Source organism: Manis pentadactyla, chromosome 12, assembly GCF_030020395.1.
Source record: "Manis pentadactyla isolate mManPen7 chromosome 12, mManPen7.hap1, whole genome shotgun sequence".
Taxonomy (NCBI): Eukaryota; Metazoa; Chordata; class Mammalia; order Pholidota; family Manidae; genus Manis; species Manis pentadactyla.
In genome coordinates, this window is record NC_080030.1 from 13,765,671 (window position 1) to 14,027,831 (window position 262,161).

A 262,161-nucleotide genomic window follows, 5' to 3' on the forward strand; every position below is an offset into this window, starting at 1 on the left:
GGTCACACCAATGCTGGCAGCTCAGGACTGGTGGCACCAGGAGCAGGTGCAGGGTCGCCCCCACCGCCCGTGACCCGCGGCACGCCTCTCTCACCTTCCTCTTCCTCTCCTCGGGTCCCATGCGGTCCTGCTGCCTTTCCCTCAATACGCTCTCCAGCTCCTGCAAGGTCCAGGACACTCGGGTGCTCATGCTCCCCTCCCACGCGGCCTCCCGCAACCAGACCGTGGTGGATGGATGGCTCGCCCGAGCCCCCTGGCACCTACGCTGTCCCCACCTCCAGCAGGCTCTCAGCCTAGAGCGACCCCAGCTCCAACACACACTCATACTTGTGGGGGTCCTTGGGCCACGGCTGCCGCCCTGAGAGGGTCAGGGGAGGTCCCTCTGCTTCCCAGGGTGCCCTGAGCACTCACTGTCACCCGGCTATCAGCACGGCTCCCCTCACATGACCAGGTGGGCTGGGCACAAAGCTGAAGCGCGTCTTGGGCTCCCTGGACCCTGCTCACCAGGGAGGCCCACACCCCAGGGTGACGGCAACCCTCCATGTCCGCATGAGGAGCCTGAGGCCACAGAGGGGCAGTGACAGGCTGAGAGGACCCAGGGGAGAAGCCAACCTTGCTCATCCACAGGCCCCACCCCTGCTGCTGACCCCAGGCCAGCTCCAGCCCTGACGGGGGCCTGTCCTCTGGGCCCTCACTGGATGCCAGGCCCACAGTCAAGTGGAGCCAGGGAGGGAGACAGACGAGACCCTCGGGGGCCTGGGAGATCCTACTTTCCCCGTCAGCTTCCCCCTCTCACCCCCAACACCTGGAGTCCTCCCCAAAGTTGTGCCACAGCGCGGCAGAGGACTTGCCCCGAGGACCCCTCCCTTCCAGACCTCCAGCCCCCATTTACCTTGAGGAGACGCTTCCTGGTAATCCACTTGACCTTCCTTCTCAGGTTTTTATACATCCTGGTGCTCTTCCTAAGGGGAGGGGAGAGGAGTAGGGAGATACATGGCCAGCAGGTGGAGCGTCTTGGGGCCGACCCCTTTTCCTGGAGATCCTAGAAGGTCCACTAGCCTGCAGGAGGCTTTCCACCACGGCCCTGAGCCCTGGGGAATCTGTGGCCTGGGGAGAGGGCTCCAGGTTTCCACCCAGGGCCTCCATTCCCAGTTCTCCCAGGGGCGAATCTGCTTTGGGCCAGGTCGCTGTCCTTGGGGCAGAGACCTCCTGCTGCAGAGCACAAGCTCAAGATCTCCAATGGGCTTCAACCCACACCTGACATTGGAGGAAACTGATTCCTGCAGGGGTACTCCTGTCCTAACTCACAGGGGGCCCCAAGAGCCTGCCATCCCTGTCCTTAGGCTCCGCCGCCTCCCAGGAAGTCCCAGACATACGGGTGTCCCTGTCCACTCAGGTACCCCAGTCCCAGAGACAGGACTACCCACCAGGAAACATGTCCCCAGGTCCTTTCCAGGCGACCTAAGGCACGACTCTGCAGGGCCAAGAGAATGGCACGAAGGGCCGTGAAATTCCTGAGGACCTGACACTCCTGGGAGGGAAGACAGAGCTGAGAGCGTGGCCTGCTTCTCTGCTTCTATCCCCCCATGAACTCCTGTCCTTAAGGAGACGGACACCCAGGGAGCCCAGCACGCCTGGTACCTGCTGAGCAGCCCTCCTGGGTGGAGGACTGTAGCTCAACCCAAGGAAGGGGCCAGGGATGGCTGTCCCACCCCTGAGGCCTGCGAGTCCAGGTCCACACATCCCTGGCAGGAGGGGCCCAGGGACGGTGCAGGGCAGACCGTAGGAACCCATCCTGAGAGCTGGCCAAGGAGGGGAGCAGGTACCAGGATGCCAAGATGGACCCGGGGGGCTGTCCCATGACTCACCTTGGCAACCCGGATCCAGAACTCCACCACTCGGGCCCTATCCTGGGCTGTCATGCTTGGGGTCCTGAGGCAGGTAGTGGTGACCAACTCTACCAAGGTGTTAAATTCCGTCAGGACCCTATGCATGGTGGGGGCCAGGTGCTCAATGTCTCCCGTCCGTGACTGCTTCTGTAGGTAGGCCTTGCATTCAGAATAGTTTATCCTGCTGTACAGCGTCTGTGGATCAGAAGGGAGGGAGGGTCATCCAGCTGTGTCCCTGGTGCCCCTGTTCCCAGGCAGGGTCACCGGTCAGACCTGGAGCCCAGGCAGCTGGGGACGTGCTGTGAGCCTCGTGGCCATCCAGGCCTCGGACACCGTCCAAGGAGGCGCCGAGGACTGGATGCACAGTAGCCCACAGTGGTGGGGAGCAGAGGGGCTCTGCTCGTAGGCACCCTCACTCACCTCCTCCCTGACGCACAAGGCAGCTCACGCTTGCCCATCCTGGGGCATCTGCCTCCCATTCTGCCACCCCGTGGGTCCCGCTGCCCACTCAGGTGCAGTTTCACCCTAAACAACTCCACCCAGGACCTTTGTTGGTGTCTGTGTCTCCCACGCAGTCAGATCCATGGCAGGGGCCTCTGAAATGCAGAGGCCATGGAAGCCTGCCAGGCCAATGGCCTGAGGACCTAAGGCCCTGGCAGCACCTCCCTGAGCACCCCTCCCCTGCCTTGCCCCTCCCAGCCCACCAGGCCTTGCCCCCTTTCCCTCCACTCCAAATCATTGGTCTGCAAGGACCCCAAAGTACCAGCCCTACTGTCCCCCTGTAGTCAGTGAGGGCTTGGGGGTGAGGAGAGTCTCTCGCGGCACTTGGTGAGACCAGGGGGAAGTTGGAACGTGGGCCCAGATCACAGGAGTCCACGTCAGGGGCGGCAGGTCAGGGGCAGCCCGTGACACAGGGCAGTCCCACCCCCGACGCCGAGACCCCGCTCCGCTCACCGCAAAGGCCAGGGTCAGCTGCTCGGCCACCAGGCAGAAGGGAAACCCCAGGATGGTCCGCTCCTCCTTTCTCGTCACATCCCGGGTGCTCGCAGCACAGGGGTGGGCAGGCTCCGGGCCCGGGTCTGGCTCTACTAGGCCCGGTGCCATTGCTGCAGGTGCCATGGGCCCCAGGCCCGACGGCTCATGGGGCTCCAGCTCTGGGACAAGCTCCATGGCTGAGGCCACTGCTGGGACATCCTCCAGCTCTGCAGGGGCTGAGGCAGGTGACACCGGCCGTCGCTCCAGCACAGGGGTCTCAGGGAGCTCCTGGACTCGCTGTTGCCACGAAGCTGGCCCTCCCTGTGTCTCTGGGGCCAGCTGCCTCTGCCGTGGGTCTGGAGCAGGACACAGAGAAAGGGTCACCCAGGGGCTGATTCCCCGCGCCTTACAATGACAGAAGAGCCCTCACTGCCTTGAAGGGAACCCCAGTCCGGAAAGCCCACCCTACATGGTCCCCTGGCCACAGCCCCTCACCTTCCAGCTCTGTCACCGTGGGCCCCAGGTGCTCCTCCTGGACCAAGTGGTGGAGGACTTGACCCTCCAGGGTGGATGAAGGCTGGCTGCCATGGAGGTCACTGGGCACATGCTCGGGCTCCCAGGCAAGGCGCCTAGCCCGTCCCATCCTGCGGCTGGGGTAAGGCCTGGGGGTGGCAGAGTGAGAAGCCTGGTCTTTCCAGCCGCACTGCCCTCCGGGTCCACCCTTGTGTGGGCCTGGCCGCTGTGCACTCCCCTGCCTGTCCAGGCACCTGCCCCTCCCCCTTCCTGACCCTGCGTGTCTGTCCTGGGATCCCATCCTTTCCCATCCTCCCGAATAGGAAGTCCCCAGTCGTCAGCCCACCCATGGGAATCCAAGGATGAGTGACCTGCTGGGCTCTGCTGTGCTCCCCTGCCCAAAGCTCCAAAGCCCCAAACTCCACCTCCCCCCATTCTGTGAGATGCGCAGCGCCCCCTCTGGACCCGGTGAACGCTCACATTTTCAGTTCCTCCTCTGGCCCCTCGTCATGCCCCCTGTTGCTTGAGGAGGCCGTGACGGCATCACTTGTGACACTCCCTGGCCGTGACCTGCGGATGACGTCTGAAGTGACTGCCCGAGTCCACCCGGGATGGGGTCCCAGTATTGTGTCTGCTTCCTTCACTCAGTTATGCTAAGTGTCCCCAAAGGGTCTGCACAAAGTGGGCCCTGCATAGCTATTGTTGCTTAAGGAAGTCCTACCAGAACCTGTCCAGGTACCCCTCTCCTGCCCCCAGAGGTCCCTCATGTGGCCACAGTGAGGACAAGGACCCGGCCCAAACACAGGGAATCGCGAGCCTCCGTTCCAAAGGCTGCTTCCCATGTGCTTTTCCAAATGAGCCAGGCTCCAGGCCACTGACGGGTGAGGCCAAAGGCTTTCATCGGGTACAGAGAAGTAAGCCCCAAAGTGGCCCAGGTTGGCCGGCAGCCCTCTCTGCACTGCTGGGTGCCATGGGAGCCCCTCTAAGGCTCCTCCTGAGTTCCCCATGGGCACCCTAACAGGCTGATCGCCAGCCACCCTGCCCGTCAGAGGAGCACGCTGTGGCTCAGACACGTGGGGACACTCAGGACACACAGCGGGCTGTGGGCAGTGGCCCGACTGTGCCGAGGAGGGGTTGGGTGCTCACCGGGGGAGCCGCTGGCCCGTGGTGGGCTGGTCAGCGTCCTCGGGAGGGAGGGTGGCCTCAGAAGTGCTCCGGCTGGTGTTTGGAGTTGGTTCCACTCGTACCGAGCGCTTTCTCCCCTTCCTCCTCACTCCTGTCCGGGGAGCCCTGCACATGGGGACCTCAGTCCCATGGACAGTTGGCTCAGATTCACGCTGAGAGGGGGAGCAGGGATATAGTCAGTGGGAAACCCAGGACCCACCAGGACGAGGGAGGCTTGCAGCTCACCCGAGAGCCCCCAGCCCCCTGGGATGCGAACAAGGAGAGGCACGGGGTGCTCCTGGGAATGAGGTTCCAGGCCCCCCTGGAGTGGGACTGTCGGCCATTCGTCGGAGGGCCCTGACAGGTTGCCAGGTGTGGAACGGGGTCCTGGGGTGTAGACAGCCTGCTCCAGGTCGAGGGAGATGGAGTAGCTGGGGAGGAGGCACCCATGGTTGCGTGGACCTCCCCGCAGGGGGCATTGTGGGCCCCCAACCCTGCCCCAAAGATCAGGCACACAGGGTGACCTTCTGCGTAGACATCCAGTCGCTCAGGGAAGAAAAGGTCACCCCCGGGCCCAGGATTGACATGTGGGTGAAGTACCTGGTCCCAACACTCACCTCCACATCTGAATGATGAGACCAGAGCTGTGACACTGACTGCCCCCTGCTCCCCAGCCTTCAGTCCCACCCATGCCCCATGCCCACCGCGCGCACACACAGGGGCCGGGGGAAACGTCAGCCCAGGATGGGTCACACTCGTGGCCTGGCCCTGGAGTGGCCCGCTCTGGGCTGCCCTGTGTTACCTCGGGGCTCCTCGGGAGACACGGACAGAGGCGTTGGAGGTGGTCTCTGAGCCAACGCCCACAGCGAGCAGGAAGACTCTCCCTCTCGGCTTCCCTGACTCCCACGCCTTCAGAAGGCTCCGCACAACAAGACCGCATGTTGCTCTGTCGAGCGCCTCCGGTCAAGTGAGCTGGACTGGGGTCTGCGACCAGGATCTGGGTTCTGTTCGGGTCACAATTCAGGTTCTACTGGGCGTGTCATCAGTGACATCACTTCTTCAAGGGTCCATTTCCTGGGACCCTCCCTGCATTCAGACACGCCCACATGCCCCTCTGGGCTGCCGACTGCCCACCCTCCTGGCCCTTGCCATGCATGACTACACAGATCTCCACCAGAGCCGTCCCCTCGCTCTTTGGCAATGTCACTGGGGTCCCAGCTCTGATGAGACAAGAGCTGAGCTCAGGCCGCTTTTTCTCACCAGTTCCCTGTCCTGCTGAGGCCACAGCACCTCCCAGGAACTGCCCAATGTCCCAACCTGCACAGGGAGGGTCATGCCAGACATTCTTCCCTAGGGACATGCCTACCAGCAGTGTAGGGGGGTTCCCCTTGCTCCCCAGTCTCGCCAGCATTTGTTGCTCCTAGTCTTTTGGATGGTGGCCATCCTAACTGGTGTGAGGTGATACCTCACTGTGGTTTTAATTTGCATTTCCCTGATGATTAGGGATGTGGAGCATCTTCTCACGTGGCTATTGGCTGTCTATGTTTCTTTGGAGAAGTGTCTTCATATCCTCAGCCCATTTGTTAATTGTGTTATTTGCTTTTTGGGTTTTGAGGAGTGTGAGTTCTTTATATATTTTGGATGTTAACCCCTTGTTGGGTATGTCATTTACAAATATATTCTCCCATACTGTAGCATGTCTTTTTGTTCTACTGATGGTGTCCTTTGCTGTACAGAAGCTTTTTAGTTCAGTGTAGTCCCATGAGTTCATTTTTGCTTTTGTTTTCCTTGCCTGAGGAGATGCATTCAGGAAAACGTTGCTTGTTGCTCATGTTTATATTCAAGAGATTTTTTCCTGTGTTTTCTTCTAATAGTTTTATGGTTTCATGACACACATTCAGTTCTTTGATCCATTTCAAGTTTACTTTTATGTATGGGAATAGAGAATAATACAGTTTCAGTCTTTTGCATGTAGTTGTCCAGTTTTGCCAACACCAGTTGTTGCAAGGAGCTGTCATTTCCCCATTGCATATTCATGGCTCCTTTATCGTATATTAATTGACCATATATGCTTGGGTTTATATCGGGACTCTCTAGTCTGTTCCACTGGCCTGTGGGTCTGTTCTTGTGCCTGTACCAAATTGTCTTGATTATTGTGGCTTTGTAGTAGAACTTGAAGTCTGGGAGCATAATCCCCACAACTTTATTCTTCCGTCTCAGGATTGCTTTGTCTATTTGGGTCTTTTGTGATTCCATGTGAATTTTAGAGCTATTTGCCCAGTTCATTGAAGAATGCCATTGGTATTTTGATAGCGATTGCATTGAGTCTATAGATTACTTTAGGCAGAGTGGCCATTTTGACAACATTAATTCTTCCTATTCATGAGCACAGAATGTGTTTCCATTTATCGGTGTCTTCTTTAATTTCTCTCATGAGTGTCTTGTAGTTTTCAGAGTATAGGTCTTTCACTGCCTCGGTTAGGTTTATTCCTAGGTATTTTACTCTTTGATGCAATTGTGAATGGAATTGCTTTCTTGATTTCTCTTTCTGCTAGTTCAGTGCATATAGGAGTGCAACAGAGTTCTGTGTATTAATTTTGTATCCTGCAACTTTGTTGAATTCAGCTATTAGTTCTAGTAGTTTTGGAGCGAATTCTTTAGGGTTTGTTATGTACAGTGTCATGTCTTCTGCAAACAGTGACAGTTTAACTTCTTTGTTACCAATCTGGATGCCTTTTATTTCTTTGTGTTGTCTGATTGCCGTGGCTAGGACCTCCAGAACTATGTTGAATTAAAGCGGGGAAAGTGGGCATCCTTGTCTTGTTGCCGATCTTAGAGGAAATGCTTTCAGCTTCTCGCTGTTAAGTATGATGTTGGCTGTGGGTTTGTCATAAATAGCCTTTATTATGTTGAGGTACTTGCCATCTATACCCATTTTGTTGAGAGTTTTTATCATGAATGGATGTTGAATTTTGTCGAGTGTTTTTTCAGCATCTATGGAGATGATCATGTGGTTTTTGTACTCCTCTTTCTTGACGTGATGGATGATGTTAATGGATTTTCTAATATTGTACCATCCTTGCATCCCTGGAATAAATCCTACTTGATCATGATGGATGATCTCTTTGATGTATTTTTGAATTTGGTGTGCTAATATTTTGTTGAGTATTTTTGCATCTGTGTTTGTCAGCGATATCGGTGTGTAACTTTTTGTGTGTGTGGTGGTTTCTTTGCTTGTTTTTGGTATTAGGGTGATGCTGGCCTCATAGAATGAGTTTGGAAATATTCCTTCCTCTTGTAGTTTTTGGAAAACTTTAAGGAGGACGGGTATTAGATCTTCACTGAATGTTTCATAAAATTCAGTGGTGAAGCCATCTGGCTTAGGAGTTTTGTTCTTAGGTAGTTTTTCGATTACCAGTTGAATTTTGTTGCTAGTAATTGGTCTGTTCAGATTTTCTGTTCTTTCTGGGTTAGCCTTGGAAGGTTGTATTTTTCTAGAAAGTTGTCCATTTCTTCTAGGTTATCCAGTTTGTTAGCACATAATTTTTCATCGTATTCTCTAATCATTCTTTGTATTTCTGTGGTGTCTGTAGTGATTTTTCTTTTCTCATTTCTGATTCTGTTCACGTGTGTAGACTCTTTTTCCTTGATAAGTCTGCCTAGGGGTTTATCTCTTTTGTTAATTTTCTCAAAGAACCAGCTCCTGCTTTCATCTATTCTCTATTGTTTTATTCTTCTCTATTTTGTTTATTTATTTTCTGAACTTTATTATGTCACTCCTACTGACTTTGGGGCTCAGTAGTTCTTTTTTTTCTAGTTTCATTAATTGTGAGTTCATATGGGATTGTTCTTTTTACCTTTGGTAGGTCTGTATTGCAGTGTACATCCCTACTAGCACAGCCTTCGCTGCGTCCCACAGATTTTTGCGGTGTTGAGTTACTGTTGTCATTTGTCTCCACATATTGCTTGATGTATGTTTTTATTTGGTCATTAATCCATTGATTATTTAGGAGCATGTTGTTAAGCCTCCGTGTGTTTGTGGGCTTTTTTGTTTTCTTTACATAATTTATTTCCAGTTTCATACTTTTGTGGTCTTAGAAGCTGGTTGGTACAATTTCAACCCTTGTGAATTAACTGAGGCTCTTTTTGTGGCTTCGTAAATGATCTATTCATGAAAATGTTCCATATGCACTTGAGAAGAATGGGTATCCTGCTGCTTTTGGGTGGAGAGTTCTGTAGATGTCCGTTAGGTCCATCTGTTCTAATGTGTTGTTCAGTGCCTCTGCGTCCTTCCTTATTTTCTGTCTGATTGATCTGTCCTTTGGAGTGAGTGGTGAATGTATTGCATTCTATTTCCCCCTTTAATTCTGTTAGTATTTGTTTCACATATGTTGGTGCTCTTACATTGGGTGCATATATATTTATAATGGTTATCTGCTCTTGTTGGGCTGACCCCTTTATCATTATGTAATGCTCTTCTTTGTCTCTTGTTACTTTCTTTGTTTTGAAGTCTGTTTGTCTGATACAAGCATTGTAACTCCTGCTTTTTTCTTCCTATTGTTTGCATGAAATATCTTTTTCCATCCCTTCAATTTTAGTCTGTGTATGTCTTAGGGTTTGAAGTGAGTTCCTTACAGGCAGCATATAGTCAGGTCTTGTGTGTTTATTCACTCAGTGACTGTGAAAAAATCTTCATAAAAATGACAAAACACCAAAAAACAAAAAAAGGAAGAATGGGCAGCTCACAAATTGTGAGGACACCCTCCCAAGCCTAAGAATAAAACCCATAGGTCCCTAGGCTATGACCTATAACCCCCACCCCAGGCAGATGGGACTTATTCTGACCTGTGAGAGAAAGGGGTTCGTATACAACAGGTGCTGAGCACTGACTTCCTACATCAGTGAATGAATGGAGCTCTGAATGAGGTCTCCCACAGTCCTGACTCCTGGAGCTGCTGGGAGGAGCTGCTGGACAGACACTTGTGAGTCCAAAGTATTGTGTATACAGCAGGTACTCAGTTAACCCTGGGCCAGGGCTCTGCCTGGCAGGGTTGCCCAAACCTAGAGATAGGGCCCAAAACCAGTGCTCTGAACTCCTTTCTACTTTACAAAGGCCCAGAGAGGAATCTCCTGTAGGCCATTTTCTAGATGGAAAGACAGAATCTGAGGTGGCTTCAGTAAAAAGAGACTGTGATGAAAAAAAATCCCAGAGTGGTGGGCGTCAGGCATGGCTAGATCTGAGGACTGGGGTCTGTCTGTCTGGGCCGCTGTCCTCCCTGCAGGCTTCTCTTCCAGGCAGTCTCAGCCTGCTCCCGGTAGGAACAGGGTGTCCATTTCCCCGTTCCTTTCAGCAAGAGCTTCAGGTGATGCTCAGTGAGAATCTAATGCCCAGGGCTTGGACCCAGGGGCTGTGTGTGGGGCTGAATTTGTCATCAGTACCAGAGGGCACCAAGCTGGGTGCTCTGCTACTACTGGGCACAAGACTGGATGACCACCATCGGGACATACAGCTTCCTAGAGTTTCCCTGGAGGCTGTTCATGGGGGGCTTAGGTGCCATTCTGGACTTGCGGGTAGCTCTGAGCCCCTGTGAAGTCAGGTCTCTAGGGTCTTTCTCATGTGGTTCCTGACCCGGCATCCCGTCCGGTCTGTCCGCTTGGCCGTGCCACTAGGCTGGAGTCCAGCCCTAAGGAATGAGAATTGGTCTTCAAGGGAGGGCATGCCTGGTGCCCCAAACTCACCCCTGGAGCACGGCTTGAGCAAAAGCTAGGAGGTGGCCAATCCAGGGAAGGGGCACTCGTGGAGCAGTGAGCAGTCACTGTAGCTGGGGCCCTGGGGCCTCCGTCTCCCCTTCTAAAGGCACAGATAGGGAAACTGAGCACCCCGAAAAAGGGCAGGACCTGGCCTTCTGCCTTGGGCCTCCCTAGCCCAGAGGCCTTGTCTCCTTTGCCACAAAATTCAGAGATTCTGGGTTTTACTCTCCACTTCCAACACCATCTTGCCTCGTCCCCCATTAAAACCAAAAACTTGATCTCGTTGAGCATCTCATAAATATATAATTATGGGGTCATCATGTTGTACATCTGAAACCAATATTGTATGTCAAGTATATTTGAATTTTTAAAGGGGAAAAAAAGAAAAAAACGGAGAAGTCTGTTTTGCAAACTCCATGAGAGGTGGCTGGGAGCAGGGCGGGGTGGGCCTGGGGGACATGTGCCACTGCTGCCGCCTGGTGGCCATGGGGGGGGGCGGGGAATCTGCGACAAACTCCTTGAAGGATGGCGCTGTCGGGGTGTGTACGGGGGAGGTGGGCACAGGTCCTCCTGCGTGGCTTTGGGTGTGAGGAGCAAGGAACCCCAGGTCTCGGGTCTGGGCTGATGGACGGACCAAGGCTTCTGTTATAGGGGTATCCCGCCCCATTCCCCCTCCGGCCGTCCCTCCCTTTGCTCAGGCGTGATTTTGCAGAGTTCCGAGTGACCATCCAGCTGTCTCCCCCAGAGTGGGTGCTCCTGGGGCGCCAGGGGGAAAGATTAATAAGTGCACCTGGAAAGAATGAATGAATTTTCCAGCTAGGGGGTTTTGAGCAGCACAGCCAGGCTTTGGCTGGGGGAGCGGATACCTAATAGGAGGTTCATTTATTAAGCCTTAGATGCACCTGCCCCACCCCAGAACAGCTCTTTAAGGTCAACATTACCACCACCCCCATTGTACAGGGGAGACTGAAGCCAGGGAGGGCCCACCACCTCCCTCAGAATGCTTGGGATCCCCCTTCCTTTTCCCACACCGGGATCCTCCCACGTCTTGCAGTGTGGCTGAGCTCTGCACCCAACCTCCCCATCCAGTGCTTCTGGGACAGGACACCCAGCCCAGGGTCCTAGGATCAGCAGCAGCCCCCTTTGGGCCCTCTCCTGCCTATTCCACCCCTGAATAGACCAGTGACAGTGCCTGTCCATGCCCCCTGGATGTCAGGCCAGGGCCCAGTGTAGCCACTCGTTTATGGTGCTTTCTAGGGCTCCCACCACAGGTGCCAGACAGAGTAGGTGGGGGAACGAAGGAGAGTGAGGCCTGAGCTGGGGGCAGGAATGGGGTCTGGGCCCCTTGGCCCCAGTTTGAGTCCTGCCCATGCTGGAATCGGGTTAGCCACCACCCTCTCTGAGCCTTCGTGGTCACATCCGTAAAATACAACAGCCATGCACCTCTCCAGGGGGTTATGGGGGTTCAGGGCATCATGTGAGTGGATGGAACAGGCTGGGTGTACAATAAGCACATAATAACCAGCTTTCATCAGTCTTCCCATCCAAAAGACCAGACAGACGTTCCTGTTTCTCCCTCAGGCCTCCAGGTGCTGGGAGCCACTAAACCTGGGGCTCTGCATTAGATCTCCGAGCAGCAGTGGGAGTCCAGCCAGCTGCGCAGGGCTGCCCTCCAGACCATCCTGCCCACGAGGCTCCAGAGCCCTGGCCGTGGGGTGTCCATGCATCTGTGTCACATCCTCCAAGGGCAGCTCCGTGTCCAGGGCTGGCTGAGGGGTGCCCTGAGGCAGCTGTGTCTTCTCTGTGAAAGGCCCGGGGGTGTCCAGGTCAGCCCTCTCACTTTTGTCCCAGGACATGTTCACCACCAGGATATCTTCTGGTGTTGCCTCCTCCAGGAAGTCCACTGGGCTGGTCCACTGCCATGCCTGGAAAGGGAGAGTAGGGCCAAGGCTGTGGACGGATCCCTACTTCCCATCCACACAATCCCACCCTCCACCTGGGGTGGTCCATGTCCCTGCTGGCTAAATTCTCTTAAAATCCTGAGATCAATTAAAAGATCAAGTCTGCCTCAGTGACCCCCTTCAGACCCTCTTAGGAAGGGACCCCATTTCTTTTTGGGAAATTGCTGCTCCTCTTCGCACTTGATGCGGTAGGGCAGGGCAATTGTGCCCAGCCAGTCAGAGCACTCCAGCCCCCTGATTCCAGTGATAAGTTCAGGGATGGGCATGTTACCCATGCTGGTTCAATCAGTGATGGCGCTGCGTCTTTTGCTGCAGCGAATGGGGGAAAAGGACAGCCAGCTCCCACAGGGGGAAGACCGAGCTTGCCTGAGAGAGAAGACCCTGCGGGCAGAACAGCAGCCCAGACAGATGGATCCAGCCATACCTGAAGCCTACCACTCTGGATTTTTTTTCCCCCATCGGGGTCCCCTCTGTCAAAATCACTTTGAGCTGTTTCTGTTACTAGGAAATGACCCACGGGAGGTTCCTCTGTGAGCCACTGCTCACCCATCTGTAAAACGGGACAGGCGTTTGGAGTCCATGCCTCAGTGGGTTGGGGAGAAAAAAATGAGCTAATGTATGGCCATTACCCTGCAGAGCCCTGGCCCACAGTATGGACCCAATAAGCAGGACCTGGAGTTCTGAAAGGAGCCCTTACCTGCTTCCCCTGGCTGCCAGGGAGGTCGACCGCGCTGCTGGCACAGGGTGTGGGCAGGGGCGGCCACAGGTGCCGTGCGGCCCTGGGAAAGAAGGGAAGCCGGTCAGAGGAACAGTGCTTCCAATGTTACTTTTTAACTTTTCTGATTTATTTTTTTAAATCTCTTATTAGGTTCTAAAGGGAGTGAAGGTGTGGATTGAGGGAGGGGCTACAGGAGTCTAACAGACCCAGGTCCAAACCCCCCACTGCCAGATGCCCTGAACGTGACCACCTGGGCCTCAGTTTCCTTATCTGTAAAGTGGGCACAAATACCTAGCTGGTGTGAACAGTTATTACTGTTATGATTATTGCTATTATGGATCGTCTTGGAGGAGAGGGTGCAAGTTACCTGTTCAGGCTGAAGTACCCACAGATGCCCAGGAGAAGGATGCTCACAAAGCTCCCCAGACACACTAGGAATATGGACAAATCCGACAACTCAGAGACCTGGACTTCTGCGGAGGGGAGAGCTTGGGTTGGGGGAGGGACACCTCCCGCCTCTCCTTGGGGAGGGCGGGGAGGGCAGGCCTCCCATCAACCTGCTGCTGACCCTGGCACATCACGGCCCCTCCATGCCTCGATTTCCTCACCTTTGAAGTGGGAGACAAAGAAACCCCCTTGTGCCGTGTCTGTGGGGTAAAGGCCTTGACACGCCGCCAGTGTTCAGGACACCAGCGCCGAGGGCCCGCGGGTGCGGCCTGTATATTGCTGCCCTGGTCCCAGAACTGCCCTCCCCACACCAAGCCTGACTGACTGGCCCTCTTGAGGCCAGATTTCACTGCAAGGACAACAGGCAGGGACCCTAGCAGGAACAGGGGTCATTTGGTCTCCAATCCCTAAGGGTCATGATCCCCAAGACAACAGAGCCCACCTCCTTATCTTTGTGATGACAGAGACACACATTCATTGGTGGTCATTCATTCACTCAATAAATAGCACCCCCTGCTCCCTGCCACTCCCCAGGAGACCCTAGGCTGGGGGAGGCAGAGCCAAGACACACACACTCCTACCTACTCCCAAGGTGCCAGTCAGTCTCTGCTGAGGGAAAGCCTGGAAGGCTTGCTGGAGGAGGAGGCTTTTGAGCTGAGCTTTGAAAGGTGAAAAGGAGTTTGACGATAGAGAGAAGATGCATTCCAGGCAGAGGGGCTTCATGGGCAAGGCTACAGGGGTGTGAGAGAAGGTTCATGAGGGAAAGCGGCAGGTGACAAGCTGGTGAAGGAGGTGGGAGCAGGCCAGGCTGGGACTTTCTCCTGAGAGCAATGCATGGGGGGCCACGGAGCAGGGCCAGGTGGGACTGCTTGCAGAGACGTGGGAAGGGGCAGTACATACTAGGTGACTACCTAGCCCCGCCTCCCCTGCCCTCCACTCACCGATGCTAAAGTGCTGGGGCTGACTCCAGGCGCCCCACTGCGTCACCGCGTGTGCACGCACCTGCACAGTATAGGATGCACCAGCCTGCAGGCTGCCGAGGGTGACCCGGGTCTCTGTGGGCTTCACAGACAGCTCTGCAGGACAGAGGCACACATGCATCCCTGGTGCAGCTTTACTCCCCAGAGGCTGAGCTTGCATGATGGGATGGCCATGTTGCTGAAAATTCTCCCCTTAATACACCCATTCACCCCCAATTTATTTAGAGAACTGTTCTTCATCAAAATATTCAGGGCATGATGCTATTTTTCTCCAGTTTTCACCTCCACTGGCTCTTTGCTCACTCCCCTCCTGCCCCATCTGCTTTTTCCTCCCAGATGCCTAAAAGATCAGATTCAGTCCTACCTCAGGGCCTTTGCACTGGAGGCTCCCCACACCTGGTTCACCTTTCCCCAGATACCTGCATGGCTTCCTCCCTCACCACTTTAAGGTCAAGGCCAAGGCCAAGGTCAACTTTAACTTTGTTTAACTTGCTCCCCCAGTGTCCCCAGCACTTAAGTACACTGTAGGACCTCAGTGTTTGTGAACTGAACAGCTTTAACGAATACAGCATTCCATAAACATCCTTAAAAAGAGAAGTACAAATTCCTAGAACCCTAAAGCCCTAACTTTTTCCTCTATTCAAGAGGAATATTCTTCAGTGGAAATTTTGGGGCATCTGGTCAGTTTGGCTAAACGGGCATTTGGTACGTTGATCTTCAGCAATTTGGCTTTCTGGCAAATTGATTTTCAGCAAATAGGCTGAGTCCAGCTGTGCCACCCTGAATAAGCCCCCAGCCCCCACTTGGCCCCATTTCTGCCCTCTAAACAACGGAGGGATGGCGAGGCTGATGGCAGGATGTGTGTCTTTGATGCCAGAGCATCTCTCCTCCTCCCTCCCAAAGTCCTGCCTTGCCTCCTGCTGGACGCTGGCTGGGAAGGCAAGACACGAACTCATGGCCTCAGTGGCCTGGCCTGTGGCTGTGGGTGCTGGGTGGGCGAGGCTGTATTTGCAAGGCTGTGTCACCCAGGAAGAGAGGACGGGGTAAGTCCTGGTGATAGACCCTCCCCCTACATTCTCACCTCTTGCCTTCCTGAGACTGTCTGCCTCTGCTCTGTGGGAGTTGAGTTGCTGATGCACGTGAGGGCTTGCTACCCATTTGCCCGGCAATCATGAGCACTAAGCCGCTGCCCACTGGGACCTCTCTGGGGGTCTGGAAAGGGTAGCCAAGACCCTTGAGTCCAACCACCTTATTTTATGGGTGTGAAAAGGCCCCGAGTGGGTACAGTGAGGTCCCCTGGTCACACAGCAAGACAGAGCTCAAGCCCAGACCCCCTCCTTCCCCAGCCAGGCCCGTGCTGCCGCACTTACCTGACACTGGTTGCTGTCCTCATTCTGGCAGCGCAGGACGTACTCCTTCAGGGCGCCAGGGCAGAGGCTCAGTGGGGACGGCGTCCAGGCCACGGACACTGAGTCCCGGCTGAGTTTCCTCACCGACACGTGCTGTGGGCTCCCGGCTCCTGAGGCTGCAACCAGCGCCATTGCCGGGGTCAGCTCCCAGAGTGCTGGCTGAGCGCCGCCTGTACGCCCAGCCAGCCCCGCCAGAGGCCCAGGAGAACATGGCCACAGAGTCAGGTGGGACCGGGTTTGAATCCGCCATCACCTGTTCTCCTCTCTGGCCTCAGTTTGCTTATCTATGAAATGGTGCAATGCTGCTTGGGGTGTCTTAGCAATCAACTGAGGTGACTTCTATGTGTCCATCTTCTGGCCAGGGCCTGACACATGGTGCCTCTAAATGCTCGTCCCTCTTCCTGATACCCAAGACCACTGCCACGTCCTCCACAGAGACCACCCTGCAGGTTTGCGCCACTTACCATTGCCCCGAAAGTGGTAGGAATACAAGACTGTGGACCACGAGGTGGGCTTCTCCGGATGTGCAGAGGCAAAGATCATGACGTGATAACACGTCTTCTGCCCCATCGCCCCAGCTGCTTGGCTCCAGGTATGGGATGCTGGAAGGATTAGCAAGGGCCAGGCTAGTAAATAGGCTGTATTTCCACCTCTGCACCTTTGAACTGTCTGTGCCATCTGTCGGGAACTCCTAGAGCACTGCTATTCATGGTTCAAAGCCCTTGCACCAATGTCCCCTCCTCCAGAATCCCTTCCCTTGCCCCCCACAACCTTTTCCCACCCCCTCCGTCCAGCCCAGCCCTTTCTCCTTGGGGCTGTGGATGTTTGTATTTCTGGCTCCCCAGGATGGGAGCTCCTCGAGGGCCAAAACTGAGGTTGAAGTTTCTGGGGGCCCAGCCAGACCCAGGATAGTAAATGGGAGAGTGAGAGGCTGCCATGTGCCCCCAGCCCCCACATTTCCCTATAGAGGCCTCATTAATTTGCCACCAGCAGCTTGTTAGCTGCCACCTTCTCTGCCATGGGGGAATGTTTTACACACACCCTAGGATGTGAGACTCATTACCTGCTGCAGTGCAATCTGCCCGCGGCTGTACCCTGACACCCCAGGATCCCAGCAGGAGGCTCCAGACCCACATGGGTAGGAGAGGATGAGTCATAGGTGGTCCCTACCTCTATGTGACTTGGGGCAAGTGGCAAGACCTCTCTGGGCTTCAGACACTCCACATGGACAGCCCTGCAGGTCTGAGCTGACCAGGAGCTCTAACGGAGGGCACAGAAGCAGAGGCAGGAACCCCGACTTTACAGTACCCATGCCAGCAGGGTTCCGGTCCCGGGGTGCGATCAGGGTGTAGGCAGCGAGGCTTCCGTCCCAGCCCCGAGGTTGCCACTCAATGTAGTATGTCAGGCCCTGGGCCCGGGCTGGCCACTGCATAGTGGTCCCAGCCACTCTAGTCCTGACGCTCAGAGCTCCTGGTTCTGGAAGGAGACAGGCAAGCGCATCAGGATATTGGGTCACTCTCTCCCACCCAAAGGCCCCAGCAGCCCCATCCCACCCTCTGGCCAAGCTCTAAGCCCACGGGGGCAGAAGTGTCTGTGTATGGCTGTCTCCCCAAGCTGGGGGCTGCCAGGTTGGAGGCCGGGCACAGAGGGGGTGACAGCAGCTGTCTGACTGAGCTGAGTCCTCTTCCAGCCTGACCATGGGTTCCCCACCAGGACACCCACCACCAGTGCTCCCTGTGCTGCTGGGCTGCCCTGCCCCCCACCATGCTAGGTGGGCATGGGGCAGGACGGGCCGCCTGGGCTGGCCAAGGCTCGAGGCCCAAGGATACTCCCAGTCAATCCCCTGGGCTCATGTTTCCCACTCCCTACAGCAAGGGCATTAGCCACAAACTCAGAGATGGAGGTGCTGCTTCTGATTCTGAAGACAACTACCGTTTACTGAGCACCACCTTTATGCACCAAACCACTGCTGAGTGCGTACTTTGCTACAAAGTGGGATGTGATCACCCCAACAATACAGAAACTGAGGCTCAGAGAGGGGGAGCCACCAGCCCGTCACACAGCAAAGCCATGGGCCAAACCGGGCCAGGAGCTAAAAGGTGAAGTACCTTACCTTTCTGAGCCTCAGGTATCTCATCTCTGAAAATCGTGTCCTTGTAGCAGACCTGCCCTCCCAGGGCTGCTGGGTGCGCAGCAGGGCTACCGTCAGGGTAAGGCCAGTGAGGCACCGAGTAACTCAAGTCGGATAAAAACCATTTTAATGCAATATTTGTTTAAAAGCCAAAGGAATGCAAGAATATGTGATGGGCAGCAGCCCAAATGTCTGAGGGTGGATTAATAGATAAACAAAACATGGCCCATCCATACAGTGGGATATTACTCGGCCCTAAAAGGAATGAAGCCGTGATCCATGCTACAGTGTGGATGAACCTCAAAAGCATCATGTTGAATGAAAGAAGCCAGACATGAGGCCACACAGTGTGTGATTCCATTTGTATGAAATGTCTAGGATGGGTCAATCTACAGAGCAGAAAGATCGATCAGTGGGTGCCAGGGGCTGCATGAGGGGGGTGGGGGGTGGCTGATCACGGGTTGGGGTCTCATGGGGTGATGGGCATGCTCTCAAACCAGAGGTGGGGTTATACAATTTTGCGAGTGCACTCAATGCCACTGAATCATACATGTTAAAATGGTTAATTTGGTATGTAAATTTCACCTCAATAAGATGTATATGTCAATTACCTACATAGACACATAAATATAAATCTTTATTTTCATTATATAAATATATGTATAAACATATGTACATATGTGTATAATATAAACATATGTGTTCCTATATATAACGTGTGTGTGTGTATATATATATAATAAACAAAATATAAAGATTTTAAAATTAAGATAGGACCAGTCCTGTACTTGCCTGACTCTGCCTCACACGCCAGACCCTGACCCTGTCCCTGGTCCCAATAAAACTTTATTTATAAAAACAGGCAGTTAGCCTGGCAACTGTAGTTTCCCAGTTCGCCTTTGAAAATACGTTGTGTTATAACATTCTGTGTCTCGATTAAGATTTTTGACATCCTCTGAAACTGGACACCCCTCAGGTATTTGTGCCCCACCGAGCTCACTCTAGTCGCGCTGAGTCGCTCAGCTCCGAGGTGCCCCCCGCAGCCCTTCCTACCCGGAGGAGGCACCTGTGCTGGTGTGGGCAGGAATGTGCCACGTCTGGTTTGAGCCGGGGCCGAAGCGATTCCAGGAGACCACAGTCAGGTTGTAGGCGGCGCCCGAGAGCATAAGCACTTTCCTCAGATGCCGCATCCCCGTGGCCTTGCCCTTGCACGGCCAGGACAGCATGTGCAGGTGGATGTAGTAGGTCACCTCCATGCCAGAGCTGGGCCTGAGGCAGCCTTCCGGAGCCTCCAACTGGGGCAGCTGTCGTGAGTGCCAGAGATGGTTCATGGAGACCTGAACGTGCTCACTGTCCCTGTGATATACCAGGGAGCGGCCCACGGACACAGACCGACCCACAGGCCACAGCTTATGATCTGTGCCAAAATTTTGAAAAATAATAAACCTTGATGCTGGCAAGGCTGCTGGGAAACCGGTATTCTTGTCCAGTGCACATTAGTTTTGGGAGAAAATAATTTGGCAAAACCCACTGAGGGCCAGGGGTAAAAAAATGTTTCCATCTTTGGGCCCAGTTAACTCAAGCCTAGAAATGTTTCCTAATAAGGAATTTAAATTAGAGAAAACCCAGGAAGCAAAGGAACTTCCCAGCGACCTTACTGACAGCCCTTAGGTCCCTGGCTGAATCTATTATGGCAAAGCCAGGGGTGGAATATTTGGTGGTTTTTCCCCGGACTCTGGCAAGAGATTTTCCCTCTGAGCCTCAGTTTCCTTTTTCTGTAAAATGAGGCTAGTCAGACTGTACTTAATGGACTGTTTGGGGAACTTCAGAGAAATCATCTCCCATTCAGACCAACACAGTCGACTCCTTCCTGGCCCTTGACTTCCTCCTGAGCTCCCCACAATCTGTTCTGGCATCCAGACAGATCCTGTGAACACCTGAGTTCAGGCATCTCCTTCCCCTGCTCATACACGCTCCGTGGCTCCCCACTACCTTCAGAGTTACCTGCAGGCCTCCCAGTTCTGCCACCTCCATGTCTCAACCCTCTCTGTCTCCTGCCTGTGCACCTCCACTGCAGCCTCTCGGCTCCTTCCCCACTGCCCCAGATCACCCCATGGCCCTGTAGTGGCCCTGTTACCTGCCAGTGCAGGGCCACCTGCCTTCTCCCATCCAGGCCAAGGGGCTCCACCGAGAAATTCACCTCAGGCTGTGGGGTAGTTTCTGCAATGAGACACTAAGACAGAGATAATGGGGCCGGTGCCCTTCCTCACAGCCTCCTGCAGACCTAGGTTGGGGGACCTTTACCTTCCTTCCCAAGAAACACGAGATTCCCATGAATTGTTAAATAGCATTCCAGATCTGAAAACCTGGAGATCCATTCCACAACAATGTGAAACTATTTTAAACTGTTGAACTGAACACTTAAAAATGGTTTAAATGGTACATTTTATGTTATGCTTTTTTTTACCACAGTGTTTTTAAAAATCTGAAAACAACCCTTGGAGTTGTTTCCCAGCAGAGAATGTACTTGGGCAGGAGGAGGCCCCAGATTACAGGGCAGAGGGGGCAAATGACAGTCACTCCATCCATCCCTCCCTCCCGGGCCACCTCTCCATTCCCGTCTCGAGCTTCCTGTGCCATTTGGGAAAGAATGTTTTCATGACACAGCCAGTGTCACCTGTCAACACCTCTGTGGCTTTAAAAGAGCAAAACCAACCAAACAAAATGGAAAGAGAGAAAGACAGAGAGATGTCTTCTTTTTAGATATGGACTGGCCACATTTTACAAAGTGAATCTTACTCACTGCCCTGCCACCTTTTGTGAATTTCACTAACTTCTCCTGCTGCCTTATTTCTAACACTCACCGCCTGATTTCAAATACCCCCCACTGGTTTCTAATGCCCGCCCCAGTTCCTGCATCTCCGGGTGCTCTCACCAGGGGGGATGCACACAGAGCTGCTCCAGCCACTCCAGGGACCTCCCGGAGCTGCGGCTGAGAGCTGCCGCCTCCGTGGCTGAAATTCCTGGGCTGCATCCATCTCCAGGGGACAGAGGCATGACTCTGGCAAGAAACAGGCCGAACATCAGGCCGAGGGGCTGTCCCCCATGTGACCAGGGCTTGGCACTGGTCACTGAGCCATCATGTACTTACCGAGTATCAACTATGTACATGCACTTAGTGACTGCCAACTGTGCTGGGTCCTGGAGTCACAGCAAGAATAGGTTGGCCCTGTCCTTTTGGGGCCTCAAGGATCCCACACTTCTGTCCCTGCCCCAGGTTCAAGCCCCAGGAAGGCCACCCACTGGGATGTGACCTTGTCCAAGAGCTTCTCACCCTTAAGAATTTGTTTCCTCACCTGTGAAATGGGAATAATCCAATACTGAGCTACAGGGTGGGCCAACAGGCACGCAAAGAATTTAGCACTGGGCCTGGCACACAGTTGGTGCTCAATGAATGCTAACTTGCTGCAGCTGTTGTTACTATTATTCTCACCGAAGCCAGCATCAGCCTGATGTCCGCAGCCACCCTAGGATGAGACAGTATTCCTATATTGTTTTACATGTTGGTGTTGACAGGTATTAGCTCTGTTGAAATTTTAAACAATTAACTCTGTGAAATGCAATGTGGAAGCACGGATTGGATCCAGGAGCAAGAAAGGACATTCTTGGAAAACCAGATGACATCCAAATAACCTCTGGAGTTTAGTTGATAGCAACGTAGCAGCGTTCATCTCAGCAATGACAAACGCACTCAGGAATGTAAGACGTGAATACGCAGGGAAGCTGGGAGATGTTTCTACAGGAATTCTCTGTACTTCCTTGTAACTTTTCTGATCATCTAAGATTATTCCAGAATTAGAAAGTTTATTTAAAAGGATTATTTTAGGAGCAAAATTATTATTTTGCATTTCCCTGAAAAAAGAAATTATTTCAGGAGGCAAAATCTGTCTGTCTGTGGTATTGGGGGCGGGCAGAGCCAAGTTAAGCGTCACTACTGCAGAGTGTGCTCAAGGGGCTGGAAATAAAACATAGGGAGATAGATGTCTCTCCCCATCAGGGGTCCCATGTCGCCTGCGTCTGGCTGATCTCTACCCACTGTCCTAGTGGAGAAACCGAGGTTCAGAAAGACACACCACACTTAGGGGGATGAAAGGCCTGAAGCTGACTTCCTGGCCTCCAGGTGCTCCCAGTCTGAGGGAGGAGGTGATGCCACAACTCAGAGGGTAGGGCTCTCTGTTCCTCCCAAACCACGGGCTCCTTGGGGACTAGGTCAGGGCTGAGGTTTCTTGTGGACCCAGGCTTGCCCTGCCCTTGGGGAGCAGAGGAGGCAATCAAGAGCAGCTGAAGAGTAATGAAGATCCTAAGAAGACATCTGTGTGGCCAACAGACGTGTGAAAAGATGCTCGACATCACTAATCAGGGAAATGCAAGTCAAAACCACAGTGAGATGCCACCTCACACCTGTAGGAATGGCTATTACCAGAAAGACAAGAAATAACAAGTGTTGGCGAGGATGTGGAGAAAAGGGGACCCTGTGCACTGGTGGTGGGAATGCAAAGTGGCATGGCCACTATGGAAAACGGCACGGAGGTTCCTCAAAAAATTAAATACAGAGCTACCTACCATACAGCAATCCCACTTCTGGGTATTTATCTGAAGGAAACAAAAGCTCACTCAAAAAAGTATCTTGGACCTCTCTGTTCATTGCAACATTATGTACAATAGTCAAGACATGGAAGCAACCTAGGTGTCCATTAACGGATGAATGGATAAAGAAGAAGTGGTATATATCTATGCAATGGAATATTATCCAGCCATAAAAAAGGACATCTTGCCATTTGCAATCACATGAATGGGCCTTCATGGTATTTTGCTAAGTGAAATAAGTCAGACAGAGAAAGACAAATACTGTATGATTTCACTTACATGTGGAATCTAAAACACAAAAAAGCAAAACAAAACCGACTTCAGAAACAGATAACAAATTGATGATTGCCAGCAGTGGGGAGTAGGGGTGGGCAAAATGGGCGAACGGAGGCAAAAGGGGTACAAACTTCCAGTTATAAAATAAGTCACGGGGATGTCATGTACAGCACCGTGACTATAGTTAACAGTACTGTGTTGTGTATTTGAAAGTCTCTAGGAGAGTAGATCCTAAAAGTTCTCATCGTAAGAAAATAAAATGTGTAATTACATGTGGTGATGGATGTTAACTAAGGCTTATTGCAGTGATCATTTCACAACATATACAAATATCGAATCTGTTTTATACCTGAGACTAATGTAATGTTGTATGTCAGTTACATCTCAAAAAAAGAAAAAAGGAAGGGAGGAATGGATGGAAGGTAGCTTCTTGGAAGAGGTAGCCCTTAAGCTGGACCCTGAAGGTGGGCTGGATTCTCATGTGCTCAGATGGAAAGGAGGGCATGCAGGTGAAGGAAACTGTGTGTGCAAAGATAATGTCTCTGGAAATCCAGGGCATGGGCAGAGAATGACAGCCATTCAGGAGGGGCGCAGAGGAAGCAAGAGACAGGTGAGAGCACATGGGGTCAGCCAAGGATGAGAATGCCCTTCTGAAGGTACTAGGGAGCCATGGAGGGTGTGTGAGTCAGAGAGGTCACAATCAGATCTGAGTATCAGAGACACCCCAGTGGCTAGACATGGGGCAAGAGTTGGATTGGGTTCGACGGGTGAGGTTGTAAATATGGTGAAATTAATTTGAGGGGTGAAGGTGTCCTGGGAGAGGGCTCTGCACACCCCCTGACCTGGAGAGTCAACTTACCAACTTCCAACGGCTGCCAGGTGTCTGGTGCCGGAACTTCACTTCAGCCCCATCCTGGCGGGCTGGGGTCTCCCACTCCATGCGCAGCTGCCCTGCTGTCGTGGACACCTTGATGTCTTCCGGCAGAGGGTCATATTTAACTGGAAGCATAAGAGGGGTTGGGGAGGGGAACCAGCATATGTATGAACTGGTTCTGCAAATTCCAGAAAAACTGTCCATGCCCCACCCAGCCCCAGGTAACCAACTGAGTCCCCCAAATGTGAATCAGGAACACCTTGACAGTTTCTATCCAAGCCTTGGATTCAATGGGCCAAAGAGTCAAGATTTATACACAGCATTTTGATAGTGAAAATCTGCATCCTAATGGTACTCCTCGCTGGTACCACTGTGGTGAGATAGGCACTTTTGAAAATTATTGATGAGAGGCTTAGTGACTTGATTTCTCTGTAGGTTTTGCCCTCTGACTAGAAGCTGCCCATTGCCGCACCTTTATTCTTTCTGGGTCCTTTTTATTCAGGGTTCGGCATGACCTGGAGGCCCCCTTGACCCCCTACCGGTATCCATCATGTGGCATGATCAGGCCTTGCCCATCATTCCCACCTTACTCTGGGCTCCGTGAAGGCAGAGACTGAGCTGGGATCGGGAAGACAAGAGAGGCAAGGCTGTACACATACAGGGGAAGATCCTATCTTTATTTAAAATTTTGATATTTTGTTCTTCATGGACTTTTTTGCATTAATTTTGATCTTATTCAAATGTTGCATTACAGTATTGTTTATATTGACAGAACTGAGTTTTTTTTGACACACCCTTAAAATTGTGTGGCCAAGGTGGGTGTCTCACTTGCCTTATCCTAGCCCCACCTGGGCTACAACCTCCATTGACCTTGGCCATGCCTGCTGTGATTCAGCATGGCACCCAGTAGAACTCAATAACTATATGCTAAACGCATGTGGTTGAGTCATGGAAACAGATATTAAAGGCGTAACGGGGTCCTGGTGGCAGCATTTCAGTATCAGGGAGAAAACAAGTAATCCAAATGTCCAGCAGCTGGGGATTGGGGGACTGTGCAAGACTCTGCCATGCCACGCAACAGTGTGTGATGTGAAAATGGTTGGCATTATCAAGCTCCTTGCCAGAATCCCCCAAGGTCTAGGCTTGGAAACCAGAGGCCTCTCTGGGTGAGGAAGTGGGGGCCGAAAAGAGGAGAACAGGGAGCTGACCCAAGCTATAAAGCTTCAGGGTGACCTCAGGCGACTTCTCTGTCCGGTTCGCGGCCCGGGATTCCACGCAGAGCGTGACAGCATAGAGCACGGATACCACATCCTGGTCGGAGAACTGCAGCTTGGTGGCTGATCCTGCGGCGAAGTAGCAGCAGCGCCCAGGCCTGAGGCTGTGGGAAGGAGGATGTTGGTGCTGAGCCTGGGGGTCCTAGTGGACCCCAGAGTGTCTCAGCAGCCACAGCAGTGTGCATCACATCCCAGCATCCTTTCTTGCCCCTTCTACTCCCCCTTCCCAGCCTGGGGGTTCCCCGGGGAATCATCCTGGGACTGAGGGGCTTGAGGACCCCCAGAATCTCCCAGCATGGGCTGCCACAGAGGGAAGGAAGAAATGAATGGATGGATGAATGGGTGGACAAATGGATGAATAAATGAGAGGGTGATGAAGGAAGGGCTAGAGGGACCCTAACTGCCACCCAACACGGATGCCCACTCACACTGAATACAGGGCCCCCAAAATACAGGGCCATAAGATACTGAGCCCCAGGAAGGGGCCAGGACCCTGCCAAAGTCACACGTCAGAGAGCAGGGTCACGGAGCCAGGAGCAAGGATGAGATGGGGGTGAGTGTGGGGAATGGGATGGGGTCCTCACCAGCACCTCCGGAAGTGACTGACCCCGGCCGCAGGACCCTCATACTGCCAGGAGCATTCGTAACCAGCGCTGAACACCCGGTAGCAGGTCAGGTCCCTGGGGCCTGAAGCGGAGCCTAGAAGACATGCCAGAGGTTTGAGAATGGGCCATAGGGTGCGGCAGTCTCTGTACTGATGCACCCCCAGGATGGATCTTTGTGACAGTCGTGTAATCTGGTGTCACTGCAGCCTAAACCCACTCCCAGTGCCCTCCCTCTGCCCTTCCCACCCGGCTCCTGCCATGTCCACCTGCTCACCTTACTGCAGCCACATCAGCTTCCTCATGGGTCCTCAGGCACATCAGGCTCACTCCCACCTCAGAGCCTTTGCACATGCTTGTCTTGATTACTGTGGCTTTGTAGTAGAGCTTGAAGTTGGGAAGCAAGATCCCCCTTGCTGTATTCTTCCTTCTCAGGATTGCTTTGGCTAGTCTGGGTCTTTCGTGGCTCCATATGAATTTTTGAACTATTTGTTCCAGTTTGTTGAAGAATGCTGTTGGCATTTTGAAAGCAATTGCATTGAATCTATAGATTGCTTTAGGCAGGATGGCCATTTTGACAATATTAATTCTTCCTACACAAGAGCATGGGATAACTTTCCATTTGTTAGTGTCCTCTCTAATTTCTGTTTAGAGTGTCTTGTAGATTTCAGGGTATAGTAGGTCTTTCACTTCCTTGGTTAGGTTTATTCCTAGGTATTTTATTCTTGTTGATGCAATTGTGAATGGAATTGTTTTCCTGATTTCTCTTTCTGCTCGTTCATCATTAGTGTATAGGAAAGCCACAGATTTCTGTGTATTAATTTTGTATCCTGCAGCTCTGCTGAATTCAGATGTTAGTTCTAGTAGTATTGGAGTGGAGCCTTTAGGGTTTTTTATGTACAGTGTCATGTCATCTGCAAATAGTGAGAGTTTGACTTCTTCTTTACCAGTCTGGGTGCCTTGTATTTCTTTGTTTTGTCTGATTGCCGTGGCTAGGACCTCCAGTACTATGTTAAATAACAGTGGGGAGAGTGGGCATCCCTTTCTTGTTTCCGATCTCAGAGGAAAAACTTTCAGCTTCTCACTGTTAAGTATGATGTTAGCTGTGGGCTTGTCATATATGGCCTTCATTATGTTGAGGTACTTGCCTTCTACACCCATTTTTTTGAGAGTTTTTATCATGAATGGATGTTGAGTTTTGTCGAATGCTTTTTCAGCGTGTGTGGAGATGATCCTATGGTTTTTGTCCTCCTTTTTGTTGATGTGGTGGATGATATTGATGGATTTTCAAATGTTGTACCTTCCTTGCATCCCTGAGATGAATCCCACTTGATCATGGTGTGTGATCCTCTTGATGTATTTTTGAATTTGGTGTGCTAATATTTTGTTGAGTATTTTTGCATCTATGTTCATCAGGGATATTGGTCTGTAATTTTCTTCTCTGGGGTCTTTGCCTGGTTTTGGTATTAGAGTGATGCTGGCTTCATAGAATGAGTTTGGAAGTATTGCGTCGTCTTCTATTTTTTGGAAAACTTTAAGGAGAATGGGTACTATGTCTTCTCTATATGTCTGATAGAATTCAGCGGTCAATCCATCTGGCCCGGGGGTTTTGTTCTTGGGCAGGTTTTTGATTACCGATTCAGTTTCGTTTGCTGGTAATTGGTCTGCTTAGGTTTTCTATTTCTTCCTGGGTCAGTCTTGGAGATTGTATTTTTTTAGGAAGTTCTCCAGTTTTTCTTGGTTATCCAGTTTGTTAGCATATAGATTTTCATAGTATTCTCTAATAATTCTTTGTATTTCTGTGGGGTCTGTCGTGATTTTTCTTTTCTCATTTCTGATTCTGTTTATGTGTGTAGACTCTCATTTTCTCTTAATAAGTCTGGCTAGGGGTTTATCTATTTTGTTTATTTTCTCAAAGAACCAGCTCTTGGTTTCATTGATTTTTTTCTATTGCTTTATTCTTCTCTGATCTTTATTATGTCCCTCCTTTTGCTGACTTTGGGCCTCATTTGTTGTTCTTTCTCCAGTTTCAATAATTGTGACTTTAGACTATTCATTTGGGATTGTTCTTCCTTCCTTAAACAGGCCTGGATTGCTATATACTTTCGTCTTAGAACTGCTTTCGCTACGTCCCACAGAAGTCGGGGATTTGTGCTGTTGTTGTCATTTGTTGGTCTCCATATATTGCTTAATCTCTGTTTTAATTTGGTCATTGATCCATTGATTATTTAGCAGCATGTCGTTAAGCCTCCATGTGTTTGTGAGCCTTTTTGTTTTCTTTGTATAACTTATTTCCAGTTTTATAGCTTTTTGATCTGAGAAGTTGCTTGGTAGAATTTCAATCTTTTTGAATTTACTGAGGCTACTTTTGTGGCCTACTAATGTGGTCTATTCTGGAAAATGTTCTGTGTGCACTTGAGAAGAATGTGTATCCTGCTGCTTTTTGGGTGTAGAGTTCTGTAGATGTCTGTCAGGTCCATCTGTTCCTGGTGTCTTGTTCAGTGCCTCTGTGTCCTTACTTATTGTCTGTCTGGTGGATCTGACCTTTCAGATAGTGGTGTGTTGAAGTCTTCTAGAATGAATGCATTGCATTCTATTTCCCCCTTTAATTCGGTTAGTATTTGTTTCACATGTATCGATGCTCCCTGTGTTGGGTGCACATATATTTATAATGGTTATCTCGTCTTGTTGGACTGCTGCCGTTACCATTCCGTAATGTCCTTCTTTATCTCTTGTTACTTTCTTTGTTTTGATGTCAATTTTGTCTGATACAAGTAGTGCAACACCTGCTTTTTTTTTGTTGTGTGTTTTTTGTTTTTGGGGGGGTTTTTTTTGGTATCATTAATCTACAATCTGCAATTACATGAGGAACGTTATGTTTACTAGACATCCCCCATCACCAAGTCCCCTGCACAAACCCCATTAAAGTCACCGTCCATCAGCATAGTAAGATGCTGTAAAATCACTACTTGTCTTCCCTGTGTTGCACAGCCCTCCCCGTGCCCCCTCCCCCCGACATTATACATGCCAATCATAAGGCCCCCTTTCTTCTTACCCCCCTTCTCCCTCCCTTCAAACCCATCCTCCCCATTCCCTTTCCCTTTGGTAACTGTTAGTCCATTCTTGGGTTCTGTGATTCTACTTCTGTTTTGTTCCTTCAGTTTTTCCTTTGTTCTTATATTCCACATATGAGTAAAATCATTTGGTACTTGTCTTTCTCCGCCCAGCTTATTTCACTGAGCATAATACCCTCTAGCGCCATCCATGTTGTTGCAAATGGTAGGATTTGTTTATGGCTGAATAATATTCCATTGTGTGTATGTACCACTTCTTTATCCATTCATCTACTGATGGACACTTAGGTTGCTTCCAATTCCTGGCTCTTGTAGATAGTGCTGCGATAAACATAGGGGTGCATCTGTCTTTTTCAAACTGGGCTGCTGCATTCTTAGGGTAAATTCCTAGGAGTGGGATTCCTGGGTCAAATGGTATTTCTATTTTGAGCTTTATGAGGAACCTCCATACTGCTTTCCACAATGGTTTAACTAATTTACATTCCTACCAGCAGTGTAGGAGGGTTCCCCTTTCTCCACAACCTCACCAACATTTGTTGTTGTTTGTGTTTTGGATGGTGGCGATCCTTACCGGTGTGAGGTGATATCTCATTCTGGTTTTAATTTGCATTTCTCTGATGACAAGCGATGTGGAGCATCTTTTCATGTGTCTGTTGGCCATCTGAATTTCTTCTTTAGAGAACTGTCTATTCAGCTCCTCCGCCCATTTTTTAATTGGATTATTTGATTTTTGTTTGTTGAGGTGTGTGAGCTCTTTATATATTTTGGATGTCAACCCTTTATCAGATCTGTCATTTACGAATATATTCTCCCATACTGTAGGATACTTTTTTGTTCTATTGATGGTGTCCTTTGCTGTCCAGAAGCTTTTCAGCTTGATATAGTCCCATTTGTTCATTTTTTCTTTTGTTTCCCTTGCCCGGGGAGATATGTTCAAGAAGAGGTCACTCATGTTTATGTCCAAGAGATTTTTGCCTATGTTTTTTCCTAAGAGTTTTATTTTTTCATGACTTACATTCAAGTCTTTGATCCATTTCGAATTTACTTTTGTGTATGGGGTAAGACAGTGATCCAGTTTCATTCTCCTACATGTAGCTGTCCAGTTTTGCCAACACCAGATATGGAAGAGGCTGTCATTTCCCCATTGCATATCCGTGGCTCCTTCATCGCATATTAATTAACCATATATGTTTGGGTTAATGTCTGGAGACTCTATGCTGTTCCACTGGTCTGTGGCTCTGTTCTTGCGCCAGGACCAGATTGTCTTGTTTATTACTGTGGCTTTGTAGTAGAGCTTGGTGTTGGGGAGCAAGATCTCCCCTCCCCGACTTTATTCTTACTTCTCAGGATTGCTTTGGCTATTCGGGGTCTTCTCTGGTTCCATATGAATTTTAGAACTATTTGCTCCAGTTCGTTGAAGAATGCTGTTGATGATTTGATAGGGATCGTATTGAATCTGTAGTTTGCTTCTGGCAGGATGGCCATTTTGACAATATTAATTCTTCCTAGCCCAGAGCATGGGATGAGTTTCTGTTTGTTAGTGTCCTCTTTAATTTCTCTGAAGAGTGTCTTGTAGTTTTCAGGGTATAGTAGGTCTTTCACTTCCTTGGTTAGGTTTATTCCTAGGTATTCTATTCTTGTTGATGCAGTTATGAATGGAATTGTTTTCCTGATTTCTCTTTCCATTAGTTCCTCATTAGTGTATAGGAAAGGGTCAGATTTCTGTGCATTAATTTTTGTATCCTGCAACTTTGCTGTATTCCGATATTAGTTCTAGTAGTTTTGGAGTGGAGACTTCAGGGTTTGTTATGAACAATATCATGTCATCTGCAAATAGTGACTGTTTGACTTCTTCTTTTCATATCTGGATTCCTTGTATTTCTGTGCTTTGTGTAAATGCCATGGCTAGGACCTCCAGTACTAGCAATACAGTGTCTAGTACTACATGGAGTGGGAGCTTCCCTGTCTTGTTTCCGATCTGGCAGAAAAGCTTTCAGCTTCTCGCTGTTCAATATCATGTTGACTGTGGGTTTTTCCTATATTGCTGTTATTCTGTTGAGGTACTTGCCCTCTGTACCCATGTTGTTGAGAGTTTTTATCATGAATGGATGTTGAATTGTGTCGAATGCTTTTTCCCCGTCTATGGAGATGATCAGGTGATTTTTGTCCTCCTTTTTGTTGGTGTGGTGGATGATGATGTTGATGAATTTTCGAATGTTGTACCATCCTTGCATCCCTGAGATGAATGCCACTTGATCACGGTGTATGATCCTCTTGATGTATTTTTGAAATCATTTTGCTAATATTTTATTGATTATTTTTGCATCTATGTTCATCAGGGATATTGGTCTGTGATTTTCTTTTTTGTTGGGATCTTTGCCTGGTTTTTGTATTAGCGTGATGCTGGCTTCATAGAATGAGTCTGGAAGTATTCCCTCCTCTTCTATTTTTTGGAAAACTTTAAGGAGAATGGGCATTATGTCTCCTCTGTATGTCTTATAAAACTCCACGGTCAATCCTTCTGGCCCGGGAGTTCTGCTCTTGGGTAGTTTTTTGATTACCACTTCAATTTCATTGCTGTTAATTGGTCTGCTCAGATTTTCTATTTCTTCCTTGGTCAGTCTTGGAAGGTTGTATTTTTCTAGGAAGTTGTCCATTTCTTGTAGGTTTACCAGCTTGTTATCTTATAGATTTTTATAGTATTCTCTAGTAATTCTTTATATTTCTGTGGGGTCCTTCATGAGTTTTCCTTTCTCATTTCTGATTATTTTGATGTGCGTAGATTCTCTTTTTCTCTTAATAAGTCTAGCTAGGGGTTTATCTATTTTGTTTGTTTTCTCAAAGAACCAGCTCTTGGTTTCATTGATTTTTTCTATTGTTTTATTCTTCTCAATTTTATTTCTTCTCTGATCTTTATTATGTCCCTCCTTCTGCTGACTTTAGGCGTCATTTGTTCTTCTTTTTCCAATTTCGATAATTGTGACTTTAGACTATTCATTTGGGATTGTTCTTCCTTCTTTAAATAGGCCTGGTTTGCTATATACTTTCCTTTTAAAACTGCTTTGGCTGCGTCCCTCAGAAGTTGGGCCTTTGTGTTGTTGTTGTCCTTTTTTCCATATATTGCTTGATCTCTATTTTGATTTGTTCGTTGATCCATTGATTATTTAGGAGCATATTGTTAAGCCTCCATGTGTTTGTGAGCCTTTTTGCTTCCTTTATACAATTTTTTTCTAGTTTTATCCCTTTGTTGTCTGAGAAGTTGCTTGGTAGAATTTCAATCTTTTGGAACTTACTGAGGCTCTTTTTGTGGCCTTGTATGTGGTCTCTTCTGGAAAATGTTCTATGTGCACTTGAGAAGAATGTGTATCCTGTTGCTTTTGGGTGTAGAGTTCTATAGATGTCTATTAGGTCCATCTGTTCTAGTGTGTTGTTCAGTGCCTCTGTGTCCTTACTTATTTTGTGTCTGGTGGATCTGTCCTTTGGAGTGAGTGGTGTGTTGAAGTCTCGTAGAATGAATGCATTGCATTCTATTTCCTCCTTTAATTCTGTTGGTATTAGTTTCACATATGTTGGTGCTCCTGTATTGGGTGCATATATATTTATAATGGTTATATCCTCTTGTAGGATTGAGCCCTTTGTCATTATGTAATGTCCTCCTTTATCTCTTGTGACTTTCTTTGTTTTGACGTCTATTTTGTCTGATACCAGTACTGCAACACCTGCTTTTTCTCCCTGTTGTTTGCATGAAATATCTTTTTTCATCCCTTCACTTTTAGTCTGTGTATGTATTTGGGTTTGAGGTGAGTCTCTTGTAAGCAGCATGTAGATGTGTCTTGCTTTTTTATCCATTCTGTTACTCTGTGTCTTCTGGTTGATACATTCAGTCCATTTACATTTAGGGTGATTATCAAAACATACGTGCTTATTGCCGTTGTAGGCTTTGAATTCGTGGTTACCAAAGGTTCATGGGTAGCTTCTTTACTATCTGACTGTCTAACTTAACTCTCTTATTAGGCTATTTATAAACACAGTCTGATGATTCTTTATTTCTCTCCCTTCTTATTCTTCCTCCTCCATTCTTTATATGTTAGGTGTTCTATTCTGTACTCCTTTGCGTTTCCTTTGACTGCTTTTATGGATAGTTGATTTTAATTTTTTGCCTTTAGTTAGTATTTGGTTGGTCTGCTTTCTTTGCTGTGATTTTGTTTTTTCTGGTGACATCTATTTGGCCTTAGGTGTGCTTCCATCTATAGCAGTCCCTTTAAAATATCCTGTAGAGGTGGTTTGTGGGAGGCAAATTTCCTCAACTTTTGCTTGTCTGGGAATTGTTCAATTCCTCCTTCAAATTTAAATGATAGTCGTGCTGGATACAGTATTCTTAGGTCAAGGCCCTTCTTTCTGTTACATTACATTAAATATATCATGCCATTCTCTTCTATCCTGTAAGGTTTCTTCTGATAAGTCTGATGATAGCCTGATGGGTTTTCCCTTGTGTTGGGAGATCTGTGCACCTCCATGGACTGAGAGACTCTCTCCTCCCATATTGGGTAAGTGTGCAGCAATTACTTCCTCAAAGACACTTTCTATCCCTTTCTCTCTCTCCTTCTTCTTCTGGCACCCCTGTAATACGAATATTGTTCCATTTGGATTGGTCACACATTTCTGTCAGTATTCTTTCATTCCTAGAGATACTTTTTTCTCTCTGTGCCTCAGCTTCTTTATGTTCCTCTTCCCTAGTTTGTATTTTCATTTATCGTCTCCTCCACCAAATCTAATCTGCTTTTAATACCCTCCATTGTGCTCTTCAACGATTGAATCTCCGTCCTAAATTCTTTCCTGAGTTCTTGAATATTTTTCTGTACCTCCATGAGCATGTTTATGATTTTTATTTTGAAATCTCTTTCAGAAAGATTTATTAATTCAGTCTCAGTCCTTTCTCTGGTGGTGAGATTTTGCTTTGAACCAGGGTCCTTTGACGATTTGTATGTGGCGCCCTCTAGTGAACAGAAGCTCTCCTCTCTGGAGCTGCTCAGCCCCTGGAGCCGTGTCGGGGGTGGCAGGGGAGTGGTGCTGGTGCCCTGTTTCAGGAGGTCCACTCTTTTCTCCAGGTGTATGCAGTCTGGTGCAGCCCTCTTTACTGGTGCTCTTTCAGGACTAGTTGTGTTAATTATATTTCATATTATATGTGGTTTTGGAGGGGGTCTCTGTCTCACCTCTCACGCCGCTGTCTTTAATCCAGTCTCAGTCGTTTTGATGCTCCACCCAGATTTGATGTTCTGACTTGTCAAATCTGTATGGCTCTGTTGGTTGCACTTATTTACTGTCAGGAGAGGAGCTACTGTGATATCTGGGATTTACCTTTCTGCTTCAGAGTGAAGAAGTAGTAAGATTCTTAACTTATGCTTTAGCAGACAGACAATAACTCAGCCCACCTTGTGGACTGGGCGGGCGGCCTTGTCTGATATGCTCCCCAACCAAGACGCCAATATCCCAGGGAGAAACCAGAGCAGTAAATTTCGTTTGTTACGTTAATTTTAAATATTCAGGGACCACTTAACAAGTCCACACCGTTAAGCCTTTATCCAGTTCCCAAAAATCCTCAACTGCTTATAAAACCCCTAGACAATGCACAACTATGGGCTCTCTTGTCCCCTCCTGGTGCAGGGAGCCAGGAGCTCTGTCCTCTCACTGTATATCTCACTAAAAACCTCTCCTACCTTGGCTTGGGTGTTCGCTAAGTTCATTCTTCACCTCCGCATACAAGAAGAACCCCAGCATTGTTTTGGGAGGCTCGTCCAGGATAACATCGCAGGTGAGTTATCAGCATCCAAGCCTGCCATTTCTTTCACTGTCCTTATAGACGGAAGCCGTCTATGGCACACAACATTGGGTGCTCATCAGCCACTTAAATGGGACTAGCCCGGCTGCTGACCTCAAAGTCTCGAGTGACAGGTTCCCCTGCATCTCCCTCAGTGGATACCCCGTCTTCCTTGGGAACCGGGAAAGTCACCTGAGTGGAGGCCAGGATTCCCCTTCAGAGGCATCTCCTTGGACGCCAGGGACTGAGGAAGGCCGTGGGCACCTGCGAGAGTCTAGGCTGAGGATGCGCTTCAGCGGCTTCTCAAAGGCCCGCGTGTCTGGAATCAGACCCCGACAGCCCGACTGGGTATCCATGAGGAGTGTCTCTCTTTCTGTCTGCCTGACTTCCAGCCTGCTTCTCCAGGCCGCCCTGGCCTCTGAGTGAGGCGGGGGTGCGTCCCTAACTCTCTTCTAACTTCATCAAAGTCATGGAACCCGCTGCTCACCACCGCAGGGTAGGAGATCTACGCTTCGCTCTTATTCCTGACGAAATGCTGTATGTTTTACCTCATAAAAATGTATCTGGTTCATTGAAGAATCCTGTTGGTACTTTGATGGGTATTGCATTGAATCTATAGATTGCTTTAGGCAGGATGGCCGTTTTGACAATATTAATTCTTCCTACACAAGAGCATGGGATGAATTTCCATTTATTAGTGTTCTTTTTAATTTCTCTTAAGATTGTCTTGTAGTTTTCAGGGTATCAGTGTTTCACTTCCTTGGTTAGATTTATTCCTAGGTATTTTATTCTTTTTGATGCAGTTGTGAATGTAAATGTTTTCCTAAGTACTCTTTCTGCTAGTTCATCACTAGTGTACAAGAATGCAACAGATTTCTGTGATTTCATTTTGTATGCTGCAACTTTGCTGAATTCAGATAGTAGTTCTAGTAGTTTTGGAGTGGATTCTTCAATGTTTTTTATATACGACATCATGTCATCTGCAAACAGTGACAGTTTGACTTCTTCCTTACCAATCTGGATGCCTTGTATTTCTTTGTGTTATCTGATTGCTGTGGCTAGGACGCTCAATACTATGTTGAATAAAAGCGGGGAGAGTGGGCATCCTTTGCTTGTTCCCAACCTTAGGGGAAAAGCTTTCAGATTCCTGCTGTTAAGTATAATGGTGGCTGTGAGTTTGTCATATATGGCCTTTATTATGTTGAGGTACTTGCCCACTATACCCATTTTGTTGAGAGTTTTTATCATGATGGCTGCTGAACTTTGTCAAATGCTTTTTCAGCATCTATGGAGATGATCAAATGGTATTTATCCTTCTTTTTGTTGATGTGGTGGGTGCTGATGATATATTTTAGAATATTGTACCATCCTTGCATCCCTGAGATGAATCCCACTTGGTCATGGTGTATGATCCTTTTGATGTATTTTTGAGTTCTATTTGCAGATATTTTGTTGAGTATTTTTGCATGTATGTTCATCAGGGATATTGGTCTGTAGTTTTCTCTTTTTGTAGCATCTTTGCTTGATTTTGGTACTTGAGTGATGCTGGCTTCATTGAATGAGTTTGGGAGTGTTCCCTCCTCTTCTGTTTTTTGGAGAACTTTAAGGAGAATGGGTAGTATGTCTTCTCTAAATGTCTCACAGAATTCAGCAGTCAATCTATCTGGTCCAGGTGGATTTTGTATTTGGATAGTTTTTTGATTACCAATTCTATTTTGTTGCTGTTGATTGGTCTGTTTCGATTTTATGTTTCTTCCTTGGTCAGTCTTGGAAGATTGTATTTTTCTCAAAGTTGTCCAAGTCTTCTAGTCTACCCAGTTTCTTACCATATTGATTTTCGTACAATTCTCTAATAAACCTTGTATTTCTGTTGTGTCCATAGTGATTTTTTTCCTTTCTCATTTCTGATACTGTTGATGTGTATAGATTCTCTTTTCCTCTTAATAAGTCTGGCTAGGGGTTTATCTATTTTGTCTGTTTTCTCAAAGAACCAGCTCTTGGTTTCATTAATTTTTTTTCTATTTTATTCTTCTCAATTTTATTTATTTATTCTCTTGTCTTTATTATTCCCTCTTTCTGCTGACTTTGGGCCTCATTTGTTCTTCTTTTTCCAGTGTCAGTGATTGTGAAATTAGACTGTTCATTTGGGATTTTTCTTCCTTCTTTAAATAGGCCTGGAGTGCTATGTACTTTCCTCTTAGAACTGCTTCGCTGTGTCCCACAGAAGTTGGGTCGTTGTGCTGTTTTCATTTGTCTCCATATATTGCTTGATCTCTGTTTCAATTTGGTCATTGATTCATTGATTATTTAGGAGCATGTTGTTAAGCCTCCATGTGTTTGTGTGCCTTTTTGTTTTCTTTGTACAATTTATTTCTAGTTTTATACCTTTGTGATCTGAGAAGTTGGTTGGTAGAATTTCAATCTTTTTGAATTTACTGAGTTTCTTTTTGTGGCCTAGGATATGATCTATTCTGGAAAATGTTCCATGTGCTCTTGAGAAAAATGTGTATCCTGCAGCTTTTGGGTGTAGATTTCTGTAGATGTCTGTTAGATCCATCTGTTCCTAGGATGTTGTTCAGTGCCTCTGTGTCCTTACTCATTTTCTGCCTGGTTGATCCGCCCTTTGGAGTGAGTGGTGTGTTGAAGTCTCCTAAAATGAATACATTGCATTCTATTTCCCCCTTGAATTCTGTTGGTATTTGTTTCACATATGTAGGTGCTCCTGTGTTGGGTGCATAGATATTTATAATGGTTATATCCTCTTATTCTACTGATCCCTTTATCATTATGGAATGTCGTTCTTTTCTCTCTTGTTATAACTTTCTTTGTTTTGAAGTCTATTTGGCTGGCTGATACAAATACTGCAACTCCTTTTTTTTCTCCCTATTGTTTGCATGAAATATCTTTATCCATCCCTTCACTTTTAGCCTTTGGGTTTGAAGTGAGTCTCTTGTAGGCAGCATATAGCTGGGTCTTGCTTTTTTATCCACTCTAACTCTGTGTCTTTTGGTTGCTGCATTCAGTTAATTTGCATTTAGAGTGATTATCGGTAGTTGTGTACTTAACTGCCTTTGCAGGCTTTGGATTCGTGGTTACCAAAGGGTCAAGGGCAGCAGTGCCTGCAGGGCCTGCCGCACGTCACTAGGGGGCGAAGCGGCGCAGGAAGCCGCCCCGGCCTCGCGGCTGTGCGCGAAATTCCAAGCGGGAGACCAGGCGAGTTAGAAAATAGGCGAGGGGGTGGGGGCTTGACGCGGGACCTCAAGCCTCCTCCCCTCGGCCATTCAGCGGCCTCGGCGGCCGCGGCGCGCGCCCTGTGCGGGGCACTTTCTCCTCTGCGCTGGGCGGGGAGGAAGGCAGAACCGGCGTCCCCTCTGCTCCAGTCGGACTCCTCGGGAGGCGCGGCGCGGCCCGGGCGCCCTGGCTGCGGGGCTGCTGAAGGCGGTCTGACGGAATTTCCCTGCTGACAACTTCGCCGCCGCCGCCGCCTTGTCCCGCGAGGCCTGCCGTCCGATATCGGGCCGCCCCGCGAGCGCGTGAGGACCCGGGGCCGGAGGCAGGTCGCGGCCGCCCCTCAGTATGGCCCGCGGTGGTCCTCGCCTGGCCCCGAGCGGCGGCGGCGCGGCGGTCGGCCGACTCCAAAGTTGAGCGCAGGCGGGCGGCGCGGGTGGTGGCCTCTCGTGACGCTCTAGCTGCACTTGCTCCAGGCGCTGGTTCAAGGTAGGACGGGCGCTGGCGCGGGGACCCCTTTGGAGCGGGGCGGTGGGGGCGGTGGGTTTTGTGGGATGCGGCCGCCAGGCAGGGCGTTCTGTGAGTGTGCTGGTGTTTTTTCCTTCAGTTTTTCTTAGTTGTTACTCTCCACAAAAGAGGGAAATCACTTGGTACTTGTCTTTCTCCGCCTGGCTTATTTCACTGAGCATAATACCCTCTTGCTCCATCCATGCTGTTGCCAGTGTTAGTATTTGTTTTCTTCTTATCACTGAATAATATTCCATTGTATATATGGAGCACATCTTCTTTATCCATTCACCTAGTGATGGACACTTAGGTTGCTTCCATGTCTAGGCTATTGTAAATAGTGCTGTGATAAACACAGGGGTGTATCTGTCTTTTTGAGTCTGGGAAACTGCATTCTTAAGTAAATTTCTGCAGTGGAATTCCCGGATGAAATGGTATTTCTATTTTGAGTTTTTTGGGGAACCTCCATACTGCTTTCCACAATGGTTGAACTAGTTTACATTCCCACCAGCAGTTTCTCCACAACCTCGCCAGCATTTGTTGTGTGTGATTTGGATGTTGGCCATCCTAACTGATGTGAGATGATATGTCTCTGTGGTTCTAATTTGCATTTCTCTGATGATTAGCGATGTGGAGCATGTTTTCATGTGTCTGTTGGCCATCTGAATTTCTTCTTTGGAGAATTGTCTGTTTAGGTCCTCTGCCCATTTTTTAATTGAATGATTTGCTTTTTGTTTGTTAAGGTGCATGAGCTCTTTATATATTTTGGATGTCAACCCCTTATCGGATATGTCATTTGTGAATATATTCTCCCATACTGTAGCATGTCTTTTTCTTCTACTGATGGTGTCCTTTGCTGTACAGAAGCTTCTTAGTTTGATATAGTGCCACTTGTTTATTTTTGCTTTTGTTTCCCTTGCCTGGGGAGATATGTTCCTGAAGAAATTCCTCATGTTTATGTCTAAGAGACTTTTGCCTGTGTTTTTTTTACCTAGCAGTGTTACGGTTTCATGACTTAGATTCAGGTCTTTCTTTAATACATTTTGAGTTTACTTTTGTATATGGGGTTAGACAATAATCCAGTTTCATTCTCTTACATGTAGCTGTCCAGTTTTGCCAACACCAGCTGTTGAAGAGGCTGTCATTTCCCCATTGCGTATCCATGGCTCCTTTATCGTATATTAATTGACCATATATGCTTGCGTTAATATCTGGACTCTCAATTCTGTTCCCCTGGTCTATGGGTCTGTTCTTGTGTCAGCACCAAATTATCTTCATTACTGTGGCTTTGTAGTAGAGCTTGAATTTGGGAAGTGAGATTTCCCCTGCTTTATTCTTCCTTCTGAGGATTGCTTTGGCTAGTCTGGGTCTTTTGTGGTTCCATATGAATTTTTGAACTATTTGTTCCAGTTCATTGAAGAATGCTGTTGGTATGTGGTAGGGATTGCTTTGAATCTGTAGATTGCTTTAGGCAGGATGGCCATTTTGACAATATTAATCCTTCCTAGCCAAGAGCATGGGATGAGTTTACATTTATTAGTGTCCTCTTTAATTTCTGTTTAGAGGGTCTTATAGTTTTCAGGGTACAGGCCTTTCACTTCATTTATTAGGTTGATTCCTAGGCATTTTATTCTTTTTGATGTAACTGTGAATGGAATTGTTTTCCTAATTACTCTTTTTGCTAGTTTATCATTAGTGTACAGGAATGCAACAGATTTCTGTGTATTCATTTTGTATCCTGCAACTTTGCTGAATTCAGAGATTAGTTCTAGTAGTTTTGGAGTGGATTCTTTATGGCTTTTTATGTACAATATCATGTCATCTGCAAATAGTGACAGTTTGACTTCTTCTTTACCAATCTGGATGCCTTGTATTTCTCTGTTTTGTCTGATTGCCATGGTGAGAACCTTCAGTAGTATGTTGAATAAAAGCGGTTAGAGTGGGCATCCTTGTCTTGTTCCCGATCTTAGAGGAAATGCTTTCAGCTTCTCTCTGTTAAGTATGACGTTTGCTGTGGGTTTGTCGTAAATGGCCCTTATTATGTTGAGGTACTTGCCCTCTATACCCATTTTGTTGAGAGTTTTTATCACGAATGGATGTTGAATTTTGTTGAATAAGTTTTCAGTGTCTGTGGAGATGATGATGTGGTTTTTGTCCTCCTTTTTGCTGATGCGGTGGATGATGTTGATGGATTTTCAAATGTTGTACCATCCTTGCATCCCTGGAATAAATCCTACTTGATGATGATGGATGATCTTTCTGATGTATTTTTGAAGTCAGTTTGTTAATATTTTGTTGAGTGTTTTTGCATCTATGTTCATCAGGGATATTGGTCTGTAATTTTCTTTTTTTATTGTGTCTTTGCCTGGTTTTTGGTATTAGGGTGATTCAGGTCTCATAGAATGAGTTTGGAAGTATTCCTTCCTCTTCTACTTTTTGGAAAAGTTTGAGGAGGATGGCTATTAGATCTTCACTAAATGTTTGATAAAATTCAGCGTTGAAGCCATCTGGTTCAGGTGTTTTGTTCTTAGGTAGTTTTTTGATTACCAGTTCAATTTCATTGCTAGTAATTGGTCTGTTTGGATTTTCTGTTCTGCCTGGGTTAGCCTTGGAAGATTGTATTTTTCAAGAAAGTTGTCCATTTCTTCTAGGTTATCCAGTTTGTTAGCAGGTAATTTTTCATAGTATTCTCTAATAATTCTTTGTATTTCTGTGGTGTCCACAGTGATTTTTCCTTTCTGACTTCGGATTCTGTTTATGTGTGGAGACTCTTTTTTTCTTGAATAGTCTGGTGAGGGGTTTATCTATTTTGTTTATTTTCTCAAAGAACCAGCTCCTGTTTTCACTGATTCTTTGTATTGTTTTATTCTTCTCGATTTTACTTATTTCTGCTCTAATCTTTATTATGTTCCTCCTCCTGCTGACTTTGGGCCTCATTTGTTCTTCTTTTTCTAGTTTCGTTAATTTTGAGTTTAGAGTGCATATATGGGATTGTCCTTGTTTCCTGAGGTAGGCCTGTATTGCAATATACTTCCCTCTCAGCACCGCCTTGTCTGAGTCCTACAGATTTTGCATCACTGAATAATTGTTGTCATTTGTCTCCATATATCGCTTGATCTCTGTTTTTATTTGGTCATTGATCCGTTCGTTATTTAAGAGCATGTTGTTAAGCCTCCATGTGATGGTGTACTTTTTCGTTTTACTTGCGTCATTTATTTCTAGTTTCATACCCTTGTGGTGTGAGAAGCTGCATCATTTTGGGGGCTCACCCGGGATAACTTCGGAGGTGAGTATCAGCATCCAAGCCTGCCTTTTCTTTCACTGTCCTTATAGAAGGAAGCCGTCTATGGCACACAACATCGGGCGCTCGTCAGCCACTTAAATGGGACTAGCCCGGCTGCCGATCTCAAAGTCTCGAGTGACAGGTTCCCCTGCATCTCCCTCAGTGGATCCCCCGTCTCCCTTGGGAGCCTGGAATGTCACCTGAGTGGAGGCCAGGATTCCCCTTCCGAGGCATCTCCTTGGACGCCAGGGACTGAGGAAGGCCGTGGGCACCTGCGAGAGTCTAGGCTGAGGATGCGCTTCAGCGGCTTCTCAAAGACCCACGTGTCTGGAATCAGACCCTGACAGCCCGACTGGGTATCCGTGAGGAGTGTCTCTCTTTCTGTCTGTCTGTCTTCCAGCCTGCTTCTCCGGGCCGCCCCAGCCTCTGGGTGAGGCAAGGGTGCTCTTTACTTCCTTTACTCGCTCGATGTGTGCCTCTAACTCCGTCAGTGCCACGGACCCCGATGCTCAGCAACGCAAGGTAGGAGATCCACGCTTCACTCTTATTCCTGACTGAATGCTGTACTTTTTAAATTTATATTTTGATATCGTTTATGTACAATTACTTTAACAACATTATAGTTACTATACTCCCCCTATTATCAAGTCCCCGCCACATATCCCATTACAGTCACTGTCCTTCAGCATAGTAAAATGGTATAGAATCTTTACTTGTCTTTTCTGTACATACTGCTTTTCCCATGTCCTCCCCTGCCCACTACATTATGTGTGGTAATCATAATGCTCCATTTTCCCCCTTATCCTCCCTCCCCACCCGTCCTCCACAGTCCCTTTCCCTTTGGTAACTGTTAGTCCATTCTTGGGTTTTGTGAGTCTGCTGCTGTTTTGTTCCTTCAGTTTTTGCTCTGTTCTTATACTCCACAGATGAATGAAATCATTTGATACTTGTCTTTCTCTTCCTGGCTTATTTCACTGAGCATAATACCCTCCAGCCCCATCCATGTTGTTGCAAATGGTAGGATTTGTTTTCTCCAAACTCTGCACCTGTGTTATGTTTCATTTCCAAAGCTATAATACAGAGTTTCCTCTACTTGAAATTTATTTTCCATCTTCGTTGTCCTGTTCCCTGTCTTCTTAGTAAAGCCTGCTCATCTTTTGCCCGTGGGCATCTCCTGGTCTGGAATGTCTTCTCCTCCTTCCAGATCTTAATAAGCTTCAATGTGCAGCCCCCCAGGTCACTCGGACCTGAAGTGGTGCCCCTCAATGTCCATAATGCCGGCCGGATCATTTTCTTCAAATTTCCTCGGAGGTTATATATTTTATTAGAGATTAATGTGTTTTCTTTAAAAATAGGTTATAAATTCCTCGAGACAGGAACTTTCTTTCTTATCCCCATAAAGGACAGCACAGGAGACACTTTGTACATAATTGTGCTTGTGTTGATTTTAGAGAAAAAGGAAAAAGAATAAAATGAAGTGACCAGTATGTGGCAGGGACTTCGTATAATTATCCCAAGTGCAGTAAAAAGTAAAATAGTTTTTTTTCTGTTGGTTATAATAGCTTTAGAGAAGAAATATATCTTCCTTAATCTCCATGTCCCAATTTGGAAAATGGAGCTTGGCCATATATTTTGTCCACTAGGTTTGACATAAAAAACCTGATGAATGGTTGTAAGCTGCTCGGAAACATTAAATGCAAGGGGAATACTAATTAAAAGGACTATCAATACCGAGTTCAGCTTTAAAATTCTTTCATCTACTAAAACTTTTTCTTGGCAGGGCCCACAAGATCTGGAATTTTTTTTTTTAAAGGAGCAATAGCTCTGTTTATTGATTATTCCATGCTAGATAATTCATACACAACATCTTAGACTCATAGCCACCTAGTCAACCCAGTATCCCCTTTCTCACAAGTAGAGAAATTGAGGTTTAGAGGGATTAAATAGTTCAAGGTCATTCAGTGTGTTGGGGCAGAGCTAGGATTCAAATCCAGGTCTGTCCCGCTCCCAAACCATGCTCTGTCCACTCTCCCATAAGGCAGCCTCAGCCTGGGTTAGGGTAGAAGGAGTGGGCATCGGGACGATGCGGAGGGTGGAGGAAACTTGGGGGAGGCCTGGGCAGGGGCACAGAGGCATCAGAGGCCAGGTGCCCTGTTTCTAGGACAGCGATCCGCTTCACTTGTGTAGGGACAGTCTGGACCCTCAGCCCTGGGATCCTGGGTCTCCCTGGTAATGGGCTCACCCAGATCTTTGGATGTGTTTCCCCTGGAAAAGGCACAGCGAGGGCAGTGCCCCTCCTTTCTCTCTGAGAGGTGGACCAGCTGCCTCCTAGGCTTCCTCTCCCCACTGACTGCTCACTCTCTCCACTCAAGCTGCAAGATCCGGAATGTTTAAAAAATAGTTCTTCTATATGTATTGATTGAACTTATTAAGATGCTTTATACCATAGCCATTGGCTTATGAGAAGACATCCAGCTACGTCAAAAGTAAATCTCAAAAGATAATCAGATAAATGAAAACAGGACAAAGCAGAGATTGCACAGCATTTGCAAACTGCATTTTTATTTGTTTTTATGCAGAGAAAAGAAAAAGAACAAAGGGTTGAAAGCCTTCCAGGGAAGTAAATGCCACAATTTAGTAGAGAAAACACATTTTAACTTGAGAACTTCCTGCACTGAGAGTGACAGAGGGAAAAGCAACTTGGCCTATTGACTCCTTAGCGTCTCAGTGCCTCTGAGGCTGTTAAGGGGACTAGACTGTCAGTTTCAGCCCATGGTCAAATGGAGGAGAAAAGTATGAAGACAGAAGTGTCCCATTCCCATACTGATTGTAAATCAGCCTCTCTTTTTTCTTCTTAAATATCCTATTGCCACTACGCGGATGGACAGTGACTATAATGGGGTATGTGGTGGGGACTTGATAATGGGGGGAGTCTAGTAACCATAATGTTGCTCATGTAATTGTACATTAATGATACCAAAAATATATATATGTGTGTGTGTGTGTGTATCCTATTGCCAATTAACCTGTCTCCTGTTGGTCAGAAGCCAGGTTATAAATTTGCATCTACAAATAAGATGGGATTGTTGTGTTCTTTGCAACTGTAAACTGGAATGGTGGCTGAAAAAAGAAAGGAAAAAGTAAATTGGAGGTTTCTTAGGAAGAGGTGCAGTAGCTAAGGAGTATCTATATGAAATGGGATACATGATACATTATAGACCATAGGCAAGACAGCTGGTAAGGAAAAAAATTATACCTAAAGTAGTTGCACAGGATCCAGGTACCAAGGAATAAATGCCGTCCTCGTAGCCCAGGGAGATGTCTAGGAAGGAGCGATAAGGGCATATTAGTTCTTGATATGCATGGAGGTTACCTGGGTGGAACTCCCAGAAAATGACTGAGAGAATGGCCAAGATAAAGCAAAAAAGCCTGAACAGAGAAGCTAAGAATCAGGCTTTCACTTGGACAAAAATAAAACTCAGAGACGGCAAGTAATGATTCTATAGCCTCTTACTATGCTGATGGACAGTGACTGTAATGGGGTATGTGGGGGGAGGGGTTTGATAATGGGGAGTCTAGTAACCATAATGTTCAAGTAATTGTACAGTAATGATATCAATATAAAATAAAACTCATAGAAATAAATGAAAGAACATGAAATAAATTCCCCAGTAGTAATTCTGCAAATAGAAGATCTGGATCAGGAAAGCAGATGTGGGGTTAAGGTAAGGTGGGGTCAGGTATGTCTCAGAGCTGTATTGATGGCAGGGTAGGGGAAGGCACCAGAATCCCCAGTAAGTTAGACCCTGGGAAGCCTGACTTCAAGGGAAAGCATGAGTGGTGGACAAGACAGCTCATGAGGACCAGAAACCTAAAGATGGGAAAGTGCTAATGCGGCAGGCAAGAAGCGAAAGGGGGAGAGCCCGATGGAGCAGCTGGGATCAGGGATGTGGGCCAAAGGACCTGTCAATGGCCAGCGTGAGCTGGAAGACCAGGGGCAGATTCGGAGCCAAGTTTTTCCTTTAGACCCCAACTTTAAAGTTCCACCTGGGAGGCCCAGTGCCTTTGGGTGATGTTCCTAAAATGTCAGTGTCAGAAAGGATTTCCGAGACCGTCAGCAAAGTCCCTCCAGATGCACCAGGCCCTCGGCAATATTTCCCATAAGGAAAATGGGAACATTTAACGGAGCAGGGAAGAGGGGAGAGAAGTGGAGATTTCTGACTGACTTTATAAATGCCTGACTAGTGAGCTAGGCTATAATATAGTGACATTACAAAATAAGACTCCAAGTCATCTGTAATTTATCTTTTTATTTTGTATCCAAAGAACTCCATAGCTATATTCAATAACTTTTTGCACTGTAACAATCTTCACTGTTCATGTAGTGTTCAGACATTCCATCCGGGGGGTGGGGAGTGGGGCGGGAATTGCTGTATAAGTAGAAAGGAAATACTGCTTGCTCAAAGTCATGGTCCTTATAGGGAGACAGCTCTTCCCTGTGGGTGCTGGTGATGGAGATTTACAAGCCCTTCTATTTGAAGAAATCCTGTTGATTTGTCACACATTCCAACTTTAACTTTTATTTTAAAAAATAAGTTAGTGGATGAAAGATAGATAATTGAAAAAAACCTCAAAACCCTAGTTTTTGACACATGCAAGTACTCTTTTAAGACCATCTAACTCACACTCATAACTCACATAATGTAGGGGATGATCAATGATCATGAGATAAATTCCCATAAGACTTCTTTAAACAGTAAATTCCTTTGCTGTGTGTGGTCCACACATCAATTTATACAGAACTATTTCAGGTAATACAGTCAGTCTCCAGTTTATGAGAAAATACTATGTTTCACAAGTTGATTTTACGTGAATGGAGTCCAAAAGCAAGTGTCCCAAAGAGTAAGTGCTGAATGGGTTAAAGCCTCGGATCAGCGCACAAAAAACTTATTGCAGTAATTAATCTATGAGGCAAGCTTGCTTTATCCCTTTTTAGAAAAAAAGTCAGTGTAAAGCTATGAACCTGCTGTCCTAGTAAATTCACTTGCTATGATACATATGCACACAAAACCTGGCTCACACTTTGAAGGGGGGTGGGAACCCACTCGAATGTACCCTAATTGAGGAACCCGAAAGTAGAGAATAAAATGGTAACCATATAAAACAAAATTCTTTAGGAGAAGACATACTGTATTTTGGTTTGATATGCTTAATAGGAGAGAGGACTCTCCATCCTTCATGTGGCTAAGAGTGAGCACCAGGGATTTCCCTTAATTCTAAAAATTAAGTAGCCTCTGAGGTGTGGCAGAACCTTTTTTTTCACCCCAAATGTTGGTTCCAAAAAGGTCCAGCCTGCTTTGTAACCGAATGCCTCAATTGATTGCTTTTAAATCAGGGTTTCCCTTCCGTGTCCCCTGGGGAAGAACTTTCTGCGCTTTTCAGAACACATGAATAAATCTGTCAGTGACAGTGAGAAACCAGTGAGATATGAAGAGTCAGAATCTCTTCTCTTAGGTTCTGTGAAAGGGGGAAAAATGCAGAGAAACGATGACACTGCGCACGCAAAGGTTTGAAGTTAAGACCCAAGTGAGGCTGGCATTTTGGAGATTTCTTCCAACTGGCTCAGAGGTCTAGGCAGAAGCGATGTGTGACACCTAGAAGGACAGGGACACGGGATGGGTGGGGGCAGGGGACTTCATGAGCTTGCCGGCTCCAGGAGTGCAGGAGGAGGCAGGAACCTCCGTGCGTACACGTCCTGTATGCTTGACCTCCTCCTTCGGGCACTGACAGCCTTCTCCATGATGTCCCCTTCAGGGACTCCTCTCTCACTGAGTACAGAAAGGATGGGAAGAAAGAAAAAGGGGGAAATACCAAGGTGTGCCACAGAGGGAGAATTTGAGGGAGGAGTGAGTTCCTGTCTCTGTGGTCTGCCAGCTGACGTCATAGTTCAAGGTAGGCAGAGAAAGTATGGGAAATACGGGCTAGGGATATGCCAGCCAGGAGCTCCCGGAAGTTGTCTCATCAGTAGCAAACTCTCGCATACCGTTTTTTTCTGAGTCAAGAATTCTGATGAAAAGCTGTAAACTCACCTCACTTGCACCTGTATTCCCAGGCATCTGTGACATCACAGAGAGCCTGACGGCGGGAAAACTTCAGAGTCTACGGATACGCTAGGGAAGAAGGTGATAGTCGTGTTTTGTGTTGGGTACCAGGAGAAATCTACGTAAGCCCGATGGCCTGTTGGTGGTCTGGGAAGTAGGGTGGGAGGACTTAACAGTTTAGTTCTAGGGATCGAATAACCTCCTCCTGGGCTACTGAGCTTCCTCCTAAAACAACGAGGTGGGAAAACAACAACAACTGCGTTTCAGTCCCGGTGTTGGGACCAAGGCCTACTAAACATATGCTTTTGGGCAAACAGCAAGCAAGTGCTTCAGTGAAGCTCTGTTTCTCTCAAAGTCCTCTCATTCTCTCTTGGCGGCTTCATCTTTCGGATGAGGAAGATGGAAGTCTGCATACTTTAGAAAAATCAGCGAACGGTGGAGGCGTCAAGACTTGGGGTCCGCTAGCCAGCTCTGAACCCAGGGCCCTATCCCTGGACTATGAGGAAAGCCAGTGCAATTTTGCAGTCTTTCTTTCTCTCCCTCCCTCCCTCTGTCCCTCCCTCCCTGTCTTCCTTCCTTCTCCCCTCTGCAGGGTCTTCTTACCAGTTTCCATCCATTTTCTTATATAAAGCACTTTTGAATTCTAGCCATCTGTTAATATAAGGCAGTGAAAAATGTTGAAGTCACATGAAATTCCACTTGTTCTGCCAGTTAAAAATACAGATGCTTCCTGTTTTATGCTTTCCTTTCACTTTCTCTGAAGTTTAAACATGAAAATATGTTCAATGATAAAACCCAGCACTTACCCCCTTTCCTCAGGAAACATATTCCAAACAATGAAAGGTAAGGGATACTTTCCCAAGTCCAGCAGGGATACATAGATATTGGGGGAATCATATATAGAACCATAATTTCGTAGAACAGGAACATAATTATTCACAGCTATCACATTTTATAGATGAAGAAATTGAGATCGCAGGGCATTATTTGTACTTGTTCTCATATGTGCTATTCACAGACTTGCCAAAGTTCTCGTCAGCTTACATTTTCACGCAACAGAGTTGGGCCTCAATTTTGCCTCAATGTTTTTCGCTTTCAGAAAGGGCTCTTTTGGCTCCTGGGAGAGGCCAAATCACTGAACAGTGGGGCATTAGCTTAAAACCCAGTGATAGTGCTGAAGTGAAAAAAAACACAGGGCTGACAGTCAAGACACTTGGGTTCTAGTTATAACTCTATTACTAACCACCTGACAGACCTTGACAAAAATTCTACTCTTGGTCCATGAAGGCACTAGGTCAAAGGATCTCTAAATTTCCTTCCAGTTCTTTGAATCTTGATTGTTTTTCCTTCTCTTTTCTGCTGACTTAGAGTATATAACCTTGGCCAAGTTATTAACTGCCACAAATCTCAATTTTTCCAAGTGCAAAGGGAGAACACATTCCCCTATTTTCCTAGCAAATAGGTACCGAAAGATCTTACATTAAGTGGATTATCTTTAGAAATCACATTAGGTTTTTTGTATCTGTAGACATTTAACTTGTCCTTAGAGCTAGAATAGGACTATGGTCATGCCACTGGACAATGTCCTGGCTCTGGTTACATTATAAAACATGATGCAGCATGATTCCTACTCCTCTGTGCTTCTATCATGTCTTGTTGATAAGTTATTATAACCCTTAGATTACATTGTATGTCACAGGGCTCTGCTGGTCCGTGTCTGGTTCTATTCTGGTGTTTCTAAATGATTGCAATGATGAGCTCCTCCCTCATTTTACTAATGCAGGAGAGAAACTTTCTTCCTGTTTTTGTATTTCTCACTTCCACATCCAATGGTTCACCAAGTTCTTAATGGATTTTATCTCCGCCATGTCACTCAAATTCATTCACTTCTCCCTCTCCCACTGTGTCCTAGCCCAAGCCACAATGACCCCTCACATCAACCTGCCTATTCGACAGAGAAGTCAAAAAGATGATTTTCAATTGCAAATCTGACCGTGTTAGCCGCGCTACCTAAACCCCCGATGGCTTTCCATTGCTCTTCACGTAAAGACCGAAAATCCTCGCCAATCCCTACCCTGCAGGTGGTTCCTGGCCTTTCCTCTGTCCCCAGGTTCGTCGTCCCCCCTAACCTGCTGCCTTCCTTGGCTCCTCCCTGTCACCACCCTATGTTTGGAGACACAGGTTTTGCTGTTCTCTGTGGTTAGAATGCTCCAACTAGCAGTCATGTAATTCACTCTTACACTTTTGGGTTCTCATTAATGATCATGTGCTTAGAGAAGCCTTCTCTGACCTCCTAAGTCAATTCCCTCTATTATTTGTCCTCATTGCGCTTTTTCTTTTAATTTTGGTATCATTAATCTACAGTTACATGAGGAACATTATGTTTACTAGACTCCCCGCTTCCCCAAGTCCCCCCGCACACACCCCATTAGTCACTGTCCATCAGCGTAGGAAGATGCTGTAGAATCACTACTTGTCTTCTCTGTGTTGTACAGCCCTCCCCGTGTCCCCCCGACATTATACATGCTAATCGTAAGGCTCCCTTTCTTCTTCCCCCCCTTCTCCCTCCCTTCCCACCCATCCTCCCCACTCATGGCACTTTTTATCCTTGTTTTTATTGACTTATCATAGTTGTGATTTTATATATGCTCATTGAATTCTTTTTGGATAGCTTCTCCCCTGTTAGATTGTACATTCTATGTAGTACCATGTCTGTTTTTCTATCACTGTTGTAATTCCAGTGCCAGAACGGTATTTGACATGTAGTGGATACACACTAAAATGCTGAATAAATGAATAAATTAATTAATGAAAACTAAGAATAGAAGCTCCTGAGTTTAGAAGTTATATCCTCATTGTCTCACATTACAGGTTTGGAACCATAGAACATAATTAATAAAATAGTGTCTGAATAAAACTGAAAAGCAGTGAAGTGCCCACAGGGCTAGGAAGGTCAGAGAATTTTTTTTAAGTACTGAGATATGTAATTAATGTTTTTAAAGATCAACACTATTAAATATGAAAGAACTATTCATTGATATAGCCTCCAACTAAATGCCAATATACTATAAAAAGAAATACTCCAAATTATTTTCCAATATTATAGCTCCCTTTCTTTGTATATATAAAGAGAAATATCAAGACAAAGTACAAGGGCTAGAAATCCAAATAAGAGAGAGACCAGTAAAAACTAGAGTCCCCGGGAAGCTCTCCCAAGAGGCCACACTTGAACTGTGCTTTGAAAAGTAATTACAGTTTGCACAGGAGATAGTGTGTGGCTTGTTTTTTAAGAGATTTGTTCATGTGATGATGATTCTCCATTTGAACTTCCCAACTGGCTCATTCAGGCTCTGTGGTCTGGGATGTCGGCATCTGTGGGCGGCATTAGCAGGACTCCCTTGCCCTCTGTCTTCAGGTTGCGTTTGTCCAGAGAGGCCCTGGTGAAGAGTTTGTAGGCTGGGGGGAGAGAGTCATAGGCATTCATTCCCGTGAGCTCTCTGCCTGACCACGGCTGGCCAGAGCTATTCCTCTTCTGACGGCCACGCTCCTGCCGGGTGCCTCGTCCTTCCAGCTTACAGTCCGCACTGGGCAACTACAGACCAGGGCTGGTAATGGGTTTTTTTATTCTCTGACCCCCAGAATACACTTCAACTCTCTTTATGTATCCATTATTGAGGTGTCATGTGTTTTCTGCCAAGAATGACAGAATCAGATACAAAAAGATAAAGAAACTTCTCTATCTTCAGAGAAAATAAGCCATGATTGATAATCCCCCACCTCTGCTCCCCTTCCTAGGGACACACATACAAACATTCCGTTTATTCCTGGCAAGACAGACTCAGGGAGGAAAGGAAACCGGAGGCGCTAGCCTGGCTGGAGGGCTTGGGAGCTCAGGGTGGGGGTGGAGAGCACAATTAGGGTGCAGGGGTAGGAACCCGGATGAGAGCTCTCTGTTGCATCCATCCTGATGGTCAGATCCACCCGAGCGCTAGAACGCTGGGCGCCTCCCCACTCCTGTGGCCCAGGAGCCTGCTGGGGGCCCTTGCTGCCTAGCCATGGTCCAGAGCGAGCCTCTGCTACTTCACCTGGCATCGGTTACACCTAGTGCGAGGAAAAGAATGCCAATGCACCCAGAAGCAAGCCTTCCTTGGGATGAACTTCCCAGTTGACTACGCAGTAGAATGCCAATGGATCACCACTTATTAGCATTGTCAGCAGCAGTAGCAAAAAACCAGTAGCTGAGTCAGAATAGTGTAGAACTATAAACTCTTAACTTCTAAAGTACACTAAGTAGTTAAAAAAAGAAATCAAGGTGTTCTGTGCAATTGGAAATAGGACTATTTCCTATAAAATTATTCCCAGTACTTTTTAAAATAGAGAAATGGTGGACAAAAATGGAGACTATGTAAGATAATTAGAATAATTGAATACATTACATAAATGCCTTTTGCCAAAAAGGTTTTATTATTACAATGGTTAGGAAGTCAGTTAATCTGAGTGAATTATTATAACAGTCCTAGTAATCATAATGGAATGAATCGCCCTATAATTATAATTCAAATATATGTATTTTAGAGGTCAACTCTTTCATGATATGTTGGGATGGAAGGTGGCCCTGGGAGAGCCAAGATTTTGGCTAACACATTAGATACTGAGTCAAGCTAGCATAATAGGAGAATTCATTTTCCCTACTGAGGTATTAAAAGTCCAAAGAAGTATTATGGGGCAGATAAAGAAACTGGCACAAGAAAAGAGCATGTTTCTTTCCCTGTGAGGCATTTTGTGGGAGCCAAGGTGGAAAAAGAGTAGAGTAATGAAGGGTGGTGTGGGAGAGAGAGTTCTGGAGGGAAAGCCTAGATCCCCACAGTAGCCGCTGTGCAGGCCGGGCCCCCTCTGTGGGAGGGCTCGGCCGATTTAAAGGGAATGAAGTGGACCGCCCAAGCATGCAGAGGAAGGATAATAAAAATAGCTCATATTTGGTGAGCCCTTGCTGTGTGCCTGCAACTGTGCAGAGTGTTTCCCAGAGATAATTCACATTCCTCCTCCTAACCACTCTTGAGACAAATCATTCTTCATTCTTCAGATGAGCATACTGAGGGTCCGGTGGTGTTAAGAAATATACTCAAGGTCACCCCGGTAGTCATTGTGTGGGGCTGGGATTTGAAGTCAACCTGACTCCAGAGCCATGTCCTTAACCAGGAAGTGAAATAAGATATATCTGCACATTCAGGACATCCGTATATGTATATACACAGTCAACTATTTGGAGGCAATGGGGCCCTAAGTCTAGGGTGGCGCTAATGCCAAAGTACTTATGGACATGTCCTTTATGAGCAAGAGATTTTAATCTTGCCACCTTTTGGTTGTGATTCAATTTCTTATGTACACATTCTTAAAAATGTATGAAAACTAGATTAAGACATGTAAGACATTTCATGGATTTTATAGACCATCTCTGTTTATGAACACTAGTACAGTTAGATGGATTCTTATCTTTCCTGTGAGTGGTGATTCCTAAAGCCTTTAAAAAAATGGTCAGTTCTACTATGGACTTGAAAACTTGTATCTTAGTATATTAATGCCTTTTGTCTTAAGGATGTTCACCTTGAAAATTGACATATTAGATAATGCCTACTCTGTAGATGGAGAAAGCGCGGCTGCAAGTGAAACAGCCTAAAATCCAGCCTAAGATAATTAAGCTCGCCCCTTGTTCCCCTGATCCAGATCACACTGCTGACGTCTTTAAGCATCCTCAGAAGGGAGTTGGTAGCATTCCAGGTCTTCAGTTTCTAACCATTAGCTAGACTTAGGAGAGTAAATGTAAATACTTTGCCTCATGAACCAGACTTTCTGGAGTTCTGGGTACTAATCTAGTTCCACTCCTGGTTTCCTCATCAAGCATTGCTTCCTTAGGAAGGGTTAAAACAATCACTACATTTCTAATCAAATAGTTGATATTGCCTTAAAAATGGTAAGCCATTAGATGAATTGTGATTACAAATTCTAAATGAGGAAACAATGAGAAATTGGAAAGTGTTTGGCAGAGGTTCCTGGAATCAATTAATTAAGGATGGAGAAAGGCCTGTAGAACAAGCTGGCAGTATTGCTGAAATGGGCCAAGAGCCTGTCCTCATATATATGTAGTAAAAGAGCCACTCATAAACCTAAAATTATAAAAATAAGTATAGGAGATATATAATGTTAGAGCATCCTCAGATGAAAAATGATCCTGTGTTTATATCAAAATAATGTGCAACCTAACTCATTTTATCTATGCATAGGCATTTCATTGGTATACTAACTGGTACGTGCAAACTTGAGAAAAAGAAGTTATTTTTATGATTTACTCAGGACATGCTGTTGTAAAAATAATAATAATAATAATGCCTGAATCTTAGTGTTTTAATATAACAAAAACTTGTATCTAGTTGGTTCAAGTTTTAGTAGTTTTTCTTGGTTGGGTTTCTCCTCCAAGAGGTGACTCAGGAATTTATTCTCCTCCTGTGCTGTAAAGGGAAGATGGTGCCTCCATCTTCAACACCTGGCTTCACGGTCATTCCTGCATTATGAAGCCAACATACTGTGGGCAGAATGAGGGTGTGAAAAAAGGCACATGTATGTATCCCCTCACACACACTCATTCTTAGTGCCTTGGTTTGTAAGTGGCACAGACCCGCTCACATTCCATTGGTCAAGATCAGCTACTTGGGCCCCCACCCACATCTAAGGAAGCTGGGAAATGTCGTTTGGTTTTTTGTCCAGGAAAAGGAAACAAATTTGGTACTCATTTAGTCAGTATCTATGATAGGATTGGTTCAAAAAGTGTACCAGTAAAGATAAAAATAATTCCATTTATTACATTCCACAAGATTAATTGATTAAAGTAAAATATATACACATACACTTCTCCCTTTGTATAGAGAAGCAAAGTGAAAAACCGTAATAAGCTAGTAATTTCAAAGCTTATAAGCATAAACTGCATGCACAGGTCTGTGATAAGAAAGAAATATTGGATTTCAGAAAATATTTTATCCATCATCATGGTATGCTGGCAACATAATCTATACCTGAAAATTGCCCAAATATCTGTACCGAAAGAGAGCATATCGGTCATCTCAGTTTTGTGAGAGTGTGTACAAATGTTTCACCATGGTTTCAGTTGTATTTCATGAGCATAGATATAAATTAAGCTAAAATACACAATGACAATACTGCAAAATTCACGGCAAAATCCTTGTTTTTTTCAGACTAAATATAAAGTGTGAAAAAATTCTAAGAACAAAATTATCCCAGGTAAATGAAATTTTTAAAAATTAATAAAACGGAAAACAAGAGTTGAACAGAGAGTATAATGAAAGGCCTCAGTTCCATGGGAAATATTTGCCAGTTGCTTCCATCTTCAGCAAAATTTGAGTTACCATGTGAACTCAAAACTCTTGTGTTATGACTAATCCTATAAGCTTTGTGAATTGGAGACTGGGTAGCAAATTCAGGGTGCAAAAAAATTGTAGGATTTACTCCTAAGTTCTTTTGAATTATAAATTTGAAAGAAAGCTGATGGCTGGACATTTGAGCTGTGTGTGATGACTGCCACCTGCTGGGGAAAATCTTTATTACATGGATATTAAACCTCACTCCCACCATGGGGTGAGGAGAAATGCAGTATAACCCAGCCACATCCCAGAGATAGTGAACATGATCTTTCCTTCAAAGTGGCTCTTGACCATCCCTCCCAACTTCCAAATGTGGCATGATTTAGGCTTGAAACTGCAAGGCAATGCTTATCCTATGAACAAAAGATTTATTTCTCCCCCAAAAGAAAAGCAAATGGGGAAAGACCTAGAGGGACAAATGGATCCACCATATTTATCCAATGGGTGGTTCAACTTGAAGGAAATAATGAGGCAGGAAGGGGACCCTTCTGGCAGGATGGTCCTCGGTCTTGGTTTTCCAGCCTGTGGACCCCAAAGGCGGGAACTTGTCCTTGTTCCTTGAGCGCCCTCCGCATGTACGCTCCCTCAGGCCTTCTTGGTAGATCTGAGAACACTGACTTCAGGAACAGAGAAGAGCTTCTAGCTCTCAAGAGCATTCTCTGCAGAAGAAAGTAGCAGAAATCCACAGGAATACAGTAGAATCCTTGAGCTGAGCATCAAATTATGGGCAGACTTGTTTCTAAGTGGTAGGGATGTTTTCTGTGGACATAGACCCAAAAAAAAAAACCCACATATAAGCATCTATGCTTAATAACTCCTTTCATCCTTGGCAAGAGAAGAAAGAAGTTGGAGGAAAGGCTTAGGAGCAAACATGGTTTGGGTTTTGTTTTCCTTTGCTTTGCTCACACCCCCTGCCCCAACCAGTAGTTTAGGGAGGAGAAGTCCAGAAATGTGATATTCTTTCGTCCCTAAGAATGGGGTCACAGTCCTTCATTGATGTCTGAGGTGTGTATCTACTCCATTTTAACTAATCTTCTCAGCCCTGGAAGAAAGCAGACATTACAAGCAAAGATGAGGACACTGGTGGGTCAGGAAAATAATTCATTTTAGGGTTCCTGACCCCTGAGTTCGGCTATTGCCTGATTGACGAAACTGAAGCAAAGAAAAATCAGGCAACACTGAGTTCCTGAGCTACTGGCTTCTGTATTTTCAGCGGCAATTGTGGTCTTCGTATGTGTGCCCTCGCACCTATACACACACCAATTCAATTTCTTATTTTTATTTTCTCCCTTTATCCACACCCCCCACCACAAACTAAACCTTTTATTCGTTCTTCATTCTATACGTTCTGTTGCCTTCATGTCTTCCTTCTCTTGATTCCCTATTCCCTATGCCCCTTTTTTTCTCTCCTCTCTTCAGCTGACCTATAATCATGTCCTCAGCTGTAAGCACCATGGAAAATGCTAATTTTATTTTCTCTGTTTAAAAAAAATATCGACCAAGGGAGAGGCCAACTATATCTGTCTTCAGTATCTATCTTTGAATTTGGTGGGCTTCCTGCCAAGGAAATTATCTTCTGAAATTCCCTGGATCTGGGCCGACTTTTTGCTGCTAACTGTTCCAGCCAGTGGGAGCAGATACCACAGGCCAGTGTTTCCCAGATAACTGGATTTTATGGAACAGTAAAACTCCAGAAGAAAAACACAGACTCATATAGATTGCCTTTCATTTAAACATTAACAGATAAAACGCTCTTTAAAAACTACTCCATTATCATCATTAGTACATTAAAAAGGAACACTTTAGGAAAGATAAGCTCAACATAAGTTGAATAAATTTAGCCTATGAAAAATCCACCGCTCTACCTTTATTTTCCCATTTTACCAAAAACTGGATATGGATATCAACCAGCGCTGATACAACTTCGGGTCCTTAGGTCCAATAAAATTGTCCCTCTTCCCATGCAAATGATTAATGCCTTTGGGCTGATTGTTTTGCTTCTAAGGGGTTCTTATATCCTGATGCCTTTATGTTAAGGATTTCCAATTCATCCTTAAGAGTCTAAATGCTCCACAGGGCTGGGATATATTCTTCCTACAGTATAAATTGAGGCACTAAGAAATGAAATGAGTTTGACATACAGAGAAAAGCTAGTAAATGGGTCAACTTGATATGTCAGTCATATGAAATATATATGTCATTGTGGTAGAAATGGCAGGCATGGGGTAGGTAAGAGGTGGAAGGGAGGGGGTGTGTGAAACTTATTCTTGAGCAGATCGTAGGCCAATAAGAGACATGGGCCTGATTTAATATTAACAAGGCAGGCAGTAGTAAGTGCTGAATGGAGAAACCAGAAAATTACTATAGGAGAACAGAAAAAGGAGCACTTCATTTTACTAGAGAATCAAGGAAGAGATGGGGAAGTATTATGTGCAATTATGCATTCGTGTGATCACTTTGTAACTGTTTCCCTTCACAGCTACAAGATAAGTTCTGTGAGGGCAGCGTCTGTCAGATGTGCGAACCTCTGTATTTCAGTTCTTAGCACGGTACCTGGCATCTAGTACGTGACCCAGAATCTTTCCTGGATGACTAAATGAGTGCCTACAATGATGGGTGCCGGGAAAGATCCCAAGAAATTGATGTTTCATACATTGCCTTTAAAGCATCCGCAAGCAGGTAGGTTTTCAAACATTGCAGATGTGTTCAGTCCACTCATGGCTTGTGTACGAGCTCGCAGATGGTCACACCGGTGTGAAATAGAATAATTTCTTCCTCACTCAGCTTTTTCTCAGGCATGGGTTTTGAGGCCACATTTATCAAGACATCTACTTGGAAGTGAATGTCATGCCGTGAAGAATCATTATAGATAAAAGTTATAGGCACTTGGCAAGTAATGACTTACATTGGGCAGTTGCTTGCAAGGCTGATTTCTTTTTTTTTTTCATTTTATTTGTTACACTCCTCATGTATGTACTGGTTAGGGAGGGTAAGAAGGTTTTGTTTGTTTGTTTGTTTAACCCAGTAATTATCTGCAGAGGTCCTTGGGCAAAGTGCTCAGCTCACACCTGCGAACAGAATCCCAGGTTAGACAGTGGCTGTGGCGGTGCTTGCACATCTCCAGATTGCAGTTTGCCAACTGAAATGTAGACATATGCAGAAATGGCCTCATTGCTCATTCCTTGTTTTTGTAATATTATCCTTAGCTCAACAAGTTCATATTTTTCCTTCTTTTCCTGGCAACACTGTTTCAGCAGTGAGTTATATTATCCGGTGCCATCAGAGGAAGCAAACTTATGTGTGTCCGCTTGGCAGGAATTGTCCACTTGCAGCAAATGTGTGACAAGCTGCATTTTTCTACCATTTTCACCATGAGTGATGAAGTCTCTGTAGTTTAAGGAGACAGCATGGGGTCCCCCTTGATGGCCACAATGCTGGGTCTAGTTGGGCCACCGTGGCTTCAGTACTGGTTGGGAATGAGCCTGTGAATAATCCTTGCCTATCAACAGTGGGAATGTAACCCCAGAGTTGATTGCCTCTATGTATATAGGTAATAGAGACTTAACTGGCATTCTGCAAACCGATGAAATAACCTGAAGAACAATTCATGAACTGCTTATAGAAGAATACCTTTACCATTCAAAATGGACATTAACCTATGAGTGCTTTCATTGCCAGGCACAAGTTTCCCTCTGTATTTTCCATTTAGATCTGTATGCAGCCCACGGGGAATGGCAAAGGCTGTATCTCAGAGGAAAGGGTGAAGCTTTTAACCTAAGGAGTTTAAACTTTTAAGTGTTTTCTGTTATTTTTTTAAAAATCAGGGGTGACACATAATGAGGAGCCAATAAATGAATTTAGATGGAAGTCAAATTGGTATAAATTCAAGTCCAAATCCAGCTAGGGAAAGCCAGATAGGCGCATGGACTTATGATAGCCTCTGCCCCCATCCCTTGACCCACTGAAAGAAGAAAATTTTTGTTAAGATGCCACACCATATGTCATAGCAATCAGGTTCTAGAAAAATGCCTTGCATGTAATAGGCACTCAGTGGTTGATGACTGTATAACCCATCTTTGGTGAAGCAGCTTTGTTTCATTTTTTTTGAGTGGGGGTGGGGAGTTCTTTCAGAAAAAAGGGAGGGGAGAAAAGATCTCTCTAAAAGTATTCAGTACCGGTTGATATTCTTCCCAGATCTACCTTTCTTCACAAAGATCTTTTCCCACAGGGATTTGTGGCAGTTGCCATCCATGATAGGTTTGGATATGATAAAATGTAGAAAATGGCCAAATAGGAGAATACATGCTTTAAGAAATAGAATTTAAAATAATCGCTGTCAGCAGCAGATCTTTGTAGGAAGCACATACTGGGAAAATATAAACCCAACCCTGGTAAATGGCATCCAGTACAAATCTGAGAAATGAACTGGAAGAGAAATCAGAATGTGTCTTCAGCAGCCCTTAAGATCAAACCACTAGCGATAAGCATGGATATTTGGAAAGATCTGTGCGGTTCTGTACCTTCTTTTTGAAACAGCTAAAATCAGTAGGGGACTGAAAAGGAAGTGGCTTTATTTTCTGTGAATAGCTGGTCCCTCCCTTTGGATATCCAACTCTCCAAACGTGCATTTTGATATATTTGGGGAGTTCTCTTTATCTAATAGTTCCATTTAGAGAAAAATACACCCCACCCTGCCTACATCTGGCATTGTTACATCGCTGATTTCTCATCATGCTGATGCATTCAGTAATTTCTCATGTGCCTCAACTGAGAGAACAATCGTGGCCAGTGATGAGCTGGAAACAAGGATGGCCAAGAAAAATGGAAACTTGTAATCGTGGACAAAGCAGATCTTAAGTGGAAAAATCAATCCCAGTGATCAATGAATGCTCCAGTTGAATGGCATAAGTTCAAGAAATCGAATGCAACAGAAATTTATTAAGCACCTACTATGTCGCAGGATACGTCACTGAGCAACATAGTGCTCTTTGTCCTCTGGGGGCTTTTGTTGAGAACATTGCATGTCTCATTGGACTGCAACCATCCCTGTAGAAACCTGGAGCTGGAATAATCATGAAGTGAGGGTCCTTTTGCTGGTTGAATTTAGCCTTCTGCTATGAATGCCAAGCGCCCAATTTTTATCTGCATTCTGACGGCTTCTTACAAAGGGAATGTATTTTGACCTTTAACCAGAACTTTAAATTCTTGGAAAGTGAAATGTTTTAAAACATGAAATCCATGAAAAGAATTATAAAATCAAATGGTCCTTTTTAGAGGAATAGGAAAACTGGCTTGCCACTTCCCTCATATTTCAGCTCAGATATTTTTTTCAGCAAGCTTTTTTTTTCTTTTTTCTTTTTTATTAAGGTATTATTGATATACACTCTTATGAAGGTTTCACATGAGAAAACAATGTGGTTACTACATTTACCCATATTATCAAGTCCCCACCCATACCCCAATGCGGTCACTTTCCATCACTGTAGTAAGACAGCAGGATTTTCTTGACCACCCAACCCCTCCCTCCTTCTGGCACTCCCCAGCCTCCCTTATCTCTCTGTCTGGCTTATACCATCTGACACATTATAAATGTCCTATTTCTTTGCTTATTGTCTATCTCTTCACTCTGGAATATACACCCCATCACCACAGGGACTTTTCCCAGTTGTCCCCAAGGTGGTGTGTTAGAGAGCTCCCATCTAAGGCTGAGAGGAATAGCCCTTACTGGATCTGGAATCGCTGGCACTTTCCTGCCATTATCCCTATCACTACCGAGTTTAAGATTCCCTGTGCTAGTGTCATTGTCACAGATGTCTTTAGGTTTCTAAGACAGTAAGCAAGATGTTACAGTTGATTAAAACATTGCATATTCCCCCGTAAGGGAGCATCTCAGATTGATATGGAAACTTGATAGACTCAGTCTCCAAGTCACAAAACCAACTGATGTGCAACTGTTACAAGATACTCTGCTTTCTCTGCTAAATGTGTGGTTGGGTGGTCTCTTCTCCAGGTACTAAGTCATGGTGCAATTGGTTTTCATAAAACTGATTCTTTAATTCTACTTCTGCAACCATTAGTGAAGGAATTTTGAAAGTTTGTGGTGAGGAAACATTTAGGCATTTGAGATTTGTAAGAGTGAACGTAACAATTTGAGAGCAGGGTCCGACTGGACAAAAGAAAAGATGTTCTCATGTTAATAACAATTTGTCAGGGATTCACTAGGGCCAAGACTTCTGGGACTGAGTTGCTGGGAAGATGATGATTTTGTGATGAGTCTCCTGGTGGTAATTAGTGGGAATTCACCTCCCTAGACTTAGGTGGGGAAGATAAGGGGGAACCCCTGGTCAAAAAGTGAAATAGAAGGCTATATATAGTCTTACCACTGGAGGTGAACTATGTACGCAGTTGGCAGAGCAGAGAGTTTGCATTTTCTGGAAGCTTGTCCGGTCCTCTGTCTAGTCTAGTAAGAGGAGAAATAGTCAGAGAGTCTCAGCAGGTGAAATATCAGCCGTCAAGCCCAGGTGTCCGTCCGTACTCCTGCTTCTGGCTGCCCAGGTGAAGACTGACTTTCTGATGCCAATTGGGATTAGTCCTGGCTCTACAAAAGCTGGCAAATCGGACCCCAAAATTAGTTTAAAATGCATTGATTAAAGGTAATCACTCTCTTATTTTTCAAGTATGACGCTGATGCCTAAAAATCAACCTAGTACATTTCATCAAGTTGCATCACCTGGTTTTATATTTGATGTCTATAGCCTGTGGTTAATTTAGGGCTATCATGGTGAACAAACAAGGCGGGTTTTATTGAAAACGGTAATGATTTGTATCCAGCCTCCAAAAACGATTGCCCTAGACAACTGATCCACCTGTGTTTCTAGGCAATTTTTGTTTTTACTTTCCCCGAAGATCTTTTTCTGCTTTCCTGTTCAGTGGTAAACAGACTAGGCTGGGAGTTGTTTAACTGTGTCTTTTGCTTTTGGCGGGAAGGGTGTTCCCTGGCCCAGGGCGAATTGCCTGTGAAACCAATGAAACCAAAATAAGTCAAAGGAAAGGATTAGGTTGGGAGAAACTGTTTTTTAATGTGCACGGGTTGCTCAAATTCGCTGGCCAGGCCCGGCCCCTTCAGTCTCCTCCCAACCCCACTCACATTCTGCAACTACAGTGTGCTCTCTACTTCCCGCCCACCTCTTCCAGGAGGAACTCCATTGGTGTGTCCTTTGTGACTGACAGATGCCAGACCAATTATGTACCGGGAACAGAGAGGAGGAAAGAATGACCGTTATCTCTTTACCTCTTGCCCCAGCCGCCCGGGGGGAAATCTGCAGCAGTAAATACCTATTGATATGTAAATAGACTAAGACCAGGCAGGAGATTCTGGAAATTCTGCGATTTACCCCAGTCTCTTAAATTCTACATTCTTCATATTACCCCTACATAGTTTCTTCCAATGATACAAGAGTATTATTTACTTCTGTCAATCAGTGGATTTTCTTTACTTCCTTTGTGTCTAGTTTGTTGGGGGGCGGAGAGTAGAAGAGAAAAGATGAGGTTTTATGCGTGTAATAGTTATGCAAAATCTACATCACTTGCTTTCTACACTTTATGAAGAAAAAATATGGACCAAAATACGCAAGAAAGCATATTTTTTAAAAAATTGTTTAGTAAATAATGATTTTTTTGCTTCAGGACTTAATAATAGAATATTCTATCTCTTACTCATTTAGTCAGGAGTCATCAATTCATATTTAGTGATGATGCAAATAGCAAAAATATGACATTTAATTTGACATTCTTAAACATAGATGTAGAAATATTGTCTGGAAAGATTATTACTCTATCAATATTTATTTTAAAGAGCAAATCTTATTACAAGCCTATCTTAGTCATCTATCCATTTAAAAATATTTACTGTCTACCAGATGCTGTGATAGAAGCTGGAAATGCAATGAGAACAAGAAGGTCACCATCCCTGGACTCCTGGGCCTTATCAACGGGGGTACAGACACACAAATAGGTGGGACAAGACTGTCTTCCTCAGAATATCTGCAAGAGGAGAGCTCTCTGGAATTGTGATCTGAAGAGTCAAGGGTATTTGTCAGAATAACAGGGCAGGGGAAAGGGAGGAGAAAGCTCTAAGAAAAGAAATAGTACCTTAAAAAGGCTGCCGTTCCAGGAGCCTGCAGGCCAACGGAGCCAAAAGTAATTTGGTTGAACAGTTTCTTAGTGTGAGAGGGAAGGAGTAGTGAGATGAAGGAAGATAGAATCAGAGGTCATGTTAAAGGACTTGTGCTTTAGTAAGGAATTCCCATTTCATTCTGAAGGCCATGGAGAGCTAAGAAGCAGGACAGTGATTAAGGAAACACACTCCGGCTTTCACGTGGAGAAGTGGCTGTCCTGGACAAAGTCAGCCGCGGCCAGGCCATGCCGGAAGCTGCTGCAGTACCAGAGGTGAGCCATAGGTGGCAGTAGCATTGGAAGTAGGAATGGAGGTAAATATATGAGGTAAAGACACGTTCAGAGGTAAGGTAGATAGGATTTGGTGATTTTATAAGTTTGGAAGTGGAGAAGAGGGAGGGTTTAGGTGCAGGGAAAGGACACAGATGGCGGCTGGAGGCATGAGCTGCTCTGGAAGGTGGTGTCACCCACAGCCTCACACTCAGGGTTCCCGAGGTTTCATGGAATTAAGGGAGGGAAGCACTCAGCTCCCACTGAGTTGGGGAACAGTACAGGGACAGCTGTTCCTGATACCCAACTGGAAAGAGAAAGTACCTTAGCACCCTGATAACTCACCCTCTGGGTTTATCAGCACACTTCAGCCTGAGAGGATTTACCCCTAGAACAACACTAGAAGGTAAACATCTGTTGGAAAATCACCATTTGTTCACACTGCTGAAAGGTTTTCTTATGTCTCTTTATTTGAGAGGAGTGAGGAACTTTCTCAGACAGTAAGTGCTACAGCTAATTATTTACCTAGCTAAGAAGCTTGGAAACTTTTGCCAGGATGCCCTTCTGGAAACTGACTACACCCCTGCAGAGCCCCCTCTTCCCGCGTCAGCGCCAGCAGTGCACCTGCCCTGTCCTCTTCCTCTCAGCTGTAAGATTGTGGGCAAATTACCTAACCTTATATTTAAAAGGATTAGAAGAGTTCTGGGAAATAAGAAGTGCTACAAATGCATTAAAATTTCATAATATTTATTTTATTGAGTAGCTTAGAAAATTATCTTGATGCTTTAAGCTCCTTGCTTCCATTTTCTGGACACTCCTACTGGCCCTTTACATCCTGGGTGAACCTTTCAACATTCGACTGTGTTACAACATGTAGTTACTCTGTTTCCAAAGCTCGGCTGAACAGACTGCTTTTCATATTCAGAATGTGTTCGGGGTCCATTAGCCCAGGCTGTCCAGTCTGACCAGTGACGCTGACAGTGGACCTTGATTCTCCTTCCCTTCAAGCACAAATGCCTTGTATCCCTTGGCTTTTCTCTATTAGTGATCCCTTGTGTTGATACATTATTTTAGGCCTTTTTTTGTTTGTTTTTTGTTTTGCATTTAACCCCAGCATCTTTGTAATTTATAATTCCTTTATTCTTTTTTTCAAAAAGGGTACATATAACAGTTTGAAGACCAGTGTGAGACTAGAAATGTATACAACCCCACACAAATTTGCCTCCATTCTAAGGCCGTTCACATTCTGAAGTTCTGTCTTTTTAAATCTGGGCACACATGTTCATTTTGAGCCTTTTTTACCCTTCTCTTTGTTAATACGGTCTAAAAGGGTCTTGTCAGGTAAATCTATGTTATACCTGGACAAAGCACTGCCTGATTTCCTTCTCAGTTCTTTTTGATACCCTGTTTCTGCATTTTTGGGTTTGGGGTCTGCAGTCCTTTCTAAAGGAATTCTCTTATACATCTCCTGTCACGGGCTTTTGCAGCCAATACATTCTGTTTGTGCGCATATTAACCGTCCTATTCTACTCCAGTCAGTCATATCCTCTCATCGTGATACTAAAAGTTTTGGTGCCCCGTAGACCCCTTGGAATTCTAGTAATGCTCGGGGACCCTTTCTCAGGAGACTGTCTTTAAGTGGATATGTAAAATACAGATGACAAAGACAGCCAATGAAACTGAAAGACAGGTAAATATTTTTTAAATTGTGATGTAGTAATAAATGAGCTTCTTTATTGGTACATTAGGTAATAAGATCTATCAGCAGGGCTAATAGCTGTTATTATTTCAGGAAATTTGATTTTTACTGGTGAGGAAAATCATAGGTGCCATTAATATTACTGTGATTTGTTGCCAACATTCCAAATTGATAGAAATAGTAATTTCCAGTTAGAGTTCAAGGAAAATAAGCATGTAAACATTTTTTTCACATCCCCAAGTGCATAGATCCCCTGTATTCTGTCCATAGCTGCCTAAGCAGGTTTCTATACACTCCGGGTTGATGACTCCCGCTAGTGGCCCTTCAGACTTTCAGACTCAGCTCAAATAACCATCTCCTCTGTAAAACTTTCTGTAAATTCACTGCGCTGTCTTGTACCATATAGGTACTTTGTTCATCCTCTAATACACAATATTCATTTATTATTACTACTACTACTATTATTACATAGTTTCCTGTATCTCTCCTCTTTGTAAATATCTCTGCAGTTTTTTTTTTTTCACTGTCATTTTTTGGTGTCCAGGACACTGTCTGGCATTTTGCAGGAGCTCAATACATATTTGTTTGATAAGTGAATTAAAACCTTACACAGCTCTGCTAAGTTTTCCCAAGTCTCCTTCTCAAGAGAAGTACCTGAATTTAAGTTATTCACTTCTACAAAGATGCAGTGTATAGCGCTGAACTTTATATTTTTACACAAGAGGTGTGCTTTTAGCAATGATTTCTTGACCTAGTCTTACCTTAACCTTTTACTGTGCATGACATATACCTGATCTCGCGTGAAGTCACAGCTACTGATTTATAACTGATTCTTCAAAATATTTTAACACCTTGTGAACATACAAATGGAAAATTAATTCCATTGTTAGATAAAACTGTGTTATAAGGATTACTAACAAACAAATACATATTCTTATTTCTAACTGAGAAAAAAAACCTGACAACAGAACATTAGTTGTTTACAAGCCTCTTATTCTGAATAACGAACGTACTGGGACATTATTAAATAACCTTAAGTGTCAGTAAAAAATGTGCTCACAGAAAAATTTGTTCTAATGAGTCTAAATGTACTAAACTTACCACTATGTAGCATGAAACAGCTACTATTTAAGTGTAGACTTGTTTCTGTATCACCCAGGTCTGTTCTGTATGAAGTCAAGCGTCAAAAGATCAGCATGATGTTTAGGCATTATTAGAAGGTGGAGGTGGACACAGTCTTTGTTAAATAATAATGACATGAGTTCTGATTCCAAGCATATTCCACCATCTGCATGATTACAGTAATGGTAAGGGACAATTCCATGCTATCTGAGCGATTAGATGATACTATCACTGAAATTGGAGGCATTAACAAGCAATCTAAAGAAATGCATGCAAAACTGAATGAGGCAAAGACTGCCTTGTGAGGAAGATGAGATGGAAGGAGCCTTAAGAATTCACAGATTAGCAACTGTCCAGTGTTCAGTTAGATTCTTAGAATCAACATGCAAGTCCAATTAAACAAAAGGCTTCTGATCAACAGCATGCCCGGGGAAAACAGGAAATGGTGTCTTCCATAACGTTTGGCAAATACTTAACAGAACTACTAATGAATCCTATTCTGTCTGCCAGGAAAAGAGTCAATTTGATTTAAAAAATTGTGAGTGTAGAACACCCCCCAAATATGAAAAAGGTAACATTCAAATGAACATTTAAATGAAATCTATGTTTATGTTTTTCTACTTATGTCTATGGTTTTAAAAAATGACTACACACCAATGATTACTGTTATTATTTATCATTATTAATGACTACTTTTATGATTGTAGGGATATATCATAGATTAAAAATGGATTATATAGCTGAATACTAGTGCCTAATTTCTTTTTATGGACTCTGATAAATAGGCTGGTGTCATAAATCTCTTGTAATCAGGAAGGAAGACTTCATAGTTTTCAAAACATTTTCATTTATTTTAAGAACACCATCTCATGCAACTTTCAATTTCTCTTCCTCACCTCCACGCTAATTATCTTTATCTTCCTCAATCCACTTACCATATATTTAATTCACATGTGTTATGCAAATAACTCAAATTTATATATACATATATATATGTACATACACATATACAAACATACATGTGTACATACACCTGTATTTCTGTGTGTGGATACATTCACGTGTGTGGGTGTGTAGTTGTTTCTCTTTTCTGTTTTGGCGATGAGAAGCATCATCTCTATTTGAATGTGAGTCCATTAAAGGCCAGAGATGATATATTTTCTGTCCACTTTTTTCATATTGCTATCCCTTAGAATCCTCAGAGCCACACTTTACATCCAGTAAGCACTGAATAGTTTTGCATGGAATGAATTTCAGATAGAACAGGATAGGTATAAAAAGCCTGGTTCTGATATTACCATTTTCCATTAATCAATGACTCCCCACTTCTGACAGTCATCTTTGGCACCTTTACTGCATCCAGCCCATGCCCAAGTTCTGTGATTTTGACATTAGTCTCCTTTTATCCCTCTTCACCTAATACCACCCAAATCCAAGCCTTCATCTTTGCTTTGCTTTGACCACAGCAAAGGTTTCTCCCTGGAATCTTGATCCCTCCAAATACTTTGCAGAATATAGCAGTCAGAGTACTCTTTTTGAAATGCAAATCTAACCCAGTCACCCTTTGCTTACCAGAATCAGATCTAATGGCCTTGAAGGGTTAGGCTGGGCCTAACTCCAGCCTTATCTCATTGCGCTTCATCCTTCACTCTGTAGTTCATTCAAGGAGGTCTCTTTGCAACAAGCCTCTAACATTTGCCATTCTTTTGGGCCTCCGGGCCTTTGCACTTGCTGTTTCTTCTGCTCAATTTTTCTACAGCTACTACACTTTGCCTAATGCCACTTGCCTTTCAAGCTCCATTTGAATTCCAGTTGCTTGGAAGACCTTTCCATTACCTTGGGAAACCGACTCAATCTCCTATCACACTTTGTATCTCCATAATATTTCTTCCAGTTTGTTATTGCTATATCATTGTTTCTGTATTTTTTTTAAACAACTATCTGTTCCCACTGGGCGTTAATCTCTTTGATGGCAAACACTGTGATGATTTCAAGTTCCATATTATTATCTCTAGCACTGTGCCTGTCTCATCATAGCCAATTGCATACATTTTGTTAGCAGATGAGTAAATGAGGATAAAGAGAATTACTTTCATATGCACGTAAGACTGTGCATACCTGTTGTATTTGCATACTAAAGTTCATTGACCAAATTTTAAAGTGATAATGATGATTATGATACCAGGCATGACACTTGGGTTAACTTCTGTTGAAATAAGCCTTTCCAAGAACAAACACATAACATAAAAATCTTGACTAATAAGTATAATCTCTCAATACTTTAAGAGGTGAGGTAATAACTTTTGTAAAATGGTAAAACCCCAGAAAGGATAATGACATTTTTCCCTAAATTGCCTCTGCAAGTTTCACCTAGATGACATTGATTGTCTCCATTTCCTCTCTTGGATTCTTGGGAGGTGTCAGAGAGACCCATAAAACAGTGCGGTTTTATTTTAGCAAGGATGTTCTAACAAAACGGTAATGGTTGAAAACCTGCAAACTCTGCAAGCATTATTAACAGAGAGTGAAAAACCCCTTTGCAGCCTGGGCATAATCTAAGGCTTCTCTCCCCATAAGATTACTGTTTACTTCACAGACCAGCAGTAAATCTGTATGTGGTCATTGCAGCAAATTGCTCCCTCCCGGTAACCACCCTAGAACTAGCTTTGAATTTAGCTTTAATTCCTCTAATCTTCTTCTACCTTCCCATTGTCCATATCCATACAGCAAACGCAAAGGGATCTCTCCATAGGTATCTGAGGTTCACATTCTGTGTACATGTAATCTACAGCCAAGAGAGTCAGAGCTCTGTCTTTTAAGAGCCATCCCACAAGATCCTCTCTAAAGTTAACATCTTTCAAGAGGCACTTTATTCATTATTGTGAAAAGATTTACCCCTGTGACATTCATAATGATGTTCAAATATAAATTTAATGTCACGAGTGATGATTTAGGACTTCGAATGTCTAAACAGAGTAATTTAACGAATTAACTCTTTTCTTTGGTATGTGCCATAAAAGGCATCTGGTAGAAAGCATTTCCAAAACAGAGTATATCGTACATAGCTAATTACTTCATAATGTCATCATGATAACTGGGCTTTATGGAATGAAACACGGACCCACAACATTCTGTATCTGGCCCAGGCATTTAATAACACCACAGTTATTCTTTTTTTTTTCCTTCTTTCCCACATAATTCCTTCTCAGTTGCTTACTAAATCTTTATGACTACTTCCCTAACCCCCCCTTTTCTTTTCAGTTCCTCCTCATGTTAGAGACCAATACTTCATGCATCTGACCTGACTTGGGATTTTTAGTTTTAAGTGAAGAGTCAAGCGTGGAGTTCTCAGTGGAATGTAATAGTCATCTCCACCCCTGGACCCAGGCCTAGAATTCAGTCTTTCTGCTATGGACCAACTTTCAACGCACTGTATATTTGGGGAATTTTGTGTATCTGTGTGTTATATCTTTCAATTCCCATTCATTTGGGAAAAGAACCTCACAAGTATGACCAACTAAAAAAGTCATGTCATCTTTTTAAAGATGACATTAGCTAACAATTAGCTAACTTGACAAAAACCAAATGACTGTCCAAAACATAACTGGTGGCCAGCCCTGCAGAAGATAACATTCTTATGGAAAATGTTGTCTTTTCTGCTTAATCATAAAGATTGGATTTGTTCCAACTCTTTCCCATAGGTTCAAGATGGAAACCACCTCATTCAAGGAGCTCTGGGTCTTGCCTAGGGTCTTACCCAGCATGTAGGATTCTTTGGGGCCCAGAGAAATTCTTCGGGTGATCCTGGACCCTAGGTATACAGCTGGATATCTAAGAATATGTATGGATTAGCATTTGTGAGTGATCTTTGGTTCCAGAGTGGACTGAAATCTCTGAGATCCCATAGGGGCTGATGGATTCAGGCACAAAAATTCTGTCAGTCCAGTTGAGACTCCTGCGTTTAAGACTGACCAAAGCCAGCCCTGGTTTTACAGCTAAGAGGGAAAGTCACTTTTACTTAGGTGTCACTTATCTTGCTTTGGAATTAAATGCTCTTTTGTTCTGTTATTATTTTTGTTGCTTTCAAAAGACAGTCTAACAGAATGAGGGGGAGATTCACTATCACTTAATTTTCATGATAATAAGTAGACCCACTAGTGCCGGCAATGTGCTAGGATTTCCATCAGTGTGTGTTTATTACTATGGGTACTAAAGCTGTATAGTTCTACTTCAGAATGTCAAGAACTTCATATGTATTTTCTAAACCTCATTTTTTTCTTCTAAAATGTACTTGTTTTCCTCTTACCTAAGAAACTTGCATTAAACGGTTACGGATTCTTTCTGTCTCTTGTCCTATTGCTGTGCTCGCCCTGCCAAATGCCAGGTCCCACAGGTCCCGTTTCCTCCATGAACAGCATCCTTCCCCATTCTAACAGAGTAGCCGTGACCAAGCCTTGCTTTTGACTTTTCCTTTCCTCTTACCACCAAACACTCAATTCTTTCTCAGTTATCAGCTCATGGAATCCACCTCCTTCCCACCTCACCACCAATCTTATGAAAGTGCCCCAGATACCCCAGTGCCTTCCTAAGTGTCATAGGAAGTGCCCTCTTTACAGTCCTCATGCCTAGGGAGCACGGATCCCCGCATTATCTTGAAACCCATTCCTGAGACTCAGGTAATAGCTCAGTGGCAGAACTTTCTCTGTCTCTTTTCCTAAAATTCTTTTTTTTCCCCACCTGCCTCTTAAATGCTGGCTCATGGCCCAATATTTTAAACTTGTTTCTTCTTAAATGTATGACAATCCTATAAAAATGACATTCTCTGCCACCATCAGTTATTTTTAGAGGTTAGGTGTCTGGGCCCCATTCCCCTCCACCCCCCAGCGAAAACAGAATAGTATTCTTTTTTTTTTTTTTGTAGATAATTATTTTTTTATTGAAGGGTAGTTGACACACGGTATTACATTACATTAGTTTCAGCTGTACAACATAGTGATTCAACATTTATATACATGACAATTCTAGGTACCAGCTATCACCATACCAAGCTGTTACAATATCTTGACTATATTCATTAAATCCCGGTTACTTATTATTTTACCATTAGAAGTGTATACTTTTTTTTTTTTTTTTTTTTTGTGAGGGCATCTCTCATATTTATTGATCAAATGGTTGTTCACAACAATAAAATTCTGTATAGTGGAGTCAATGCTCAATGCACAATCATTAATCCACCCCAAGCCTAATTTTCGTCAGTCTCCAATCTTCTGAGGCATAACAAACAAGTTCTTACATGGAGAACAAATTCTTACATAGTGAATAAGTTCTTACATGGTGAACAGTACAAGGGCAGCCATCACAGAAACCTTCGGTTTTGCTCATGCATTATGAACTATAAACAGTCAGTTCAAATATGAATACTCATTTGGTTTTTATACTTGATTTATATGTGGATACCACATTTCTCTCTTTACTATTATTATTTTTAATAAAATGCTGAAGTGGTAGGTAGATACGAGATAAAGGTAGAAAACATAGTTTAGTGTTGTAAGAGAGCACATGTAGATGATCAGGTGTGTGCCTGTAGACTATGTGTTAATCCAAGCTAGACCAGGGCAATAAAACATCCATGTATGCAGAAGATTTCTCTCAGGACAGGGGGGGTGAGGTTCTAAGCCTCACCTCTGTTGATCCCCAATTTCTCACCTGATGACCCCCCTGCGACTGTGCCTGTCTTAGGTTGTTCCTCCCTTGAGGAATCTTACCCGTCTCTGGCTAACCAGTCATCTTCCGGGGCCATACAGGGAAATGTAAAGTTGGTAAGTGAGAGAGAAGCCTTATTGTTTGAAATGGTTAGCTTTTTATTTCTTTGCATATTTATGCCCTGTAGCTTCTATATCCAGCATTTGTCTTGAGGTATCTTTACCACTTGGAAGAATTATGATACTCGGTAAATTTGATATGAGGCACGAATTCTATTTAAGGGTTGGAATTAGGAAGGAAGAAGAAAAGCTATAGAAGTAGCAGGCGGAAGAAAACATGGGAAGATTGATTATTTCTTTGGCATATCTTCTTGTAGAGTAACTTCAGCATGTATAGGTTTTAAGCTACTACTTAAATTGCACACACACATTAACATAATAGGAGTATAGTTGCATAACCAAAGCATATCTGTAATTACCAGCCATCTCCAGTGAAACCAAGAAAACGAGTTAGGCACCTTAGGCATTTGTGAAAACTTATCTATGATATGGTGGATATGGTCCAACTGAACCTGAACAGTCTGAGAGAAATCAGGCAAATTAAAACAACCCATTCCTGGGGAATGTTCACATCCCTTATGTTCTTTTAACAGTAAATAGTCTGTAGTTGTAAGATTTTGGAGCGCTACTATTTGCCCTTCTCCTAATTCTTGATTGAGTTCCAACAGTACAGATCCAGTCAAATTTGTTGTTTTACTGTATGCACAGGCCAGCTTAGATATCTCCTTCCTCATTCCCATGGCAAGTCCAGGGACTGGTGGGATGGGTGCATCTACAGCTGTAGCAGTGCGTGGATCTTTGTTGGTGTTTTTTGATGATCATCTTCTGGCATGAGTCTTCCAGAGAGTGCTGATGTTGGAAGTTCTTTTTCATATTGTATCTTAGTTCATTTTCGGGGTAGCCCAATTAGGCTTTGGTCCTCTGTATAAACACAAACAGACCCTTTGCCTACACTTTTATATGCCCTTTATACTCTTGTGTAGAACTCATTGGAGGTTACCACACAGGAACTGCCCTTTTTTTTTTTTTTTTGGTATCACTAATCTACACTTACATGACGAATATTATGTTTACTAGGCTCTCCCCTATACCAGGTCCCCCCTATAAACCCCTTTACACTCACTGTCCATCCGCATAGCAAAATGTTGTAGAATCCCTACTTGCCTTCTCTGTGTTGTACAGCCCTCCCCTTTCTCCCACCCCCCTATGGATGCTAATCTTTTTTTTATTTTTTATTTTTTTTATTTTTTTATTTTTTATTGAAGGGTAATTGACAATTGACAACAGTATTACATTACATTAGTTTCAGGTGTACAACACAGTGATTCAACATTTATATACATGTTAATTCTAGGTACCAGCTATCACCATACCAAGTTGTTACAATATTTTGACTATATTCCTCATGCGATACGTTACATCCCGGTTACTTATTTATTTTACAATTGGAAGTGTGTTTATATATACATATATATATATATATATTTTGTGAGGGCATCTCTCATATTTATTGATCAAATAGTTGTTAACCACAATAAATTTCTGTATAGGGGGGTCAATAGTCAATGCACAATCATTAATCCACCCAAAGCCTAATTTTCATCAGTCTCCAATCTTCTGATGCATAACGAACAAATTCTTACATGGAGTACAAATTCTTACATAGTGAATAAGTTACGTGGTGAACAGTGCAAGGGCAGTCATCACAGAAGCTTTCGGTTTTGTTCATGCATTATGAACTATACACAGTCAGTTCAAATATGAATATTCATTTGATTTTTAAACTTGATTTATATGTGGATACCACATTTCTCTATTACTATTATTTTTAATAAAATGCTGAAGTGGTAGGTAGATACGAGATAAAGGTAGAAAACAGAGTTTAGTGTTGTAAGAGAGCAAATGTAGATGATCAGGTGTGTGCCTGTAGACTATGTGTTAATCTGAGCTAGACGAGGGCAATAAACATCCATGTATGCAGAAGATTTCTCTCAGAATATGAGGGGGGAGGTTCTAAGCCTCCCTCTGCTGCTCCCCATTTTCTCACCAGATGGCCCCCTGCGACTGTGCCTGTCTTAGGTTGTTCCTCCCTTGAGGAATCTTACCTGTCTCTGGCTAACCAGTCATCTTCCGGGGCCATACAGGGAAATGTTAAGTTGGTAAGTGAGAGAGAAGCCTTATTGTTTGAAAAGGTTAGCTTTTTACTTCTTTGCATATTTATGCCCTGTGGCTTCTATGCCCAGCATTTGTCTTGAGGTGTCTTTACCACTTGGAAGAATTATGATACTCGAGAAATTCGACATGTGGCACAAGTTCTATTTAAAGGTTGTGATTAGGTAGGAAGAAGAAAAGCTATAGAAGTAGCAGGCATAGGAAAACCTGGGAAGATTGATTATTTCTTTGACATATCTTCTTGTAGAGTAACTTCAGCATGGATAGGTTTTAAACTACTAATTAAATTGTGCACACACATTAACATAATAGGAATATAGTTACCTAACCAAAGCATACCTGTAATTACCAGCCATCTCCAGTGAAACCAAGAAAACCAGTTAGGCACCTTAGGCATTTGTGAAAACTTACCTATGATATGGTGGATATTATCCGACTGAACTTAAACAGTCTGAGAGAATTCAGATAAACTAGAACAACCCATTCCTGGGGACTGTTCATATCCCATATGTTCTTTTAACGATAAATAGTCTGTGGTTGTAAGATTTTGGAGTGCTACAATTTGCACTTCTCCTAATTCTTGGTTGAGTTCCAACATTATAGATCCAGTCCAATTTTTTGTTTTACTGTATGCACAGGCCAGCTTAGATATCTCCTTCATCATTCCCATGGCAAGTCCAGGAACTGGTGGGATGAGTGCATCTACACCTGTGACAGTGCGTGGATCTTTGTTGGAGTTTTTTTTTTTGCTGATCATCTTCTGTCATGAGTCTTCCCGAGAGTGCTGATGTTGGAAGTTCTTTTTCATATCGTATCTTAGTTCATTTTCGGGGTAGCCCAATTAGGCTTTGATCCTCTGTATAAACACAAACAGACCCTTTGCCTACACTTTTATATGCCCTTTATATCATTGTGTAGAACTCATTAGAGGTCACCACATAGGAACTGCTTTTTTTTTTTTTCTTCATTAATCTACACTTACATGACGAATACTTTGTTTACTAGGCTCTCCCCTATACCAGGTCCCCCCTATATACTCCTTTACAGTCACTGTCCATGAGCGTAGCAAACTGTTGTAGAATCACTACTTGTCTTCTCTGTGTTGTACAGCCCTCCCCTTTCTCCCACCCCGCTATGGATGCTAATCTTAATACCCCTCTTTTTCTGCCCCCCCTTATCCCTCCCTACCCACCCATCCTCCCCAGTCCCTTTCCCTTTGGTACCTGTTAGTCCATTCTTGAGTTCTGTGATTCTGTTGCTGTTTTGTTCCTTCAGTTTTTCCTTTGTTCTTATATTCCACAGATGAGTGAAATCATTTGGTATTTCTCTTTCTCTGCTTGGCTTGTTTCACTGAGCATAATACCCTCCAGCTCCATCCATGTTGCTGCAAATGATTGGATTTGCCCTTTTCTTATGGCTGAGTAGTATTCCATTGTGTATATGTACCACATCTTCTTTATGCATTCATCTATCGATGGACATTTAGGTTGCTTCCAATTCTTGGCTATTGTAAATAGTGCTGCGATAAAATAGGGGTACATTGGTCTTTCTCATACTTGATTGCTGCATTCTTAGGGTAAATTCCTAGGAGTGCAATTCCTGGGTCAAATGGTATGTCTGTTTTGAGCATTTTGATGTACCTCCATACTGCTTTCCACAATGGTTGAACAAGTTTACATTCCCACCAGCAGTGTAGGAGGGTTCCCCTTTCTCCACAGCCTCGCCAACATTTGTTGTTGTTTGTCTTTTCGATGGCAGCCATCCTTACTGGTGTGAGGTGATACCTCATTGTAGTTTTAATTTGCATTTCTCTGATAATTAGCGATGTGGAGCATCTTTTCATGTGTCTGTTGGCCATCTGTATTTCTTTTTTGGAGAACCGTCTGTTCAGTTCCTCTGCCCATTTTTTAATTGGGTTATTTGTTTTTTGTTTGTTGAGGCGTGTGAGCTCTTTATATATTCTGGACGTCAAGCCTTTATCGGATGTGTCATTTTCAAATATATTCTCCCATACTGTAGGGATCCTTTTTGTTCTATTGATGGTGTCTTTTGCTGTACAGAAGCTTTTCAGCTTAATATAGTCCCACTTGTTCATTTTTGCTGTTGTTTTCCTTGCCCGGGGAGATATGTTCAAGAAGAGGTCACTCATGTTTATGTCTAAGAGGTTTGTGCCTATGTTTTCTTCCAAGAGTTTAATGGTTTCGTGACTTTCATTCAGGTCTTTGATCCATTTTGAGTTTACTTTTGTATATGGGGTTAGACAATGGTCCAGTTTCATTCTCCTACATGTAGCTGTCCAGTTTTGCCAGCACCATCTGTTGAAGAGAGTGTCATTTTGCCATTGTATGTCCATGGCTCCTTTATCAAATATTAATTGACCATATATGTCTGGGTTAATGTCTGGATTGTCTAGTCTGTTCCATTGGTCTGTGGCTCTGTTCTTGTGCCAGTACCAAATTGTCTTGATTACTATGGCTTTATAATAGAGCTTGAAGTTGGGGAGTGAGATCCCCCCTACTTTATTCTTCTTTCTCAGGATTGCTTTGGGTATTCGGGGTCTTTGGTGGTTCCATATGAATTTTTGAATTATTTGTTCCAGTTCATTGAAGAATGTTGCTGGTAGTTTCATAGGGATTGCATCAAATCTGTATATTGCTTTGGGCAGGATGGCCATTTTGACGATATTAATTCTTCCTAGCCATGAGCATGGGATGCGTTTCCATCTGTTAGTGTTCCCTTTAATTTCTTTTAAGAGTGACTTGTAGTTTTCAGAGTATAAGTCTTTCACTTCTTCGGTTAGGTTTATTCCTAGGTATTTTATTTTTTTTGATGCAATTGTGAATGGAGTTGTTTTCCTGATTTCTCTTTCTGTTGGTTCATTGTTGGTATATAGGAAAGCCACAGATTTCTGTGTGTTGATTTTGTATCCTGCAACTTTGCTGTATTCCGATATCAGTTCTAGTAGTTCTGGGGTGGAGTCTTTAGGGTTTTTTATGTACAGTATCATGTCATCTGCAAATAGTGACAGTTTGACTTCTTCTTTGCCAATCTGGATTCCTTGTATTTTTTTGTTTTGTCTGATTGCCGTGGCTAGGACCTCCAGTACTATGTTAAATAACAGTGGGGAGAGTGGGCATCCCTGTCTATTTCCCGATCTCAGCGGAAATGCTTTCAGCTTCTCGCTATTCAATATAATGTTGGCTGTGGGTTTTTCATAGATGTCCTTTATTATGTTGAGGTACTTTCCCTCTATTCCCATTTTGCTGAGAGTTTTTATCATGAATGGATGTTGAACTTTGTCAAATGCTTTTTCAGCATCTATGGAGATGATCATGTGGTTTTTGTCTTTCTTTTTGTTGATGTGGTGGATGATATTGATGGACTTTCGAACGTTGTGCCATCCTTGCATCCCTGGGATGAATCCCACTTGGTCATGGTGTACGATGGTTTTGATGTATTTTTGAATTCGGTTTGCTAAAATTTTGTTGAGTATTTTTGCATCTACGTTCATCAGGGATATTGGTCTGTAGTTTTCTTTTTTGGTGGTGTCTTTGCCTGGTTTTGGTATTAGGGTGATGTTAGCTTCATAGAATGAGTTTGGGAGTATCCCCTCCTCTTCTATTTCTTGGAAAACTTTAAGGAGAATGGGTATTATGTCTTCCCTGTATGTCTGATAAAATTCCGAGGTAAATCCATCTGGCCCGGGGGTTTTGTTCTTTGGTAGTTTTTTGATTACCGCTTCAATTTCGTTGCTGGTAATTGGTCTGTTTAGATTTTCTGTTTCTTTTTGGGTCAGTCTTGGAAGGTTGTATTTTTCTAGGAAGTTGTCCATTTCTCCTAGGTTTCCCAGCTTGTTAGCATATAGGTTTTCATAGTAGTCTCTAATAATTCTTTGTATTTCTGTGGGGTCCGTCGTGATTTTTCCTTTCTCGTTTCTGATACTGTTGATTTGTGTTGACTCTCTTTTCCTCTTAATCAGTCTGGCTAGAGGCTTATCTATTTTCTTTATTTTCTCGAAAAACCAGCTCTTGGTTTCATTGATTTTTGCTATTGGTTTATTCTTCTCAATTTTATTTATTTCTTCTCTGATCTTTATTATGTCCCTCCTTCTGCTGACCTTAGGCCTCATTTGTTCTTCTTTTTCCAATTTCGATAGTTGTGACATTAGACCGTTCATTTGGGATTGCTCTTCCTTTTTTAAATATGCTTGGATTGCTATATACTTTCCTCTTAAGACTGCTTTTGCTGTGTCCCACAGAAGTTGGGTCTTAGTGTTGTTGTTGTCATTTGTTTCCATATATTGCTGGATCTCCATTTTGATTTGGTCATTGATCCATTGATTATTTAGGAGCGTGTTGTTTAGCCTCCATGTGTTTGTGAGCCTTTTTGCTTTCTTTGAACAGTTTATTTCTAGTTTAATGCCTTTGTGGTCTGAAAAGTTGGTTGGTAGGGTTTCAATCTTTTGGAATTTACTGAGGCTCTTTTTGTGTCCTAGTATGTGGTCTATTCTGGAGAATGTTCCATGTGCACTTGAGAAGAATGTGTATCCTGTTGCTTTTGGATGTAGAGTTCTGTAGATGTCTATTAGGTCCATCTGTTCTAGTGTGTTGTTCAGTGCCTCTGTGTCCTTACTTATTTTCTGTCTGGTGGATCTGTCCTTCGGAGTGAGTGGTGTGTTGAAGTCTCCTAGAATGAATGCATTGCATTCTACTTCCTCCTTTAGTTCTATTAATATTTGTTTCAGGTATGTTGGTGCTCCTGTATTGGGTGCATATATATTTATAATGGTTATATCCTCTTGATGGACTGAGCCCTTTATCATTATGTAATGTCCTTCTTTGTCTTTTGTTACTTTCTTTATTTTGAAGTCTGTTTTGTCTGATACCAGAATTGCAACACCTGCTTTCTTCTCTCTGTTGTTTGCTTGAAATATCTTTTTCCATCCCTTGACTTTAAGTCTGTGCGCGTCTTTGGGTTTGAGGTGAGTCTCTTGTAAGCAGCATATAGATGGATCTTGCTTTTTTATCCATTCTATTACTCTGTGTCTTTTGATTGGTGCATTCAGCCCATTTACATTTAGGGTGACTATTGAAAGATATGTACTTATTGCCATTGCAGGCTTTAAATTTGTGGTTACCAAAGGTTCAAGGTTAGCCTCTTTAGTATCTTACTGCCTAACTTAGCTCGCTTATTGAGCTGTTATATACACTGTGTGGAGATTCTTTTCTTCTCTCCCTTCTTATTCCTCCTCCTCGATTCTTCATATGTTGGGTGTTTTGTTCTGTGCTCTTTCTAGGAGTGCTCCCATCTAGAGCAGTCCCTGTAAGATGTTCTGTAGAGCTGGTTTGTGGGAAGCAAATCCCCTCAGCTTTTGTTTGTCTGGGAATTGTTTAATCCCACCGTCATATTTGAATGATAGTCGTGCTGGATACAGTATCCTTGGTTCAAGGCCCTTCTGTTTCATTGTATTAAATATATCATGCCATTCTCTTCTGGCTTGTAGGGTTTCTGTCGAGAAGTCTGATGTTAGCCTGATGGGTTTTCCTTTATAGGTGACCTGTTTCTCTCTAGCTGCCTTTAAAACTCTTTCTTTGTCCTTGATCTTTGCCATTTTAAATATTATGTGTCTTGGTGTTGTCCTCCTTGGATCCTTTCTGTTGGGGGTTCTGTGTATTTCCGTGGTCTGTTCGATTATTTCCTCCCCCAGTTTGGGGAAGTTTTTTCAGCAATTATTTCTTCTAAGATACTTTCCATCTCTTTTCCTCTCTCTTCTTCTTCTGGAACCCCTATAATACGGATATTGTTCCTTTTGGATTGGTCACACAGTTCTCTTAACATTGTTTCATTCCTGGAGATCCTTTTGTCTCTCTCTCTGTCAGCTTCTATGCGTTCCTGTTCTGTGGTTTCAATTCCATCAATGGCCTCTTGCATCCTATCCGTTCTGCGTATAAACCCTTTCAGAGTTTGTTTCGTTTCTGCGATCTCCTTTCTGGCATCTGTGATCTCCCTCCGGACTTCATCCCATTTCTCTTGCATATTTCTCTGCATCTCTGTCAGCATGTTTATGATTCTTATTTTGAATTCTTTTTCAGGAAGACTGGTTAGGTCTGTCTCCTTCTCTGGTGTTGTCTCTGTGATCTTTGTCAGCCTGTAGCTTTGCCTTTTCATGGTGATAGGAATAGTTTGCAGAGCTGGGACGAGTGACGGCTGGAAGAACTTCCCTTCTTGTTGGTTTGTGGCCCTCCTTTCCTTGGAGAACAGTGACCTCTAGTGGCTTGTGCTGAGCAGCTGTGCGCAGACAGTGTTTCTGCTTCCTGCCCGGCTGCTATGGAGTTTATCTCCGCTGTTGCTGTGGGCGTGGCCTGGTTCGGGCCTCTGCTCCAAAGTGGTGGAGTCGCGTTGGAGGGGGAGCGGCCTGGAGGCTATTTATCTCCGTGAGGGGCATCCCTGCTCCCTGCAGCCCAGGGGTTAGGGTGCCCAGAGATCCCCGGATTCCCTACCTCTGGATTAAGTGTCCCGCCCTGCCCCTTTAAGACTTCCAAAAAGCACCCGCCAAAACAAAACAATAACCACCAAAAAAAAAAAAAAATTTAAATTAAAAAAAAAATTTTTTTTTTAATTAAAAAAGAAAAAAAGTGGCCGCTCGTTTTTCTTTATTCTCCAGCACCAGCCTCAGGCATCTGCTCACCGGTCTTGCTGCCCTGTTTCCCTAGTATTGGGGTCCCTATCCCTTTAAGACTTCCAAAAAGCGCTGGCCAAAACAAAACAGGAAAAAAAAAATGGTCGCGCGCTTTTCTTATGTCCTCCTGCCTCCGGTACGCGCTCACTGTTCTTGCTGCCCTGTTTCCCTCGCATCCAGGGCCCCCTGGGCACGTACTGTGTCTGCACTCTGGTCCGGATGGCTGGGGCTGGGTGTTCAGCAGTCCTGGGCTCCGTCTCCCTCCCGCTCTGCCTATTCTTCTCCCCCCGGGAGCTGGGGGGAGGGGCGCTCGGCTCCCGCCGGGCCGGGGCTTGTATCTTACCCCCTTCGCGAGGCGCTGGGTTCTCTCAGGTGCGGATGTGGTCTGGATATTGTCCTGTGTCCTCTGGTCTTTATTCTAGGAAGGGTTGTCTTTGTTATATTTTCATAGATATATATGGTTTGGGGAGGAGATTTCCGCTGCTCTGCTCACGCCGCCATCTTCCGCCCCTCAGAATAGTATTCTTATTAGAAGTTTCTAAGACGGGCTAATTCCAGCATGCAAAGTGTGACAGGTCATCGCCGGGAAGTTGAGAACCTGCAGCCATCATCTGGGATGATATATTCCTTCGTGGTCGCTCCTTGCAGCCTGCGGGTCCTCTGTGCCTCCCTCTCCATTAACTCCATTAACATGCAGGGTCCTCATTTGCCCTACAATGGTGCTTCTACCAGATTCTCCAGCACCGAGCAGTCGGCGGCGGCGGGGAGTGGGCTCGGCTCCGCGGGGAGGAGCGCGCGGACGGGCGCGGGGAGGGCGGTGCCGCCCGAACGAAGGGCAGCGCGCAGCTGCTCCCGCCCCTCGGAGCTGAGCCTGAGGAGGAGGAGCCGCCGCCGCTGCCGTCCCACCACCTTTACTGCCTCGGCCCGGGCCCCGCGGCTTCGCGGGGAGGGCGGGGGCGGACGGAGGGGGACCCTGATACTCTTTTATCTCAATGCTTTTCTACATAAAAAATGCTTTTGAAGCAGAGGAGAAGTACATTTTTGCACCAAAATAAAATTCATTGTGGAATACAATTAACACTGTCTTGTAAATATTTTACATTAATTAGATATATAATTATAAGAATTTTGTAGTCACCTAGAAAATGACCCGTCTCCTCCAAGACAACACAGGAGGGAAGAGAAGGGATTGTGGAAAGTATGTGTGGGTGTGTCTGTGTGTGAAAGACAGACACAGGGAAGAGGGCCAGCTTCTAGATCGATCATACCAGCATCCCTGAGAACTAGCAGACGGCCAAGTGCAAGAAATTCATGGATGGCTCTTCCTTGGCTCTAGCTCAGTAGAGGTGAATTTATTTACCAGGAAGCTCATGAAGCTTACTCTTCAGTGGCCTCTCTCACCCTACGACCCCTTGGACATTCTTGGATTTAAATTTGTATTTTTATTTTTGTGTTCTTTTCCTTTTAAAAGATGCCCCAAATGTTAAATGAGTTTTATTTGTAGTATAAGAATTTATTTGTATGCCTTTCTCACACTATTTTAGCTTTGTGAGATAAGGGCAATCTCTTCCTTTTTCTGTTTCTATGTTGTCTAGCATTTAGTTCAGTAAAGGATTGCTGAATGCAGGAATGAATACGTCCTGCACATTTAGGCATTGTTCTGGAGCTGGTTCTGATAAGTGAGATTTTCTTTTGCATTCATGCATCTTTGTTGCCTTCTTTGTCTTGAAGTCCATTTTGTGTGATACAGGTACTGCAACTGCTGCTCTTTTCTCCCTATTGTTTGCATGAAACATCTTTTTCCATCCCTTCACTTTTGGTCTTTGTATGTCTTTGGGTTTGAAGTTGTCTCTTGTAGGCAGCATATAGATGGGTATTGCTTTTTTACCCACTGTGTAACTCTGTGTCTTTTGGTTGCTGCATTCAGTCCATTTACATTTAGGGTGATTACTGATATGTACCTACTGCCCTTACAGGCTTTGGATTTGTGGTTACCAAAGGGTCAAGGGTAGCAGTACCTGCAGGGCCTGCTGCACGTCCCTAGGGGGCGAGGCGGTGCAGGAAGCCGTTCCTAGTGGGCGGGTCAGCGAGTTAGGAAACAGGCGAGGGGGTGGGGGCGGGGCGCGGGGCCGCGAGCCTCCTCCCCTCGGCCAATCAGCAGCTTCGGCAGCCCCTGGGAGGGCGCACTTTCTTCCCTGCACCCGGCGGGGAGGACGACGGCAGCGGCGTGTCCTCAACTGCAGGCGGACTCCTCAGGAGCCGCGGCGCGGCCCTGGCACTGGCTGCGGCGACGCCGAAGGCGTTCTGAGGAAATCTCCCTGCTTACAACGTCGCCGCCGCCGCGCTCCTGGAGGCCCGCCGCTGCCTGATAACGGGCCGCTCTGCTGCACCGTGGCGCCCAAGAGCCCGACAAAGTTGAGCGCAGGCCGGTGGCGCGGGTGGTGGCCGCTCCGGACGCTCCAGCTGCACTTGCTCCAGGCGCTGGTTCAAGGTAGGACGGGGCGCTGGCGCGGGGTCCCCTGAGGAGCGGGCCAGTGGTGCGCGTGGCCCCCTGAGGAGGGGGCTGGTGGGGTTGGTGGGTGTATTGGGATGTGGTCGCCAGGCATGGGTGCTCTGTGAGTCTGCTGCTGCTTTGTTCCTTCATTTTTTCTTTGTTGTTATACTTCACAAATGAGGGAAGTCATTTGGTACTTGTCTGTGTCCGCCTGGCTTATTTCACGGAGCATAATACCCTCTAGCTCCATCCATGTTGTTGCAAATGAGAGGATTTGTTTCTTTCTTATGGCTGAGTAGTATTCAATTCTGTATATTTACCACCTCTTCTTTTATCCATTCATCTACTGATGGGCACTTAGGTTGCTTACATATCTTGGCTCTTCTAAATAGTGCTGCGGTAAACATAAGGGTGGCACATGTCTTTTTGAATCTGAGAAGTTGTTTTCTTTGGGCAAATTCCTAGCAGTGGAATTCCTGGGTCAAATGGTATTTCTATTTCTAGTTTTTTGAGGAACCTCCGTATTGCTTTCCACAATGGTTGAACTAGGTCACATTCCCCCCAGCAGTGTAGGAGGGTTCCCTTTTCTCCACATCCTCGCCAGCATTTGTTGTTCCTAGTCTTTTGGATGCTGACCATCCTAACTGGTGTAAGGTGATACCTCATTGTGGCTTCAATTTGAATTTCCCTTATAATTAGCAAGGTGGAGCATCTTTTCATGTGCGTGTTGACCATCTGAATTTATTCTTTAAGAAGTGTCTGTTCAGATACTCTGCCCAATTTTTAATTGGATTATTTGCTTTTTGTTTGTTGAGGTGCGTGAGCTCTTTATATACTTTGGATGCCAACCCCTTATCGGATATGTCATTTATGAATATATTCTCCCATACTGTAGCATGTCTTTTTGTTCTACTGATGGTATCCTTTGCTGTACAGAAGCTTCTTAGTTTGATATAGTGCCACTTGTTTATTTTTGCTTTTGTTTCCCTTGCCTGGGGAGATATGTTCATGAAGAAATTCCTCATGTTTATGTCTAAGAGATTTTTGCCTGTGTTTTTTCCTGACGGTGCTCTGGTTTCATGACTTAGATTCAGGTCTTTCTTTAATACATTTTGAGTTTACTTTTGTATATGGGGTTAGACAATAATCCAGTTTCATTCTCCTACATGTAGCTGTCCAGTTTTGCCAACACCAGCTGTTGAAGAGGCTGTCATTTCCCCATTGCGTATCCATGGCTCCTTTATCGTATATTAATTGACCATATATGCTTGCGTTAATATCTGGACTCTCAATTCTGTTCCCCTGGTCTATGGGTCTGTTCTTGTGTCAGCACCAAATTGTCTTGATTACTGTGGGTTTGTAGTAGAGCTTGAAGTTGGGAAGCGAGATTCCCCCTGCTTTATTCTTCCTTCTGAGGATTGCTTTGGCTAGTCCGGGTGTTTTGTGGTTCCATATGAATTTTTGAACTATTTGTTCCAGTTCATTGAAGAATGCTGTTGGTATTTTCATAGGGAATGCATTGAATCTGTAGATTGCTTTAGGCAGGATGGCTATTTTGACAATATTAATTCTTCGTACCCAAGAGCATGGGATGAGTTTTTCCATTTATTAGTGTCCTCTTTAATTTCTGTTTAGAGTGTCTTATAGTTTTCAGGGTACAGGCCTTTCACTTAATTTGTTAGGTTTATTCCCAGGCATTTTATTCTTTTTGATGCAATTGTGAATAGAATTGTTTTCCTGATTACTCTTTCTGCTAGTTCATCGTTAGTGTACAGGAATGCAACAGATTTCTGTGTATCAACTTTGTATCCTGCAACTTTGCTGAATTCAGAGATTAGTTCTAGTAGTTTTGGAGTGGATTCTTTATGACTTTTTATGTACAATATCATGTGATCTGCAAACCGGGACAATTTGACTTCTTCTTTACCAATCTGGATGTCTTGTGTTTCTTTGTTTTGTCTGATTGCCACGGCGAGGACCTTCAGTAGTATGTTGAATAAAAGCGGGTAAAGTGGGCATCCTTGTCTTGTTCCCGATCCTGGAAATGCTTCCAGCTTCTCACTGTTAAGTATGATGTTGGCTGTGGGTTTGTCATAAATGGCCTTTATTATGTTGAGGTACTTGCCCTCTATACCCATTTTGTTGAGAGTTTTTTTATCACGAATGGATGTTGAATTTTGTTGAATATGTTTTCAGCGTCTGTGGAGATGATCATGTGGTTTTTGTCCTCCTTTTTGCTGATGCAGTGGATGATGTTGATGGATTTTCAAATGTTGAACCATCCTTGCATCCCTGGAATAAATCCTACTTGATCATGATGGATGACCTTTCTGGTGTATTTTTGAAGTCCGTTAGTTAATATTTTGTTGAGTATTTTTGCATCTATGTTCGTCAGGGATGTTGGTCTGTAATTTTCTTTTTTTATTGTGTCTTTACCTGGTTTTTGGTGTTAGGGTGATTCAGGTCTCATAGAATGAGTTTGGAAGTATTCCTTCCTCTTCTACTTTTTGGAGAAGTTTGAGGAGGATGGCTATTAGATCTTCACTAAATGTTTGATAAAATTCAGCGTTGAAGCCATCTGGCTCAGGTGTTTTGTTCTTAGGAAGTTGTTTGATTACCAGTTCAATTTCATTGCTAGTAATTGGTCTGTTTGGATTTTCTGTTCTGCCTGGGTTAGCCTTGGAAGATTGTATTTTTCAAGAAAGTTGTCCATTTCCTCTAGGTTATGCAGTTTGTTAGCAGATAATTTTTCATAGTATTCTCTAATAATTCTTTGTATTTCTGTGGTGTCCGTAGTGATTTTTCCTTTCTGACTTTGGATTCTGTTTATGTGTGGAGACTCTCTTTTTTCCTTGGTTAGTCTGGTGAGGGGTTTATGTATTTTGTTTATTTTCTCAAAGAACCAGCTCCTGTTTTCACTGATTCTTTGTATTGTTTTATTCTTCTCAATTTTACTTATTTCTGCTCTAATCTTTATTATGTTCCTCCTCCTGCTGACTTTGGGCCTCATTTGTTCTTCTTTTTCTAGTTTCGTTAATTTTGAGTTTAGAGTGCATATATGGGATTGTCCTTGTTTCCTGAGGTAGGCCTGTATTGCAATATATTTCCCTCTCAGCACCGCCTTGTCTGAGTCCCACAGATTTTGCATCACTGAATAATTGTTGTCATTTGTCTCCATCTATCGCTTGATCTCTGTTTGTATTTGGTCATTGATCCATTGTTTATTTAAGAGCATGTTGTTAAGCCTCCATGTGATGGTGCGCTTTTTCGTTTTACTTGCATCATTTATTTCTAGTTTCATACCCTTGTGGTGTGAGAAGCTGCACCATTTTTGGGGGCTCGTCCGGGATAACTTCGGAGGTGAGTATCAGCGTCCAAGCCTGCCTTTTCCTTCACTGTCCTTATAGACGGAAGCCGTCCCTGGCACACAACATCGGGCGCTCGTCAGCCACTTAAATGGGACTAGCCCGGCTGCCGATCTCAAAGTCTCGAGCGCCAGGTTCCCCTGCGTCTCCCTCAGTGGATCCCCCGTCTCCCTTGGGAGCCGGGAAAGTCACCTGAGTGGAGGCCAGGATTCCCCTTCAGAGGCATCTCCTTGGACGCCAGGGACTGAGGAAGGCCGTGGGCACCTGCGAGAGTCTAGGCTGAGGATGTGCTTCAGCGGCTTCTCAAAGGCCCGCGTGTCTGGAATCAGACCCCGACTGCCCGACTGGGTATCCATGAGGCGTGTCCCTCTTTCTGTCTCTCTGACTTCCAGCCTGCTTCTCCAGGCCACCCTGGCCTCTGAGTGAGGCAGGGGGCGTTCCTAACTCTCTTCTAACTTCATCGATTTCCCGGAAGCCGATGCCAACCACCACAAGGTAGGAGATCTACGCTTCACTTTTATTCCTGTCTACATGGTGTTCTTTTTATCTAATAAAAATGTGTCTGTGCATCCGTTACCCACGTAAAAGACAATTATCATCGGCTACCAGTCTTAAGTCTTGCTGAAAGTTTCCTGGTGTCTCCCGTCCATGATCCCCTCCTCTCGATAGATGGGAATGTCGGGCAGTGGCTGCGCAGAGCTCCTGCTTTCCTCTCGTAAGCTGCGGGCTGGGACGGCAGACCGGACTAGTAGTCAGTGGTCCTTGGATCTCGGCTCCGGCCAATGGATCCGATGGCGCGGAGTGAACCTCCGGCTAGGCTGCTGCCTATGGGAGAGTCACAGACGACCTCTGACCTCTTGTCTCACAGATCAGATTTCTTACCATAGGTGACCAGCACGGTGATTCCCAGGCAATGGCAGAAACAGGTGTTTAAGTGTATAGGACCCCCCCCTATAAATGTCCGTGGCAGCCTTTGAATTTTATCTCTCGCTTTGGAAATAGTTCGCTTGCTCCTCATTCAAAGCCATCTTGTTAGGGGTGGGCCACTTTCTCCTGTATAATGTAAATGAAGTCTGTGCAGTAGTCAGGCTGAAACCTGAGTCCAACATGTAAATGATTCTATGCTATTGACCTCCCTTCCTTAGAGGCAGCCATCCTGGGGCTATGTCATTTCCCTACCTGTAGCCCCAGGGAAGGGAAACAGGCTTGAGTCTGACCAAAGCTCTGACAGAGAGATATCAGACAGTCCCTGCACTTATCGGACAGGCAGGGGACTCTCAAGGAATGATCCTGAGTGCACTATGCTAAAGCTTGTGCAAAGAAAACTACGAGCTAGATTACAACTCCCAAAAGGCGTAAAGTAGGAGCACACTGGTAAGGTCGCAGTAAAAATCCAGAGCTCTGAGGCGACTCTTGCTTAGTGGGAAGGCAAGAGGGAAATCAAGTCAAGGTGCAGGCCATGGTGGTAAGCAGTGGTGAAACCCAGTAGGCCTGGCAGAGGAGGTGATTGACCACTGTCAGCCAGGCTCCAAGGCAAGGGGACGCCCTCATGGAGAGAGAGGCTGACCAGGTGCTGGATGTGAGGCCCCACACAGGGAGCACCCTGGCTGGCCTGCGGGGGCCGAGACAGGTGCAGGCCCCGTAGGTCTTTGTGCCTGTGCGCTGATGTCACCCCCGTGGTCCGGCCTGGTGGCCATTCTCCAGAGAGCATGTGTAGTCACAGGTAAAGGAGCCTCCTTTTGGGGACACCCAGGGCTGGTGTTGGTTGGTGGCCCTTTGGTTGCTGAGTTGGCAGGCCAGCTAGATTGCTGGGAAACTGCTCCCCTCTGTGCTGTCAAGGTGTGAACATGGCATTTCACTGCATTTAGGCACTTAGATGTGAGTGAGTTCTCTTTGAAATGGAATAGTAGCTTTTAGAGCTATGTTTCTTTCCGTTCCTATGAAAAAGGTGCTGAGCCTAAGGAGTTGGGTGAAAGTGGCAGGAATTCTAGGAATATTTACTTCCTTGCATTTCTGTTTAGGGATGTGATTCTGAAGTAATTTTTTACTCATATATGAAAGTGATGAGTAACGTCACATTAAATCATGTCGAGATTAAGTGATGTAGTAGAAATAAAGCCCCTACACCTTGGCGTGATACATAGGAGACACACCATTGGTGCTCTTTGCACTCCTGTCCTGATTTTTTACCTTAACTAACTTCATGGTTCAGAGTGGTCCCAACCACATTTCAAGGAAAATCTTTCTAAAACTGCATAGAAACACTTGGCAGGATATCCTCAGAAGCTAGTGGAAAAATTACTCTTTCTGATCACTGTTTGTTTGCCAGTTGTTTTCTCTATCCTACGTTCCTTTCCTATTTTTGCGTTTCCTGTGATTGTAGACCGAGAGGGGCAGTGGTGCGCGTCTCTGCTAGACGAACCTTTGGGGCTGTTCAGAGGCCGTGCTTCTGTGGTGTTGGCAGTGCTCTTACCTTAAACATAGCCTGTCCTGTGAATTATTCACGCGGGGTTACTTCTCTTATGCAATCAAAAGTGTAGGAAAACCGTTAACTTTTTCTGTTCTGAGTTGTATTTCAGATCTAACCCGATTTCTTAGGCACGGTGTATGTTCCTTTTGAATTGTAAGCATAAAGCAACAGATCACTTTTTATGTTCACCTACATTATTAGCTATAAAAAATTACATCAACAAGTAAGTTATATCAAATTGTGGAGCATACCAGTGTTCTAGCTTTGAATAATTCTGTGTGATCACTTAAGTATCACTGAGGTCTGGCACACAGTGTACCAACACGTACTATCATTTGCAGGAATGTCTGCCAGTTCTAATTAGATTTTTTTTCACTGTTTGCTCACTTTCACCTAGGAACTGATGTTTGAATATGTTTTAGACATTTTCTGTTTGGAAAATATCAAGATGAACCATAGAATCTCTTCATGGTCACACGTTCTGTTCTCATTATTGTAATCTGAGTATTTGAATTACACTTGATTTTGTTTCATTACTGCTGAAATATAGAAGTATTCTTGGAGTTTGTGAACTAGTCACACTGGACCATTTTATTTTATGTTCTTATAAGCAGTCTTTTGAATATGTTCAGCTTTGAAGTAAAATACACACCATAGTATCTGAATCTCTACATATATTTATGATGACATTTTTTCAGAGGGACCCCAGGACACAACCATACCAGTGAAACAATGACTTCAAAAAGACCCTGCAAATAAAATTATGTATAATAAGTAAATATGCACATGCATTCTCCATTGAACGTGAAAACTGTAACACAGTTTGGAAATTATGTATCTTCCTGGGTTAATTATTTCTCTGTGACATAGAGTACTTTTAAAAAACAGTAGAACTAGTTGAGAATCAAAATCAATAGTAATTTCTAGCATATAGTTTAAAGATAGTAAGTGTTGAACTATGAAAATGTTTTAGTACGTTTTTATTTTAAGATAGTTTCAGAATTACAAAAAATTTGCAAAGATAGGGCAGGGTTTCGCAATTTGCTCAGATCACTTCCCCTCTTACTACCATCATTACAGTTCGTTGTTACAGTTACAGACAGTGACGCTGCACTGTCACCATCCGCCATCGATTCTTTCCCTCAGATTTCCATAGTTGGACCCTTTCTCGCAGATCCAGTTCAGGACACCTCAGTACATCCAGTGACCTCGTCCCCTTCGGACACTCCTTGTTGTTGGCGTTTCTGAGACTTTCTTTGTTTTGGATGGTCTTTTCCATTTTCAAGATTCTTTGCCATTAATGTTGTAGAATTTTTCCCCGATCGCCCTTAAAGTGACGTTTCTCTTGTGATTACTTGGAGTTGTGTTTTATGGGGAAGAACGTCACAGAGGGCAAGTCCAGTTCACAGCACTTCATGTCAAGGTCAAGTGCTCTGAAGGAGACTTACATTGTTGATGTCCCAAATGGCAGGATTTTTTTTTCTTTTTGAAACCTGAGTAATATGCCACTGTGTGTGCGTGCGTGTGTGTGTGTGTGTGTGTGTGCGCGCGTGTGTGTTTCATATGTTTATCCATTCATGTATCTTTCAACATTTGGGCTGTTCCCATATGTTGTCTATTGTAAATAAAGCTGCATTGAACAGAGAGATGCATATGTCTTTGAAATTAGTATTTTCACTTTCTTGGGGTAAATACATAAAGCAAAATTGCTGGGTTATATGTGAGTTTTATTTTGAATTGTTTGAGGAGCCTCCATACTGTTCTTCACATTGGATACACCAATTCCTATTCCCAAACAATCAAGGGTTCCTTTTTCTCCACATCCTTGTATAGTTACTTTTTGTCTCCGATTCAAACTTCCATTCTAAAAGATTTGAATTGAGATCTCATTGTAGTTTTGATTTGTGTTTCCCTGACGATTAGTGATACTGAGACTCTTTCCATGTGTCGGTTGGCCATCTACATGTCTTCCTGGGAAAAATGCCTATCTAGGTCCTCTGCCCATTTTTTAAATTGGATTACATTTTCATTAGTAGTTGTAGGGAGTACTTTGTATGTTTTACATGTTAACCCCAAAATTGAATATGTCATGTGCAGACATCTTCTACCATTGAGTACATTATTCTTCTGTATGGTTGATGGTGTCCTTCACAGTACAGAGCGTTTTAGTTGGATGGAGTCCCATTTGTTTATTTTAGCTTTTATTGTCATCGACTCGGGAGAGAGGTAGAAAAAAACTGTTGCTAAGAGCAGAGTCAAAGAGCTTGCTGCCCATATTTTCTTCCAAGAATTTTGTGGTATCAGGTCTTACATTTAAGTCTTTAATTCATTTTGAGTTTCCTTTTGGATATGTTTTAGGAAAGTGGTCCTCCTTTTATGTAGCTGTCCAGTATAACCCACACCATTTATTGAAGAGATTTTTTCCCATTATATATTCTTACCTCCTTTGTCATAAACTAACTGACCATGTAAGTGTGGATTTAATTCTGGGCTCTTTAGTTTGTTCCATTGATATAAGGATCTGTTTTTGTGCCAATACCATAATGTTTTGATTACTACAGCTTTGTAGTATAGTTAGAAATTGGGGAGCATCATACTTCCAGCTTTGTTGTTTCTCAGTATTGGTTTGGCTGTTTGGGGTCTTTTGTGGTTCCACAGACATTTTGGGATTATTCTGGCTCTGTGAAGAGTATGATAGGTATTTTTTTTTCAGGACTCTAACCTTCTTTATATTCTCTTTTTATTGGTGAAGGGGATACCTTGGTACATTCTTCAAATTATAAAATAATTTAGTCACAGGGATGGAAATATAGCATAGGTAATGTAGCTCCTAGCATTGTAATATCTTATTGTGCTATGAGTACTTTGACAGAGATTGCATTGAATCTGTAGTCTGCTTTCCATAGTATGGACATTATCACAATGCTAATTCTTCCAATCCATGAGCGGGGTTTATCTTTCCGCTTATTTGCGTAAGTTCAAATGAATAATTTCAGCTTATTTCATCAGTATTTTGTGGTTTTGAGCATATGGTTATTTTACTTCTGTGGTTAAATTGATTCCTAGGTATTTTATTCTTTCTGCTGCATTTGTAAGTAGGAATGATTTTATAATTTCTTCTATTTTGCAATCATTCTTAGTGTATAGAAACACAACAGACTTTTGAATATTGATTTTGTATCCTGCACCTTTATTGAATTCATTTACTACTTCTAATACATTTTTGGTGGATGCTTTTGAGTTTTCTACATATAGCATGAAACCATCTGCAGATAGTGACAGTTTTACTACTTCCTTTCCAATATGAACATGTTTTATTTTTCTTGGCTAATTGCTATGGCTAGGACTTTGAGTATAATGTTGAACAAAAATGGCAAGAGAGGGTATCCTTGATTTGTTCCTGTTCTCAGAGAAAAGCTTTCAACTTTGCACTGTCGAGTATGATAGCTGTGGGTTTGTCATATATGTCTGTTTTTATGTTTAGGTGTGTTCTCTTCATACCCACTTTGTTTCAAATTTTTATCATAAATGTATATTGAATTTTGTCAAAAGTTTTTCTGCATGTGTTGAGATGACCATCTTTTTATCCTTCATTTTGTTGCTGTGATGTGTCAAATTGATTAATTGTGGATATTAAACTATCCTTGCATCCCCAGAGTAAATCCCACTTGATCATGATGCATGACCGTTTTATTGTATTGTTGAAATTCCCCTTTCTGGTCTCAGCCTATATGTGACCTCCTGGAAATGACTTCCTTTGGCCTGGTCCTCCTTCCCGTCATGAACTGCTATCTCAGTGCCCTGTTTAGTGACTTAATGTAACTGGTTACAACTGGATCTTGTCTTGTTTATCTTTTTTCTCACTTTGTTGACTTTGGTCTTCCTTCCATGCAGAAGACTGGTCTTGCATGATTGTACTCCCCTGGCCTGGCACAGCAGTGAGCATAACACAAGTAATGAACATTGTTTTGAATATTGTGATATAATCAATTATACAACATACATACTTGGTCATTCAGTAACCCAAATATATAATTGCCAGGTATATTTCTTCTTCTTCCACACTTCCTGAAAACACTGCAGAGCCTTAAAGGTGAAGTCAGTGTCTTGTCATGTTAATGAGAGACTTTTAGACCCCACCTGATGGTGAGGGCTGGAGGTTGAATCAGCCAATGGTAGAGTCAGTCATGACTATACAGTGAAGCCCTCAGCAACATCAGTGAGATGGGTATCTCTCTCTCGGGATCCTGCTTCTCTGTCGGAGAGAGCTTCCTCGCTTGGGGAACCAAAAGGATTCCGTGTGTAACAGAGCTAGTCCCCAGGCCCCAAACTCCGCAAGGATAGAACCTCCTTTATTTGGGAGCTTGCCCTACGTGTGTCTTCATTTGGCTGTTAAATTGCATTCTTTAGGGCACCCGTTTTTAAACTGCTAAATGTGTTTTTCTGAGTTCTGTGACCCCTCTAGCAAATTAATCAAATCTAAGTGGGAGGACATCGGAACCTGCAATCTGTAGCCAGTTCTGTAGAAGCACAGGTCACTGACTGGGGCCTGTGACAGGCATCTGGAGGGGCAGGTGGGGAGTCTTGTAGGATGGAGCCCTTCACCTGGGGAATCTGGTGCCGTCTCCAGGCAGATGCCATTAGAACTGAGTTGAGTTCTCAGACACCCTGCCAGTGTTTAAGAATTGCCTGGTGTCTGTGAGATCTCACATTCACATACACACATGCACGCACATGCGCGTGCAGTGCTGGAATCATGTCCGCAAACTCAAAAGGAGTTGTATTATGATGTGAGAAAACACATTTGATGTCACGGTGCTGGGATTTGCTAGAATTGCCCACGTGCTCTGAAATACGTGGTTTTTGAAGAGGAAGAATGGAAGGGCAGAGAATGAGGAACCTTTGATGCCTGGACGGCTGCCCACTCACCCTTGGTATGAAGGAGCAGCTGCCCTAAAATTGGCTACTAAAGGGTAAAAGTTAGCAGTGGAATTTAGAAATAGCAGTGGACCCACCTCCTAAGGAGTTGGCTTGGTGCCTATGTAAGGAAGAGCAGATGAGTAAGAAGCAGGCTAAATAATCCTTTCCCTGGTTGTTGTTATCTGTAATAGTCAAAATGAAAATGAAAGAAAGTGCTGGGTCAGGGCTTGATGCGGAACCAAGCTGGGATTTGGGTCAACCTGAGCCTCGGCCATGAGCCTCAAAGCCGCCTAGAAAGGGAAAATGGTGTCAAGCAACACAAAGTACCTCTAAGACCTCTAGTCGCCAAGAAAATAATGTAGGAGGAGGCAAAAGCCAGGAAATGTGTGAAAGCAGGGAACATAGTGTAAGGGAACTGGCTCCCTGTGCGGACCGGTGTCCCCAGCTTCCTGAAGAACCTTTAGTAAAGGGCATCGTGAGGGCCCCAGCCTGGGGGCTGTGTCTGGTTTTGAATGCCTCCGAGTGTCAGGGCGTGTTTGGGCTGATGCGGGACCCTCTCTCCCTCTTGGGCAATCACAGGGGGCTGGGAGTGATCCAGACACACGGGAGGTTATTCCCGAGGGAACAGCCTGCCTGGCGGACTGTGTAAAAGCCACTGTGAGGTCTGTATGTCCTGAGAAGGGGGACTGCCCAGCCGCCCCTCTAAGTGCAGATGGAGCACCCCAGATGGAAGAGCTGCTAATGCTTCCTATGTGGGACTGGCTTTGCAGTGACCGAGGTAGGCGCCCACTGAATGGTCCTGGTACACAGGTCACGGTGAGCGCTGAGGCTAAGGGCCCCAGTACATGGCAGCCCGTGTAACCTGACGGCTACAAAATCGAGCAGTTTGAGGAGGCTTCTCAGATTTCTTACCTCAGCTTCCCCTCGTGGGTCTTACGATACCAAGAACATGAGCATAACTAGGAAGATGGGGAGAGACAAAGGGGAGAGTGAAGGGACTCGGGCCAAGTGAGTGGGAGTTTTCAGATGGTCTTTGAAAAATTGTGTGAATCAAGCAGACACTGCTGGGGTTGAAAAAAGGTATTCATGCAGCACTACCAGAAATTGGGTGACCCGGTGGGAACCCCTGTTGTTGCTGCAACATTACAGCCCCCCAAAAACTCCACTCTGTGTACCCCAGTTCGGAGGAATTTAAAAAGCCTGAAGGCCATGATTACAATAAGAAAACTGACCAGGAATCCCTGGGAGTGGTGGTCAGGCAGGTTAATCAATCTAAAGATAGACAAAAGTGCCAGGGTCTTCTGGCCGCACCCCAGCCTGGGACCTGAGACCGTTCGCATGTATGTGGGAAAAATGGCCAGGGGGAGGAGGAAAATGGCCCTGGGGCTCCTTGGTACAGGAGCCCAATGCACTATGATACCAAAACCTGTTGGTGAAGTCTTAGCAGGGGCTAAGGTTAGAGTGGGAGGATATGGAGATGCAGTGGCTGATGGTATTGAGGTGGAAGTTTGGATGAAAATTGAGTGTTTGAGCACGTTTTGCTTGAGGTGGTTGCGTCCCCTTTACCTGAAAGGATTATTGGGGTGGATACTGTGTCTGACTGGGGTTGGCTTCCCCTGCCTAATACAGTAACACAGAAGGCATGTAAGCCCACCCTCAGGCCTGTTTAGTCGGACATGCTAAATTGGGAATGGCTGGAACTTGACAAACATATCACCATTCTTAGGAGTGCCATGCTGGAAGCTGGAGCGCTGCTGTCCGCAGATCTGCTGTGCAGTAGTCCTGTGTGGCCTGTGCAGAGGTGGACGGCACATAGAGACTATTCAAGCTTAGATGAAGTGCGTGCCGCCCATAGTCCCAGCAGTTCCAGGCATGGTCTCAGCCGTACAGAAAGTACAGCAGGTTGGAGGAGGCTGGTACCCCTGGATGGACCTTGCAAATGCTTTCTTCTCCATCTCAGTTCCTGAAAAGAGCCAAGCCCGGTTTGCCTTCAGGTGGGAAGGATCCCAGTTTGCCTCTGCTGTGGTAGGCGGGGATCTGAACTCCCCGGCTGATTGTCACTACGCAGTCAGGAGGGATTTGGACTTGGCGCAACGCTCGAGTGTAATAATACACGATGTTGGTGACATTATGGTAATACCAGAAATGGAGGAGCTGGCTAGGACTCATTTGAATGCAACAAGGACATACGTGCCCAACCAGGGCTGGTTAATAAATCCAGCGAAGGTCCAAGGTCCTGCTCAGTGAAATTCGTAGGAAGAACATGGGCAGGAGCCACCCAGGATATTCCAGAAGTGTGACTATCAATAAACTGCTGTCACTCCCCCACCAGGTCCAAACAAGAAGCACAGCACTTTCTTGGTTTATTTGGATTTTGGAGGACTCATATTCCACAGTGGGGACTATTTCTAGCTCCTGTGTGTAAGACTCCATGAAAGAAAGCTGCATCTGAGTGGGGTCCTGAACAGAAGCGGGCCACGTCAGAACTATACATGGCAGCTGTGTGCTTGACACCATCGGGCCCTTGTGACCCCCACTGAGACAGGATTTTGGTAGTGTCTGCCCCCCACACCCATGCAGACTGCAGCTTGTGGCAGTAAAAAGAAAACGAGCACCTCCCAGCTGTGACCCTTGGGATTCTGGACCAGAAAATTCCCACATGGTGCTGCCTGGTACACACCACTTGGGAGACAATTATGAACATGCTGTTGGGAATTAATCAAGACTGCTTAAGTGACCGAAGTAAATAAAACAATTTTGAAACCTGAGATACCCATACGTGTTGGGTGATGTCAGAGAAACACCCTAATAGGGAAGGCAGAGCCCAGAGGAGTCCCATAATCAAACGGATATGGTTCCTGCAGGGGCAGGCTGCCGGGGGGATGCAAGGAGGCCCCCACGGATCCATGAGCAGGCAGCCTCATCTCCTCTGGGACCGACGCTGGAGCCCCCGGGGAACTGCATGGACGGTGCCCTAGGAGCAGCTCTCAGCTGAACGACAGAGCTGCTTGGTTACAGATGGCAGTTCCAGGAGGCATGGACAGTATCCTGGTTGGAGAGCTGCTTCCGTAAGACCAGGGGATGGCAAGACTGGCTGGGAGGAAAGAGAAAAAAGTGATCTCAGTGGGCTGAATTCCAATCCCTTTTCTGGGCAGTGACGGGAGAATGGAGCAGTGAGGAAAGCCCCTCGTGCTGGGGTTCCTATGACCCGGGGCTGTGGCCACTGGCCTGGCTGTGTGGCCAGGTAGACGGGAAATAGAAACTGGACTATGAAAGGAATGCCTGTGTTGGCGACGGCCATATGAATATTGCCCTGGGAATTTGAGGGGCACATTAAAGCAGGCCATGTTGGTTTGCATCAGAAGAAGCCTTTCTAGGAGTGGGAGGTGACTGTAGCCACCAGGTGGGCCTGCTGGTGCGGCCCTTGGAGGCAGCCGCCGGGGTCCATACAAAGAGTGGCTGTGGGGAGCTGCAGCAGCGCGCGCACAGGCTGAGTCTACGCGTATTCCTCTTGCACCCTGTGAGGCACGGAATGCCAGCAAGACCTGTTCCGACTGTCAGCTAAAGAGACAGACACTGCATTTGGCTATGGGGAAAGTTCCCCAGTGGGCACGCCCTGCACATAGCTGGCCAGTGGGTGAGATTGGATCAACGCTGCTACCGCTCGGAGGCTGTAAGTGGGTCGTTAGCAGAGTAGACACTTATTCGGGACTATGCTTTGCATACCCAGTGGTAGGTGAAATGCTGAAGACACCGTTTAAGGTTTGGAACTGAAGATTCTATACCAGTTTGGACAGCCAGGTTACATCTCCGACCAGGGGACACGCTTTACCGACCATGCTGTTCCACGGTGGGCCGAGAAACATCCCATCAGACGGATGTACAGTGTTGCATGTCACTCTCAGAGCAATGGTTTAATAGAAAATTGGAACGGGCTGTGGGAACATTGGCTGTGTAAAATGGGAGATAAAGGCACGAGGGGCTGGCTTACATGCCTTCAAGAGCGGGTGCTCACACTCAACGTGAGGCGGCTAAGGGAGGGTAGGTTCCTCTGCTTCTCCAGGGGTCTGGGGAAGGGGGTCTGGGAGCGGTTGCTAGTGCACTGTTCTGTTCTTACTCACACCACCACAACTTTGTTTTTTCCTAACCCATTCAATGGTTCCAGGAACACAGCTGCTTCTGAGGGTGCCAGAGCAGTGAACTTTACTAATTAAGCAAGAAGATGTAACCACACCCTTAAATCTTTATGTCATAATTCCTAAGCGCCTGCTGAGGTGAATGGTGCCTTGACCCCAGGTAGCCAGGTCAGAACTGATAGCAGAGCTGTGGCCGGGAAAGCCCCCAGGCTCTGCTCCTTGGTAACCCTACCTTCCTTGGGTGGGAGGGGGCTGAGGGGAGGCACTTGTGAGACTGGTATTGCTGCCAGCCATCTGGACCAGCACTGTAGCCAGACCTGATGTCCACTCCACAGGCAGAAAAATCTGGGTAAAGATAAATGGCAAATGAAGAGAGGAGGAAATTACAGCTTAGGGTACAGGGATGGATAAGTGGGTTATGCCTGGAGAGAAATCCAGCATTTTATTAATACCTCAGTAGATAGAGCCTCAGACCAAGAAAATAGTACCTGTCGGCCAAAGCACACCACATGCCCCAAAGGGTGAAGCTCTGTGTTTGCCAAGACCACACTGCGTTTGCAGCCTGGCAAGGTTGAATGGCAGCCTGCAAAACGGAGTTACATCACTCTGGGAGAAACTCTGGTCATAAGATAACGTTGACAAACTGAACCAATATAAAATGCTTGTAATGAGTTTATAGGTCAAGTGAGTTATCAGTGTAAATCTGCCCCCACCCCACACTGGCGTCTCGAAATGTCAGGCCTGTTTGCACTGGTACTATCGTTCTATCTGTTGTATGAATGCTATGCCACATGTAAGGTCTGCGACAGGCATGATCGCTTTGCTGTGAGGAATCCGTGTTTGAGACCAAGGAGCGCGCTGCACGAAAATGCACTCCGGTTGCTCTGCTCTCTTCCTCACGTGCTGCCGTCTGCCCTGAATTCTTGCTCCCTGGGATCCTCCTCACCACTGCAACACCAGCGCAGACGGTGTTTAGCTCCGTCCTTCACCTGAGCTGAAAGGCAGGCGAGGAGCTGGCACTGCTGTGGGGCTGGGTAGCTGAGGACAGGACTGGTCCAGGGAGGGGCTGGCTCGTCCTCTGAGGCCTGAAGGTGGGTCGGATTGAAAAGGAACGGCAGGGGCAGGGCCAGAGCCTGGAGGAGTCCCGTGTGACGGCTGCGGACGGGGCTCGGGCAGTGAGCAGCTTCCCCTGCACCTGGGGCTGCCAGCACACCTCCGGGTCCCATCATGTGGCCTCTCTGACAAGATGTTTTCAGGGGCTTTAAAAGAAAGAAAGAAAATGCTATTGTAATTCTCTTCCTGGTTTACTAAATAACGTGCATGTAAACCATAGAGCGTGACAAAGCAAACCCACTTCTCCCTCTCCCTGAATTGGTTGGGGACTTGGCCCACCCCCACTGCTGTGTAGTCACTGCTTGCCTTACGGCTCCCCCCATGCTCGGTGGGATAGGTGGACTTCAGTCTAGGCTGTTCCCTCTCTCCTGCCTGGCTTCTGGGGGGCCTGTGTGGCTGCCCTTCTGATCACAGCTGGGTTGGGCTGTGGCTCTTGGATACAGGGACCGGGATGTCTGTCCCCAGCCCTGGCCAGGACCCAGGCACGGCTCTCTTAACCTCACCTACCAGGACTGCACAGCCCTGAGGTGACCCAGCTTCCAGTTTCACTGACCAGCTTGAGGTTTCCATATCCCATCTTCTTTGGCCCTCTACTTGCCTTGCTGGAAATACTCCACTTAAAACTTCAGGGTATCTGCAAATACAAGATTTAATACATCCAGGTTATGGCAAAGGATCACTGGTATTTAATGATTGTGTGTGTGTGTGTGAGAGAGAGAGTGGGTGGGGGGTGGAGGGGAGAGGGCGAGGAGAGAGCATAAGCTAGCAGGAGAGCTCTTTAACGGCTTTATCCAGTTTTACCAGCATAATTTGTCAAAGATTCTGTCCTTTCCCCATTCCTGTTTACACTTGGTTCCTTAATAGTTGATTGTACGTGTTTATTTCTGGTCTCTCTCGTCTATTCTGTTGAGTTACATGTGCATCATTATGCCAGGACCTTACTGTTTTAATTACTGTAACTTGTAATATAGTTTGCAGTCCTGAAGTGTGGTTCCTTCCATTTTCTTCTTTCTCTAGATTGTTTAGCTCTTCTGGGTCTTTTGTGGTTCCAACTGAATCTTAGTTTTTGAAAAAGTATTTTTGAAAAGTAATCATTGTGGTATTTGTGGGGACAGTATTGAATCTGCTCATCACTTTAGGTCAGATGCTCCAAAGCACAGGTAACAAACAAAAACAAACGAGGGGCTGCATAAAACTAAAAAGCTCTGTACTGCAAAAGAAATAATCAAATGGAAAAGCAACCTACAGATTGGGGAAAATACTTGAAAATCGTGTATCTGGTAAGGGTTTAATATCCAAAAATATGTAAGTAATTTGTACAACTCAGGCAGGAAAAGAATTGGAACATGAGCCAAGAACTTGAATAGATACTTCTTTAAAAACAGAGAAATGGGATTCACATGAAGAGACGTTCAACATTACTAATAATCAGAGAACTAAATCAAAACCAAAATATAATCACTCCTCATGTAGAATGGCTATTATAAAAAGAAGTGTTGGCAGGGATATAGAAAAATCGGAATCCTTGTACATCCTTGGGCTGTGTCTGCATCTGTCTGTGTCTCAACAATTGATGTGGGAGATTCTTCCTCTGTCAGTAATTATTTGTAAATTCTGATTGCTGTGTGGGGTCCCAGGGGCTGCAGAGAGCACTGTGTATATCCATTCCGTATTCATGAGCATTTGGTTAGTTTCTAGAACAGTGATTTTGACTCTCGTTGTTGGGACCAAACAGGTGCGCAATATTGGGGATGTTTGTGTGCAGGGACCACTGTAGGCGTGTACACAGCCTTAGTAGATGCCGGCTGTTTTCCAAAGAGGTTCTACCAATTTAACTTCTCACTAGGCCTACACGAATGATCTGATTGTTCCAGAACCTGAGGAGCATGTGGTATTCCTGGTATTTTTTCATTCATCTAACCTGGTTTCTGTCTTAAAACAGCTCATCGCAACTTTTATTAGCATTTCCCTGAAATTAAACAGGGTAGAAAGCTTTTTAAAAACACTTCAGTTATTTGCTTATCCTCTTTTATCTAATGTCTGTTCTAGCTTTGGCCATATTTTTCTAGTGGGCTTTCAGTACTTTGTTTTATTGGATGAAATTATTTACCTAATTTGGCTTGATGTCCTTTAGCAGATGCAGGTAATTTGAGTCTCTCCCACTCAGGCTTTCCACTGCTCTATCTCACTGGTGAACTTTGATAAAAACCAGCTCATAATATATCTTAGTGTGATCCAGGTTGTCATTTTCTCCTCTCTGTGTTTCTCTGTATGAGGAAGGAAATGTTTTTCTCCTCATTGTGAAAGAGCTCTGCTGTGTTCCAAATTAAGGCTATGTTTTGTGTTTATGTTAGAACTTAAATTAAGAAGTTTATTTAAGAAGTGATTGATCCCAGCAAAGGCTGGGTTCCTGAATGGCAAGACATTTGAAGAACCAATATCTCAACCAAAACGCTGTGTGAACAATACTGGAGATGTCAGGACAGAGTGGAAGGAGAAGTGGGATGTGACTGAAAGAGGAGCAGAGGGAATGTGGGGTAAGGAATTGATACCACAGGTGAAAATACACAGCATGCTCCCCGCTGTTGAAGGACAGCAATCCACACATGCAGTTAAGATTCCCTAAGCACAATATCTACACTGTATAAACCATAAGGGGTTACAGTATGATAGAAAAACCAGAATTAACGTAACAGACTTCAGGGAAATCAGAGGCCAAATAAGCAAGAAAAAGGCTGACAGGTGATGTCTAAACATATATGCATAAGGTAGATACATCAACAGAGCACCATTTTTAAAATGCCCCAAGAAATTTTCATGTCAAACCACAATTCTATACCCATCAGCAGTATTAACCACAAAGATGTTTTAAGAAAAAGTTAAAGTGAGACACTTCAAAGTTGGCAGCCTTGAATTAGAAGAACTACTAGAATGAGTTCTTAAGTCCAAAGGAAAGTAACCCCAAGTTGAAAACCGGCAATGTAGGGAGAAACGAAGAGGAAAGGACAAGGCAATTTATGAAGAGAGGTGAATGTTAGTCTGTGAGTTCTAGAGTGAGCTCTCATGGAGATCAGACCATGTAGAATTAAAGTGCATGATAACAGTAATAAAAGTCAGGAAGGGTAGGAGAATTGAAAGTGTTCTAAGGTATTAATCAGCATTTGGGAAAGTGGTAAGAGTAATTATTTTATTAGACTGTCTTTATTTTTTTTAAGTTTATTTATTTTTTCTATTTTGGTATCATTAATGTACAATTACTTGAACAATATTATGGTTACTAGACTCCCCCTTTTATTAAGTCCCCCCACATACCCCATTACAGTCACTGTCCATCAGTGTATAAGATGCCATAGAATCATTACTTGTCTTCTCTGTGTTTACTGCCTTTCCCTTGTTCCCCCCACCCCCCACTACATTGTGTGTGCTAATCATAATGCCCCTTTCTCCCCCTTATCCCTCCCTTTCCCCCAACCCTCCCCAGTCCCTTTCCCTTTGTTAACTGTTAGTTCATTCTCTTTTTTTTTTTTGAGAGGGCATCTCTCATATTTATTGATCAAATGGTTGTTAACAGTTAACAACAATAAAATTCTGTACAGGGGACTCAATGCCCAATCATTAATCCACCCCAAGCCTAATTCTCATCAGTCTCCGATCTTCTGAAGCACAACGAACAAGTTCTTACATGGTGAACAGTACAAGGGCAGTCATCACAGAAACTTTCAGTTTTGATCACGCATTATGAACTACAAACAATCAGGTCAGATATGAATATTCGTTTGATTTTTTATTTTTTTTTTATTTTTTTCATTTTTTTTATTGAAGGGTAGTTGACACACAGTATTACATTAGTTTCAGGTGTACAACACAGTGATTCAACATTTATATACATGATAATTCTAGGTACCAGCTATCACCATACCAAGTTGTTACAATATTTTGACTATATTCCTTATGCTATACATTACATCCCGGTTACTTATTTATTTTACAATTGGAAGTGCGTGTATATATATATATATGTTTTTTTTGTGTGTGAGGGCATCTCTCATATTTATTGATCAGATGGTTGTTGACAACAATAAAATTCTGTATAGGGGGGTCAATGCTCAATGCACAATCATTAATCCACCCCAAGCCTAATTTTCGTCAGTCTCCAATCTTTTGAAGCTTAACGAACAAGTTCTTACATGGAGAACAAATTCTTACATAGTGAATAAGTTACATGGTGAACATTACAGGGGCAGTCATCACAGAAGCTTTCGGTTTTGCTCATGCATTATGAACTATAAACAGTCAGTTCAAGTATGAATATTCATTTGATTTATATGTGGATATCACATTTCTCTCTTTATTATTATTATTTTTAATAAAATGCTGAAGTGGTAGGTAGATACGAGATAAAGGTAGAAAACATAGTTTAGTGTTGTAAGAGAGCAAATGTAGATGATCAGGTGTGTGCCTGTAGCCTATGTGTTAATCCACGCTAGACAAGGGCAATAAAACATCCACGTATGCGGAAGATTTCTCTCAGAACAAGGGGGGCGAGGTTCTAAGCCTCACCTCTGTTGATCCGCAATTTCTCACCTGATGGCCCCCCTGCAACTGTGCCTGTCTTAGGTTGTTCCTCCCTTGAGGAATCTTACCTGTCTCTGGCTAACCAGTCATCTTCCGGGGCCATACAGGGAAATGTTAAGTTGGTAAGTGAGAGAGAGGCCATATTGTTTGAAAAGGTTAGCTTTTTACTTCTTTGCAGATTTATGCCCTGTGGGTTTTATGCCCAGCATTTGTCTTGAGGTATCTTTACCACTTGGAGGAGTTATGATACTCGGTAAATTCGATATGAGGCACGAATTCTATTTAAGGGTTGTAATTAGGAAGGAAGAAGAAAAGCTATAGAAGTAGCAGGCGGCAGAAAACATGGGAAGATTGGTTATTTCTTTGACATATCTTCTTGTAGAGTAACTTAAGCATGCATAGGTTTTAAACTACTAATTAAATTGCGCTCACACATTTACATAATAGGAATACAGTTACATAACCAAAGCAGACCTACAATTACCAGCCATCTCCAGTGAAACCAAGTAAACCAGTTAGGCACCCTAAGCGTTTGTGAAAACTTATCTATGATATGATGGATATTGTCTAACTGAATTTGAATAGTTTGAGAAAAATCAGACAATTTAAAACAACACATTCCTGGGAACTGTTCACATCCCATATGTTCTTTTAACAGTAGATAGTCTGTAGTCTCAAGATTTTGGAGCGCTGCAACTTGCACTTCTCCTAATTCTTGGCTGAGTTCCAACAGTATAGATCCAGTCAAGTTTGTTATTTTACTGTATGCACAGGCCAGCTTAGATATCTCCCCCTTCATTCCAATGGCAAGTCCAGGAACCGGTGGGATGAATGCAGCTACAACTGCAACAGCGCCAGGATCTTTGTTGACATTTTTTTATGATCATCTTCTGGAATGACTCTTCCAGAGTATGTTGATGTTGAAACTTCTTCTTCATATCGTATCTTATTTCGTTTTCTGGGTGACCAAATTGGGCTTTGATCCTCTGTATAAACACAAACAGACCCTTTGCCCACACTTTGATATGCCCTTTATACCATTGTGAAGAACTTATTGGAGGTCACCACACAGGAACTGCTTTTTTTTTTTTTAAGAGAAAGAAATATTATCAGAAAAATGTACTTCCATAGCTGATCATCTGACACCCTTTAAATGATCAAAATTAAGGATATTTAAAGCATGCATTAATCGTTGATTTACAGTTAGTTTTATCCTATCAGGGAGTAATCCCCCTTTTCTTACTTTTTCTTTTTTGTTATCCTTAATCTACAATTACATGAAGAATATTATGTTTACTAGGCTCTCCCCTATACCAGGTCCCCCTCACAAACCCCTTTACAGTCACTGTCATCAGCATCGCAAAATGTTGTAGAATCACTACTTGTCTTCTCTGTGTTGCACAGCCCTCCCCTTTCCCCCCCCCATTATGCATGCTAATCATAATACCCCCTTTCTTCTCCCCCCTCCCTTATCCCTCCCTACCAACCCATCCTCCCCAGTCCCTTTCCCTTTGGTACCTGTTAGTCCATTCTTGGGTTCTGTGAGTCTGCTGCTGTTTTGTTCCTTCAGTTTTTCCTTTGTTCTTATATTCCACAGATGAGTGAAATCATTTGGTATTTCTCTTTCTCCGCTTGGCTTATTTCACTGAGCATAATACCCTCTAGCTCCATCCATGTTGTTGCAAATGGTAGGATTTGTTTTCTTCTTACGGCTGAAAAATATTCCATTGTGTATATGTACCACATCTTCTTTATCCATTCATCTACTGATGGATACTTGGGTTGCTTCCATTTCCTGGCTATTGTAAATAATGCTACGACAAACATAGGGGTGCATATGTCTTTGTCAAACTGGGCTGCTGCATTCTTATGGTAAATTCCTAGGAGTGCAATTCCTGGGTCAAATGGTAAGTCTATTTTTAGTTTTTTGAGTAACCTCCATATTGCTTTCCACAGTGGTTGAACTAATTTACATTCCCACCAACAGTGTAGGAGGGTTCCCCTTTCTCCACATCGTCACCAATATTTGTTGTTGTTTATCTTTTGGGTGTTGGCCATCCTAACTGGTGTGAAGTGATATCTCACTGTGGTTTTAATTGACAAAATTACACTTCTAATTTCTCAGGAAAAAGAGACCTACGTGAATCTTAATAAACCTCGCAGGCTTTCCTTACGTAACCGCAGTAGAGCACTGTTTCCTCAGTTAAGTACCTGAGGAAGCAGCTGGTTTGCTCATCTTTAAACACCAAAATCACCCTCAGCTGGAGCCGCACAAAGCACGAAGAAATGAGACTAGTGACATAACCGCAGAATCACATTTCCCATTTCATAGATGCTCACTGCAGAACGTATACTTGTCAGGAAACAATGCTTCATGAATATTGTTACATTTCTGTATGGTCAGGACTTTCTTAGCAAACAGCTTTGGTATCTGGGTTAAATATGACTGCATAAGGATCCAAAAGACAGAGCCCACGAGACAGATAGAAAGTTTCCTCTCTCCCTAGAGCCTTACGTTTACACTCCAGGTTATTTAAGCGATAGAGGAGACCTTTCCTTCTCTTCCGGAGTGAGGATCTGTTTACATTCCAGAGCAAACATCTCTATTTCCATCTCCAGAAATGCAAATGGACCAAAGTGCCAGCTATCAATGTAAGCTCCAAGTTTCATGATTTCAGAATTCCTTCCTTGTGGTGCAAACCCCAGTGTGTTCATAGGGTGTTTTTGCCTCTCACGGCATTACCCTGTGGAGAACTGAGACATAGGGAACCAACACCACTCACTCTCTGAGTAAATAAAAGGTATGATTTCAGATCCAAAACAAAAAAAATGAAAGAAAGGGAAGGTAGGACAGCTGCTGTGGCCATTCAGGGAGGTCTCGCCCTTACCCCGATATACTTTCTGGGAATGAAATGTGCTTGTCCTAGAGACAGACCACCAGGGGTTCAAATCCAAGCTCCTTCCCCAGTTGCTGGAGCCCACACAGCACACCTGCTGTGCCTCACCTCTCGTCCTCATCCAGGGGCTCCATTGCTTGGAAAAACGACATGAATTGCTCGTCGTGCTCCAGGTCACACAGCGCAGCCAAGTGCTTTTGCATCTGGATCTAGTGTAGGATGGAAGCCACAATCATGCACTGTCATCTCCAAGATTCATCTGTTTTCTCAGTGGGCCAAATGAGGACTTGAATAAGGGTATGTGGAAATCACAACCCCTACATCTTTCAAATCCTTGGTGGTGACATCAGTGTGTAATCTCTCCTGGAATATATACTTTAGGGGGAGTTCTAGAGGCTTGTACTTGACCTGCCACACAGCATGAATTCCTTGCTTCCCTATTCTCGGTCTGAGGCTTCACCTGCAGCATAAGACCTGGAGACTTGTCTCCAGCCTGGAGCACCCCCAAGGGGATGTTTGTGCTGATCGTGGAACTCCCCTCCAGGCCAGGCCTCCTCTCCTGGGTGGGTGAACACATCCCGAGAGCCCTTGGGGAGTGTTATGGGGAGACCAGAGCCAAGTGCCTCTGCTCAGCCTCCCGAGCCTTTTGTCACAGACGTCAGGCCGCTCAGCAGCCTGGCCTGGGGATGGATGGCTGAGGGGCACCATGGGGGAGGACTGGGGACCTGGGAGCTTTGGGGGGTGCTCTGAGGTGTGAAGTGTGGAGAAATTGGGCTCACAGAAAGCCCCCCAATGTAAGGAGTGCACCTCTTGGAGGTGCTTTGAGAGACCAAGTTCAGCGTTTTTTGAAAAGGAATTTTCTGGAATGTGTGGAGCAGCGGTGTCTCATTAAATGGGACAGTGCTAGACTGGTGCCCTGCAGCCGTGGGATCTACTTGGGTACGTCTGCAGTGGTGTTCAAGACCTGAAGAGACACCCTGGGGCTTCTAATCAGCAAGTTTCTGTGTCTGATCATAATCTATAGGTGACAGGAAATAAGGTTCACTTTCTGTTTGAACAGCCCTCCCCAGTGCTGTCAAGGTGTGCCAGCCTGGGGCTTAGTGCGCCCCGTTCTTCCTGAGCACCTTATGGGGGGAGAACAGAGGATAGAGGGAAACCTGGTGGAGGTCAGGGCCCCCCTGCGTCATAGAGTTTGAGGGCTGGGGGTGCGGTGGGCTGGGGCACACGATGTCTGCAGGAGGGGCAGAGCTTTGAGAAGAAAGAGCAGTGTGGTGGCGATCCGTTCATCATTTATTACATTCTGCACAGGGATGACCCCAACCCCCAGGAACCATTAACCTCAGACACAACACCCAGACCACACTGTGCCTGGGGAGGCTATTTCTCAGGGATTAGGGGAGGGAGTTGCACAAGGGCTCCGCTGGGAGCATGTCCTGGGACCCTGCGTCAGCCGGCCACCCTTGCAGCCTCGGATGCCTCCGCTGGGCACCCAGGGGGCGGTGGTCCCATGCAGCACTGCGCCGTCTCTGTGTCCATCCTGGGAAAGGCTGGCCATGGTGAGGACGGGCCCCAGCTCTTTCTGGACCATTGTGGCTACGACTCGGTGGCTGATGGCACCCAGGCAGCTGTTTGGCGTCACGGCGGGAGACCACCTACTCTAAGGGGAAAACCCTCCACACGGTGGGGTGGCTCGCCTTTGTCCAGCGGGCCACGAGCAGAGGGTAGGACACAGCACGAAGGCGGCCAGGTTGGCAGGGGCTACGTACAGGCCCTTGAGGAGGCAGCGGCAGCCCGGGGAGATGCCGAAGTCGGCCGACGGAGGAGGTGCCAGAGCAGCTGCCCCAGCAGAGGCTCAGGATGAGCAGCGGGAGGAGGAGGAGCAGCAAGCAGACTGGGGTCCTGGGGCGCCAGGGGCCGCCTGCCCGAAGGGGAAGCAGCTCTCCTCCACATGCAGCCAGGACACCAGCAGGGCCGCGGGCCCGATGACAGCAGCTACAGGGCCACACACGGGTGATCAGAAGAGGCAGGTTATCCCGGGTTCCCCCCATTATCCTGCTTCCACCCCGTCCCCACTGCCCTCTGGGCTCCGGGCCCTGTGCGGAGGGTCCTGTCCATCACCAGCACCCGGGGGGTCCCTGTCACGGGAAGGCTCCTGAGCGTCACCTACTTACAGAGGAGGAGGCTGGGTCCCGGAGGGGGAGGGGAAACACCCTTCAGTCTGACAGGCCTGGTCGGCCGTGGAGCTGGGACCCCAGCCCCACCTGTCTTTAGGACGCCCCCACACCCCACATGGCCTGAAGCTTCCCTGAGGCTGAGGAGCAGCCCACCACCCCCTGCCGATCGCCCCAGCCCAGAAACTCACCTGGCCCTGGCCGGCTGGTAAATTTACATCTTGTGGGGCCTGAAGAATAGTCACTTTCTGCCGGCCCCCTGGCCTGGGGGCTCCAGCTGGCAGGACAGGCTGTAGCTGCAGGACAGAGGGACACCTGTGAACCCCTGGAGCCACACGTCAGGGGGCCCTTCTCCCAGAGCCTCCCGGCAGCTGCAGCCCACACCTGACTCTGGCCGGCCTCACCTCTCCTCCTCATCCAGGGGCTCCACGGCCTGGGCAAAGCACCGGAAGCGCTCATCAGGCTCCAGGTCATACACCTTGGCCAGCTTCCTCTGCATGGTGATCTCACTTTGGATGACAGGGAACTGGGGCAGAGAAAGAACAGGGTACAGAGAAGGAGGTGTGTGAGGAGTGGGGCACTATGATGGTCCCGGATCTTTGCTCATGGGAACCCGCCTTCCCTCCAATGCCATCCAGCCCTGCCTGTTCTGACAGTTGGGTCTCCAGCTCCTCCTCCAGGAAGTTGGCCTTGATGCCACACCCCATCCCCCACCTGACAAAGCCTTGAGTGTCATGAGATCTGGGTGTCTTAACTTTCTCAAGACACATTAGGCCCAGAGGATGGGCTGGACAGGGTCCTGCCCAGGGGGTCTTGATGGCAGGAAGGAAACCAAAGTGCATCAGAAACAGCCCCCTGAGCCCAGAACAAGGCCGGAACATCCTCACCCTTTCTCAAGTTGGAGGCCCACCAGGGCCTCCAAGGCTGTCCTGCCCAGAAACAGCACCCAGACCTGGCCCAGGCTCGGGGCTACCGAGAAGCAGGGACTGCACTGGGGAGCTGAGGCCTCCGGTGGGAAGGCACTGCCAGCCCCCTGATGTGCTTCCTGCCCTGAAGGAGCAGCATCCCTCCCCCTGGGCAGGGCCTGAGGAGGAGGCCAGTCCTGCCCAGATGCTGCCCCCTGGAGCCCTCAGCCCCACCTGCCCTGGGGCCAGGACCGGGGCTTAAGCCGGTCCTTCTGGCAGTCCTCTCCAAGAAGCCCTGCTCTTGGGGTGGAGGGGGGACTCAGGAGTGTGGGAGGCCCGGTGCTGAGAGGTTTGGGCTCACTGGGGGCTCTCTCCTCTCTAAAGCTCACCATCCTACCCCCCTGTGCCCCTCTGGGCTCACTCACATCCTCATATTCCAGGTGTTTGTCTATGGAATCGTCCAGGATCAGTCCAAGGTAGGGGACCACGTCCTGTGCACCGGGTTGGGGAGGTGATGAGTCCCTGCCTGCCTCAGGGGCGCCCACAGAGCCTCCCCTGAACCCCACATCCGCAGCCCCCAGCTACCTTGGACCACCCTGTGCTGCCTCCCCACCTCCCTTCGCCCAGCTCTCCCCTCCTGGGCCCTCCCAGGGCTGGCTTTTGGCCAATCCCAGGCCCTGTGGTCCCTGCTCCTGTCCTCCAACTTCCCCCTGTACCCAGCTGCTCTCGCCCTCCTCCTGGTCACCCCAGTGCTGGCAGCTCAGGGCTGGTGGCACCAGGAGCAGGTGCAGGGTTGCCCCCACAGCCCCGAACCTGGCCACGCCTCTCTCACCTTTGTCCTCCTCTCCTCGGGTCCCATGCGGCCCCGCTGCCTTGCCCTCAATATGGACTCCAGCTCCTGCAAGGTCCAGGACACTCAGGTGCTCATGCTCCCCTCCCACGTGGCCTCCCACAACCAGTCCATGGTTGATGGATGCCAGGCCCCCAGTAAAGTGGAGCCAGGGAGGGAGACAGATGAGGCCCTTGGGGGCCTGGGGAACCCTACCTCCATCAGCTCCCCCCTCTCACCCCGCACACCTGGAGTCCTTCCCAAAGCTGTGCCACAGCACGGAAGGGGACTTGCCCCGAGGACCCCTCCCTTCCAGACCTCCATTTACCTTGAACAGCCGCTTCCTGTGAACCCAGTTGTCCTGTGTTTTCAGGTCTTCATATACCATCAGGCAGACACTAAGGGGAGAGGAGAGGAGGAGGTAGATACATGGCCAGCAGGTGGAGAGCCTCGGGACCGACCCCATTTCCTGGAGATCCTAGAAGGTCCACTAGCCTGCAGGAGGCTTTCCACCACGGCCCTGAGCCCTGGGGAATCCATGGCCTGTGGAGGGGGCTTCATGTTTCCACCCAGGGCCTCCATTCCCAGTTCTCCCCAGGGGCGAATCTGCTTTGGGCGAGGTCGCTGTCCTTGGGGCAGAGACCTCCTGCTGCAGAGCACAAGCTCAAGATCTCCAGTGGGCTTCAACCCACACTTGACATTGCAGGAAACTGATTACTGCAGGGGTACCCGTGGCCTAACCCACAGGGGGCCCCAAGAGCCTGCCATCCCTGTCCTTAAGCTCCGCCACCTCCCAGGAAGTCCCAGCCAACTGAGGGAACACTGCCAGATGTCGGTGTGTCCCTGTCCACTCAGGTGCCCTGGTTCCAGGGACAGGAGTACCCACCAGGAAACATGTCCCCAGGTGCTTTCCAGACGATGAATAGCAGGGCTCTGCAGGGCCAAGACAATGGCATGGAGGGCAGTGTAGTTCCTGAGGTTCAGACTCCCCTGGGACGGAAGACAGAGCTGAGAGCGTGGCCTGCTTCTCTACTCTGTCCCCCCATGAACTCCTGTCCTTAAGGAGACAGACATCCAGGGAGCCCAGCACACCTACTACCTGCTGAGCAGCCCTCCTGGGTGGAGGACTGTAGCTCAACCCAAGGAAGGGGCCAGGGATGGCTGTCCCCCCCTTGGGACCTGTGAGTGCAGGTCTGCACACCCCTGGCAGGAGGGGCCCAGGGACTGTGCAGGGCAGACCACAGGCACCCATTCTGAGAGCTGGCCAAGGAGGGGACCCCGGGGGCGTCCCATGACATACCATGGCCACCCAGATCCAGAACCTAACCACTTCGGCCCTGTCCGAGGCCATCATGCTCGGGGTCCCGAGGCAGGTGGTGGTGACCAACTTAACCAAGGCATCAAATTCCCTGAGGACCCTATACGTCCTATACGTGGTGAGAGCCAGGCGCTCAATGTCTCCCATCTGTGGCTGGTTCCGTAAGTAACTGTTAAATTCCGCAAAGTCCATCCTGTCGTACAGCCCCTGGGGATCACAAGGGAGGGTCATCCAGCTGTGCCCCTGGTGCCCCTGTTCCCAGGCAGGGTCACCGGTCAGAGCTGGAGCCCAGGCAGCTGAGGACGTGCTGTGAGCCTCGTGGCCATCCGGACTTCAGACCCTGTCCACTGAGGCACCCAGTGGTGGGGAACAGAGGGGCTTTGCTCACAGGCACCCTCACTCACCTCCTCCCTGCAACAAAAGGCAGCTCACGCCTGCCCAAACTGGGGCATCTGCCACCCCGTGGACCCCACTACCCACTCAGGTGCAGTTTCCCCCAAAACAACTCCACCCAGAGCCTTTGTTGGTGTCAGTGTCTCCCACAGTCAGTCCATGGCAGGGGCCTCTGAAGTGTGGAGGCTGTGGAAGCCTGCCAGGCCAATGGCCCGAGGACCTAAGGCCCTGGCAGCACCTCCCTGAGCACCCCTCCCCTGCCCTGCCCCTCCCAGCCCGGCCAGGCCCTGCCCACCTTCCCTCCGCTCCAAATCATTGGTCTGCAAGGATCCCTAAGGGCCGGCCCTATTGTCCCCGTGTGGTCAGTGAGGGCTTGGGGGCGAGGAGAGTCTTTCAGGGCACATGGTGAGTCTGGGGGGAAGCTGGGACATGGGCCCAGATCACAGGAGTCCACGTCAGGGACGGCAGGTCTGGGGCAGCCCGTGACACAGGGAAGGCCCACCCCCGACCCTGAGAGCCCGCTCAGCTCACCGCACAGATCAGGGTCAGCTGCTCGGCCACCAGGCCATGGGGAAATGCCAGAATGGTCCACTCCTCCTTCCTCCACACGTGCCGGGTGATGGCGACACAGGCGCGGGTGGGCTCCGGGTCCGCCTCTGGCTCTGCCAGTCCCGGTGCCATTCCTGCAGGTGCCACGGGACCCGGGACCAAGGGCTCATGGGGCTCCAGCTCGGGGCCTGGCACCGGGGCTGAAACCACTCCTGGGATGTCCCAGGGGCTCATGGGGTCTGGACATGGCTCTGGCTCTGTAAGGCCTGGTACCATCACGGCAGTTGCTCTGCGCACCAGGCCTGAGGGCTCCTGGGGCTCCAGCTTGGGTCCTTGCCTCAGAGCTGAGGCCTCTGCTGGGATGTCCTCCAGCTCTGCAGGGGCTGAGGCGGATGACAATGGCCGTAGCTCCCGCACAGGGGTCTGAAAGAGCGCCTGGACTCGCTGTAGCCACGAAGCCAGCCTTCCCTTTGTCTCTGGAGCCAGCTGCGTCTGCCGTGGGTCTGGAGCGCAGGACACAGAGAAAGGGTCACCCCGGGGCTGATTTCGCATGACTTACAATGACATCTTGAAGAGCCCTCAGTGCCTTGAAGGGAACCCCAGTCTGGGAAGCCCACCCTAGACGGTCCCCTGGCCGCAGCCCCTCACCTTCCAGCTCTGAAAGCGTGGGCCCCAGTTGCTCGTCCTGCCAGGTAACGTGCCTAGCCCGTCCCATCCTGCGGCTGCGGGAAGGCCTGGGGGTGGCAGAGTGAGAAGCCTGGTCTTTCCAGCCGCACTGCCCTCCGGGTCCACCCTTGTGTGGGCCTGGCCGCTGTGCGCTCCCCTGCCTGTCCCGGCACCTGCCCCTCCCCCTTCCTGACCCTGCGTGTCTGTCCTGGGACCCCATCCTCTCCCATCCTCCCGAATAGGAAGTCCCCAGTCGTCAGCCCCCCCGTGGGAATCCAAAGCTGAGTGACCTGTTGGGCTCTGCTGTGGGCTCATGGGGCTCCCGCTCGGGGCCTGGCTCTGAGGCTGAGGCCACTGCTGGGACATCCTCCAGCTCTGCAGGAGCTGAAGCAGGTGACACCAGCCGTCTTGCCAGCACAGGGGTCTCAGGGAGCTCCTGGATGGGCTCTAGCCGTGAAGCCGGCCCTCCCCGTGTCTCTGGAGCCAGCTGCCTCTGCCGTGGGTCTGGAGCGGGACACAGAGAAAGGGTCACCGTGGGCCTGATTCCCCGCGCCTTACAATGACAGAAGAGCCCTCAGTGCCTTGAAGGGAACCCCAGTCCGGGAAGCCCACCCTAGACGGTCCCCTGGCTGCAGCCCCTCACCTTCCAGCACCGCCACCGTGGGCCCCAGGTGCTCCTCCTGGACCAAGTGGTGGAGGACTTGGCCCACCAGGGTGGATGAAGGCTGGCTGCCGTGGAGGTCGCTGGGCACGCTCTCAGGCTCCCAGGCAAGGCGCCTAGCCCGTCCCATCCTGCGGCTGGGGTAAGGCCTGGGGGTGGCAGAGTGAGAAGCCTGGTCTTTCCAGCCACACTGCCCTCCGGGTCCACCCTTGTGTGGGCCTGGCCGCTGTGCGCTCCCCTGCCTGTCCAGGCACCTGCCCCTCCCCCTTCCTGACCCTGCGTGTCTGTCCTGGGACCCCATCCTCTCCCATCCTCCCGAATAGGAAGTCCCCAGTCGTCAGCCCACCCATGGGAACCCAAAGATGAGTGACCTGCTGGGCTCTGCTGTGCTCCCCCAACCCCAAGCCCCAAACTCCTCCTCCCCCCATTCTGTGAGATGGGCAGCACCTCCTCTGGACCCAGTGAACGCTCACATTTTCAATTCCCCCTCTGGCCCCTCGTCATGCCCCCTGTTGCTTGAGGAGGCCGTGACGGCATCAGTCGTGACACTCCCTGGCCGTGACCTGCGGATGATGCCTGAAGTGACTGCCCGAGTCCACCCGGGATGGGGTCCCAGTATTGTGTCTGCTTCCTTCACTCAGTTGTGCTAAGTGTCCCCAAAGGGTCTGCACAAAGTGGGCACTGCGTACCTATTGTTGCTTAAGGAAGTCCTACCAGAACTTCTCCAGGTACCCCTCTCCTGCCCCCAGAGGTCCCTCATGTGGCGACAGTGAGGACAAGGACCCGGCCCAAACACAGGGAATCGCGAGCCTCCGTTCCAAAGGCTGCTTCCCATGTGCTTTTCCAAATGAGCCAGGCTCCAGGCCACTGACGGGTGAGGCCAAAGGCTTTCATCGGGTACAGAGAAGTAAGCCCCGAAGTGGCCCAGCTTGGCCGGCAGTCCTTTACCATGCCGGGCACCAGGGGAACCCCTCTAAGGCTCCTCCCATGTTCCCCATGGGCACCCTAACAGGCTGATCGCCAGCCTCCCTGCCTGTCAGAGGAGCACGCTGAGGCTCAGACACGTGGGGACATGCAAGACACACCGCGGGCTGTGGGCAGAGGCCCGACTGGCCAAGGAGGGGTTGGGTGCTCACCGGGGGAGCCGCTGGCCCGTGGTCAGCTGGTCAGCATCATCGGGTGGGAGTGTGGCCTCGGGAGCGCTCCGGCTGGTGTTTGGAGCTGGTTCCACTCGTGCCTTTCGCTTTCTCCACTTCCTCCTCACACCTATCCAGGGATCCCTGCACTTGCGGACCTCAGTCCCATGGACAGATGGCTCAGGTTCAGGCTAAGGGGGGAAACAGGGATATAGTCAGTGGGAAACCCAGGAATCACCAGGACGAGGCAGGTTTGCAGCTCACCCGAGAGCCCCCAGCCCCCTGGGGTGCGAGCAAGGAGAGGCACGGGGTGCCCCCGGGAACAAGGTTCCAGGCCCTCTGGAGTGGTCCTGTCAGCCACTCTCGTGGGGAAGCCCTGGGAGGGAAGGGATCCTGGGTGTAGACAGCCTGCCCCAGGTCCAGGGAGATGGAGTAGGTGAATCCATCCACCAGCTCCTCCACGCTCCCCAGGGTGGGGCTCTGCAAAGCCGGCACCTGGTAGCTGGGGAGGAGGCACCCATGGTTGCGTGGACCTCCCCACAGGGGGCAATGTGGGCCCCCAACTCTGCCCCCGAGATCAGGCCCACAGGGCCATCTGCATAGACATCCAGTCCCTCAGGGAAGAGGAGGACACCCCTGGGCTCAGGATTAACATGTGGGTGGAAGTACCTGGTCCCAACACTCACCTCCATGTCCTGAATCATGAGACCAGAGCTGTGACACTGACTGCCCCCTGCTCCCCAGCCTTCAGTCCCACCCATGCCCCATGCCCACCGCACACACACAAGGGGCCTGGGGAAACGTCAGCCAGGATGGGTCACACTCGTGGCCTGGCCCTGGAATGGCCCGCTCTGGGCTGCCCTGTGTTACCTCGGGGCTCCTCGGGATACACGGATAGAGGCGTTGGAGGAGGTCACTGAGCCAACGCCCACAGCGAGCAGGAAGACTCTCCCTCTCGGCTTCCCTGACTCCCTCGCTTTCAGAAGGCTCCGCACAACAAGACCGCATGTTGCTCTGTCGAGCGCCTCCGGTCAAGTGAGCTGGACTGGGTTCTGCGACCAGGAGCTGGGTTCCATCCGTCCGGGTCACAATTGAGGTTCTACTTGGCATGTCATCAGTGACATCACTTCTTCAAGGGCCCCTCCCTGCATTCAGACACGCCCACGTGCCCCTCTGGGCTGCTGACTGCCCCCCCTCCTGGCCCTTGCCATGCATGAGTACACACATCTCCACCAGAGCCCTCCCCACGCTCTCTGGCAATGTCACCGGGGTCCCAGCTCTGAGGAGACAAGAGCTGAGCTCAGTCCGCTTTTTCTCACTAGTTCCCTGTCCTGCTGAGGCCACAGCACCTCCCAGGACCTGCCCAACATCCCAACCTGCACAGGGAGGGTCACGCCAGACATTTCTCCCTAAGGACATCCCCAGGGATACATGGATGACACCTCCAGCTCCTGGGGACTGGCGTCACATGTGTCTGACACACAGACTCAGAGATGGAAGAATGCCAACCAGGCTTGGCATGGAGCATGGAACACCACGCAGGTCAGGCCGGGGTCCAGGCCGTGTGATCTTGGGCAAGTCAGTCCCCTTCTAGGCCGTTTTCAGGTGTGCACCTTGAAGGGGCAGCAATGAGAGGAGATCCAGGTGTTGCCATCTACTGCCTTCCACCTTCCACAGGTCCAGGCTGCTCTCAAATCTGAAATCCGCACCAGGCGTGTGTGTGTGTTTGGGGTGGTGGTGCAGATACAGCATCTTATTCTTCACCTTAGAAGGGATAGCTTGGCATGCCCACAAGATAGATTTCTAGTAACTTCTCTAAGATGAAAGGTCCCTCAATTTTTGTTGGATTTAGTCCACCTTCTGACATGTGACTGCGCTGTCAATATGCCTAGATGAGCTGTACTTCCTGATCACTGGGTCCAGTCAGCCTAGTACCATCAATGGGATGGGCCAGTGTGACGGCTTCTGGAAGAAAAAGGAGATGAAGCTTCCTTCTGTCTAAATGACAACCCAAGTCTGGAGGTCTGATATGCCTCTGAGATAGTTTTCTCTCCTTGCCGGCTGAAAGCTAACTGCCCTGCTGGTCTTTACTCACAGGAAGAGAACAAAGAGCATTTTCCTGACCAATACTTACACACTGGGTGCTTGGGGACCAAGTGATGAAGCCCCATGTGCAGCAGGAACTGCAGTTTGAGACACTCTGATTACACTGACAATCATTCACTGTCATCTCCAAGATTCGTCTGTTTTCTAAGTAGGCTAAATGAGTGACTTCAATAAGGGTATGTGGAAATCACCACCCGTTCTTCTTTCAAATCCTTGGTGTCACCAGGCATTACTGCTTTCAATGTATACAGGGAGTTCTAGAGGCTTGTACTTGCCCTGCCACACAGCATGAACTCCTGGCCGGCACAGTCCCCCGTGTCTAGCAAGGAGGAAGCCGGGAGCTCTGCGTCCCTGACAGCTCGGCCCTGTGGCCTCTGACACTGAAGGAGCGGCACTGCGGGCACTTGGTCGGGGTGGGGGGTGCTGCTCCTGATACCAAGACCCGGTCCTCGTCCCTGAGGTCAAACCACAAAACACAATGACAAGGGTTTGAAGAAAGGAAAGAATAGTTTATTGACTTGCTAGCAAATGAGGGAGTGGCCAGCTCCTGCCTTGAAGAACCACCGTCCTCCTGACACAAGCGGTCAGGGCTTTTCAAGGGGAAATGGTAGGAGAGGGGCTGGGGTGCCGACACATGAAGTAGCAGCCTGCAAAGGTCCAAGCAGACATTCCTCCTCCGATTCACTAGCTTTGTGTTTTTCTTTTCTGATGCTCCTCAGTTCCCGGGGACTGGATGCTTGGGGTTGAACAAAATCAGCTTTCAGCTTTAACTCTGACCCTCAGACTAGGAAAATCTGAAGAACAAGAAGAAACTGCCACCCCATCCACCTCTGCCCATTAGTGGACAAAGTTTCTGGGGCTGTTTGAGTTCACTTTCTAGTAAATGTTAGTGTTCAGTTTTGAACAAAGATTTGATTCCCCTTTTCTTCTATTACAAATTCATTTCTTACTGTTACATTCCTTAACAGCAGCCCAAAAACTGATCATGAAATGCCTTGAGGGAGAGTTTCTGACTATTACCTGAAGATAGGCACAAGTTGAAAAACACAGCTCTAAGCGTTTCTTGGAATATCAGTGCTGGCTGATAAGACAGGAACTGCCATCTGCGGTTCAGATTTCCAGTGGACTTGGCTTATGTGTTCAAATTCTGCAAATGTTGCTGTTAGAATCAGCAAGGGGCTGTCTCCTTGCAAGTGCTTGGAGCTGACAGCCTTGCATTTAATACTCGCATGCAGAATTTTCTCAAGAGCCCCTCCCCCACTTCTAGCACATGAAGAAGTTGGGGAAATGAGAAGAGGGGGCCCACAGATGCCTTTATGTCCAGACCCACTGCCCCACTCCCTCCACAGAGGCCTCAGGAGCCAAGGGGGCAGTGCTTGCAAGCCTAGGGCCTCCACTTTGCCTTCCAGGCTGCTCCCCCTGCTGCTGCTGCTGCTGCTGTTGCTAAGCTTGTTAGCACTTTCAGAAACTTAGGAGAGAAACACAAGCGCAACTTGGGCCTCACTGAGGTTTCGGTTCAGTGAACAGGTGAGCCTAGAGCTCCCAGGAGTCAGCCTGACCTGGCCCTGCCCCTGCCAGTCCTTCAGTTCTATCTGTGCTGTGAGTACCAGCGCTGGCCCTTCCTGCTGGGAACCTGTTAGCCGATGCCGTTGCTGAGTGCCTCCTGCCTTGTGCAGCCGGCCGGGTATGCAGCTGCCCCCATGCTGCCCCCTCTCCACACAATACCCTGGGACTCTGATACTACGTTCATGTCTTCTCTCATTCAAGTTTTTAATTTTAGCCATTCTCATGTGCATTGTCTATGTTTTCCACCTACATTTCACTTCCATGTCCCTCATGAGTCATTAAGAAAAAAAAAAGTCGAGCCACACATGGACTTGGAGCAAATTCTTGCAAGTCATACCTCAACAAAGGACTTGTATTTACAGTATATAAAGACCTGCTACAGCCCAATGGCAAGAAGACAAGTAACCGTTCCTTGTTCCCCTGGAAACAGGAGGAAAGGCAAGTGAGGTGTCCCAGGAGTCCCGCCAGTTAGGTGAGGGAGATGGCCCCCATCACCAGCCATTGTCAAACTTGACCTCCATTGCTGCCCAGCCCTGGCCATCCTTCCCTGGACTCCCAAAGTGTCCCCAGCCCTGACCCCACATCCTGTCCCCAGCCTGCAGCACAAAAGGGTGGCGTCCTACTCTGATGTAAACCTTTGTGTGGCCTTACCACTCTCAGACTAAGGGCCAAAGCTGCCTCCCCCTGGAAAACCGTGTGGTTTAACCCAGCCACTCTCCTCTTGGCCACAACAGAGGAGACTCCAGGAGCTCAGCCCTCTTAGGTTCTGGGTGGGCCGCCTTCACCGGTGTCCCAGTGCCCAGGACAGTGTCTACAATGTGGTGGGTTTTGATAAACTTGATATGTCAAAACCATTAGCTCTCCTGCCTAAACCAGGATGGGGCACTGGGGGAAGTTCAAGAGACTCTGTCAAGTTCCACATAATGGACGGCTACCCCTCAGCTTGGCAACCTGCTATATAGCCCTATACCGTCCCTTAGCTGGAAGGGCCTGGGTCTCTGACACCAGTTCCCCGAAGGGATTACTTACGAAAGTGACTCCAGGGGGCTGTTGCCTGGGGAAGATGCTCAAGGTGGCGCTGTGATGTGGTGAGGACCAGGGCGGGTGAGCCCACTGCCTCCATGTGCTGACCGACAGCCTGAGCCCAAAGGCCCCATCCTTCCCGGGCCTCTGCATGGGAAGATTCCTGGGGAACAGCCACACACAACTTCCTAGAGCTGAACCTGGCCAGCTGAGCCTAGAGGGCAGTCACTTTTCACCAGTGCTGAGCACACACGGACAGGTGGAGGCAGAGCGTCTGGCCATCCACGTCCCTGTACACTCTGGATTCTCTTCCCAGGCCCAGCACCCTCCTGGCGACCCAGGTGTGCCTGCTTCCGGGAGCGCCTTCCTTATACACTGGAGGGCGGGACCAGGCCAGGTGGGGTGGGGCTCCATTCCCCAGAGTTTCTGTGTTGGGAAGGGGACAGAGGTCGGGCCAGGGCCTCCCGTCCTCCTGTGGCCAGTGGGTGGGAACCCGCTTTCCGACGAACAGCTGTTCCGATCCGTGTATGGCTTGTTAGAGGTAAAACTTATTTTTTCTAGGTATTGGAAGAGCCTTTTGCCATATATATTATATACATACATCCTCCGTCGGACCTGGAGATGGGGCTGAGGGAAGCGGGCAGTGAATGGGATTTTTTTTTTTCCTGTCAGAAAACGTGACAGGACATGCTTAAATATAGCATTACCTGGCAAAAAAATATCATCCTTCCGTCCGGATTCTACCTTTTTCGGTGAATGGATGTCAGCCAGAGGGGAGGAAGGGTCTCCGGTTTCGGGTTCCCACCCAGCGCCTGCAGGCATCCTCCCCTCCGCGCACAGCCTCAAGGGCCCCCCTGGGCTTCCCGACACTAAAGCGGCCTCGTCCCGTGGGGGCATCAGGCTTAGACCCTCTGTGCCTGCTGCTTTCAAGTCAAGGCGGAAGACTTGGGTGTGGAGTTCACGTGGCCACTAGGAGTTCGTGGCTACTCGGAAAGCGCGTGTCTCCGCAGCCCAGGATCACCCCCGACAAAAGCCGATTGTGCCAAGGCATTCCTCAAATGAAAAGGGAAATTAATGATTCCTTCTGTTAGAATCCCTTTCCATCCTAAAAACGGCATTTTTGCATACTTATTCGTACATTTCCTTAATAGCCCTCGCATAGAGATGTGTACAGGTGCGAGGAGAGCAGTGATTGTCCAAACCCTTAAAGAGCCCAACAGTGGCTCCTGCACTCAGACTCTTAGTAATCACTCCTGGCTGGTGCTGGGGTGACTGTGACAGTGGTGACAGCGTTCACACGAATAGCATGTTCAACAGCATGGGTCCTCTGAGACCTCTGGCAATTTTATGTATCACCTCACTTTGCCACTCGCCACATTTTGCCTTGTGTTGTAGTTATTTCTAAACAAATGCTTGAGTAGGAGGATTGTGTTTACTTATTTCCATTTACTCCATGAGGGAGAGCACTAGGTTCATGTATATTAATTAGTAAGTGCTTTAGGGTATGTATGTAATTGAAAATCTGTACACCTGAAACTCATGTATCAACTATATCTCGATTTTAAAACAAGAAAGAAATTGGTGGTAATGGTTGTTCAGTAACTGCTTTTCTTAGAACCATATAGAAGTGCTTGGCCGTGGCCAAGAATGTTTGACCACCTTGGTGCAAACTGCCTAGCTTATTGCAGTAATTTCCTAACTGGTTCCACCAAGTCTTTTCTTGCCACTCTTGAACAGAATTTCTTTTTTTTTTTTTTTTTTAGATAATTATTTTTTTATGGAAGGGTAGTTGACACGCAGTATTACATTACATTAGTTTCAGGTGTACAACATAGTGATTCAACATTTATATACATGACAATTCTAGGTACCAGCTATCACCATACCAAAGCAAGCTGTTACAATATCTTGACTATATTCATTACATCCCGGTTACTTATTATTTTACCATTGGAAGTGTATACTTTTTTTTTTTTTTTGTGAGGGCATCTCTCATATTTATTGATCAAATGGTTGTTCACAACAATAAAATTCTGTATAGGGGAGTCAATGCTCAATGCACAATCATTAATCCACCCCAAGCCTAATTTTCATCAGTCTCCAATCTTCTGAGGCATAACAAACAAGTTCTTACATGGAGAACAAATTCTTACATAGTGAATAAGTTCTTACATGGTGAACATTACAAGGGCAGCCATCACAGAAACCTTCGGTTTTGCTCATGCATTATGAACTATAAACAGTCAGTTCAAATATGAATACTCATTTGACTTATATACTTGATTTATATGTGGATAACACATTTCTCTCTTTATTATTACTATTTTTAATAAAATGCTGAAGTGGTAGGTAGGTACAAGATAAAGGTAGAAAACATAGTTTAGTGTTGTAAGAGAGCAAATGTAGATGATCAGGTGTGTGCCTGTAGACTATGTGTTGATCCAAGCTAGACAAGGGCAATAAAACATCCACGTATGCAGAAGATTTCTCTCAGAGCGGGGGGGTGAGGTTCTAAGCCTCACCTCTGTTGATCCCCAATTTCTCACCTGATGACCCCCCTGCGACTGTGCCTGTCTTAGGTTGTTCCTCCCTTGAGGAATCTTACCCGTCTCTGGCTAACCAGTCATCTTCCGGGGCCATACAGGGAAACGTAAAGTTGGTAAGTGAAAGAGAAGCCTTATTGTTTGAAGTGGTTAGCTTTTTATTTCTTTGCATATTTATGCCCTGTAGCTTCTATGCCCAGCATTTGTCTTGAGGTATCTTTACCACTTGGAAGAATTATGATACTCGGTAAATTTGATATGAGGCACGAATTCTATTTAAGGGTTGTAATTAGGAAGGAAGAAGAAAAGCTATAGAAGTAGCAGGCGGCAAAAAACCTGGGAAGATTGGTTATTTCTTTCACATATCTTCTTGTAGAGTAACTTCAGCATGTATAGGTTTTAAGCTACTACTTAAATTGTGCACACACATTAACATAATAGGAGTATAGTTACATAACCAAAGCATACCTGTAATTACCAGCCATCTCCAGTGAAACCAAGAAAACCAGTTAGGCACCTTAGGCATTTGTGAAAACTTATCTATGATATGGTGGATATGGTCCAACTGAACCTGAACAGTCTGAGAGAAATCAGGCAAATTAAAACAACCCATTCCTGGGGAATGTTCACATCCCTTATGTTCTTTTAACAGTAAATAGTCTGTAGTTGTAAGATTTTGGAGCGCTACTATTTGCCCTTCTCCTAATTCTTGATTGAGTTCCAACAGTACAGATCCAGTCAAATTTGTTGTTTTACTGTATGCACAGGCCAGCTTAGATATCTCCTTCCTCATTCCCATGGCAAGTCCAGGGACTGGTGGGATGGGTGCATCTACAGCTGTAGCAGTGCGTGGATCTTTGTTGGTGTTTTTTGATGATCATCTTCTGGCATGAGTCTTCCAGAGAGTGCTGATGTTGGAAGTTCTTTTTCATATTGTATCTTAGTTCATTTTCGGGGTAGCCCAATTAGGCTTTGGTCCTCTGTATAAACACAAACAGACCCTTTGCCTACACTTTTATATGCCCTTTATACTCTTGTGTAGAACTCATTGGAGGTTACCACACAGGAACTGCCCCTTTTTTTTTTTTTTCGTATCACTAATCTACACTTACATGACGAATATTATGTTTACTAGGCTCTCTCCTATACCAGGTCCCCCCCATATAAACCCCTTTACAGTCACTGTCCATCAGCTTAGCAAAATGTTGTAGAATCCCTACTTGCCTTCTCTGTGTTGTACAGCCCTCCCTTTTCTCCTACCCCCCCATGCATGCTAATCTTAATACCCCCCTACTTCTCCCCCCCCTATCCCTCCCTACCCACCCATCCTCCCCAGTCCCTTTCCCTTTGGTACCTGTTAGTCCATTCTTGAGTTCTGTGATTCTGCTGCTGTTTTGTTCCTTCAGTTTTTCCTTTGTTCTTATATTCCACAGATAAGTGAAATCATTTGGTATTTCTCTTTCTCCGCTTGGCTTGTTTCACTGAGCATAATACCCTCCAGCTCCATCCATGTTGCTGCAAATGATTGGATTTGCCCTTTTCTTATGGCTGAGTAGTATTCCATTGTGTATATGTACCACATCTTCTTTATACATTCATCTATCGATGGACATTTAGGTTGCTTCCAATTCTTGGCTATTGTAAATAGTGCTGCGATAAACATAGGGGTGCATCTGTCTTTCTCAAACTTGATTGCTGCGTTCTTAGGGTAAATTCCTAGGAGTGGGATTCCTGGGTCAAATGGTAATTCTGTTTTGAGCATTTTGATGTACCTCCATACTGCTTTCCACAATGGTTGAACTAACTTACATTCCCACCAGCAGTGTAGGAGGGTTCCCCTTTCTCCACAGCCTCGCCAACATTTGTTGTTGTTTGTCTTTTGGATGGCAGCCATCCTTACTGGTGTGAGGTGATACCTCATTGTAGTTTTAATTTGCATTTCTCTGATAATTCGCGATGTGGAGCATCTTTTCATGTGTCTGTTGGCCATCTGTATTTCTTTTTTGGAGAACTGTCTGTTCAGTTCCTCTGCCCATTTTTTAATTGGGTTATTTGTTTTTTGTTTGTTGAGGCGTGTGAGCTCTTTATATATTCTGGACGTCAAGCCTTTATCGGATGTGTCATTTTCAAATATATTCTCCCATACTGTAGGGTTCCTTTTTGTTCTATCGATGGTGTCTTTTGCTGTACAGAAGCTTTTCAGCTTAATATAGTCCCACTTATTCATTTTTGCTGTTGTTTTCCTTGCCCGGGGAGATATGTTCAAGAAGAGGTCACTCATGTTTATGCAGAATTTCTTAAAGAACCAATACATTTTATTTGCCACCGTTTTTTTCATCACTTTATTGAAAAATAATCCAAATGTCACATAATTCACCCATTTAAACTGTACAATTCAATGATTTGTAGTATATTCACAGAATTGTACAATCATCACCATATTCAATTTTGGAACATTTTCATCACCAAAAGAAGAAAACTCATATCCTGTACTTATCATACCCCTGAGTTATCATACCCCAGGCTCCCCCAATTCTATCCCTCCACAGCATTAGGCAACCACTAATCTACTTTCTGTCTCTACAGATTTGCCTGTTCTGGACATGTAATGTAAATGGATTCATGCGATATGTGCTCTTTTATGACTGCCTTCTTTCACTCAGCATAAATTTTCCCAGTAAAGAGTTGTGACAATATGTGTGAAATGTCGTTTGTGAGGGAATCTCATTGGAGCCTCAAGGCCCAGGGTTTTTATCGGGGGCTGGTCATGCAGACACCCTCTTCCTTGCACATACCAAAACCCAAACTCCCAGTAGAAAAGCTGATTACCACAAATCATATTGTTTGCACAATGAAGGCACAGTGAGCTACTCTTATCAGTTAGGGTGGTGGGAGCCCTCCCCCAGTTCCCAGATCCTAGTCAAGGCCCCAACTTGCCAGCAGGATTCTCAAAGAATAGCGCTCTCAGGCCTGTTATGTTAACTCATTTCTACACATATTTTGATAGGGATTGCATTGATTCCGTAGATCCATTTGTGGAGGATTGCCATCAACCATATTAAGTATTATATTCAGTGAACACGGGGATGTCTTTATAGTTATTTAGGTGTTTAATCTCTCTTGATGTCTTGTGGTTTTCAGCATAGAAGTCTTATACTTCTGTTAAATTTATTTCTAAGTATTTTACTTTGATGCCTTTGTAAGTGGAATTTTCTTAATTATTTTTCAGATTGTTCTTTGCACATGTATAGAAATACAGTTGAGTTTTGTATGTTGATCTTGTATCCTACAACCTTGAACTCATTTACTAGTTCTAATAGTGTTCTTATTTTTGTGGATTCTGTAGCCTGTTAATATGGTGAATTACGTGGATTGGTTTTTTTCAACCAGTCTTGCATCCCCAGAATAAACTCCATTTGGTCATGGTGTATAATACTTTTTATATATTGCTGCATTTTGTTTGCTAATATCTTGCTAAAGATTTTGCAGCTATTTTTATGAGAACTGTAGTGTTCTTTTTTTCATACTGTCTTTGTATGGTTTTGGTATCTTCTTGAAAGCTTTCTCATATAACTTGGGAAGTTTTCCCTCCTCTTCTGTTTTCTGGGAGAGATGGTCTAGAATTGGTGTTAATCATTTTTTAAACACTTGATTTAATTATCCAGTGAAGTTATCTGAGCCTGGAGACTTTTTTTTAATTGCAAATTGAATTTCCTTTTAGTTTGGAGCTATGCAAATGATTTAGTTCAAACTGGATGTATTATGGTTGTTCATGATTTCCAAGGAATTTGTCCATTTCAATTAAGTTGTCAAATTTATGTGTGTATAGTTCCTAGTATTCCTTTATTACCCTTTTGATGTCAGTAGGGTCTGCAATGATATCCTTTGTTTCATTCTGATATTGCTAATTTGTCTTTTTTCTTTGTCGATCTTGTTAGAGGTTTGTCAGTTTTATTGATCTTATCAAAGAACCAGCTTTTTGTTTTATTGATTTTCACTATTGGTTTTTCTGTTTCTTTTTTTCTAAATCATAGGAGCTATTTCACTTGCATCATAGGATCAGTTTTTATTAAAGTATAGTTGACACAATATTATATTAGTTTTAGGTGTACAACAGTGATTCAACAGTAATATACATTAAAAATGCTCACCACAATAAATGTAGTTACCATCTGTCACCACACAAAGTTATTACAGTATTATTTATTTATAACAATATATCAATAATATAATATGATTATTGACTATGTGCCCTATACTGTACTTTTCATCCCTGTGGCTTACTTGTTTTGTAATGGGAAGTTTGTACCTCTTTATCCCCTTCACCTGTTCTGTCCATCCCTCCATTCTTCCCTCCCTATGGCAACCACCAGCCTGTTCTCTGTGTCTATGAGTCTATTTCTGTTTCATTTGTTTTTAGTTTTCATATATCATATTCCACAAATTTCAATACATTGTAGTTTCATTTTCATTCAGTTCAGTGTATTTTTTGATTTGCCCTAAGACTTGCTCTTTGATGGATGAGGTATGTTGTTTAGTTTCCAAGTGTTTGGGGATTTTCCTGTTATTTTTGTTATTGATTCCATTGTGGTCGGAGAACACACTCGGTTCTGATTTCAATTATCTGGCATTTGCTGAGGTTTGTTTTATGATTGAGGGTATGGTCTATTTGGTAAGTGTTCCACGGGAGCTTGGAAAGAATGGGTATTCCCCGGTTATTGTATGGGGTGCTCTATAAACGTCAATTAGATTCTGTTGATCGTGGTCTTGAGTTCTTCTATATCCTTGCTGATCTCTCCTTTCAGTTCTGTCAGATTTTGCTTCATATATTTTGCAGGCCTGTTGGTTGATGCAGACACATTCAGGAATGCTGTGTCTTCTTGGTGGATTGGCCCTTTTATCATTATACAGTATTAGCCTCTGTCCCTGGTAATTTACTCTGCTCTGAAGTTTACATCTGGTATTAATATTGCTGCTACTGCTTTTTTTTCTTTTTTTAAAATTAATGTATGTATGGGATATCTTTTTCCACTTTTCCATTTTCAACCTACTCATATCATTATATTTGAAGGGGGTTTCTTGCTGACAACATACTGCTGGGTCATGATTTTTGAAAATTGACTTTGCCAGTCTCTCTTTTCATTCCTTAAAATGATTTACATTTAATGTGATTATTGATCTCGTAGGGCTAGATTTCACCATTTTATTTTTTGTTTTCTGACTATTCCTTCTGTTTCTCATTTGTGTATTTTCTTTGTTCCAACTTCCAGTCCATTACCAAGACGTTTAAGCTTTATTTTATTATTTTTTGTACATAACTCCTTCACGCACATGGCTTCGAGTGCTGTGTGTGATGCGACCTAAGGATCCAATTTAATTGTTTTCAACATGGACTCTCACTTCCCAGGTCCTTTTGTGGAATAGCTTCCCCTTCCCCGCTGCTGGGACACAGACCCTCTCCATCTTGGAACCAATTCCTGACCTGCATCGGGTGTCTGTGGGCAGTTAATTCCCATCAGTTGGTCAACATGCTTCTCCCTGTGCCAATATTTCTGACTTAATTACAGGCTTTGTAATGGGCCCCAGTGTCTGGTAGGACAGGTAACACCGCCCTGTTCTACTGTAGAAGTGTCCTGGCTATTTCCAATCTTCTGACCTTCCAGATAAATTTTAGAGCTGTCATTTATTCCTCTTCCCGCTATGAGGCTTTTTTTGGATGAACCCACTTTCACACGGCCGGCGTCTTCCCCTTCCTGTTTGGGGATGAACGTCAAGTTCATTTTAAGCTCCTGGCTGTCTGTGTGCCCTTCTGTTCCCACTCTGGGTAGAGGCCATGGTTCAGAGATTTTTTTTCCTGGTTAAATGCTGGGTCTCTCCAGAGCTGCTCATTTGGGTGGTAGCCCCGTTGCTCAGGGATATCAGTGATAAGGCCAGCCCCAGTGCTCGGGTCTTGGGGAATGGGGTGACACCCCAAGTCTCCTCAAAACCCCCTCACTTCCTGTGTCTGGGCTTCCCTCAGCATCACCGGGAAGTCAGCCCTGGGGAGGCAGATTGCTCTGTGCACTGCACGGGCCCACCCAGGAGTGAGGAGGGGGGCCACCAGTGGGGTACTCCAGCTTCGGGGGGCAGGTGCGGCGCGCACCCATGGTTCTGCTCTGGCAGGAGGATGCTCAGAGCAGAATCTCCAGCTTCCGCCTTGAGGCAGCCTGCTGCCTCTGTCTCAGGCCTCGGGTATCCTTGGGTTTCCTCCAGCACCTCTGGCCTGGTCTCCAAGAGCTGCTGAGGTGTCCCTGGATCCTGGACATCAGTCCTGAGATCAGCCCTCAGGAGCCCAGAGGTCATTTTTAAAACACTTTATGTCAGGGAAAATCTCAAGAATGTGGTGACCCACGGGCTGTCCCCAGATTCACAGTAACCCAGGCGGTGCTGACCCCATTTCCACCCCCGCCTTCCCCCTCTATCTTACTAGGTCCCTGTGAATCCCAGGGTCACATTCCCCATCCAAGATGTGGGATTCTTCCTACAGAACAAGCCTGGCTCCAAAACCCACGGGGCAGCACAGGCCCTTCTGTTCCTCCTCCGCAGCCTTTGGGGCCCTCCCTATACTCCATCCTCAGGGCCCACATGCAGGTTGGCAGCTCGGGGCCTCAGTTTCCCTATATGTATGTAGGACGGGCATCCACCGGGTTGGGGCCTGGGGAGGGGTCCAGGCCGGACCTGGGAGATGGGATTAAAGGCCCAGGAGCTCTCCCTGTTTTTCTGTCTCCCTGGTCTCTCTCTCCCCATCTCTCCACTATCTCTCTTTTTCCTTGTCTCTGTGTCTTTGTCCCTCCCTGTCTCTCTCTTCTCTCCCTGGCTTTCTCTACCTGTACCTTGATCCAGGGCTTCCCAGCCTCCGGACCTGTGAGAAATAAAATGTTTGTTGTTTAGGCCACGCATGCCGTGGGATTTTTGTCTTAACTGCCCAACTAAGACCCCTTAGTCCTGGAGTCAACCTCGAGCCCTCAGCTAGCAGCTTCACCTCGGGACTCTGTTTCCCTGTCTGTAAAGTAGGGATGCTATGGGACCATCCTGGGGGCTATTAAATGATGCCTCTCCTGGCACTTGTAGCCCCTAGGCTATTATTATTACTGCGCTTGCTATTGTTGCCATCCCAGCCTTGGTTCTGTCCTGAGAGTTCCCGGCTGGCTGTCCCAAAGCTCTTCTGTCTGTCCTGACTCCACCCCACCCAGCATCCTGGGGCCCTGTCCCATTCCTCCTGTCCCACAGCCCATGACGCAGTTACAACAGTGAGGGAGAGAAGGGTCCACCCACTAGGCAGGTGGCTTAGGAAATTCCAGGGCAGAGCAGTACTGGGCACTGTTCATCTGGCACCCACCTGCACCCAGGAAGTGCTGGGTGGGCTTTTGTCTTTGCCCTTGTGAGCGGTTGAAGGAGCACATCCTGCACTTGCCAGGCAGCCCTGGCCATCCTAAGCTCAGCTGTGTCAACTGTCTGCTGGAACCTGCAGATTGTCAAGGCGGTTGGAGGCAACACAAAGACAGCTCCTCATATGGTGCTCACTCCCACTCCAGGCCCTTTGCACATGCTGTGCCCTCTGCCTAGGACCCTCTAACCCATTTGTACCTACAAATCTCTTCTTCCAGGTCTCTGTCAGGTGTGACCTCCTCCAGGAAACCTTCCGAGACCCCATGCAGGAGGTCCTAGCCCTGGTGTCTCCCTTTGGCAGATCTTGTCCAGGTTGTAATTTTGCATTCATGGTGATATTTGGATTAGTATTCATCTCCCTTGTTGATGAGGAGCCCTGGGCAGGCAGGGAGTGGGGTATCTGGCACACAGTAAGTATTTAATAAAGAAAGGTGGACTCAGTCTTTGAGTTTAGTAACTATTTATTAAGTCCCATCTTTCGTTCATGCAACAACTTTTACTGATCCCTGCAGGGCATCAGGCCGGGCTCTGGGTGCTGGGGACATGCTGTGAATGAAGAACCCTGGCACTCTTCCTGCAGGACCCCTGCAGTCTGAAGCTTCTTGCTGACATTCTGGTGCAACTCATTCTTGTCACCCAGGGCCTGTTTCCTAGAGACAGACAATGCACTTACGAGCCAGCTGTCAGACCTTACTTGGACCCATCCCCATGAGCTCCTGGCAGAGGCAAGGATAGTGTCACAACACAGTGGTCATGCTATGTTCCAATAAAACTTTACTTATGGACACTGACATTTGAATTTCATATAGTTCATATAGTTTCACCGGTCATGGAAGTTTCATCATTGGTGAACCAGATTTAGCAAATAAACATCTAGGCACCCAATTAATTATGAGTTTCAGGTAACAGCCAATACATTTTTTAGTATTATTATATCCCAAGTATTGCTTGCAATATACTTACACTAAAAAAAGAAAAACCAAACACCGTTCATTGTTTATCTGATAGCCAAGGCTAACTAGGTATCCCATATTTTGTCTGGCACCCGTGATCCATCTCATGCCCATTTTGCAGATAAGGAAGTAGAGGCCCAGAGAGGGTAAGTGATGTGCTCAAGGTGGTACAGCCAGGGATGAGCAGAGGCTGAATACAAGCCAGACTACGGGACCCAATGCCTTCAGCGCTCATTTCCTGCCTCCCCGGAGCCCAGCCTGAGTATGGGGGCCCTGAATGAGCAAAATCCCCCTTTGCCTGGGTTAGGAGCACTTTTCTCATTTTGAGGAGGGTGTCCCCAGGCCCAGGGCCCTCTGCTGGCATCCGTAGAGAAGCCTGTCCCACCGGCCGTCTGGACTCCAGCATCTGGAAATAGGGCAGCTGGTCCCCTGTAAACAGCCGGTGTCTAGAGGTGTTGTCAGAGGGCCCAAATCTTGGTGTGATGGTGCTGTGACTTGATACCCTGCCACTGGTCCCTGTCACTGGATACTTGGTAAACAGTTTTCTGAGCAAGAGCAGCAGCGCCCCACCTGGTCAGTGCGGTGCGGGAAGTGGGGGGCTGGGTCCAACCGAAACCCAGCTCCTGACACCCCGTTAGCCATCATGCCTGCTCTGCCCTGATCCTTTGTCAACATCAAGCCCTGATACCTGTTACTTGTCAAGGATCAGACACTGTTAATCATCAACCCACCCTAGTATTTCTTAGCTGGAGACCTGGAAGCACTATAAACAGAGCTCGGATACTTTGTAAACAATGAATCCTGACATTTTGTTTCCCATCAGGAGCTTCATCCGGGGGCTGGCAAACCCCAGCCCTAGGGCCACCACCTAGAAATGACTTTTACACTATTCAATGTTTGGAAACATACCAAAGGAAGATTTGTGACACATGAACACCAGATGAAATTCAAATTTCCGTGTCCACAAATAAGGTTTCCTTGGGACACAGCCATGCCCCCTCACTTGTGTATTGTTTATGGCTGAGTTGAGCAGTTGGGACAGAGATTGTATGGCCTCTAGAGCCTCAACTATTTATTATCTGACTTTTTCTGGGAAAAGTTTGTCAATTCCTGATCTAAGCTCTTAGGAGGTCCCTGTTCCCGGTACTGCACTTAGTATTCTGTCAGTAGTCAGTGGTTCCTGGTGTTCACCTGCTCCGCAGAGAATGAGCACAGTGATCCATGATGTTCCCATACGAGGCATATGAGTCCCCTCACTCTGTAAGAGTCACGTGCAGCCTCATGTGCTAACCTGCTCCGTGTGGCAAACATTTGGTCTCTGACAGCAGTTAATGTGTCCTGGGACTGTATCAACAGTCAATACCGGGAAATGCAACCAAGACAAGACCCAAGAGTGACTGAGAATCAGGCGAAGATTGAAAAGAAAGGATCTTGCCACACACGGGCAGGGCCTTGAATGCTGAGCCAGAGCTGGGCTTTCTCCTGTGGAGCGGTGGCTGGTGTGTGAGCAGAGGAGGGACATGCTGAGCCTGGCCGCATGAACAGGACCTCTCCTGGCCTTGGATTCCCCATCTGTGCTGTGAGCTGGGGTGGCCAGAATGAGGAGCTTCCTAAGCTTCGAGTCTGGAAGGAGAGGGTGCTCAGGATCATGAGGGGAGAGTTTCCTGGGAGAGGCCAGTGCACAAAAAAACTGAGCAGGGCCTTCTGCCCCCTGAGACACCATGCAGGGTCTGTGGGAGGAAGTCAGCAAGAAGCTGGAGGCCAGAGGCAAGGATAGGAGACTTTCCTTTACGGGGGCGCACTCTGGGTTCCTGCACTTGCAGGCTGCAGCCCTACCTTCACGGAGCTCCCATTACAGAAAGGAGGCGGAGGACGGCTGTGGACTCACCGGTGTGTCATGATTCCGAATTATCAGAAGCACAAGGGAGGGGCTGAGAGCGAGAACTAGGCAGCTTCGGTTGGGGCAGGCCAAGGGGCATCTGTGGAGGGGACATTTGAACTTAGACCTGAAAGAGGAGCTTGTGAAGAGTGAGGGAAGGGCTATATGAGCAGAAGGAACAGCAAGAGCAAAGGCCCTGAGGTGGGATTGAGCCTCATGATAGGGGCTATGGGGGCCAGGCCACAGGGGGCTCTGTAGGTTTCAGGAGTGTGTGAGGGGCTGCGGCATTGAGACATGGGCAGGAAGCCCCCAGCACAGTACCTGGGCCTCGGAATGTCTCTGGTCCATTTCACAGGTGAACCAGCCCGACATGAGCCAAGGCCACAGGGGCCACGGACCTGGGCAGGGCAGTTACCAGAACACATGGGCCTCAGGGGCAAGTGGGAGTATCTTGCCTGCCCTTTGAAATCGCAGAGCTCGGCAGGTCCTGAGGGTGAATGGCAGCAAGAGGCACCTCCTGGGGATCAGGCACGGCAAGGGCAGAGGGCCAGCTCCAGAAACTCAGCATGTGGGCGCCATGGCCCCGTGCTCCTGGCTGGCTGATGCTAGGCTCCTGAAAGGCCTCAGCTCTGGCCTGACGGGAGCGTACAGACACGGCCAGGCACAAATGCTCTCAGCCCATGGGGTCAGGACTGAGTTGGAAAAAGCGGGTATTAGGGATTGGAGAAGTTTGCCAGCAAGAGGCAGGCGTCCCAGGAATGTGACATAGCGGAGGCCCCAGTTTGGCCCCACCCGGCTCCTGTGACTGAGTGACCCCAGACTGTCCCTGACCCTTGGTGTTTCCCCCACTTGATATGAGCAAGGACAAAGCTTGAGATCAGGCCGGCCCAGGTTTGAATCGAGGCTTTTCTGCTCCCTGGGTGACTGGGCAAATGAGGCCACACCACGAGTGGCCCCAGTTTACAGAAGAATAACCTGAGGCTTATAGAGGGAGCCACTCACCCTAGCATGCAGAGGAAAGTAGTAAAAGCTGGGGGACTGGGATCAGGACTGGGAGGAGGGCAAGAAGCAGGAAGGAGGAGGTGATTGCCCAAAGGGTTCCTGCACTTGCAGGCTGCAGCCCTACCTTCACAGAGCTCTCATTACAGAAAGGAGGCAAACGTGTAGGAGGTGCATGTAGACAAGCCTGAGAGACGGAGAGAAGGGGAGGGAAGAGCAGCCTGGCCAGTGGGCATAACAGGTGCAAAGGCACTGAGGTAGGAATATATTTGGCAGCCTCCCAGAATAGCAGGGAGGCAGGTGGAAGGAAAGGTGGGCATGGTAGTCACAGGGTCCATGCAGGGCCTTGGGGACCAGGAAGAGCCATGGTGGGTTTGGAGCAGCAAAGAGAAAGAATCTGAGTGACCACTCGCAGCTGAATCGGGGCCAGCCTGGGGATTCAGAGGCCTTGGAGCTGTCACACGGGTTCCTATTAGCCAGCACACCTCAGCACGCACCAGTCCTTAATCAGCACTAGCCTGCACAGACTGGTATGCTCCTACACAAGCCAGCTCTTGGCAGCATACAGCAGTGCTCACTGCCGACACACTCCCATGCCCAACATTGAGACCCAGACTTGCAAATGCTCCAACCAGCCCACATCTGCTCCCATGTTGCCTGAGATGTGGAAACCCTCAGTCAAGTACATGCAGCACACGTGCACGTGCCTCTGGGCACCTCCACAGACAAGGCTGACATGCAAACACAAGCATACACTGCGGCTCCACCTATTTCCATACATACACACACACCAGCATGCGTCAAGAGGAGGCTCAGGAAGCACTGCTGGGAGCTCCCGTGAGAACTGGTTTCCTGTTTTCAGAGAGATCAGGAACTGTTGATGGAGTATTCTGGATGGGCCGGCCCCTCTCCCACTGCCTCAGCACCCTGCCATCTAGTTCCATAGACCTTGCCCTCCTTCTGTACCCAGGACTGACCCTGTCCTCAGCAAGGTCAAGTTCCAGCCAAGGAAACTGAAGCTCAGAGAGGTGTTGCAACTAGCCCAGGGTCACACAGGAAGGAAGATATGGTGTTGGGTGTCTAGATCCTGAGATCTAACTTGCGTCCCTCTGGAGTGCCAGGCGCAGGGCAGTGGTTCACCCACGCAAAGACACCAGGAGCAAATGAACAGACACATCTGCACCTGCTGCTGCTAGGCTCCAGCCCACAGAGCCGCTGGGATGGCTGAGGATATGTGTGGCTCTCTCTTGCCAGCTGAGGCTGCATAGGATGTTTCCTTTGCCTGGAATGCCCTTCTCTAGCTCCCTGGTGAACTCCTCTTCATCCTTCAAAGCTCCAACTCTGTTGTCCTCTCCTCCCAGAAGCCCTCTCAGAATCCTCCAGCCCCCAATGTTCCCTCTAGCTCCACAGACGGCCCCTATCATCACCTCCACTATCATCCCTTCTGGAAAGACCCCAAGCTCCCAGGGTGATTGGCCCAGTCAGAGTCACCTGCCTATCCCTGAACTGTACTGTAGTTGGTGGACACAAGGGGCTCTAACTGGCCAGAACTGGTCATATGTCCACTTCTGGAGCCATGAGGTGGACCCGGCTTCTTTTGCCCACCAAAAGGCAGGCAGGGACTGTCGATGTGCCCAAGACCCTTTTATGAAGGGCTTAGGACTTAGAGGTCCTCTGTCTGTACCATCCTGGCTGGGAGGCCCTGGGGAAGTCACCTGTTCTCAGTGCCTCAGTTTCCCCACCTGTGAATAAGGCTCCGCAGGGCTGACATGTTGGAGTACAGTGGGCCCACTGAGGCGTGCCCCTCCCTTTGGTCTGCTGTGTGGGCCATTTACTCTGCAGCCCCATACCCCTTATTGTTGTTCTCTATGAATCCTGCGTTGGGGCCGCTCAGCTTGGCAGGCGCTGATGGCTGCCAGCTGAGTCACTGCTCCCTCCTGGGCCTCTCGTCTGGCCCGATGCTTTCTGGGGACTTCCCTGGCCTTTCCTCAACATCAAAAAAAGGATGGGGTACAAGTCCTAGGTGGGGGAAAAGAGGGCAGAGGCGCATGTAGACAAGTCTGTGCACACCCTGGCATGGGTTCAAACCCTATGTCCTGTCTCCACCTGTAACATGGAAGGCATGACTGTTTCTTCGAGGTGGGGAACTCCACACGTGAACACCCCACCAGCCCTCAGCTGGGCCAATGGGCACCAGGAACTGGTCATTACTATTGTTTTTGTTCCAATAGGGGTTAACATGCTTTATGCGCATATGTAGACACACATGCACCTGGTCTGCATTAGCTGAGGTCTCAGCCATGTGTGCCAGAGTCTGCTGGCCTGTTTCTGTGTCTGCACGCATGCTCATGTATTTCTGCACACGTGTGTGTACATCATGGTTGTCCCTGTGTGTGGAGCCCAGTGGGCCTGAAAAGTAGTGAGACCCAGCTCCTCGCAGAAAAGGTGTATCTGGAGGCAGGAACTCGCTGGGCAAAGGGGGAAGGACTGGGAGATTGCTGCTGTGTCAGGGTGCAAGGAACAGCAGGGGGTGCAGGGAACAGTGAGGGCAGCAGAGTCAGGAGGCAGGGGTGGGGGAGGTCAGGCAGGCTGAGAGGATGAGGAGCTATGGGTGTGAGCCTGGGCGGCTCAAGCAGAGCTGAGCTTTGGGAGGAAATGATGTCAATCCTAACATATTCCCTGAGCACCTATTGTGTGTGCCCAGGGCTAAGGCTACAGTGGGGCCCTGGGGTAACAGATAACATATCAACAAACAAGTAAATATATAATTCTGGGGAAGTGGTGGAAAGATCAGGAAGGAAAATGCATCAGGGCAGAAGCAGGGGAATCAAGGGAGCATTCTGGCCTAAGGACAAGGAGTGCATCTTGAGGTGGGTGTGATCTAAGCCTGCAGAGAACTCCAGGTGGACAGCATAGCAGGTGCAAAGGCCCTGAGGTGAGGATGAGCTAACACAGAGGCCCCATTCAGGAAGACCTAAGCCCAAACCAGGGAGGGGAGGTGTGAGGGGGCAGTGCTGGTGGGAAGGAAGGCCACCAGGACAATCTGTCCTGTAACTGGAGCCCAGCAGGAATGCCCTCACCGCCCTGGCCTCTGCCCGCCCCCAGTGCTTCCTGCTCAGGACAGAATGTGCTGGGAGGAGAGGCCGTTGGCTTCTGTGTCTGGTGACTGGAGCAGGGTGGCCAGAGAATTCCTGAACAGCGGCCCAGCTGGGCCCCTTGCCAGTGAGGGCAGGAAAACAAGTGGCAGGAGCCCTGCCTGCCTGTCACTCCACATCCCGTCCCAGGCCCGGCCTGGCCAGGGCAGGAGACAGAGACTGAGATACATGGAGAAATGGTGAGCAAGAAACAGACATGCAGAGACAGTGAGCCAGAGACAGGGGGAGACAGAGACAATGAGAGACAGACGGAGAAACTGAATAAAAGAGACAGCGAGAACACAACGCGGAGAAGCAGAGATGGGGGAGACAAAGAGGATGAGAGACGGTAGTAAGAGAGAGAGAGAGAAGGCTGGTGTTTGACTCTCTGTATGGGTGGCAGGTCTGATTCTGGGGGTTCCTGGGAACAAGTGTAAGACCCCAACACTCCCACCCTCATCAGCATCTTCACCCCCGCTAGTCACTTAGTCAACAACCACCCTCATGTCAGCTGTGTGCTGGGGCAAGAAACACAGCCCTGACCCAGCACTGCTCTGGGAAGTTCAGAGCAGTACCTTTCTCCGCCTGGCTTTTTTCACTGAGCATAACACCCTCTAGCTCCATCCATGTTGATGTAAATGATAGGATTTATTTTCTTCTTATGGCTGAATACTACTCCATTGTGTATATGTATCACCTCTTCTTTATCCTTTCATCTACTGATGGGCACTTAGGTTGCTTCTATATCTCGTCTCTTGTAGATAGTGCTGCAGTAAACTTAGGGGTGCACATGTCTTTTTGAATCTGAGAGGTTGTTTTCTTTGGGCAAATTCCTAGGAGTGGAATTCCTGGGTCAAACGATATTTCTATTTTTAGTTTTTTGAGCAACCTCCACACTGCTTTCCACAATGGTTGAACTAGTTTACGTTCCCACCAGCAGTGTAGCAGGGTTCCCTTTTCTCCGCATTCTCGCCAGCATTTGTTGTTCCTAGTCTTTTCGATGTTGACCATCCTAAACTGGTTGAAGTGATACCCCATTGTGGTTTTAAGTTGCATTTCCCTGATAATTAGCGACGTGGAGCATCTTTTCATGTGCCAGTTGATCATCTGAATTTCTTTCTTTGGAGAAGTGTCTGTTCATATCCTCTGACCATTTTTAATATGTTATTTCTTTTTGGGTGTCGAGGCACGTGAGTTCTTTGTATATTTTGTATGTTAACCCCTTATCGGATGTGTCATTTAGAAATATATTCTCCTATAGTGTAAGATACCTTTTGTTCTGCTGATGGTGTCCTTTGCTGTACCAGAAGCCTTTTCCCTTGATGTAGTCTCATTTGTTCATTTTTGCTTTTGTTTCCCTTGCCCAAGGATATTTGTTCAGGATAAAGTTTCTCACATTTATATTCAAGAGATTTTTGCTATGTTTTCTTCTAATAAGAGTTTTATGGTTTCATGACATACATTCAGGTCTTTGATCCATTTTGAGTTTACTTTTGTATATGGGGTTAGACAATGATCTAGTTTCATTCTCTTACATGTAGCTGTCCAGTTTTGACAACACCAGGCTGTCATTTCCCCACTGTATATCCATGGTTCCTTTATTGTATATTAATTGACCATATGTACTTGGGTTAATATCTGGACTCTTTATTCTGTACCCCTGGTCTATGGGTCTTTTCGTGTGCCAGGACCAAATTGTCTTGATTACTGTGGCTTTGTAGTAGAGCTTGAAGTTGGGAAGTGAGATCCCCCCCGTTTTATTCTTCCTTCTCAGGATTGCTTTGGTTAGTCTGGGTCTTTTGTGGTTCCATATGAATTTTTGAACTATTTGTTCCAGTTTGTAGAAGAATGCTGTTGGCATTTTGAACACAATTGCATTGAATCTGTAGATTGCTTTAGGAGGACGGCTATTTTGACAATATTAATTCTTCCTACACAAGACCATGGGATTAATTTCCATTTATTAGTGTTCTTTTTAATTTCTCTTGAGAGTGTCTTGTAATTTTCAGGGTATCGGTCTTTCACTTCCTTGATTAGGTTTATTCCTAGATATTTTATTCTTTTTGATGCAGTTGTGAATGGAAATGTTTTCCTGAATACTGTTTCTGCTGGTTCATCATTAGTGTACAGGAATGCAACAGATTCTTGTGTATTCATTTTGTATCCTGTAACTTTGCTGAATTCAGATACTAGTTCTAGTAGTTTTGGAGTAGATTCTTCAATGTTTTTTATATACGACATCATGTCATCTGGAAAAAGTGACAGTTTGACTTCTTCCTTACCAATCTGGATGCCTTGTATTTCTTTGTGTTATCTGATTGCTGTGGCTAGGACCTTCAATCCTATGTTGAATAAAAGCGGGGAGAGTGGGCATCCTTGGCTTGTTCCCAACCTTAGGGGAAAAGCTTTCAGATTCTCGCTGTTAAGTATAATGTTGGCTGTGGGTTTGTCATATATGGCCTTCATTATGTTGAGGTACTTGCCCTCTATACCCATTTTGTTGAGAGCTTTTATCATGATGGCTGCTGAACTTTGTCGAATGCTTTTACAGCATCTATGGAGATGATCATATGGTGTTTATCCTTCTTTTTGTTGATGTGGTATATGGTGATGATGGATTTTCGAATGTTGTACCATCCTTGCATCCCTGAGATGAATCCCACTTGGTCATGGTGTATGATCCTTTTGATGTATTTTTGAGTTCTATTTGCAGATATTTTGTTGAGTATTTTTGCATCTATGTTCATCAGGGATATTGGTCTGTAGTTTTCTCTTTTTGTAGCGTCTTTGCTTGATTTTGGTACTTGAGTGATGCTGGCTTTATAGAATGAGTTTGGGAGTGTTCCCTCCTCTTCTGTTTTTTGGAGAACTTTAAGGAGAATGGGTATTATGTCTTCTCTAAATGTCTCACAGAATGCAGCAGTCAATCTATCTGGTCCAGGTGGATTTTGTATTTGGATAGTTTTTTGATTACCAATTCAATTTTGTTGCTGTTGATTGGTCTGTTTCGATTTTATGTTTCTTCCTTGGTCAGTCTTGGAAGATTGTATTTTTCTCGAAGTTGTCCAAGTCTTCTAGTTTACCCAGTTTCTTAGCATATTGATTTTCGTAGTATTCTCTAATAAACCTTGTATTTCTGTTGTGTCCATAGTGATTTTTTTCCTTTCTCATTTCTGATACTGTTGATGTGTATAGATTCTCTTTTCCTCTTAATAAGTCTGGCTAGGGGTTTATCTATTTTGTCTGTTTTCTCAAAGAACCAGCTCTTGGTTTCATTAATTTTTTTCTATTTTATTCTTCTCAATTTTATTTATTTATTCTCTTGTCTTTATTATTTCCCTCCTTCTGCTGACTTGGGGCCTCATTTGTTCTTCTTTTTCCAGTTTCAATGATTGTGAAATTAGACTATTCATTTGGGATTGTTCTTCCTTCTTTAAATAGGCCTGGAGTACTGTATACTTTCCTCTTAGAACTGCTTCGCTGTGTCCCACAGAAGTTGGGTCGTTGTGCTGTTTTCATTTGTCTCCATATATTGCTTGATCTCTGTTTCAGTTTGGTCATTGATCCATTGATTATTTAGGAGCATGTTGTTAAGCCTCGATGTGTTTGTGTGCCTTTTTTGTTTTCTTTGTACAATTTATTTCTAGTTTTATACCTTTGTGATCTGAGAAGTTGGTTGGTAGAATATCAATCTTTTTGAATTTACTGAGTCTCTTTTTGTGGCCTAGTATGTGGTCTATTCTGGAAAATGTTCCATGTGCCCTTGAGAAAAATGTGTATCCTGCAGCTTTTGGGTGTAGAGTTCTGTAGATGTCTGTTAGATCCATCAGTTCTAGGATGTTGTTCAGTGCCTCTGTGTCCTTACTTATTTTCTGCCTGGTTGATCTGTCCTTTGGAGTGAGTGCTGTGTTGAAGTCTCCTAAAATGAGTGCATTGCATTCTATTTCCCCCTTGTATCTGTTTCATGTATGTAGGTGCTCCTGTGTTGGGTGCATAGATAATTATAATGGTTATATCCTCTTGTTCTACTGACCCCTTTATCATTATGGAATGTCGTTATTCTCTCTCTTGTTATAACTTTCTTTGTTTTGAAGTCTATTTTGTCTGATACAAGTACTGCAACTCCTTTTTTTTCTCCCTATTGTTTGCATGAAATATGTTTATCCATCCCTTCACTTTTAGTCTGTGTATGTCTTTGGGTTTGAAGTGAGTCTCTTGTAGGCAGCATATATCTGGGTCTTGCTTTTTTATCCACTCTAACTCTGTGTCTTTTGGTTGGTGCATTCAGTCCATTAACATTTAGAGTGATTATCCGTAGTTATGTACTTAACTACCTTTGCAGGCTTTGGATTCGTGGTTACCAAAGGGTCAAGGGCAGCAGTGCCTGCAGTGCCTGCCGCACGTCACTAGGGGGCGAAGCGGCGCAGGAAGCCGCCCCGGGCTCGCGGGCTCTGCGCGAAAGTCCAAGCGGGCGGCCTGGCGCGTTAGAAAACTGGCGAGGCGGTGGGGGCGGGGCGCGGGGCCGCGAGCCTCCTCCCCTCGGCCAATCAGCGACCGCGGCGGGCGCCTGTGTGCAGCGCGCGCCCTGTGCGGGGCACTTATCCTCTGCGCCGGGCGGGGAGGACGGCAGAAGCGGCGTCTCCTCTGTTCCAGTCGGACTCCTCGGGAGGCGCGGCGCGGCCCGGGCGCCCTGGCTGCGGGGCTGCTGAAGGCGGTCTGACGGAATTTCCCTGCTGACAACTTCGCCGCCGCCTCCGCCCTGTCCCGCGAGGGCAGCCGCCCGATATCGGGCCTCCCCTCGAGCGCGTGAGGACTTGGGGCCGGAGGCAGGCGACGGCCGCCCCTCAGTATGGCCCGCGGGGGTCCCCGCCTGGCCCCGAGCGGCGGCGGCGCGGCGGGCGACCGACTCCAAAGTTGAGCGCAGGCCGGTGGCGCTGGTGGTGGCCGCTCATGACGCTCCAGCTGCACTTGCTCCAGGTGCTGGTTCAAGGTAGGACGGGCGCTGGCGCGGGGACCCCTTTGGAGCGGGGCGGTGGGGGCGGTGGGTTTGCTGGGATGCGGCCGCCAAGCAGGGGGTTCTGTGAGTCTGCTGGTGTTTTTTTCAGTTTTTCTTTGCTGTTATTCTCCACAAATGAGGGAAAATCGCTTTGTACTTGTCTTTCTCCGCCTGGCTTCTTTCACTGAGCATAATACCCTCTAGCCCCATCCATTTTGTTGCAAATGGTAGGATTTGTTCTCTTCTTATAACTGAATAATACTCCATTGCATATATGTACCACATCTTTATCCATTCATGTAGTGATGGACACTTAGGTTGCTTCCATGTCTAGGCTATTGTAAATAGTGCTGTGATAAGCATAGGGGTGCATCTGTCTTTTTGAGACTGTTAAACTGCATTTTTAAGTAAATTCCTGGAGTGGAATTCCCGGGTGAAATGGTATTTCTATTTAGAGTTTTTTGAGGAACCCCCATACTGCTTTCCACAATGTTTGAACTAGTTTACATTCCCACCAGCAGTGTAGGAGGGGTCCCCTTTCTCCGCAACCTCGCCAACATTTGTTGTGTGTGTTTTGGATATTGGCCATCCTAACTGGTGTGAGGTGATATGTCTTTGTGGTTCTGATTTGCATTTCTCTGATGATTAGCGATGTGGAGCATGTTTTCATGTGCCTGTTGGCCATCTGAATTTCTTCTTTGGAAAAGTGTCTGTTCAGCTCCTCTGCCAATTTTTTGATTGGATGATTTGCTTTTTGTTTGTTAAGGTGCATGAGCTCTTTATATAATTTGAATGTCAACCCCTTATCGGGTATGTCATTTATGAATATATTCTCCCATACTGTAGTATGTCTTTTTGTTGTACTGATGGTGTCTTTTGCTTTACACAAGCCTGTTCGCTTGATGTAGTCCCATTTGTTCATGTTTGCTTTCTTTCCCTTGCCCAAGGAGATGGATTCATGATAATGTCTCTCATATTTATATTCAAGAGATTTCTGCCTATGTTTTCTTCTTAAAGTTTTATGGTTTCATGGCATATATTCACGTCTTTGATCCATTTTGAGTTTACTTTTGCGTGTGGGACTACACAGTAATCCAGTTTTGCCAACACCAGTTGTTGAAGAGAGTGTCATTTCCCCATAGTATATCCATGGCCCCTTTATCATATATTAATTGTCCATATATTCTTGGGTTTACATCTTAGCTCTCTGGTCTGTGAGTCTGTTCTTGTGCCAGTACTGAATTGTCTTGATTACTGTGGCTTTGTAGTAGAGCTTGAAGTTGGGGAGCATAATCCCCCCTGCTTTTCTTTTCCTTCTCAGGATTGCTTTGCCTATTCAGGGTCTTTTGTGGTTCCAAATGAGTTTTAGAACTATTTGCTCTTGTTTGTTGAAGAATGCTGTTGGTATTTGGATAGGGATTGCATTGAATCTGTAGATTGCTTTAGATAGGATGGCCATTTTGACAATATTAATTCTTCCTATCCATAAGCATGGGATGCGTTACCATTTATTGGTGTCCTTAGTTTCTCTAATGAGTGTCTTGTAGTTTCATGGTATAGGTCTTTCACTTCCTTGGTTAGGTTTATTCCTAGGTATTTTATTCTTTTGATGCAATTGTGAATGGAATTGATTTACTGATTCTTTCTCCTAGTTCATCATTAGTGTATACGAATGCAACAGATTTCTATGTATTAATTTTGTATCCTGCAAGTTTGCTGAATTCAGATATTAGATCTACTAGTTTTGGAGTGGATCCTTTATGTTTTTTTTTTTTAATTATTATTTTTTATTGAAGGGTAGTTGATGCACAGTATTACATTACATTAGTTTCAAGTGTACAACACAGTGATAAAACATTTATATACATAATTCTAGGTTCCAGCTATCACCCTACCAAGCTGTTACAATATCTTGACTATATTCCTTATGCTATACATTACATCCTGGTTACTTATTTATTTTAGCATTGGAAGTCTGTCCTTTTTTTTTTTTTTTTTTGTGAGGGCATCACTCATATTTCTTGATCAAATGGTTGTTAACGACAATAAAATTCTATATAGGGGAGTCAATGCTCAATGTACAATCATTAATCCACCCCGAGCCTAATTTTCGTCAGTCTCCAATCTTCTGAGGCATAACAAACAAGTTCTTACTTGTAGAACAAATTCTTACATAATGAATAAGTTACATAGTGAACAGTACAAGGGCAGTCATCACAGAAACTTTCGGTTTTGCTCATGCATTATGAACTATAAACAGTCAGTTCAAATATGAATACTCATTTGGTTTTTATACTTGATTTATATGTGGATACCACATTTCTCTCTTTATTATTATTATTTTTAATAAAATGCTGAAGTGGTAGGTAGATACAAGGTATAGGTAGAAAACATAGTTTAGTGTTGTAAGAGAGCAAATGTAGATGATCAGGTGTGTGCCTGTAGACTATGTGTTAATCCAAGCTAGACAAGGGCAATAAAACACCCACGTATGCAGAAGATTTCTCTCAGAACAGGGGGGGTGAGGTTCTAAGCCTCACCTCTGTTGATCCCCAATTTCTCACCTGATGGCCCCCCTGCGACTGTGCCTGTCTTAGGTTGTTCCTCCCTTGAGGAATCTTACCCGTCTCTGGCTAACCAGTCATCTTCCGGGGCCATACAGGGAAATGTGAAGTTGATAAGTGAGAGGGAAGCCTTATTGTTTGAAAAGGTTAGCTTTTTACTTCTTTGCATATTTATGCCCTGTGGCTTCTATGCCCAGCATTTGTCTTGAGGTGTCTTTACCACTTGGAGGAATTATGATACTCGGTAAATTCGATATGAGGCACGAATTCTATTTAAGGGTTGTAATTAGGAAAGGAGAAGAAAAGCTATAGAAGTAGCAGGCAGCAAAAAACCTGGGAAGATTGATTATTTCTTTGACATATCTTCTCGTAGAGTAACTTCAGCATGTATAGGTTTTAAGCTACTACTTAAATTGCGCACACACATTAACATAATAGGAGTATAGTTACATAACCAAAGCATATCTGTAATTACCAGCCATCTCCAGTGAAACCAAGAAAACCAGTTAGGCACCTTAGGCATTTGTGAAAACTTATCTATGATATGGTGGACATTGTCCAACTGAACTTGAACAGTCTGAGAGAAATCAGACAAATTAAAACAACCCATTCCTGGGGAATGTTCACATCCCTTATGTTCTTTTAACAGTAAATAGTCTGTAGTTGTAAGATTTTGGAGCGCTACAATTTGCACTTCTCCTAGTTCTTGGTTGAGTTCCAACAGTATAGATCCAGTCAAATTTGTTGTTTTACTGTATGCACAGGCCAGCTTAGATATCTCCTTCCTCATTCCCATGGCAAGTCCAGGAGCTGGTGGGATGAGTGCATCTACAGCTGTAGCAGTGCGTGGATCTTTGGTGGGGTTTTTTCATGATCATCTTCTGGCATGCGTCTTCCAGAGAGTGCTGATGTTGGAAGTTCTCTTTCATATCGTATCTTAGTTCATTTTCGGGATAGCCCAATTAGGCTTTGATCTTCTGTATAGACGCAAACAGACCCTTTGCCTACACTCATATATGCCCTTTATACCCTTGTGTAGAACTCATTGGAGGTTACCACACAGGAACTGCCCTTTTTTTTTTTTTTTGCTTTGTTTTTGGAATCGCTAATCTACACTTACATGACGAATATTATGTTTACTAGGCTCTCCCCTATACCAGGTCTCCCCTATAAACCCCTTTACAGTCACTGTCCATCAGCTTAGCAAAATGTTGTAGAATCCCTACTTGCCTTCTCTGTGTTGTACAGCCCTCCCTTTTCTCCTACCCCCCCATGCATGTTAATCTTAAAACCCCCCTACTTCTCCCCCCCTTATCCCTCCCTACCCACCCATCCTCCCCAGTCCCTTTCCCTTTGGTACCTGTTAGTCCATTCTTGAGTTCTGTGATTCTGCTGCTGTTTTGTTCCTTCAGTTTTTCCTTTGTTCTTATATTCCACAGATAAGTGAAATCATTTGGTATTTCTCTTTCTCCGCTTGGCTTGTTTCACTGAGCATAATACCCTCCAGCTCCATCCATGTTGCTGCAAATGATTGGATTTGCCCTTTTCTTATGGCTGAGTAGTATTCCATTGTGTATATGTACCACATCTTCTTTATGCATTCATCTATCGATGGACATTTAGGTTGCGTCCAATTCTTGGCTATTGTAAATAGTGCTGCGATAAACATAGGGGTGCATCTGTCTTTCTCAAACTTGATTGCTGCGTTCTTAGGGTAAATTCCTAGGAGTGGGATTCCTGGGTCAAATGGTAATTCTGTTTTGAGCATTTTGATGTACCTCCATACTGCTTTCCACAATGGTTGAACTAACTTACATTCCCACCAGCAGTGTAGGAGGGTTCCCCTTTCTCCACAGCCTCGCCAACATTTGTTGTTCTCTGTCTTTTGGATGGCAGCCATCCTTACTGGTGTGAGGTGATACCTCATTGTAGTTTTAATTTGCATTTCTCTGATAATTTGCGATGTGGAGCATCTTTTCATGTGTCTGTTGGCCATCTGTATTTCTTTTTTGGAGAACTGTCTGTTCACTTCCTCTGCCCATTTTTTAATTGGGTTATTTGTTTTTTGTTTGTTGAGGCGTGTAAGCTCTTTATATATTCTGGATGTCAAGCCTTTATCGGATGTGTCATTTTCAAATATATTCTCCCATACTGTAGGGATCCTTTTTGTTCTATCGATGGTGTCTTTTGCTGTACAGAAGCTTTTCAGCTTAATATAGTCCCACTTACTCATTTTTGCTGTTGTTTTCCTTGCCCGGGGAGATATGTTCAAGAAGAGGTCACTCATGTTTATGTCTAAGAGGTTTTCGCCTATGTTTTCTTCCAAGAGTTTAATGGTTTCATGGCTTACATTCAGGTCTTTGATCCATTTTGAGTTTACTTTTGTATATGGGGTTAGACAATGGTCCAGTTTCATTCTCCTACACGTAGCTGTCCAGTTTTGCCAGCACCACCTGTTGAAGAGACTGTCATTTTGCCATTGTATGTCCATGGCTCCTTTATCAAATATTAATTGACCATATATGTCTGGGTTAATGTCTGGATTGTCTAGTCTGTTCCATTGGTCTGTGGCTCTGCTCTTGTGCCAGTACCAAATTGTCTTGATTACTATGGCTTTATAGTAGAGCTTGAAGTTGGGGAGTGAGATCCCCCCTACTTTATTCTTCTTTCTCAGGATTGCTTTGGCTATTCGAGGTCTCTGGTGTTTCCATATGAATTTTTGAATTATTTGTTCCAGTTCATTGAAGAATGTTGCTGGTAGTTTCATAGGGATTGCATCAAATCTGTATATTGCTTTGGGCAGGATGGCCATTTTGACGATATTAATTCTTCCTAGCCACGAGCATGGGATGAGTTTCCATCTGTTAGTGTCCCCTTTAATTTCTCTTAAGAGTGACCTGTAGTTTTCAGAATATAAGTCTTTCACTTCCTTGGTTAGGTTTATTCCTAGGTATTTTATTTTTTTTGATGCAATTGTGAATGAAGTTGTTTTCCTGATTTCTCTTTCTGTTGGTTCATTGTTAGTATATAGGAAAGCCACGGATTTCTGTGTGTTGATTTTGTATCCTGCAACTTTGCTGTATTCCGATATCAGTTCTAGTAGTTTTGGGTGGAGTGTTTAGGGTTTTTTATGTACAGTATCATGTCATCTGCAAATAGTGACAGTTTAACTTCTTCTTTACCAATCTGGATTCCTTGTATTTCTTTATTTTGTCTGATTGCCGTGGCTAGGACCTCCAGTACTATGTTAAATAACAGTGGAGAGAGTGGGCATCCCTGTCTAGTTCCCGATCTCAGAGGAAATGCTTTCAGTTTCTCGCTGTTCAATATAATGTTGGCTGTGGGTTTATCATAGATGGCCTTTATTATGTTGAGGTACTTGCCCTCTGTTCCCATTTTGCTGAGAGTTTTAATCATGAATGGACGTTGAACTTTGTCAAATGCTTTTTCGGCATCTATGGATATGATCATGTCGTTTTTGTCTTTCTTTTTGTTGATGTGGTGGATGATATTGATGGACTTTCGAATGTTGTACCATCCTTGCATCCCTGGGATGAATCCCACTTGGTCATGGTGTATGATCCTTTTGATGTATTTTTGAATTCGGTTTGCTAATATTTTGTTGAGTATTTTTGCATCTACGTTCATCAGGGATATTGATCTGTAGTTTTCTTTTTTGGTGGGGTCTTTGCCTGGTTTTGGTATTAGGGTGATGTTAGCTTCATAGAATGAGTTTGGGAGTATCGCCTCCTCCTCTATTTTTTGGAAAACTTTAAGGAGAATGGGTATTATGTCTTCCCTGTATGTCTGATAAAATTCCGAGGTAAATCCATCTGGCCCGGGGGTTTTGTTCTTTGGTAGTTTTTGGATTACCGCTTCAATTTCGTTGCTGGTAATTGGTCTGTTTAGATTTTCTGTTTCTTCCTGGGTCAATCTTGGAAGGTTGTATTTTTCTAGGAAGTTGTCCATTTCTCCTAGGTTTCCCAGCTTGTTAGCATATAGGTTTTCATAGTATTCTCCAATAATTCTTTGTATTTCTGTGGGGTCCGTCGTGATTTTTCCTTTCTCGTTTCTGATACTGTTGATTTGTGTTGACTCTCTTTTCTTCTTAATAAGTCTGGCTAGAGGCTTATCTATTTTGTTTATTTTCTCGAAGAACCAGCTCTTGGTTTCATTGATTTTTGCAATTGTTTTATTCTTCTCAATTTTATTTATTTCTTCTCTGATCTTTATTATGTCCCTCCTTCTGCTGACCTTAGGCCTCATTTGTGCTTCTTCTTCCAATTTCGATAATTGTGTCCAATTTCGATAATTGTGACATTAGACCATTCATTTGGGATTGTTCTTCCTTTTTTAAATATGCTTGGATTGCTATATACTTTCCTCTTAAGACTGCTTTTGCTGCGTCCCACAGAAGTTGGGTCTTAGTGTTGTTGTCGTCATTTGTTTCCATATATTGCTGGATCTCCATTTTGATTTGGTCATTGATCCATTGATTATTTAGGAGCGTGTTGTTAAGCCTCCATGTGTTTGTGAGCCTCTTTGCTTTCTTTGTACAGTTTATTTCTAGTTTAATGCCTTTGTGGTCTGAAAAGTTGGTTGGTAGGATTTCAATCTTTTGGAATTTTCTGAGGCTCTTTTTGTGGCCTAGTATATGGTCTATTCTGGAGAATGTTCCATGTGCACTTGAGAAGAATGTATATCCCGCTGCTTTTGGATGTAGAGTTCTATAGATGTCTATTAGGTCCATCTGTTCTAGTGTGTTGTTCAGTGCTTCCGTGTCCTTACTTATTTTCTGCCCAGTGGATCTATCCTTTGGGGTGAGTGGTGTGTTGAAGTCTCCTAGAATGAATGCATTGCAGTCTATATCCCCCTTTAGTTCTGTTAGTATTTGTTTCACATATGCTGGTGCTCCTGTGTTGGGTGCATATATATTTAGAATGGTTATATCCTCTTGTTTGACTGAGCCCTTTATCATTATGTAGTGTCTTTCTTTATCTCTTGTTACTTTCTTTGTTTTGAAGTCTATTTTGTCTGATATTAGTACTGCAACCCCTACTTTCTTCTCGCTGTTGTTTGCCTGAAATGTGTTTTTCCATCCCTTGAATTTTAGTCTGTACATGTCTTTGGGTTTGAGGTGAGTTTCTTGTAAGCAGCATATAGATGGGTCTTGCTTTTTTATCCATTCTGTTACTCTGTGTCTTTTGATTGGTGCATTCAGTCCATTTACATTTAGGGTGACTATTGAAAGATATGTACTTATTGCCATTGCAGGCCTTAAATTCGTGGTTACCAAAGGTTCAAGGTTAGCCTCTTTAGTATCTTACTGCCTAACTTAGCTCGCTTATTGAGCTGTTATATACACTGTCTGGAGATTCTTTTCTTCTCTCCCTTCTTGTTCCTCCTCCTCGATTCTTCATATGTTGGGTGTTTTGTGCTGTGCTCTTTCTAGGAGTGCTCCCATCTAGAGCGGTCCCTGTAAGATGTCCTGTAGAGGTGGTTTGTGGGAAGCAAATCCCCTCACCTTTTTTCTTGTCTGGGAATTGTTTAATCCCACCGTCATATTTGAATGATAGTCGTGCTGGATACAGTATCCTTGGTTCAAGGCCCTTCTGTTTCATTGTATTAAATATATCATGCCATTCTCTTCTGGCCTGTAGGGTTTCTGTCGAGAAGTCTGATGTTAGCCTGATGGGTTTTCCTTTATAGGTCACCTTTTTCTCTCTAGCTGCCTTTAAAACTCTTTCTTTGTCCTTGATCTTTGCCATTTTAATTATTATGTGTCTTGGTGTTGTCCTCCTTGGATCCTTTCTGTTGGGGGTTCTGTGTATTTCCGTGGTCTGTTCGATTATTTCCTCCCCCAGTTTGGGGAAGTTTTCAGCAATTATTTCTTCTAAGATACTTTCCATCTCTTTTCCTCTCTCTTCTTCTTCTGTAACCCCTATAATATGGATATTGTTCCTTTTGGATTGGTCACACAGTTCTCTTAACATTGTTTCATTCCTGGAGATCCTTTTATCTCTCTCTCTGTCAGCTTCTATGTGTTCCTGTTCTCTGGTTTCAATTCCATCAATGGCCTCTTGCATCCTATCCATTCTGCTTGTAAACCCTTCCAGAGTTTGTTTCATTTCTGCGATCTCCTTTCTGGCATCTGTGATCTCCGTCCGGACTTCATCCCATTTCTCTTGCGTATTTCTCTGCATCTCTGTCAGCATGTTTATGATTCTTATTTTGAATTCTTTGTCAGGAAGACTGGTTAGGTCTGTCTCCTTCTCTGGTGTTGTCTCTGTGATCTTTGTCAGCCTGTAGCTTTGCCTTTTCATGGTGATAGGAATAGTCTGCAGAACTGGGACGAGTGACGGCTGGATGGACTTCCTTTCTTGTTGGTTTGTGGCCCTCCTCTCCTGGGAGAACAGCGACCTCTAGTGGCTTGTGCTGCGCAGCTGCACGCAGACAGGGTTTCTGCTTCCTGCCCGGCTGCTATGGAGTTAATCTCCGCTGTTGCTGTGGGCGTGGCCTGGCTCGGGCAGCTGCTCCAAAATGGTGGAGTCGCGTTGGAGCAGGAGCTGCTGGGAGGCTATTTATCTCCGTAAGGGGCCTCCCTGCTCCCTGCAGCCCAGGGCTTAGGGTGCCCAGAGATCCCCGGATTCCCTACCCCTGGATTAAGTGACCCGCCCTGCCCCTTTAAGACTTCCAAAAAGCACCCGCCAAAACAAAACGACGACCACCAAAGAAAGAAAAAAATTTTTAAATTAAAAAAAAAATGTTTTTTTTTTTTTTTTTAATTAATTATTTTTTATTGAAGGGTAGTTGACACACAGTATTACATTACATGAGTTTCAAGTGTACAACACAGTGGTAGAACATTTATATACATAATTCTAGGTTCCAGCTATCACCCTACCAGGCTGTTACAATATCTTAAAAAATGGTTTTTAATTAAAAAAAAAAAAAAAAAGGTGGTCGTTCGTTTTTCTTTATTCTCCGGTTCCAGCCTCAGGCCTCTGCTCACCGGTCTTGCTGCCCTGTTCCCCTAGTATTGGGGTCCCTATCCCTTTAAGACTTCCAAAAAGCGCTCGCCAAAACAAAACAGCAAAAAAGCAAAAGAAAAAAAAAAAATGGTCGCGCGCTTTTCTTATGTCCTCTGGAGCCCAGCCTCCAGTGCCCGCTCACTGTTCTTGCTGCCCTGTTTTCCTAGTATCGAGCGCCCTGCACTCTGGCCCGGATGGCTGGGGCTGGGTGTTCGGCAGCCCTGGGCCCCGTCTCCCTCCCGCTCAGCCTATTCTTCTCCCGCCGGGAGCTGGGGGCAGGGGCGCTCGGCTCCCGCGGGGCCGGGGCTTGTATCTTACCCCTTTCACCAGTCGCTGGGTTCTGTCAGGTGCGGATGTGGTCTGGATATTGTCCTGTGTCCTCTGGTCTTTATTCTAGGAAGGGTTGTCTTTGTTATATTTTCATAGATATATGTTGTTTTGGGAGGAGATTTCCGCTGCTCTACTCACGCCGCCATCTTCCGCCCTCCTTTATGTTTTTTTATGTACAATATCACGTCATGTGCAATCAGTGTCAGTTTAACTTCTTCCTTACCAATCTGGATGCCTTTTATTTCTCTTTGTTGTTTGAGTGCTATGGCTAGGAAGTCCAGAACTGTGTTGAATAAAAGTGGGGAGAGTGGGCATCCTTGTCTTATTCTCAATCTTAAAGGAAAAGCCTTCAGCTTCTCTCTGTTAAGTATGATGTATGTTGGCTGTGGGTTTGTCATATATGGCCTTCACATGTTGAGGTGCTTGCCCTCTATACCCAATCTGTTGAGAGTTTTTATCATAAATGGATGTTGAATTTTGTTGAGTATTTTTTCAACTTCTATGGTGATGATTATGTGGTTTTTGTACGTTTTGTTGATGTGATGGATAATGTTGATGGATTTTCAAATGTTGTATCATCCTTGCAATTCTGGAATAAACCTATTTGATCATGATGGATGATCTTTCTGATGTATTTTGAATTTGGTTTGGAGTATTTTGTTGAGTATTCTTGCATCTATATTCATCAGGGATATTGGCTTGCAATTTTCTTTTTTTGTGATGTCTTTGCCTGGTTTTGGCATTGGAGTGATGCTGGCCTCATAGAATGAGCGTAAGTCCCTCCTCTTCTACTTTTTGGAAAACTTTAAGCAGGATGGGTATTAGGTCTTCACTACATGTTTCATAAAATTCAGCGGTGAAGCCATATAATCCAGGGGTTTTTTTCTTAGGTAGTTTGTTGATCACGAATTCAGTTTCGTTACTGGTAATTGGACTGTTCAGATTTTCTGTTTCTCCCTGGGTCAGCCTTGCTAGGTTGTATTTTTCTAGAAAGTTGTCCATTTCTTCTAGGATATGCAGTTTGTTAGCATATAATTTTTATAGTATTTTCTAATAATTTTTTTTTCTGTGGCATCTGTAGTGATTTTCCATTTCTCATTTCTGATTTTGTTTATGTGTGTAGACTCTTTTTTGTTGATATGTCTGGCTAGGAGTTTTTTAATTTTATTTTCTTGAAGAACCAGCTCCTGCTTTCATTGATTTCTTTCTATTGTTTTATTTTTCTCGATTAAATCTTTTTCTGCTCTAAGCTTTATTATGTCCCTCCTTCTAACTTTGGGCCTCAATTTTTCTTCTTTTTTAGTTTAATTAATTGTAAGTTTAAACTGTTCATATGGGATTGTTCTTCTTTCCTGAGGTAGGCCTTTATTGCAATATACTTCCCTCTTAGCATGGCGTTTGCTGCATCCCACAGATTTTGTGTTGTCGAATTATTGTTGTCATTTGTCTTCATATATTGCTTGTTCTATGTTTTTATTTGGTCGTGGATCCATTGGTTGTTTAGGAGCCTGTTGTTAAGCCTCCATGTGTTTGTGGGCTTTTTCGTTTTCTTTGCATAATTTACTTCTTCTTTCAACCTTTGTGGTCTGAGTAGGTGTTTGGTACAATTTCAATCTTTCTGAATTTACTGAGGCTCTTTCTGTTCCCTAGGATATGATGTATTCTTGAAAATGTTTCGTGTGCACTTGAGAACAATGTGTTTCCTGCAGTTTTGGGTGTAGAGTTCTGTAGATGTCTGTTAGATCCATCTGTTCTAGGGTGTCATTCAGTGCCTCTGTGTCCTTACTTATTTTCTGTCTGGTTGATCTGTCCTTTGAGTGGTGTGTGGACGTCTCCTATAATGAATGCATTGCATTCTACTTCCCTCTTTAATTCTGTTAGTGTTTGCTTCACATATGTAGGTGCTCCTGTGTTGGGTGCATAGATATTTTAAATGGTTGTATCCTCTTGTTGGACTGACCCCTTTATCATTATGGAATGTCCTTCTTTGTCTCTTGTTGCTTTCTTTGTTTTGAAGTCTATTTTGTATGATACAGGTACTGCATCTCCTGCTTTTTTCTACCTGTTGTTTGCATGAAATATGTTTTTCCATCCCTTCACTTTTGGTCTTTGTATGTCTTTGGGTTTGAAGTAGTCTCTTGTAGGCAGCATATAGATGGGTATTGCTTTTTTATCCACTGTGTAACTCTATGTCTTTTGGTTGGTGCATTCAGTCCATTTACATTTAGGGTGATTATTGATATGTACCTACTGCCATTACAGGTTTGGTTTTGTGGTTACCAAAGGGTCAAGGGCAGCAGTACCTGCAGGGCCTCCTGCGCGTCCCGTGGGGGGAGGTGGTGTAGGAAGCCGCCCTGGCCGGCTGGTCCATCCGAAATTCCTAGTGGGTGGGTCAGCGAGTTAGGAAACAGGTGAGGGGGTGGGGGGGGCGCGGGGCCGCGAGCCTCCTCCCCTCGGCCAATCAGCAGCTTAAGCAGCCCCTGGGAGGGCGCACTTTCTTCCCTGCACCCGGCGAGGAGGAGGACGGCAGCGGCGTCTCCTCAACTGCAGGCGGACTCCTCAGGAGCCTCGGCGCGGCCCTGGCACTGGCTGCGGGGCCGCCGAAGGCGTTCTGACGGAAATTTCCCTGCTTACAACTTCGCCGCCGCCGCTGCGCTCCTGGAGGCCCGCCGCTGCCTGATAACGGGCCGCTATGCTGCACCGTAGTGCCCGAGAGCCCGGCCAAAGTTGAGCGCAGGCCGGCGGCGCGAGTGGTGGCCGCTCCGGACGCTCCAGCTGCACTTGCTCCAGGCGCTGGTTCAAGGTAGGATGGGCGCTGGCGCGGGGTCCCCTGAGGAGCGGGCCAGTGGTGCGCGTGGCCCCCTGAGGAGGGGGCTAGTTGGGGTGGGGGGTGTATTGGGATGTGGCCGCCAGGCATGGGTGTTTTGTGAGTCTACTGATGTTTTGTTCCTTCGTTTTTTCTTTGTTGTTATACTTCACAAATGAGGTAAATCATTTGGTACTTGTCTGTGTCCGCCTGGCTTATTTCACGGAGCATAATACCCTCTAGCTCTATCCATGTTGTTGCAAATGATAGCATTTGTTTCTTTCTTATGGCTGAGTAGTATTCAATTCTGTATATTTACCACCTCTTCTTTTATCTATTCATCTACTGATGGGCACTTAGGCTGCTTCCATATCTTGGCTCTTGTAAGTAGTGCTGCAGTAAACATAGGGGTGGCACATGTCTTTTTGAATCTGAGAAGTTGTTTTCTTTGGGCAAATTCCTAGCAGTGGAATTCCTGGGTCAAACGGTATTTCTATTTTTAGTTTTTTGTGGAACCTCCATATTGCTTTCCACAATGGTTGAACTAGTTTACATTCCCACCAGCAGTGTAGGAAGGTTCCCTTTTCTCCACATCCTCGCCAGCATTTGTTGTTCCTAGTCTTTTGGACGCTGACTGTCCTAACTGGTGTGAGGTGATACCTCATTGTGGTTTCAATTTGAATTTCCCTTATAATTAGCAAGGTGGAGCATCTTTTCATGTGCCTGTTGACCATCTGAATTTATTCTTGAAGAAGTGTCTGTTCAGATACTCTGCCCAATTTCTAATTGGATTATTTGCTTTTTGTTTGTTGAGGTGTGTGAGCTCTTTATATATTTTGGATGCCAACCCCTTATCGGGTATGTCATTTATGAATATATTCTCCCATACTATAGCATGTCTTTTTGTTCTACTGCTGGTGTCCTTTGCTGTACAGAAGCTTCTTAGTTTGATATAGTGCCACTTGTTTATTTTTGCTTTTGTTTCTCTTGCCTGGGGAGATATGTTCATGAAGAAATTCCTCATGTTTATGTCTAAGAGATTTTTGCCTGTGTTTTTTCCTAACAGTGCTCTGGTTTCATGACTTAGATTCAGGTCTTTCTTTAATACATTTTGAGTTTACTTTTGTATATGGGGTTAGACAATGATCTAGTTTCATTCTCTTACATGTAGCTGTCCAGTTTTGACAACACCAAGCTGTCCAGTTTTGACACCACCAGGCTGTCATTTCCCCACTGTATAGCCATGGTTCCTTTATCATATATTAATTGACTATATGTACTTGGGTTAATATCTGGACTCTTTATTCTGTACCCCTGCTCTATGGGTCTGTTCTTGTGTCAGCACCGAATTGTCCTGATTACTGTGGGTCTGTAGCAGAGCTTGAAGTTGGGAAGTGAGATTCCCCCTGCTTTATTCTTCCTTCTGAGGATTGCTTTGGCTAGTCTGAGTCGTATGTGGTTCCATATGAATTTTTGAACTATTTGTTCCAGTTCGTTGAAGAATGCTGTTGGTATTTTGATAGGGAATGCATTGAATCTGTAGATTGCTTTAGGCAGGATGGCTATTTTGACAATATTAATTCTTCATACCCAAGAACATGGGATGAGTTTTTCCATTTGTTAGTGTCCTCTTTAATTTCTCTGTAGAGTGTCTTGTAGTTTTCGGGGCATAGGTCTTTCACTTCCTTGGTTAGGTTTATTCCTAGGTATTTTATTCTTTTTGATGCAATTGTGAATGGAATTGTTTTCCTGATTACTCTTTCTGCTAATTCATCGTTAGTGTACAGGAATGCAACAGATTTCTGTGTATTAACTTTGTATCCTGCAACTTTGCTGAATTCAGAGATTAGTTCTAGGAGTTTTGGAGTGGATTCCTTATGACTTTTTATGTACAATATCATGTGATCTGCAAACAAGGACAGTTTGACTTCTTCTTTACCAATCCGGATGCCTTGTATTTCTCTGTAATTTGTCTGATTGCCGTGGCGAGGACCTTCAGTAGTATGTCGAATAAAAGCGGGTAGAGTGGGCATCCTTGTCTTGTTCCCGATCTTAGAGGAAATGCTTTTAGCTTCTCACTGTTAAGTATGATGTTGACTGTGGGTTTGTTATACATGGTCTTTATTATGTTGAGGTACTTACCCTCTATACCCATTTTGTTAAGAGTTTTTGTCACGAATGGATGTTGAATTTTGTTGAATATGTTTTCAGCATCTGTGGAGATGATCCTGTGGTTTTTGTCCTCCTTTTTGCTGATGTCGTGGATGATGTTGATGGATTTTCTAATACTGTACCATCCTTGCATACCTGGAATAATATATCCTACTTGATCATGATGGATGATCTTTCTGATATATTTTTGAAGTCAGTTTGTTAATATTTTGTTGAGTATTTTTGCATCTATGTTCGTCAGGGATATTGATCTGTAATTTTCTTTTTTTATTTTATCTTTGCCTGGTTTTTTGTATTAGGGTGATGCAGGTCTCATAGAATGAGTTTGGAAGTATTCCTTCCTCTTCTACTTTTTGGAAAAGTTTAAGGAGGATGGCCATTAGATCTCCACTAAATGTTTGATAAAAGTCAGTGGTGCAGCCATCTGGCTCAGGTGTTTTGTTCTTAGGTAGTTTTTTGATTACCAGTTCAGTTTCGTTGCTCATAATTGGTTTGTTCAGATTTTCTGTTCTTTCTGGGTTAGCGTTGGAAGGTTGTATTTTTCTAGAAAGTTGTCCATTTCTTCTAGGCTATCCAATTTGTTAGCATATAATTTTCCGTTGTATTCTCTAATAATTCTTTGTGTTTCTGTGGTGTCCATAGTGATTTTTCCTTCCTCATTTCTGATTCTTTTTATGTGTGCAGACTCTTTTTCTTGGTTAGTCTGGCTAGGATTCTATCTATTTTGTTTATTTTCTCTAAGAACCACCTCCTGCTTTCACTGATCCTTTGTACTGTTTTAGTATTCTCGATTTTATTTATTTATGCTCTAATCTGTATTATGTTTCTCCTCCTGCTGACTTTGGGCCTCATTTGTTCTTCTTTTTCTAGTTGTGATAATTCTGATTTTAGACTGTTCATATGGGATTGTCTTCTTTCCTTAGGTAGGCCTGTATTGCAATATACTTCCCTTGGGAGTCTTCCTTGGGAGCTGGGAAAGTCACCTGAGTGGAGGCCAGGATTCCCCTTCAGAGGCATCTCCTTGGACGCCAGGGACTGAGGAAGGCCGTGGGCACCTGTGAGAGCCTAGGCTGAGGATGTGCTTCAGCGGCTTCTCAAAGGCCCGCGTGTCTGGGATCAGACCCCGACAGCCCGACTGGGTATCCATGAGGAGTGTCCCTCTTTCTGTCTGCCTGACTTCCAGCCTGCCTCTCCAGGACACCCTGGCCTCTGAGTCAGGTAGGGGGCGTTCCTAACTCTCTTCTAACTTCATCAGCATCACGGACCCCGATGCTCACCACCGCAAGGTAGGAGATCTACACTTCACTTTTATTCCTGTCTAAATGGTGTTCTTTTTATCTAATAAAAATGTGTCTGTGCACCCGTTAGCCACCTAAAAGACAATTATCGTCGGCTACCAGTGTTAAGTCTTGCTGAAAGTTTCCTAGTGTGTGCCATCCATGATTCCCACCTCTGGATAGATGGGAATGTCAGGGAGTGGCTGCGCAGAGCTCCTGCTTTCCCCTTGTAAGCTACGGGCTGGGACGGCAGACCGGACTAGTAGACAGTGGTCCTTGGATCTCGGCTCCGGCCGATGGATCCGATGGCGCGGAGTGAACCTCCGGCTAGGCTGCTGCCTATGGGAGAGTCACAGATGACCCCTGACCTCTTGTCTCACCGGTCAGATTTCTTACAGTGGGTGACTAGCAGGGTGATTCCCAGGCAGTGGCAGACACTGGTGTTTAAGTGTAGAGACCCCCCCTCATAAATGTCCATGGCAGCCTCTGAATTTTATCTGTGGCTTTGGAAAAAGTTCCCTTGCTCCTCATTCAAAGCCATCCTCTTAGGTGTGGGCCACTTTCTCCTGTATAATGTAAATGAAGTCTGTGCAGTAGTCAGGCTGAAACCTGAGTCCAACATGTAAATGGTTCTATGCTATTGACCTCCCTTCCTTAGAGGCAGTCATCCTGGGGCTGTGGCATTTCCCTACCTGTAGCTCCAGGGAAGGAAAACAGGCTTGTGAGTCTGACCAAGGCTCTGGCAGTGATATGTCACACAGTCCCTACACTTATCGGACAGGCAGGGGGCTCTCAAGGAATAATCCCGAGTGTACTATGCTAAAGCTTGTGCAAAGAAAACTGGGATCTAGATTACAACTCCCAAAAGGCGTAAAGTAGGAGCACACTGGTAAGGTCGCACTAAAAATCCAGAGCTCTGAGGCGACTCTTGCTTAGTGGGAAGGCAAGAGGGAAATCAAGGCAAGGTGCAGGCCATGGTGGTAAGCAGTGGTGAAACCCAGTAGGCCTGGCAGAGGAGGTGATTGACCACTGTCAGCCAGGCTCCAAGGCGAGGGGACGCCCTCACGGAGAGAGAGGCTGACCAGGTGCTGGATGTGAGGCCCCACACAGGGAGCACCCTGGCTGGCCTGCGGGGGCCAAGGCAGGTGCAGGCCCCGTAGGTCTTTGTGCCTGTGCGCTGATGTCACCCCCGTGGTCCTGCCTGGTGGCCCTTCTCCAGAGAGCATGGGTAGTCACAGGTAAGGGGGCCTCCTTTTGGGGACACCCAGGGCTGGTGTTAGTTAGTGGCCCTTTGCTTGCTGAGGTGACAGGCCAGCTAGATTGCTGGGAAACTGCTCCCCTCTGTGCTGTCAAGGTGTGAACATGGCATTTCACTGCATTTAGGCACTTAGATGTGAGTGAGGTCTATTTGAAATGGAATTGTAGCTTTTAGAGCTATGTTTCTTTCTGTTCCTATGAAAAAGGTGCTGAGCCTAAGGAGTTGGGTGAAAGTGGCAGGAATTCTAAGAATATTTATGTCCTTGCATTTCTGTTTAGGGAAGTGATTCTGAAGTAATTTTTTACTCATATATGAAAGTGATGAGTAAAGTCACATTAAACATGTCGAAATGACGTGATAATGTAGTAGAAATACAGCCCCCACACCTTGGCCTGATACACAGGAGACACACCATTGGCGCTCTTTGCTCTCCTGTCCTGCTTTCTTACCTTAACAAACTTCATTGTTCAGAGTGGTCCCATCCACATTTCAAGCAAAATCTTTCTAAAACTGCATAGAAACACTTGGCAGGATATCCCCAGAGACTAGTGGAAAAATTACTCTTTCTGATCACTGTTTGCTTGCCAGTTGTTCTCTCTGTCCCGCGTTCCTTTCCTATTTCTGCATTTCCTGTGATTGTAGACCGAGAGGGGCAGTGGTGCGCATCTCTGCTAGACGAGCCTTTGGGGCTGTTCAGGGGCTGTGCTTCTGTGGTGTTGGCAGTGCTCTTACCTTAAACATAGCCTGTCCTGTGAATTATTCACGCGGGGTTACTTCTCTTATGCAATCAAAATTGTAGAAAACCCGTTAGCTTTTTCTGTTGTGAGTTGTATTTCAGATCTAACCCGATTTCTTAGGCACAGTATATGTTCCTTTTGAACTGTAAGCATAAAGCAACAGATCACTTTCTATGTTCACCTACATCATTAGCTGTAAAGAATTAGATCAACGTGTAAGTTTCATCAAATTGTGGAGCATACCAGTGTTCTAGCTTTGAATAATTCTGTGTGATCGTGTAAGAATCACCTATGTCTTAGCACACAGTTCACCAGCACCTACCATCATTTGCAGGAAAGTCTGCCAGTTCTAATTTGATTTTTTTTTCACTGTTTGCTTACTTTCACCTCGGAACTAATGTTTAAATATGTTTTAGACATTTTCTGATTAGAATATATCGAGATGAAACATAGAACGTAGAATGTCTTTATGGTCACACGTTCTGTTCTCATTATTGTAATGTGAGTATGTGAGTTACAGACACTTGATTTTGTTTCATTACTGATGAAATATAGAGAGATTCTTGGAGTTTATGAGCCAGTCACACTGGACCATTTTATTTTATGTTCTTTTAAGCAGTCTTTTGAATATGCTCAGCCATGAAGTGAAGTACACACCCATAGTATCTGAATCTCTACATATATTTATGCTGACATTTTTTCAGAGGGACCCCAGGACACAGCCATACCAGTGAAACAATTACCTAAAAAATAACCTGCCAGATAAGATTATGTATAATAAGTAAATAACACACATGCATTCTCCATTAAATGTGGAAACTGTAACACAGTTTGGAAATTATGTATCTTCTGGGGTTAATTATATCTCTGTGACATAAATAGTATCTTTAAAAAACAAAACAGTAGAACTAGTTGACAATCAAAATTAATAGTAGTTTCTAGCAGATAGTTTAAAGATAATAAGTGTTAAACTATGAAAAGTGTTTTAGGATGTTTTTATTTTAAGATAGTTTCAGATTTACAGAAAATTTGCAAAGATAGGGCAGGGTTTCGCAATTTGCTCAGATCACTTCCCCTCTTACTACCATCATTACAGTTCGTTGTTACAGTTACAGACAGTGATGCTGCACTGTCACCATCCGCCATCGATTCTTTCCCTCAGATTTCCATAGTTGGACCCTTTCTCGCAGATCCAGTTCAGGACACCTCAGTACATCCAGTGACCTTGTCTCCTTCGGACACTCTTCGTTATTGGCATTTCTGAGACGTTCTTTGCTTTGGATGATCTTTTCCATTTTCAAGATTCTTTGCCATTAATATTGTAGAATTTTTCCTCAGTCGCACTTAAAGTGACATTTCTCTTGTGATTACTTGGAGTTGTGTTTTATGGGGAAGAAGGTCACAGAGGGCAAGTACAGTTCACAGCACCTCATGTGAAGGTCAAGTGCTCTGAAGGAGACTTACATTGTTGATGTTGTTTCAAATGGCAGGATTTTTTTTTCTTTCTTAAAGCTCAGTAACATGCCGCTGTGTGTGTGTGTTTCTGTGTGTGTGTGTGTTTCACATGTTCATTCATGTACCGACGGACATTTAGGCTGCTTCCTTATCTTGTCTATTGTAAATAATGCTGCAGTGAACATAGAGATGCATATGTCTTCTCAAATTAGTATTTTCATTTGGGGTAAATACATAAAGCAAAATTGCTGGTATATATGGGAGTTTTATTTTGAATTGTTTGAGAAGCTTCCATACTGTTCTTCACATTGGATACACCAATTCCCATTCTCAACAATCAAGGGTTCCTTTTTCTCCACATCCTTGTATGTTACTTTTTGTCTCCAATTCAAACTTCCATTCTAAAAGATTTGAATTGAGATCTCATTGTAGTTTTGATTTGTGTTTCCCTGACGATTAGTGATACTGAGACTCTTTCCATGTGTCAGTTGGCCATCTACATGTCTTCCTTGGAAAAATGCCAATCTAGGTCCTCTGTCCATTTTTTTAATTGGATTACATTTTTAGTAGTAGTTGTAGGAGTACTTTGTATGTTTTATATGTTAACCCCAAATTGAATATGTCATGTGCGAACATCTACCATTGAGTACATTATTCTTCTGTATGGTTGATGGTGTCCTTCGCATTACAGAGCGTTTTAGTTGGATGTAGTCCCATTTGTTTATTTTAGCTTTTATTGTCATCAACTCAGGAGAGAGATAGAAAAAAACTGTTGCTAAGAGCAGAGTCAAAGAGCTTGCTGCCCATATTTTCTTCCAGGAATTTTGTGGTATCAGATCTTACATTTAAGTCTTTCATTCATTTTGAGTTTCTTTTTGGATATGTTTTACGAAAGTGTTCCTCCTTTTATGTAGCTGTCCAGTAAAACTCACACCATTTATTATTTTTTTTTGTAGATAATTATTTTTTATTGAAGGGTAGTTGACACACAGTATTACATTACATTAGTTTCAGGTGTACAACATAGTGATTCAACATTTATATACATGACAATTCTAGGTACCAGCTATCGCCATACCAAGCTGTTACAATATCTTGACTATATTCATTACATCCCAGTTACTTAATATTTTACCATTGGAAGTGTATACTTTTTTTTTGTTTTGTTTTTTGTGAGGGCATCTCTCATATATATTGATCAAATGGTTGTTCACAACAATAAAATTCTATATAGGGGAGTGAATGCTCAATGCACAATCATTAATCCACCCCAAGCCTAATTTTCGTCAGTCTCCAATCTTCTGAGGCATAACAAACAAGTTCTTACATGGAGAACAAATTCTTGCATAGTGAATAAGTTCTTACATGGTGAACAGTACAAGGGCAGCCATCACAGAAATCTTCGGTTTTGCTCATGCATTATGAACTATAAACAGTCAGTTCAAATATGAATACTCATTTGATTTTTATACTTGATTTATATGTGGATACCACATTTCTCTCTTTACTATTATTATTTTTAATAAAATGCTGAAGTGGTAGGTAGATACAAGATAAAGGTAGAAAACATAGTTTAGTGTTGTAAGAGAGCAAATGTAGATGATCAGGTGTGTGCCTGTAGACTATGTGTTAATCCAAGCTAGACCAGGGCAATAAAACATCCACATATGCAGAAGATTTCTCTCAGAACAGGGGGGGTGAGGTTCTAAGCCTCACCTCTGTTGATCCCCAATTTCTCACCTGATGACCCCCCTGCGACTGTGCCTGTCTTAGGTTGTTCCTCCCTTGAGGAATCTTACCCGTCTCTGGCTAACCAGTCATCTTCCGGGGCCATACAGGGAAATGTAAAGTTGGTAAGTGAGAGAAAACCCTTATTGTTTGAAATGGTTAGCTTTTTATTTCTTTGCATATTTATGCCCTGTAGCTTCTATGCCCAGCATTTGTCTTGAGGTATCTTTACCACTTGGAAGAATTATGATACTCGGTAAATTTGATATGAGGCACGAATTCTATTTAAGGGTTGTAATTAGGAAGGAAGAAGAAAAGCTATAGAAGTAGCAGGCGGCAAAAAACCTGGGAAGATTGGTTATTTCTTTGACATATCTTCTTGTAGAGTAACTTCAGCATGTATAGGTTTTAAGCTACTACTTAAATTGCGCACACACATTAACATAATAGGAGTATAGTTACATAACCAAAGCATACCTGTAATTACCAGCCATCTCCAGTGAAACCAAGAAAACCAGTTAGGCACCTTAGGCATTTGTGAAAACTTATCTATGATATGGTGGATATGGTCCAACTGAACTTGAACAGTCTGAGAGAAATCAGACAAATTAAAACAACGCATTCCTGGGGAATGTTCACATCCCTTATGTTCTTTTAACAGTAAATAGTCTGTAGTTGTAAGATTTTGGAGCGCTACAATTTGCACTTCTCCTAGTTCTTGATTGAGTTCCAACAGTATAGATCCAGTCAAATTTGTTGTTTTACTGTATGCACAGGCCAGCTTAGATATCTCCTTCCTCATTCCCATGGCAAGTCCAGGAGCTGGTGGGATGAGTGCATCTACAGCTGTAGCAGTGCGTGGATCTTTGTTGGGGTTTTTTCATGATCATTTTCTGGCATGAGTCTTCCAGAGAGTGCTGACGTTGGAAGTTCTTTTTCATATCGTATCTTTGTTCATTTTTGGGGTAGCCCAATTAGGCTTTGATCCTCTGTATAAACACAAACAGACCCTTTGCCTACACTTTTATATGCCCTTTATACTCTTGTGTAGAACTCATTGGAGGTTACCACACAGGAACTGCCCTTTTTTTTTTTTTTTTTTGGTATCACTAATCTACACTGACATGACGAATATTATGTTTACTAGGCTCTCCCCTGTACCAGGTCCCCCCTATAAACCCCTTTACAGTCACTGTCCCTGAGCATAGCAAAATGTTGTAGAATCACTACTTGCCTTCTCTGTGTTGTACAGCCCTCCCTTTTCTCCTAACCCCCATGCATGCTAATCTTAATACCCCCCCTACTTCTCCTCCCCTTATCCCTCCCTACCCACCCATCCTCCCCAGTCCCTTTCCCTTTGGTACCTGTTAGTCCATTCTTGAGTTCTGTGATTCTGGTGCTGTTTTGTTCCTTCAGTTTTTCCTTTGTTCTTATATTCCGCAAATAAGTGAAATCATTTGGTATTTCTCTCTCTCCGCTTTGCTTGTTTCACTGAGCATAATACGCTCCAGCTCCATCCATGTTGCTGCAAAAGGTTGGATTTGCCCTTTTCTTATGGCTGAGTAGTATTCCATTGTGTATATGTACCACATCTTCTTTATCCATTCATCTATTGATGGACATTTAGGTTGCTTCCAATTCTTGGCTATTGTAAATAGTGCTGCGATAAACATAGGGGTGCACTGATCTTTCTCATTCTTGATTGCTGCATTCTTAGGGTAAATTCCTAGGAGTGCAATTCCTGGGTCAAATGGTAGGTCTGTTTTGAGCATTTTGATGTACCTCCATACTGCTTTCCACAATGGTTGAACTAACTTACATTCCCACCAGCAGTGTAGGAGGGTTCCCCTTTCTCCACAGCCTCGCCAACATTTTTTGTTGTTTGTCTTTTGGATGGCAGCCATCCTTACTGGTGTGAGGTGATACCTCATTGTAGTTTTAATTTGCATTTCTCTGATAATTAGCGATGTGGAGCATCTTTTCGTGTGTCTGTTGGCCATCTGTATTTCTTTTTTGGAGAACTGTCTGTTCAGTTCCTTTGCCCATTTTTTAATTGGGTTATTTGTTTTTTGTTTGTTGAGGCGTGTGAGCTCTTTATATATTCTGGATGTCAAGCCTTTATCGGATGTGTCATTTTCAAATATATTCTCCCATACTGTAGGGATCCTTTTTGTTCTATTGATGGTATCTTTTGCTGTACAGAAGCTTTTCAGTTTAATATAGTCCCACTTGTTCATTTTTGCTGTTGTTTTCCTTGCCCGGGGAGATATGTTCAAGAAGAGGTCACTCATGTTTATGTCTAAGTGGTTTTTGCCTATGTTTTCTTCCAAGAGTTTAATGGTTTCATGACTTACATTCAGGTCTTTGATCCATTTTGAGTTTACTTTTGTATATGGGGTTAGACAATGGTCCAGTTTCATTCTCCTACATGTAGCTGTCCAGTTTTGCCAGCACCATCTGTTGAAGAGACTGTCATTTCGCCATTGTATGTCCATGGCTCCTTTATCAAATATTAATTGACCATATATGTCTGGGTTAATGTCTGGATTGTCTAGTCTGTTCCATTGGTCTGTGGCTCTGTTCTTGTGCCAGTACCAAATTGTCTTGATTACTATGGCTTTATAATAGAGCTTGAAGTTGGGGAGTGAGATCCCCCCTACTTTATTCTTCTTTCTCAGGATTGCTTTGGCTATTCGAGGTCTCTGGTGTTTCCATATGAATTTTTGAATTATTTGTTCCAGTTCATTGAAGAATGTTGCTGGTAGTTTCATAGGGATTGCATCAAATCTGTATATTGCTTTGGGCAGGATGGCCATTTTGACGATATTAATTCTTCCTAGCCACGAGCATGGGATGAATTTCCATCTGTTAGTGTCTCCTTTAATTTCTCTTAAGAGTGACTTGTAGTTTTCAGAGTATAAGTCTTTCACTTCCTTGGTTAGGTTTATTCCTAGGTATTTTATTTTTTTTGATGCAATTGTGAATGGAGTTGTTTTCCTGATTTCTCTTTCTGTTGGTTCATTGTTAGTGTATAGGAAAGCCACAGATTTCTGTGTGTTGATTTTGTATCCTGCAACTTTGCTGTATTCCGATATCAGTTCTAGTAGTTTTGTGGTGGTGTCTTTAGGGTTTTTTATGTACAGTATCATGTCATCTGCAAATAGTGACAGTTTAACTTCTTCTTTATCAATCTGGATTCCTTGTATTTCTTTGTTTCGTCTGATTGCCGTGGCTAGGACCTCCAGTACTATGTTATATAATAGTGGAGAGAGTGGGCATCCCTGTCTAGTTCCCGATCTCAGAGGAAATGCTTTCAGTTTCTCGCTGTTCAATATAATGTTGGCTGTGGGTTTATCATAGATGGCCTTTATTATGTTGAGGTACTTGCCCTCTATTCCCATTTTGCTGAGAGTTTTTATCATGAATGGATGTTGAACTTTGTCAAATGCTTTTTCAGCATCTATGGAGATGATCATGTGGTTTTTGTCTTTCTTTTTGTTGATGTGGTGGATGATGTTGATGGACTTTCGAATGTTGTACCATCCTTGCATCCCTGGGATGAATCCACTTGGTCATGGTGTATGATCCTTTTGATGTATTTTTGAATTCGGTTTGCTAATATTTTGTTGAGTATTTTTGCATCTACGTTCATCAGGGATATTGGTCTGTAGTTTTCTTTTTTGGTGGGGTCTTTGCCTGGTTTTGGTATTAGGGTGATGTTAGCTTCATAGAATGAGTTTGGGAGTATCCCCTCCTCCTCTATTTTTTGGAAAACTCTAAGGAGAATGGGTATTATGTCTTCCCTGTATGTCTGATAAAATTCCGAGGTAAATCCATCTGGCCCGGGGGTTTTGTTCTTTGGTAGTGTTTTGATTACCGCTTCAATTTTGTTGCTGGTAATTGATCTGTTTAGATTTTCTGTTTCTTTCTGGGTCAATCGTGGAAGGTTGTATTTTTCTAGGAAGTTGTCCATTTCTCCTAGGTTTCCCAGCTTGTTAGCATATAGGTTTTCATAGTATTCTCTAATAATTCTTTGTATTTCTGTTGGGGTCCGTTGTGATTTTTCCTTTCTCGTTTCTGATACTGTTGATTTGTGTTAACTCTCTTTTCTTCTTGATAAGTCTGGCTAGAGGCTTATCTATTTTGTTTATTTTCTCGAAGAACCAACTCTTGGTTTCATTGATTTTTGCTATTGTTTTATTCTCAATTTTATTTATTTCTTCTCTGATCTTTATTATATCCCTCCTTCTGCTGACCTTAGGCCTCATTTGTTCTTCTTTTTCCAATTTCGATAATTGTGACATTAGACCATTCATTTGGGATTGCTCTTCCTTTTTTAAATATGCTTGGATTGCTATATACTTTCCTCTTAAGACTGCTTTTGCTGCGTCCCACAGAAGTTGGGGCTTAGTGTTGTTGTTGTCATTTTTTTCCATATATTGCTGGATCTCCATTTTGATTTGGTCATTGATCCATTGATTATTTAGGAGCGTGTTGTTAAGCCTCCATGTGTTTGTGAGCCTCTTTCCTTTCTTTGTACAGTTTATTTCTAGTTTTATGCCTTTGTGGTCTGAAAAGTTGGTTGGTAGGATTTCAATCTTTTGGAATTTTCTGAGGCTCTTTTTGTGGCCTAGTATGTGCTCTATTCTGGAGAATGTTCCATGTGCACTTGAGAAGAATGTATATCCTGTTGCTTTTGGATGTAGAGTTCTATAGATGTCTATTAGGTCCATCTGCTCTACTGTGTTGTTCAGTGCTTCTGTGTCCTTACTTATTTTCTGCCCAGTGGATCTATCCTTTGGGGTGAGTGATGTGTTGAAGTCTCCTAGAATGAATGCATTGCAGTCTATTTCCCCCTTTAGTTCTGTTAGTATTTGTTTCACATATGCTGGTGCTCCTGTGTTGGGTGCATATATATTTAGAATTGTTATATCCTCTTGTTGGACTGAGCCGTTTATCATTATGTAGTGTCCTTCTTTATCTCTTGTTACTTTCTTTGTTTTGAAGTCTATTTTGTCTGATATTAGTACGCAACCCCTGCTTTCTTCTCGCTGTTGTTTGCCTGAAATGTGTTTTTCCATCCCTTGAATTTTAGTCTGTACATGTCTTTGGGTTTGAGGTGAGTTTCTTGTAAGCAGCATATAGATGGGTCTTGCTTTTTTATCCATTCTGTTACTCTGTGTCTTTTGATTGGTGCATTCAGTCCATTTACATTTAGGGTGACTATTGAAAGATATGTACTTATTGCTATTGCAGGCTTTAAATTCGTGGTTACCAAAGGTTCAAGGTTAGCCTCTTTAGTATCTTACTGCCTAACTTAGCTCGCTTATTGAGCTGTTATATACACTGTCTGGAGATTCTTTTCTTCTCTCCCTTCTTGTTCCTCCTCCTCGATTCTTCATATGTTGGGTGTTTTGTGCTGTGCTCTTTCTAGGAGTGCTCCCATCTAGAGCGGTCCCTGTAAGATGTCCTGTAGAGGTGGTTTGTGGGAAGCAAATTCCCTCACCTTTTTTCTTGTCTGGGAATTGTTTAATCCCACCGTCATATTTGAATGATAGTCGTGCTGGATACAGTATCCTTGGTTCAAGGCCCTTCTGTTTCATTGTATTAAATATATCATGCCATTCTCTTCTGGCCTGTAGGGTTTCTGTCGAGAAGTCTGATGTTAGCCTGATGGGTTTTCCTTTATAGGTGACCTTTTTCTCTCTAGCTGCCTTTAAAACTCTTTCTTTGTCCTTGATCTTTGCCATTTTAATTATTATGTGTCTTGGTGTTGTCCTCCTTGGATCCTTTCTGTTGGGGGTTCTGTGTATTTCCGTGGTCTGTTCGATTATTTCCTCCCCCAGTTTGGGGAAGTTTTCAGCAATTATTTCTTCTAAGATACTTTCCATCTCTTTTCCTCTCTCTTCTTCTTCTGTAACCCCTATAATATGGATATTGTTCCTTTTGGATTGGTCACACAGTTGTCTTAACATTGTTTCATTCCTGGAGATCCTTTTATCTCTCTCTCTGTCAGCTTCTATGTGTTCCTGTTCTCTGGTTTCAATTCCATCAATGGCCTCTTGCATCCTATCCATTCTGCTTGTAAACCCTTCCAGAGTTTGTTTCATTTCTGCGATCTCCTTTCTGGCATCTGTGATCTCCGTCCGGACTTCATCCCATTTCTCTTGCGTATTTCTCTGCATCTCTGTCAGCATGTTTATGATTCTTATTTTGAATTCTTTGTCAGGAAGACTGGTTAGGTCTGTCTCCTTCTCTGGTGTTGTCTCTGTGATCTTTGTCAGCCTGTAGCTTTGCCTTTTCATGGTGATAGGAATAGTCTGCAGAACTGGGACGAGTGACGGCTGGATGGACTTCCTTTCTTGTTGGTTTGTGGCCCTCCTCTCCTGGGAGAACAGCGACCTCTAGTGGCTTGTGCTGCGCAGCTGCACGCAGACAGGGTTTCTGCTTCCTGCCCGGCTGCTATGGAGTTTATCTCCGCTGTTGCTGTGGGCGTGGCCTGGCTCGGGCAGCTGCTCCAAAATGGTGGAGTCGCGTTGGAGCAGGAGCTGCTGGGAGGCTATTTATCTCCGTAAGGGGCCTCCCTGCTCCCTGCAGCCCAGGGGTTAGGGTGCCCAGGGATCCCCGGATTCCCTACCTCTGGATTAAGTGTCCCGCCCTGCCCCTTTAAGACTTCCAAAAAGCACCTGGCAAAACAAAACAACAACCACAAAGAAAAAAAAAAATTTAAATTTAATTAAAAAAAAAAAAAAAGGTGGCCGCTCGTTTTTCTTTATTCTCTGGCGCCTGCCTCAGGCATCTGCTCACCAGTCTTGCTGCCCTGTTTCCCTAGTATTGGGGTCCCTATTCCTTTAAGACTTCCAAAAAGCACTAGCCAAAACAAAACAGCAAAAAAAAGAAAAAATGGTCACTCGCTTTTCTGGTGTCCTCTGGCGCCAGGCCACCGGTGCCCGCTCACTGTTCTTGCTGCCCTGTTTCCCTAGTATTGGGGGCCCTATCCCTTTAAGACTTCCAAAAACCACTCGCCAAAACAAAACAGCAAAAAAAAAAAAAAAAAAAATTGGTCGCTCGCTTTTCTTATGTCCTCTGGCGCCCGGCCTCCGGTGCCTGCTCACTGTTCTTGCTGCTCTGTTTTCCTAGTATCCAGGGCCCTGCACTCTGGCCCGGATGGCGGGGGCTGGGTGTTCGGCAGTCCTGTGCTCCGTCTCCCTCCCGCTCTGCCTATTCTTCTCCCGCCGGGATTTGGGGCGATGGACGCTCGGCTCCTTCCGGGCCAGGGCTTGTATCTTACCCCGTTCGCGAGGCGCTGGGTTCTCTCAGGTGCGGATGTGGTCTGGATATTGTCCTGTGTCCTCTGGTCTTTATTCTAGGAAGGGTTGTCTTTGTTATATTTTCATAGATATATGTTGTTTTGGGAGGAGATTTCTGCTGCTCTACTCACGCCGCCATCTTCCGCCCCTCCTCTCCACACCATTTATTGAGGAGATTTTTTTCCCATTATATATTCTTACCTCCTTTGTCGTGAACTACCTGACCATGTAAGTGTGGATTTAATTATGGGCTCTTTACTTTGTTCCACTGATATAAGGATCTGTTTTTTTGTGCCAATACCATAATGTTTTGATTACTACAGCTTTGTAGTATAGTTAGAAACTGGGGAGCATAATACTTCCAGCTTCGTTGTTTCTCAGTATTGCTTTGGCTGTTTGGGGTCTTTTGTGGTTCCACAGACATTTTGGGATTATTCTAGTTCTGTGAAGAATATGATAGGTATTTTTTTTCAGGATTCTAACCTTCTTTATACTCTCTTTTTATTGGTGAAGGGGATAACTTGGTACATTCTTCAAATTATAAAATAATTTAGTCACAGGGATGGAAATATAGCATAGGTAATGTAGCTCCTAGCATTGTAATATCTTCTTGTGCTATGAGTACTTTGACAGAGATTGCATTGAATCTGTAGTTTGCTTTCCATGGTGTGGACATTATCACAATACTAATTCTTCCAATCCATGAGCGGGGTTTATCTTTCCACTTATTTGCGTAGTTCAGCTTATTTCATCAGTATTTTGTGGTTTTGAGCATATGGTTATTTTACTTCTGTGGTTAAATTGATTCCTAGGTATTTTATTCTTTCTGCGGCATTTGTAAGTAGGAATGATGTTATAATTTCTTGCATTTTGCAATCATTCTTAGTGTATAGAAACACAACAGACTTTTGAATATTGATTTTGTATCCTGCACCTTTTTTGAATTCATTTACTACTTCTAATACATTTTTGGTGAATGCTTTTGAGTTTTCTACATATAGCATGAAGCCATCTGCAGATAGTGACAGTTTTAATACTTCCTTTCCAATTTGAACATCTTTTATTTTTCTTGGCTAATTGCTATGGCTAGGACTTTGAGTATAATGTTGAACAAAAATGGCAAGAGAGGGTATCCTTAACTTGTTCCTGTTCTCAGAAAAAAGCTTTCAACTTTGCACTGTCGAGTATGATAGCTGTGGGTTTGTCATATATGTCTGTTTTTATGTTCATACCCACTTTGTTTCAAATTTTTATCATAAATGTATATTGAATTTTGTCAAAAGTTTTTCTGCATGTGTTGAGATGATCATATTTTTATCCTTCATTTTGTTGCTGTAATGTGTCAAATTGATTAATTGTGGATATTAAACTATCCTTGCATCCCCAGAGTAAATCCCACTTGATCATGATGCATGACCGTTTTATTGTATTGTTGAAATTCCCCTTTCCGTTCTCAGCCTATATGTGACCTCCTAGAAATGACTTCCTTTAGCCTGGTCCTCCTTCCCGTCATGAACTGCTATCTCAGTGCCCTGTTTAGTGACTTAATGTAACTGGTTACAACTGGATTTTGTCTTATTTATCTTTTTCCTCATTTTGTTTACTTTGGTCTTCCTTCCATGCAGAAGACTGGTCTTGCATGATTGTACTCCCCTGGCCTGGCACAGCAGTGAGCGTAACACAAGTTATGAACATTATTTTGAATATTGTCATATAATGATTATACAACTTGCATACTTGGTCATTCAGTAACCCAAATATATAATTGCCATGTATATTTCTTCCTCTTCCACACTTCCTGAAAACACTGCAGAGCCTTAAAGGTGAAGTCTGTGTCTTATCATGTTAATGAGAGACTTTTAGACCCCACCTGATGGTGGGGGCTGGAGGTTGAATCAGCCAATGGTAGAGTCAGTCATGACTATACAGTGAAGCCCTCAGCAACATCAATGAGATGGGTATCTCTCTCTCGGGATCCTGCTTCTCTGTCGGAGAGAGCTTCCTCGCTTGGGGAACCAAAAGGATTCCGTGTGTAACAGAGCTAGTCCCCAGGCCCCAAACTCCGCAAGGATAGAACCTCCTTTATTTGGGAGCTTGCCCTACGTGTGTCTTCATTTGGCTGTTAAATTGCATTCTTTAGGGCACCCGTTTTTTTTTTGTTGTTTTTTTTTTTGAATAATTATTTTTTATTGAAGGGTAGTTGACGCACAGTATTACATTACATTAGTTTTAAGTGTACAACACAGTGGTAGAACATTTATATACATAATTCTAGGTTCCAGCTATCACCCTACCAAGCTGTTACAATATCTTGACTATATTCCTTATGCTATACATTACATCCCGGTTACTTATTTATTTTACCATTGGAAGTCTGTCCTTTTTTTTTTTTTTTTTTTTTTTTTGTGAGGGCATCTCTCATATTTATTGATCAAATGGTTGTTAACGACAATAAAATTCTGTATAGGGGAGTCAATGCTCAATGCACAATCATTAATCCACCCCAAGCCTAATTTTCGTCAGTCTCCAGTCTTCTGAGGCATAACAAACAAGTTCTTACATGGAGAACAAATTCTTACATAATGAATAAGTTACATGGTGAACAGTACAAGGGCAGTCATCACAGAAACTTTCGGTTTTGCTCATGCATTATGAACTATAAACAGTCAGTTCAAATATGAATACTCATTTGGTTTTTATACTTGATTTATATGTGGATACCACATTTCTCTCTTTATTATTATTATTTTTAATAAAATGCTGAAGTGGTAGGTAGATACAAGATAAAGGTAGAAAACATAGTTTAGTGTTGTAAGAGAGCAAATGCAGATGATCAGGTGTGTGCCTGTAGACTGTGTGTTAATCCAAGCTAGACCAGGGCAATAAAACATCCACGTATGCAGAAGATTTCTCTCAGAACAGGGGGGGTGAGGTTCTAAGCCTCACCTCTGTTGATCCCCAATTTCTCACCTGATGACCCCCTGCGACCGTGCCTGTCTTAGGTTGTTCCTCCCTTGAGGAATCTTACCCGTCTCTGGCTAACCAGTCATCTTCCGGGGCCATACAGGGAAATGTGAAGTTGGTAAGTGAGAGGGAAGCCTTATTGTTTGAAAAGGTTAGCTTTTTACTTCTTTGCATATTTATGCCCTGTGGCTTCTATGCCCAGCATTTGTCTTGAGGTATCTTTACCACTTGGAAGAATTATGATACTCGGTAAATTTGATATGAGGCACGAATTCTATTTAAGGGTTGTAATTAGGAAGGAAGAAGAAAAGCTATAGAAGTAGCAGGCGGAAGAAAACATGGGAAGATTGATTATTTCTTTGACTAGGGCACCCGTTTTTAAACTGCTAAATGTGTTTTTCTGAGTTCTGTGACCACTCCAGCAAATTAATCAAATCTAAGTGGGAGGACATCGGAACCTGCAATCTGTAGCCAGTTCTGTAGAAGCACAAGTCACTGACTGGGGCCTGCGACAGGCATCTGGAGGGGCAGGTGGGGAGTCTTGTAGGATGGAGCCCTTCACCTGGGAAATCTGGTGCCGTCTCCAGGCAGATGCCATTAGAACTGAGTTGAGTTCGTAGACACGTTACCAGTGTTTAAGAATTGCCTGGTGTCTGTGAGATTACACACACATGCACACACACACGCCCAATCTTGGAATCGTGTCCACAAACTCAAAAGGAGTTGTACTACGATTTGTATGAGAAAACACATTTGGTGTCACGGTGCTGGGATTTGCTAGAATTGCCCACGTGCTCTGAAATATGTGGTTTTTGAAGTGAAAGAATGGAAGGGCAGGGGATGAGGAACCTTTGATGCCTGGACGGCTGCCCACTCACCCTTGGTATGAAGGAGTAGCTGCCCTAAAATTGGTTACTAAAGGTAAAAGTTAGCAGTGGAATTTAGAAATAGCAGTGGACCCACCTCCTAAGGAGTTGGCTTGGTGGCTATGTAAGGAAATGCAGATGAGTAAGAAGCAGGCTAAATAATCCTTTCCCTGGTTGTTGTTATCTGTAATAGTCAAAATGAAAATGAAAGAAAGTGCTGGGTCAGGGCTTGATGCAGAACCAAGCTGGGATTTGGGTCAACCTGAGCCTCGGCCATGAGCCTCAAAGCCGCCTAGAAAGGGAAAATGATGTCAAGCAACACAGAGTACCTCTAAGACCTCAAGTCGCCAAGAAAATAATGTAGGAGGAGGCAAAAGTCAGGAAATGTGTGAAAGCAGGGAACATAGTGTAAGGGAACTGGCTCCCTGTGTGGACCGGTGTCCCCAGCTTCCTGAAGAATTTTTAGTAAAGGGCATCGTGAGGGCCCCAGCCTGGGGGCCGTGTCTGGTTTTGAATGCCTCCGAGTGGCAGGGCGTGTTTGGGCTGATGCGGGACCCTCTCTCCCTCTTGGGCAATCACAGGGGGCTGGGAGTGATCCAGACACACGGGAGGTTATTCCCGAGGGAACAGCCTGCCTGGCGGACTGTGTAAAAGCCACTGTGAGGTCTGTATGTCCTGAGAAGGGGGACTGCCCAGCCGCCCCTCTAAGTGCAGATGGAGCACCCCAGATGGAAGAGCTGCTAATGCTTCCTATGTGGGACTGGCTTTGCAGTGACCGAGGTAGGCGCCCACTGAATGGTCCTGGTACACAGGTCACGGTGAGCGCTGAGGCTAAGGGCCCCAGTACATGGCAGCCCGTGTAACCTGACGGCTACAAAATCGAGCAGTTTGAGGAGGCTGCTCAGATTTCTTACCTCAGCTTCCCCTCGTGGGTCTTACGATACCAGGAACAAGAGCATAACTAGGAAGATGGGGAGAGACAAAGGGGAGAGTGAAGGGACTTGGGCCAAGTGAGTGGGAGTTTTCAGATGGTTATTGAAAAATTGTGTGAATCAAGCAGACACTGCTGGGGTTGAAAAAAGGTATTAATGTAGCAGTACCAGAAAGTGGGTGAGCCGGTGGGAACCCCTGTTGTTGCTGCAACATTACAGCAGCCCAAAAACTCCACTCTGTGTACCCCAGTTCGGAGGGATTTAAAAAGCCTGAAGTCCATGATTACAATAAGGAAACTGACTGGGAATCCCCGGGAGTGGTGGTCAGGCAGGTTAATCAATCTAAAGATAGACAAAAGTGCCAGGGTCTTCTGGCCGCACCCCAGCCTGGGACCTGAGACCGTTCGCATGTATGTGGGAAAAATGGCCAGGGGGAGGAGGAAAATGGCCCTGGGGCTCCTTGGTACAGGAGCCCAATGCACTATGATACCAAAACCTGTTGGTGAAGTCTTAGCAGGGGCTAAGGTTAGAGTGGGAGGATATGGAGATGCAGTGGCTGATGGTATTGAGGTGGAAGTTTGGATGAAAATTGAGTGTTTGAGCACGTTTTGCTTGAGGTGGTTGCGTCCCCTTTACCTGAAAGGATTATTGGGATGGATACTGTGTCTGACTGGGGTTGGCTTCCCCTGCCTAATACAGTAACACAGAAGGCATGTAAGCCCACCCTCAGGCCTGTTTAGTCGGACATGCTAAATTGGGAATGGCTGGAACTTGACAAACATATCACCATTCTTAGGAGTGCCATGCTGGAAGCTGGAGCGCTGCTGTCCGCAGATCTGCTGTGCAGTAGTCCTGTGTGGCCTGTGCAGAGGTGGACGGCACATAGAGACTATTCAAGCTTAAATGAAATGGGTGCCGCCCAAGGTCCCAGCAGTTCCAGGCATGGTCTCAGCCGTAGAGAAAGTACAGCAGGTTGGAGGAGGCTGGTACCCCTGGATGGACCTTACAGATGCTCTCTTCTCCGAGCCCGGTTTGCCTTCAGGTGGGAAGGATCCCAGTTTGCCTCTGCTGTGCTAGGCGGGGATCTGAGCTCCACGGCTGATTGTCACCACGTGGTCAGGAGGGATATGGACTTGGCGCAACGCTTGAGTGTAATAATACACGATGTTGGTGACATTATGGTAATACCAGAAACGGAGGAGCTGGCTAGGACTCATTTGAATGCAACAAGGACATACGTGCCCAACCAGGGCTGGTTAATAAATCCAGCGAAGGTCCAAGGTCCTGCTCAGTGAAATTCGTAGGAAGAACATGGGCAGGAGCCACCCAGGATATTCCAGAAGTGTGACTATCAATAAACTGCTGTCACTCCCCCACCAGGTCCAAACAAGAAGCCCAGCACTTGCTTGATTTATTTGGGTTTTGGAGGACTCGCATTCCACACCGGGAACTATTTCTAGCTCCTGTGTGTAAGACTCCATTAAAGAAACCTGCATCTGAGTGGGGTCCTGAACAGAAGCAGGCCACGTCAGAACTATACATGGCAGCTGTGTGCTTGACACCATCGGGCCCTTGTGACCCCCACTGAGACAGGATTTTGGAAGTGTCTGCCCCCCACACCCATGCAGACTGCAGCTTGTGGGAATAAAAAGAAAACGAGCACCTCCCAGCTGTGACCCTTGGGATTCTGGACCAGAAAATTCCCACATGGTGCTGCCTGGTACACACCACTTGGGAGACAATTATGAACATGCTGTTGGGAATTAATCAAGACTGCTTAAGTGACCAAAGTAAGTAAAACAATTTTGAAACCTGAGATACCCATACGTGTTGGGTGATGTCAGAGAAACACCCTAATGGGGAAAACAGAGCCGAGAAGAGTCCCATAATCAAACTGATATCGTTCCTGCAGGGGCAGGCTGCCAGGAGGATGCAAGGAGGCGCCCATGGATCCACGAGCAGGCAGCCTCATCTCCTCTGGGACCGACACTGGAGCCCCCCGGGAACTGCATGGACGGTGCCCTAGGAGCAGCTCTCAGCTGAACAACAGAGCTGCTTGGTTTACAGAGGGCAGTTCCAGGAGGCATGGACTCCTTCCTGGTTGGAGGGCTGCTGCAGTAAGACCAGGGGATGGCAAGACTGGCTGGGAGGAAGGAGATAAACATGATCTCAGTGGGCTGAATTCCATGCCCTTTTCTGGGCAGTGACGGGAGAATGGAGCAGTGAGGAAAGCCCCTCGTGCTGGGGTTCCTATGACTTGGGGCTGTGGATACTGGCCTGACTGTGTGGCCACGTAGACAGGAAATGGGAAACTGGACTATGAAAGCAATGCCCACGTGGACAACGGCCATATGGATATTGCCCTGGGAATTTGAGGGGCACGTTAAAGCAGGCCATGTTGGTTTGCATCAGAAGAAGCCTTTCTAGGAGTGGGAGGTGACTGTAGCCACCAGGTGGGCCTGCTGGTGCGGCCCTTGGAGGCAGCCGCCGGGGTCCATACAAAGAGTGGCTGTGGGGAGCTGCAGCAGCGCGCGCACAGGCTGAGTCTACGCGTATTCCTCTTGCACCCTGTGAGGCACGGAATGCCAGCAAGACCTGTTCCGACTGTCAGCTAAAGAGACAGACACTGCATTTGGCTATGGGGAAAGTTCCCCAGTGGGCACGCCCTGCACATAGCTGGCCAGTGGGTGAGATTGGATCAACGCTGCTACCGCTCGGAGGCTGTAAGTGGGTCGTTAGCAGAGTAGACACTTATTCGGGACTATGCTTTGCATACCCAGTGGTAGGTGAAATGCTGAAGACACCGTTTAAGGTTTGGAACTGAAGATTCTATACCAGTTTGGACAGCCAGGTTACATCTCCGACCAGGGGACACGCTTTACCGACCATGCTGTTCCACGGTGGGCCGAGAAACATCCCATCAGACGGATGTACAGTGTTGCATGTCACTCTCAGAGCAATGGTTTAATAGAAAATTGGAACGGGCTGTGGGAACATTGGCTGTGTAAAATGGGAGATAAAGGCACGAGGGGCTGGCTTACATGCCTTCAAGAGCGGGTGCTCACACTCAACGTGAGGCGGCTAAGGGAGGGTAGGTTCCTCTGCTTCTCCAGGGGTCTGGGGAAGGGGGTCTGGGAGCGGTTGCTAGTGCACTGTTCTGTTCTTACTCACACCACCACAACTTTGTTTTTTCCTAACCCATTCAATGGTTCCAGGAACACAGCTGCTTCTGAGGGTGCCAGCGCAGTGAACTTTACTAATTAAGCAAGAAGATGTAACCACACCCTTAAATCTTTATGCCACAATTCCTAAGCGCCTGCTGAGGTGAATGGTGCCTTGACCCCAGGTAGCCAGGTCAGAACTGATAGCAGAGCTGTGGCCGGGAAAGCCCCCAGGCTCTGCTCCTTGGTAACCCTACCTTCCTTGGGTGGGAGGGGGCTGAGGGGAGGCACTTGTGAGACTGGTATTGCTGCCAGCCTTCTGGACCAGCACTGTAGCCAGACCTGATGTCCACTCCACAGGCAGAAAAATCTGGGTAAAGATAAATGGCAAATGAAGAGAGGAGGAAATTACAGCTTAGGGTACAGGGATGGATAAGTGGGTTATGCCTGGAGAGAGATCCAGCATTTTATTAATACCTCAATAGATAGAGCCTCAGACCAAGAAAATAGTACCTGTCGGCCAAAGCACACCACATGCCCCAAAAGGTGAAGCTCTGTGTTTGCCAAGACCACCACTGCGTTTGCAGCCTGGCAAGGTTGAATGGCAGCCTGCAAAACGGAGTTACATCACTCTGGGAGAAACTCTGGTCATAAGATAACGTTGACAAACTGAACCAATATAAAATGCTTGTAATGAGTTTATAGGTCAAGTGAGTTATCAGTGTAAATCTGTCCCCACCCCACACTGGCGTCTCCAAATGTCAGGCCTGTTTGCACTGGTACTATTGTTCTATCTGTTGTATGAATGCTATGCCACATATAAGGGCTGCGACAGGCATGATCGCTTTTCTGTGAGGAATCCGTGTTTGAGACCAAGGAGTGTGCTGCACAAAAATGCACTCCGGTTGCTCTGCTCTCTTCCTCACGTGCTGCCGTCTGCCCTGAATTCTTGCTCCCTGGTATCCTCCTCACCACTGCAACAGCAGCGCAGACGGTGTTTAGCTCCATCCTTCACCTGAGCTGAAAGGCAGGCAAGGAGCTGGCACTGCTGTGGGGCTGGGTAGCTGAGGACAGGACTGGTCCAGGGAGGGGCTGGCTCGTCCTCTGGGGCCTGAAGGTGGGTCGGATTGAAAAGGAACGGCAGGGGCAGGGCCAGAGCCTGGAGGAGTCCCGTGTGACGGCTGCGGAGGGGGCTCGGGCAGTGAGCAGCTTCCCCTGCACCTGGGGCTGCCAGCACACCTCCGGGTCCCGTCATGTGGCCTCTCTGACAAGATGTTTTCAGAGGTTTTTAAAGAAAGAAAGAAAATGCTATTGTAAGTCTCTTCCTGTTTTACTAAATAACCTGCATGTGAACCATAGAGTATAATAATGCAATCCCACTTCTACCTTTCCCTGAATTGGTTGGGGACTTGGCCCACCCCCACTGCTGTGTAGTCACTGCTTGCCTTACAGCTCCCCCCATGCTCGGTGGGAGAGCTGGACTTCAGTCTAGGCTGTTCCCTCTCTCCTGCCTGGCTTCTGGGGGGCCTGTGTGGCTGCCCTCCTGATCACAGCTGGGTTGGGCTGGGGCTTCTGGATACAGGGATGTCTGTCCCCAGCCCTGGCCAGGACCCAGGCACAGCTCTCTTAACCTCACCTACCAGGACTGCACAGCCCTGAGGTGACCCAGCTTCTAGTCCCACTGACCAGCTTGAGGTTTCCCTATCCCATCTTCTTTGGCCCTCTACTTTCCTGCTGGAAACACTCCACTTAAAACTTCAGGGTATCTGCAGATACAGGATTTAATACATCCAGGTTATGGCAAAGGATCACTGGTATTTAATGTGTGTGTGTGTGTGTGTGTGTGGTGTGTGTGTGTGTGTGTGTGTGTGTGTGTGTGTGTGTGTGTGAGAGAGAGAGAGAGAGAGAGGCAGAGGGTGTGAAGGGGAGAGGGCATAAGCTATCAGGAGAGCTCTTTACCGGATTTATCCAGTTTTCCCAGCATTATTTGTCAAAGATTCTATCCTTTCCCCATTCCTATTTACACTTGGTTCCTTACTGGTTGATTGTATATATTTATTTCTGGGCTCTCTCTCTTCTGTTCTGTTGAGTTACATGTGCATCATTCATTATGCCAGAACCATACTGATTTAGTTACTATAACTTGTAATATAGTTTGCAGTCAGGAAATGTGGTTCCTCCCATTGTCTTCTTTCTCAAGATTGTTTATCTCTTCTGGGTGTTTTGTGGTTCCATCTGAATCTTAGGTTTTTTAAAAATATTTTTGTAAAATAATCATTGTGATATTTGTGGGGACAATATTGAATCTGCTGATCACTTTAGGTCAGATGCTCCAAAGCACAGGTAACAAACAAAAACAAATGAGGGGCTGCATAAAACTAAAGAGCTCTGTACTGCAAAAGAAATAATCAAATGGAAAAGCAACCTACAGATTGGGGAAAATACTTGAAAATGGTGTATCTGATAAGGGGTAATATCCAAAATATGTAAGTAATTTGTACAACTCAGGAGGGAAAAGAATTGGAACATGAGCTAAGAACTTGGATACTTCTTTAAAGACAGAGAAATGGGAAAGATTCACATGAAGAGATGTTCAACATTACTAATAATCAGAGAACTGTAAATCAAAACCAATATATAATCACTCCTCATGTAGAATGGCTATTATAAAAAGAAGTGTTGGCAGGGATATAGAAAAATCGGAATCCTTGTACATCCATGGGCTGTGTCTGCATCTGTCTGTGTCTCAACAATTGATGTGGGAGATTCTTCCTCTGTCAGTAATTATTTGTAAATTCTGATTGCTGTGTGGGGTCCCAGGGGCTGCAGAGAGCACTGTGTATATCCATTCCCTATTCATGAGCATTTGGTTAGTTTCTAGAACAGTGATTTTGACTCTGGTTGTTGGGACCAAACAGGTGCACAATATTGGGGATGTTTGTGTGCAGGGACCACTGTAGGTGTGTACACAGCCTTAGTAGATGCCGGCTGTTTTCCAAAGAGGTTCTACCAATTTAACTTCTCACTAGCCCTACATGAATGATCTGATTGTTCCAGAACCTGAGGAGCATGTGGTATTCCTGGTATTTTTTCATTCATCTAACCTGATTTCTGTCTTAAAACAGCTCATCGCAACTTTTATTAGCATTTCCCTGAAATTAAACAGGGTAGAAAGCTTTTTAAAAACACTTCAGTTATTTGCTTATCCTCTTTTATCTAATGTCTGTTCTAGCTTTGGCCATATTTTTCTAGTGGGCTTTCAGTACTTTGTTTTATTGGATGAAATTATTTACCTAATTTGGCTTGATGTCCTTTAGCAGATGCAGGTAATTTGAGTCTCTCCCACTCAGGCTTTCCACTGCTCTATCTCACTGGTGAACTTTGATAAAAACCAGCTCATAATATATCTTAGTGTGATCCAGGTTGTCATTTTCTCCTCTCTGTGTTTCTCTGTATGAGGAAGGAAATGTTTTTCTCCTCATTGTGAAAGAGCTCTGCTGTGTTCCAAATTAAGGCTATGTTTTGTGTTTATGTTAGAACTTAAATTAAGAAGTTTATTTAAGAAGTGATTGATCCCAGCAAAGGCTGGGTTCCTGAATGGCAAGACATTTGAAGAACCAATATCTCAACCAAAACGCTGTGTGAACAATACTGGAGATGTCAGGACAGAGTGGAAGGAGAAGTGGGATGTGACTGAAAGAGGAGCAGAGGGAATGTGGGGTAAGGAATTGATACCACAGGTGAAAATACACAGCATGCTCCCCGCTGTTGAAGGACAGCAATCCACACATGCAGTTAAGATTCCCTAAGCACAATATCTACACTGTATAAACCATAAGGGGTTACAGTATGATAGAAAAACCAGAATTAACGTAACAGACTTCAGGGAAATCAGAGGCCAAATAAGCAAGAAAAAGGCTGACAGGTGATGTCTAAACATATATGCATAAGGTAGATACATCAACAGAGCACCATTTTTAAAATGCCCCAAGAAATTTTCATGTCAAACCACAATTCTATACCCATCAGCAGTATTAACCACAAAGATGTTTTAAGAAAAAGTTAAAGTGAGACACTTCAAAGTTGGCAGCCTTGAATTAGAAGAACTACTAGAATGAGTTCTTAAGTCCAAAGGAAAGTAACCCCAAGTTGAAAACCGGCAATGTAGGGAGAAACGAAGAGGAAAGGACAAGGCAATTTATGAAGAGAGGTGAATGTTAGTCTGTGAGTTCTAGAGTGAGCTCTCATGGAGATCAGACCATGTAGAATTAAAGTGCATGATAACAGTAATAAAAGTCAGGAAGGGTAGGAGAATTGAAAGTGTTCTAAGGTATTAATCAGCATTTGGGAAAGTGGTAAGAGTAATTATTTTATTAGACTGTCTTTATTTTTTTTAAGTTTATTTATTTTTTCTATTTTGGTATCATTAATGTACAATTACTTGAACAATATTATGGTTACTAGACTCCCCCTTTTATTAAGTCCCCCCACATACCCCATTACAGTCACTGTCCATCAGTGTATAAGATGCCATAGAATCATTACTTGTCTTCTCTGTGTTTACTGCCTTTCCCTTGTTCCCCCCACCCCCCACTACATTGTGTGTGCTAATCATAATGCCCCTTTCTCCCCCTTATCCCTCCCTTTCCCCCAACCCTCCCCAGTCCCTTTCCCTTTGTTAACTGTTAGTTCATTCTCTTTTTTTTTTTTGAGAGGGCATCTCTCATATTTATTGATCAAATGGTTGTTAACAGTTAACAACAATAAAATTCTGTACAGGGGACTCAATGCCCAATCATTAATCCACCCCAAGCCTAATTCTCATCAGTCTCCGATCTTCTGAAGCACAACGAACAAGTTCTTACATGGTGAACAGTACAAGGGCAGTCATCACAGAAACTTTCAGTTTTGATCACGCATTATGAACTACAAACAATCAGGTCAGATATGAATATTCGTTTGATTTTTTATTTTTTTTTTATTTTTTTCATTTTTTTTATTGAAGGGTAGTTGACACACAGTATTACATTAGTTTCAGGTGTACAACACAGTGATTCAACATTTATATACATGATAATTCTAGGTACCAGCTATCACCATACCAAGTTGTTACAATATTTTGACTATATTCCTTATGCTATACATTACATCCCGGTTACTTATTTATTTTACAATTGGAAGTGCGTGTATATATATATATATGTTTTTTTTGTGTGTGAGGGCATCTCTCATATTTATTGATCAGATGGTTGTTGACAACAATAAAATTCTGTATAGGGGGGTCAATGCTCAATGCACAATCATTAATCCACCCCAAGCCTAATTTTCGTCAGTCTCCAATCTTTTGAAGCTTAACGAACAAGTTCTTACATGGAGAACAAATTCTTACATAGTGAATAAGTTACATGGTGAACATTACAGGGGCAGTCATCACAGAAGCTTTCGGTTTTGCTCATGCATTATGAACTATAAACAGTCAGTTCAAGTATGAATATTCATTTGATTTATATGTGGATATCACATTTCTCTCTTTATTATTATTATTTTTAATAAAATGCTGAAGTGGTAGGTAGATACGAGATAAAGGTAGAAAACATAGTTTAGTGTTGTAAGAGAGCAAATGTAGATGATCAGGTGTGTGCCTGTAGCCTATGTGTTAATCCACGCTAGACAAGGGCAATAAAACATCCACGTATGCGGAAGATTTCTCTCAGAACAAGGGGGGCGAGGTTCTAAGCCTCACCTCTGTTGATCCGCAATTTCTCACCTGATGGCCCCCCTGCAACTGTGCCTGTCTTAGGTTGTTCCTCCCTTGAGGAATCTTACCTGTCTCTGGCTAACCAGTCATCTTCCGGGGCCATACAGGGAAATGTTAAGTTGGTAAGTGAGAGAGAGGCCATATTGTTTGAAAAGGTTAGCTTTTTACTTCTTTGCAGATTTATGCCCTGTGGGTTTTATGCCCAGCATTTGTCTTGAGGTATCTTTACCACTTGGAGGAGTTATGATACTCGGTAAATTCGATATGAGGCACGAATTCTATTTAAGGGTTGTAATTAGGAAGGAAGAAGAAAAGCTATAGAAGTAGCAGGCGGCAGAAAACATGGGAAGATTGGTTATTTCTTTGACATATCTTCTTGTAGAGTAACTTAAGCATGCATAGGTTTTAAACTACTAATTAAATTGCGCTCACACATTTACATAATAGGAATACAGTTACATAACCAAAGCAGACCTACAATTACCAGCCATCTCCAGTGAAACCAAGTAAACCAGTTAGGCACCCTAAGCGTTTGTGAAAACTTATCTATGATATGATGGATATTGTCTAACTGAATTTGAATAGTTTGAGAAAAATCAGACAATTTAAAACAACACATTCCTGGGAACTGTTCACATCCCATATGTTCTTTTAACAGTAGATAGTCTGTAGTCTCAAGATTTTGGAGCGCTGCAACTTGCACTTCTCCTAATTCTTGGCTGAGTTCCAACAGTATAGATCCAGTCAAGTTTGTTATTTTACTGTATGCACAGGCCAGCTTAGATATCTCCCCCTTCATTCCAATGGCAAGTCCAGGAACCGGTGGGATGAATGCAGCTACAACTGCAACAGCGCCAGGATCTTTGTTGACATTTTTTTATGATCATCTTCTGGAATGACTCTTCCAGAGTATGTTGATGTTGAAACTTCTTCTTCATATCGTATCTTATTTCGTTTTCTGGGTGACCAAATTGGGCTTTGATCCTCTGTATAAACACAAACAGACCCTTTGCCCACACTTTGATATGCCCTTTATACCATTGTGAAGAACTTATTGGAGGTCACCACACAGGAACTGCTTTTTTTTTTTTTAAGAGAAAGAAATATTATCAGAAAAATGTACTTCCATAGCTGATCATCTGACACCCTTTAAATGATCAAAATTAAGGATATTTAAAGCATGCATTAATCGTTGATTTACAGTTAGTTTTATCCTATCAGGGAGTAATCCCCCTTTTCTTACTTTTTCTTTTTTGTTATCCTTAATCTACAATTACATGAAGAATATTATGTTTACTAGGCTCTCCCCTATACCAGGTCCCCCTCACAAACCCCTTTACAGTCACTGTCATCAGCATCGCAAAATGTTGTAGAATCACTACTTGTCTTCTCTGTGTTGCACAGCCCTCCCCTTTCCCCCCCCCCATTATGCATGCTAATCATAATACCCCCTTTCTTCTCCCCCCTCCCTTATCCCTCCCTACCAACCCATCCTCCCCAGTCCCTTTCCCTTTGGTACCTGTTAGTCCATTCTTGGGTTCTGTGAGTCTGCTGCTGTTTTGTTCCTTCAGTTTTTCCTTTGTTCTTATATTCCACAGATGAGTGAAATCATTTGGTATTTCTCTTTCTCCGCTTGGCTTATTTCACTGAGCATAATACCCTCTAGCTCCATCCATGTTGTTGCAAATGGTAGGATTTGTTTTCTTCTTACGGCTGAAAAATATTCCATTGTGTATATGTACCACATCTTCTTTATCCATTCATCTACTGATGGATACTTGGGTTGCTTCCATTTCCTGGCTATTGTAAATAATGCTACGACAAACATAGGGGTGCATATGTCTTTGTCAAACTGGGCTGCTGCATTCTTATGGTAAATTCCTAGGAGTGCAATTCCTGGGTCAAATGGTAAGTCTATTTTTAGTTTTTTGAGTAACCTCCATATTGCTTTCCACAGTGGTTGAACTAATTTACATTCCCACCAACAGTGTAGGAGGGTTCCCCTTTCTCCACATCGTCACCAATATTTGTTGTTGTTTATCTTTTGGGTGTTGGCCATCCTAACTGGTGTGAAGTGATATCTCACTGTGGTTTTAATTGACAAAATTACACTTCTAATTTCTCAGGAAAAAGAGACCTACGTGAATCTTAATAAACCTCGCAGGCTTTCCTTACGTAACCGCAGTAGAGCACTGTTTCCTCAGTTAAGTACCTGAGGAAGCAGCTGGTTTGCTCATCTTTAAACACCAAAATCACCCTCAGCTGGAGCCGCACAAAGCACGAAGAAATGAGACTAGTGACATAACCGCAGAATCACATTTCCCATTTCATAGATGCTCACTGCAGAACGTATACTTGTCAGGAAACAATGCTTCATGAATATTGTTACATTTCTGTATGGTCAGGACTTTCTTAGCAAACAGCTTTGGTATCTGGGTTAAATATGACTGCATAAGGATCCAAAAGACAGAGCCCACGAGACAGATAGAAAGTTTCCTCTCTCCCTAGAGCCTTACGTTTACACTCCAGGTTATTTAAGCGATAGAGGAGACCTTTCCTTCTCTTCCGGAGTGAGGATCTGTTTACATTCCAGAGCAAACATCTCTATTTCCATCTCCAGAAATGCAAATGGACCAAAGTGCCAGCTATCAATGTAAGCTCCAAGTTTCATGATTTCAGAATTCCTTCCTTGTGGTGCAAACCCCAGTGTGTTCATAGGGTGTTTTTGCCTCTCACGGCATTACCCTGTGGAGAACTGAGACATAGGGAACCAACACCACTCACTCTCTGAGTAAATAAAAGGTATGATTTCAGATCCAAAACAAAAAAAATGAAAGAAAGGGAAGGTAGGACAGCTGCTGTGGCCATTCAGGGAGGTCTCGCCCTTACCCCGATATACTTTCTGGGAATGAAATGTGCTTGTCCTAGAGACAGACCACCAGGGGTTCAAATCCAAGCTCCTTCCCCAGTTGCTGGAGCCCACACAGCACACCTGCTGTGCCTCACCTCTCGTCCTCATCCAGGGGCTCCATTGCTTGGAAAAACGACATGAATTGCTCGTCGTGCTCCAGGTCACACAGCGCAGCCAAGTGCTTTTGCATCTGGATCTAGTGTAGGATGGAAGCCACAATCATGCACTGTCATCTCCAAGATTCATCTGTTTTCTCAGTGGGCCAAATGAGGACTTGAATAAGGGTATGTGGAAATCACAACCCCTACATCTTTCAAATCCTTGGTGGTGACATCAGTGTGTAATCTCTCCTGGAATATATACTTTAGGGGGAGTTCTAGAGGCTTGTACTTGACCTGCCACACAGCATGAATTCCTTGCTTCCCTATTCTCGGTCTGAGGCTTCACCTGCAGCATAAGACCTGGAGACTTGTCTCCAGCCTGGAGCACCCCCAAGGGGATGTTTGTGCTGATCGTGGAACTCCCCTCCAGGCCAGGCCTCCTCTCCTGGGTGGGTGAACACATCCCGAGAGCCCTTGGGGAGTGTTATGGGGAGACCAGAGCCAAGTGCCTCTGCTCAGCCTCCCGAGCCTTTTGTCACAGACGTCAGGCCGCTCAGCAGCCTGGCCTGGGGATGGATGGCTGAGGGGCACCATGGGGGAGGACTGGGGACCTGGGAGCTTTGGGGGGTGCTCTGAGGTGTGAAGTGTGGAGAAATTGGGCTCACAGAAAGCCCCCCAATGTAAGGAGTGCACCTCTTGGAGGTGCTTTGAGAGACCAAGTTCAGCGTTTTTTGAAAAGGAATTTTCTGGAATGTGTGGAGCAGCGGTGTCTCATTAAATGGGACAGTGCTAGACTGGTGCCCTGCAGCCGTGGGATCTACTTGGGTACGTCTGCAGTGGTGTTCAAGACCTGAAGAGACACCCTGGGGCTTCTAATCAGCAAGTTTCTGTGTCCGATCATAATCTATAGGTGACAGGAAATAAGGTTCACTTTCTGTTTGAACAGCCCTCCCCAGTGCTGTCAAGGTGTGCCAGCCTGGGGCTTAGTGCGCCCCGTTCTTCCTGAGCACCTTATGGGGGGAGAACAGAGGATAGAGGGAAACCTGGTGGAGGTCAGGGCCCCCCTGCGTCATAGAGTTTGAGGGCTGGGGGTGCGGTGGGCTGGGGCACACGATGTCTGCAGGAGGGGCAGAGCTTTGAGAAGAAAGAGCAGTGTGGTGGCGATCCGTTCATCATTTATTACATTCTGCACAGGGATGACCCCAACCCCCAGGAACCATTAACCTCAGACACAACACCCAGACCACACTGTGCCTGGGGAGGCTATTTCTCAGGGATTAGGGGAGGGAGTTGCACAAGGGCTCCGCTGGGAGCATGTCCTGGGACCCTGCGTCAGCCGGCCACCCTTGCAGCCTCGGATGCCTCCGCTGGGCACCCAGGGGGCGGTGGTCCCATGCAGCACTGCGCCGTCTCTGTGTCCATCCTGGGAAAGGCTGGCCATGGTGAGGACGGGCCCCAGCTCTTTCTGGACCATTGTGGCTACGACTCGTTGGCTGATGGCACCCAGGCAGCTGTTTGGCGTCACGGCGGGAGACCACCTACTCTAAGGGGAAAACCCTCCACACGGTGGGGTGGCTCGCCTTTGTCCAGCGGGCCACGAGCAGAGGGTAGGACACAGCACGAAGGCGGCCAGGTTGGCAGGGGCTACGTACAGGCCCTTGAGGAGGCAGCGGCAGCCCGGGGAGATGCCGAAGTCGGCCGACGGAGGAGGTGCCAGAGCAGCTGCCCCAGCAGAGGCTCAGGATGAGCAGCGGGAGGAGGAGGAGCAGCAAGCAGACTGGGGTCCTGGGGCGCCAGGGGCCGCCTGCCCGAAGGGGAAGCAGCTCTCCTCCACATGCAGCCAGGACACCAGCAGGGCCGCGGGCCCGATGACAGCAGCTACAGGGCCACACACGGGTGATCAGAAGAGGCAGGTTATCCCGGGTTCCCCCCATTATCCTGCTTCCACCCCGTCCCCACTGCCCTCTGGGCTCCGGGCCCTGTGCGGAGGGTCCTGTCCATCACCAGCACCCGGGGGGTCCCTGTCACGGGAAGGCTCCTGAGCGTCACCTACTTACAGAGGAGGAGGCTGGGTCCCGGAGGGGGAGGGGAAACACCCTTCAGTCTGACAGGCCTGGTCGGCCGTGGAGCTGGGACCCCAGCCCCACCTGTCTTTAGGACGCCCCCACACCCCACATGGCCTGAAGCTTCCCTGAGGCTGAGGAGCAGCCCACCACCCCCTGCCGATCGCCCCAGCCCAGAAACTCACCTGGCCCTGGCCGGCTGGTAAATTTACATCTTGTGGGGCCTGAAGAATAGTCACTTTCTGCCGGCCCCCTGGCCTGGGGGCTCCAGCTGGCAGGACAGGCTGTAGCTGCAGGACAGAGGGACACCTGTGAACCCCTGGAGCCACACGTCAGGGGGCCCTTCTCCCAGAGCCTCCCGGCAGCTGCAGCCCACACCTGACTCTGGCCGGCCTCACCTCTCCTCCTCATCCAGGGGCTCCACGGCCTGGGCAAAGCACCGGAAGCGCTCATCAGGCTCCAGGTCATACACCTTGGCCAGCTTCCTCTGCATGGTGATCTCACTTTGGATGACAGGGAACTGGGGCAGAGAAAGAACAGGGTACAGAGAAGGAGGTGTGTGAGGAGTGGGGCACTATGATGGTCCCGGATCTTTGCTCATGGGAACCCGCCTTCCCTCCAATGCCATCCAGCCCTGCCTGTTCTGACAGTTGGGTCTCCAGCTCCTCCTCCAGGAAGTTGGCCTTGATGCCACACCCCATCCCCCACCTGACAAAGCCTTGAGTGTCATGAGATCTGGGTGTCTTAACTTTCTCAAGACACATTAGGCCCAGAGGATGGGCTGGACAGGGTCCTGCCCAGGGGGTCTTGATGGCAGGAAGGAAACCAAAGTGCATCAGAAACAGCCCCCTGAGCCCAGAACAAGGCCGGAACATCCTCACCCTTTCTCAAGTTGGAGGCCCACCAGGGCCTCCAAGGCTGTCCTGCCCAGAAACAGCACCCAGACCTGGCCCAGGCTCGGGGCTACCGAGAAGCAGGGACTGCACTGGGGAGCTGAGGCCTCCGGTGGGAAGGCACTGCCAGCCCCCTGATGTGCTTCCTGCCCTGAAGGAGCAGCATCCCTCCCCCTGGGCAGGGCCTGAGGAGGAGGCCAGTCCTGCCCAGATGCTGCCCCCTGGAGCCCTCAGCCCCACCTGCCCTGGGGCCAGGACCGGGGCTTAAGCCGGTCCTTCTGGCAGTCCTCTCCAAGAAGCCCTGCTCTTGGGGTGGAGGGGGGACTCAGGAGTGTGGGAGGCCCGGTGCTGAGAGGTCTGGGCTCACTGGGGGCTCTCTCCTCTCTAAAGCTCACCATCCTACCCCCCTGTGCCCCTCTGGGCTCACTCACATCCTCATATTCCAGGTGTTTGTCTATGGAATCGTCCAGGATCAGTCCAAGGTAGGGGACCACGTCCTGTGCACCGGGTTGGGGAGGTGATGAGTCCCTGCCTGCCTCAGGGGCGCCCACAGAGCCTCCCCTGAACCCCACATCCGCAGCCCCCAGCTACCTTGGACCACCCTGTGCTGCCTCCCCACCTCCCTTCGCCCAGCTCTCCCCTCCTGGGCCCTCCCAGGGCTGGCTTTTGGCCAATCCCAGGCCCTGTGGTCCCTGCTCCTGTCCTCCAACTTCCCCCTGTACCCAGCTGCTCTCGCCCTCCTCCTGGTCACCCCAGTGCTGGCAGCTCAGGGCTGGTGGCACCAGGAGCAGGTGCAGGGTTGCCCCCACAGCCCCGAACCTGGCCACGCCTCTCTCACCTTTGTCCTCCTCTCCTCGGGTCCCATGCGGCCCCGCTGCCTTGCCCTCAATATGGACTCCAGCTCCTGCAAGGTCCAGGACACTCAGGTGCTCATGCTCCCCTCCCACGTGGCCTCCCACAACCAGTCCATGGTTGATGGATGCCAGGCCCCCAGTAAAGTGGAGCCAGGGAGGGAGACAGATGAGGCCCTTGGGGGCCTGGGGAACCCTACCTCCATCAGCTCCCCCCTCTCACCCCGCACACCTGGAGTCCTTCCCAAAGCTGTGCCACAGCACGGAAGGGGACTTGCCCCGAGGACCCCTCCCTTCCAGACCTCCATTTACCTTGAACAGCCGCTTCCTGTGAACCCAGTTGTCCTGTGTTTTCAGGTCTTCATATACCATCAGGCAGACACTAAGGGGAGAGGAGAGGAGGAGGTAGATACATGGCCAGCAGGTGGAGAGCCTCGGGACCGACCCCATTTCCTGGAGATCCTAGAAGGTCCACTAGCCTGCAGGAGGCTTTCCACCACGGCCCTGAGCCCTGGGGAATCCATGGCCTGTGGAGGGGGCTTCATGTTTCCACCCAGGGCCTCCATTCCCAGTTCTCCCCAGGGGCGAATCTGCTTTGGGCGAGGTCGCTGTCCTTGGGGCAGAGACCTCCTGCTGCAGAGCACAAGCTCAAGATCTCCAGTGGGCTTCAACCCACACTTGACATTGCAGGAAACTGATTACTGCAGGGGTACCCGTGGCCTAACCCACAGGGGGCCCCAAGAGCCTGCCATCCCTGTCCTTAAGCTCCGCCACCTCCCAGGAAGTCCCAGCCAACTGAGGGAACACTGCCAGATGTCGGTGTGTCCCTGTCCACTCAGGTGCCCTGGTTCCAGGGACAGGAGTACCCACCAGGAAACATGTCCCCAGGTGCTTTCCAGACGATGAATAGCAGGGCTCTGCAGGGCCAAGACAATGGCATGGAGGGCAGTGTAGTTCCTGAGGTTCAGACTCCCCTGGGACGGAAGACAGAGCTGAGAGCGTGGCCTGCTTCTCTACTCTGTCCCCCCATGAACTCCTGTCCTTAAGGAGACAGACATCCAGGGAGCCCAGCACACCTACTACCTGCTGAGCAGCCCTCCTGGGTGGAGGACTGTAGCTCAACCCAAGGAAGGGGCCAGGGATGGCTGTCCCCCCCTTGGGACCTGTGAGTGCAGGTCTGCACACCCCTGGCAGGAGGGGCCCAGGGACTGTGCAGGGCAGACCACAGGCACCCATTCTGAGAGCTGGCCAAGGAGGGGACCCCGGGGGCGTCCCATGACATACCATGGCCACCCAGATCCAGAACCTAACCACTTCGGCCCTGTCCGAGGCCATCATGCTCGGGGTCCCGAGGCAGGTGGTGGTGACCAACTTAACCAAGGCATCAAATTCCCTGAGGACCCTATACGTCCTATACGTGGTGAGAGCCAGGCGCTCAATGTCTCCCATCTGTGGCTGGTTCCGTAAGTAACTGTTAAATTCCGCAAAGTCCATCCTGTCGTACAGCCCCTGGGGATCACAAGGGAGGGTCATCCAGCTGTGCCCCTGGTGCCCCTGTTCCCAGGCAGGGTCACCGGTCAGAGCTGGAGCCCAGGCAGCTGAGGACGTGCTGTGAGCCTCGTGGCCATCCGGACTTCAGACCCTGTCCACTGAGGCACCCAGTGGTGGGGAACAGAGGGGCTTTGCTCACAGGCACCCTCACTCACCTCCTCCCTGCAACAAAAGGCAGCTCACGCCTGCCCAAACTGGGGCATCTGCCACCCCGTGGACCCCACTACCCACTCAGGTGCAGTTTCCCCCAAAACAACTCCACCCAGAGCCTTTGTTGGTGTCAGTGTCTCCCACAGTCAGTCCATGGCAGGGGCCTCTGAAGTGTGGAGGCTGTGGAAGCCTGCCAGGCCAATGGCCCGAGGACCTAAGGCCCTGGCAGCACCTCCCTGAGCACCCCTCCCCTGCCCTGCCCCTCCCAGCCCGGCCAGGCCCTGCCCACCTTCCCTCCGCTCCAAATCATTGGTCTGCAAGGATCCCTAAGGGCCGGCCCTATTGTCCCCGTGTGGTCAGTGAGGGCTTGGGGGCGAGGAGAGTCTTTCAGGGCACATGGTGAGTCTGGGGGGAAGCTGGGACATGGGCCCAGATCACAGGAGTCCACGTCAGGGACGGCAGGTCTGGGGCAGCCCGTGACACAGGGAAGGCCCACCCCCGACCCTGAGAGCCCGCTCAGCTCACCGCACAGATCAGGGTCAGCTGCTCGGCCACCAGGCCATGGGGAAATGCCAGAATGGTCCACTCCTCCTTCCTCCACACGTGCCGGGTGATGGCGACACAGGCGCGGGTGGGCTCCGGGTCCGCCTCTGGCTCTGCCAGTCCCGGTGCCATTCCTGCAGGTGCCACGGGACCCGGGACCAAGGGCTCATGGGGCTCCAGCTCGGGGCCTGGCACCGGGGCTGAAACCACTCCTGGGATGTCCCAGGGGCTCATGGGGTCTGGACATGGCTCTGGCTCTGTAAGGCCTGGTACCATCACGGCAGTTGCTCTGCGCACCAGGCCTGAGGGCTCCTGGGGCTCCAGCTTGGGTCCTTGCCTCAGAGCTGAGGCCTCTGCTGGGATGTCCTCCAGCTCTGCAGGGGCTGAGGCGGATGACAATGGCCGTAGCTCCCGCACAGGGGTCTGAAAGAGCGCCTGGACTCGCTGTAGCCACGAAGCCAGCCTTCCCTTTGTCTCTGGAGCCAGCTGCGTCTGCCGTGGGTCTGGAGCGCAGGACACAGAGAAAGGGTCACCCCGGGGCTGATTTCGCATGACTTACAATGACATCTTGAAGAGCCCTCAGTGCCTTGAAGGGAACCCCAGTCTGGGAAGCCCACCCTAGACGGTCCCCTGGCCGCAGCCCCTCACCTTCCAGCTCTGAAAGCGTGGGCCCCAGTTGCTCGTCCTGCCAGGTAACGTGCCTAGCCCGTCCCATCCTGCGGCTGCGGGAAGGCCTGGGGGTGGCAGAGTGAGAAGCCTGGTCTTTCCAGCCGCACTGCCCTCCGGGTCCACCCTTGTGTGGGCCTGGCCGCTGTGCGCTCCCCTGCCTGTCCCGGCACCTGCCCCTCCCCCTTCCTGACCCTGCGTGTCTGTCCTGGGACCCCATCCTCTCCCATCCTCCCGAATAGGAAGTCCCCAGTCGTCAGCCCCCCCGTGGGAATCCAAAGCTGAGTGACCTGTTGGGCTCTGCTGTGGGCTCATGGGGCTCCCGCTCGGGGCCTGGCTCTGAGGCTGAGGCCACTGCTGGGACATCCTCCAGCTCTGCAGGAGCTGAAGCAGGTGACACCAGCCGTCTTGCCAGCACAGGGGTCTCAGGGAGCTCCTGGATGGGCTCTAGCCGTGAAGCCGGCCCTCCCCGTGTCTCTGGAGCCAGCTGCCTCTGCCGTGGGTCTGGAGCGGGACACAGAGAAAGGGTCACCGTGGGCCTGATTCCCCGCGCCTTACAATGACAGAAGAGCCCTCAGTGCCTTGAAGGGAACCCCAGTCCGGGAAGCCCACCCTAGACGGTCCCCTGGCTGCAGCCCCTCACCTTCCAGCACCGCCACCGTGGGCCCCAGGTGCTCCTCCTGGACCAAGTGGTGGAGGACTTGGCCCACCAGGGTGGATGAAGGCTGGCTGCCGTGGAGGTCGCTGGGCACGCTCTCAGGCTCCCAGGCAAGGCGCCTAGCCCGTCCCATCCTGCGGCTGGGGTAAGGCCTGGGGGTGGCAGAGTGAGAAGCCTGGTCTTTCCAGCCACACTGCCCTCCGGGTCCACCCTTGTGTGGGCCTGGCCGCTGTGCACTCCCCTGCCTGTCCAGGCACCTGCCCCTCCCCCTTCCTGACCCTGCGTGTCTGTCCTGGGACCCCATCCTCTCCCATCCTCCCGAATAGGAAGTCCCCAGTCGTCAGCCCACCCATGGGAACCCAAAGATGAGTGACCTGCTGGGCTCTGCTGTGCTCCCCCAACCCCAAGCCCCAAACTCCTCCTCCCCCCATTCTGTGAGATGGGCAGCACCTCCTCTGGACCCAGTGAACGCTCACATTTTCAATTCCCCCTCTGGCCCCTCGTCATGCCCCCTGTTGCTTGAGGAGGCCGTGACGGCATCAGTCGTGACACTCCCTGGCCGTGACCTGCGGATGATGCCTGAAGTGACTGCCCGAGTCCACCCGGGATGGGGTCCCAGTATTGTGTCTGCTTCCTTCACTCAGTTGTGCTAAGTGTCCCCAAAGGGTCTGCACAAAGTGGGCACTGCGTACCTATTGTTGCTTAAGGAAGTCCTACCAGAACTTCTCCAGGTACCCCTCTCCTGCCCCCAGAGGTCCCTCATGTGGCGACAGTGAGGACAAGGACCCGGCCCAAACACAGGGAATCGCGAGCCTCCGTTCCAAAGGCTGCTTCCCATGTGCTTTTCCAAATGAGCCAGGCTCCAGGCCACTGACGGGTGAGGCCAAAGGCTTTCATCGGGTACAGAGAAGTAAGCCCCGAAGTGGCCCAGCTTGGCCGGCAGTCCTTTACCATGCCGGGCACCAGGGGAACCCCTCTAAGGCTCCTCCCATGTTCCCCATGGGCACCCTAACAGGCTGATCGCCAGCCTCCCTGCCTGTCAGAGGAGCACGCTGAGGCTCAGACACGTGGGGACATGCAAGACACACCGCGGGCTGTGGGCAGAGGCCCGACTGGCCAAGGAGGGGTTGGGTGCTCACCGGGGGAGCCGCTGGCCCGTGGTCAGCTGGTCAGCATCATCGGGTGGGAGTGTGGCCTCGGGAGCGCTCCGGCTGGTGTTTGGAGCTGGTTCCACTCGTGCCTTTCGCTTTCTCCACTTCCTCCTCACACCTATCCAGGGATCCCTGCACTTGCGGACCTCAGTCCCATGGACAGATGGCTCAGGTTCAGGCTAAGGGGGGAAACAGGGATATAGTCAGTGGGAAACCCAGGAATCACCAGGACGAGGCAGGTTTGCAGCTCACCCGAGAGCCCCCAGCCCCCTGGGGTGCGAGCAAGGAGAGGCACGGGGTGCCCCCGGGAACAAGGTTCCAGGCCCTCTGGAGTGGTCCTGTCAGCCACTCTCGTGGGGAAGCCCTGGGAGGGAAGGGATCCTGGGTGTAGACAGCCTGCCCCAGGTCCAGGGAGATGGAGTAGGTGAATCCATCCACCAGCTCCTCCACGCTCCCCAGGGTGGGGCTCTGCAAAGCCGGCACCTGGTAGCTGGGGAGGAGGCACCCATGGTTGCGTGGACCTCCCCACAGGGGGCAATGTGGGCCCCCAACTCTGCCCCCGAGATCAGGCCCACAGGGCCATCTGCATAGACATCCAGTCCCTCAGGGAAGAGGAGGACACCCCTGGGCTCAGGATTAACATGTGGGTGGAAGTACCTGGTCCCAACACTCACCTCCATGTCCTGAATCATGAGACCAGAGCTGTGACACTGACTGCCCCCTGCTCCCCAGCCTTCAGTCCCACCCATGCCCCATGCCCACCGCACACACACAAGGGGCCTGGGGAAACGTCAGCCAGGATGGGTCACACTCGTGGCCTGGCCCTGGAATGGCCCGCTCTGGGCTGCCCTGTGTTACCTCGGGGCTCCTCGGGATACACGGATAGAGGCGTTGGAGGAGGTCACTGAGCCAACGCCCACAGCGAGCAGGAAGACTCTCCCTCTCGGCTTCCCTGACTCCCTCGCTTTCAGAAGGCTCCGCACAACAAGACCGCATGTTGCTCTGTCGAGCGCCTCCGGTCAAGTGAGCTGGACTGGGTTCTGCGACCAGGAGCTGGGTTCCATCCGTCCGGGTCACAATTGAGGTTCTACTTGGCATGTCATCAGTGACATCACTTCTTCAAGGGCCCCTCCCTGCATTCAGACACGCCCACGTGCCCCTCTGGGCTGCTGACTGCCCCCCCTCCTGGCCCTTGCCATGCATGAGTACACACATCTCCACCAGAGCCCTCCCCACACTCTCTGGCAATGTCACCGGGGTCCCAGCTCTGAGGAGACAAGAGCTGAGCTCAGTCCGCTTTTTCTCACTAGTTCCCTGTCCTGCTGAGGCCACAGCACCTCCCAGGACCTGCCCAACATCCCAACCTGCACAGGGAGGGTCACGCCAGACATTTCTCCCTAAGGACATCCCCAGGGATACATGGATGACACCTCCAGCTCCTGGGGACTGGCGTCACATGTGTCTGACACACAGACTCAGAGATGGAAGAATGCCAACCAGGCTTGGCATGGAGCATGGAACACCACGCAGGTCAGGCCGGGGTCCAGGCCGTGTGATCTTGGGCAAGTCAGTCCCCTTCTAGGCCGTTTTCAGGTGTGCACCTTGAAGGGGCAGCAATGAGAGGAGATCCAGGTGTTGCCATCTACTGCCTTCCACCTTCCACAGGTCCAGGCTGCTCTCAAATCTGAAATCCGCACCAGGCGTGTGTGTGTGTTTGGGGTGGTGGTGCAGATACAGCATCTTATTCTTCACCTTAGAAGGGATAGCTTGGCATGCCCACAAGATAGATTTCTAGTAACTTCTCTAAGATGAAAGGTCCCTCAATTTTTGTTGGATTTAGTCCACCTTCTGACATGTGACTGCGCTGTCAATATGCCTAGATGAGCTGTACTTCCTGATCACTGGGTCCAGTCAGCCTAGTACCATCAATGGGATGGGCCAGTGTGACGGCTTCTGGAAGAAAAAGGAGATGAAGCTTCCTTCTGTCTAAATGACAACCCAAGTCTGGAGGTCTGATATGCCTCTGAGATAGTTTTCTCTCCTTGCCGGCTGAAAGCTAACTGCCCTGCTGGTCTTTACTCACAGGAAGAGAACAAAGAGCATTTTCCTGACCAATACTTACACACTGGGTGCTTGGGGACCAAGTGATGAAGCCCCATGTGCAGCAGGAACTGCAGTTTGAGACACTCTGATTACACTGACAATCATTCACTGTCATCTCCAAGATTCGTCTGTTTTCTAAGTAGGCTAAATGAGTGACTTCAATAAGGGTATGTGGAAATCACCACCCGTTCTTCTTTCAAATCCTTGGTGTCACCAGGCATTACTGCTTTCAATGTATACAGGGAGTTCTAGAGGCTTGTACTTGCCCTGCCACACAGCATGAACTCCTGGCCGGCACAGTCCCCCGTGTCTAGCAAGGAGGAAGCCGGGAGCTCTGCGTCCCTGACAGCTCGGCCCTGTGGCCTCTGACACTGAAGGAGCGGCACTGCGGGCACTTGGTCGGGGTGGGGGGTGCTGCTCCTGATACCAAGACCCGGTCCTCGTCCCTGAGGTCAAACCACAAAACACAATGACAAGGGTTTGAAGAAAGGAAAGAATAGTTTATTGACTTGCTAGCAAATGAGGGAGTGGCCAGCTCCTGCCTTGAAGAACCACCGTCCTCCTGACACAAGCGGTCAGGGCTTTTCAAGGGGAAATGGTAGGAGAGGGGCTGGGGTGCCGACACATGAAGTAGCAGCCTGCAAAGGTCCAAGCAGACATTCCTCCTCCGATTCACTAGCTTTGTGTTTTTCTTTTCTGATGCTCCTCAGTTCCCGGGGACTGGATGCTTGGGGTTGAACAAAATCAGCTTTCAGCTTTAACTCTGACCCTCAGACTAGGAAAATCTGAAGAACAAGAAGAAACTGCCACCCCATCCACCTCTGCCCATTAGTGGACAAAGTTTCTGGGGCTGTTTGAGTTCACTTTCTAGTAAATGTTAGTGTTCAGTTTTGAACAAAGATTTGATTCCCCTTTTCTTCTATTACAAATTCATTTCTTACTGTTACATTCCTTAACAGCAGCCCAAAAACTGATCATGAAATGCCTTGAGGGAGAGTTTCTGACTATTACCTGAAGATAGGCACAAGTTGAAAAACACAGCTCTAAGCGTTTCTTGGAATATCAGTGCTGGCTGATAAGACAGGAACTGCCATCTGCGGTTCAGATTTCCAGTGGACTTGGCTTATGTGTTCAAATTCTGCAAATGTTGCTGTTAGAATCAGCAAGGGGCTGTCTCCTTGCAAGTGCTTGGAGCTGACAGCCTTGCATTTAATACTCGCATGCAGAATTTTCTCAAGAGCCCCTCCCCCACTTCTAGCACATGAAGAAGTTGGGGAAATGAGAAGAGGGGGCCCACAGATGCCTTTATGTCCAGACCCACTGCCCCACTCCCTCCACAGAGGCCTCAGGAGCCAAGGGGGCAGTGCTTGCAAGCCTAGGGCCTCCACTTTGCCTTCCAGGCTGCTCCCCCTGCTGCTGCTGCTGCTGCTGTTGCTAAGCTTGTTAGCACTTTCAGAAACTTAGGAGAGAAACACAAGCGCAACTTGGGCCTCACTGAGGTTTCGGTTCAGTGAACAGGTGAGCCTACAGCTCCCAGGAGTCAGCCTGACCTGGCCCTGCCCCTGCCAGTCCTTCAGTTCTATCTGTGCTGTGAGTACCAGCGCTGGCCCTTCCTGCTGGGAACCTGTTAGCCGATGCCGTTGCTGAGTGCCTCCTGCCTTGTGCAGCCGGCCGGGTATGCAGCTGCCCCCATGCTGCCCCCTCTCCACACAATACCCTGGGACTCTGATACTACGTTCATGTCTTCTCTCATTCAAGTTTTTAATTTTAGCCATTCTCATGTGCATTGTCTATGTTTTCCACCTACATTTCACTTCCATGTCCCTCATGAGTCATTAAGAAAAAAAAAAGTCGAGCCACACATGGACTTGGAGCAAATTCTTGCAAGTCATACCTCAACAAAGGACTTGTATTTACAGTATATAAAGACCTGCTACAGCCCAATGGCAAGAAGACAAGTAACCGTTCCTTGTTCCCCTGGAAACAGGAGGAAAGGCAAGTGAGGTGTCCCAGGAGTCCCACCAGTTAGGTGAGGGAGATGGCCCCCATCACCAGCCATTGTCAAACTTGACCTCCATTGCTGCCCAGCCCTGGCCATCCTTCCCTGGACTCCCAAAGTGTCCCCAGCCCTGACCCCACATCCTGTCCCCAGCCTGCAGCACAAAAGGGTGGCGTCCTACTCTGATGTAAACCTTTGTGTGGCCTTACCACTCTCAGACTAAGGGCCAAAGCTGCCTCCCCCTGGAAAACCGTGTGGTTTAACCCAGCCACTCTCCTCTTGGCCACAACAGAGGAGACTCCAGGAGCTCAGCCCTCTTAGGTTCTGGGTGGGCCTTCTTCACCGGTGTCCCAGTGCCCAGGACAGTGTCTACAATGTGGTGGGTTTTGATAAACTTGATATGTCAAAACCATTAGCTCTCCTGCCTAAACCAGGATGGGGCACTGGGGGAAGTTCAAGAGACTCTGTCAAGTTCCACATAATGGACGGCTACCCCTCAGCTTGGCAACCTGCTATATAGCCCTATACCGTCCCTTAGCTGGAAGGGCCTGGGTCTCTGACACCAGTTCCCCGAAGGGATTACTTACGAAAGTGACTCCAGGGGGCTGTTGCCTGGGGAAGATGCTCAAGGTGGCGCTGTGATGTGGTGAGGACCAGGGCGGGTGAGCCCACTGCCTCCATGTGCTGACCGACAGCCTGAGCCCAAAGGCCCCATCCTTCCCGGGCCTCTGCATGGGAAGATTCCTGGGGAACAGCCACACACAACTTCCTAGAGCTGAACCTGGCCAGCTGAGCCTAGAGGGCAGTCACTTTTCACCAGTGCTGAGCACACACGGACAGGTGGAGGCAGAGCGTCTGGCCATCCACGTCCCTGTACACTCTGGATTCTCTTCCCAGGCCCAGCACCCTCCTGGCGACCCAGGTGTGCCTGCTTCCGGGAGCGCCTTCCTTATACACTGGAGGGCGGGACCAGGCCAGGTGGGGTGGGGCTCCATTCCCCAGAGTTTCTGTGTTGGGAAGGGGACAGAGGTCGGGCCAGGGCCTCCCGTCCTCCTGTGGCCAGTGGGTGGGAACCCGCTTTCCGACGAACAGCTGTTCCGATCCGTGTATGGCTTGTTAGAGGTAAAACTTATTTTTTCTAGGTATTGGAAGAGCCTTTTGCCATATATATTATATACATACATCCTCCGTCGGACCTGGAGATGGGGCTGAGGGAAGCGGGCAGTGAATGGGATTTTTTTTTTTCCTGTCAGAAAACGTGACAGGACATGCTTAAATATAGCATTACCTGGCAAAAAAATATCATCCTTCCGTCCGGATTCTACCTTTTTCGGTGAATGGATGTCAGCCAGAGGGGAGGAAGGGTCTCCGGTTTCGGGTTCCCACCCAGCGCCTGCAGGCATCCTCCCCTCCGCGCACAGCCTCAAGGGCCCCCCTGGGCTTCCCGACACTAAAGCGGCCTCGTCCCGTGGGGGCATCAGGCTTAGACCCTCTGTGCCTGCTGCTTTCAAGTCAAGGCGGAAGACTTGGGTGTGGAGTTCACGTGGCCACTAGGAGTTTGTGGCTACTCGGAAAGCGCGTGTCTCCGCAGCCCAGGATCACCCCCGACAAAAGCCGATTGTGCCAAGGCATTCCTCAAATGAAAAGGGAAATTAATGATTCCTTCTGTTAGAATCCCTTTCCATCCTAAAAACGGCATTTTTGCATACTTATTCGTACATTTCCTTAATAGCCCTCGCATAGAGATGTGTACAGGTGCGAGGAGAGCAGTGATTGTCCAAACCCTTAAAGAGCCCAACAGTGGCTCCTGCACTCAGACTCTTAGTAATCACTCCTGGCTGGTGCTGGGGTGACTGTGACAGTGGTGACAGCGTTCACACGAATAGCATGTTCAACAGCATGGGTCCTCTGAGACCTCTGGCAATTTTATGTATCACCTCACTTTGCCACTCGCCACATTTTGCCTTGTGTTGTAGTTATTTCTAAACAAATGCTTGAGTAGGAGGATTGTGTTTACTTATTTCCATTTACTCCATGAGGGAGAGCACTAGGTTCATGTATATTAATTAGTAAGTGCTTTAGGGTATGTATGTAATTGAAAATCTGTACACCTGAAACTCATGTATCAACTATATCTCGATTTTAAAACAAGAAAGAAATTGGTGGTAATGGTTGTTCAGTAACTGCTTTTCTTAGAACCATATAGAAGTGCTTGGCCGTGGCCAAGAATGTTTGACCACCTTGGTGCAAACTGCCTAGCTTATTGCAGTAATTTCCTAACTGGTTCCACCAAGTCTTTTCTTGCCACTCTTGAACAGAATTTCTTTTTTTTTTTTTTTTTTTAGATAATTATTTTTTTATGGAAGGGTAGTTGACACACAGTATTACATTACATTAGTTTCAGATGTACAACATAGTGATTCAACATTTATATACATGACAATTCTAGGTACCAGCTATCACCATACCAAAGCAAGCTGTTACAATATCTTGACTATATTCATTACATCCCGGTTACTTATTATTTTACCATTGGAAGTGTATACTTTTTTTTTTTTGTGAGGGCATCTCTCATATTTATTGATCAAATGGTTGTTCACAACAATAAAATTCTGTATAGGGGAGTCAATGCTCAATGCACAATCATTAATCCACCCCAAGCCTAATTTTCATCAGTCTCCAATCTTCTGAGGCATAACAAACAAGTTCTTACATGGAGAACAAATTCTTACATAGTGAATAAGTTCTTACATGGTGAACATTACAAGGGCAGCCATCACAGAAACCTTCGGTTTTGCTCATGCATTATGAACTATAAACAGTCAGTTCAAATATGAATACTCATTTGACTTATATACTTGATTTATATGTGGATAACACATTTCTCTCTTTATTATTACTATTTTTAATAAAATGCTGAAGTGGTAGGTAGGTACAAGATAAAGGTAGAAAACATAGTTTAGTGTTGTAAGAGAGCAAATGTAGATGATCAGGTGTGTGCCTGTAGACTATGTGTTGATCCAAGCTAGACAAGGGCAATAAAACATCCACGTATGCAGAAGATTTCTCTCAGAGCGGGGGGGTGAGGTTCTAAGCCTCACCTCTGTTGATCCCCAATTTCTCACCTGATGACCCCCCTGCGACTGTGCCTGTCTTAGGTTGTTCCTCCCTTGAGGAATCTTACCCGTCTCTGGCTAACCAGTCATCTTCCGGGGCCATACAGGGAAACGTAAAGTTGGTAAGTGAAAGAGAAGCCTTATTGTTTGAAGTGGTTAGCTTTTTATTTCTTTGCATATTTATGCCCTGTGGCTTCTATGCCCAGCATTTGTCTTGAGGTATCTTTACCACTTGGAAGAATTATGATACTCGGTAAATTTGATATGAGGCACGAATTCTATTTAAGGGTTGTAATTAGGAAGGAAGAAGAAAAGCTATAGAAGTAGCAGGCAGCAGAAAACCTGGGAAGATTGATTATTTCTTTCACATATCTTCTTGTAGAGTAACTTCAGCATGTATAGGTTTTAAGCTACTACTTAAATTGTGCACACACATTAACATAATAGGAGTATAGTTACATAACCAAAGCATACCTGTAATTACCAGCCATCTCCAGTGAAACCAAGAAAACCAGTTAGGCACCTTAGGCATTTGTGAAAACTTATCTATGATATGGTGGATATGGTCCAACTGAACTTGAAGTCTGAGAGAAATCAGACAAATTAAAACAACCCATTCCTGGGGAATGTTCACATCCCTTATGTTCTTTTAACAGTAAATAGTCTGTAGTTGTAAGATTTTGGAGCGCTACAATTTGCACTTCTCCTAATTCTTGGTTGAGTTCCAACAGTATAGATCCAGTCAAATTTGTTGTTTTACTGTATGCACAGGCCAGCTTAGATATCTCCTTCATTCCCATGGCAAGTCCAGGAACTGGTGGGATGAGTGCATCTACAGCTGTAGCAGTGCATGGATCTTTGTTGGGGTTTTTTCATGATCATCTTCTGGCATGAGTCTTCCAGAGTGCTGATGTTGGAAGTTCTTTTTCATATCGTATCCTAGTTCATTTTCGGGGTAGCGCAATTAGGCTTTGATCCTCCGTATAAACACAAACAGACCCTTTGCCTACACTTTTATATGCCCTTTATACTCTTGTGTAGAACTCATTGGAGGTTACCACACAGGAACTGCCCCTTTTTTTTTTTTCGTATCACTAATCTACACTTACATGACGAATATTATGTTTACTAGGCTCTCTCCTATACCAGGTCCCCCCCATATAAACCCCTTTACAGTCACTGTCCATCAGCTTAGCAAAATGTTGTAGAATCCCTACTTGCCTTCTCTGTGTTGTACAGCCCTCCCTTTTCTCCTACCCCCCCATGCATGCTAATCTTAATACCCCCCTACTTCTCCCCCCCCATCCCTCCCTACCCACCCATCCTCCCCAGTCCCTTTCCCTTTGGTACCTGTTAGTCCATTCTTGAGTTCTGTGATTCTGCTGCTGTTTTGTTCCTTCAGTTTTTCCTTTGTTCTTATATTCCACAGATAAGTGAAATCATTTGGTATTTCTCTTTCTCCGCTTGGCTTGTTTCACTGAGCATAATACCCTCCAGCTCCATCCATGTTGCTGCAAATGATTGGATTTGCCCTTTTCTTATGGCTGAGTAGTATTCCATTGTGTATATGTACCACATCTTCTTTATCCATTCATCTATCGATGGACATTTAGGTTGCTTCCAATTCTTGGCTATTGTAAATAGTGCTGCGATAAACATAGGGGTGCATCTGTCTTTCTCAAACTTGATTGCTGCGTTCTTAGGGTAAATTCCTAGGAGTGGGATTCCTGGGTCAAATGGTAATTCTGTTTTGAGCATTTTGATGTACCTCCATACTGCTTTCCACAATGGTTGAACTAACTTACATTCCCACCAGCAGTGTAGGAGGGTTCCCCTTTCTCCACAGCCTCGCCAACATTTGTTGTTGTTTGTCTTTTGGATGGCAGCCATCCTTACTGGTGTGAGGTGATACCTCATTGTAGTTTTAATTTGCATTTCTCTGATAATTCGCGATGTGGAGCATCTTTTCATGTGTCTGTTGGCCATCTGTATTTCTTTTTTGGAGAACTGTCTGTTCAGTTCCTCTGCCCATTTTTTAATTGGGTTATTTGTTTTTTGTTTGTTGAGGCGTGTGAGCTCTTTATATATTCTGGACGTCAAGCCTTTATCGGATGTGTCATTTTCAAATATATTCTCCCATACTGTAGGGTTCCTTTTTGTTCTATCGATGGTGTCTTTTGCTGTACAGAAGCTTTTCAGCTTAATATAGTCCCACTTATTCATTTTTGCTGTTGTTTTCCTTGCCCGGGGAGATATGTTCAAGAAGAGGTCACTCATGTTTATGCAGAATTTCTTAAAGAACCAATACATTTTATTTGCCACCGTTTTTTTCATCACTTTATTGAAAAATAATCCAAATGTCACATAATTCACCCATTTAAACTGTACAATTCAATGATTTGTAGTATATTCACAGAATTGTACAATCATCACCATATTCAATTTTGGAACATTTTCATCACCAAAAGAAGAAAACTCATATCCTGTACTTATCATACCCCTGAGTTATCATACCCCAGGCTCCCCCAATTCTATCCCTCCACAGCATTAGGCAACCACTAATCTACTTTCTGTCTCTACAGATTTGCCTGTTCTGGACATGTAATGTAAATGGATTCATGCGATATGTGCTCTTTTATGACTGCCTTCTTTCACTCAGCATAAATTTTCCCAGTAAAGAGTTGTGACAATATGTGTGAAATGTCGTTTGTGAGGGAATCTCATTGGAGCCTCAAGGCCCAGGGTTTTTATCGGGGGCTGGTCATGCAGACACCCTCTTCCTTGCACATACCAAAACCCAAACTCCCAGTAGAAAAGCTGATTACCACAAATCATATTGTTTGCACAATGAAGGCACAGTGAGCTACTCTTATCAGTTAGGGTGGTGGGAGCCCTCCCCCAGTTCCCAGATCCTAGTCAAGGCCCCAACTTGCCAGCAGGATTCTCAAAGAATAGCGCTCTCAGGCCTGTTATGTTAACTCATTTCTACACATATTTTGATAGGGATTGCATTGATTCCGTAGATCCATTTGTGGAGGATTGCCATCAACCATATTAAGTATTATATTCAGTGAACACGGGGATGTCTTTATAGTTATTTAGGTGTTTAATCTCTCTTGATGTCTTGTGGTTTTCAGCATAGAAGTCTTATACTTCTGTTAAATTTATTTCTAAGTATTTTACTTTGATGCCTTTGTAAGTGGAATTTTCTTAATTATTTTTCAGATTGTTCTTTGCACATGTATAGAAATACAGTTGAGTTTTGTATGTTGATCTTGTATCCTACAACCTTGAACTCATTTACTAGTTCTAATAGTGTTCTTATTTTTGTGGATTCTGTAGCCTGTTAATATGGTGAATTACGTGGATTGGTTTTTTTCAACCAGTCTTGCATCCCCAGAATAAACTCCATTTGGTCATGGTGTATAATACTTTTTATATATTGCTGCATTTTGTTTGCTAATATCTTGCTAAAGATTTTGCAGCTATTTTTATGAGAACTGTAGTGTTCTTTTTTTCATACTGTCTTTGTATGGTTTTGGTATCTTCTTGAAAGCTTTCTCATATAACTTGGGAAGTTTTCCCTCCTCTTCTGTTTTCTGGGAGAGATGGTCTAGAATTGGTGTTAATCATTTTTTAAACACTTGATTTAATTATCCAGTGAAGTTATCTGAGCCTGGAGACTTTTTTTTAATTGCAAATTGAATTTCCTTTAAAGTTTGGAGCTATGCAAATGATTTAGTTCAAACTGGATGTATTATGGTTGTTCATGATTTCCAAGGAATTTGTCCATTTCAATTAAGTTGTCAAATTTATGTGTGTATAGTTCCTAGTATTCCTTTATTACCCTTTTGATGTCAGTAGGGTCTGCAATGATATCCTTTGTTTCATTCTGATATTGCTAATTTGTCTTTTTTCTTTGTCGATCTTGTTAGAGGTTTGTCAGTTTTATTGATCTTATCAAAGAACCAGCTTTTTGTTTTATTGATTTTCACTATTGGTTTTTCTGTTTCTTTTTTTTTAAATCATAGGAGCTATTTCACTTGCATCATAGGATCAGTTTTTATTAAAGTATAGTTGACACAATATTATATTAGTTTTAGGTGTACAACAGTGATTCAACAGTAATATACATTAAAAATGCTCACCACAATAAATGTAGTTACCATCTGTCACCACACAAAGTTATTACAGTATTATTTATTTATAACAATATATCAATAATATAATATGATTATTGACTATGTGCCCTATACTGTACTTTTCATCCCTGTGGCTTACTTGTTTTGTAATGGGAAGTTTGTACCTCTTTATCCCCTTCACCTGTTCTGTCCATCCCTCCATTCTTCCCTCCCTATGGCAACCACCAGCCTGTTCTCTGTGTCTATGAGTCTATTTCTGTTTCATTTGTTTTTAGTTTTCATATATCATATTCCACAAATTTCAATACATTGTAGTTTCATTTTCATTCAGTTCAGTGTATTTTTTGATTTGCCCTAAGACTTGCTCTTTGATGGATGAGGTATGTTGTTTAGTTTCCAAGTGTTTGGGGATTTTCCTGTTATTTTTGTTATTGATTCCATTGTGGTCAGAGAACACACTCGGTTCTGATTTCAATTATCTGGCATTTGCTGAGGTTTGTTTTATGATTGAGGGTATGGTCTATTTGGTAAGTGTTCCACGGGAGCTTGGAAAGAATGGGTATTCCCCGGTTATTGTATGGGGTGCTCTATAAACGTCAATTAGATTCTGTTGATCGTGGTCTTGAGTTCTTCTATATCCTTGCTGATCTCTCCTTTCAGTTCTGTCAGATTTTGCTTCATATATTTTGCAGGCCTGTTGGTTGATGCAGACACATTCAGGAATGCTGTGTCTTCTTGGTGGATTGGCCCTTTTATCATTATACAGTATTAGCCTCTGTCCCTGGTAATTTACTCTGCTCTGAAGTTTACATCTGGTATTAATATTGCTGCTACTGCTTTTTTTTCTTTTTTTAAAATTAATGTATGTATGGGATATCTTTTTCCACTTTTCCATTTTCAACCTACTCATATCATTATATTTGAAGGGGGTTTCTTGCTGACAACATACTGCTGGGTCATGATTTTTGAAAATTGACTTTGCCAGTCTCTCTTTTCATTCCTTAAAATGATTTACATTTAATGTGATTATTGATCTCGTAGGGCTAGATTTCACCATTTTATTTTTTGTTTTCTGACTATTCCTTCTGTTTCTCATTTGTGTATTTTCTTTGTTCCAACTTCCAGTCCATTACCAAGACGTTTAAGCTTTATTTTATTATTTTTTGTACATAACTCCTTCACGCACATGGCTTCGAGTGCTGTGTGTGATGCGACCTAAGGATCCAATTTAATTGTTTTCAACATGGACTCTCACTTCCCAGGTCCTTTTGTGGAATAGCTTCCCCTTCCCCGCTGCTGGGACACAGACCCTCTCCATCTTGGAACCAATTCCTGACCTGCATCGGGTGTCTGTGGGCAGTTAATTCCCATCAGTTGGTCAACATGCTTCTCCCTGTGCCAATATTTCTGACTTAATTACAGGCTTTGTAATGGGCCCCAGTGTCTGGTAGGACAGGTAACACCGCCCTGTTCTACTGTAGAAGTGTCCTGGCTATTTCCAATCTTCTGACCTTCCAGATAAATTTTAGAGCTGTCATTTATTCCTCTTCCCGCTATGAGGCTTTTTTTGGATGAACCCACTTTCACACGGCCGGCGTCTTCCCCTTCCTGTTTGGGGATGAACGTCAAGTTCATTTTAAGCTCCTGGCTGTCTGTGTGCCCTTCTGTTCCCACTCTGGGTAGAGGCCATGGTTCAGAGATTTTTTTTCCTGGTTAAATGCTGGGTCTCTCCAGAGCTGCTCATTTGGGTGGTAGCCCCGTTGCTCAGGGATATCAGTGATAAGGCCAGCCCCAGTGCTCGGGTCTTGGGGAATGGGGTGACACCCCAAGTCTCCTCAAAACCCCCTCACTTCCTGTGTCTGGGCTTCCCTCAGCATCACCGGGAAGTCAGCCCTGGGGAGGCAGATTGCTCTGTGCACTGCACGGGCCCACCCAGGAGTGAGGAGGGGGGCCACCAGTGGGGTACTCCAGCTTCGGGGGGCAGGTGCGGCGCGCACCCATGGTTCTGCTCTGGCAGGAGGATGCTCAGAGCAGAATCTCCAGCTTCCGCCTTGAGGCAGCCTGCTGCCTCTGTCTCAGGCCTCGGGTATCCTTGGGTTTCCTCCAGCACCTCTGGCCTGGTCTCCAAGAGCTGCTGAGGTGTCCCTGGATCCTGGACATCAGTCCTGAGATCAGCCCTCAGGAGCCCAGAGGTCATTTTTAAAACACTTTATGTCAGGGAAAATCTCAAGAATGTGGTGACCCACGGGCTGTCCCCAGATTCACAGTAACCCAGGCGGTGCTGACCCCATTTCCACCCCCGCCTTCCCCCTCTATCTTACTAGGTCCCTGTGAATCCCAGGGTCACATTCCCCATCCAAGATGTGGGATTCTTCCTACAGAACAAGCCTGGCTCCAAAACCCACGGGGCAGCACAGGCCCTTCTGTTCCTCCTCCGCAGCCTTTGGGGCCCTCCCTATACTCCATCCTCAGGGCCCACATGCAGGTTGGCAGCTCGGGGCCTCAGTTTCCCTATATGTATGTAGGACGGGCATCCACCGGGTTGGGGCCTGGGGAGGGGTCCAGGCCGGACCTGGGAGATGGGATTAAAGGCCCAGGAGCTCTCCCTGTTTTTCTGTCTCCCTGGTCTCTCTCTCCCCATCTCTCCACTATCTCTCTTTTTCCTTGTCTCTGTGTCTTTGTCCCTCCCTGTCTCTCTCTTCTCTCCCTGGCTTTCTCTACCTGTACCTTGATCCAGGGCTTCCCAGCCTCCGGACCTGTGAGAAATAAAATGTTTGTTGTTTAGGCCACGCATGCCGTGGGATTTTTGTCTTAACTGCCCAACTAAGACCCCTTAGTCCTGGAGTCAACCTCGAGCCCTCAGCTAGCAGCTTCACCTCGGGACTCTGTTTCCCTGTCTGTAAAGTAGGGATGCTATGGGACCATCCTGGGGGCTATTAAATGATGCCTCTCCTGGCACTTGTAGCCCCTAGGCTATTATTATTACTGCGCTTGCTATTGTTGCCATCCCAGCCTTGGTTCTGTCCTGAGAGTTCCCGGCTGGCTGTCCCAAAGCTCTTCTGTCTGTCCTGACTCCACCCCACCCAGCATCCTGGGGCCCTGTCCCATTCCTCCTGTCCCACAGCCCATGACGCAGTTACAACAGTGAGGGAGAGAAGGGTCCACCCACTAGGCAGGTGGCTTAGGAAATTCCAGGGCAGAGCAGTACTGGGCACTGTTCATCTGGCACCCACCTGCACCCAGGAAGTGCTGGGTGGGCTTTTGTCTTTGCCCTTGTGAGCGGTTGAAGGAGCACATCCTGCACTTGCCAGGCAGCCCTGGCCATCCTAAGCTCAGCTGTGTCAACTGTCTGCTGGAACCTGCAGATTGTCAAGGCGGTTGGAGGCAACACAAAGACAGCTCCTCATATGGTGCTCACTCCCACTCCAGGCCCTTTGCACATGCTGTGCCCTCTGCCTAGGACCCTCTAACCCATTTGTACCTACAAATCTCTTCTTCCAGGTCTCTGTCAGGTGTGACCTCCTCCAGGAAACCTTCCGAGACCCCATGCAGGAGGTCCTAGCCCTGGTGTCTCCCTTTGGCAGATCTTGTCCAGGTTGTAATTTTGCATTCATGGTGATATTTGGATTAGTATTCATCTCCCTTGTTGATGAGGAGCCCTGGGCAGGCAGGGAGTGGGGTATCTGGCACACAGTAAGTATTTAATAAAGAAAGGTGGACTCAGTCTTTGAGTTTAGTAACTATTTATTAAGTCCCATCTTTCGTTCATGCAACAACTTTTACTGATCCCTGCAGGGCATCAGGCCGGGCTCTGGGTGCTGGGGACATGCTGTGAATGAAGAACCCTGGCACTCTTCCTGCAGGACCCCTGCAGTCTGAAGCTTCTTGCTGACATTCTGGTGCAACTCATTCTTGTCACCCAGGGCCTGTTTCCTAGAGACAGACAATGCACTTACGAGCCAGCTGTCAGACCTTACTTGGACCCATCCCCATGAGCTCCTGGCAGAGGCAAGGATAGTGTCACAACACAGTGGTCATGCTATGTTCCAATAAAACTTTACTTATGGACACTGACATTTGAATTTCATATAGTTCATATAGTTTCACCGGTCATGGAAGTTTCATCATTGGTGAACCAGATTTAGCAAATAAACATCTAGGCACCCAATTAATTATGAGTTTCAGGTAACAGCCAATACATTTTTTAGTATTATTATATCCCAAGTATTGCTTGCAATATACTTACACTAAAAAAAGAAAAACCAAACACCGTTCATTGTTTATCTGATAGCCAAGGCTAACTAGGTATCCCATATTTTGTCTGGCACCCGTGATCCATCTCATGCCCATTTTGCAGATAAGGAAGTAGAGGCCCAGAGAGGGTAAGTGATGTGCTCAAGGTGGTACAGCCAGGGATGAGCAGAGGCTGAATACAAGCCAGACTACGGGACCCAATGCCTTCAGCGCTCATTTCCTGCCTCCCCGGAGCCCAGCCTGAGTATGGGGGCCCTGAATGAGCAAAATCCCCCTTTGCCTGGGTTAGGAGCACTTTTCTCATTTTGAGGAGGGTGTCCCCAGGCCCAGGGCCCTCTGCTGGCATCCGTAGAGAAGCCTGTCCCACCGGCCGTCTGGACTCCAGCATCTGGAAATAGGGCAGCTGGTCCCCTGTAAACAGCCGGTGTCTAGAGGTGTTGTCAGAGGGCCCAAATCTTGGTGTGATGGTGCTGTGACTTGATACCCTGCCACTGGTCCCTGTCACTGGATACTTGGTAAACAGTTTTCTGAGCAAGAGCAGCAGCGCCCCACCTGGTCAGTGCGGTGCGGGAAGTGGGGGGCTGGGTCCAACCGAAACCCAGCTCCTGACACCCCGTTAGCCATCATGCCTGCTCTGCCCTGATCCTTTGTCAACATCAAGCCCTGATACCTGTTACTTGTCAAGGATCAGACACTGTTAATCATCAACCCACCCTAGTATTTCTTAGCTGGAGACCTGGAAGCACTATAAACAGAGCTCGGATACTTTGTAAACAATGAATCCTGACATTTTGTTTCCCATCAGGAGCTTCATCCGGGGGCTGGCAAACCCCAGCCCTAGGGCCACCACCTAGAAATGACTTTTACACTATTCAATGTTTGGAAACATACCAAAGGAAGATTTGTGACACATGAACACCAGATGAAATTCAAATTTCCGTGTCCACAAATAAGGTTTCCTTGGGACACAGCCATGCCCCCTCACTTGTGTATTGTTTATGGCTGAGTTGAGCAGTTGGGACAGAGATTGTATGGCCTCTAGAGCCTCAACTATTTATTATCTGACTTTTTCTGGGAAAAGTTTGTCAATTCCTGATCTAAGCTCTTAGGAGGTCCCTGTTCCCGGTACTGCACTTAGTATTCTGTCAGTAGTCAGTGGTTCCTGGTGTTCACCTGCTCCGCAGAGAATGAGCACAGTGATCCATGATGTTCCCATACGAGGCATATGAGTCCCCTCACTCTGTAAGAGTCACGTGCAGCCTCATGTGCTAACCTGCTCCGTGTGGCAAACATTTGGTCTCTGACAGCAGTTAATGTGTCCTGGGACTGTATCAACAGTCAATACCGGGAAATGCAACCAAGACAAGACCCAAGAGTGACTGAGAATCAGGCGAAGATTGAAAAGAAAGGATCTTGCCACACACGGGCAGGGCCTTGAATGCTGAGCCAGAGCTGGGCTTTCTCCTGTGGAGCGGTGGCTGGTGTGTGAGCAGAGGAGGGACATGCTGAGCCTGGCCGCATGAACAGGACCTCTCCTGGCCTTGGATTCCCCATCTGTGCTGTGAGCTGGGGTGGCCAGAATGAGGAGCTTCCTAAGCTTCGAGTCTGGAAGGAGAGGGTGCTCAGGATCATGAGGGGAGAGTTTCCTGGGAGAGGCCAGTGCACAAAAAAACTGAGCAGGGCCTTCTGCCCCCTGAGACACCATGCAGGGTCTGTGGGAGGAAGTCAGCAAGAAGCTGGAGGCCAGAGGCAAGGATAGGAGACTTTCCTTTACGGGGGCGCACTCTGGGTTCCTGCACTTGCAGGCTGCAGCCCTACCTTCACGGAGCTCCCATTACAGAAAGGAGGCGGAGGACGGCTGTGGACTCACCGGTGTGTCATGATTCCGAATTATCAGAAGCACAAGGGAGGGGCTGAGAGCGAGAACTAGGCAGCTTCGGTTGGGGCAGGCCAAGGGGCATCTGTGGAGGGGACATTTGAACTTAGACCTGAAAGAGGAGCTTGTGAAGAGTGAGGGAAGGGCTATATGAGCAGAAGGAACAGCAAGAGCAAAGGCCCTGAGGTGGGATTGAGCCTCATGATAGGGGCTATGGGGGCCAGGCCACAGGGGGCTCTGTAGGTTTCAGGAGTGTGTGAGGGGCTGCGGCATTGAGACATGGGCAGGAAGCCCCCAGCACAGTACCTGGGCCTCGGAATGTCTCTGGTCCATTTCACAGGTGAACCAGCCCGACATGAGCCAAGGCCACAGGGGCCACGGACCTGGGCAGGGCAGTTACCAGAACACATGGGCCTCAGGGGCAAGTGGGAGTATCTTGCCTGCCCTTTGAAATCGCAGAGCTCGGCAGGTCCTGAGGGTGAATGGCAGCAAGAGGCACCTCCTGGGGATCAGGCACGGCAAGGGCAGAGGGCCAGCTCCAGAAACTCAGCATGTGGGCGCCATGGCCCCGTGCTCCTGGCTGGCTGATGCTAGGCTCCTGAAAGGCCTCAGCTCTGGCCTGACGGGAGCGTACAGACACGGCCAGGCACAAATGCTCTCAGCCCATGGGGTCAGGACTGAGTTGGAAAAAGCGGGTATTAGGGATTGGAGAAGTTTGCCAGCAAGAGGCAGGCGTCCCAGGAATGTGACATAGCGGAGGCCCCAGTTTGGCCCCACCCGGCTCCTGTGACTGAGTGACCCCAGACTGTCCCTGACCCTTGGTGTTTCCCCCACTTGATATGAGCAAGGACAAAGCTTGAGATCAGGCCGGCCCAGGTTTGAATCGAGGCTTTTCTGCTCCCTGGGTGACTGGGCAAATGAGGCCACACCACGAGTGGCCCCAGTTTACAGAAGAATAACCTGAGGCTTATAGAGGGAGCCACTCACCCTAGCATGCAGAGGAAAGTAGTAAAAGCTGGGGGACTGGGATCAGGACTGGGAGGAGGGCAAGAAGCAGGAAGGAGGAGGTGATTGCCCAAAGGGTTCCTGCACTTGCAGGCTGCAGCCCTACCTTCACAGAGCTCTCATTACAGAAAGGAGGCAAACGTGTAGGAGGTGCATGTAGACAAGCCTGAGAGACGGAGAGAAGGGGAGGGAAGAGCAGCCTGGCCAGTGGGCATAACAGGTGCAAAGGCACTGAGGTAGGAATATATTTGGCAGCCTCCCAGAATAGCAGGGAGGCAGGTGGAAGGAAAGGTGGGCATGGTAGTCACAGGGTCCATGCAGGGCCTTGGGGACCAGGAAGAGCCATGGTGGGTTTGGAGCAGCAAAGAGAAAGAATCTGAGTGACCACTCGCAGCTGAATCGGGGCCAGCCTGGGGATTCAGAGGCCTTGGAGCTGTCACACGGGTTCCTATTAGCCAGCACACCTCAGCACGCACCAGTCCTTAATCAGCACTAGCCTGCACAGACTGGTATGCTCCTACACAAGCCAGCTCTTGGCAGCATACAGCAGTGCTCACTGCCGACACACTCCCATGCCCAACATTGAGACCCAGACTTGCAAATGCTCCAACCAGCCCACATCTGCTCCCATGTTGCCTGAGATGTGGAAACCCTCAGTCAAGTACATGCAGCACACGTGCACGTGCCTCTGGGCACCTCCACAGACAAGGCTGACATGCAAACACAAGCATACACTGCGGCTCCACCTATTTCCATACATACACACACACCAGCATGCGTCAAGAGGAGGCTCAGGAAGCACTGCTGGGAGCTCCCGTGAGAACTGGTTTCCTGTTTTCAGAGAGATCAGGAACTGTTGATGGAGTATTCTGGATGGGCCGGCCCCTCTCCCACTGCCTCAGCACCCTGCCATCTAGTTCCATAGACCTTGCCCTCCTTCTGTACCCAGGACTGACCCTGTCCTCAGCAAGGTCAAGTTCCAGCCAAGGAAACTGAAGCTCAGAGAGGTGTTGCAACTAGCCCAGGGTCACACAGGAAGGAAGATATGGTGTTGGGTGTCTAGATCCTGAGATCTAACTTGCGTCCCTCTGGAGTGCCAGGCGCAGGGCAGTGGTTCACCCACGCAAAGACACCAGGAGCAAATGAACAGACACATCTGCACCTGCTGCTGCTAGGCTCCAGCCCACAGAGCCGCTGGGATGGCTGAGGATATGTGTGGCTCTCTCTTGCCAGCTGAGGCTGCATAGGATGTTTCCTTTGCCTGGAATGCCCTTCTCTAGCTCCCTGGTGAACTCCTCTTCATCCTTCAAAGCTCCAACTCTGTTGTCCTCTCCTCCCAGAAGCCCTCTCAGAATCCTCCAGCCCCCAATGTTCCCTCTAGCTCCACAGACGGCCCCTATCATCACCTCCACTATCATCCCTTCTGGAAAGACCCCAAGCTCCCAGGGTGATTGGCCCAGTCAGAGTCACCTGCCTATCCCTGAACTGTACTGTAGTTGGTGGACACAAGGGGCTCTAACTGGCCAGAACTGGTCATATGTCCACTTCTGGAGCCATGAGGTGGACCCGGCTTCTTTTGCCCACCAAAAGGCAGGCAGGGACTGTCGATGTGCCCAAGACCCTTTTATGAAGGGCTTAGGACTTAGAGGTCCTCTGTCTGTACCATCCTGGCTGGGAGGCCCTGGGGAAGTCACCTGTTCTCAGTGCCTCAGTTTCCCCACCTGTGAATAAGGCTCCGCAGGGCTGACATGTTGGAGTACAGTGGGCCCACTGAGGCGTGCCCCTCCCTTTGGTCTGCTGTGTGGGCCATTTACTCTGCAGCCCCATACCCCTTATTGTTGTTCTCTATGAATCCTGCGTTGGGGCCGCTCAGCTTGGCAGGCGCTGATGGCTGCCAGCTGAGTCACTGCTCCCTCCTGGGCCTCTCGTCTGGCCCGATGCTTTCTGGGGACTTCCCTGGCCTTTCCTCAACATCAAAAAAAGGATGGGGTACAAGTCCTAGGTGGGGGAAAAGAGGGCAGAGGCGCATGTAGACAAGTCTGTGCACACCCTGGCATGGGTTCAAACCCTATGTCCTGTCTCCACCTGTAACATGGAAGGCATGACTGTTTCTTCGAGGTGGGGAACTCCACACGTGAACACCCCACCAGCCCTCAGCTGGGCCAATGGGCACCAGGAACTGGTCATTACTATTGTTTTTGTTCCAATAGGGGTTAACATGCTTTATGCGCATATGTAGACACACATGCACCTGGTCTGCATTAGCTGAGGTCTCAGCCATGTGTGCCAGAGTCTGCTGGCCTGTTTCTGTGTCTGCACGCATGCTCATGTATTTCTGCACACGTGTGTGTACATCATGGTTGTCCCTGTGTGTGGAGCCCAGTGGGCCTGAAAAGTAGTGAGACCCAGCTCCTCGCAGAAAAGGTGTATCTGGAGGCAGGAACTCGCTGGGCAAAGGGGGAAGGACTGGGAGATTGCTGCTGTGTCAGGGTGCAAGGAACAGCAGGGGGTGCAGGGAACAGTGAGGGCAGCAGAGTCAGGAGGCAGGGGTGGGGGAGGTCAGGCAGGCTGAGAGGATGAGGAGCTATGGGTGTGAGCCTGGGCGGCTCAAGCAGAGCTGAGCTTTGGGAGGAAATGATGTCAATCCTAACATATTCCCTGAGCACCTATTGTGTGTGCCCAGGGCTAAGGCTACAGTGGGGCCCTGGGGTAACAGATAACATATCAACAAACAAGTAAATATATAATTCTGGGGAAGTGGTGGAAAGATCAGGAAGGAAAATGCATCAGGGCAGAAGCAGGGGAATCAAGGGAGCATTCTGGCCTAAGGACAAGGAGTGCATCTTGAGGTGGGTGTGATCTAAGCCTGCAGAGAACTCCAGGTGGACAGCATAGCAGGTGCAAAGGCCCTGAGGTGAGGATGAGCTAACACAGAGGCCCCATTCAGGAAGACCTAAGCCCAAACCAGGGAGGGGAGGTGTGAGGGGGCAGTGCTGGTGGGAAGGAAGGCCACCAGGACAATCTGTCCTGTAACTGGAGCCCAGCAGGAATGCCCTCACCGCCCTGGCCTCTGCCCGCCCCCAGTGCTTCCTGCTCAGGACAGAATGTGCTGGGAGGAGAGGCCGTTGGCTTCTGTGTCTGGTGACTGGAGCAGGGTGGCCAGAGAATTCCTGAACAGCGGCCCAGCTGGGCCCCTTGCCAGTGAGGGCAGGAAAACAAGTGGCAGGAGCCCTGCCTGCCTGTCACTCCACATCCCGTCCCAGGCCCGGCCTGGCCAGGGCAGGAGACAGAGACTGAGATACATGGAGAAATGGTGAGCAAGAAACAGACATGCAGAGACAGTGAGCCAGAGACAGGGGGAGACAGAGACAATGAGAGACAGACGGAGAAACTGAATAAAAGAGACAGCGAGAACACAACGCGGAGAAGCAGAGATGGGGGAGACAAAGAGGATGAGAGACGGTAGTAAGAGAGAGAGAGAGAAGGCTGGTGTTTGACTCTCTGTATGGGTGGCAGGTCTGATTCTGGGGGTTCCTGGGAACAAGTGTAAGACCCCAACACTCCCACCCTCATCAGCATCTTCACCCCCGCTAGTCACTTAGTCAACAACCACCCTCATGTCAGCTGTGTGCTGGGGCAAGAAACACAGCCCTGACCCAGCACTGCTCTGGGAAGTTCAGAGCAGTACCTTTCTCCGCCTGGCTTTTTTCACTGAGCATAACACCCTCTAGCTCCATCCATGTTGATGTAAATGATAGGATTTATTTTCTTCTTATGGCTGAATACTACTCCATTGTGTATATGTATCACCTCTTCTTTATCCTTTCATCTACTGATGGGCACTTAGGTTGCTTCTATATCTCGTCTCTTGTAGATAGTGCTGCAGTAAACTTAGGGGTGCACATGTCTTTTTGAATCTGAGAGGTTGTTTTCTTTGGGCAAATTCCTAGGAGTGGAATTCCTGGGTCAAACGATATTTCTATTTTTAGTTTTTTGAGCAACCTCCACACTGCTTTCCACAATGGTTGAACTAGTTTACGTTCCCACCAGCAGTGTAGCAGGGTTCCCTTTTCTCCGCATTCTCGCCAGCATTTGTTGTTCCTAGTCTTTTCGATGTTGACCATCCTAAACTGGTTGAAGTGATACCCCATTGTGGTTTTAAGTTGCATTTCCCTGATAATTAGCGACGTGGAGCATCTTTTCATGTGCCAGTTGATCATCTGAATTTCTTTCTTTGGAGAAGTGTCTGTTCATATCCTCTGACCATTTTTAATATGTTATTTCTTTTTGGGTGTCGAGGCACGTGAGTTCTTTGTATATTTTGTATGTTAACCCCTTATCGGATGTGTCATTTAGAAATATATTCTCCTATAGTGTAAGATACCTTTTGTTCTGCTGATGGTGTCCTTTGCTGTACCAGAAGCCTTTTCCCTTGATGTAGTCTCATTTGTTCATTTTTGCTTTTGTTTCCCTTGCCCAAGGATATTTGTTCAGGATAAAGTTTCTCACATTTATATTCAAGAGATTTTTGCTATGTTTTCTTCTAATAAGAGTTTTATGGTTTCATGACATACATTCAGGTCTTTGATCCATTTTGAGTTTACTTTTGTATATGGGGTTAGACAATGATCTAGTTTCATTCTCTTACATGTAGCTGTCCAGTTTTGACAACACCAGGCTGTCATTTCCCCACTGTATATCCATGGTTCCTTTATTGTATATTAATTGACCATATGTACTTGGGTTAATATCTGGACTCTTTATTCTGTACCCCTGGTCTATGGGTCTTTTCGTGTGCCAGGACCAAATTGTCTTGATTACTGTGGCTTTGTAGTAGAGCTTGAAGTTGGGAAGTGAGATCCCCCCCGTTTTATTCTTCCTTCTCAGGATTGCTTTGGTTAGTCTGGGTCTTTTGTGGTTCCATATGAATTTTTGAACTATTTGTTCCAGTTTGTAGAAGAATGCTGTTGGCATTTTGAACACAATTGCATTGAATCTGTAGATTGCTTTAGGAGGACGGCTATTTTGACAATATTAATTCTTCCTACACAAGACCATGGGATTAATTTCCATTTATTAGTGTTCTTTTTAATTTCTCTTGAGAGTGTCTTGTAATTTTCAGGGTATCGGTCTTTCACTTCCTTGATTAGGTTTATTCCTAGATATTTTATTCTTTTTGATGCAGTTGTGAATGGAAATGTTTTCCTGAATACTGTTTCTGCTGGTTCATCATTAGTGTACAGGAATGCAACAGATTCTTGTGTATTCATTTTGTATCCTGTAACTTTGCTGAATTCAGATACTAGTTCTAGTAGTTTTGGAGTAGATTCTTCAATGTTTTTTATATACGACATCATGTCATCTGGAAAAAGTGACAGTTTGACTTCTTCCTTACCAATCTGGATGCCTTGTATTTCTTTGTGTTATCTGATTGCTGTGGCTAGGACCTTCAATCCTATGTTGAATAAAAGCGGGGAGAGTGGGCATCCTTGGCTTGTTCCCAACCTTAGGGGAAAAGCTTTCAGATTCTCGCTGTTAAGTATAATGTTGGCTGTGGGTTTGTCATATATGGCCTTCATTATGTTGAGGTACTTGCCCTCTATACCCATTTTGTTGAGAGCTTTTATCATGATGGCTGCTGAACTTTGTCGAATGCTTTTACAGCATCTATGGAGATGATCATATGGTGTTTATCCTTCTTTTTGTTGATGTGGTATATGGTGATGATGGATTTTCGAATGTTGTACCATCCTTGCATCCCTGAGATGAATCCCACTTGGTCATGGTGTATGATCCTTTTGATGTATTTTTGAGTTCTATTTGCAGATATTTTGTTGAGTATTTTTGCATCTATGTTCATCAGGGATATTGGTCTGTAGTTTTCTCTTTTTGTAGCGTCTTTGCTTGATTTTGGTACTTGAGTGATGCTGGCTTTATAGAATGAGTTTGGGAGTGTTCCCTCCTCTTCTGTTTTTTGGAGAACTTTAAGGAGAATGGGTATTATGTCTTCTCTAAATGTCTCACAGAATGCAGCAGTCAATCTATCTGGTCCAGGTGGATTTTGTATTTGGATAGTTTTTTGATTACCAATTCAATTTTGTTGCTGTTGATTGGTCTGTTTCGATTTTATGTTTCTTCCTTGGTCAGTCTTGGAAGATTGTATTTTTCTCGAAGTTGTCCAAGTCTTCTAGTTTACCCAGTTTCTTAGCATATTGATTTTCGTAGTATTCTCTAATAAACCTTGTATTTCTGTTGTGTCCATAGTGATTTTTTTCCTTTCTCATTTCTGATACTGTTGATGTGTATAGATTCTCTTTTCCTCTTAATAAGTCTGGCTAGGGGTTTATCTATTTTGTCTGTTTTCTCAAAGAACCAGCTCTTGGTTTCATTAATTTTTTTCTATTTTATTCTTCTCAATTTTATTTATTTATTCTCTTGTCTTTATTATTTCCCTCCTTCTGCTGACTTGGGGCCTCATTTGTTCTTCTTTTTCCAGTTTCAATGATTGTGAAATTAGACTATTCATTTGGGATTGTTCTTCCTTCTTTAAATAGGCCTGGAGTACTGTATACTTTCCTCTTAGAACTGCTTCGCTGTGTCCCACAGAAGTTGGGTCGTTGTGCTGTTTTCATTTGTCTCCATATATTGCTTGATCTCTGTTTCAGTTTGGTCATTGATCCATTGATTATTTAGGAGCATGTTGTTAAGCCTCGATGTGTTTGTGTGCCTTTTTTGTTTTCTTTGTACAATTTATTTCTAGTTTTATACCTTTGTGATCTGAGAAGTTGGTTGGTAGAATATCAATCTTTTTGAATTTACTGAGTCTCTTTTTGTGGCCTAGTATGTGGTCTATTCTGGAAAATGTTCCATGTGCCCTTGAGAAAAATGTGTATCCTGCAGCTTTTGGGTGTAGAGTTCTGTAGATGTCTGTTAGATCCATCAGTTCTAGGATGTTGTTCAGTGCCTCTGTGTCCTTACTTATTTTCTGCCTGGTTGATCTGTCCTTTGGAGTGAGTGCTGTGTTGAAGTCTCCTAAAATGAGTGCATTGCATTCTATTTCCCCCTTGTATCTGTTTCATGTATGTAGGTGCTCCTGTGTTGGGTGCATAGATAATTATAATGGTTATATCCTCTTGTTCTACTGACCCCTTTATCATTATGGAATGTCGTTATTCTCTCTCTTGTTATAACTTTCTTTGTTTTGAAGTCTATTTTGTCTGATACAAGTACTGCAACTCCTTTTTTTTCTCCCTATTGTTTGCATGAAATATGTTTATCCATCCCTTCACTTTTAGTCTGTGTATGTCTTTGGGTTTGAAGTGAGTCTCTTGTAGGCAGCATATATCTGGGTCTTGCTTTTTTATCCACTCTAACTCTGTGTCTTTTGGTTGGTGCATTCAGTCCATTAACATTTAGAGTGATTATCCGTAGTTATGTACTTAACTACCTTTGCAGGCTTTGGATTCGTGGTTACCAAAGGGTCAAGGGCAGCAGTGCCTGCAGTGCCTGCCGCACGTCACTAGGGGGCGAAGCGGCGCAGGAAGCCGCCCCGGGCTCGCGGGCTCTGCGCGAAAGTCCAAGCGGGCGGCCTGGCGCGTTAGAAAACTGGCGAGGCGGTGGGGGCGGGGCGCGGGGCCGCGAGCCTCCTCCCCTCGGCCAATCAGCGACCGCGGCGGGCGCCTGTGTGCAGCGCGCGCCCTGTGCGGGGCACTTATCCTCTGCGCCGGGCGGGGAGGACGGCAGAAGCGGCGTCTCCTCTGTTCCAGTCGGACTCCTCGGGAGGCGCGGCGCTGCCCGGGCGCCCTGGCTGCGGGGCTGCTGAAGGCGGTCTGACGGAATTTCCCTGCTGACAACTTCGCCGCCGCCTCCGCCCTGTCCCGCGAGGGCAGCCGCCCGATATCGGGCCTCCCCTCGAGCGCGTGAGGACTTGGGGCCGGAGGCAGGCGACGGCCGCCCCTCAGTATGGCCCGCGGGGGTCCCCGCCTGGCCCCGAGCGGCGGCGGCGCGGCGGGCGACCGACTCCAAAGTTGAGCGCAGGCCGGTGGCGCTGGTGGTGGCCGCTCATGACGCTCCAGCTGCACTTGCTCCAGGTGCTGGTTCAAGGTAGGACGGGCGCTGGCGCGGGGACCCCTTTGGAGCGGGGCGGTGGGGGCGGTGGGTTTGCTGGGATGCGGCCGCCAAGCAGGGGGTTCTGTGAGTCTGCTGGTGTTTTTTTCAGTTTTTCTTTGCTGTTATTCTCCACAAATGAGGGAAAATCGCTTTGTACTTGTCTTTCTCCGCCTGGCTTCTTTCACTGAGCATAATACCCTCTAGCCCCATCCATTTTGTTGCAAATGGTAGGATTTGTTCTCTTCTTATAACTGAATAATACTCCATTGCATATATGTACCACATCTTTATCCATTCATGTAGTGATGGACACTTAGGTTGCTTCCATGTCTAGGCTATTGTAAATAGTGCTGTGATAAGCATAGGGGTGCATCTGTCTTTTTGAGACTGTTAAACTGCATTTTTAAGTAAATTCCTGGAGTGGAATTCCCGGGTGAAATGGTATTTCTATTTAGAGTTTTTTGAGGAACCCCCATACTGCTTTCCACAATGTTTGAACTAGTTTACATTCCCACCAGCAGTGTAGGAGGGGTCCCCTTTCTCCGCAACCTCGCCAACATTTGTTGTGTGTGTTTTGGATATTGGCCATCCTAACTGGTGTGAGGTGATATGTCTTTGTGGTTCTGATTTGCATTTCTCTGATGATTAGCGATGTGGAGCATGTTTTCATGTGCCTGTTGGCCATCTGAATTTCTTCTTTGGAAAAGTGTCTGTTCAGCTCCTCTGCCAATTTTTTGATTGGATGATTTGCTTTTTGTTTGTTAAGGTGCATGAGCTCTTTATATAATTTGAATGTCAACCCCTTATCGGGTATGTCATTTATGAATATATTCTCCCATACTGTAGTATGTCTTTTTGTTGTACTGATGGTGTCTTTTGCTTTACACAAGCCTGTTCGCTTGATGTAGTCCCATTTGTTCATGTTTGCTTTCTTTCCCTTGCCCAAGGAGATGGATTCATGATAATGTCTCTCATATTTATATTCAAGAGATTTCTGCCTATGTTTTCTTCTTAAAGTTTTATGGTTTCATGGCATATATTCACGTCTTTGATCCATTTTGAGTTTACTTTTGCGTGTGGGACTACACAGTAATCCAGTTTTGCCAACACCAGTTGTTGAAGAGAGTGTCATTTCCCCATAGTATATCCATGGCCCCTTTATCATATATTAATTGTCCATATATTCTTGGGTTTACATCTTAGCTCTCTGGTCTGTGAGTCTGTTCTTGTGCCAGTACTGAATTGTCTTGATTACTGTGGCTTTGTAGTAGAGCTTGAAGTTGGGGAGCATAATCCCCCCTGCTTTTCTTTTCCTTCTCAGGATTGCTTTGCCTATTCAGGGTCTTTTGTGGTTCCAAATGAGTTTTAGAACTATTTGCTCTTGTTTGTTGAAGAATGCTGTTGGTATTTGGATAGGGATTGCATTGAATCTGTAGATTGCTTTAGATAGGATGGCCATTTTGACAATATTAATTCTTCCTATCCATAAGCATGGGATGCGTTACCATTTATTGGTGTCCTTAGTTTCTCTAATGAGTGTCTTGTAGTTTCATGGTATAGGTCTTTCACTTCCTTGGTTAGGTTTATTCCTAGGTATTTTATTCTTTTGATGCAATTGTGAATGGAATTGATTTACTGATTCTTTCTCCTAGTTCATCATTAGTGTATACGAATGCAACAGATTTCTATGTATTAATTTTGTATCCTGCAAGTTTGCTGAATTCAGATATTAGATCTACTAGTTTTGGAGTGGATCCTTTATGTTTTTTTTTTTTAATTATTATTTTTTATTGAAGGGTAGTTGATGCACAGTATTACATTACATTAGTTTCAAGTGTACAACACAGTGATAAAACATTTATATACATAATTCTAGGTTCCAGCTATCACCCTACCAAGCTGTTACAATATCTTGACTATATTCCTTATGCTATACATTACATCCTGGTTACTTATTTATTTTAGCATTGGAAGTCTGTCCTTTTTTTTTTTTTTTTTTGTGAGGGCATCACTCATATTTCTTGATCAAATGGTTGTTAACGACAATAAAATTCTATATAGGGGAGTCAATGCTCAATGTACAATCATTAATCCACCCCGAGCCTAATTTTCGTCAGTCTCCAATCTTCTGAGGCATAACAAACAAGTTCTTACTTGTAGAACAAATTCTTACATAATGAATAAGTTACATAGTGAACAGTACAAGGGCAGTCATCACAGAAACTTTCGGTTTTGCTCATGCATTATGAACTATAAACAGTCAGTTCAAATATGAATACTCATTTGGTTTTTATACTTGATTTATATGTGGATACCACATTTCTCTATTATTATTATTTTTAATAAAATGCTGAAGTGGTAGGTAGATACAAGGTATAGGTAGAAAACATAGTTTAGTGTTGTAAGAGAGCAAATGTAGATGATCAGGTGTGTGCCTGTAGACTATGTGTTAATCCAAGCTAGACAAGGGCAATAAAACACCCACGTATGCAGAAGATTTCTCTCAGAACAGGGGGGGTGAGGTTCTAAGCCTCACCTCTGTTGATCCCCAATTTCTCACCTGATGGCCCCCCTGCGACTGTGCCTGTCTTAGGTTGTTCCTCCCTTGAGGAATCTTACCCGTCTCTGGCTAACCAGTCATCTTCCGGGGCCATACAGGGAAATGTGAAGTTGATAAGTGAGAGGGAAGCCTTATTGTTTGAAAAGGTTAGCTTTTTACTTCTTTGCATATTTATGCCCTGTGGCTTCTATGCCCAGCATTTGTCTTGAGGTGTCTTTACCACTTGGAGGAATTATGATACTCGGTAAATTCGATATGAGGCACGAATTCTATTTAAGGGTTGTAATTAGGAAAGGAGAAGAAAAGCTATAGAAGTAGCAGGCAGCAAAAAACCTGGGAAGATTGATTATTTCTTTGACATATCTTCTCGTAGAGTACTTCAGCATGTATAGGTTTTAAGCTACTACTTAAATTGCGCACACACATTAACATAATAGGAGTATAGTTACATAACCAAAGCATATCTGTAATTACCAGCCATCTCCAGTGAAACCAAGAAAACGAGTTAGGCACCTTAGGCATTTGTGAAAACTTATCTATGATATGGTGGATATTGTCCAACTGAACTTGAACAGTCTGAGAGAAATCAGACAAATTAAAACAACCCATTCCTGGGGAATGTTCACATCCCTTATGTTCTTTTTTTTTTTTTTTTTTTTTTTTAGATAATTATTTTTTATTGAAGGGTAGTTGACACACAGTATTACATTACATTAGTTTCAGGTGTACAACACAGTGATTCAACATTTATATACATGATAATTCTAAGTACCAGCTATCACCATACCAAGTTGTTACAATATTTTGACTATATTCCTTATGCTATACATTACATCCCGGTTGCTTATTTATTTTACAATTGGAAGTGTGTACTTTTTCTTGGTTGTTGTTGTTAGGGCATCTCTCATTTTTATTGATCAAATGGTTGTTAACAACAATAAAATTCTGTATAGGGGAGTCAATGCTCAATGCACAATCATTAATCCACCCCAAGCCTAATTTTCGTCAGTCTCCAATCTTCTGAAGCATAACGAACAAGTTCTTACATGGAGAACAAATTCTTACATAGTGAATAAGTTACATGGTGAACAGTACAAGGGCAGTCATCACAGAAACTTTTGGTTTTGCTCATGCATTATGAACTATAAACAGTCAGTTCAAATATGAATACACATTTGATTTTTATACTTGATTTATATGTGGATACCACATTTCTCTCTTTATTATTTTTAATAAGATGCTGAGGTGGTAGGTAGATACAACATAAAGGTAGAAAACATAGTTTAGTGTTGTAAGAGAGCAAATGTAGATGATCAGGTGTGTGCCTGTAGACTATGTGTTAATCCAAGCTAGACAAGGGCAATAAAACATCCACATATGCAGAAGATTTCTCTCAGAACAGGGGGGGTGAGGTTCTAAGCCTCACCTCTGTTGATCCCCAATTTCTCACCTGATGACCCCCCAGCGACTGTGCCTGTCTTAGGTTGTTCCTCCCTTGAGGAATCTTACCCGTCTCTGGCTAACCAGTCATCTTCCGGGGCCACACAGGGAAATGTTAAGTTGGTAAGTGAGAGAGAAGCCTTATTGTTTGAAATGGTTAGCTTTTTATTTCTTTGCATATTTATGCCCTGTGGCTTCTATGCCCAGCATTTGTCTTGAGGTATCTTTACCACTTGGAGGAGTTATGATACTCGGTAAATTTGATATGAGGCACGAATTCTATTTAAGAATTCGTTGTAATTAGGAAGGAAGAAGAAAAGCTATAGAAGTAGCAGGCGGGAGAAAACATGGGAAGATTGATTATTTCTTTGACATATCTTCTTGTAGAGTAACTTCAGCATGTATATATTTTAAGCTACTACTTAAATTGCGCACACACATTAACATAATAGGAGTATAGTTACATAACCAAAGCATACCTGTAATTACCAGCCATCTCCAGTGAAACCAAGAAAACCAGTTAGGCACCCTAGGCATTTGTGAAAACTTATCAATGATATGATGGTTATTATCTAACTGAATTTGAATAGTTTGAGAAAAATCAGACAAATTAAAACAACCCATTCCTGGGCACTGTTCACATCCCATATGTTCTTTTAACAGTAAATAGTCTGTAGTTGTAAGATTTTGGAGCGCTACAATTTGCACTTCTCCTAATTCTTGGTTGAGTTCCAACAGTATAGATCCAGTCAAATTTGTTGTTTTACTGTATGCACAGGCCAGCTTAGATATCTCCTTCATTCCCATGGCAAGTCCAGGAGCTGGTGGGATGAGTGCATCTACAGCTGTAGCAGTGCGTGGATCTTTGTTGGGGTTTTTTGATGATCATCTTCTGGCATGAGTCTTCCCGAGAGTGCTGATGTTGGAAGTTCTCTTTCATATCGTTTCTTAGTTCATTTTCGGGGTAGCCAAATTAGGCTTTGATCCTCTGTATAAACACAAACAGACCCTTTGCCTACACTTTTATATGTCCTTTATATTATTGTGTAGAACTCATTAGAGGTCACCACATAGGAACTGCATTTTTTTTTTTTAATCATTAATCTACACTTACATGACGAATACTTACGAATACTTTGTTTACTAGGCTCTCCCCTATACCAGGTCCCCCCTATATACTCCTTTACAGTCACTGTCCATCAGCGTAGCAACCTGTTGTAGAATCACTACTTGTCTTCTCTGTGTTGTACAGCCCTCCCCTTTCTCCCACCCCGCTATGGATGCTAATCTTAATACCCCCCTACTTCTCCCCCCCTTATCCCTCCCTACCCACCCATCCTCCCCAGTCCCTTTCCCTTTGGTACCTGTTAGTCCATTCTTGAGTTCTGTGATTCTGCTGCTGTTTTGTTCCTTCAGTTTTTCCTTTGTTCTTATATTCCACAGATGAGTGAAATCATTTGGTATTTCTCTTTCTCTGCTTGGCTTGTTTCACTGAGCAAAATACCCTCCAGCTCCATCCATGTTGCTGCAAATGGTTGGATTTGCCCTTTTCTTATGGCTGAGTAGTATTCCATTGTGTATATGTACCACATCTTCTTTATCCATTCATCTATCGATGGACATTTAGGTTGCTTCCAATTCTTGGCTATTGTAAATAGTGCTGCGATAAACATAGGGGTGCACTGATCTTTCTCATACTTGATTGCTGCATTCTTAGGGTAAATTCCAAGGAGTGCAATTCCTGGGTCAAATGGTAAGTCTGTTTTGAGCATTTTGATGTACCTCCATACTGCTTTCCACAATGGTTGAACAAGTTTACATTCCCACCAGCAGTGTAGGAGGGTTCCCCTTTCTCCACAGCCTCGCCAACATTTGTTGTTGTTTGTCTTTTGGATGGCAGCCATCCTTACTGGTGTGAGGTGATACCTCATTGTAGTTTTAATTTGCATTTCTCTGATAATTAGCGATGTGGAGCATCGTTTCATGTGTCTGTTGGCCATCTGTATTTCTTTTTTGGAGAACCGTCTGTTCAGTTCCTTTGCCCATTTTTTAATTGGGTTATTTGTTTTTTGTTTGTTGAGGCGTGTGAGCTCTTTATATATTCTGGACGTCAAGCCTTTATCGGATGTGTCATTTTCAAAGATATTCTCCCATACTGTAGGGTTCCTTTTTGTTCTATTGATGGTATCTTTTGCTGTACAGAAGCTTTTCAGCTTAATATAGTCCCACTTGTTCATTTTTGCTGTTGTTTTCCTTGCCCGGGGAGATATGTTCAAGAAGAGGTCACTCATGTTTATGTCTAAGAGGTTTGTGCCTATGTTTTCTTCCAAGAGTTTAATGGTTTCATGACTTACATTCAGGTCTTTGATCCATTTTGAGTTTCCTTTTGTATATGGGGTTAGACGATGGTCCAGTTTCATTCTCCTACATGTAGCTGTCCAGTTTTGCCAGCACCATCTGTTGAAGAGACTGTCATTTCGCCATTGTATGTCCATGGCTCCTTTATCACATATTAATTGACCATATATGTCTGAGTTAATGTCTGGATTGTCTAGTCTGTTCCATTGGTCTGTGGCTCTGTTCTTGTGCCAGTACCAAATTGTCTTGATTACTATGGCTTTATAATAGAGGTTGAAGTTGGGGAGTGAGATCCCCCCTACTTTATTCTTCTTTCTCAGGATTGCTTTGGCTATTCGGGGTCTTTGGTGGTTCCATATGAATTTTTGAATTATTTGTTCCAGTTCATTGAAGAATGTTGCTGGTAGTTTCATAGGGATTGCATCAAATCTGTATATTGCTTTGGGCAGGATGGCCATTTTGACGATATTAATTCTTCCTAGCCATGAGCACGGGATGCGTTTCCATCTGTTAGTGTCCCCTTTAATTTCTTTTAAGAGTGACTTGTAGTTTTCAGAATATAAGTCTTTCACTTCTTCGGTTAGGTTTATTCCTAGGTATTTTATTTTTTTTTATGCAATTGTGAATGGAGTTGTTTTCCTGATTTCTCTTTCTGTTGGTTCATTGTTGGTATATAGGAAAGCCACAGATTTCTGTGTGTTGATTTTGTATCCTGCAACTTTGCTGTATTCCGATATCAGTTCTAGTAGTTCTGGGGTGGAGTCTTTAGGGTTTTTTATGTACAGTACCATGTCATCTGCAAATAGTGACAGTTTGACTTCTTCTTTGCCAATCTGGATTCCTTGTATTTTTTTGTTTTGTCTGATTGCCGTGGCTAGGACCTCTAGTACAATGTTAAATAACAGTGGGGAGAGTGGGCATCCCTGTCTAGTTCCCGATCTCAGCGGAAATGCTTTCAGCTTCTCGCTATTCAATATAATGTTGGCTGTGGGTTTTTCATAAATAGCCTTTATTATGTTGAGGTACTTGCCATCTATACCCATTTTGTTGAGAGTTTTTATCATGAATGGATGTTGAATTTTGTCGAGTGTTTTTTCAGCATCTATGGAGATGATCATGTGGTTTTTGTACTCCTCTTTCTTGATGTGATGGATGATGTTAATGGATTTTCTAATATTGTACCATCCTTGCATCCCTGGAATAAATCCTACTTGATCATGATGGATGATCTCTTTGATGTATTTTTGAATTTGGTGTGCTAATATTTTGTTGAGTATTTTTGCATCTGTGTTTGTCAGCGATATCGGTGTGTAACTTTTTGTGTGTGTGGTGGTTTCTTTGCTTGTTTTTGGTATTAGGGTGATGCTGGCCTCATAGAATGAGTTTGGAAATATTCCTTCCTCTTGTAGTTTTTGGAAAACTTTAAGGAGGACGGGTATTAGATCTTCACTGAATGTTTCATAAAATTCAGTGGTGAAGCCATCTGGCTTAGGAGTTTTGTTCTTAGGTAGTTTTTCGATTACCAGTTGAATTTTGTTCCTAGTAATTGGTCTGTTCAGATTTTCTGTTCTTTCTGGGTTAGCCTTGGAAGGTTGTATTTTTCTAGAAAGTTGTCCATTTCTTCTAGGTTATCCAGTTTGTTAGCACATAATTTTTCATCGTATTCTCTAATCATTCTTTGTATTTCTGTGGTGTCTGTAGTGATTTTTCTTTTCTCATTTCTGATTCTGTTCACATGTGTAGACTCTTTTTCCTTGATAAGTCTGCCTAGGGGTTTGTCTCTTTTGTTAATTTTCTCAAAGAACCAGCTCCTGCTTTCATCTATTCTCTATTGTTTTATTCTTCTCTATTTTGTTTATTTATTTTCTGAACTTTATTATGTCACTCCTACTGACTTTGGGGCTCAGTAGTTCTTTTTTTTCTAGTTTCATTAATTGTGAGTTCATATGGGATTGTTCTTTTTACCTTTGGTAGGTCTGTATTGCAGTGTACATCCCTACTAGCACAGCCTTCGCTGCGTCCCACAGATTTTTGCGGTGTTGAGTTACTGTTGTCATTTGTCTCCACATATTGCTTGATGTATGTTTTTATTTGGTCATTAATCCATTGATTATTTAGGAGCATGTTGTTAAGCCTCCGTGTGTTTGTGGGCTTTTTTGTTTTCTTTACATAATTTATTTCCAGTTTCATACTTTTGTGGTCTTAGAAGCTGGTTGGTACAATTTCAACCCTTGTGAATTTACTGAGGCTCTTTTTGTGGCTTCGTAAATGATCTATTCATGAAAATGTTCCATATGCACTTGAGAAGAATGGGTATCCTGCTGCTTTTGGGTGGAGAGTTCTGTAGATGTCCGTTAGGTCCATCTGTTCTAATGTGTTGTTCAGTGCCTCTGCGTCCTTCCTTATTTTCTGTCTGATTGATCTGTCCTTTGGAGTGAGTGGTGAATGTATTGCATTCTATTTCCCCCTTTAATTCTGTTAGTATTTGTTTCACATATGTTGGTGCTCTTACATTGGGTGCATATATATTTATAATGGTTATCTGCTCTTGTTGGGCTGACCCCTTTATCATTATGTAATGCTCTTCTTTGTCTCTTGTTACTTTCTTTGTTTTGAAGTCTGTTTGTCTGATACAAGCATTGTAACTCCTGCTTTTTTCTTCCTATTGTTTGCATGAAATATCTTTTTCCATCCCTTCAATTTTAGTCTGTGTATGTCTTAGGGTTTGAAGTGAGTTCCTTACAGGCAGCATATAGTCAGGTCTTGTGTGTTTATTCACTCAGTGACTGTGAAAAAATCTTCATAAAAATGACAAAACACCAAAAAACAAAAAAAGGAAGAATGGGCAGCTCACAAATTGTGAGGACACCCTCCCAAGCCTAAGAATAAAACCCATAGGTCCCTAGGCTATGACCTATAACCCCCACCCCAGGCAGATGGGACTTATTCTGACCTGTGAGAGAAAGGGGTTCGTATACAACAGGTGCTGAGCACTGACTTCCTACATCAGTGAATGAATGGAGCTCTGAATGAGGTCTCCCACAGTCCTGACTCCTGGAGCTGCTGGGAGGAGCTGCTGGACAGACACTTGTGAGTCCAAAGTATTGTGTATACAGCAGGTACTCAGTTAACCCTGGGCCAGGGCTCTGCCTGGCAGGGTTGCCCAAACCTAGAGATAGGGCCCAAAACCAGTGCTCTGAACTCCTTTCTACTTTACAAAGGCCCAGAGAGGAATCTCCTGTAGGCCATTTTCTAGATGGAAAGACAGAATCTGAGGTGGCTTCAGTAAAAAGAGACTGTGATGAAAAAAAATCCCAGAGTGGTGGGCGTCAGGCATGGCTAGATCTGAGGACTGGGGTCTGTCTGTCTGGGCCGCTGTCCTCCCTGCAGGCTTCTCTTCCAGGCAGTCTCAGCCTGCTCCCGGTAGGAACAGGGTGTCCATTTCCCCGTTCCTTTCAGCAAGAGCTTCAGGTGATGCTCAGTGAGAATCTAATGCCCAGGGCTTGGACCCAGGGGCTGTGTGGGGGGCTGAATTTGTCATCAGTACCAGAGGGCACCAAGCTGGGTGCTCTGCTACTACTGGGCACAAGACTGGATGACCACCATCGGGACATACAGCTTCCTAGAGTTTCCCTGGAGGCTGTTCATGGGGGGCTTAGGTGCCATTCTGGACTTGCGGGTAGCTCTGAGCCCCTGTGAAGTCAGGTCTCTAGGGTCTTTCTCATGTGGTTCCTGACCCGGCATCCCGTCCGGTCTGTCCGCTTGGCCGTGCCACTAGGCTGGAGTCCAGCCCTAAGGAATGAGAATTGGTCTTCAAGGGAGGGCATGCCTGGTGCCCCAAACTCACCCCTGGAGCACGGCTTGAGCAAAAGCTAGGAGGTGGCCAATCCAGGGAAGGGGCACTCGTGGAGCAGTGAGCAGTCACTGTAGCTGGGGCCCTGGGGCCTCCGTCTCCCCTTCTAAAGGCACAGATAGGGAAACTGAGCACCCCCAAAAGGGCAGGACCTGGCCTTCTGCCTTGGGCCTCCCTAGCCCAGAGGCCTTGTCTCCTTTGCCACAAAATTCAGAGATTCTGGGTTTTAATCTCCACTTCCAACACCATCTTGCCTCGTCCCCCATTAAAACCAAAAACTTGATCTCGTTGAGCATCTCATAAATATATAATTATGGGGTCATCATGTTGTACATCTGAAACCAATATTGTATGTCAAGTATATTTGAATTTTTAAAGGGGAAAAAAAGAAAAAAACGGAGAAGTCTGTTTTGCAAACTCCATGAGAGGTGGCTGGGAGCAGGGCGGGGTGGGCCTGGGGGACATGTGCCACTGCTGCCGCCTGGTGGCCATGGGGGGGGGCGGGGAATCTGCGACAAACTCCTTGAAGGATGGCGCTGTCGGGGTGTGTACGGGGGAGGTGGGCACAGGTCCTCCTGCGTGGCTTTGGGTGTGAGGAGCAAGGAACCCCAGGTCTCGGGTCTGGGCTGATGGACGGACCAAGGCTTCTGTTATAGGGGTATCCCGCCCCATTCCCCCTCCGGCCGTCCCTCCCTTTGCTCAGGCGTGATTTTGCAGAGTTCCGAGTGACCATCCAGCTGTCTCCCCCAGAGTGGGTGCTCCTGGGGCGCCAGGGGGAAAGATTAATAAGTGCACCTGGAAAGAATGAATGAATTTTCCAGCTAGGGGGTTTTGAGCAGCACAGCCAGGCTTTGGCTGGGGGAGCGGATACCTAATAGGAGGTTCATTTATTAAGCCTTAGATGCACCTGCCCCACCCCAGAACAGCTCTGTAAGGTCAACATTACCACCACCCCCATTGTACAGGGGAGACTGAAGCCAGGGAGGGGCCACCACCTCCCTCAGAATGCTTGGGATCCCCCTTGATCCCCCTTCCTTTTCCCACACCGGGATCCTCCCACGTCTTGCAGTGTGGCTGAGCTCTGCACCCAACCTCCCCATCCAGTGCTTCTGGGACAGGACACCCAGCCCAGGGTCCTAGGATCAGCAGCAGCCCCCTTTGGGCCCTCTCCTGCCTATTCCACCCCTGAATAGACCAGTGACAGTGCCTGTCCATGCCCCCTGGATGTCAGGCCAGGGCCCAGTGTAGCCACTCGTTTATGGTGCTTTCTAGGGCTCCCACCACAGGTGCCAGACAGAGTAGGTGGGGGAACGAAGGAGAGTGAGGCCTGAGCTGGGGGCAGGAATGGGGTCTGGGCCCCTTGGCCCCAGTTTGAGTCCTGCCCATGCTGGAATCGGGTTAGCCACCACCCTCTCTGAGCCTTCGTGGTCACATCCGTAAAATACAACAGCCATGCACCTCTCCAGGGGGTTATGGGGGTTCAGGGCATCATGTGAGTGGATGGAACAGGCTGGGTGTACAATAAGCACATAATAACCAGCTTTCATCAGTCTTCCCATCCAAAAGACCAGACAGACGTTCCTGTTTCTCCCTCAGGCCTCCAGGTGCTGGGAGCCACTAAACCTGGGGCTCTGCATTAGATCTCCGAGCAGCAGTGGGAGTCCAGCCAGCTGCGCAGGGCTGCCCTCCAGACCATCCTGCCCACGAGGCTCCAGAGCCCTGGCCGTGGGGTGTCCATGCATCTGTGTCACATCCTCCAAGGGCAGCTCCGTGTCCAGGGCTGGCTGAGGGGTGCCCTGAGGCAGCTGTGTCTTCTCTGTGAAAGGCCCGGGAGTGTCCAGGTCAGCCCTCTCACTTTTGTCCCAGGACATGTTCACCACCAGGATATCTTCTGGTGTTGCCTCCTCCAGGAAGTCCACTGGGCTGGTCCACTGCCATGCCTGGAAAGGGAGAGTAGGGCCAAGGCTGTGGACGGATCCCTACTTCCCATCCACACAATCCCACCCTCCACCTGGGGTGGTCCATGTCCCTGCTGGCTAAATTCTCTTAAAATCCTGAGATCAATTAAAAGATCAAGTCTGCCTCAGTGACCCCCTTCAGACCCTCTTAGGAAGGGACCCCATTTCTTCTTGGGAAATTGCTGCTCCTCTTCGCACTTGATGCGGTAGGGCAGGGCAGTGGTGCCCAGCCAGTCAGAGCACTCCAGCCCCCTGATTCCAGTGATAAGTTCAGGGATGGGCATGTTACCCATGCTGGGCCAATCAGTGATGGCGCTGCGTCTTTTGCTGCAGCGAATGGGGGAAAAGGACAGCCAGCTCCCACAGGGGGAAGACCGAGCTTGCCTGAGAGAGAAGACCCTGCGGGCAGAACAGCAGCCCAGACAGATGGATCCAGCCATACCTGAAGCCTACCACTCTGGATATTTTTTTCCCCCATCGGGGTCCCCTCTGTCAAAATCACTTTGAGCTGTTTCTGTTCCTAGGAAATGACCCACGGGAGGTTCCTCTGTGAGCCACTGCTCCCCCATCTGTAAAACGGGACAGGCGTTTGGAGTCCATGCCTCAGTGGGTTGGGGAGAAAAAAATGAGCTAATGTATGGCCATTACCCTGCAGAGCCCTGGCCCACAGTATGGACCCAATAAGCAGGACCTGGAGTTCTGAAAGGAGCCCTTACCTGCTTCCCCTGGCTGCCAGGGAGGTCGACCGCGCTGCTGGCACAGGGTGTGGGCAGGGGCGGCCACAGGTGCCGTGCGGCCCTGGGAAAGAAGGGAAGCCGGTCAGAGGAACAGTGCTTCCAATGTTACTTTTTAACTTTTCTGATTTATTTTTTTAAATCTCTTATTAGGTTCTAAAGGGAGTGAAGGTGTGGATTGAGGGAGGGGCTACAGGAGTCTAACAGACCCAGGTCCAAACCCCCCACTGCCAGATGCCCTGAACATGACCACCTGGGCCTCAGTTTCCTTATCTGTAAAGTGGGCACAAATACCTAGCTGGTGTGAACAGTTATTACTGTTATGATTATTGCTATTATGGATCGTCTTGGAGGAGAGGGTGCAAGTTACCTGTTCAGGCTGAAGTACCCACAGATGCCCAGGAGAAGGATGCTCACAAAGCTCCCCAGACACACTAGGAATATGGACAAATCCGACAACTCAGAGACCTGGACTTCTGCGGAGGGGAGAGCTTGGGTTGGGGGAGGGACACCTCCCGCCTCTCCTTGGGGAGGGCGGGGAGGGCAGGCCTCCCATCAACCTGCTGCTGACCCTGGCACATCACGGCCCCTCCATGCCTCGATTTCCTCACCTTTGAAGTGAGAGACAAAGAAACCCCCTTGTGCCGTGTCTGTGGGGTAAAGGCCTTGACACGCCGCCAGTGTTCAGGACACCAGCGCCGAGGGCCCGCGGGTGCGGCCTGTATATTGCTGCCCTGGTCCCAGAACTGCCCTCCCCACACCAAGCCTGACTGACTGGCCCTCTTGAGGCCAGATTTCACTGCAAGGACAACAGGCAGGGACCCTAGCAGGAACAGGGGTCATTTGGTCTCCAATCCCTCAGGGTCATGATCCCCAAGACAACAGAGCCCACCTCCTTATCTTTGTGATGACAGAGACACACATTCATTGGTGGTCATTCATTCACTCAATAAATAGCACCCCCTGCTCCCTGCCACTCCCCAGGAGACCCTAGGCTGGGGGAGGCAGAGCCAAGACACACACACTCCTACCTACTCCCAAGGTGCCAGTCAGTCTCTGCTGAGGGAAAGCCTGGAAGGCTTGCTGGAGGAGGAGGCTTTTGAGCTGAGCTTTGAAAGGTGAAAAGGAGTTTGACGATAGAGAGAAGATGCATTCCAGGCAGAGGGGCTTCATGGGCAAGGCTACAGGGGTGTGAGAGAAGGTTCATGAGGGAAAGCGGCAGGTGACAAGCTGGTGAAGGAGGTGGGAGCAGGCCAGGCTGGGACTTTCTCCTGAGAGCAATGCATGGGGGGCCACGGAGCAGGGCCAGGTGGGACTGCTTGCAGAGACGTGGGAAGGGGCAGTACATACTAGGTGACTACCTAGCCCCGCCTCCCCTGCCCTCCACTCACCGATGCTAAAGTGCTGGGGCTGACTCCAGGCGCCCCACTGCGTCACCGCGTGTGCACGCACCTGCACAGTATAGGATGCACCAGCCTGCAGGCTGCCGAGGGTGACCTGGGTCTCTGTGGGCTTCACAGACAGCTCTGCAGGACAGAGGCACGCATGCATCCCTGGTGCAGCTTTACTCCCCAGAGGCTGAGCTTGCATGATGGGATGGCCATGTTGCTGAAAATTCTCCCCTTAATACACCCATTCACCCCCAATTTATTTAGAGAACTGTTCTTCATCAAAATATTCAGGGCATGATGCTATTTTTCTCCAGTTTTCACCTCCACTGGCTCTTTGCTCACTCCCCTCCTGCCCCATCTGCTTTTTCCTCCCAGATGCCTAAAAAATCAGATTCAGTCCTACCTCAGGGCCTTTGCACTGGAGGCTCCCCACACCTGGTTCACCTTTCCCCAGATACCTGCATGGCTTCCTCCCTCACCACTTTAAGGTCAAGGCCAAGGCCAAGGTCAACTTTAACTTTGTTTAACTTGCTCCCCCAGTGTCCCCAGCACTTACCTCAGTGTTTGTGAACTGAACAGCTTTAACGAATACAGCATTCCATAAACATCCTTAAAAAGAGAAGTACAAATTCCTAGAACCCTAAAGCCCTAACTTTTTCCTCTATTCAAGAGTGGAATATTCTTCAGTGGAAATTTTGGGGCATCTGGTCAGTTTGGCTAAATGGGCATTTGGTACGTTGATCTTCAGCAATTTGGCTTTCTGGCAAATTGATTTTCAGCAAATGGGCTGAGTCCAGCTGTGCCACCCTGAATAAGCCCCGAGTCCAGCTGTGCCACCCTGAATAAGCCCCCAGCCCCCACTTGGCCCCATTTCTGCCCTCTAAACAACGGAGGGATGGCGAGGCTGATGGCAGGATGTGTGTCTTTGATGCCAGAGCATCTCTCCTCCTCCCTCCCAAAGTCCTGCCTTGCCTCCTGCTGGACGCTGGCTGGGAAGGCAAGACACGAACTCACGGCCTCAGTGGCCTGGCCTGTGGCTGTGGGTGCTGGGTGGGCGAGGCTGTATTTGCAAGGCTGTGTCACCCAGGAAGAGAGGACGGGGTAAGTCCTGGTGATAGACCCTCCCCCTACATTCTCACCTCTTGCCTTCCTGAGACTGTCTGCCTCTGCTCTGTGGGAGTTGAGTTGCTGATGCACGTGAGGGCTTGCTACCCATTTGCCCGGCAATCATGAGCACTAAGCCGCTGCCCACTGGGACCTCTCTGGGGGTCTGGAAAGGGTAGCCAAGACCCTTGAGTCCAACCACCTTATTTTATGGGTGTGAAAAGGCCCCGAGTGGGTACAGTGAGGTCCCCTGGTCACACAGCAAGACAGAGCTCAAGCCCAGACCCCTTCCTTCCCCAGCCAGGCCCGTGCTGCCGCACTTACCTGACACTGGTTGCTGTCCTCATTCTGGCAGCGCAGGACGTACTCCTTCAGGGCGCCAGGGCAGAGGCTCAGTGGGGACGGCGTCCAGGCCACGGACACTGAGTCCCGGCTGAGTTTCCTCACCGACACGTGCTGTGGGCTCCCGGCTCCTGAGGCTGCAACCAGAGCCATTGCCGGGGTCAGCTCCCAGAGTGCTGGCTGAGCACCGCCTGTACGCCCAGCCAGCCCCGCCAGAGGCCCAGGAGAACATGGCCACAGAGTCAGGTGGGACCGGGTTTGAATCTGCCATCACCTGTTCTCCTCTCTGGCCTCAGTTTGCTTATCTATGAAATGGTGCAATGCTGCTTGGGGTGTCTTAGCAATCAACTGAGGTGACTTCTATGTGTCCATCTTCTGGCCAGGGCCTGACACATGGTGCCTCTAAATGCTCGTCCCTCTTCCTGATACCCAAGACCACTGCCACGTCCTCCACAGAGACCACCCTGCAGGTTTGCGCCACTTACCATTGCCCCGAAAGTGGTAGGAATACAAGACTGTGGACCACGAGGTGGGCTTCTCCGGATGTGCAGAGGCAAAGATCATGATGTGATAACACGTCTTCTGCCCCATCGCCCCAGCTGCTTGGCTCCAGGTATGGGATGCTGGAAGGATTAGCAAGGGCCAGGCTAGTAAATAGGCTGTATTTCCACCTCTGCACCTTTGAACTGTCTGTGCCATCTGTCGGGAACTCCTAGAGCACTGCTATTCATGGTTCAAAGCCCTTGCACCAATGTCCCCTCCTCCAGAATCCCTTCCCTTGCCCCCCACAACCTTTTCCCACCCCCTCCGTCCAGCCCAGCCCTTTCTCCTTGGGGCTGTGGATGTTTGTATTTCTGGCTCCCCAGGATGGGAGCTCCTCGAGGGCCAAAACTGAGGTTGAAGTTTCTGGGGGCCCAGCCAGACCCAGGATAGTAAATGGGAGAGTGAGAGGCTGCCATGTGCCCCCAGCCCCCACATTTCCCTATAGAGGCCTCATTAATTTGCCACCAGCAGCTTGTTAGCTGCCACCTTCTCTGCCATGGGGGAATGTTTTACACACACCCTAGGATGTGAGACTCATTACCTGCTGCAGTGCAATCTGCCCGCGGCTGTACCCTGACACCCCAGGATCCCAGCAGGAGGCTCCAGACCCACATGGGTAGGAGAGGATGAGTCATAGGTGGTCCCTACCTCTATGTGACTTGGGGCAAGTGGCAAGACCTCTCTGGGCTTCAGACACTCCACATGGACAGCCCTGCAGGTCTGAGCTGACCAGGAGCTCTAACGGAGGGCACAGAAGCAGAGGCAGGAACCCCGACTTTACAGTACCCATGCCAGCAGGGTTCCGGTCCCGGGGTGCGATCAGGGTGTAGGCAGCGAGGCTTCCGTCCCAGCCCCGAGGTTGCCACTCAATGTAGTATGTCAGGCCCTGGGCCCGGGCTGGCCACTGCATAGTGGTCCCAGCCACTCTAGTCCTGACGCTCAGAGCTCCTGGTTCTGGAAGGAGACAGGCAAGCGCATCAGGATATTGGGTCACTCTCTCCCACCCAAAGGCCCCAGCAGCCCCATCCCACCCTCTGGCCAAGCTCTAAGCCCACGGGGGCAGAAGTGTCTGTGTATGGCTGTCTCCCCAAGCTGGGGGCTGCCAGGTTGGAGGCCGGGCACAGAGGGGGTGACAGCAGCTGTCTGACTGAGCTGAGTCCTCTTCCAGCCTGACCATGGGTTCCCCACCAGGACACCCACCACCAGTGCTCCCTGTGCTGCTGGGCTGCCCTGCCCCCCACCATGCTGGGTGGGCATGGGGCAGGACGGGCCGCCTGGGCTGGCCAAGGCTCGAGGCCCAAGGATACTCCCAGTCAATCCCCTGGGCTCATGTTTCCCACTCCCTACAGCAAGGGCATTAGCCACAAACTCAGAGATGGAGGTGCTGCTTCTGATTCTGAAGACAACTACCGTTTACTGAGCACCACCTTTATGCACCAAACCACTGCTGAGTGCGTACTTTGCTACAAAGTGGGATGTGATCACCCCAACAATACAGAAACTGAGGCTCAGAGAGGGGGAGCCACCAGCCCGTCACACAGCAAAGCCATGGGCCAAACCGGGCCAGGAGCTAAAAGGTGAAGCACCTTACCTTTCTGAGCCTCAGGTATCTCATCTCTGAAAATCGTGTCCTTGTAGCAGACCTGCCCTCCCAGAGCCGCTGGGTGCGCAGCAGGGCTACCGTCAGGGTAAGGCCAGTGAGGCACCGAGTAACTCAAGTCGGATAAAAACCATTTTAATGCAATATTTGTTTAAAAGCCAAAGGAATGCAAGAATATGTGATGGGCAGCAGCCCAAATGTCTGAGGGTGGATTAATAGATAAACAAAACATGGCCCATCCATACAGTGGGATATTACTCGGCCCTAAAAGGAATGAAGCCGTGATCCATGCTACAGTGTGGATGAACCTCAAAAGCATCATGTTGAATGAAAGAAGCCAGACATGAGGCCACACAGTGTGTGATTCCATTTGTATGAAATGTCTAGGATGGGTCAATCTACAGAGCAGAAAGATCGATCAGTGGGTGCCAGGGGCTGCATGAGGGGGGTGGGGGGTGGCTGATCACGGGGATGGGGTCTCATGGGGTGATGGGCATGCTCTCAAACCAGAGGTGGGGTTATACAATTTTGCGAGTGCACTCAATGCCACTGAATCATACATGTTAAAATGGTTAATTTGGTATGTAAATTTCACCTCAATAAGATGTATATGTCAATTACCTACATAGACACATAAATATAAATCTTTATTTTCATTATATAAATATATGTATAAACATATGTACATATGTGTATAATATAAACATATGTGTTCCTATATATAATGTGTGTGTGTATATATATATAATAAATAAAATATAAAGATTTTAAAATTAAGATAGGACCAGTCCTGTACTTGCCTGACTCTCCCTCACACGCCAGACCCTGACCCTGTCCCTGGTCCCAATAAAACTTTATTTATAAAAACAGGCAGTTAGCCTGGCAACTGTAGTTTCCCAGTTCGCCTTTGAAAATACGTTGTGTTATAACATTCTGTGTCTCGATTAAGATTTTTGACATCCTCTGAAACTGGACACCCCTCAGGTATTTGTGCCCCACCGAGCTCACTCTAGTCGCGCTGAGTCGCTCAGCTCCGAGGTGCCCCCCGCAGCCCTTCCTACCCGGAGGAGGCACCTGTGCTGGTGTGGGCAGGAATGTGCCACGTCTGGTTTGAGCCGGGGCCGAAGCAATTCCAGGAGACCACAGTCAGGTTGTAGGCGGCGCCCGAGAGCATAAGCACTTTCCTCAGATGCCGCATCCCCGTGGCCTTGCCCTTGCACGGCCAGGACAGCATGTGCAGGTGGATGTAGTAGGTCACCTCCATGCCAGAGCTGGGCCTGAGGCAGCCTTCCGGAGCCTCCAACTGGGGCAGCTGTCGTGAGTGCCAGAGATGGCTCATGGAGACCTGAACGTGCTCACTGTCCCTGTGATATACCAGGGAGCGGCCCACGGACACAGACCGACCCACAGGCCACAGCTTATGATCTGTGCCAAAATTTTGAAAAATAATAAACCTTGATGCTGGCAAGGCTGCTGGGAAACCGGTATTCTTGTCCAGTGCACATTAGTTTTGGGAGAAAATAATTTGGCAAAACCCACTGAGGGCCAGGGGTAAAAAAATGTTTCCATCTTTGGGCCCAGTTAACTCAAGCCTAGAAATGTTTCCTAATAAGGAATTTAAATTAGAGAAAACCCAGGAAGCAAAGGAACTTCCCAGCGACCTTACTGACAGCCCTTAGGTCCCTGGCTGAATCTATTATGGCAAAGCCAGGGGTGGAATATTTGGTGGTTTTTCCCCGGACTCTGGCAAGAGATTTTCCCTCTGAGCCTCAGTTTCCTTTTTCTGTAAAATGAGGCTAGTCAGACTGTACTTAATGGACTGTTTGGGGAACTTCAGAGAAATCATCTCCCATTCAGACCAACACAGTCGACTCCTTCCTGGCCCTTGACTTCCTCCTGAGCTCCCCACAATCTGTTCTGGCATCCAGACAGATCTTGTGAACACCTGAGTTCAGGCATCTCCTTCCCCTGCTCATACACGCTCCGTGGCTCCCCACTACCTTCAGAGTTACCTGCAGGCCTCCCAGTTCTGCCACCTCCATGTCTCAACCCTCTCTGTCTCCTGCCTGTGCACCTCCACTGCAGCCTCTCGGCTCCTTCCCCACTGCCCCAGATCACCCCATGGCCCTGTAGTGGCCCTGTTACCTGCCAGTGCAGGGCCACCTGCCTTCTCCCATCCAGGCCAAGGGGCTCCACCGAGAAATTCACCTCAGGCTGTGGGGTAGTTTCTGCAATGAGACACTAAGACAGAGATAATGGGGCCGGTGCCCTTCCTCACAGCCTCCTGCAGACCTAGGTTGGGGGACCTTTACCTTCCTTCCCAAGAAACACGAGATTCCCATGAATTGTTAAATAGCATTCCAGATCTGAAAACCTGGAGATCCATTCCACAACAATGTGAAACTATTTTAAACTGTTGAACTGAACACTTAAAAATGGTTTAAATGGTACATTTTATGTTATGCTTTTTTTTACCACAGTGTTTTTAAAAATCTGAAAACAACCCTTGGAGTTGTTTCCCAGCAGAGAATGTACTTGGGCAGGAGGAGGCCCCAGATTACAGGGCAGAGGGGGCAAATGACAGTCACTCCATCCATCCCTCCCTCCCGGGCCACCTCTCCATTCCCGTCTCGAGCTTCCTGTGCCATTTGGGAAAGAATGTTTTCATGACACAGCCAGTGTCACCTGTCAACACCTCTGTGGCTTTAAAAGAGCAAAACCAACCAAACAAAATGGAAAGAGAGAAAGACAGAGAGATGTCTTCTTTTTAGATATGGACTGGCCACATTTTACAAAGTGAATCTTACTCACTGCCCTGCCACCTTTTGTGAATTTCACTAACTTCTCCTGCTGCCTTATTTCTAACACTCACCGCCTGATTTCAAATACCCCCCACTGGTTTCTAATGCCCGCCCCAGTTCCTGCATCTCCGGGTGCTCTCACCAGGGGGGATGCACACAGAGCTGCTCCAGCCACTCCAGGGACCTCCCGGAGCTGCCGCTGAGAGCTGCCGCCTCCGTGGCTGAAATTCCTGGGATGCATCCTTCTCCAGTGGACAGAGGCATGACTCTGGCAAGAAACAGGCCAAACATCAGGCCAAGGGGCTGTCCCCCATGTGACCAGGGCTTGGCACTGGTCACTGAGCCATCATGTACTTTCCGAGTACCAACTATGTACATGCACTTAGTGACTGCCAACTGTGCTGGGTCCTGGAGTCACAGCAAGAATAGGTTTGGCCCTGTCCTTTTGGGGCCTCAAGGATCCCACACTTCTGTCCCTGCCCCAGGTTCAAGCCCCAGGAAGGCCACCCACTGGGATGTGACCTTGTCCAAGGGCTTCTCACCCTTAAGAATTTGTTTCCTCACCTGTGAAATGGGAATAATCCAATACTGAGCTACAGGGTGGGCCAACAGGCACGCAAAGAATTTAGCACTGGGCCTGGCACACAGTGGGTGCTCAATGAATGCTAACTTGCTGCAGCTGTTGTTACTATTATTCTCACCGAAGCCAGCATCAGCCTGATGTCCGCAGTCACCCTAGGATGAGACAATATTCCTATATTGTTTTACATGTTGGTGTTGACAGGTATTAGCTCTGTTGAAATTTTAAACAATTAACTCTGTGAAATGCAATGTGGAAGCACGGATTGGATCCAGGAGCAAGAAAGGACATTCTTGGAAAACCAGATGACATCCAAATAACCTCTGGAGTTTAGTTGATAGCAACGTAGCAGCGTTCATCTCAGCAATGACAAACGCACTCAGGAATGTAAGACGTGAATACGCAGGGAAGCTGGGAGATGTTTCTACAGGAATTCTCTGTACTTCCTTGTAACTTTTCTGATCATCTAAGATTATTCCAGAATTAGAAAGTTTATTTAAAAGGATTATTTTAGGAGCAAAATTATTATTTTGCATTTCCCTGAAAAAAGAAATTATTTCAGGAGGCAAAATCTGTCTGTCTGTGGTATTGGGGGCGGGCAGAGCCAAGTTAAGCGTCACTACTGCAGAGTGTGCTCAAGGGGCTGGAAATAAAACATAGGGAGATAGATGTCTCTCCCCATCAGGGGTCCCATGTCGCCTGCGTCTGGCTGATCTCTACCCACTGTCCTAGTGGAGAAACCGAGGTTCAGAAAGACACACCACACTTAGGGGGATGAAAGGCCTGAAGCTGGCTTCCTGGCCTCCTGGTGCTCCCAGTCTGAGGGAGGAGGTGATGCCACAACTCAGAGGGTAGGGCTCTCTGTTCCTCCCAAACCACGGGCTCCTTGGGGACTAGGTCAGGGCTGAGGTTTCTTGCGGGCCCAGGCTTGCCCTACCCTTGGGGAGCAGAGGAGGCAATCAAGAGCAGCTGAAGAGTAATGAAGATCCTAAGAAGAGATCCGTGTGGCCAACAGACGTGTCAAAAGATGCTTGACATCACTAATCAGGGAAATGCAAGTCAAAACCACAGTGAGATGCCACCTCACATCTGTAGGAATGGCTATTACCAGAAAGACAAGAAATAACAAGTGTTGGCGAGGATGTGGAGAAAAGGGGACCCTGTGCACTGGTGGTGGGAATGCAAAGTGGCATGGCCACTATGGAAAACGGCACGGAGGTTCCTCAAAAAATTAAATACAGAGCTACCTACCATACAGCAATCCCACTTCTGGGTATTTATCTGAAGGAAACAAAAGCTCACTCAAAAAAGTATCTTGGACCTCTCTGTTCATTGCAACATTATGTACAATAGTCAAGACATGGAAGCAACCTAGGTGTCCATTAACGGATGAATGGATAAAGAAGAAGTGGTATATATCTATGCAATGGAATATTATCCAGCCATAAAAAAGGACATCTTGCCATTTGCAATCACATGAATGGGCCTTCATGGTATTTTGCTAAGTGAAATAAGTCAGAGAAAGACAAATACTGTATGATTTCACTTACATGTGGAATCTAAAACACAAAAAAGCAAAACAAAACCGACTTCAGAAACAGATAACGAATTGATGATTGCCAGCGGTGGGGAGTAGGGGTGGGCAAAATGGGCGAACGGAGGCAAAAGGGGTACAAACTTCCAGTTATAAAATAAGTCACGGGGATGTCATGTACAGCACTGTGACTATAGTTAACAGTACTGTGTTGTGTATTTGAAAGTCTCTAGGAGAGTAGATCCTAAAAGTTCTCATCGTAAGAAAATAAAATGTGTAATTACATGTGGTGATGGATGTTAACTAAGGCTTATTGCAGTGATCATTTCACAACATATACAAATATCGAATCTGTTTTATACCTGAGACTAATGTAATGTTGTATGTCAGTTACATCTCAAAAAAAGAAAAAAGGAAGGGAGGAATGGATGGAAGGTAGCTTCTTGGAAGAGGCAGCCCTTAAGCTGGACCCTGAAGGTGGGCTGGATTCTCATGTGCTCAGATGGAAAGGAGGGCATGCAGGTGAAGGAAACTGTGTGTGCAAAGATAATGTCTCTGGAAATCCAGGGCATGGGCAGAGAATGACAGCCATTCAGGAGGGGCGCAGAGGAAGCAAGAGACAGGTGAGAGCACATGGGGTCAGCCAAGGATGAGAATGCCCTTCTGAAGGTACTAGGGAGCCATGGAGGGTGTGTGAGTCAGAGAGGTCACAATCAGATCTGAGTATCAGAGACACCCCAGTGGCTAGACATGGGGCAAGAGTTGGATTGGGTTCGACGGGTGAGGTTGTAAATATGGTGAAATTAATTTGAGGGGTGAAGGTGTCCTGGGAGAGGGCTCTGCACACCCCTGACCTGGAGAGTGAACTTACCAACTTCCAAGGGCTGCCAGGTGTCCAGTGCCGGAACTGCACTTCAGCCCCATCCTGGCGGGCTGGGGTCTCCCACTCCATGCGCAGCTGCCCTGCTGACGTGGACACCTTGATGTCTTCCGGCAGAGGGTCGTATTTAACTGGAAGCATAAGAGGGGTTGCAGAGGGGAACCAGCATGTGTATGAACTGGTTCTGAAAATTCCAGAAAAACTGTCCATGCCCCACCCAGCCCCAGGTAACCAACTGAGTCCCCCAAATGTGAATCAGGAACACCTTGACAGTTTCTATCCAAGCCTTGGATTCAATGGGCCAAAGAGTCAAGATTTATACACAGCATTTTGATAGTGAAAATCTGCATCCTATTGGTACTCCTCGCTGGTACCAGTGTGGTGAGATAGGCACTTTTGAAAATAATTGATGAGAGGCTTAGTGACTTGATTTCTCTGGAGGTTTTGCCCTCTGACTAGAAGCTGCCCACTGCCGCACCTTTATTCTTTCTGGGTCCTTTTTATTCAGGGTTCGGCATGACCTGGAGGCCCCCTTGACCCCCTACCGGTATCCATCATGTGGCATGATCAGGCCTTGCCCATCATTCCCACCTTACTCTGGGCTCCGTGAAGGCAGAGACTGAGCTGGGATCAGGGGAAGACAAGAGAGGCAAGGCTGTACACATACAGGGGAAGATCCTATCTTTATTTAAAATTTTGATATTTTGTTCTTCATGGACTTTTTTGCATTAATTTTGATCTTATTCAAATATTGCATTACAGTATTGTTTATATTGACAGTACTGAGTTTTTTTTGACACACCCTTAAAATTGTGTGGCCAAGGTGGGTGTCTCACTTGCCTTATCCTAGCCCCACCTGGGCTACAACCTCCATTGACCTTGGCCATGCCTGCTGTGATTCAGCATGGCACCCAGTAGAACTCAATAACTATATGCTAAACGCATGTGTTTGAGTCATGGAAACAGATATTAAAGGCGTAACGGGGTCCTGGTGGCAGCATTTCAGTATCAGGGAGAAAACAAGTAATCCAAATGTCCAGCAGCTGGGGATTGGGGGACTGTGCAAGACTCTGCCATGCCACGCAACAGTGTGTGATGTGAAAATGGTTGGCATTATCAAGCTCCTTGCCAGAATCCCCCAAGGTCTAGGCTTGGAAACCAGAGGCCTCTCTGGGTGAGGAAGTGGGGGCCGAAAAGAGGAGAACAGGGAGCTGACCCAAGCTATAAAGCTTCAGGGTGACCTCAGGCGACTTCTCTGTCCGGTTCGCGGCCCGGGATTCCACGCAGAGCGTGACAGCATAGAGCACGGATACCCCATCCTGGTCGGAGAACTGCAGCTTGGTGGCTGATCCTGCGGCGAAGTAGCAGCAGCGCCCAGGCCTGAGGCTGTGGGAAGGAGGATGTTGGTGCTGAGCCTGGGGGTCCTAGTGGACCCCAGAGTGTCTCAGCAGCCACAGCGGTGTGCATCACATCCCAGCATCCTTTCTTGCCCCTTCTACTCCCCCTTCCCAGCCTGGGGGTTCCCCGGGGAATCATCCTGGGACTGAGGGGCTTGAGGACCCCCAGAATCTCCCAGCATGGGCTGCCACAGAGGGAAGGAAGAAATGAATGGGTGGACAAATGGATGAATAAGTGAGGGGGTGATGAAGGATGGGCTAGAGGGACCCTAACTGCCACCCAACACAGATGCCCACTCACACTGAATACAGGGCCCCCAAAATACAGGGCCCCAACCTTCCCTTCTCACATAAGATACTGAGCCCCAGGAAGGGGCCAGGACCCTGCCAAAGTCACACGTCAGAGAGCAGGGTCACGGAGCCAGGAGCAAGGATGAGATGGGGGTGAGTGTGGGGAATGGGATGGGGTCCTCACCAGCACCTCCGGAAGTGACTGACCCCGGCCGCAGGACCCTCATACTGCCAGGAGCATTCGTAACCAGCGCTGAACACCCGGTAGCAGGTCAGGTCCCTGGGGCCTGAAGCGGAGCCTAGAAGACATGCCAGAGGTTTGAGAATGGGCCATAGGGTGCGGCAGTCTCTGTACTGATGCACCCCCAGGATGGATCTTTGTGACAGTCGTGTAATCTGGTGTCACTGCAGCCTAAACCCACTCCCACTGCCCTCCCTCTGCCCTTCCCACCCGGCTCCTGCCATGTCCACCTGCTCACCTTACTGCAGCCACATCAGCTTCCTCACGGGTCCTCAGGCACATCAGGCTCACTCCCACCTCAGAGCCTTTGCACATGCTTGTCTTGATTACTGTGGCTTTGTAGTAGAGCTTGAAGTTGGGAAGCAAGATCCCCCTTGCTTTATTCTTCCTTCTCAGGATTGCTTTGGCTAGTCTGGGTCTTTCGTGGCTCCATATGAATTTTTGAACTATTTGTTCCAGTTTGTTGAAGAATGCTGTTGGCATTTTGAAAGCAATTGCATTGAATCTGTAGATTGCTTTAGGCAGGATGGCCATTTTGACAATATTAATTCTTCCTACACAAGAGCATGGGATAACTTTCCATTTGTTAGTGTCCTCTCTAATTTCTGTTTAGAGTGTCTTGTAGATTTCAGGGTATAGTAGGTCTTTCACTTCCTTCGTTAGGTTTATTCCTAGGTATTTTATTCTTGTTGATGCAATTGTGAATGGAATTGTTTTCCTGATTTCTCTTTCTGCTCATTCATCATTAGTGTATAGGAAAGCCACCGATTTCTGTGTATTAATTTTGTATCCTGCAGCTCTGCTGAATTCAGATGTTAGTTCTAGTAGTATTGGAGTGGAGCCTTTAGGGTTTTTTATGTACAATATCATGTCATCTGCAAATAGTGAGACTTCTTCTTTACCAATCTGGGTGCCTTGTATTTCTTTGTTTTGTCTGATTGCCGTGGCTAGGACCTCCAGTACTATGTTGAATAACAGTGGGGAGAGTGGGCATCCCTGTCTTGTTCCCGATCTCAGAGGAAAAACTTTCAGCTTCTCGCTGTTAAGTATGATGTTAGCTGTGGGCTTGTCATATATGGCCTTCATTATGTTGAGGTACTTGCCTTCTATACCCATTTTTTTGAGAGTTTTTATCATGAATGGATGTTGAGTTTTGTCGAATGCTTTTTCAGCGTGTGTGGAGATGATCCTATGGTTTTTGTCCTCCTTTTTGTTGATGTGGTGGATGATATTGATGGATTTTCAAATGTTGTACCATCCTTGCATCCCTGAGACGAATCCCACTTGATCATGGTGTGTGATCCTCTTGATGTATTTTTGAATTTGATGTGCTAATATTTTGTTGAGTATTTTTGCATCTATGTTCATCAGGGATATTGGTCTGTAATTTTCTTCTCTGTGGGGTCTTTGCCTGGTTTTGGTATTAGAGTGATGCTGGCTTCATAGAATGAGTTTGGAAGTATTCCGTCCTCTTCTATTTTTTGGAAAACTTTAAGGAGAATGGGTACTATGTCTTCTCTATATGTCTGATAGAATTCAGCGGTCAATCCGTCTGGCCCGGGGGTTTTGTTCTTGGGCAGGTTTTTGATTACCGATTCAGTTTCATTTTGCTGATAATTGGTCTGCTTAGGTTTTCTATTTCTTCCTGGGTCAGTCTTGGAGATTGCATTTTTCTAGGAAGTTCTCCACTTTTTCTTGGTTATCCAGTTTGTTAGCATATAGAGTTTCATAGTATTCTCTAATAATTGCTTGTATTTCTGTGGGGTCTGTCGTCATTTTTCTTTTCTCATTTCTGATTCTCTTTATGTGTGTAGACTCTCATTTTCTCTTAATAAGTCTGGCTAGGGGTTTATCTATTTTGTTTATTTTCTCAAAGAACCAGCTCTTGGTTTCATTGATTTTTTTCTATTGTTTTATTCTTCTCTGATCTTTATTATGTCCCTCCTTTTGCTGACTTTGGGCCTCATTTGTTGTTCTTTCTCCAGTTTCAATAATTGTGACTTTAGACTATTCATTTGGGATTGTTCTTCCTTCCTTAAACAGGCCTGGATTGCTATATACTTTCGTCTTAGAACTGCTTTCGCTACGTCCCACAGAAGTCGGGGATTTGTGCTGTTGTTGTCATTTGTTGGTCTCCATATATTGCTTAATCTCTGTTTTAATTTGGTCATTGATCCATTGATTATTTAGCAGCATGTCGTTAAGCCTCCATGTGTTTGTGAGCCTTTTTGTTTTCTTTGTATAACTTATTTCCAGTTTTATAGCTTTTTGATCTGAGAAGTTGCTTGGTAGAATTTCAATCTTTTTGAATTTACTGAGGCTCCTTTTGTGGCCTACTAATGTGGTCTATTCTGGAAAATGTTCTGTGTGCACTTGAGAAGAATGTGTATCCTGCTGCTTTTTGGGTGTAGAGTTCTGTAGATGTCTGTCTGGTCCATCTGTTCCTGGTGTCTTGTTCAGTGCCTCTGTGTCCTTACTTATTGTCTGTCTGGTGGATCTGACCTTTCAGATAGTGGTGTGTTGAAGTCTCCTAGAATGAATGCATTGCATTCTATTTCCCCCTTTAATTCGGTTAGTATTTGTTTCACATGTATCGATGCTCCCTGTGTTGGGTGCACATATATTTATAATGGTTATATCCTCTTGTTGGACTGCTGCCGTTACCATTCCGTAATGTCCTTCTTTATCTCTTGTTACTTTCTTTGTTTTGATGTCAATTTTGTCTGATACAAGTAGTGCAACAACTGCTTTTTTTTTGTTGTGTGTTTTTTGTTTTTTGGGGGGGTTTTTTTGGTATCATTAATCTACAATCTGCAATTACATGAGGAACGTTATGTTTACTAGACGTCCCCCATCACCAAGTCCCCTGCACAAACCCCATTAAAGTCACCGTCCGTCAGCATAGTAGGATGCTGTAAAATCACTACTTGTCTTCCCTGTGTTGCACAGCCCTCCCCGTGCCCCCCCCCGCGACATTATACATGCCAATCATAAGGCCCCCTTTCTTCTTACCCCCCTTCTCCCTCCCTTCAAACCCATCCTCCCCATTCCCTTTCCCTTTGGTAACTGTTAGTCCATTCTTGGGTTCTGTGATTCTACTTCTGTTTTGTTCCTTCAGTTTTTCCTTTGTTCTTATATTCCACATATGAGTAAAATCATTTGGTACTTGTCTTTCTCCGCCCGGCTTATTTCACTAAGCATAATACCCTCTAGTGCCATCCATGTTGTTGCAAATGGTAGGATTTGTTTATGGCTGAATAATATTCCATTGTGTGTATGTACCACTTCTTTATCCATTCATCTACTGATGGACACTTAGGTTGCTTCCAATTCCTGGCTCTTGTAGATAGTGCTGCGATAAACATAGGGGTGCATCTGTCTTTTTCAAACTGGGCTGCTGCATTCTTAGGGTAAATTCCTAGGAGTGGGATTCCTGGGTCAAATGGTATTTCTATTTTGAGCTTTATGAGGAACCTCCATACTGCTTTCCACAATGGTTGAACTAATTTACATTCCCACCAGCAGTGTAGGAGGGTTCCCCTTTCTCCACAACCTCACCAACATTTGTTGTTGTTTGTGTTTTGGATGGTGGCGATCCTTACCGGTGTGAGGTGATATCTCATTCTGGTTTTAATTTGCATTTCTCTGATGACAAGCGATGTGGAGCATCTTTTCATGTGTCTGTTGGCCATCTGAATTTCTTCTTTAGAGAACTGTCTATTCAGCTCCTCCGCCCATTTTTTAATTGGATTATTTGATTTTTGTTTGTTGAGGTGTGTGAGCTCTTTATATATTTTGGATGTGAACCCTTTATCGGATCTGTCATTTACGAATATATTCTCGCATACTGTAGGATACTTTTTTGTTCTATTGATGGTGTCCTTTGCTGTACAGAAGCTTTTCAGCTTGATATAGTCCCATTTGTTCATTTTTGCTTTTGTTTCCCTTGCCCGGGGAGATATGTTCAAGAAGAGGTCACTCATGTTTATGTCTAAGAGATTTTTCCTATGTGTTTTCCTAAGAGTTTTATTTTTTCATGACTTACATTCAAGTCTTTGATCCATTTCGAATTTACTTTTGTGTATGGGGTAAGACAGTGATCCAGTTTCATTCTCTTACATGTAGCTGTCCAGTTTTGCCAACACCAGATATTGAAGAGGCTGTCATTTCCCCATTGCATATCCGTGGCTCCTTCATCGTATATTAATTAACCATATATGTTTGGGTTAATGTCTGGAGACTCTATGCTGTTCCACTGGTCTTTGGCTCTGTTCTTGCGCCAGGACCAGATTGTCTTGTTTATTACTGTGGCTTTGTAGTAGAGCTTGGTGTTGGGGAGCAAGATCTCCCCTCCCCGACTTTATTCTTACTTCTCAGGATTGCTTTGGCTATTCGGGGTCTTCTCTGGTTCCATATGAATTTTAGAACTATTTGCTCCAGTTCGTTGAAGAATGCTGTTGATGATTTGATAGGGATCGCATTGAATCTGTAGTTTGCTTCCGGCAGGATGGCCATTTTGACAATATTAATTCTTCCTAGCCCAGAGCATGGGATGAGTTTCCGTTTGTTAGTGTCCTCTTTAATTTCTCTGAAGAGTGTCTTGTAGTTTTCAGGGTATAGGTCTTTTACTTCCTTGGTTAGGTTTATTCCTAGGTATTCTATTCTTGTTGATGCAGTTATGAATGGAATTGTTTTCCTGATTTCTCTTTCCATTAGTTCCTCGTTAGTGTATAGGAAAGGGTCAGATTTCTGTGCATTAATTTTTGTATCCTGCAACTTTGCTGTATTCCGATATTAGTTCTAGTAGTTTTGGAGTGGAGACTTCAGGGTTTGTTATGAACAATATCATGTCATCTGCAAATAGTGACTGTTTGACTTCTTCTTTTCGTATCTGGATTCCTTGTATTTCTGTGTTTTGTGTAAATGCCATGGCTAGGACCTCCAGTACTAGCAATACAGTGTCTAGTACTACATGGAGTGGGAGCTTCCCTGTCTTGTTTCCGATCTGGCAGAAAAGCTTTCAGCTTCTCGCTGTTCAATATCATGTTGACTGTGGGTTTTTCCTATATTGCTGTTATTCTGTTGAGGTACTTGCCCTCTGTACCCATGTTGTTGAGAGTTTTTATCATGAATGGATATTGAATTGTGTCGAATGCTTTTTCCCCGTCTATGGAGATGATCAGGTGATTTTTGTCCTCCTTTTTGTTGATGTGGTGGATGATGATGTTGATGAATTTTCGAATGTTGTACCATCCTTGCATCCCTGAGATGAATGCCACTTGATCACGGTGTATGATCCTCTTGATATATTTTTGAAATCATCTTGCTAATATTTTATTGATTATTTTTGCATCTATGTTCATCAGGGATATTGGTCTGTGATTTTCTTTTTTGTTGGGATCTTTGCCTGGTTTTTGTATTAGCGTGATGCTGGCTTCATAGAATGAGTCTGGAAGTATTCGCTCCTCTTCTATTTTTTGGAAAGCTTTAAGGAGAATGGGCATTATGTCTTCTCTGTATGTCTTATAAAACTCCACGGTCAATCCTTCCGGCCCGGGAGTTCTGCTCTTGGGTAGTTTTTTGATTACCACTTCAATTTCATTGCTGTTAATTGGTCTGCTCAGATTTTCTGTTTCTTCCTTGGTCAGCCTTGGAAGGTTGTATTTTTCTAGGAAGTTGTCCATTTCTTGTAGGTTTACCAGCTTGTTATCTTATAGTTTTTTATAGTATTCTCTAGTAATTCTTTATATTTCTGTGGGGTCCTTCATGAGTTTTCCTTTCTCATTTCTGATTATTTTGATGTGCGTAGATTCTCTTTTTCTCTTAATAAGTCTAGCTAGGGGTTTATCTATTTTGTTTATTTTCTCAAAGAACCAGCTCTTGGTTTCATTGATTTTTTCTATTGTTTTATTCTTCTCAATTTTATTTCTTCTCTGATCTTTATTATGTCCCTCCTTCTGCTGACTTTAGGTGTCATTTGTTCTTCTTTTTCCAATTTCGATAATTGTGACTTTAGACTATTCATTTGGGATTGTTCTTCCTTCTTTAAATAGGCCTGGTTTGCTATATACTTTCCTTTTAAAACTGCTTTGGCTGCGTCCCTCAGAAGTTGGGCCTTTGTGTTGTTGTTGTCCTTTTTTCCATATATTGCTTGATCTCTATTTTGATTTGTTCGTTGATCCATTGATTATTTAGGAGCATATTGTTAAGCCTCCATGTGTTTGTGAGCCTTTTTGCTTCCTTTATACAATTTTTTTCTAGTTTTATCCCTTTGTTGTCTGAGAAGTTGCTTGGTAGAATTTCAATCTTTTGGAACTTACTGAGGCTCTTTTTGTGGCCTTGTATGTGGTCTCTTCTGGAAAATGTTCTATGTGCACTTGAGAAGAATGTGTATCCTGTTGCTTTTGGGTGTAGAGTTCTATAGATGTCTATTAGGTCCATCTGTTCTAGTGTGTTGTTCAGTGCCTCTGTGTCCTTACTTATTTTGTGTCTGGTGGATCTGTCCTTTGGAGTGAGTGGTGTGTTGAAGTCTCGTAGAATGAATGCATTGCCTTCTATTTCCTCCTTTAATTCTGTTGGTATTAGTTTCACATATGTTGGTGCTCCTGTATTGGGTGCATATATATTTATAATGGTTATATCCTCTTGTAGGATTGAGCCCTTTGTCATTATGTAATGTCCTCCTTTATCTCTTGTGACTTTCTTTGTTTTGACGTCTATTTTGTCTGATACCAGTACTGCAACACCTGCTTTTTCTCCCTGTTGTTTGCATGAAATATCTTTTTTCATCCCTTCACTTTTAGTCTGTGTATGTATTTGGGTTTGAGGTGAGTCTCTTGTAAGCAGCATGTAGATGTGTCTTGCTTTTTTATCCATTCTGTTACTCTGTGTCTTCTGGTTGATACATTCAGTCCATTTACATTTAGGGTGATTATCAAAACATACGTGCTTATTGCCGTTGTAGGCTTTGAATTCGTGGTTACCAAAGGTTCATGGGTAGCTTCTTTACTATCTGACTGTCTAACTTAACTCTCTTATTAGGCTATTTATAAACACAGTCTGATGATTCTTTATTTCTCTCCCTTCTTACTCTTCCTCCTCCATTCTTTATATGTTAGGTGTTCTATTCTGTACTCCTTTGCGTTTCCTTTGACTGCTTTTATGGATAGTTGATTTTATTTTTTTGCCTTTAGTTAGTATTTGGTTGGTCTGCTTTCTTTGCTGTGATTTTGTTTTTTCTGGTGACATCTATTTGGCCTTAGGTGTGCTTCCATCTATAGCAGTCCCTTTAAAATATCCTGTAGAGGTGGTTTGTGGGAGGCAAATTTCCTCAACTTTTGCTTGTCTGGGAATTGTTCAATTCCTCCTTCAAATTTAAATGATAGTCGTGCTGGATACAGTATTCTTAGGTCAAGGCCCTTCTTTCTGTTACATTACATTAAATATATCATGCCATTCTCTTCTATCCTGTAAGGTTTCTTCTGATAAGTCTGATGATAGCCTGATGGGTTTTCCCTTGTGTTGGGAGATCTGTGCACCTCCATGGACTGAGAGACTCTCTCCTCCCATATTGGGTAAGTGTGCAGCAATTACTTCCTCAAAGACACTTTCTATCCCTTTCTCTCTCTCCTTCTTCTTCTGGCACCCCTGTAATACGAATATTGTTCCATTTGGATTGGTCACACATTTCTGTCAGTATTCTTTCATTCCTAGAGATACTTTTTTCTCTCTGTGCCTCAGCTTCTTTATGTTCCTCTTCCCTAGTTTGTATTTTCATTTATCGTCTCCTCCACCAAGTCTAATCTGCTTTTAATACCCTCCATTGTGCTCTTCAACGATTGAATTTCAACGATTGAATCTCCGTCCTAAATTCTTTCCTGAGTTCTTGAATATTTTTCTGTACCTCCATGAGCATGTTTATGATTTTTATTTTGAAATCTCTTTCAGAAAGATTTATTAATTCAGTCTCAGTCCTTTCTCTGGTGGTGAGATTTTGCTTTGAACCAGGGTCCTTTGACGATTTGTATGTGGCGCCCTCTAGTGAACAGAAGCTCTCCTCTCTGGAGCTGCTCAGCCCCTGGAGCCGTGTCGGGGGTGGCAGGGGAGTGGTGCTGGTGCCCTGTTTCATGAAGTCCGCTCTCTTCTCCAGGTGTATGCAGTCTGGTGCAGCCCTCTTTACTGGTGCTCTTTCAGGACTAGTTGTGTTAATTATATTTCGTATTATATGTGGTTTTGGAGGGGGTCTCTGTCTCACCTCTCACGCCGCTGTCTTTAATCCAGTCTCAGTTGTTTTGATGCTCCACCCAGATTTGATGTTCTGACTTGTCAAATCTGTATGGCTCTGTTGGTTGCACTTAATTTACTGTCAGGAGAGGAGCTACTGTGATATCTGGGATTTACCTTTCTGCTTCAGAGTGAAGAAGTAGTAAGATTCTTAACTTATGCTTTAGCAGACAGACAATAACTCAGCCCACCTTGTGGACTGGGCGGGCGGCCTTGTCTGATATGCTCCCCGACCAAGACGCCAATATCCCAGGGAGAAACCAGAGCAGTAAATTTCGTTTGTTACGTTAATTTTAAATATTCAGGGACCACTTAACAAGTCCACACTGTTAAGTCTTTATCCAGTTCCCAAAAATCCTCAACTGCTTATAAAACCCCTAGACAATGCACAACTATGGGCTCTCTTGTCCCCTCCTGGTGCAGGGAGCCAGGAGCTCTGTCCTCTCACTGTATATCTCACTAAAAACCTCTCCTACCTTGGCTTGGGTGTTCGCTAAGTTCATTCTTCACCTCCGCATACAAGAAGAACCCCAGCATTGTTTTGGGAGGCTCGTCCAGGATAACATCGCAGGTGAGTTATCAGCATCCAAGCCTGCCATTTCTTTCACTGTCCTTATAGACGGAAGCCGTCTATGGCACACAACATTGGGTGCTCATCAGCCACTTAAATGGGACTAGCCCGGCTGCTGACCTCAAAGTCTCGAGTGACAGGTTCCCCTGCATCTCCCTCAGTGGATCCCCCGTCTTCCTTGGGAGCCGGGAAAGTCACCTGAGTGGAGGCCAGGATTCCCCTTCAGAGGCATCTCCTTGGACGCCAGGGACTGAGGAAGGCCGTGGGCACCTGCGAGAGTCTAGGCTGAGGATGCGCTTCAACGGCTTCACAAAGGCCCGCGTGTCTGGAATCAGACCCCGACAGCCCGACTGGGTATCCATGAGGAGTGTCTCTCTTTCTGTCTGCCTGACTTCCAGCCTGCTTCTCCAGGCCGCCCTGGCCTCTGAGTGAGGCGGGGGTGCGTCCCTAACTCTCTTCTAACTTCATCAAAGTCATGGAACCCGCTGCTCACCACCGCAGGGTAGGAGATCTACGCTTCGCTCTTATTCCTGACGAAATGCTGTATGTTTTACCTCATAAAAATGTATCTGGTTCATTGAAGAATCCTGTTGGTACTTTGATGGGTATTGCATTGAATCTATAGATTGCTTTAGGCAGGATGGCCATTTTGACAATATTAATTCTTCCTACACAAGAGCATGGGATGAATTTCCATTTATTAGTGTTCTTTTTAATTTCTCTTAAGATTGTCTTGTAGTTTTCAGGGTATCAGTGTTTCACTTCCTTGGTTAGATTTATTCCTAGGTATTTTATTCTTTTTGATGCAGTTGTGAATGTAAATGTTTTCCTGAATACTGTTTCTGCTAGTTCATCATTAGTGTACAGGAATGCAACAGATTCCTGTGTATTCATTTTGTATCCTGTAACTTTGCTGAATTCAGATATTAGTTCTAGTAGTTTTGGAGTGAATTCTTTAATGTTTTTTATATACGACATCATGTCATCTGCAAACAGTGACAGTTTGACTTCTTCCTTACCAATCTGGATGCCTTGTATTTCTTTGTGTTATCTGATTGCTGTGGCTACGACGCTCAATACTATGTTGAATAAAAGTGGGGAGAGCGGGCATCCTTGGCTTGTTCCCAACCTTAGGGGAAAAGCTTTCAGATTCCTGCTGTTAAGTATAATGGTGGCTGTGGGTTTGTCATATATGGCCTTTATTATGTTGAGGTACTTGCCCTCTATACCCATTTTGTTGAGAGTTTTTATCATGATGGCTGCTGAACTTTGTCAAATGCTTTTTCAGCATCTATGGAGATGATCATATGGTATTTTTCTTTCTTTTTGTTGATGTGGTGGATGATGATGATGTATTTTAGAATATTGTACCATCCTTGCATCCCTGAGATGAATCCCACTTGGTCATGGTGTATGATCCTTTTGATGTATTTTTGAGTTCTATTTGCAGATATTTTGTTGAGTATTTTTGCATCTATGTTCATCAGGGATATTGGTCTGTAGTTTTCTCTTTTTGTAGCGTCTTTGCTTGATTTTGGTACTTGAGTGATGCTGGCTTCATTGAATGAGTTTGGGAGTGTTCCCTCCTCTTCTGTTTTTTGGAGAACTTTAAGGAGAATGGGTAGTATGTCTTCTCTAAATGTCTCACAGAATTCAGCAGTCAATCTATCTGGTCCAGGTGGATTTTGTATTTGGATAGTTTTTTGATTACCAATTCAATTTTGTTGCTGTTGATTGGTCTGTTTCGATTTTATGTTTCTTCCTTGGTCAGTCTTGGAAGATTGTATTTTTCTCGAAGTTGTCCAAGTCTTCTAGTCTACCCAGTTTCTTAGCATATTGATTTTCGTAGTATTCTCTAATAAACCTTGTATTTCTATTGTGTCCATAGTGATTTTTTTCCTTTCTCATTTCTGATACTGTTGATGTGTACAGATTCTCTTGTCCTCTTAATAAGTCTGGCTAGGGGTTTATCTATTTTGTCTGTTTTCTCAAAGAACCAGCTCTTGGTTTCATTAATTTTTTTCTATTTTATTCTTCTCAATTTTATTTATTTATTCTCTTGTCTTTATTATTTCCCTCCTTCTGCTGACTTTGGGCCTCATTTGTTCTTCTTTTTCCCGTTTCAGTGATTGTGAAATTAGACTATTCATTTGGGATTTTTCTTCCTTCTTTAAATAGGCCTGGAGTGCTATGTACTTTCCTCTTAGAACTGCTTCGCTGTGTCCCAAAGAAGTTGGGTCGTTGTGCTGTTTTCATTTGTCTCCATATATTGCTTGATCTCTGTTTCAATTTGGTCATTGATTCATTGATTATTTAGGAGCATGTTGTTAAGCCTCCATGTGTTTGTGTGCCTTTTCGTTTTCTTTTTACAATTTATTTCTAGTTTCATACCTTTGTGATCTGAGAAGTTGGTTGGTAGAATTTCAATCTTTTTGAATTTACTGAGTTTCTTTTTGTGGCCTAGGATATGATCTATTCTGGAAAATGTTCCATGTGCTCTTGAGAAAAATGTGTATCCTGCAGCTTTTGGGTGTAGAGTTCTGTAGATGTCTGTTAGATCCATCTGTTCCTAGGATGTTGTTCAGTGCCTCTGTGTCCTTACTCATTTTCTGCCTGGTTGATCCGCCCTTTGGAGTGAGTGGTGTGTTGAAGTCTCCTAAAATGAATGCATTGCATTCTATTTCCCCCTTGAATTCTGTTGGTATTTGTTTCACATATGTAGGTGCTCCTGTGTTGGGTGCATAGATATTTATAATGGTTATATCCTCTTATTCTACTGATCCCTTTATCATTATGGAATGTCGTTCTTTTCTCTCTTGTTATAACTTTCTTTGTTTTGAAGTCTATTTGGCTGGCTGATACAAATACTGCAACTCCTTTTTTTTCTCCCTATTGTTTGCATGAAATATCTTTATCCATCCCTTCACTTTTAGCCTTTGGGTTTGAAGTGAGTCTCTTGTAGGCAGCATATAGCTGGGTCTTGCTTTTTTATCCACTCTAACTCTGTGACTTTTGGTTGCTGCATTCAGTTAATTTGCGTTTAGAGTGATTATCGGTAGTTGTGTACCTAACTGCCTTTGCAGGCTTTGGATTCGTGGTTACCAAAGGGTCAAGGGCAGCAGTGCCTGCAGGGCCTGCCGCACGTCACTAGGGGGCGAAGCGGCGCAGGAAGCCGCCCCGGCCTCGCGGCTGTGCGCGAAATTCCAAGCGGGAGACCAGGCGAGTTAGAAAATAGGCGAGGGGGTGGGGGCTTGACGCGGGACCTCAAGCCTCCTCCCCTCGGCCATTCAGCGGCCGCGGCGGCCGCGGCGCGCGCCCTGTGCGGGGCACTTTCTCCTCTGCGCTGGGCGGGGAGGAAGGCAGAACCGGCGTCTCCTCTGCTCCAGTCGGACTCCTCGGGAGGCGCGGCGCGGCCCGGGCGCCCTGGCTGCGGGGCTGCTGAAGGCGGTCTGACGGAATTTCCCTGCTGACAACTTCGCCGCCGCCGCCGCCTTGTCCCGCGAGGCCTGCCGCCCGATATCGGGCCGCCCCGCGAGCGCGTGAGGACTTGGGGCCGGAGGCAGGCGACGGCCGCCCCTCAGTATGGCCCGCGGGGGTCCCCGCCTGGCCCCGAGCGGCGGCGGCGCGGCGGGTGGCCGACTCCAAAGTTGAGCGCAGGCGGGCGGCGCGGGTGGTGGCCTCTCGTGACGCTCTAGCTGCACTTGCTCCAGGCGCTGGTTCAAGGTAGGACGGGCGCTGGCGCGGGGACCCCTTTGGAGCGGGGCGGTGGGGGCGGTGGGTTTTGTGGGATGCGGCCGCCAGGCAGGGCGTTCTGTGAGTGTGCTGGTGTTTTTTCCTTCAGTTTTTCTTAGTTGTTACTCTCCACAAAAGAGGGAAATCACTTGGTACTTGTCTTTCTCCGCCTGGCTTATTTCACTGAGCATAATACCCTCTAGCTCCATCCATGCTGTTGCCAGTGTTAGTATTTGTTTTCTTCTTATCACTGAATAATATTCCATTGTATATATGGAGCACATCTTCTTTATCCATTCACCTAGTGATGGACACTTAGGTTGCTTCCATGTCTAGGCTATTGTAAATAGTGCTGTGATAAACACAGGGGTGTATCTGTCTTTTTGAGTCTGGGAAACTGCATTCTTAAGTAAATTTCTGCAGTGGAATTCCCGGATGAAATGGTATTTCTATTTTGAGTTTTTTGGGGAACCTCCATACTGCTTTCCACAATGGTTGAACTAGTTTACATTCCCACCAGCAGTTTCTCCACAACCTCGCCAGCATTTGTTGTTGTGTGTGATTTGGATGTTGGCCATCCTAACTGATGTGAGATGATATGTCTCTGTGGTTCTAATTTGCATTTCTCTGATGATTAGCGATGTGGAGCATGTTTTCATGTGTCTGTTGGCCATCTGAATTTCTTCTTTGGAGAATTGTCTGTTTAGGTCCTCTGCCCATTTTTTAATTGAATGATTTGCTTTTTGTTTGTTAAGGTGCATGAGCTCTTTATATATTTTGGATGTCAACCCCTTATCGGATATGTCATTTGTGAATATATTCTCCCATACTGTAGCATGTCTTTTTCTTCTACTGATGGTGTCCTTTGCTGTACAGAAGCTTCTTAGTTTGATATAGTGCCACTTGTTTATTTTTGCTTTTGTTTCCCTTGCCTGGGGAGATATGTTCCTGAAGAAATTCCTCATGTTTATGTCTAAGAGACTTTTGCCTGTGTTTTTTTTACCTAGCAGTGTTACGGTTTCATGACTTAGATTCAGGTCTTTCTTTAATACATTTTGAGTTTACTTTTGTATATGGGGTTAGACAATAATCCAGTTTCATTCTCTTACATGTAGCTGTCCAGTTTTGCCAACACCAGCTGTTGAAGAGGCTGTCATTTCCCCATTGCGTATCCATGGCTCCTTTATCGTATATTAATTGACCATATATGCTTGCGTTAATATCTGGACTCTCAATTCTGTTCCCCTGGTCTATGGGTCTGTTCTTGTGTCAGCACCAAATTATCTTCATTACTGTGGCTTTGTAGTAGAGCTTGAAT

The 262,161-nt window shown here is 46.2% G+C and overlaps 6 protein-coding genes and 3 long non-coding RNA genes across 11 annotated transcripts in view; 3 read left to right on the plus strand and 6 right to left on the minus strand.

Annotated features, from left to right (window-relative positions):
- LOC130679727 (ral guanine nucleotide dissociation stimulator-like) overlaps positions 1-190 on the minus strand; it is a 1,636-nt gene extending 1,446 nt beyond the window's left edge. Inside the window, exon 1 of the mRNA XM_057489164.1 lies at positions 95-190. Coding sequence (XP_057345147.1) covers positions 95-190 — 96 coding nt within the window. The remainder of the gene's footprint in view (positions 1-94) is intronic.
- A 556-nt stretch (positions 191-746) lies between these two features.
- LOC130679728 (ral-GDS-related protein-like) lies at positions 747-4,811 on the minus strand. Its single transcript, XM_057489165.1, has 6 exons — positions 3,858-4,811; positions 3,360-3,514; positions 2,844-3,220; positions 1,869-2,084; positions 1,424-1,531; positions 747-958 (listed from the first exon to the last, which is right to left on the minus strand). The coding sequence occupies exons 2-6, from the start codon at positions 3,505-3,507 to the stop codon at positions 779-781; spliced, it is 1,029 nt and encodes a 342-aa protein (XP_057345148.1). The 5' UTR covers positions 3,508-3,514; positions 3,858-4,811; the 3' UTR covers positions 747-778.
- A 6,746-nt stretch (positions 4,812-11,557) lies between these two features.
- Positions 11,558-25,965, minus strand: LOC130679729 (interleukin-12 receptor subunit beta-1-like). Its single transcript, XM_057489166.1, has 16 exons — positions 25,889-25,965; positions 25,594-25,785; positions 24,944-25,113; positions 23,721-23,860; positions 21,432-21,465; positions 20,874-20,999; positions 20,076-20,158; positions 19,005-19,242; positions 17,116-17,283; positions 16,272-16,409; positions 15,774-15,923; positions 14,779-14,784; positions 14,360-14,494; positions 13,339-13,444; positions 12,951-13,032; positions 11,558-12,217 (listed from the first exon to the last, which is right to left on the minus strand). Exons 1-16 carry the CDS (start codon positions 25,963-25,965, stop codon positions 11,870-11,872), a joined length of 2,193 nt encoding a protein of 730 aa, XP_057345149.1. The 3' UTR covers positions 11,558-11,869.
- Positions 25,966-32,763: 6,798 nt separating this feature from the next.
- Positions 32,764-121,972, plus strand: LOC130679879 (uncharacterized). 2 transcript variants are annotated; one of them, XR_008992872.1, is made up of 9 exons: positions 32,764-33,232; positions 41,461-41,524; positions 41,922-42,043; positions 57,535-57,734; positions 62,975-63,143; positions 63,377-63,503; positions 110,421-110,456; positions 117,630-119,165; positions 120,544-121,972. It is a non-coding gene; the product is annotated as an uncharacterized LOC130679879 (long non-coding RNA). The 2 variants fall into 2 exon arrangements; XR_008992871.1 differs by lacking the exons at positions 32,764-33,232; positions 41,461-41,524; positions 41,922-42,043; ... (2 more) ...; positions 63,377-63,503; positions 110,421-110,456 and having other exon boundaries at positions 113,798-119,165.
- On the minus strand, positions 108,654-113,721 carry LOC130679874 (uncharacterized). The gene is made up of 4 exons (XM_057489425.1): positions 113,052-113,721; positions 109,480-109,601; positions 109,267-109,371; positions 108,654-108,896 (listed from the first exon to the last, which is right to left on the minus strand). The coding sequence occupies exons 1-3, from the start codon at positions 113,619-113,621 to the stop codon at positions 109,317-109,319; spliced, it is 747 nt and encodes a 248-aa protein (XP_057345408.1). The 5' UTR covers positions 113,622-113,721; the 3' UTR covers positions 108,654-108,896; positions 109,267-109,316.
- A 17,138-nt stretch (positions 121,973-139,110) lies between the features above and the next one.
- On the plus strand, positions 139,111-202,474 carry LOC130679878 (uncharacterized). Of its 2 annotated transcripts, XR_008992869.1 has the most exons (6): positions 139,111-142,153; positions 154,635-154,887; positions 189,999-190,138; positions 190,923-190,958; positions 197,357-198,316; positions 198,860-202,474. It is a non-coding gene; the product is annotated as an uncharacterized LOC130679878 (long non-coding RNA). The 2 variants fall into 2 exon arrangements; XR_008992870.1 differs by lacking the exons at positions 139,111-142,153; positions 154,635-154,887; positions 189,999-190,138; positions 190,923-190,958 and adding an exon at positions 194,300-197,130 and having other exon boundaries at positions 197,357-202,474.
- Positions 175,859-178,575, plus strand: LOC130679887 (uncharacterized). Its single transcript, XR_008992881.1, has 2 exons — positions 175,859-177,379; positions 177,502-178,575. It is a non-coding gene; the product is annotated as an uncharacterized LOC130679887 (long non-coding RNA).
- LOC130679875 (uncharacterized) lies at positions 189,033-194,260 on the minus strand. Its single transcript, XM_057489426.1, has 4 exons — positions 193,554-194,260; positions 189,982-190,103; positions 189,769-189,873; positions 189,033-189,398 (listed from the first exon to the last, which is right to left on the minus strand). Exons 1-3 carry the CDS (start codon positions 194,121-194,123, stop codon positions 189,819-189,821), a joined length of 747 nt encoding a protein of 248 aa, XP_057345409.1. The 5' UTR covers positions 194,124-194,260; the 3' UTR covers positions 189,033-189,398; positions 189,769-189,818.
- A 31,667-nt stretch (positions 202,475-234,141) lies between the features above and the next one.
- On the minus strand, positions 234,142-248,572 carry LOC130679730 (interleukin-12 receptor subunit beta-1-like). The gene is made up of 15 exons (XM_057489167.1): positions 248,524-248,572; positions 248,201-248,315; positions 247,545-247,714; positions 246,320-246,459; positions 243,477-243,576; positions 242,679-242,761; positions 241,608-241,845; positions 239,720-239,887; positions 238,876-239,013; positions 238,380-238,527; positions 237,163-237,170; positions 236,945-237,079; positions 235,924-236,029; positions 235,536-235,617; positions 234,142-234,801 (listed from the first exon to the last, which is right to left on the minus strand). Exons 1-15 carry the CDS (start codon positions 248,570-248,572, stop codon positions 234,454-234,456), a joined length of 2,028 nt encoding a protein of 675 aa, XP_057345150.1. The 3' UTR covers positions 234,142-234,453.
- Positions 248,573-262,161: the final 13,589 nt, after the last annotated feature.

What these genes read in the sequence shown, in the direction of transcription:
- LOC130679729 (XM_057489166.1), bottom strand. Translation starts at nt 25,965, where the DNA reads ATGTGCAAAGGCTCTGAGGTGGGAGTGAGCCTGATGTGCCTGAGGACC. An exon ending in GCTGATGTGGCTGCAGTAAG is followed by an intron (nt 25,786 to 25,888) that starts GTGAGCAGGTGG and finishes ACTGTCACAAAG; the next exon opens with ATCCATCCTGGGGGTGCATC. An exon ending in TCCTGCCCACACCAGCACAG is followed by an intron (nt 17,284 to 19,004) that starts GTGCCTCCTCCG and finishes GTCTCCTTCCAG; the next exon opens with AACCAGGAGCTCTGAGCGTC.
- LOC130679874 (XM_057489425.1), bottom strand. Translation starts at nt 113,621, where the DNA reads ATGCGAAATCAGCCCCGGGGTGACCCTTTCTCTGTGTCCTGCGCTCCA. An exon ending in AGCTGACCCTGATCTGTGCG is followed by an intron (nt 109,602 to 113,051) that starts GTGAGCTGAGCG and finishes TCTCTGCCCCAG; the next exon opens with TTCCCTGTCATCCAAAGTGA. An exon ending in CCCCTGGATGAGGAGGAGAG is followed by an intron (nt 109,372 to 109,479) that starts GTGAGGCCGGCC and finishes TCTGTCCTGCAG; the next exon opens with CTACAGCCTGTCCTGCCAGC.
- LOC130679875 (XM_057489426.1), bottom strand. Translation starts at nt 194,123, where the DNA reads ATGCGAAATCAGCCCCGGGGTGACCCTTTCTCTGTGTCCTGCGCTCCA. An exon ending in AGCTGACCCTGATCTGTGCG is followed by an intron (nt 190,104 to 193,553) that starts GTGAGCTGAGCG and finishes TCTCTGCCCCAG; the next exon opens with TTCCCTGTCATCCAAAGTGA. An exon ending in CCCCTGGATGAGGAGGAGAG is followed by an intron (nt 189,874 to 189,981) that starts GTGAGGCCGGCC and finishes TCTGTCCTGCAG; the next exon opens with CTACAGCCTGTCCTGCCAGC.
- LOC130679728 (XM_057489165.1), bottom strand. Translation starts at nt 3,507, where the DNA reads ATGGGACGGGCTAGGCGCCTTGCCTGGGAGCCCGAGCATGTGCCCAGT. An exon ending in CACGGTGACAGAGCTGGAAG is followed by an intron (nt 3,221 to 3,359) that starts GTGAGGGGCTGT and finishes GTCCTGCTCCAG; the next exon opens with ACCCACGGCAGAGGCAGCTG. An exon ending in TCTGGATCCGGGTTGCCAAG is followed by an intron (nt 1,532 to 1,868) that starts GTGAGTCATGGG and finishes CTTCCCTCCCAG; the next exon opens with GAGTGTCAGGTCCTCAGGAA.
- LOC130679730 (XM_057489167.1), bottom strand. Translation starts at nt 248,572, where the DNA reads ATGTGCAAAGGCTCTGAGGTGGGAGTGAGCCTGATGTGCCTGAGGACC. An exon ending in AGTCACTTCCGGAGGTGCTG is followed by an intron (nt 247,715 to 248,200) that starts GTGAGGACCCCA and finishes TCCTTCCCACAG; the next exon opens with CCTCAGGCCTGGGCGCTGCT. An exon ending in CTCTGTGTGCATCCCCCCTG is followed by an intron (nt 242,762 to 243,476) that starts GTGAGAGCACCC and finishes GTCTCATTGCAG; the next exon opens with AAACTACCCCACAGCCTGAG.